Source organism: Leptonotus elevatus, chromosome 17, assembly GCF_054856555.1.
Source record: "Leptonotus elevatus isolate MCC_2025b chromosome 17, RoL_Lele_1.0, whole genome shotgun sequence".
In the NCBI taxonomy this organism is placed as follows: Eukaryota; Metazoa; Chordata; class Actinopteri; order Syngnathiformes; family Syngnathidae; genus Leptonotus; species Leptonotus elevatus.
The window spans coordinates 11,098,851-11,353,185 of NC_141255.1; the positions used below are offsets into that span (position 1 = coordinate 11,098,851).

A 254,335-nucleotide genomic window follows, 5' to 3' on the forward strand; every position below is an offset into this window, starting at 1 on the left:
GTGGGTTAAAAATGATGGGACGAACTCGTGTCTAAATTGCACTCAAACAAAAGGACAGCGAAACAAACACGCAACACGAGGTATAGGCGAGAGACAGAGTCGGGGACAAGGTCCACCAATCAGGGAGGAGCGCTCACACAGCCCACATCCACCACTCACAACCACAAAAAAAAAAACAGCCACGAAATGTCATGGACCTTAACATCGGGAGAGGAAAAAATGACATCACAGCGGAGCCACAAGTGGCTTCAACCAACAAGCAAATTTGCTAACTTGTGAACAGCCAGCTAGCCATTTATGTTTCTCGCACGTTTTGGCTTGAAAGTGACGGACGAAATTCGTCCCCGTTTTCGTGATGATTACTTCAGTAGGACGACCGCTTGAAATTATATTGTTATTTTCCTCAAAAGTTGGATGAACTGAACCACAGACTGTTAACTGCAGAACAATTTCAAATAAGCCTATTATGCGCGCATGCGCGTTGCGGCACGTACAGTCAAAAGTCTCTAGGAACTGCCACAACTTGATATCTCATTGTCGGCTTTTTCAGCTTTCCGCGACCCAAACAGGACAAATTACACAGGAATTTAATTAAGACCAAAACAGTCAAACTAAGGTATTGTATAATAGAGGACACTGACAGATAAATATTTTCAATGATTATATTTAGGCTCGCCTAAATGGGTTTCGTTTTTGTTGCGCCTTTCAAAGCACTTTTGCTATTTTACTTCATTCACACAATGATATAAATAATAAATAAATGAATAAAAATAAATCATTGAATAATTTTGGTTCCATTTTTTGGGGGGGAGCGGGGGGTGGCGATGGTTTGGGGAGTAGTACAAGAAAATGTGCGTTGGAAGTGAACCTTCATGCCATGAAGTATTTGTTGAAAACTGGCGCATGAATGAAGATAATATAAATAGAGCAAACAAACCATTTGCCGTGTGCAAATCCATAACCACCTTCGGGGAGGTAAATGTAACGTTGTGCAAATATAAATGGTGAGTATGACAAATGTGTCTTGGGGTACCATTTTTCTTTTAGTTAGCATTTTGCTCAAGGGGGTGATACATTTCAGGGGTGCAACCTTTCAAACATAGAAAACAAATATACAGGAGATGATAACAGTGTTCCTTCGAAATACTTGAACACTACTTTTCAACCAGTTACATTCACTGATGGACTTTGAAAGTGTCAAAATGACCTCTGCAAAATATGTGGCATTTCAAACTGACCACTGTCCCGCCATGGTAAAAGGAGAAGCGGCAGTAAAACAGACCAAAATCCAAATGTCAGGGGGTGAGCCAGGGCAAGAGACTCGTTGCATACTAAATGGAGTCTAGAGTGTAGAAATCAGTCTGAAGTCGCAAATAGCTGCTCTTATTTGTGTGGGTAGATCATTCCAGAATTCTGCAACCCAAATAAAGAACGCTCTGAAGCTCCTTTTTAGCTCTCAGAGCCACCAAAAGACAAAGTTGTGAGCGTACAGTTCCGCTAACTCAGCAAGATATTCGAGCGCTAAGCCATGTCATATTAAGAAAACCTCAAATATCACCATGCCACAATGTATTATTATTGTTGTGTTTTAATAATGTCTGATGTCTTTTGGAAATGCTCACAAAGCTTTTTTTTCATTGGTCTTAAATGCCTGAGATGTAAGCTGGTCTAATATCTCATTAATATTTGGTATGCAAATTGTGCCGTTGCTCTCCTTAATTTGATCTGGAAATCAGTTTTTCCTCTGATTGGTGGTAGTTGCTGATTGGTGGGCTTCTTGTGGCCACCATGTCTCTTCATTGTATTGTCTCCATTGAAATTCAGTGGAGTGGAATTCAGAGTGCAAGTGGAAAAATATACATTTTGATGGCGTGGGACCTTTAATAATTTGCTTTCCTCCGAGTATTTTGTTCAGATAAAGTAGGTGACTTCCTAAATGACTTCACCTTTGATAAGAAGCCCGCTCTCTATTGCATCTCATCTTTTGCCGCTGACACGCGCTAAGGATACGACGTTACCGTGAGAACCTTGTGACAGATTACTTTGCTTATGCAGAATTATGTAAAAAATAACAAATGAAATGTTTACTACGCTTACATTTGCGTTTCGGTTATTATACCAAATAAAATGTAAGTGAGAGCGACTTAAGGTATAAAATCAGCTTTTGAGATTTACTATTCCAGTAATTAATGACTTGTGCTGAGCATAAATCCTGTTCTATGTATTTACTATTTTCAGGATTTAACAGTAAATCTCACCAAGCAAGTCTCAAGCGAGGCCTTCATTTGGCAAATGGAAGCATCTGCCTTCTCTGGCCCACACCTCCTGCCTCTTAGCATTTTATTCCTTGGAGGCCATTAATTCATCATCTTCTTGCCGCCATCTTTGCATTGTCTTTGAAGCCGTTGCCTTATTAGCATATTTCAAATCAACTGCAAACTCATTGTTAACGCGGCAGCCCGAGAAAGGCAATTGTTTAGGTAAATCGATGTCCACTTTAGCATCATCAAATTATAATGTTCACGCGTTTTTTTTTTCTTCTTCCTGACCTTTATGATTATGTCACGTCATTTTACTGAACCAAAAAAAGAAGTCGAAAAAAAAGGCATTACTTATTAACCCTAATTCATCCTTAGGGTTTTCAATATTTTTTGGACCGAAATACAAACATTTTAAATATTTAAAATTGAAGGAGATATTGGGGTAATCCTTCAAAGGCCTCATTTTATTTACAATTTTAAAAAAATCCAAATTGATCATTACTATTTGGCGTTTTTAATAGTAAGTAAAGAAAAAACTAATTACAAAAATTAATATGCATCTATAGTAACATTTATTACCGGTAAGTACAATAGAGTTGCATTTGCACCTTTTTAAGGTTGTACTTACTTTATAAAGTTCTATGTGATAGAGACCTAATTGTACTGCGACATGAGATTTACTGACATCTTGCATGTCAGGAGACATATAATGACAGGTAAACATTCCACATCTGCTCCTCACGTTTCGCTCATCCATTGCTTCCTCACTGCCTTTTTTCCCCTCTGACGCTTTGTGCTCCGCCTTCAATTATTCCCATCACACACACAGCAGGTGTATGAGTCACACCACAATGACCTTTTGACAAGATAATGGTCAAAGAGAGGCGGAGGTTGTGCTCAACGCTGCGGTGGTTGCCGTCCGCCCGTTGAAAGCTGTCGGTCACAAACAAGTGACTCAAGAGCGAGTGTTCTAAATGAGAATATACTGTATACTGTATATGTGTGTAGCATGTGTGTGTATGTGTGTGTGCAGGTGCTATTGTCGTTACATAAGCCGTCTACGGAAAATGTGCTTTGACGGTGTCCTTGTTCAATTTTTATCTCAGCTATTCCTTGAGAGCAATGATTGCATAACTTTTGTGCTGTATTTCTTACTTTGAATGGGACATATTGTTCTTTAAAAATAAATAAAAAATACAGTTCCCAGGTGTCTTAAAAAAAAAGCCAAAATGTTGCAATATTATGAGAAAATTGTAAAAGAAAATGTAATAATTTTAGCACCAAGTTTATTTTATTTTTTCTTTAAGAATTTTACAACCTTTTTTTTTTATTTTCCAGGAATTTTTTCCTTTTCTCTTTTTCTGCAACTTTAAAGACAAGCACTACACAAAATGGAGGGATGGATGAAAATGTAGTTTTACAAGGAAACACACATAATAGAAGAAAATCCTACAAGCCAGGTTTCAAGTATATGCAAACCACTGACTACCTCATTGTACCTGTTCACTCAGCAACCTTTGGCTTTTCAATTTTTCAGCACGGCCCTAATGTACAACTTTTTCAGGCGCCTGCGGTTGCTGGTGTCGAATATTATAATCAGTCTCTCCTGATAGGACATTTGTTGTACGGAGCACGGCGCTGTGAATGTAGCCTGACACTATCATTAGCAGCGGTAATGGACAGGATGTGCTTCCTGATGGACTGACAGCACAGGAAAAAAATTGAATAGAAAAATCCATTCAACCAGAGCTGAAATAGACGTGGGGTTTGTTGAGTCAGAGCATTTGGATGAATCATCTCTATTTTCAAATATATGTGTAAATTGCCTCATACCTGGCGATTCGATCCATATCACGATTCATAGGTCACGATTCGATTAATCATGATACGGATCTAAAAGTCGATTATTGCGATTTTTATTTTATTATTTTTTTTTAAATTTTGAAAATACTAATCAGTAGTGATGGACAAATTAAGCATCATGAAACACTTGTGATATTGTTTGACTCCTCTAAATGGCACTCTTGGTTTAAATGGGCCAGCTAGCTAGCTAGTTAGCGAAACAGCTAACCAGACAGACAGACAAATGAAGCTTTATGAAGCACCTGTGATATTTTTTTACTCCTCTAGATGGCACTCTTGGTTTAAAAGCTAACCTCAAGTAAGATGTTTTGTTGAATATTTCCATCAAAAATGTATGCTTAAAAACCGATTTGGCCGAATATTGAATCAATACGAGAATTGTGCACGATTTTTTTAAACGCCCCTAATATATATATATATATGAAAATTATATTAATAATATTAGTGGTGCAACGGATCTTTATTGATCTGTGGACGGTTCAGAACAGGCCCCATGGTTCGGATCACACCCGATCCACGGATTTGATTGTTGGGGGGGAGACAAAAACAAAGTGCGCATTCACAGTCGATAACATTTTGACATGAGATGTCAAGGAAGCTGAAACATACTCAATGTAACAGGCTAAGCCTAACTAGCGTGATGGCTAGCTTGACTTCCCTTTTAGATGTTTCTTTGATTGACATTGTAGTACAATGTAACACAACGCTATCCCGAACTCATGTTCAATCGCTACTTTAGGACGCTAAGTAACCGCTATAATTACGCCGTCATTGTATGAACCGGCAGAAGTCTCCAATGTAAGTGGCTAGCGGCTAGCTGTTAGCATGACCAATGTGCATGAGTGTCTGGCTACCGGCTGGTAAGTAAGTTTGACAGTTGGTACCTGACTTGCTTTAACTATTTTTCAATATTATGGACCAAGGCTACTTTGTAATTCACTCTCCATGTTTAAAGGAAGGGAATGTGCCTTAAATTGCACGTTGAGGTCTTTTCATTATTAAAAAATGAAACAAAAAAAAACTGATGAATAGAACTTTGTCTTCATTTATTTTATAAAACACTTTTGCCCATTAAAAAAGAATAACATTCAACTCAAAATGTCAAATTTAGCTGTTTAGATTATAAGAACACAACTTTAAGCCATTAATACCTTGTTATTTTACACCTGAACCATGTAAAAATAAGAATTTTTTGCCTCATATTGCACTTAAAAGTTGTGTTCCTAAATCCTAAACGGCTATATTAGACATTTTGAATTGATTTTTTATTTAACGTGGAAAGGTGTTTTACAAAATAAATTAAGACATTAAAAAAAAAAATTTTTTGCTGATCCGAAAAGCGATAAGATCCGTGACTATAAATATTTATATATATGAGGTTTCATCAGTCAGCAATGAAAACTTGTTTGCTTGCGCCGCTGTCATTCTGACTGTAATTCAAAGTTCAACAGTCTTTTTCGCGCAAAGGCAAGTCTGATTTAGAGGAAGGATTAGGAATCATTTCCTGACTGAAGTGCAACCTTATTATTCTTAACAGTGTGCTGTATTAAAGAGAAAATGTCATTTCCTCGGACTGTTGGGCTCATTGAGAACCACGCGAGTGTGAAAGCATCGCCTTTGTCCTTTTTTTGCTACATCAACAATAATGCAGTCAAACAAGGCCTAAACTGAGAAAAGGACCTCACCCAAATCAGTAAAAACAAACAATGTGTACTTTCTGGGAGAGCTCTGCTTTACAGTCTTCCACCTCATTTCATTCTTCTTGATTAGGATGGAAAACAGATCAGTGTGGATGTACTTGTGTTTTTCCACTTAAATACCCACTGATGAGTCTGTTTCTGCTTTTAGAGCGAGATTAGCCTCATAATGAGGTGTCCTATTGGCCGAAAATAACATTTACTTCTCATACGCTATAAAAAAAAATAATAATAAACTCTCATACGTAACTAAAATACCTCTCATAATCACAAAAAAACTCTTATTCACAGAAGTCTCACATCATCAATAATCTCTCCACCTGGAAAAAACTCTCACACATTTAATAACCTCTCACATTTAATTAAAAACCTCTCAAACATACCAGAGAGCTCTCACACTCATCAAAAAAGTGCCAAACAAATATCTCACTATGAAAAAAAAACACTCTTTCACCCACGTCACATGTTAAACTCTCACATTCACCACAGACCTCTCTCATTCATGAAAAAACACTCTTGAAAAAAAAAACTCTTCCACAAAAATGTACACCCCCCCAAACTAATATGCACCAACACACTTCACATCCTTATCAGATGACTCTCATATGAAAGACCTCTCACACATAACTCACCCAAAAATCTCTCACGTTGGTCTAAAAATCTCTCACTTTCACAAAAATACTCACACGCAGTAAAAAAAAGCCTCACCATCAACAGAAAACTCACATTTACCTACATACCAAAAACTTCTTACACACAATAAAAACCTCTTACATGGTAACAAAAAACACTCAGCATAGGAAAAGACCGCCCCCTCGCAACAGTCTAAGTTCCAGGACATTGAAATAATGAGGCGTAAAGTATACTGTCGCAAATTTGGGATCCTTGGGGCTATTTTGACGAAATTATCGAGACACCTTGGAAGTGTTTGAAGTAGTGAAAAAAATGCGCAATATATCAGAACCCTCGCCACTCAAACGGTGAGGGTTATTCAAAGTAATTACCGCCGATCACGGTTGTAGCCTACTTATTGCTCGTTTATTGAATCAGCGGGTTTGATCTTTGGGGTTAAGTAGGGATCGGCCGCTCACTTCTGTCCCATCTGAAGAAACCTTGTGTTGTTTTTGACCTCGCGTTGTCATCACCTCCATTGCACGTCATTTCTTCTAGGATGCGCCCTTTGCCTCTCGCACCATCAAGCGCTCATTAATCATACTCACAGCTTTCATTAAAAGTGCCACCGATGCGCTCGCCCTTTTTTGGCACATCCCCTGCTCCTTTTTTTCTCCACTTAAATTTGTTTATTTTCTCCATGCCGTTCTGCTTACCTCCACTTTATTTACCGCTGAACACCATTTTGTTTGCGCGTCATGGCCTTTCGTGCAAATTTAGTGGCGTTTCCACAAGGGGAAGAGACGAGGAGGCCAAGTGTCCTCCTTACTCATCACATTCGGTGTAATATGCTCATTAAATTTCTGCAAACAGTGTTTCCCTGCTGCCCAGCTGCCATAAATCAGAAGAGAGAAGAGATTTGTTGCAGGGAGCGCTATCCAACAATTGTTTTTACAGTTGAAAATCACACTCTTTAGGGTTCAACAGTCATACGTTAGCATGCTAAAATTGACATTGCGCTGCAGCAAATCTCTGGATCTCAGTCGTAAAACGTTCTACCTTTTCACATTCATGGTACAAGTAATAAGAAATCCACTTTTTCCCATAGGAAGTTATGTATAGTGAATTAATCCGTTTAGGCCTCGGCTTTGTGTGCACGCCAGAAAAGCTGTATTTTATCCACCCGTAAGCAGCCACTGATAACGGGCCAGAATAAACGCGGTAGTAAAAGAAGATCCTTTTCAAGTTCATTTCCATAACATGCCTTATAGACATTCATCCATCCATCTTCTTTAGCATTACAGGAGGGGAGACGGACAATGTAAAAAATATTTACAAAAATGTACGGGCTCTACATAATGAGATTCGGCAGTTATTTTAAGGATAGTTTGACCTTGGCGGAGGTCCGCTTATGCCATTCTAGCTGGTGACGCGTTATTCTCAAATGGAATCTCCAGTGGAATGTTGATTTGTTACGCCAACCAATTTTCTTTCCTCAGCGGTGCCCCAATGAACTTCACAGCCATAGTGACATTTACCGTCCCAGAAATCCAGAAACATTTCACTCGGCTGCTTTTTTTTCCCCACCTGCCTCCAATTCAGCACAGCGCTTCGCTTCATACAGCCATTTTCAGTACTGATTAATCCCCGTGGACTGGTCTCCTCAATATATTCCATCACGTGAGCGACTTCCTGTGCAGCGCGTCTCATCCAAACCGCCACAAGCCGAAATAGAAAGTAATCCGGCGGAACTTACAACTCTCCTCAAGGAACGTTCTTCATTTTATTTTTAATACACAGGACATACTTGAATAGCTTTTCCTGGCCTTCCTTTGTCACAGGTGACCTTTTGACTCTGACCCAGTTTTCACCCCACTAATAAAACTCCTCTGGACTAAAACCTTGAATGTTTAAATCTTGAATATTAAAACGACCTATGTCAAAATGGAAAAGCGGACCACATTCTGTTGATCAGATGATTAAATTTAGCATCAGAATCCAAAGTGGGTTTAGGGGTGGTTTGACTGTTGCACGAGCAAAGTAGCCAAGCAACCTCGAAAGTGTGCATGGAAAGTCCCTCATTATTTCAATTTACAAAGACTAGATAGATGTTTGAAATTTGAAACGGACAAGACTCCCAATGTGCGGCGAGCAGAACAGGAGAACCTTTCGCAATTGATGCAATTATGGAAATAATGGCTCTTAGTCGTGGCTGTCGACTCCTGACAGATTCAAAATAGCAAAGCCAAAAGAAAGCTAGCACGTCTCGCAGAGCTCCACTGAGATGTGGACAATTAGAGGCCGCCGATGGGGCGCCGTCTAATGACACAGCCTTATCCTCTCACACTTCATCACATGCTCTTAAGTGAAGAGCGCCGTGTATACGCAAGAGAAGGAAGCACGCCGAGGAGATGCCCTAATGCTCCTGCAGGGAACACGGACACCCAAATTAGCACTGTTGAGGTTTTTTTCTCTGATTGCTCGTCCACAAATGAAGATCTACCAGCTGCTGTGCTGTCTTTATTTTGGATCCTCCATTTGCCTCGCGTTAGTTTCCCCCTGTTCAACTATCCTGGAAACCAGACGCGGTCACAGTCTCTATCAAGTGCATTTCTGAGGCGCAGCAAATCTGACCAAACAGAAACAATCAGCGAAGAGCAGGCACGATGATAGAAAACGAAAATTTTGACCTCGTGTTGCCCCAAAATTGGCAACCAAATACTGTATGACCGACTTCACACGTCAGATCATGTGATCGTATCGTTAACGATGAAGTGTGCATGAAGTATGCCATACATGGCGGCATTTTCTCCTTAGAGACAGAAAATCATGTGAAAAACGCTGTAGAGAAATCAATGTATTCAAGTTAGGCAGCCTTTTTCGAGTAGCAACGTAAGATGGCCGCCGGTGGCTTCACTCCTCGCGACTGCAGGTAAGCGACATTGTTAGTCCCTTCATATATAAGTCCGTGGTCTTGACATGCATCCTCTTTTGAAATAAATGCTTCCAGTGCGGTCAGCTGTATAGGTTCAATGACTGGTCACTTAAAACATGAGTTTAATGCTGAATGAATCTCCCGTGCGCCATTTTGAACATTATGTGGATGGACTTCCCGCCGCCAAAGAGTGACGTCGCAGAAAAATCAGTCAATAGTGGCTCGTCCAGACCCACTTTCTTTGTGGGCGTGGCTTGCCAGGATAGTCTTCAATAGTGACCATTTAAGGGGTTTAGAATGCTTTAGATATGTTAGCCTAAATACATTTTTAGGAGCTTTTTGTGACACCTCAGTCGGTTTTTAACTAGGGATGCACCAATACCACTTTATTCCGACAGAATACACTGACTAACATTTGTACCAATACGTGACAAAGCCGTTGCGTCTGGCTTATTGTGAGGAAATTGTGTTTTATTTTAGTCAAATATTGTTTAAAAAAAACAGCAACATTGCTCTGTTCTTCCTCAATAGTCCCAGCTCTTGTTTCATTACCATGATATTGCATCAAACAAATGTGAATAATAATTTGATCATTCTGCATATTAAAATGCATCATTTCACTGCAGTTAAACAAGGGATGCGTGTGTGTGTGTGTGTGTGTGTGTGTGTGTGTGTGTGTGTGTGTGTGTGTGTGTGTGTGTGTGTGTGTGTGTGTGTGTGTGTGTGTGTGTGTGTGTGTGTGTGTGTGTGTGTGTGTGTGTGTGTGTGTGTTGTTTTTTTATCCAAACCTGAACTGTACCTGCTGCTGACAAATGTTCCTTTTGAGCGTGGTCCCCTTTTGTCATGTACACCTTCTCACATCTCACCTTCCTCTCCCCTCTTTATTTATGCCTATCACACCTCTCTTTATCTGGCTTGTGTACTTAAAGGCAGCCCCCCCCGTTCACCTTCTCCCTCCCCTCGCCAGATATTCCATCCTCGGTGCTCCGGGCCCTCAGGCAGTGCTTCTTCTGCATGATTTATTGTCCCTTCCGTATCTCGGCTGCTCTCGACGCTCCGGTCCTCTTTTGCAACCTCTAGCTTTTCTGACAAGAGATGAATAAACTTCCACTGCTGGGACATCATTGTTTCATTTGGAGGGATGCTAAAAAAGTGTCAAAAGCTCATGTGAAGACTTTTGCTTACGAGGTGGGTTTGTTCATTCAAACATTTTTTGCTATTAGGATCATTTGGCTTGAGTCATTCATTGATTTCAACTCAAAAGTCAGTTTTCAATTGGATTTCTGGGCCAAATACAACGGTTCGATTTGAAAGTTTGAGCCTTTTTTTGATGTCATTTGAATAAACTTGCCAGTACTTTAAATGTGCCAGTTTTATATCTCAAATAAAAGTCAATTCGATGTGTATCTTGATACATTTCAAAGTGGAGCGATTCAATTCAGATTGATGCAATGCAATCGCATCTTTTGAACAAAAAATAATAATTTTGGGGGTTCTTCCCTAATTTTGCACTTTCTTTTTCTGTTTCCTGCCTTGCAACTTTTAACTTTGAAATTAAATGAGACAAGTATACATCCTGATGAATTCACAGAATGTCTAAACTACCCTGCTGAGATCTCATGTGAGAATCTCACGTGATACTTTTAAGATGTAAAAAAAAAAATATGATCAAATAATGTAATATGTATACCCTGGGAAGTAACTAATTAGTGGGTCACCAGCTGAGTAAAATAGATCTGTTTGCCAGCGTGTTTTAATCACTGCCAGTGTCATTAAGGAAAGGCTTTGTAATAAAAGCAAACCAAACTGTATAAAAAGAGGATTTTAATACTCTACCCCTCTGAAATGCCTTTTTTTTCCTGCGAGATTAATAAACAACCAAAATACATGTTGTGTCATCACATCAATGCAATCCTCGTTTATATACAGCAGGCTATAATGACAAATTCCCTGCATGGTGTTAATAAAGAACGATATTCTCCCCTCACGAGGTTGTACCCACACACAAGCTTTCCAAGGTCTGTGTGCAAAAGAAAGCCTCAGTTTTGTTCATATGAAACACAAAACGAGGGCTCCAAAGGGCCCCACTAATTAAATAAACATCGAGTGGCTAATGTTTGTGACTGAATACAAGGACAGATGGGGTATTAATAGTGGCAGAGGAGATTATTAGAAGTTTAGGGACGAGGATGTGTTGGTTCACTTCATAGACATTATTCAGAAAGGAAAAAAAATAAATCTCACAACCTTCAGGCAAGGGCATGTTGAAAACTAATAGCCAAAACATGACTGTGAGATATTATGGAGGCTGAAGTGACTAAATGAGGCTATTAGAGTGGAGTTTGGGAGTAGAAAATGGTGGTCCTACCCCATGATGGTGGTACATTCAGTGTCGACCAATCATATTAGTATAATATATAAATTAACATGAAACAATATCATTTTAACAACAATGCCAAATATACACAAGGACTCTTCTGAAACCAAAATTAAATTGTAAAAGAAAGAAAGAACTTTACTGTGCCATTGTACAATTATCTCGGAGTCCCACAAGGCTCTGTCATGAATCAACAATTATTTACTTTACATTAGCTTCCCTTAGGTAATATGATTAGAAAAGGCTCCATTCCATTCAATTTAGGATTCTTGGCATTTTTGAAAAGAACATGTGCATTAACAGAAATAAAGAATGTGGGTGCAATATCACTTATATACAACTATGTCCCCCTGTACAAAAAGTGCGGGTGCAGAAAACAAAAACCGGGAAAAAATTCTGGCGTTGTAATTCCTATCATTTTTGCAGACCGCTTTTGGGCAATATGCGTGGGTGTTAATACAATTTTTTGTCCCACTTCGGTGAGACAAAAACAGTTTTAGATTATATATGACTGAAGAACTGCAGTTATTGTCATTGACATGCGGAAGGCCCATATTTGGAATTGTGCTCCTCAAGCAAGCATTTTGGCAGCTTGCAGGATTAAGATCAATCCGTTGAAGTGAGCGCCGGGTCATAAAGGATTTTAGTGCTAAGCACAGACTATAAATGTTGTCACTTTGTCTGAGAGAAGCTAATCGGCTCATTGCACCATTTGCCTGTCTGTTACCAATACGACCGCTAGCAGGCCGAGCGACAAAGCGGCGCCACGTGATGTTATTACGCCGCCCTCGTTAAAATCTTCCCTCAGCGCGTGGCGCGATCTACAACCATTTGATAACCATGGAAAGAAATTGGTGGTGTTTGTGACATCACCCCCTAACCTACTTTTACATGAAAGTAGAGGTGGGAGGGAGTAAGACACAAATTTATAGCATCGTTGACTCACTGTCATAATATCAATAAAAAATGCCAAAGTGCTTGCACAAGAAGATGTTTGTGGTCAAGGTCATGGCAATCTGCAAAGGGCTGAATCGAGGCAATTAGACTTTGTTTTCTGACAATGTTCAAAATGATGCTATTAGGCTAACAAATTTAGTATTAAAAAACACCAAGATGTGCCATCTTGGTGGTTTTTTTTGTCTGTTTTTAATCAAGGTTTGAAATGTCCTGTTTGATTCGTAAAAGTTTCTTTGCTTCTCGCCCGATGTAGTCTCCTTTGCCATTGCAATTTTCCTGTGTTCCCTAAAATATATTATTTTGTGTAAAGTATAGTATACATAAGATAGTGTGTTTGAGAGAGGCATAAAATGGATTGTCTTATTCATTTTTAATCACGCCCTTGTATCGCGCTTTTGCCGCACTTTCCAGACGAATCAATTTTTCGGGGGGTGGGGGGGGGGGACAATGTGATCACCATTAAATGCCCCAGTTGAGGTAAACATCCAATATCCGATTGCGCCGATTGCCGCGACGTTTCTGCTTAGGCGCTGAATAGTAATGGCTTTTTAACAGGATCAAGAGCAACCAGCATGGCCGCTGTGCACCTTTAAGTTGATTTTCTCATTTAGGAACTTGAGGGTAGCCACTGCATCACAGGCCTGTGATTACGTTGTGCTCAGCCTGACTCACTGCAGCTCTTCACAGTCAGTCAATTATTTTAAATATCTATCCATCTATCTAAAAGAATACATATCTATAGCATAACTGTTTGAGCCCTTCACGTCTTTATCAAAGATTGTTGCCTTTTCTTACTCAACAGCAGCCGTATGTTTGTTTTATGTTGTGGTTATAAATGAAGCATAAGGAAGTGTTTTCATACATCAAAGTGGTGCTTATATGATCCCTGAATAAAAACCCGTAGAAAATGTAGCATCGTATGCTTTGAAATGAGACGGCGAGCTAGTAAGCTGCTGAGTTATTAACCCTTTTTTTAACGTCCGTGACAATCAGGAAACTCACTTTTGCAAAATGTGCATGTAACGCCGTGTTTGGCGTTATGATTGAAGCGGAGCGACGGAAATCTCAGCTTATCACACTGTAAGCATTGGCAATGTTTTATACACAATGAGACAAAGCCAAAGTGTTTTTGGATGCCTGCAAACCCCCAAAAAGTGTTGTGTAAGGGCTTCTGTTTGATTCATTCAGTGCATCATAGGGAGCCGGCAGACGAAATAAACTACCGCCGCATTATTTTGGCAAGCCACCGTGCTGCAGCAGGCCAGTGGAACTTCTATTCAATCAGGCTCCCCCAATAAATCCACTACTGCTACCCCAACTCATTCAGATTGGTTACTAAGCTCGATAACCAAGCCATACATGACAAGCGTTATAGTTGTGCCTATTGTATAGCGTGGAAATACTTGTCTTGCATACGATACAAAATATTGATGGTTATGAGCTCCCTGGCGGTATCGCAATATTGTCAGCGTAGTGTCATTTGCGTTAGTTTCAGTCAGCGAATCATGATGATATCATACGGTGGTACAGTATCAGTCTAATGGCTTCAAATAGTGGCCATAGTGTTGCGATACAGTAGCAATACATTATGTTTGTATTGGAGTATTTTATTTAAGTGCTTCCAAAATAAAAATCCACCATTGCTTGAATTTCATTATAGTGAGGAAATTGCTAATCAGGTTACAGCAATATAATAATGCAATGATGCAATAAATTATTTGTCTTAATTTTATTTTTGGGGCAATGTTGCAATTTTATACATTTCATTCTTACTGAATTTTCTTCTTTACAATTTAAAAAAATATTTTTAAATGTGTTCAATTTATACTGTATATACTGAACCCGCATACACAAGCCAAACTAAACCACTCTTCCGTGTAAGTGTTGATAAGGTCAAAACAAAATGTGTGTTTTTTTTCTTTATTTAAACACATTTTTTTTCCCGACAGCAGACTGCTTTAAAGGACCTGCTCGCACCCGCGCCCAGCGCAATACGACCTCACGGCAATAAAGCCTTTATCTAGCTCAAGCACACAGGGAAGAGTAGGCCTTTATGTGGATCTTTTTTTCCTCTTTTTTTTTTTCCTTTTTTTTTTCAAAGCAAAAACAACAGGAGAGGGCCGAGGAGCACTGGCGCTTGAAAACAGCAGCTTTTCTCAGAGCACCTTTTGATGCACATGGATCAAGGCTCTATCCATGCATCCACATGCAGTATATAGTCTACAGTGAACTCCCATTCATGGCACTGGATACGTTCAAGAACCACGTGCTAGGTGAAAATCCACAAGCGAGCTCATATAAAACAAACCAAAAAATAGATACACATATTCCCAGTTCAAGTTTTCACAAATTTTTGTTTTTAACCTGTTTGACATTATTTGCTGAAAAACTCCCGTAATTGTATTGATGTGCTTGGACCAAAGCAATAAAGTGAGTTTAGGAACTTCATTTAGATAAAAGTTGTCCTTTGCCACCATCTGGCCTCTATAGTCATTTCATCATTTTAGGGGAAGTGTCAATTAGTCTGATTTTAAGAAGGGGTTGACCGTATATTTAAACATCAAAAGGTTCAACAAATCCATATAATTTTAGTCCACTAGCTTCATGCTAACATATAATGTGAAAAACTATGGACAAGCTAAATAAAATTTGCATGTATGTTACAGTAATTATAAACATTGAACTGACTGATACTTAACACACACACACACAATTCATACAGAGCACAAACGTTGAAGGGACGCCACTATAACTTTGAACTTGCTTGTATACTGGGGGGGGGGGGGGGTTGCTTAAAAATCAGTTATATAGCGTGGCACATTCACTGTACATACCAGTCATCATCTGCAGGGCCGCCTATCCAAGCTGACATGAAGTGCGAGGCGCCGTACGCCCTCGGGCTGATCAATCAATGGGATGTATAGTGACAGACAACCTTTCACACTTCCATTCACAGCGATTTAAATTTAAAGCCCTAATTTTAACCACATAGTACATGTTTTAGACCATAGCAAGAAAGTGGAGCACATACAAACATCTATTATGGAAAGCTAAATATATATTAGCTATTAGTTAAAGGAGAAGTCAGCCCCCAAAACAACTATTGACAATAATATGTTATATGCAGCCCCACTAGTCTAAATATGGTATTCTGGTTGATATTGCGTTATTGGAATATGAGTTAAGCAGCAAAATCCAGATATCAGAAGGTGGCCATTTTGTCACTTGCTGTCGAGTGAAAATGACATCACAGTTGCTCAGGTCTCAGGTAACAACCAATCGCAGCTCAGCTTCAGAAAACACGTGAGCTGTGATTGGTCATTGCCTGAGCCCTGAGCAACTGTGATGTCATCTTAAGTCGACAGCAAGTGGCAAAATGGCCGCCCCATGAGATGGATAAAAATGGCTGGATTTTGCTGCGTAACTCATATTCCACAAATCAGATCAGAATGTTATGGTTAGACTAGTGAGGTCCCAAATAACATATTATTGTCACGAAATGTTTAAGGTTGATTTCCCCTTTAAGGTTGAGGGGGGGAAAAAAAGACTTGAGTTGTTCTCCCTCACTCCTGATAAGCATGAGTGCATACGGCCATGCAACCACTGGGACGAAAAAAGAAAGAAAGGAAGAGAAATGCCAAGAAGAATGTCAAAATGGAGGCATACACATCATTTCCGACAGTGAATTTGGGCTGGTTTAAAAAAAATAATAAAAATGAAAAATAATGAAAAAGCCCCCTTTTCCTTAGGGTCCCTTACACAAATGTGGTGTCCTGCTAAGCTAGGATAAACACCAGCTGTGGAGGTTTATAACAACCTGGAAACACGCTAAGGAGCAGCCGGGGAGATTAATGTTCAATTGTATGGCTGTGTGCAACAGCCCAGGAGGACAAATTGCAAGCTTTTTAAACCATTTTTTTAATTCAATATTGCTTGTTTGTCAAATGAAACTTGCATATGAATGGATAGATTCATGAATTCCATTAGGGAATTGCATAATAGCAATTGTTTTCCCCAGTTGGGGAATTCAATCAACAATTTGCATAATTGTAGCTTTTGCTTTGTTAAATTATTGCTTTATTTGCACACCTTGAACTATCAAACTTTTGATTCCATCTTTTTTTTTTTATGTGCTCCTAACTCTTAGATGTTGTCCCTAGTATGGCTAAGGAGTGAGTATGTTCTCGAACGTAAGGAGTAAATGTAAAACGTTGCCCCCCCCAAAACATTTTTTTTTTAAATGCTGCCATGTGGAATCCTTGCATGTACTTTTTTTTTCCAGTAAATGAAAACAAAAATCTTGCTTTTGTTACCAATTGTTAAAAATGGTATTACTGTATACCTTATATTACTTATCTTATACTGTTGTACACCAACTCCTCCCATAATTATCGTCAATCACACATTTTTTCCACTTATTTAATTTGATAATAAAAAACAAAACAAAAACAACAACAACAAAAAACTCATTTATTCGTTTTGAGATACATTACTGTTAACAACCATTCTGGACAGTGGAATAGGCAGAAATGAATCCGTACACAACTTAGGCCTACTCAAATGTATCGAAATGTATAAGATCAGGATATTTCGACATACAGTACGTGGTTTCAGCCGACAGTGACCAAAAGTTAACTCTCTGAAGAAGAATATACTTATACAAATATACAAACTCAGTAACAAAGCATTTGTACATTTGTAAAGTGCACAGTGGCTCATGAAAATAACCGTGACAGTCTTCCCTGTTTGTACTCCGCAGGGACCACGGCTTTCGACACGATCAAGAATTCCCTGCTGCCGTGAGCCGCATTAGTATGTATGCCGCCGACAGCCAAGTCCTCTGCTGATACCGTGACCCTCAACCGCCGACAGGTATGGGAGACACCCACCTTCTATTCAAGCAGGGACAGCAAGCTCTGAAGAGAGCTCCCAGTCAAAAAAGTGCTTCCTCATTGTCTGGACGCATTACAGGCTCCAGCGCACGCACACGCACACACACACACTTTGCCACCACTGTATCCCACACACACACTCTTTCAAGCTCACCATCACTTCATCAGCGAGTTCATTTCCATTCGAGGTGCTGTGTGCTGGCGGGTCAAAGCGCTGATTGTGTGGAGAGCTGATGGAGTCCCAAACAAGTACTTGCCGGTGCTTATGGAAAGGTTGCGGGTGTCCTTCTCTGACATCACATCCTGTTGGATGGACATAAATGTTTCACGACAGCCTTTTAATCAATGGCATTTAGGTAAAGAGCTGGTAAAGTAGGAAAATGGTGGGGAGGGACTGGGGGAAGGAGTTTGGATTAGATGCCAATTCAGCAGGCTGGAGTCCAAAGCAATTCCATTTGACCAATGGCTCAATTGATACTTTTATACAGCATCACTTAAGAAGTTTTACTCTTTGCTTGAATTTAGCTCAAATCACTTCCCTCTACCACAATAATCACTTCCTTTTTTCCCATTAGGAAAAAAAAAAAGACAGTAACTAAGTATTATTTCATAGACTGTTGAACATTATTGCTAACCAAAACAGCGGCACTACAGAAGGTAATCACCTACCATGTGGGGCTGTATTAATTTATCTTGTCTCCCTGTGTGGCCTGCCACCAAATGGCCCGCGGACCGGTGGTTGGGGACCCCTTCCCTATGATATTGCATCATAATATTAAAGCATATATTAATAACATAATTAAATAAAATGTCAAGAATTAAGCCATTTGTGTAACATAATTAATTAATTGTGACGCCTTTTGTTGTGTGCTATCCAGTCACAAATGAAGATGTTTACTGTGACTCAGTACGCTGTTGTAATATTCATCATTTTAAGCAGAGGATAAAGAATATATGCCTGTTAATTACTTTCGTCCGGACCCCCCCCCCCCCCCCCCCCTCACCCCCCAACAATGGCGGTGGTTCACTGTATTGCATTCTTGGCATGCTTTAGTAAACACTATGACATTGTTCATTTGAAAATACACATGTACTGCAAATAGCAAAATTTGAACTGGTCCAGGGTAAAGCTGGCCTTTCCCCATCTCTTGAGGATTACAAGCTAGGCCTGAGCAAAATAAAGGCAATACAGAGTGACAAGCATCAGTGAGCCGCTCACATGCATCTAATACGAGTGTTAGTGGGGCCTTGGCGGCATATATCACGTATATTACTAGCACAGGTTGGGAGGTAGCAGACCTGGGAGGGATTTGATATATTAATATGTAGCTCTGTCTGCCGGAGTAGAACAGTATTCGCGACAACATTTTCAATTCAATTCCACGGCGTGCTATAATGTGACAAGAATATATGGCCGTCATATGTTAATAGAGAAATGAAAAGGGGGCCCTACAGTTGTTTGCAAGTGCACTCAGTGCCATATTAGTAGTGAAATTTATGGCATATGGGTCGGAGTTAATGAGCATATACAAGACGGGCGCGCGTTAATGTTCGACATGAGCTGTGGGGTCTGCATCCTCTATGGCAATGTTTGACAACCTTTGTTGAGAACATAATTCACATTGGAAAAAAAAAATGTCACAAGGAGTACAGTATCTCACAATAGTGAGTATGCCCTCATATTTGTTATTTATGTTTTTTGTTTTTTGTTTTTTTCATGGGACAATACTGAAGTAATGATGCTTAGTTGGCGTACACTGCTTGTATAAGAGTTCAAATGCACAGCCATTAATGTCTAAAACATTGACAACAAAAGTAGGTAGACCCCTAAGTGAAAATGTCCATATCGGAATCCAAGTGACAATAGTTTGGATTTCATCCACCCATTTTTATTCAAATTTTAAAGAAATGCGAAAATAAAACTGAATGGAAACGCTAGAAATTTGAAAACAGGCAATAAGGTTTTTACGCTTATAGGGGGTGGATTTTGAAGCGTATCAAAAAAAGGAAAATGCGAATTTTGGCTATGGAAAGTTAGAAACAGGTTTTGCGAATAACCTCTGGCAAGACCGGATATCACGTCACACGTACATTTGTAGTCCCAAAGCATTGTCGGACGATAAAGTAAGGTATGTGCGGGGAGGATGACGAAATAGAAATATTTTTGGAATTAATCAAAGAAGCGAATATTAATGCTACTTTAGATGGAAAACAGCAAAGAAACGCTACGTTTTTTCAAGAATTACAAAAAGCAAACTCATACGACGTCATCGCACGGCGCAGTCGCTTCCTGGTCTTCTTCTTCTTCTTTTAAATTACTGGTAGATCACATCTCTATTGTGTATACCGCCACCTACAGTGGCAGAGTCCCCTCTCATTTTCATTCATAAAAGAAGAACAGATGGAAATGGGCATAAGTGGTGTCATGTCCGTTTTGCGCATTTTTAGTACGTTCGCTTACAAAAATTGAAACAATTGGATAGAAAGCTAACTAATATTGTGCTTTATAAATAAAGTTGAGTAGAGAAAATAGGCCTAACTTAGCCTAGTTTGTCTTTGCCTTGTTAGCCAAAGATATGCTCGGCTGAGGCTAAGCTAAAATAGGCTATGCCAGGCTAAGGTGGACAAAGTACTGTAGCTTTGTGGATAGACATTTGTACTTTGTTTCATAGGCTACACAACACACACAACCTGTCTTTGCACGTTTGTTTGTTTGGCATCATAAAGGCACAGAAGGTGCCGACCGGCGGTGAAATATCAACAAGCAGAACAGGGGATGTTCGAATTGATCTGTTTGCCGGTCGGGGGGTTTTGTGTGAATGTCACCGCTTGTGCATGCGGCGGCAGGATGGAGCATCCATCTTCTACCGCACTCTTGTTCCCCTCGCTTAGCTCCCTAAGGTGCCGCCACTATCGGAGGGCCAGATGATGCAAGATAATTGATTTTGTGACACCGCAATAATGTGAAAGCTGTGGCGACGATGAGGGGATACTGAGAGCTCTCAACCGGCTTCACTCGTCTTTATTTTTTGGGGGGGGGGTGAAGAAACTATTATTTCATCCTCAAATGTGCAACATTCCACACGATTGCATCACTTGTTGTGAACTACGGCACGCACAGAAACAAATTACAACAAGCAACTGGACACTTGCCCGTATATTCCTAGAGCCCAAAGTGTGTGTGTGGCGGAGGGAGTTTAAACCGTAAAAACAATGTAAGCATTTTCACTGGTGGATGCAGCACTTCATACACAACATTTGATCAATTTGACACTTAAGATATTTATATATATATGATTCAGCCAGTGTGGTGAATAATGCCTGGTGCTTCTACGCTCAGTATTAAAGGCTTTTTTTTTTCTTTTCTTTTTTTTCCTTTTTTTTTTCTTTCTAACAGCTCAGTATTGTTCATTCGGTAATTTTACCGATTTGACATGTCATCATCATTGCTTTTTTTTCTTTTTTTTGTCCCTTTTTTTTCCCCCCTTTTTTTTTATGTGGGTGAGTATGTGTATGTGCGTGAGTGTGTGTGTATTCATTAGTTCACCAAAAACCTATTAAAAAATCCCATACCGTTCACCTAAACCGAACACCGGGAGACCCAAGGAAGGACCAAAGAAAAGAAAGGAAAGTGAAATCCAGCACCGACCAGACACCACCCACCGGGCCACCAACCAGAGTCCTTCACCAACCCCAGAAACATCTAAATTCCAACAAATCAGAGAGACCTCAAGAGACCAAAGGAGAGACTGAGGAAAGGAAGGAAGGACAGACGAAGCAGAGTGAGATCCACAGACATTAAAGGCTTTTCTAATACTTACCATTATAATATATACCCTAAAACAACGGCAGAGTGCAAAAGCTGAGTCAAGATATATGCAATTCACAATAATCTTGTTTTAAAACAGTTTACAGCCGAGGACAAAAAGTCTTGTGCAAACAAATCCCCATTTGGCCAGCGCAGTATTACTGTGCGTGTAGCCATCGCTCCCGAATTGATTTTCAGTCTGGACTTAAGAGGGTCACAGTTAATGTAAATTAAATCAAGCTATTTAGAAAACTTACAAAATGAAGACCATCACAGAGCTGTTGTGCTGCATTCGGGTACACCACTAATGACTGTGTGAGCCCCCCACAAGAGGACAGTGCGCCGTTGCATCATTCGCGAAAGTTTTTCACAGACAATAACAGAGAACATGCAGTAAGGTGCGCGGTTGAAAATTCCGGAATAATAATAACAACAAAGCTGCACTGCACTGCGCATAAAGAAGAGAAGCAAAGGGGTGACATCATGTAACTGAGAAAGATACATTGCACTTTAATTTTATACAATGTGTGATCATTTTGATTGATTATCATAACTTTTATTTTAGAAATCGCCAAATACTACAAAAAACATCAAACACTAGGTCATGGTCTAATAGTTCAATACAATAGATTGTATTTATTTATTATTTATGTATTTTTAATGCTTAGAGCAGTGATAATTTTAAGTAACTTTAACAAATAAAAGTACATTTAAATCAGGAATTAACTTTACATGAATTATTTTATTTATTTATTTTAATTTTATTTCATTTTATTTTTTTATTTTTTATTTTTTCTTCTGGAGAGCTTAGTTCATTCGGTAATTTTACCGATTTGACATGTCATCATCATTGCTCTCTTTTTATTTTATTTATTTATTTTTTATACATTTTTATTTTGTATGTGGGTGTGTATGTGCATGCGCGTGTCTGCGCGCGTGTGAGTGTGTATGCATTAGTTCATCTAAAATCTAAAAAATCCCATACCGTTCACCTAAACCGAACACTTCAGAATCCAGCCAGAGTCGTGAGGCCGTCAGGAGACCCGAGGAAGGACCAAAGAAAAGAAAGAAAAGTGAAATCCAGCACCGACCAGACACCACCCACCGGGCCACCAACCAGAGTCCTTCACCAACCCCAGAAACATCTAAATTCCAACAAATCATTTATGAATAATTGTAAAATTTTCAAAATTGGAAGTACATCTATTAAATAACTCTTAGCTATCTTTTTTTTTCTACATAGTACTTTTTTATGTGTTTGCTATCGCAATACATCTTTCTTGTGCTTGTCAGCTCCGCCCCTTTAACTCAATGTACCAGTCATGTCCCAACTCCACCTTCCCTCAGTCATGCGTGAATAAATAAATAGTTCAACCGTTTTAAAGACATGAAGTAGTGATCATGGCGTGTAATTTTATTTTATTTTTTTAATCTTTATTTATTTTTTAATATTATTTATATTAAGTAAAAGAAAATCCATAATATAAAAATTCAAAAGTCATTATCCAATTTAGACTAGCATTTTTTTCATTGTATTTAGTTTCAATTATTTATGTAAAAATATCGCATACTGTATAAATATGACACACAAAATGTTGTTTCATGAACACATGAAAAGCTTGTGTGCAAAAATGTCCATTATCTAGCATCCTCTATCATCTTCACCGAAACCAGTTGCAGTCTGTGTTACCTGACAATCAGTCAACAAACACTGTTTTTCCGCCGTGTATTTATAGCTCGCCCGGGCAAGGTGACTTTGTGAAGATTATTACCGGGGAACGTAACCGTCTCCGTTTCATTGGCGGCGGATGTTTATTTCGCTTGTCACCAACAGGAAAGACATCTAAAACAAATCAATGTCCAAATGACATCACCGAAAAATAAAATACGTCCCCCCGCTGCCTCTTTCGGCAGCTCGTCGTCTCAACAAAAGATGCATTTGAGGTGGTATTATCCTCATATGATTGGATGGGGAAGATTTGAAAGTTGATCTGAACAACGCTGTGTAAGGGGAATACAAATTCACATTGAAATGTTGCGTGAAATGGATCTGCCGGTGGCTTTCAGCGGGTTCTTGCTGGAAGGTGTGAATGAGGTCTCGGAGGCGCAGGTGGATAATGAGAGCGCAGTAGAATGATATGAGGTGCAAAAGATAAATAATGTTTTCTAAAATATGTCGCTCGTTATTAATAATTCAGAACTGAAAAATAAGAGCAAAATAAGAAAGTATAGGTTCCTAAAGTCTGGAAAACAGCAACTAGTGATTGTTTGAAATTATCTAACAAAAAAAAAAAAACAGTTTCCATTCTTGTACAAGCGCTTTAGAAAATAGGTCAATGCATGGAAATTTACCAATGTTGCAAAATGGAACCAAATCATCTTGACTCTCAACGTGGTGAAGCAGCATGTGGCGCCTTTCTCAAATGTATTTCCGCACTTTGTTTTCCAAATTGTGATCACGGGGGTTCACGGTTTAGTGAATGTAATAACAACTACTGTTTGTCAGAAGAATCAAAAGCGAGACATTTTCAGAAAGATTTTAATCGCCAGACGCCCCTAGTTTCTTAATATATATATATTTTTTTTTAATTGGCGATTACATTTTTTAAATCGTAATTAATCACATGACTTCAATAATTAACTCACGATTAATCACAAATTTTATATCTGTTGTAAATGTACCCCAAAAAATTACGTTTTCATACTCTTATTAACAAAAGTGGAAAAAGTGTTAAACTAATAGAAATAGTTAAAATGATTTTTTGACGTCTATAGCCGTCAATGGCAGTGAATGAGTTAATATAAGTACAAAGGTATTATTACCTTGTTCCAGTTTCTTCTTTCTGTGTTGTAACCTTTAAAGATTGAAACGTGAATAGTAGCATGGTGAATAAAAACATACGTGACTTTGATCTTTACCTTGTCTTGTGATTCAAAACTTGAGTTTAATTGTTTTTTTGTTTTGTTTTTTGTTTTCATAAAACTGCACTCACCAAAGTCGTGACATCTTAAAAAGTGGTTTGCTACTGAAGCTTTCTGACCCGGGCATTGACATGTCAATTGCTTCAACTTGATTCATATATTCCTTGTGTTTTATGAAACTTAAAATACTGGCATACTAGCCTGTACAATGTTTCTCAGTGTTTATTACAGCAATATAGAAAACATGGTATGGAAATAACAGTATTGATGTTTGCTTGAGTTGGATTTTCCCATAAGTAAAATACTTTATGTTCAGAGTGGAGCAGTCAATGATGATCATTGCATATAAGCGCCCAACCAAACCCAATCATCATTAAATGTGTTGTTAATCGGTGGGTAAAAAATCCCATCCAATTATCAGGCACAGTCTGAGTCTCATTGCAGGTAAACTAACTGTAAACTTCCCATTCTCAAAAACCCGAGTTGCTCATGAAACATTTTTTTTTACCCATCGGCAGGGGAAAAGCTGTCGTCTGCTTTGAATTTCAAATAAAGAAAAGTAAACTAATGTGCTTTTAGAAGGGATTGTAAATATGTAATAGGCGTCTTAAGTAAATGAAAGAAAGATCCAGCGGTTCAGTGGAGGGCAAGTAAGGGTGAGATTGAGAGTATTGACCGGAGTAGACCCAAACTTTGTTCAAGCCTTGCAGATTATCCACAGGGCTGAAGATATAACAACTTCATTTGATGACGCTCTCGTTCATCATGTCTGCCAATGATTGATTGCATTTTCAGCTACCAAACTCAAATTATAAATCACGCCTAGGGTGCTTTTTGCTATTTTCTCCAACTGTGCAGTAAGCTTTATACTAGAGAGTTTTAAAAGTCCCCCTAATACTCACTTTATGTCCTTGGTGATACTTGATGTTATCTCCCAAAGACAAGCTAGTATAAAATAGCCTTAAAGGGGACATATTATGGAAAATTGACTTTTTAAGTGCTTGTGTACAAATAGTAGTTTCTCTGGAGTGCCTGCCCACTAAAGTGTGAAATTAAACAAGCACGTAAATCTTTTATCGGCCCGTTTTTCAAAATGTGTTTGCAAGTGAGCCGTTATCCATTTACGCGCTACGGGGGAAGATTCTGAGCCACTTTCAAGCGACTACACTGTCTGAAACACTATCATTTAGAGGCACATCCTCTCAGGCATAACGTCCCTACTGTCTTGTCAAAGACCAAAATAAGTAAGCAGAGCTGCATTTTTTATTAATTTTTTTTGTGTTAGCTTCTGAGGAGCGGCACATACTTGATTATTGGTGAAAGTGTCAATGTGTCCATATACACACAATGTAGCTAATGAGGGAAAATACTTTTATTAGCTTTACAGGCGCACACATTTTATCCCATGCTGCAAAGCCTGTCTCGAGGCAAGACTCTGCCCTTGGTCACCATGGTAACCAAAAGCTAGGCTCGCCATTGGCCCAGCAGTATATGGGCCGGAGGCAAAACAAAAAAAAATGTTTGATTTGAGAAAATTACAATATCATTTGATTATACTTTTAAATATTATAATTATTAATTATATTGTTATATTACTAATTATATTATATTATTAATTATTTGTTTTGTGTGACAGATCTATTAAGGCACCTAGGGACTGTTTTAAATTGTAAGGGAAAAAAGATATGATTTATGTATTTTTAAATTTCCATTATTGTGTGAATGTCATTATTATTCTATATCCCCAAAAATGCATTTTCATTGTTACGCTCACTTTTTTGACATTCTTTCTGCTTCCACTTTTTGTAAGTGATTCAAACATGAAGATTTACGAAACTCAGGACGGTATGGTATCACTTTCCACATTCCAAAATGTAAAAAAAAAATCTGAATTTAAGTATAAAATGTGTTTTAGATACTTATTTCCTCCTTCCCCATTTCTTGTCCGATTCAAACCACGAAATTCCACATCATTTAATTTCAGCTTCAGCTCTTCAGTGTCTCCACACAATTTCTCCCGAACTTTCATTCTCTATTTGCTGTTGTTTTCTCAGTCCCTCAAGCTACTGTATCACCTCCTCTGTCTTTTAAAAGCCCTGCATGTGTTATCATAGCAAACACAGTCTTTGCGTTGTAATATATCCAAGTAATTCTGGAGATCTGTTTAAACAGATGCAGTCTTACTCCAACCCACTAGGAATTTACAATCCCGCAAGTGCGAGTGCCGAATGAACTTAACCCTGCATTATTCATGATGAGTCCAAAATGTGATATTTTGAACAGGAATGTGTGATTAAAAAAAAAAATAGCTGTATTCCACAGAAAGTACAGTCAAAAGCCACAGTTATGATGAGTCTGTTAAAAAAACAAAAAAGGCAAACAAACTTATTTGTAAATGTACAATGCCTGAGGGACTTCCCTTCCCTTAATACTACTTTTCAGCTTGTGCTGCCTTGTGGCTAAAACTGCTTTTGGCTCAAGCTGTTTACCATCGTCAAGATGATTTTGTCTGTGGTGGTGTATTTTATTAATATGATGAAAAAAATATATACATATTTCAACATCGTTAGAGAGGCATATGAATTCTGAGCTGCTTGTCCCCAGGGCAACCAGAACTCGCTGCAGAAGTTTTTTGTATATTTTAAATATTAAGAATTCAAATATCACTATGTAAATCACATTTTTTTTGTCATGCCTATGATGGTTTTTCATTTTGTGCTTACTTCAAGCTGTTTGTTGCCACTCCTGGTTGCAATTTAGGATTAAATGAAAGATGAAACCAAGAAAGTTACACCTTGCCTAAAAACGTCTGCTTAGCTTAATGCTAACAAATAACGCAAAATGCCATAGAAGGGATCACGAATAGCATCTGCGTTGAGGTGTTCTAACAATTTAAGCGACGGATATTTGAACACAAACTTTGGAGCAAAATATGTGGATAGACATGCTCATCGGGATATATTCTTTATCTTCTTACTCCGTTTTTTTCCAGTCCCCTGCATTACCCAACTCCGCCCCTGGTTGTCATGGTAACGAATAGAAGCGCCCCTCAGAACCTGTGCCATTCTTTATCCTTTGTGTATTCTAATGGGAGAATGTCGGAGACCTTAATACACCTGGCAACTGCTTTATTGTGAAAAAGTGCTTATTTTGTCATGCCTCCTTCAAATGGATGACAGCCCACTATTAAATAAAAATACAGCACTGCATCTCATGTTGTAATTAAAATGTCCTTGTATTTAAAGGCCAGAAAAAAATGGCTGCGCTGTATTTAGTGTTTTAGCCTTGTGCCACCGTGACCTGTGGTGAGTTTGTAATGATCACAATGCAGGCCTTTGAACTCCAGAGGTGGTCAAAGAAAATCTTGTTCATCTGCAAAGCATCTGCATCATATTCATACGAATGGTAATGTTTAACTGGGATTGCTTTAGAATTCTTCTTAAAAAACGTAAAATAAAAAAACATTATCAAAAATTACAATCAAGCAGTGTAAGCCCACCCTCAAAAAATTGTGAATTGCACAGTGACTCCCTCGAGGTCTCATTAGGGCAAATTGATTGATTTTTTAGTTTACACCAAAGCTAGAATACACCATCCCTCCATTATATTCTTTTCCCATCCTTTTTAATACCATATAATTTTTTAAAATCTGATGCAAGGTAATGTTTCATTTACACCATATGAGAGCAGAAGCCAATGCACCAGTCGGTCCGAGCAGTTGTCCTCAGGGCTGCTCGGCTCCCCCCCCCCCCCCCCTCACCCCTCAACCCACTGGAGACGGCTGAAACAGAGCGTGCTCAGTGGGGAGGGAAACAAGCATCTGTTTTCATCATCCAGAGAACGCCCAAGCAAATTCTTCCTTCTCCTGCTATCGAGCCCGATGGGGATTTCACAGTTTGGCACAATTTTATTTGCTTTAATATGAGGCAAACACGAGCGTGAGCGTCAGTTTCCTCACAAGGGAGCGCCCCTGCTGTTTGAGAAGTTAGATGGAAATTCCTGAAATTAATTCACATAAACTTTTAAATAGCGTTTAATACAGTGTGTATGTGTGTGTGTTTGGGTGCAAAGTGGTGGCAAATTTCTGCTTAATTAATATGATTGTATACACATATTACGATCCACACATTACTGTTACGACCCATGTAAGATTTCCAACCTAGTTTTGATCTGCGTGAGATCCAGCCATGCAACAACAAAGATGGTATCACATGATGACAGCAGCTCCGTCTTAGTTATTTCTGCATAATTTCTGCCATTCGTCATACTGTGACATTGTTATTCAAATTCTCTCCTTTGCCAACGAATGATATGAATCATTTCACTTCCGCTAGTGTGGAAAAAAAGATCAATGTATTGCACTGGTACTGTTTTATTCAACTGTGCTGGCCTTGCTGACTTTTCCAATTTTTTGAAAGAAACGTATCATGCCAATGTCCCTTTGTTCATTTATGTACTCTGCAACAAAAAAAAAAAAAAAAGCAAACATCAGTCCATCCATATCCAACATTTATCTCTCGTTTTTACTTAGACACACAATATAAATACTGTATGTCCCAAAAAATCATACAAAATGGAACCACATGCAGGTATGCTGCGGAATAACATAAAATGTGATCAAAAGAAGTCAGCATCCAGAGCCTCGATAAAGACCTTGGCATTAATCAGCGATAAGCTGGATATAGTGCGTGTCATATGGGCGTGCATCGCTAGAACGGCTCCCTAAACCTTTTATCTGACACGGAGAACCGCATTGCCTCAGCTGTTATCATGCCAAACAGACCCGTTGAGGCTTTCCACACCCCAGAAAGCCTCAAGTACTGTACTGTAACCACCTTTCATAATCCAGCAAGAACTATCCCCATCCAGATTTAAAAGCAGTGGTGCTATTTTTTAAATTATTTTTTTAGATTGAGTCTGGCGTAGGTCCACGCACCGTTAAACACATAATCATTTCAAAATGATGATGAAGGGGACCTCAACTTTTTGCCGCAACTCCACTCTTTCACAACCCTGAAATGAACATTGGCTAATAAATTTGTGGGTGCACCCGGGATCAAGATGAAAGCCTCCCAATGCACTGACCCTGCTGTCCCTTGTCCTCTTTGCCCTCAATTACCAACGACACATTTTTGGCATTCATACAGGATGAATGAACATCACTTTCTCCTCATCATCAACTTTGCGACAACTTTGGCCCGGAAGCGAAAGAGCAAAAACGGCCACTGAGTTCAAAATTTCTACCGTGCTCATTAGAGCACATTTGTTCATGAGACATATGTTTAACCAACAGTTAGCATTGTTATAGCAGCACATTTCTCGTTTGTGCGGCAATATGTTACCCGGTGGGCATTTCGTCCTCCCACTATCTATCAACAGCATCTGGAAAATGTAATCATAACAGCGTTGGCATTTATTCATTCAAGACACATATTGTACACTCTAGTCTTGCCGCAGAAATGTAGAGAACTAAACAAACAAGCTCGTTTCATAATGTATAATCAGCTGAAGGTCACAATAACCAACATGTGCTTGTTATACTATAATCCTGATCATATAAAAGATACTTTCCTCTGTAACTCGGTTTCCAGTTCAAATGAAATAATGGATTGAAGCTTCTAAGCATTTACAGAATTGCCGCTAGCTCCCGAGCTGCTAGCGATGAAAAGGACTAGTAGCTAACCCTCGCTAGGCTAGCATCACAAATTGCACAACACTGGCCAAATCAACCATATGGAGGTAAATTTGGTGCAAAACTAACTTGTGCAAAAAATTTGTACCTGTAGAAAAAAGTCTAAATTTGTATCTGTAAAAGTCGTGATTTGTATCTGTAAAAAAAATGTGTGCCTGTAAAAAAAAAATTTGTGTCTGTAAAAGAAATTTGTACCTGTAAAAAAAAAATGTGTATGTGTAAAACAAATTTGTATCTGTAAAAACAAATTTGTACCTGTAAAAGTCATGATTTGTATCTGTACAAAAAAAAATTCGTACCTGTATTAAAAGTATAAATTTGTATCTGTAAAAGTTGCGATTTGTACCTGTAGAAATGACAACTTGTAGTCAAAGAAGTCGCCACTAGGAGTCACAAGTGGGTTTTCTGCTGCTGTACTGTGACGTGAGTTTTGCCCCAATTGTTGCGCTACAAATGTAGCAAAACTAATTTGTACTTGTAGAGCGCCTGATTTGTACTTGTAAAGAAGGGGGCGGGCTCTGGTGCAATGAAGGGTTGTTTTGACCAATCAAGTGAGAAGGATTTGAGCGGATTGGAGCGCAACCTCATTGGTTTAGCGAACGACGGTGGCGGGACTCGCGGAAGGATACAAGCAGGACACATCGTCGCCAACCAACATACATATTAAGAATACTTCAGTCGACTGAAGTATTCTTCCTCAACATACATATTAAGAATACTGAAGTATTCTTCCTCAACATACATATTAAGAAGTATTCTTAATATGTATGTTGGTTGGCGACGATGTGTCCTGCTTGTATCCTTCCGCGAGTCCCGCCACCGTCGTTCGCTAAACCAATGAGGTTGCGCTCCAATCCGCTCAAATCCTTCTCACTTGATTGGTCAAAACAACCCTTCATTGCACCAGAGCCCGCCCCCTTCTTTACAAGTACAAATCAGGCGCTCTACAAGTACAAATTAGTTTTGCTACATTTGTAGCGCAACAATTGGGGCAAAACTCACGTCACAGTACAGCAGCAGAAAACCCACTTGTGACTCCTAGTGGCGACTTCTTTGACTACAAGTTGTCATTTCTACAGGTACAAATCACAACTTTTACAGATACAAATTTATAGTTTTTGTACAGGTACAAATTTTTTTTTGTACAGATACAAATCATGACTTTTACAGGTACAAATTTGTTTTTACAGATACAAATTTGTTTTACACATACACATTTTTTTTTTTACAGGTACAAATTTATTTTACAGACACAAATTTTTTTTTTACAGGTACAAATTTATTTTACAGACACAAATTTTTTTTTTACAGGTACACATTTCTTTTACAGACACAAATTTTTTTTTTACAGGCACACATTTTTTTTACAGATACAAATCACGACTTTTACAGATACAAATTTAGACTTTTTTCTACAGGTACACATTTTTTGCACAAGTTAGTTTTGCACCAAATTTACCTCCATACAACCATCCCGGGTGAAGTGACACCAAACAACCAAACTCCCGGAGGATCCATTGCTCGCTATACATCTGTTCAACGACTTGACTCATCCCACGCTACGGGCTCCGACTGAAGCCCACACGAGCAAATACTCGCACCGCATTGGTGGCTGAGTCAGCATTGGTCAAACTCCCACGCTTTTTAAAAATGGACTAAAGGCGGACAATGGAGACACAAACAACAAAATATGTGCTTGGTGAAATGGTGGACGATGGCAGGATGGAAATGTTTGACTAACGTTAGTATGAGTTAATAATATGGATCTGCAATAGCAACGTGATTCAGTTAGCAAGCAGAATGTCTAACAAATGTCTTTTGAATTTCTGAAGGGATTTTCTATCACTTTGATATTTCATTATGATGACTGGACTTGTTAAGCTTCACTCCAACTACACACATTTCTAGGGAAATTTAGCATTGTAGGCTAAACTGAAGTGCACCTACAACTAAAGCAAGCTATTTTTCTTTTCTTTTTTACAAAAAAATTGCATAAGTTGGGGCACTCTTCAGACAGTCAAGTTACTGTATCCTCGGCAGGTAATGACAGTGCTGTGCATTAGTGTTTTATATCTGACACAGCACGTGTAAACAGAGTTTCCCCTCAGGGGTTTACTGTAATGGTTCTTCCCCACCGACACAAATTGATCAACGGTTCAGTATTTGGTGTTGTTGTAGCACAGTTTGCCTTTTATGGACGCAATATAAATGCATAGACTGTACTGACAATGATTGATATCGGGCAATTTAACTACTAGATCTCCGGTGTAGCGTCAATATCAGAAGTGATTGTCCCCGGCTCTATTTTAAGGTCGGTTGCTCCAGAGACATTCGGCGCAGACACTCCAAGACAACTGACACTCGCAGTGAGAGCCAAGACACTGACGCAACGTGCTTCTGTCTCTGTAACGTTGGCATGGCGCAGCGTTAGCCCACTTGACGAAGGCTCGCCTCTTAAGTAGCCTTGTCTCGGCTTTAGAGGCAGAGCATGCTGAGAACTGTGGAGAGGTCTGCTTATACCGCCGAGACTTAAGTGGGCTCTGTCGTAGGCACCTCTGTCCTTGTTGACTTCTGGCAGATCAGAAGGAGTCTGTAAAAAGAGTGCATGTGCGTTTCCGCAGCATTGACTAACACTGACATTATGCAACTAGCTGATTTATAGCGAAATAACTACTGAAGGGATTGGCAAATGTTTTTGGTACCTTAACGAACGTTAGTTAGCTAGTTAGCTAGTCAGCTAGTTAGTTAGTTTTACTTGTTATTCATTATATTTATTTATGCATGTATATATTCCATTGCATTCAGATTTTTTCTATGATTTTTTTTAGAATATTTATTATATTAGCATTCCATATGTGCAGTATATCATTGAGTTTTAGCATAAACGCTGAAATTGTTGAAATTTAGGTTCTTATGTAATCAAATCCTGCTGCAGAAAGCGTCAAAGTCACGATACCAAAGCAAACATGATAGAAGCAGTTCTAAATGTGTTTTGTCAAGATTATTGCAGGAGTCATTTGTAATGCGCTTATTGCAGACAATTGTGTTTATGTGGTTTGCATTTTTTCAGATGGACCAAACGGTTTCAAGTAAGCTGCATATTGTCGACTGGCGTAACAATATTTTCATATTGATATAGTAAAGTTGCCTTTGTGTCATTTACTTGCCTGGGTGTGCTTTCCTACATCCTCCCAAACCCCAAAGATCTTCTGCCCTTTTTGCTCTAGATTTTCCTGAGTCCTGTTGTGTTGCATAGATGGGATTATGTGACCAGCAAAGGGCCGCACTACATCCGGAAACACTTTGACAGCGCAGGGGCCGACAGTACCCAAGGAGTGGTAATCTTGTTTTGGCTCAGTGTTTCTCCTGTTTTATGCCAGTGGATTACCAGCTTCCTGAAAGGCAGACACCCTGGGAGCACCCCAGGGATATGTCCTGTCTCCACTTCACTTCTGCCTTTGTCAAGTTTGTAGAAGATACCACATGATTGTGATTGTGCAGATCCACATTCATCCATTACCAGTGCTAGCACACACCCTAAATCTGCCAGCTCCCAGAATTTTTCTTCAGACTAAGGAAGCAGAGAGCTGATGATACAATTCTACGATCATCCATCACAGTCTGTTTTACTCCCCCCAAAACCTGCCCTGCTTCCTCCTGACAGTCTGCCATCACTTATCATCCAGCAGCACCTTCACTCCAAAACAATGCCAGCTTGTTCAGTCAACCCCTCTGGTACGACCTGGCGCGTTTTCCTTTCCCTTTTCTGGTTTTACCATCTTCTTCTTCCTCCTTGCTCTCTGGCACCCTTTCAGCCTGTCTATCTTAACCATCCATTTGTCCTATTAGCTCCTCATCTTCCTTTTACACCTAGCTTCCACTTCCAGAGTAAGTGTTTCCTGTTTGCCCCAAACTCCCCATTCACTTCACCATCAGGTTTGTATTTGGGCCCACAAGCAGGCAGGCTTGGCTGGATGGCACTTAAAATTCCCCCGAGAGGCATCTTTAGCGCTCTCCACACAGCTCCCCCGCGTGTGTCTTGTTCTTGCAGTGCTCATCGGACGTCTGTGTGAAGAAAACTTCTCATCCAAATAATGTATTTGCTACTGGGGCATGTGCAGCAACCCTCTATATAGCTGACTTACAGAACAGGTCTCTTGTACTTATGACTTCCTCACAGGGGATAAACTCCAGACCGACACAAATCTGCAATACGGAGCGACCATATCATTTTTCAACCTTTGTGAAAAATCCTCTCTTCAATTATTGTTCAGTCTACATATCCCGTCTCAAACTTCCATTCATTCATCCATTTTCTTAACCGCTTGTCCTCACAAGGGTCGCGGGGGGGGGGCACTGGAGCCTATCCCAGCTGGCCTCGGGCAGTAGACGGGGTACACCCTGAACTGGTTGCAGCCAATCGCAGGGCACACAGAGACAAACAACCATCCACACTCACAATCACACCTATGGACAGCTTGGAGAATTCAATTAACCTGACATGCATGTCTTTGGAATGTGGGAGGAAACCGGAGTACCCGGAGAAAACCCACGCAAGCACGGGGAGAACATGCAAACTCCACCCAGGAAGGCCGAAGCCCGGACTCGATCTCACGTCCTCTGCACTGGGAGGTGGACGTGCTAACCAGTCAGCCACCGTGCCGCCCCCGTCTCAAACTTGAACCAAAAAATTATTTTTTTTCACGTTTGTGACTCTCCTTGATGTCAACATAATCATTGCAGCAATCCAGTGATGCCTCATTAGTTTACTGTAATATATCACCTGTGTGTCCCCACTCATTGTGTTCTCTGATAATGGACACTAATAGAATTAGCTTCTATCAAGCCATCTCATTTTCGCATCCCTCAGCTCTGTTACAGCTGTGACTCTGTCCAGTGTGCATATCTTCACGTCACGAAAAGGCCTGTGCCTTTGTCTTCTATGTCATATGTGAACTCACCACCAAAGTGCAGTCGGAGGGTAAAACAACTGAAATGATGGCTGATAATGTAATGGACCAGTGTTCAACATGTAGTAGCTCAGCAGGAGCCCCGCCATGGGGGGGAGGGGGTTGCCTTGATGGGTTAATGAAGCCATGTCGCCCTTTTGGACAGCTTTAGAATGCTGACTCATCTTTTCCTTCTTCTTCTCCTTCTTCTTCTTCTTCTTTTTCTTCTTCTTCTTCTTCTTCTTCTTCTTCTTCTTATTATTATTATTATTATTATTACCATTGTTATTATTATTAGTATTAGTATTATTATTATCATCGTTATTATTATCATTATTATAATACAGTACTCTTAATAACCAAACACATTGTCAAGCTTGTCTGTAATTCAGATTATTTTTTATTTTTTTATTATTATTTTTTTTGTTTGTTTGTTTTTTTGTATCAGTTGCTCACTCATTAGAGACACGCTGGGGAGACTATGTCTCTTGGCTGGCCTGAGAACGCCTCAGGATCCCTCCGGTAGAGCTGGTTAAAGTGGCTGGGGAAAGGGAAGTCTGGGTTTCCCTCCTAAAGCTGCTGGCCACGCGACCAGACCTCGGATAAGTGGTAGAAGATGGATGGATGGATGGATGGATGGATGGTCACTCATCCCCATAGCCCTTCTTGGAGGGTGGGGTGGGGTAGGGGGGTTGGAACAGTAAATCCAGACATCAGGAGTTAAGAATTTCATACTAGATGTGGTTTAACTAAATGCCAAGAAAACATACGGTATTTGCATTTTTTTCCACAATTTAAAACAGTTCCCTGTTGTCTTAACTGTCATGTCATTATTTTAACATACTCTAAGCACATTAGCTGATTTGAGAAAAAAAAAAAAGGACGATGCTTTATGGTTATGATTACTTAAATCAGAAAATGTCAGAATGTACCAAACCAGGTTCTTTTTATCTCATTCGGTAAAAATGCCCTTCTGATTCTTGGTGACTCCACCAAAAAAAAAAAAAAGGGAGAGAGAGCTCGAGAGAGCAAGACTTGTGTTCTTGTTAGCCAACTTTGGAGCTTTTAAGGTAGGCTCTGCAGCAAATTACCACTGATCCTACTGCATGCACTCGGAGGTCATTGCCCCACATACACAGATGATGCGAAAACCCTCTCACACTCTATGAAATCTTCCCAAAATAGTGTTTTTCCCACGGTAACCAAGCGTTTGTTTTAACCTTGCCCAAGTGAAGTTACATTTGATCCGTGCTGAAACATGATACAATCCCAAGAGAGTGGGAAAACAAAGTGTGCGTTAATTGATCAAAGGTGGGAATAAAATGAATGGGGATTAAAATCATGGCTAGGGGAACTGTTAGGCTCATTAAAGTTCATTAGAAAGCTGCACTTCGACTTCAGACAACTTCAGGTCCAGAGTCCTGCATTTTTTTTTTGATGTTTCTGCCTATACCAACACACCTGATACTAAAAATCATGATTGTTATCAGGCACGCTGATGAGCTGATTATATAAATCAGGTGTGCTAGTGGGTGGAAATGTAACATCTAAAACCAACAGGACTCCGGAACTGGAGGAACAGAATTGGTGAACCCTGGTATAGAGTATCAGTAGACACTTTCGTGCTGCTACTGCTTCCCTGCGTTTACACAGCTGTTGCGGCTTCACACATTTAGATAATTACGTGTAATATCAGTGCCGGGGATAGTGACAACTTGCGAAAGGACATTTGGGAAGTGAGTCTCAGGTATGAAACTTCACACTCACGTTACATGCTGGAAAGTGGTCCACATACTGGTCCTGAGTTTTGCCACTGCATAGTTAACACAATAATGTTTTGTTTTTTTCTCTCACTATTTTCATTTTCACAAGAACATAATAAACACAAATTACACCAACTTGAGGAAAGTTTAAACTTTAAATTAAAGAAAGTAATTACTTAATAATGTTAATATCCCTTGTGCATTTTTTTCCAAATCCAATTATCTGTGGCATATTCTTTTTGAGCAGATGTATTTTTTCGCAGGAGAAGTATAATTATGCCTCAGTGCCTTTAGCAAAACTGATGGCAGAATACGATGATGGAAGCATAAATGAATCCAAGCGTGTACTCATATCAGTGTCTTAACACTCGGGGTCACATTTCAACGTCCTTTTGTGTTATGGCTAATTACGGGCATGGTGCTGTAATCACATTTCGGATACATTTGGCTGGAGCGTCACTCATCACTCCCCCCCGCCCCCTCCCTCCTTTTTAATGTGTGTAATGTAACACTTTCATCAATTTAGTAGCGAGTAGAAAGGCTCGAATGTGAACATGTTTTTCATCATAGGTGAGAAAAGATGGAACAAAAGACTGACACACACAGGGTGATGCGGCACATGTAAATTAACAGGACATTTACCAGAACAGGATGCTTCCTTCTAATGAAATGCCTCATTGGCCTTGATATGGATTATTAATAATCCTGGAAGTCAGCAAAACTCACCTCACTGTCATTAAATATACAAAAATAATATATACTGTAAATATGAGGAAGAGTCATAAACATCAATATGCAATTTAAGAGTTAATATTTGAAATCTGTAGCAATAGAAGTTGCTGGCAAGAAGGTGGAAATAGTTGTTTAATATTAAAGTGGAATCAGATCAAAATGCGTCAAAGATGTTCTGCACCTTGGCACATTTTCTGTTTGATGCCGAGAAAGAACACAACTAAGAAACATCTCTCGTCTACACATTTAGGAAGCAAATATACATGGTACTGCTTGAAATGTAATCGTTTTTTTTTTTGTTGGCTTAATATAAATTAGGGGTGTCAAAATTAGTGTGCGTTCATTTTGAATTCATTTAAAGATCATTTAACGCCATTAATGTTTTTAAAGCGCAATTAATGACCGTCCCTTACTTGGAAAGTCTGTACTGGGGGAATTCCAGTCGCAACACAGCAGACACGCCCACGTCAAAATTTAGCTTCAATAAATTTAATAACAATGCATATATTTGTGGAGACTGGGGTCAAGTTGCGTTTTGCAATTTTAAAAATGTGCAAAATTTTACAGGTTACTTAATATTTTTTTTATTAGATAGCTCTTAATATGAAAAGAAAAATGCACTGAGCTGTCACCGTCTTACAAATGCAATTATGCCATCTAGTGGCAGAAAAAAATGACTTCAACATAAATCAATATCACACTTGTTTTTTTTACAGTACAATACATATTTTTACTGTATCAATGACTAAAAGATGCAACCATATTTCTATAAGGTCAACTTTGTTTTCACTTTTATGTTGACAAGAGTTAAAAACGTTTACATTTTATTTTATTGTACATTTAGAACAAATGTAAAATGTGCGATTAATCACGAGTTACCTATTGAAATCATGCGATTAATTATGATTTTAAAAATGTAATCACCTGACACCCCTAATCTAAATGCTTGGCTTTTTTTTTTTTTAAATGTCATTTCTGAAAATGTATCTAAGTGAGCCGTCCTGCACTTCCATAATGCCCACTGTTACTGTACATATCGCGCCACATGCAATGTAGTGCACGTAGTGTCTTGTAATTCTCGATCCTCGGGGTGTTTTAACAAAATGAAAAAATTTGAGAATTGCTTTTAATAGCGATGAAAATGCTCTATATGACACCTTTGAAATGGACTGCTCTCCAATGCTTTCATTGAGCCCATTTAAATGGTAAGTGGACCGCATTCATACAATGTCTTTCTACCTTCACGGTATTCACAGACGATTTTCCATCGCTGCCTCCTCGTTTATGCATTAACACAGTCCTAATAGTGTACGCTGCCATGGAAACAAATACAGGTCTCATTCATTCACTGATGGTGCAGCACGAGGACTCATTTGGGGGCTCGGTGTCTTACATTACATAAAAATTGCGGAGGATCAAACTTTCCACTTGCAAGATGCTGACTCTGTGACGCGTGAATAAAACACCTGGGGCATTCTCGACAACAATTGGGCCATATTGCAAATATATCTGCAGCCACTGGAAATAGAATCAATATGTACATGCATGTTATTGGCTTTGCAGAGCGCTGCTATTGGACTCTATTAGCATTATCGTGGTTCGATTATTTGCTGAGGCATGGCCATAATAGCAGATAGATATAATGTCATGTGTTGTACGATGTACCGATACCACTAGTCCTTATGATACATAAAATGTACCCCCCCTCCCAAAAAAAAAAAGATGATAATCTTACAGTAAGACCAAATATATTGGAATAAAGATTTTTGTCCCCTTAAAATGACATTAAATGAATAGCAATTTTCTATTCTTCTCATGTCTAGTTCCTGATCGTAAAACGGCCACAAGTATCGGCTGCTGTCGTGAGTATATAAATAACTAAATGTGCACGTGCTGATCTCCTGCATCTACATGCCATGTTGAATTTTAAGCAAATAAGGGGAGCCGCTTCCATTGGTCGGGAGTTGGCTGTGTTCCCTCCACACAAAGGCGCAAACAGAAACTTCTACCAGCGCATGTTTAGGAAAATACCAAATTAAGTAAGGCTGCATTTTGCGCTAAACCTGCATTGGGCACAAAAATGGGGCAGCAAAAGTTGTCTTTTTCCCTTTCATCATCATGTCCTGGAGTTGTACCAGATTTCTTTCATGTTGTTATTTGTGAATGCTCTTCTTCTTCTTGCGATAGCAGACACTTTGTGCTGTATTCTGCACGCCTGGTCTAACCAATGCCAATTTCTGTGCTCTCCCAGTAAATATGTAAAACAAAAAGAATACACCCGGTGTTTACCAGTAATATAGGCATTATTGTTATTTTTGTATGATGGATGGATGGGTGGATAGATAGATAGATAGATAGATAGATAGATAGATAGATAGATAGATAGATAGATAGATAGATAGATAGATAGATAGATAGATAGATAGATAGACAGAAAGAATTGTGTGTACAGTAGAGAGATAGGATGAACAGCAGCTCCGGTCCTGGAAGTCCACTTCTGTAATTCTTCCCTCCCTTTCCCAACGCCTCTCTGTGATTGGCTGCTGGCTGCCTGGCAGGAAGAAAGAGCTGCTGTGTTGAGGCCGAAAACTCATCAGGCACAATCTGGAGCGAGGACGACAACAAAATACCTCCGTGGAAGATTACATGTACGGACACTCAACAGGAGACGTCAAAGGGATTTTTATTTATTTTTTCATATGGAGCCGAGCTCGTCACGCTTTTGCCAGCTCCGGCTATGGCCGTGATCGCGCGCGTGTCGCTGTAATCAAGTCCCGCTACTCTTAATGAGACAGAATGTGCCGTCTTGAGGTTTAAATCTTTACATGGAGGACACATAGCCGCTCCGCTTTGCTGTGTGCTGAGGGTGGCAGGCTGTCACTGACACAGCACCCCGCAAAAAAAAAAAAAAAACTCTTCCGCAGCAAAAACTGTGATGAAGGAACCGTAGATATTCACGAGCAGAAGCAGCGTGGGATTTTTCGCTTTTTTATTTTATTTAGTTTTTTTTTTTAAATAGCTCACTAAAGGCAGTCTTTTATTGGACTCCAGCGTCTTCGACGGCTCTCCGCATCAGGTGAGTTCAAATCCGCAGTTTTTCGCGAGCTATTAGCTCGGTGACCTTACCTCACCAGCCCCCTTTTAAAACGCTCACCCTGCGTTATTTTGGGCTGTGCTTCTGTTCCACTTCCAGAATCATGTTGTTCAGGCGGAGGAAAAGAAAAAGAAAAAAAATGTCAATGCATGTCAATTTTTGGCTTCCTGTTAAACCTCCACAAACCAATAAATAGAACACGATGAGGGGATTAATCGCACATGGGTTTAGCCAGCTGTCCCGTTCCGAATGCATGCATTCATCTGTCCTGCAAATCATTGAGTACATTTTATGTCCTGTACTGCTTTTTTTTCTGCTTTTTTTTGTTGGAGGGGGGAATACCAACCGACGTAAGACGAGTAGCTAACAAGTGGCACAGTGATAAAGATCGCACAAATGTTACTTTTTATTTTATTATACTTAAGTATCCAGTCATTTTAAAACATTAACATTCCTACCATAGTTATAATAATATTATTATTATTTTTGTCACAATCGTATGTGGATAGGAATGCTGTTGTCTTTCACAATAATTATGCCATTAAACCGCCTGTGAAGTTTCTCATAATCCTGTCAATATATTAATGACAAATGTAGGAGGGGGTCCATACATACGTGTTATGTAATATGTATTCATTTAAAGGAGATCTGGAAAATTACATTTTTTTTTATGTTTATGTACAAATCCAGTGGTGCCTTGATATACAAATTGAATTCCATGAACACATTGGTAACTTAAAACTATCTCAAATCATTTCTTACAATTTAAATGAATGGACATGCCTTTATTTCGTTCGATAGTGCTCCTTTTGGTGTACTGTATGTGACTTAGCCACCAGGGGGCAGGATATTGCCGATATACAGACACAAACGAAGAAGAGCTTCACAGCTAAATGACTCAGTAAGCTGCAGTAAAAGTAGTCTTTTTTTGTGTGCGTAGAATAGAGAGTATATGATGTTGCTGTGAGTATTATGTTTGTCTACAGCACAGCATTAAGCTAGCAGACTTTCCCAAGGCAGTTTTGTGGTTGCTTTAAATGCACATCATGTAATTTTCTGTTTTATGCTTAGTTTGGCAACAAACTTGAATTGGGAATGGTAATAAACAGCTTGACGCAAGTTCACTATCTGCCAAACTGCTGCTTATTGTGAAGCGGGTTAAGTTTGCTGCCACCATCTGACGTTCATATGGATTGTTTTTTTGTGTGCTCGCAAGTCAAAACATAAAATTGTCCGAGCAATGGCTTGTAATCTTGAAAAACTTCTAAGTTGGGTCACAGGCAAGTCAAGACCTGTATTGCTGTAGATGGTTCTCTGTCTCTGGTGTGTGAAATTAGACAGTAAGGTCATGTAGTTAGTTAAAGGGGACATTATGGAAATTAACTTTTTACCTTGGGTGTGAATATGAGTGTAAAAGGTTGTAAAACCTTGGTCCTGGAAGGGGAATCCCACTCATCCAAATACTTCCCCTTGTCTTTTGCCTACTGGTTCAAGGACCAACTTGACATGTTGACATGACACCTGGGAACTGTTTGAAATTGGGGGGGGCGGAAATGTGTGATGTGATATATTTCTCCTCCGTGTACAGGAAGTTAAGAAAGCTAATCAGGCTAATGTGAAAGCTACTGGAAAGTATTGACAATTCCGAGCTTATATCACAAATCAAAATGTCGGCCGTACTTGGAGGTTCGGAATTGTCGATGCAGTTTGTTTCGCATCAAAATCAAGTTAGAATGTCTAAAATGATGTTCTTATTTTGCTATTGTTCAACTTGTGAGTCACAAAGTTAAATTTTGATGAAGTTGTTCTCTGGCCATTTACATTGCAGATAGTTTCAAATCAATACCAATATAAAAAAAATAACTACAAAATATACTATCTGTCTCTTTCCCTGCACATTTAAATTGACACTAACAATGCAGGACGCTGGATGGGATATGACATATCACTAGTTTATTGTACAGTGTAATGCTAGTTCAAACGTTATTGTTGTGAAGTGGGGAGGCACAACGCGCAAATGATAATAAAAATGTCAAATTATCTACTGTGATGATCACAAATTGTTTTTCTATTGTTCTCGTACCAACACAAACCATATAAATGTATTTCTAAATTAAGTGGCTACTGTAAACTACTTTAAATTTGTACAATTTCTTGGCAGCATGAAGTAACCTTACAATTGTTGGTTATGAAAGAAAACCGTTGGTTTGCTGTGCCATACTGATTACTGTGCCTTGTTTGAAATGTATATTCTTTATGGCAGTGCCACCTAATTCTCCTGACTGACCTGGGGAGCAACTGGAAAACACATTTCGTAATTAAAACGATAATCACTGGTTACTGTTCCAGCAGTCATATGATTTATCAAGTAAAACGATTACACTTGTAGGCCTCCAATTAGTGATTAAAAGCGATTGTAGTTTCTCAGTTATGCGTAGCTCACTACAATAGTTTGGAATTGGTTATCTTGGAATAATGTTGACTATTGACTACCTGGGGAATAATTTTGTTTACAGGACATTGATTAGAAGCAAATGATTGCTTTTCTATTATAGGGCAGAAAGGACTAAGCACGATATTATTTAGTTTTGTTGAATAAACAATGTGTCATAGTTTGGATAAGGAGGTTTCTGACTGGAATGTGTCAGCATTACTTCAGACATAATGTTGAACCTTGAACAACACAGTCCCATTTTTTCATATTTTAAAAAGAAAATCTAATCAGCGGCTAGCTAACTGTTCAAAAAGTTTTTTTTTTATACCATCCCTTCTTTTTTGGGGGTGTTTGACTTTTAAGGTCCTACTTTATGTTAAAACATTAAAACAGTCTTTAAACACTCTCTTAACTTTAATGATGAAAGTTGCTTTGCAGATAAATAAAACTCTACCTTGTGTAGACGTATTTGGCAGCTAGGCAATCGGCAGCTTGCTAGTTACATTTTTGTCTGATTTTAATCATGAATACAGTTTTAATAGTGTTTAAAAACATTTTGGGCATTCAACTTCTAACATTAAAATGATTTAGCAGTCTTTAAAATATTAAGACTTGTTTTGGTTTGTTTTTGTTTTTCTTAGTAGTTAGTAGAAACAATTTTGTTATATTTTTTTGTGTGTTTTAACCAAGCAAACCTCTGGAGTCCTCTCTGTGAAAAGTGCCATGTAAATTAAATTGACTTTACTACATTACAGTCATGTCGCACAGTGGCAGTTTTTCTGCTAGCCATTTGCCATCCTGCTACCGTAGGACTCGCAAGATATTTGTGGTAATCCGCTTTTGAGGTCTAGCTTCATGTTAAAATGATTAAGTCGGCTTTCTCATTCTCTTAGCTATTTGGTGGCCAGCTAGTTTTAGTACAACATTAATTCAAGCATATGGAAAGATGTGAGACCTTTGCACTGTCCATAATTTATTACTGAAGACACATTTGACATATCTTAAACTGGTTTTACGTATCAAGTTGGGCTGGTGAAATGAAACCACCTATTGACTATGTTTACTGTGCAACTAAAGCATATCGGTAAGATCTTGTTCAGACTGCCAGTCCAAATCCGATTTTTAGCCCATTGTAGTCTGAACACTCACAAAACACATGAAATACGATTTTTGCGGGGCGGATTGAAACCATATGCGATATGGAGGTAGTTTCATATCCGATTTGGACAAGATGAAGAACGGATTTGACTGTCCGTGACGTCACTTCGCGTGCAAAAACCCAATGCACCCGTGCTGTCAATATCCAATCGGTTCGCTGCTCGGCTGGTTCCTCGTATACTCGGCAGTCAAACGCCTTAACGACTCCACTGCCCCGTCGGCTCCGCTCATTCATGCGCAACCGGAAATGCAGTGACAGTTTACGTTACTTGCGGTGAAGTCCATCTCGCTACCCCATCAGTTCTTTGAAATAGTGCCTGGCCGTAACCATACATATGGTCGTTTAAAAAAGGAAAAAATAAACGTTTGACGTTGTTGCTACAGCACCCTGTCAGATGGGTCAATAATGTGGCTCAGTCTGAACAGGGCCACATCGGATTTGGACACTTGCTAAAAACATTCTGGTTTGGGGAGGAATCCGATTGGAGTCAGATATGCCTGCAGTCTTAAAGCAGCCTAAATGATTGCACTCTTTCTGAGAGGGGGGTCAGTCACCTTGAAGTAATCAGAAGCAAGTCCCCCTACCTCCATCCCAACATTGTGTAGTCTGGCTGTATTACTTGTCCATATTATTTCTGTTTGTCTTCATTAATGAGAGTGAATACCAATTCTCGTGGGGATGTATGGGCGAACAGCAAACAAGCCTGTTCTGTCCACTGCTTCATTGATTTCCCTGTTCATGCCCATGCGGCATTAAACAGGCACATTTCAAGTGATGCACTCATCACCATGTAATCACTTTGGATGGCTCGTAACTTAATGCGGCCCTGCTGGAGACGCATGTGAAAATGTAGCCAGATGAAGCCGATGGAGCACTTTGACCTCTCCTGGACCCCACGTCACCGCTCGCCGTTATATTTGGCAGTTAGCCCTAATTATTGTCACTCTATGATGCTAATTTTGGACTTGAGGTATTCCCTGTAGGTCTGACATTCTGTTGTATAACTTTCAAAGTAGCGCTAATGGAAAATATGCAAACAATATGTCTTCTCTCACCGCGTTGTCCTTCCGACTGTTTGCTGGTTCAGTGTGACTGCAGTGAGCATTGAGATGATAAACAAGTCATTTACCAGAGTTAATTGGAACTGCATGATAGCATGTCCCACACTGGATTTATCGCACCTACCAGATCGCTATCATGAGAGACTCCACTAAGAGGCGTACAGAAAATATGACGCCGTTTGCATCCGAGCATTTGGGACGTTAATGCCACATGCCTAGCTGCCCGCATCAAAGTTCAGAGATCTGTACGACATTATCTGTCATGACAGCCAGACGAATCTAATTTAAACGGATTGCGTAGTCTGATAGAAGAAGGATTTTGAGTGTGTTCCATAGCCTTGAGCAGGCTACATCCGACCAAGCGTCGGGAACACATCTCATCATCATTGCAATATTATGCGCAAAGGACCCATACCTCGAGCAAACTCATCACATTGCAGGATAAAAAAAAAAAGAAGGTCATTACGATACAGTAATTCAAATAGAGACGGAATAAAATATTGCTATTATAGTTACTAATGACTAATTATGTTAACATTGAGTACCCCACTGTCTTATTTTTTTATTTTTAATGGAGCTAATTGGTGAGCTGTGAAATATTTGGGTAGGTAAGAACCGACGATAGGATGGTGGACTCTCTGAAATCTCCAAGCTCCAGAGTGTGGGGAGGGGGGGATTTCAAAAGTCTTTGTGGTTGGTGGATGTAGCAAAATCAATTTCTCCATTACAGGAGGAATCAACAATCAATTCCACACAACTGACAGATTCCTTAATCAATTGTTGGGCTAATGGATGATTATGCTCATCCGTAGAGGTCAGGCCCAGGACTTTCATCACCTTATTCGCAAGATTGTTGGAGTTTGACTGAGTTTATTGAGTTATCTTGCGATCAGATCACCGCACATTGGAATTATTTGTCTTATTGATTTCAATACCTTACACTCATTTCCAATATTGAGTGCAGAGGTCACGATCAGGCATTGTATTTGCCTTTAATAGTAAACCGACTTATTATACCTCTTGTTGGGGATCAAAATCCTTGATAAATTATACAATGTATTTGTCAAGAGAGTGTTTTCTTGTCCTAATTTTATCTGCTAGCATTCAATTTTTGAATTATCTTTGAAAGTGAAGTGGCTTTTATGAATATTCTTTCACATTCTGTATTTTCTATTGAAACTTTGTAACCACATCAAGTTGATCCTGTTGGAGGTTGAACTAAAGCCCAAAATCATAGTATGTATGCAGCAGCATTTCTTCTTCTCCAAGTATCGGTACATAAAGCAAGCAGACCATAGAAGACAGCACTGAACGCAGGTGAACCGAGAGCATTGCAGTCAATTGACTGATTTGAGCGTGCATCACTGTGACTATTAGGGCCAGCGTTATTTCTGCTATCCTCTATTGTGGCGGCTTTCCAATTAACCTTTGGCTTTCTGTCTATGATCCTGGGATTATCTCCGTTCTGTTCATAGCCAAATGTGGAATTAGACAAATGTGTCAAAATGCTCGGTTGTGAACCTTGTCTAGATATGTAATTCACATTTAGCTGCGATTGCTAGATAAAGATCAGATTTTGATGAATGGCTGATCTTTGTTCTCGTAGTTTCTCATTAGAACGCAATTCAGTGTTTGGCGATATCTGGTGAATGTTGGGAATTACAGAGACATCAACTGGACATACTGTATAGTGATCATTTGTCCCCTCAAGATTGAAATATAGATCAAATACCAAAGAATATATTTTTAGTGTTTAGTTTATTTTAGTGCCTCCAATTCCAAATATGACAGAGGCACTGAGGTGCTGCTGAAATAAACGGCCACTTGCTCTGTTGTCATCCTGTGCTGTTGTCATGCAGGAGTCATCCAGCGACTGGTTACCAAGCTGGTTTTGGCTTACATATTCCTCTCTCTTATGAGACCAGCTGTCTATGGATCAGCTCAGAAATTATCAGGGCCCTGTTAATTTTAGTTGCCATAAACCAACATGACTACAGGCTGTGGTCCTGATCCAGAGAGCAAGAGATGTTGACTCAATGTTGAGAAGGTTAATTCCACATTGATCCAACATCCTTTGCTATTTGACTCTATAGAGCAAGAGACCAGTCACAACTAGTATAACATTAACCTGATTAGTAAGCATAACTACCTGTTACCTACTATACTTCAACCCATTCCATCATGTGTGTTGTTATTATCAAGCAAAGTCCCAAGGTGATGAAGCGCTAATTGAGGATTTTTAACGTTTTGGCTCTTACATTCTGCTTGCATTAGGATCGAGCAGAAAAGTGACCAACTTGTCTAGCACCTGATGCTATGATAAAACAAATGTCGGCTTTTGTTTAGGGGGTTGGATCTGACTTTGTATTGTGAATTACTACCACCTACGGAGCAGTGTCATCCTGCACAATGTCAACGTTTTTCAATCAGTCAAGTCAGATGAGCATATGTTGGCTTTGTTCTGCTCTACTCAACACCGACAAAGCTTATTATGAGTCCAAATAGCAACCGCATATTTAAATATTTGAATTAGGTAACTGAATTACAATAAAGCCAGTATTTATTCTCTGAAGCCACTTTTGGTTCCCCTTGTGCCAAGCGTGTGAATGCACTGAATTCCCAGCAGTGTCCGAGAGGAGCTTCCATCTCCTGCTTAATATAACAAACAAGTTATTTGCTATGAGCAACTTGTTTACCACCGTCTCAAATAGATGTTCATTTTCTGTGCACTCATCTGTCCGTGGCGCCAGTGATCCAATATGTCAGCACAGTGAGACTGCCAAGAAGAAAGGATCTCATCAAAATGTTGCACTTTTTAGAAGACAAACTCTAACAGCGAGGCTAGCTCGTGGCAAAAATTGTTTCCCAGGCGGCTCCAGTAAAACTGCCGTCTGTGGATGAAGGCCGATATTTTTGCAGTATGATGAATGCAGTTTGAAGGCAAAATGAAATAAAGTTCGTCAGATAGCAAGCTGCTCTTAGATCAGAGGGTCAGTACACCACATGGTGGATAAACAAATGAGCTCATTTTGAATTTGGACAGAAGGGTAATCGGCAGTCGTACTGCAGACACTAAATGTGGTGCCAGGTCCGTCGTCATCTGAGAGTTCATCAGTTGTTTTGAAATTGGTTTGTGATCATTAAAGCCAAACTTGTAGCAAAACTTTTTAACAACCTTTGTATCTCTGGTATGGTTTGTAAATGCACATTTTGTGGACTCCCGTTTCATGCTTTTCACTAGCACGCTACAGTCCGTTTGAATTGAATCTTAGTTCGTTTTACCCCGATAGAGCATTATGTCTGTGTAGATTCTCAGGCATTCATGGTAATGGTCAAGGTAGTCTTGGACTTGTTATTGTTCGTTGAAGATGTTTCACTTTTAATTTAAAATGTTTCTTCCGTTTTTAGGTTTGAAGTCTGTTTATGAAGTGTAATGCTACGTTCAACCCAACAGTCGGGAAAGGGGGGATTGGGGGTTGGGGTTTGGTAAGCCCCGCGAGGGCTTGCCGGGCGATCATTTCGCTACAACGCCCATTTTGCCGGCGTCGGTTGAATTAAACTTTTGACGCCATCGCGTCAGCGACAGCCAATCGGTGGCGAGATAGTCCACGGCACCAAATACATCACAGACAAAACACAGGAAGCGGTTGCAGAACGTGTAGCATAGCAATGGAGGATAGCTTGATCGTCGCGGTTTGCAGACACCCGGAGCTGTACAACACGGCGAGTTACGTGTATCAGGACCGCGCAAAAAGGAGATTGCTTGGAGGAAGAAGCGTGGAGGTTGGCTTATCTGGTGAGTTTGTTTGTTTAATTGTCGAAGTGTGACACCAGCTAGCAATGCTACAATAAAGTTAGCACCACCTACCGAAGCGGAAATCCCTCCTCTTCCTCCGTTGCGGCGCGGAGCGAAACAAATCCCATTGAGAACCCCACGAACATACAGGCGCGAGACCAGCGTAGCGTCGTATTTTTGGCTTAGCATAAGGGTCCAGACTCAACGGAGTCTGCTTCTTAAGTACAAGGGACATTAAATTCGGTATGTATCTATGTCAAACATGAAAAAGCAGAGATCATGCCTGAAACCTCCACCTATCATCTGTCCATAATATAGGTCACAAACGCTGGTCCTTGAGGGCCGCAGTCCTGCATGTTTTAGAGATTTTCTCTTGTCCAACAGGGAAACCACTAAACCATGCAGGACTGCGGCCCTCGAGGACCTTAGTTTGAGACCTATGGTATATAATGATGTCCTGAAGTCACCGTCTCAAAGATTGTCCAAGTCCACGAGGATAATGGCTCCAACAAGCGGCTTTACGACAAAATTAATGGACAACCAATTGGTATGCAGGACGGGCAACAGCAGCAACACCATATTATGCACAGTAATTAAACGGGTGCAGGTCTGGTACAGTTCCAAAACAAAATAGGTTTGCTTAATGTCAAATAATGATCCCAATTGAATCCAATCCAACTGGAAAATAAATGAATCAGCATGGATTAAATTTGCTTCACAGTGTGTCTTGGAGAACTCCAAATAAAGGTGTGAAAGCACACTATTTTTAATGACAAGCCATGGAAAGTAACAAACTGATGTGATTCGCACTTTAAACAAAAAAATAAAAAATACTATCATTCCGGAGGGAATGAAGGACATAAGGTGGTTGATTGCAGTTGGCAAGCTTCCCACTAGGTCAATGGTGTCATGGTCTTGTTACATAAAGACAAAAGCATGTGCTATTATTAATTGCTCAGAGGATGAAACACAACAACACTTATTAATGCAATGTAATAGAGATCAGCAGGTCTGGGCGATGATGAAAGATATTGGTCTTAAAATTGATGTTAATTATATCACTAGTATGTATGGCTTGATAGAAAATAACATATCTTCCAGAGAAAAATAATTCCTCCAAACTATTATAACGGTTGTTTGTGCGAAACTGTGGAAAACCAGGTGTGCTATGTGCATGAAGAATAAAGTAGTGGATAGTAACACCGTGCTCAGGCAAATCCTCTGTCACTTAAGAAAAGAAAAAAATAAGGACAAAAATAACTTTTCCCTTGGCACATTTTACAATTGTAAATCACTTGACTGTTAGAATTTTGTGTGCTTTAATTGACTGTAAATATTTGTTTAAATCATGTTTAGCTAGTTTTATATTTGGAAATGTTGTGTAAGTAAATAAAGTTCTTTCACAACTGAAAGTAACAAACTGACTGGATTCCAGTTGTTGAAGGTACTCTGAAAAGATTGCGAGTCACAAGGTTAACACGCCGAGAGACAAACATCCACCCACACATTCACATCTACAGGCAAGTTTGAGTCTCTAATTAGCATGCGATACATATTTTTCCCCATACTAAAGTACAGGTGAAGGTCACAGTCCAGAGATCTTTAATACCTCTCAATCAAAAACTATTCTGCATTCTTCTGCTTATTGTAAATACAATGTATGCTATGCTATTATCACATCCTCTCTTCGAGCAATGTCCTCCTCAGGCAATACAGTGCTGCATTCAAGTGATTGCAAAAGTGTATGTTTTGTGGGGGCTTTAATATGACATCTGCATCCTTAGGTAATGAGTAAGACTCAACCGAATGATTATTAAGTGATGTTGTGGGTAGCGTGCTGCCACTGAACTCCCCCACCACCCAATCCAGGCCACAACACTTAGCACAAGGGGTAAAGTAGGGCATGGGACTAAAAACAGAAATGTTGTCATTGGTGTCTTCCACATTCAGTCTCCGGGATGCCAGAGCGGAGAGTGACAGTTACAACACACGATGCAGCATCCAATGTAAAGAAAGAAAGGGGAAAAAACAATGAACACATTGATCCTTTGCTGCCTGGATACTGTTCCCATCTTCCAGACAAGCCACAACAAACAAACATCAATCATCTTGTGAACTATTATGTCAACAGCAATGCCCTTATCTCAGGAGTGCGGCATATCCTCCGTTAGACTGTCATTTGCAACCATTAACAAAATGATTTTCCTGACAGCCAAAGATGGGGAAAAAAATAATGTCTTATTTCTCATGAGAGGTGGATTCAATTTAGATCTTGTAGTTTCTTTTTTTAAACACATACAATTATTAACATGAACAATCAGATCATGTGCTATGCAGTAAAGGAGGGAAAGAGTGAGGGGGCTGTGCAAATGGTGTCACATCCTAGAGGAATTTGTCAGGAAGCAACCTGGCATCTTTGTAACGGGGCCCAATTTCCATATTTTTAGGACTTCAGTAAGTTCAATGTTTGATTCGCAGCTGACAGTCAACCTGCAGCTCTCACATCCTCAAACCAGTGTTTGATTTCCGCCCATGAATGTCACACTTGATAATTGAATACTTGTGTGTCCAAAAGCCTGGGTAGGATGACAATTACAGTATAAGAGCTTGCTAAACGTTGCAAAGGGCAAACGAGGTTGTACAATGAGAAAGATCATCAGACCAAAATATAAATGTAACACGATCAGAAATAAAGAAATCCTCTCAGAAACATTTCATGCTATCCTAAGGGGGAGAAAAAGTGAGATAAAGTGACTCTGATTTAAACTGAATCTTACCTCTGAAGACTGTCGGTTTACATCAGCAGCGCAAAGACCACAAATCGCCTCACATTTTCTTCATACAAGTCTAGCCTTTTGCACTTCAAGTCTGTTTCATTCCATTCCGTGCACTCAACTACCGTGATTGGATTTTAGGCTCTGAGTGCTGTCGAAATATTGTGCATTGAGTTCACCCCGTGTCGGGACACACCGGTGACTAAGTCTTCTTCTGCTGCTATTTTGCTACATTGTAGCTTGCATTTACAGACTTTTGGAAAATAACAGAAGCAGAGTTGTTCAGACTAGGTTCAGACTGATCATAAAACCATTATTTATTGTACAAGCAAGAAAAGGCAGAAAATATTCTTAAAATATCTTAAATGTTCGTTTACCTTTACTGATAACCAAGCCACTGTTTTGTATTAGAATAACACCTTTTGGCCCAACATACCATCATCCATTTTACTCGTATCGTTACGAATTCGACCTTAATGACGACATTTAAAATGCAGATCATATTGCTTCCCACCCACTCTGATCCCAGTTTTTAAATGCACTCCTGGGAGGCCATCCTGTCTATTAGGCACGCAGACACATTCGTCCAAGCCACCTTGTTCTTTTCGGGTTGAGCGTGTGTGTGCATATTTCACTCCTCTCCTGCAAAATGGTAGTGAATCGCAAGGCTCTCCTGTGGTGGAGCATAACACCTGCAAGCTGGCGATGCCTCTTAAAATGGAACCAATGCCCAAACGACCACAATTTGGCTTCACTACCATTACAGAGGCTCCAAAAGGGAGGACAACTTGGAAAGGAGAAAGACAGCTAAGGAATGGATAGCATCTACTTTAAGGTTTCAACTCTAATTGTGTGTGCAGTCATGAGACACACCTTGAGGGGAGCAAGCTGCATACAGATGGGGCAAAGTCAAGTGTTGCCATCGGTGCGACTGGTGGTGGTCATTTTGAGTTGACCGTCACTGTTGACATGGTGAAGGATGGAAACACGCATACGGGAACAAGACACGGCACTTTTTTTGTCACGCCACTTGGAGGCAGCGCACCAATCTGTTGGCTAGCGTATTGTTGACAGAGATAGCCCTCCGATAAAGCCGACCACGTAAGTCGTTTCGAAAAGAGTCTTACGTGTTTTAGTTTAGCAACCTCTATCGGCCATGTTAAATAGCGCAAAAATACAAAACTGAGACTCAAACCCGGTCCGTCTGGTCGGAAGATGAGTGTTTATCTGACTGAACTATTTGTCCAGTGACATGTTTTGTAGTGGTCTAAACCTCAATGTGCCTTTTCCTGATCTCAACCATTAGTGTCCCATGTAAAGACGTAACGTATATTGTACAACCTCACTGAAAGCCTCATCCTAACCACAACCATTAGTCCGTGACGGCGAATTGACATACATGTCAACACTAAAAATGAACACTAAGATCATTAATTGACTTTTAGCTCAGTAAGTTAGACGATAGTCTCCTGACCAGAAGATCCGGGTTCGAGTCTCAGTTTTGTATTTTTTCGCTATTTAACATGGCCGATAAAGGTCGCTAAACTACAATATGTGACACTTGGTCGTATTTTGGTGCATGGTGAAACAACCAATATGGTCGTTATTTTTGGAGGACTTGTGTCGACAGATTGATCAGAGCTCTAGAGAACCAAGAGAACAGGGTAGTGCAGCAATTTTGGATTATATGGTGGTATGTATGCATCACATTTTCACCAGTTCTCCATCCTTGGCAAAGAATCAATGAGGTATTAAATTGTATAATGAAACCATAAAACCTGGCAAGGAACCACCTTTGATGAGTTATTTTACAGCATTATTCCGATTACAACTTTTCCAACGTGACCTGAATATTTGGACTTAGAACACTGACTAATTAGCTGTTTCCACATTTGAATAATTAACACCCTGATGTCACAGACCAGAACAAGGCTGTTGAAATGAAAGTTGTCAGATGACTGAATCATCCTCTGAATATAGTTTTAATTTTCTAAAAACAGTTTGCAGTGCAGCAAACACCAATTGGGTTGAATGACACTTGATTGAAAATAGCTTTGAGGAGATGTGAAATCGTATTAGCGGCGCCTCAGTCGTCGACCTCCTCGACACAGGAAGCTGATTTGCTTTGCCCTGCTCTTGGCCGCGGAAGATTTGTGTGCATTTTCACCTCCAAATGCCTTTCTGCACTTCCCCAGCTCCAGTGACATCCATAATGTTAGAGCTGCCTTTGTACGGCAGCGCACACGTCCCTCCCTACCATAACAGAATACTAATGAGTATACAAGCTTAATGAAATGAGGACAGCCCCGCCTGCACAATCAATATATTTTTCTCCACTGTCAGTGTGGCAGAAGTCATTTAGTCCACACTATGCTCTGTACTCCTTTCCGCAGAGTGTTGATTGTTTTGACCTGTAGCCACTCTTGATTATCATGTTGAGAGAGAGAGTCTCGTGTTTTTGGCTTCTGCCGAAGAGAAACAGCTCACCGTTGTACTCCTGCTTGGGTAGGCGGCAGCCATAGACTCTCTTTTGCCTTCAATATTCATCCTGGACTGTGGGTGGACTTTCTGCTCTATTCAGTTCTGCAAATGAAAGGTTATTCAGGTTACTTCTTCTCTTGAGTCACTCGGCTTACTTGGCAATGTTGAAGGGCACATTCTGCGTCTTATGACACAACTGAGGCAAAGGTACTTTAAAGCATGTACAGAGTGTGTCCTCCACATTTTATGTGCTCTGCCCGTGTAGGGGAATAAAGATCATGTGTCAGTATCTTGACCAAAGAAACTGACTAGAACTTGAGCGTACATTTTTTTTTAGGTAGCAAGCCACCGCGCCAGAAGAAAACTATACTGCCCAAAGTCAGAGGTGTTCCCAAGAATTGTTGCGTTGAGTCAGCAGTTAATTACTCTGAACAATTCAAGGGTTGCACCGTATGGAGGTCCACGCCTCAACCACGGTCTCCAGGGGCGACACCTTCCACACAAAATTGCCGCAACCATTTTTCATCTGGGATAGCCTCCGGGAATCACATGTTTCTATCCTCACCTGCATGCAAAGATGCTAGGTGGATATTCACAGCATATGTGTTAAAAGGAGGCTGCAATGGAAAGTAGCCATGCATCCTGGGGGAAAATTCGAGAAGAAAGCAGCATTTGCAGGAGCCGTTGAATGATCGCAGCCTGATGTCATCTGCCTTCAAATGCTACCTCCCAAGGATGCCACCCCTGAATTGGGACACAGTTACACGTCTTAGGCAGAATGTCAATATTCTCTGAGGGAGAGAATACATCATGCACCATTCTGCTACATGATTAATTATATGTGAATTTAAAATTTCACTTTATATAAAGAGTGAGCAATAGACTGCTTTGCAATTCAAAGCCTGACAAAGCCAACCTATCCGCTAAAAACCACACTAGCGTTGTGGGCCGAGACTATTGAGCTATTGATTGATATAAGGGGAATTGGGCAAAAATGTTATGTGGACGGCTGCGCTTGAACGGATGCATAAACTTTGTGTTTTATTCATAAATACGTCTGAGCGATAGACTGCCTGTCATTAAGAATATTTCAGAATCTTCATCTCTGGCACAATAGATGGCACCAAAAGCCCACTCTCACACTTATGTTAATGGTTATAGAGAATCAAACCATCATATCTTCTTTAACACTACTGTAAACGGAATTGTTAATATTTCCGCTCATTTGATTGGTTTCAAAAGCCCTTGCTGTATTAAAATGCGGTCGATCTGCACCCTCACATCTGAAGGAATATAACTGTTCTCTTTTTTGAGTAAAACAGGGTGTCACCTCGAGCTCTCAGATCTGTCGCTAAAAGTTCAATTTGAACTGTGACAGCACAACGGAATAGGGGTAAAAATGCAAGCCTCTTCATCAGCTTTCATTTAGCTAATTTGATGCATTATCTGGAAATTGACGTGCACGTTTCTTGGTCTCAAACTTGCTGTTGTCTAAACTGTTCCGTTTCCGTGCCCTCTGATCAGCTTTGAGTGCTACCTGATAATTGTCTTAACACTGTAGGAGCTGCTTGTTATTCATATAAAGTGCTAATATCAACACTCAAGAGTTCCTGATCAAATTACTTCAAGGCGTCACAGCACTAAATTGTACTCTGCTGTCAACTTATGTCTAAAGTGCCAAACTCTGGCATTTTTAAAGCTGATGTGCCGTGTAAATGTGCCAAATAGGATATTACAAATTTAATGTCAAGTAGCCAACACTCTGGGAAGAGAATGCAAGTGTCTTTGTAACATGGCATTGATTGCAGTCTCCTTATTTTTAGCCAGCGTAGGAGTTGGTGTTGAAAATGTATGTTTTCCAGTTGATGCGAGTAATGTACTGAACATACTTTTGTACACAGAATAAAGGATCAAATCAACATGGTTGTCTTAGCCATTGTAAAAATACCAGCTGAACATCTGTCTGACACTAATTGTCTGGCAGCAACCACTGGGAATGACCTGTTGTACGTTTTGGCACTCCAAGCGGACTGTTCATTGAAAGACACTCCGGTAATCTATCCAACAGGATCAAATATATTGAGCTGAATTCTGATGTAGACCACCCATGAACTGAGTCAAAAAAAGGAAACTGTCATCAAAAATAGCACCAAGTGATGGGTAGGGTCAACTGCTGATGTATTTGTGCAGTCTTACAACCCTGCCTGACTATTACTGGATAGAAACTCGATGTACTCTGTCAGTCAGTTCACTTAACCTACAGTTTGCAGAAGTAAAGCGTGATGTTGCTTACATATATCACATATCAGCAGTCCGGACGTCTACTAGATAGCAAGACATTATACCAGCGTGATCAAGTGTCAGTTCCATATGGAAATGATGGCATTCAGCATTTCAGGTTAGAGAGCTTTGATTTCAAGACAACCAACATTTGTGTTTGTCCGATTTCATTCTGATTTTGTAGGAAATAGAAAAGGGATATTTACCACAACCATACCAGGTAATCATGTCATCATCCAGGGCATTTTTTTTTTTAAAGAAACCATATAAAATTGTATGTTATGATTACAGCTTATTTTTTGTTCAAGTGCGGCAGCAGCTGCCGTGATAGTCATAAGACCTTGTGTGTCTGCAACTTCTCTTCTTTGCAAGGAATAAACGACAGGGACAATTCTTGGCGATATAGAAAATATTGCCACAACAGGATGGCAAATCAAGCGACCGCGGGGGGCAACTTTTTGACAGTGAAAAGGCAAGAGAAGCGCCTTGCTGCTTTACAGTTGTGTTGGCTTAAGTTAGAGTGCCTGCCAGCCACTGGAGGATTATATAAAACTTGCCACTCTATATAGAAGCTGAGAGTAAAAGCTCTCATAATATTGTGACTTCCCGACCAAGTAAAACTTTTACCCTCTTGCCCTACGAGAGAATCAACTTTTTTCTGTTTTTTAAGACAGAACTTGCAGTCTGCCTGGCAGCTAACAGTGATGCAAAGCTGCTGGGCCCAAACTGCCTTTTTCACAGGGAAGATCCGATTGTAAATAAAGCTGAAACTACATGACAGCCAGTGCTTCATGTTCGCTGGACCTTCAGATCTCAAACAGACTGTTTTAAGGGAGCATTACCTTTTTAAGTCGCGGTTTTGGTGAGAAGTTCCTTTTTTAGTTTAAAGGTCCTCGTTAAGATTTTTCTCATGAGATTATCTTGGCTAAAACCTTTGTTAAAGCAAAAGACAAAAAAGAAATACAGTACACCAAAAATAATAGGTTTTTGTGTCATTGTTAGCCCTTGGATGTCCGCAGCACTGTGATGCTTTTTTGACTTATTATTTTTCTATTTTAACAGCTTGGAGTTATCTTTCTGTCCAATTTCTCTAGAAATACAACCCAACTGTCTTTCTTTGAATTCATAGGGTGCTTTGAGGTCTTCGGTCTCGGCATGCAGTTACGGCTGACTGTTCAATGACCTCTTTTTCAATTCAATGCAAATCCTTGACAATGTTGACGTGTCCAGACTGTGCCCCATTGCCAAATGACAGGGCTTTCATTTTTGACACTAAATGCATATGTTTTTGGGGGGTTGTTTTTTTTTGAACAGACAAGGACCCTGCCACGCAATGCAGACTTCTGTCTGATGGTAGCATCAAGAGTATGTAAAAGTGCCGAAGCAAAAGCGTAATATAAGAACTCTACACTAACCTGAATGCTAAACTGAGTTATGGGAGTTATTTTCTTGTTCTGATACTGGTTAGTGTCCTTTCAAATGTTGCAGAACAAACACTGTATCTGTGCCCCGTTATCTTTCCAGACCTGCAGCTCTTTCCTGTTGGAGTTTATTAAAAGTCATATTTTGTCCTCTCCGCATGATGTGACAGAGCAGAGCGCATACCTGCAAACAGTCAGCGTACAAGTATTATAGATGCACTCCTCTCAAGAAGCCAACCCGTGAACACAACTACAACAAACAGCATTGCCCTACCTGAGTGCGTTCCCACACTATTCCCTCATTGTTAGTTTTCCCTCCTCCATTTTATAAATGATTAAAGACAGCAGCTATGTAAAAGCCCTGTAGATAATTGAAACACGCTTTAGCTTTCAGAACCCATTATTGCTTTGAATTTAAATCCAGTTAAATTGAACTCTGGTGGAATGGAAAGTATGCACATCAGGATTTTAACAAGGCATCGCATTTTCCAAAGTTTGCAACATCTTGGGAGGGCTTGGCTTTTCTTACCCGAGTGATTAAAGTATGACTGAGGAATAAGATTAAGGTCAATTAAATGGCGCATGTTGTCTTGCTTCTTCCCATTCTTTGACTACAGAGATGAGAGGGTTGAATAAATTAAGAATTGTTAAACGGCATCTTATCTGCACGCATGCCTTTTCTTTTCGTCTATTGTTCTGGTGCTGTGGGCAATGCTCTAAATATGTTTCATCTCGGCCATCAAGCTGATAAAATTATGCTCAAAAGTTGCATTAGGGTTCAATAAGAAACTAAAAAGAAAATCAGTAGAGCACAGTCGTCCGCTTAGGTGGAAAGTTAACAGCCTGTAAATCAACACAAATGACAAAACAAGCGTAACGTATTGAAGAACAAATACAATTATGTTGAGGTGCTTTGCCAAGTCTCAAAGGGGGATTTTAAATAAGCAAACACAGCAAAAGTTCCGAAAATACCAGACACAACAGACGTGACTTTTACCTGTGCTTATAGAACTGTACCAACTTTGGGGTAACAGGCCAAAAATGGGTCTTCAATTTTATATAATATCTTTTACATATGCTGTATATCCTTTCCATGTAGAAAAAAAGCACTTGGCATGAATCACTCAACACGTTATACGGAGCTAAGACTAGACAATTGTAGTCTGATCTTGGCATCAGCCAGTTAACAGCCAGTCAACTCTACAGTCTCATTCACTGACACCCACGTCACTCACCAGATCAGGCCCCGCCTTTTAAAGTCTTGCACACTCAAAAATCACAGCTTCTGTAGTACTTGTAGAATGTAATCATAGTGACCCCAAGTGGTCACAATGCATCCTACACGTACATGATGTTGTGCTTATTAATAAAAAAAATAATTTCTACATTATCACATGTTTAATTGATGGGATAATCTGCAGAATACTCAAATGTGAATGAGAGCATTTACATTCTAGGCTAGGGGGGAACAAACCCTTTGTACAGACTCCACTCCAAAATTTAGTGGTACAAACCAACAATATAGACGTAGATAATATCTTTAACATTGAAAGTAAGAAATAAAGGAATTGTAGTCCACATGTTGTTCATGGAAAAATCAACCGAGCTCTCCCTGTATCTCCCCCATTGATGTTTGTGGGCTGACATTTTGTCTTGCATATGATAATGAACGTCTTCAGTGTTGCAATTGCCATGTAAATCACAGCGTCCGGCCGAGCGCTCGTATCACACAAGGGTTAAAGATCAAGGAGCCCCCGAAATGATTAATAGTTGGCCTATCAAAGAAACATTTGTCTTACTTGACTGACTTGTTAAATCCTCCGACCTCTTTTAACCTTCACTCATGTTTTCACCCAGCACTCTGGGCACTATAAAATAAGTTTGTCAAGGACAGGGGAATAGTACTGAAAACACACCTATTGTCCATCAAGCGTTGTTGCGCTTCACAGGGTGACATTATGCTGATTATATAACTGGCTTGAAAGTTCCAGACGAGGTATTATGGCTAGCTCTTTTCCTAGTTGAGGATTAAAAGTTATTTGAGGTCAACTGGTTAATTGGCAAAATGTGGTTGGAGTAGAGAGTTTAATATTACATAATGGCACGTCTGTTTTGCACCCTGCATTGCACTCAAATTGGACAAGTTTAGTAAGCAACTGTTAATATCCAATTTTACGTGTACAATTTAGCATTGATTAAAGCAAGCTGGAAGACATTAAAAACACAGCAAAACAAAGTTGTTGTTTTTTTCTCTCACAAAAACAAAAAAACACCACCAGACTGTGACCTTTTGGAGTTAAGTTTTGTATTTTATAGTGGGTCGTGCTGTCTTGCTCTGCCCACACTCAGCAAAACTCTAATTGTTCACAATTTGGTGTCTCCCTTTTGTCTCGTATATGTGCTTCAAATTTGGGAGCAATCAGACAAAATCTCCCCTGGAAATGGCCAAAATGACCATAAAGTGGCCACTTAAAACAAAAATGTTAGACGTCCTGTGTCTTTCCAGCGTGTATTTTTCAGCCCTTTTTTTACGACTCTTCTCCTGATAGACAAGCCTACCCATTGACAGGAAAGGCAAAACTTAACCTAAAGTAACCCTATGCCTCATTCCACTGACGCTTCAGTCAGATAAGATCGTTTGTCGGGACAATGCAGTGTGAACTTGGCAAATGTGCTGAAAATGTTATGGAAAAATACATAGTCGTGTTATACACAACTCTTTCCATTAAAATGTCATAATGCGGACAGCAAAGACACCTTTGTCAAACCATTGCTTTGTACTCTAACCCAGTTTATCTTCCTCTCACCTCCTTTTAGTGCCATGAATCATCGTGGGCAACAGCTGCTACCCACATAGAGGTCACCCCACCTCTCTTTCCTTTCGATTCGGTCCAGAGGATGCTGGGAATGTGTCGCGGACGCAGGAAGTTCCTGGCGGCCTCCCTCGCCCTGCTCTTCATTCCAGCGCTCACTTGGCTTTACCTGTCGGTCGGCAGCTTTCAAGGTAATCCTTCGGGGCGGCTGATTGCTGCAACTGATAAAATGATGCAGTGTAATGTAACTGCACTACAGCAAGCATGGCCCTGTGTTATCGTCTTACATACCCCATGTACCATGGACAGTTACCCTATCAGAGGCAGTGCTTTATAATGGATCAGATTTAATTATGAAGAAAAATTTGAGCAAGCCTTAAAAGGAAGACAACAAGCCTGCATAATAGGGGAATCAAATTGAGAAAAAGTTGAAAAATAATGCAAAATATACTATAAGTCAGGGAGCAGGAATAATATGGGAACTAGACACGAGTTGTAATTTTGTAGCAAAAAGTCATCATCCAAGAATAAAGCTGCAATCTTACGAGTAAAATGTCTAATATTAAAAAAGTAATAATTTGCCATAAGTCATGTCGAATAATTTGGCAAATTAAAAAAGTTCTTAGACTTGTACAAGAAAAATATATATTATTACTAAAATGATTTATTTGCAAAAAAGGGCAAAATATGACAATGATGTCAAAATTAATAAGTATAAAGTTGGAATATTACAAGAAAGTTGTCCAAAAATTGTCATTATTTTTGTTTTTTTTAAAGTGCATTTTAAATACATTAATAAAATAATCATTTTATAGGGATGGGTACCTTTCACATTTGAACCGGTACTGTTCCAATACTCGGTACCTGGGAATCGATACCGGTACTCAACGGTACCAATTTTCGGTACTTTTGTACTCTCTCTCTCTCCTTTTATTTTTTATTTTATTTGACAAATTGTATCTATTAATTTTGGTGTTCGTAAATGTTCATCATTGTTTAATAATAACATATTTTTAAAAATAAATTTAACTATTACCTTTCAATATATAAAACTTGACAAAAATTCAAATGAGCCAGAAAGGAATAGTAAAAATAAAAGGTTTAACATTTTAAAATTACTGAAGTATAATTAATTAACACAAGTTACAACACCTCCCTCTCAGGCGTGCAGTGTCAGCCTGCACACGGCATTCTTCAGAAACTGTATTTCTTTGGCTTGGTGCCGTAAAAATCTCACTCGTTTCCAAAACCCGGAAATGTATTTTAGCACGTGAGTGGGTGACGTCAGTACGCTGGTGCACGTATAATGTTGCGTTCAAGTGCGCCATGGAAAATCGTTAACTCTTCCACTCCAGCACAGTTGCAACATTTGAAAGACGTGCTTCAGAACCGAAACATGGCACCGTTTGATTTTACGTGAATCGGTGCTCTGAAGTACTGACCCAAAGCGGTCCATACCACAAAAAGTACAGTTTTTGGTACCCATCCCTTACATTTTATGAGAAAGTAGTAATATTGTATAGTGTATGTGAATGAAGTCATTATTTTGTACAGTATCATAATTTTAGAAGAAAAACCTGTAAATATGAAAATCAAACTGGAATTTTTGGAGGGAAAAAAATCATATGGGAAATTGCAACTAGTTCTTTGACAATAAAATCCTAATAGTACACAACAAAATATGTCATTTTTGCGAGGTTAGTTAACCTGAGAATAAGACTGCTATTAAACCAACTCAATATTCTGAAAATAGGGTTCATTTTGCAAGAAAGAAGACATTAAGCGAGTCAAGTCGCAATTTGATGAGAAAGTTGCACTGTTACATCATCACCATTGTGGCTCAGGGTGTAAAGACAGTCGTTCAGTAACCAGAAGGTCTGCTCTTCGATCCCCGCTCTCCATAAGTCATGTGTCGTTGTGTCCTTGGGCAAGGCACTTCACACACATTGCCTCCAGTGCTACTCACACTGGTGTAAGAATGGTGCGACTGTTTGGTGGTGGTCGGAGGGGTCGTAGGCGCACACTGGCAGCCACGCTTCCGTCAGCCTGCCCCATGGCAGCTGTGGCTACTAAAGTAGTTTACCGCCACCGGAGTGTAAATGTGTGAATGCATGAATAATGGATTAAGTGTCATTTTAGTGTAAACTGATGCGTTATTATTATTACACAACGTAGTAAAGTAATGTAACATAATGTAGCAATAAAGTCAGATTTATTTGAGAAGTTATAATTCTGAAAATTTGTGAGAAAGGCGTAATATACAAGAATATAGTATGGTTTTGGGAGTCGAAATATTCAAATATGACATTCCTCATTCATTTTATAAGATGAAAGTCATCTTTAAAAAAAATAATAATAATAAAAAGTAGTTGAAGTTGCCACTCATTGTTGTGCAGTCCAACAAGAGCATCACTTGTGTTTTTTGTTTTGTATTCTAACCCCTGGGGCTCAAAGGGCCTTTAGGCGTTAGTGTACATGTGTATGGAAATTGTTGCTTGAGTCACCAGTATGGTTATTGCTTTTATCGCTTGAGGCTTTTTCCAAGTATTTGCACCTCTCGCATGAAGTCAGGCTATCTATGTAATGCACCAAACAGAATTGCTGATGTCAGTGGGGAAGAAAGACCTCATGTACACCTCCACATAATATGCGCCATTCGCTTGTCGTCAAGTAACTATGGTTACTTCAAGGACTATCTTGAATTTCCTTTTATTTGTGATTTGCTAGAATAAATATTGATGGTTCGCACTCCATTTTATCCTGTAGCAGTGAGTTACGTTTATAAAAGAACACTTCTCTGAAAAAAGCTGTCAAAGCACTTTTTACACTTTAACAACTTTTTAACTCCTGCACTTTTAAATTGTATAACCTTACAACAAGCCTGCTTAGCACAAACTCAGGGGGAAAAAAGTGAAACTTGAAAGAATCGCACCTGAAAATGATGATCGGTGATAGAAAATGCCCGCATTTCACATTAAGTTCCAGGGGAACTAAAGTATGGTCTAAAATGCATATGATAATCTACAACCCAAGTGAAATGCAAGACTATGAAAGATGACCAATTGTAGCTAGGGATTGGATACAAGGGGAAGTTAATTATTGTTTTAAATATAGTTTTTTTGTTTTGCTTTTTGATAGAAAATTAATAGATTTCATGGTCTGGGACTGAATTAAAATATAAACTGAATTACCTGGACACTTAAATGATGTTGGAATTAAAAGGTTACCGATATAAAAATTATTTTAAAAAATGATGCAATGCTCCAATAAGTTATTTTTTGTTTCTTTCGTTTTTCTTTTCTTATTTTTTTTTTTTTTTAACTGTGAATGTGATGTTACTTGAATATATTAAAAAGTTACCAATTTACGAGAGCATGGTCATAATTCTGCAGGATGAAAAAATCCTAATCTTGCAGGTACAGTCATATTTCTGTAAAATAGTCGTAACAATGACTGTAAAGTCTAAATTCAACAACAGCAGAATATCCTAACAAGTGAATTAAAAAAATATGTTTTTATTCTCGTCATATTAATCATTTTATCCTGGAAAATGCACCTTTATTTTTTTAATTTCTTATTTCTGCAATATTCAGCCTTTCTGTTAAAACAACAACAACACTTTTTTTCATGCATGGATGTACTATAGATGCTGTATGTACTTTTAAAAAAATGGACAGCATAATAATTTATTGCAAAAGTACCCCAGTTTGACAAACACTTCTTCAGAATACCTCCTTACATTTGGCTAGTTTATGAGAATTTCCTAGTCAGGAGTCCAACAAAGTGTGAGTCCAAGAGAGCCTTCACACCACCTGGCGCTGGGGGCCCTAATGACAATGAAATATGCACCAGTGGATGGATGATGGCATCATTCTTTTTCCATTACTTCTTGTTCAAGAAAATGACGGTAATTCCAGGTCTGAACAAACACGATATCGGGCAGCCTCCTGCAACAGATGGCGCTCCGGCGCCAAGGGTTCACACTATACAATGCAACAACTGATTGTTGATTCTCTTAAAGCAACTTTTGTCTCAATGCCCATTAAAAGTGCAGTATCTGTTTACTCTCTAGTCTTTTATAAGTATGCCGCCTGCTTTTGTTTTCTTCAAATAACTTCCCATAGGGTCGGCAGTCGGCACGATAACATAGTTAGAGAGTCTGTCTTGCCAAAAGCTGCGGTAGAGTCCACCCTTGTGATGAACATGACAGACAGGACTCGCTCGATAAATCACACATATTTATTTGTTTCTTCTTTTTGTGTTGCCTGGTGAAATCCAGATAATCCAATTAGTCAACAAGTCAACACACTTTGTATTGTATTGTGTTCTGTGTGTTGTTCTTCGTCCCTGCGCTGGGCTGTCCACAGGACCTTGAGTTTTAAATTTGATAATCCAAATTGAAGGCTTTGGGTCTAAGGTCTTAAAATGATACAGACAGAATAAACATTGCATTTTTTTTCTTTGTAACTGTGAAAAGGAGCATCTATTTGAGGTACCACATTGTTTTTCCAAGTGGGTGACACAATCAGCAGGTTTGGGCAAAAGTACAGGAAAGTAGAATGACTAAGCGGAATTATACAGCAGCCCAACAGCAAAGTTAATCCACAATCTGCTGAAACAAATTTCCTGTAGACCAAGTCCCCCTTCCTCCTACTTTTTTTTTTTTTTTACTCCATAGGGGGTGTGTTAATGAACCACCGAAGCCTGTCCAAAGTTGATTACCTCGTGTCGACGACACAGGCCAAGGCAAGTTCTTGAAGCCATTTAACGACTGCGCCTCACAGGATTGAAATATTGCAGTAGTGCCATTATTAATTATGATTAAAATGACAATTTTCACTCAGCATACCATTCACTAGAGAATTTGTGAATATGCTCCAATAATGCCGTATTCGCCAAGGCCTGAAAAGTAATTATTGGATTGAGTTCAAATGTCTGCCAGCTGGGGAAGTTGTAAAAGGACCTGCTACAGGTCAGCTTGAGGTAAAGCGGGAATGTGCCAATTAGGACCATTGTGCTTCCAACAGCACGCACGTATGCGCTCCTTTTCACTCCAACCCTGCGCTCTGTTCCTCCGTCTCAGCCATTATTTTTCTTTGTCTCTCTCTTCTCTGTTGTTTATTCGTCTTACAAAGTTAGAGGGATTGCTTCTCCCTGGGGGTTCCTATGTGCTTTATCTGGATGAGCTACCACATAAAGCTCGCAGATAAAAAAGTTGCACAGATGGAGAAGACAAAAACGTGCACCAGTCCTTCTTCTTTTTTCCTTCCTTGCTCCCTTTCGGTCTGGTTCTTGGGCTGGGTATTATATCGGAATACAGGAGGACTTTGAAAGTCTAACTCCCTTGAGGTTCAATCCATCCATCCATTTTTCTCTTATGCTTGTCCTCATTAGATTTGCAGTGAACTGGAGCCTATCTAAGCTTGACTTTGGGTGAGGTACATCCTGGAATGGTCACCAGTCAATCATAGGGCACAGACAAACAAACATTCATCTTCATTTTATTCACCTCAAGTAATCTTACCTTTAATAATTTGATTACAAAACATGTCAAAGCAAAATCTCTGCCTTGAAGCTTCACACCAAAATTGCAAATAAGCCTATATTAAGTTTGTCTTCTTACATGTCTCAGCCTTTCACAAAACTCGTGTCTTGTCATATGCTACTGTTAGAAGAACAGCTTTGTCTTCCGCGTGTTCGTTGTCTTTCGGATAGAGAGAATGTTGATTATCCGAATACAGGCTGGAGATCGGTGAACAGTTCCTTCAAAGGTTTTATTTTACAGAATATTCCGGGCACCTATGAGTTACAGACAGTAGCTGCAGCTTCTCACAAGTGCTCCGATTCGGAGGACTTACAACATTCTTATACTATCTTGAAGGGCGGTACCACCAACCCCCAAGCCCCCAGCCCCCCTGGAGTTCACCAGACATGAGATAAGACATCATTCAATACACATTGCCAATGGCCTTTTGATGTGGAAATATAGTAGGTCCCAGTCATGACGTCACCTGGAGACATTGCAATAACACTCACAAAGCTTTACTGAGGAAATAAGGAAATTAAAACAGTTATGACTAAATCTGGGCAGAAGACCCTCTTCACTACAAACTATGAAAACCCCAAATCAATAAAGCACACCAGGAAAAACAACCTTGGCCATTTTTAAACTTAATTGGCAATCAAAGCTTAACCGTTTTGCCTGAGGTCAAATGCAGCAAGAAGAGGAACTTTTGAAAGCCGTGTGATCTTTTATGCCTTCTGTTTTACGAAGAAACTAAAGTAGTGTATCGATAACCTCGGGTAATGTGCGCGCTTTAATGATTGTTTTAGCGTTGAAGCGTGACCTTGCTAAAAGGGTACATCAACCCCAACAATTTCTTTACAGTAGCATGTTCTCACTAATCTAAACACGGCATTCTGATTAATATTGTGTGTGTGGACTATGAATTAAGCAGCATAATACACCCATATTTATCCATCTCAGGGTGAGGACATTTGCTGTCGACTGAAAATTATATCACAGTTGCTCAGGTAACAATCAATCACTTCTCAGCTTGCAAAAGTCACATGACCAAACTCAAACAGGCGAGCCGTGATGGGTTGTTGCCTGAGCAACTGTGATGTGATGTCACTTCCAGTCAAGTGGCAAAATGACCGCCCACAGAAATGGATAAAACAGAGTGGATTTTGTTTAGGGTGACCAGATTTTCAAAATTAAAAACCGGAAGCTACAATTTAGCTGAAAATCGAATTTAAAATTGCTCATCAATCTTCACCAACAGAGTTGTGAGTGTGCCAAATCCTTTTCGCCGATGCTATTGCAGCACTAAACAAGGCAACGCGCTCACTATTATGCAACTTTTTTAGTTTGGACCCACCAACTATTGGAGGATGGTTGTGACATGTACCACATGCCGGTCACGCATTGTTCATTGGACATATGCCTCCAGAAAAGCTCAGCTTGCTTTGGCTCTGAAACCGCAGCAGCAGGACTACATTTCCCATGATTCTTAGACACAAGAGGAGGGAAGTAGTTCTAGTTCTGCCAGCTACCGATTAGATGCGGATGAGAATAAGAATGCAAACGTGAATGTGAAAGTATTTTGAAAGGGGATTTAGCAGTTAATTTTCCTTTTAATGGTATGAATGGCTTTGACAACCAAAAAACCAGGACGCCGAGATGGGACTGGCGTTATATCGGGACAAAGCAATGGCGTTGGCGAATTCCACCCCAAGGATCAAAATCGAGACTGTCCCGGACAAAATGGGACGTCTGGCCACTCGAATTTTGTTGTTGCTAAATTCTCGTAATAACTCAATATTAATCACAATGCCGTGTTTACAGTAGTGGAAGTCGCATAGAACATATTGTAAAGAAAATGTTTTGTTTGGCTTGCCCTTTATAAGTAGTGTCACTATAGACCAAACCTTTATGAATGAACAGTGATTCGGAATTGTTTTCAGAGCAACAGAAATGTATCACATTTTAGTGAGATTCTCATGTTGCTCATTAGCCATTATGCCTTTTGCGACATTTGTCGGCATCTGCTCGGCAAAATGAATTTGTGTACGTAATCCATACATAATTAAAAGCCCATATTGTACAGAGCGGCCAAATGCTTTTTCCTCTTGGCAATCACTGGTTCTGATGGCCAAAAAAGCAGAACACTTGTAGCGTTAATCCTTTAGCTGCTCAGTGAGCTAAAGTCTCATTTGCTGACATCTCGCGTCATGATTCACATTCAGTTTGGAGCGCTTTCCTGTTAACTGAGAAGTTTGCTTGGTTATCCTATCTAGCGGTGTCTATAGCTTGAGTTATTTATTCCCATCACTGTATAGCTATCGTGTCAGTCATTTGAATGTTGTCTGATTGTTGAGTATTATTATTTTCGCTTCTCCCGCCTGCTGGAAATAGATTATTTCTATGTTTATTGGCATCAGCAGAAGAATCTGATAAGTGGGTGTGAAAGGTGGTTTTGTTCGATAATCCACACTATTGTGTTTATCTTGTTGCGCTGTAGAAGTAGTGTGGGGCCACTGTGCAGTCGTAGTGAGGCGAATGTTTCTTCATCTCTCACAAATCATCTTTGTTCAGGCATTGTCTGAGAACACATTCATCAGGCAGCTACACTGATTTGTAATTAAGTTTAATTAGCAATAGTTAATACAATCTGCCCCTAGAGATGTTTGCCATTTGAGACCACAAACCCAGAGGCTAGTTTGAGCTAATGAAAGGCCTGCTACTATTACCTTATTGATCAATTTATGCTCCCTTATTAATTGGAAGACAAATGATTTGGCATGAGGCTTTTGGAACTCAACACAAATTAACACACTGTGTGTTTAGAACTAACAAATTATAAGTTGAAATAAATGTTTAGAGTTGAAATTGGAAGCTTCTAGATATTAACCTTGTCTCTTGAACTCTGGCAAAAGCGCCTAAGGTTGACTTTTGGATCATGTGAAACCATGCAGTGGAATGAAAAACGAGTGCAGAGCACACTAGTGTCGTGCTCACGCATTTCTGAATAAAATTCACATAATTTAATGAAGAGTTTTTGAATGCATAATTAGCAGCAGCTGAGACTCCAAACATGTTTACCTGCGCTGGCAAAATAATTCAATGGAGCGTTGGATTTGTTTTCTAAAAGTGTTTTCACGCCTTTCATGTTTAATTCAATTAGCAGCTAAATGTGTTTACTAGGTTTGTTGTTTAGAAAACAGATTTTATCAGTACATGTAATCTCTTAATGTTGGATTTTGTTTTTTTGTTTTTTAATATAGTAAGGCCGTTGTCATCAGCTACTATTTGTTGTCAACAACTACTTAAATGCAACATGACAAAACAAAAGATGGTACTGGAGAAGCAGACATTTAAATTGGGGCATTTTCAACTCATGATAGCAACCAGCTTGAAATTTCTGAAACACCTGTTAATTACTTCCTTGTTTGGCATTCATCGCAGAATTCATTTACATGTAAGCACCCTTTTAAAATGTACCTTACAAGGCTTTTTTTTTCTTTCTTTCAGATGGACAATAGTATTACAAAATGATGCCGACCCAAGGGAAGCTATTTAATGCTAATGGGCTACTCTCCTGTTCCTTAGAAGTGGAAAGTAGTGTGTGTCGGTCTTTCAAATGACCATGGTCTTTATACACCATAAATGGCTTGTCAACACTAAGAAAGTTGTATCCCTTAATAATCAAGCAAATTGTGTGGTGGATAGCTTGGTTATGTTCATGTTTGTATTTAAAAAGCTCATTTAAATGGTAATATCCTTTAAGACATAATGCTGTGTCGAGAAAACACGCCTTGACACTTGTGGCCTAGTTATAGCTTTGGAAACTTGTAAAAGAAAACATCAAGAAACATCTCTTACTTAATGTCTCTGAATATTTTTTTCTTGAAAGATTGGTAATGTGGTGTGGTGAAGCGAAGGGTCTCATCTCAGTATACCAGTCAATATATGTTCCTACTCTTGAGTGTATATGTAGTGTGTCAGAAAGCCGTTGGAAATTTAATCATTTGGCTTTGGAAGAAATCTTTTGTTACACCAGTCTTGAAGGTATTCTGACTCATCTTGTCTAGTCGCAAGCTTTGGGAACTACTTGCTGTTCCTTGTGACTTGCGTATATTACTTAAGCCTCCTGATGAGATTTTCCGTGAATGGCCAACCAGTAGGAGGTCTCGGGAATCCATTGAAGGGATTATATCTCACAGCTTGCTTGGCGTCCCTCGTGTGGAACTACAGAATGTAACCATGGACGATGAGGTCTGAGATTCCATGCTTATTCTGCTTCCCGAAGGACCCTGAGTGGAAAATTAGTCATTGGCTGTGTCCCCAAGCTGGGGCTGAAACCGTCTTAGGGCCCAGCCTAAGTGCCTCAAAAAAACCTCTGTCAATCCTTGTTAAATGGGGCAGCCAAAACTTTGGGTAAAATCAGGTACTTTAATTGTTATTTTTTGATATTTATAGAGAATATCGCTGAATGTCCTCTTTAGATGTCAGTTTCATATTGACGTCTGGAGGAGTTGCCAAATTGTGAGTGTTGTTCTCCTCCATCCTTCTGTTATTGGAACCGCTTCAAGGCACAGTTAATCAACAAACAACTGACCAACTCCTTAAAGATCGATTTACTAAGTCATACCCGACCTTAAATTGGAGCAGCTGTATTTTATAGTGCAAAAAGGGTCCTGGTACAGGCTGTAAAGCATAGTACATATACATCCTGCAAAAATAAACAAAAAATATGAAAATACTTAATTTGAAGGTTCCTGCCAGAACATTACTTCCCAAAAGACATCGTAATGGCAATATCGAAGTCTCACAGCTTTAAGTTTACCTCTTTCCATTTTAGTTTCTTCCGAATACAATCATATCTTGCCTTGTCCTAGTTCTCCCATAATTTAATCACCATGTTGGAAGGTGTAGCACACTCCACAGCGCTGTAATTTGACTCGTACCAAACATGACAGTTTCAGGTCCCCCAAACTTGATTTAGCGCTGCATCATCTTTGGAATAATGTGTGGCTCTCTGCTTTACTGCAAGATTTCCGCTTTGAGCATCAAGAGAAAGTATGCTAATTAATCATAGTGGTATTATTCACCAAGAATCGCCTTACTTGAACTTGGCTTCATTTAAACACATTTACATTTCCTGTGGATATTTTCATCTGCATTTTTTATTTTTATTTTTATTTTTTATTTTTATTTTTTTAGATGACTACACTAATGTCCACAAAAGTTTGCCTGTTTTCACCCTATTGACTGGCTATTGATACCAAGAACTTGCATACTACAGGAAGCCACCATGCGTTTAGAAATAAACATCGATTCAGTGCAGAATAATACTAAATAAAATATTTTCAAGTCTCCAAATTTCCATCATGATATCGTTGTTAGTTAATTAGTTCCATACACCAAACTTCAGAGATTTACTGTATTAACTCGTTCACTGCCATTGATGGCTATAGACGTCAAAAAATATTTTTTTCCTACTTTTGTTAACAAGTATTTTTTTATTGTACATTTAGAACAGATATAAAATGTGTAATTAATTGTGAGTTAACTAGTGAAGTCATGCGATTAATTACGATGAAAATTTTTAATCGCCTGACGCCCCAAATTTTAAATAATCTTTTCTTTTTTAATTCATTCACTGCCATTGACGGCTATAAACGTCAAAAATGCATTTAAACTATTTCTGTTAATTAAACATTTTTTGTACACTTTTTCAACAAGGGTACGAAAACCTATAATTTTTTTATTGTACATTTCGAACAGATATAAAAAAAATGTATTGCAATTAATCGCATGACTTCAATAGTTAACTCACTCATTAATCGCACATTTTATATCTGTTCTAAATTTACAATAATAATTATTTGTCTAGGTTTTCACTCTTATTAACAAAAGTGGGAAAAAATGTTAAACTAATAGAAATAGTTCTAATGAATTTTTGACGTCTATAGCCGTCAATGGCAGTGAATGAGTTAAAATGGTCACCAAACTCATAATATGCACATTGTTACATGAATGTGTATATTTACTATGATTGAAATGGAGCGAAAATTTGATTAAAGTAATTAATGACCCACCAGTTTTTTATTAAAAAAAAGAAAAAAAAAGAAGTTAGAGTAAAAACTAAATTGTATCCACTTTTTTCCTCAAGATAATCTTATTCCATTGAACCAACATGTTTTTGTTTTTTTATAGGAATATGTGAAGGCTAAATTGGACAAGGGACGTGAGAATAGAATTATTCATTTGAATAAGTTCACCATGGGGCCAGAGCATTCATTCCTTTTTCAAAGCAATGTGTGAAAGAATATTTTTCTTTCCATTTTATTTTTACACGCAACGGCAAGCAGGACCACCCCCAAGCATCTGTCCATGGCTCACTTGCGCTCATCCTTCCATTTGTGTGACGGCAATGGACCCTTTCACCGTGGCCGTTATGACATTTAATTTCAGTCATCACAGGTATAATTGATAACATTAATTACATCCCTGTTTCTTTTTAGATAGGCCAGTGCGTGCGAGGTGTGCATATTGGATCAATTGAATGGTAGTTATACGCTGACTAGATTGTGAGCCATAATTAAATAACCATTATTGAAAAGCCTGTAGCAACAATATTAGCTCTTGGATGAATTATTTTATGAAATATAATGTTTCCTCTTGAAAAGAGAAAGTAATCACATGTGGTAAGCCAACATGTTTTTTGCCTCTGGAAATGTGTTTGAAATTTGAGCACTGCCGTCATGAATCTGCATTTAAAAGGGTGACAATACTCATGCAGTGGATCCCCCAAAGTACGGTAGAAGAAAATCCATTCTGCGATGATGCTAGCTGACATCTATGTTTCCTAAAATGTCAAAATATTTTTTCCTATTGGGAATCTTGTCATAACTAAAATAAGACTGTCAACTGTCAAAAGCATTGCCACCATAAAGCCTTTATTAGCACTACAGGTGTTTTTGTTTTGTTAACATTTTTCCACTTATTTTTCTGAGCAGCCAGGACAGAGGCATGGGACGGCTTTTAAGGTTTATTTTTCCTGGTAGGTCGACTCCACAAGCTGTGGTGGTTGTACTGGAATCGCTTTGCTCATTTGATTACAGCCAATTCTTAGTTTATGAATAAATTTATATTCATTTAAAAAGCTTTTTATTGCTGGCTGAGCTGTAGACACGTTGATTTGTATTTTTTGCCATTACTTTTGGGATTTTTGCAATATATAGAAATGCAGATGAATGGTCTTGGCTGCCCACAAGACATTTGCCAGGTGCATTTTATGAAAAAGCCACGCCCAATCTTTAGGCACCATAGATGAATGTTCATTGAATCTTTCTTCTGTAGGGTTAGGCCTACCATAATCCATAGTACCAATTATGTGGATGCAACGGAACCCAAATTGGGTTTTGGGTCTCCAGAAGAAGGCTTAGCCACCTTCAGTTACCGACTGCTTTTATATCTTGCAGAGCCGCAGGAGACTATAAATCACTGGGGGGAAACAAAAAAAATTCCATTATCAACAACAAACATGCCAGCCGGCCAGGGAATTTCATTCCGCTGATTCATTTAAAGTGGATACATAGAGAAAAATGTCAACTTTCAAATGGAGTTTATTAGCATATTCCCTGGTGGTGTGCTCAGGACCACCATTATTTATTTAACAGCCTGAAACAAATTGGGACCAAGGCCCCACCGATGAAATGACGGATGGATTCATACCATAGATTTTCCAACACAGATCAATACAGTCAGCTTCGACTTCCTTGCTGTTCTGTAATATGTGAAGCTCTCCAGAGCTTTGTACCCAGGTGAGACATCAGAATGGAGAGACCTATTGTATTCTTTTAATAAACCTCAACCTGAGCCTGTCACTCCCCTCAGGGGGCTTCCGTTTCAAAGATATACGGGAGCGGGAAGTTCATCCCTCAAAAAGCATCGTCTCTGACTATTCGGAGCTGCTCACTTCAATTTGCCAATTTCAAAGAGAAGGGTGAGGAATTGCTGCTGATTTGGATTGGAAACACACTGGGTGGTATTAGCGAACAGGAGAGGAAAGACGAATGGAAAGCATCTGCATTCCTTGCATTCCTTTGTCACATCTATACTTGGATCAATGTTGTTTTTGAAGTAAAGGAAAATTCTCATCATATGAGTTTCTTGCACACTGGGATTAACCTGTATATGCTTGCATGTGGCGTGGCAGCACTGAATATAGTCGGTCACTAGGCATTTCGCATAACGCAAATAAAGCTGTAGCTTTACTGGCAGCAAGCGCTGTCACTATCGAATATTTTTAGAATTGATTAATTTATCGATGATTTAATTAATTAATCAGAGGGTTTGGGCAATAAAAATAAAAAAAATGGCTCCAAACGATTACTCAATAATTAATTTGATAATCGATTATTTGTCAATTCATTAATTTTGACAGCTCTACTGCCAACGCACACCAAGCTTTTGAGCATCGCACATCTACCGATATCCCGCAACAGAAAAACGTATCGGGTTTTGAGGCTCTACAGACAGTATAGGGTATTTATTATTATTCTATATGATTATTTAAGGGGCTGTTACCAGTCCTATAGGTGCATCAAATTAGCTTGGCCTGGTTTGTGCTCACTCACACTCGGCCAAGCTATGGAAAATGGATGGATGGATGATTTGCTATCCTGCAATAAATATTTTACTATTTTATTTTTGGTTTTATATCATCCATCCATTTTCTTAACCGCTTATCCTCACAAGGGTCTTTTATAATCTTTTTTTTTTTTTTTTTTTAAGGGTATATTGCATAATGTAATTGAAGTTCCTTCTGCTGCTCTGAACTCCACAGTGAAGCCCCTTCCCCTGTCACCGTTGGAGACCCAGTCGTCCACGCCCGCCGGAGGAGTTGTTGAGCGACTAGCGTTGGAGTCGCGGGTGCGGGCGGTAGAGGAGGAGAACCGGGCGCTGCGCCGCGAGCTCAGCCGACCACCCAGGAGCCCCTCGTCTCGCCTTCCGTATGGCGGTCACCATGGCAACCAAAGCAGAGCCCATTCAGAGGAGGGCACCGGTGATAATGAAGGCCAGAAAGCTGCTGCAGTGGGGAACAGCTCAGACTGTGTCCAACAGCCAGTCGTGGATAAGTGCGAGGTGAGGCATTTCCACTTAGTGGTAGGAGAATTTGAAGTGGGGAGTTTTGAGATGTGGTTTAGATTTTTGCTTCTCTCATTAGTCTAATCTTTGATGTCGGGGAAACGGATCAGACAGGCTGGTATCATTTGAGGGGTGCGGCATTGCCATGCTGTGATCTGATAGTGCTCCTGCAGCGGCACAGCACATTTTAGCTCAGTCGGAGGATGACCAGAATGAAGATAGTGTATCTCGGCACCAGCTCAATAAAAACTCCAAAGAGTTCGGGGAGTCAAACTGACAGGCAGAAATGCGTCCAAAGGCTTTTCGTTTTTACAAGCATTTCGGGAAAGGCTTTGGTAGGGCTATCCTGTGATGTTTATATTTGAAATATAATGCATCGGTGTGTAGTATTTCCTTGTACTTATTTACAGAACCACAGACAAGACCTACTGATGTGACCGTGTCATTTTTTTTAACTGTCCAATGAAAGCATGGTGAAGAGTGTGGCATTGTGCGAGTGGTGCAAGCCTGCAGTATCACCTTAATGCAAAACATGCAAGCACACACGCTACAGCTAGCATTAGCGCCAACCCTTCTAGCAAGACTAAATTGTCTCAGGAACAGCGGAAAGAGAACAACAGGTTAATATACTGTGGACTGAAATAATTATTTTTGTAATTACACTTTGTCAAAAGCAGCACGAATGTCTTTGTATATGCAGTAGTTTGAATATTTATTTATTTTTTTCAAATTGACTAATGTGAGATGGCCCAATGGTGGAAGGAGGTGCTTTTGGATTCGAGGTTTACCCTGCTTCTCTATTTATTTTGTTTTCCAAAAAGGAAAAAAAAAAAACTACAGTAATTTCTGGACTACAAGCGGCTACTTTTTTCACTTGCATTCGACCCTGCGGCTAATGCAAAGGTGCGGCTTATCCATCAGATCACAATAGAGTGCGCTATAAAGGAAGCGCAAGAGCATCAGGCAAAGCAAAACAAACCAAGTGAGCCCAAATACAGAACGAGAGCGAGACAATTTGCGCCCTCATTACCAAAAAGAAAGTAGCGGGAACCCGGTGCGGGAAAATTAAAACACCTACGGCTTACAGTCGGGTGCGGCTTATATGTGTAACAAACTCGCGTATTCCCCAAATTTAGCTAGCGCGGCTTATAGTCAGGTGTAGTCCAGAAATTACTGTACTTTTACATGAAGTCAAAGCATGCTCACCAAAAATGTCAAAATGAAATAAATGAAAAGCTGCCGTTTGTACTACTACTTTCAAACCTATTAAGAATGAAATGAAAAGTCTATGTTATAAATGATATGGGGGTGGGTGTTTGTTTCCAGTCCTGCTACTTGCGTCTCCTCTAACCTCATGATCCACAAGTGAGTGACGGCGAACTAATGTTACATGCGGTAGATCAGCTCGTTTTTGGATATATTTTTTATTAAATATTCTTGAAATCTACTTGGGTGGTGGCCAGTTTACTTGGGCGCCCCGCCCAAGTATTAACATGGTGTGGGAATTGTTAGGGAAAGCAGTGCATTTCATGTTGTGAACTTTTCAAATAAAAGCATCCTGAGAAATAATCTGTAATTAATCGATAACCGCAGGCTGGATACATCTTGCTACTTTTTTTGTCCTTGTATGAAATTACTCTTTGATTCACTGCTCAGCAGACATTTACAAACTTAAGCATACATATTATGCGGCAAATGTTCTATGAAAGCACACATTGTAGAGGATAATAACCATGTATAATGAAAATGAGAAGCAGCAAAATAAATTATTTCAAGGCGTCTTTAGCTTTTGCCAACCGAAGGTTAACAGCTGATCATTTTCAAGGTGTCGCACATTTTGTGCTTTCGCACTTGTGGGTGTATGTAGTGTCCTTAGATGGTGCGATCACGGCAGCCTACTTTCACACACCGCAGCTTGTCACTCATGTGTAGTTTTTCTTTTGGGGAGGGGGGGGGGGGGCACAGAGTTCCTTTCTAAAACAAACCGAATACAGAAAAGGCAGAACTCCTTTTGGGCTGGAAGTAAGAAAATCGAAAGAAAGCAATCCGAGTACGGCACCCGTCCAGCAGTGCTTGCAAATGACCTCTTGCTCACTTGGAGGGTTAGCCAGGCTGCCCTGACCCTTGAGGGGAGATTACAGCGGAATCTCTGAGGGTGGAAAAGAAAATGCATCTTGAGTTTTGACATGTCAAGATGTCATTTGGAGCTAAAATTGGAGCCCTTTCCCAGGGCAGTGAGCGAGGAATCGTGCAAACTAAGCTCAAGCTACTGACTCTTCTACCACCACTCCACTAAATGTAAAATACTTCAGAGCAGGTAGGACTAATGTTATACCCATATCGTGGGCAATCAAACATTTAGCTTGCGTAAATGGCAGAAAACCTTCAATGTGGCAATAATAGTGTTTAAAAAGTGAATAAAGCTCAAATCCTTACAACAGCTTTCCATTTCCATATGCACAAAGGCATCGGGAACTCTAAGTCAAACTAGGAGGGGGAAAAAAAGTATAATTTGTGTTATTCCTTTACGGAAGCTGACGTGAAATAAATATTAACCTTCCACCCCCCGCCCCAAAAACATAGCACAATGACACGCTTTCAAGTTGTGGCAAAGGGATCACACAGGAAAAGACAAAGGACACGGAGAGCCGGCAGCAACATTAAGATGAAGCCGCACGCACCGACAAGGAGATTACTCCAAAACTCCCGCAAAAGCGATGGTGAAAGGTTGATTTTTAGGCTGTCAATGATATCCACTGACACATTTGATGCAGATTTCACACAAATGCTGTTAACCCACTCTGAAATTTCCACACGTCAAATCTTACTTAGCATAAACAACATTTTGTGATTCTCCGGCTGATTAAAAAGTCGAGACAAATCCTCTTGCTGTCTGGCTGTCACGATGACAGATGGACCAAACACAAGCCTACAAGCGTTGGAGCAAGACCCATCCACCCGTATAATGTAGATCTGACCCTGTACCGTTCTCAGGGGTTGATGGACAGTGAAGATCATTACCGTCCGAACATATACGTCGCGTTCACTGCTGAACACCCGTCTGTCGGCACATGATGACAAAGAATTGAGTTGATCTAGGTTTCATCATATCATCGAACCCGAAGCAATCTTGCCACGTACACGACGGGGGGGGGGGGGGGGGGGGGGCGCTTATGGCACACAGCCTCCTATCCCCAAGACAACGTTGCATTATTAACCCACATATTGCTACTTTGGCTGGGGAACACTTTAGGAAAAGTGCTGTCCGCGATCACATTTCATCACATTTATATGTACAAGTCGACTGTAGAGCTTGTAATGAGATGAGTGTTGGTTTTATGGTTGTTGACCCGATTAAAAATTCGGATTATATCCTGGGCTGCTGCTACACAACATATGGATACAATTTCAATCATAAAGGTCTTCTCCTTTGATTTTACATTGAGCAGCTAAGATTTATGATGCCCAACAGGGTTTTTTGTAAAATTAACTATACCAATTCTTGCTTCTTCCCATTCTCACCAAATATTGCACGGGCCATTGTTTTACTCTCACTTATGGATGCTTAAAATTACGGGTGTCAGGCGATTAAAGATTTTTAATCGTAATTAATCGCATGACTTCACTAGTTAACTTGCTAATTTTATAAACAATAATAATAATAAAATATTATATCTATAAGTTGTCATACTCTTGTTAACGTAAAAGTGGGGGAAATGTTATACTAATAGAAATATGGCTGCATCTTTTAGTCAATGATACAGTAATTTCATAACTCATAAAACTGAGTTAAAATTCAAGATGTGCTGTACTGTAAAAAAAAAAAACGAGTGTGCTATTGATTTGTATTGAGGTCATTTTTCTGCCACTAGATGGCATCATTGCATTTGTAAGACGTTTATGACAGCTCAGTGCATTTTTCTTTCTTTCTTTCTTCATATTAAGAGCTGTATAATCTTTAACATAAAGTAACTTGTGAAATTCTGCACATTTTTTTAAATTGTAAAATGCAAATTTACCCGTCTCCGCGCATATATGCATTATTATTTTTTTACTGAAATTTTTTTACGTTGCCACTGGAATTTTCCCAGTACAGGCTTTCCAAGTAAGGGGCGGTCATTAACCGCATGCTAAAAAAAAATTGTGACGTTAAAAGAACCTTAAATGAACTCCAAATTAACGCACTAATTTTGTTTCACTTAAAATGTATTCTTTTTTTCCTTGTTTCCACAGACCATCCATGTTGCCATCGTGTGCGCAGGTTACAACGCCAGCCGGGATGTGGTGACGCTGGTTAAATCTGTCCTTTTTCACAGGTAAACTCTTCACACTATCTCTGTTTTTAACGGAAATTGATTAGTTATTGATTCATTCTTGAAGCAATTGGGGAAAATTGGAGTGCAGTCCTTGGCAGAGGCAGTAATGATTCTGGCAACATGTTTGTTGTATAAAGAACAACAACATACAGTTAATTCCAGCTGTGGTCACTTGGACATCTCCAGTATTATTCTGCGCAATTAGACATTGGTAACAGAAGTTCAAAACCTTCAGATATCCTACCACATAAAATATTTCCAAAGTAGCATTTAATCAGTTAATTCAGAGCAATGCCAATACTTATCATTGCATGTGTCTGCAAAATTGAAGGTAGCGATCAGAGGTGGCAAATCCAAGTCCAGAAATTGAAAACCCTGCCACAGTTTGGCTTTAGCCCCAGGTGCTAGCCAGCTAGCTCCTATAGTGCTCGTTTACCTGCGGACCATGGGGAAATTGTATCGCTAGCTAGCTAGCACCTGAAAGTAAAAACTAGGGGGTGTTAGAAAAAATCGATTCGGCAATATATCGCGATATGCGGCCGAATTGATTTTTAAAGATCACATTTTTATGGGAATATTCAACAAAACGTCTTCCTTAGGGTTAGGATTAACACATTAAGCATGGAAGAATGTTATATTAATGGAACATTAAGCCTTAATATTTGATTTCAGTGCTGTTCAAACATGAAACAGACTGCAACCTGTTTGTTAAATGCAGTGGCTCAGTTAGAAGCCTGAATTTTCAGATAAATAAATACATTTTCATACAAATCTTACAGTGTACATGTACAAGTTTACTGATTAGTATTTTCTAAATTTGAGTAAAAAAAAAAAAAAAAAAAAAAAATCTATTTATAGATTCGTATCGAGATTAATCGGTATGGAATCGAATCGTGACCTATGAATCGTGATACGAATTGAATCACCAGGTACTAGGCAATTCACACCCCTAGAAAAACCCTGCCGCAGTTTGGCTTTATCTGCTAGAGAGCTAGCTAGCTAGCATCATGGGCTAAAGCCAAACTGTGGCAGAGTTTTTACTTTCAAGTGCCAACTAGCTCCCTAGCTCCCATGGTACTCGTTTACCTGCTAGGGAGCTAGCTAGCACCTGAAAGTAAAAATCCTGCCACAGTTTGGCTTTAGACCCTGATTCTAGCTAGCTAGCTCCCAAGCAGATAAAGCCAAACTGTGGCAGGGTTTTTATTTTTAGTTGCTAGCTGGCTAGCACCCGAGCTAGCTCCCATGGTGCTTGTTTACCTGCTACGGAGCTAGCTAGCTAGCATCAGGGCTAAAGCCAAACTGTGGCAGGGTTTTTACTTTCAGTTGCTAGCTAGCTAGTACCCTAGCTAGCTCTCATGGTGCTTGTTTACCTGCTACGGAGATAGATAGATAGCATCAGGGCTAAAGCCAAACTGTGGCAAGGTTTTTACTTTCTGGACCTGGATTTGCCACCTCTGGTAGCGATACAATTTCCCCATGGTCCATGGGATGCAGTAAAAGCACTTCACACCGCACTTAACACTGCGCAGTGCGCTATCAACGAACCTGTTCTTTGCAGATATGCTGGTGTTGTCAATTCATGACATTGTGGCACATTCAATATGAGAGAATAGAGAATAATGTCGTGTTCACACTGGGATGACTACCCGTGACGTGGTAAAAGGGAAACTGCTCCCTTCTCGGCCTGAAGTACACTTCTAATTGGCTTCATGAAACTTTAGATCATGGTCTGCCATTAGAATCCTGCACCCTCCTCCTTATGAGAAGCAAAGCCAGGACTTTCTGTTGAAATAGCGACAAATTCATATTCTATGGTCTACTTTATGTCCAAACTAAACCGTTAGTTTGGCACCAGGCTACTTCCTGCTCGGACACTTTGCAACCAGCACCAAATATGGACAAGCTTATGACATGCTGCCGTCCAAGTGCGGCGTATAAGTGCCTTAATGCTTCTTAGGTATGCACGTACAGTAGGGTTCTGAAGTAATGGATGAGAGAGTATCTTAGTTTTCGGTTCATTGAATTTCTATTCACAATTAATGGATCCGCGTGCACTTACTGCCGGATGGAGTGCATTATGGTCCACCACTCAGGGGTTGTTTTAGTGCGAAGATGGCCACTCAGGTGTGGCTAAAATACAGAGAGGTTGACTAGGCAGGGTTAAGGGGGGGGGGGGGGGGGCTCTTCTGTGCACATTTTAGTAATTGGGTCGAGCACTTCTCATAATTAGAGCAAATGTCCTCAGTATTTCCTTCCATTAGGCTTTTGATTAATTCACTCCGGTAAGCCAACAGTTGCTAGAACCGTGGTTGGTGGGCTGTTGTAACGTGAAATAATCACAAGTGTGAGTTATTTAAACAGTGACCGGGGTTGAGCAAGTCTTCCAAACAACCATAAAAGTTTGTTCCAACCCGTGAGCACGTTTCCCTGACTGTCTTAACAGCAGGGGAGAGAAAGCGGTTGTTTTATGACGTTCAGCTGCCTGACTAAAGGTGCTCTTTGTACATTGACTTAACCGAGGCAAGGTCACACTCACGACAGATTGTTATTGATGCGCAGCTTTGGACGCGTTGATATGATTTAGACCTTAAAAAGGGTACGCTGACTTGAAGCTAATGGGAGATGACTTTGGCAGGACAAACAGAACTATTCTGCGCTCTAAGCAGATGATGAGTTTGGATTTAGACAGGCGTGACCTTTTTTTTTTTAAGCTACGGAGCGGTCACCAATAGCGCGGCTAATATTCCAACACCCTGAGGCAATGTTGAATCAAATGAGGGCTTTAAATGTTGACTCACTGTTGTTTTGCCACTGAGTGACAAGCATGAGATCAGACAGCAGCTGGCGAGATCAGCCATGTTGGCCTGTCCTCTGTTAGTGGCGAACACTGGATGGATCGGATTAGATGGGCCATTGATTGCCAAACACCACGGGACCCCGTGATGATAGGACCTGCAGCATTTAGCAAATAGTCTCTCCTGCCCGACTGCCGCCGTCGTAGTCAATATCGGATGAAATATTGCTACCCCATTGAAGATTGGAATCATTTCCCTTATTAGGTTCTTGTTCGTTTATTTCTTGTCAACTACATTTCTGATTTCGTTTGTCGCTGAGCTCAGATGATACTTTACAATGCCTGCCTCATCTTCAATGAAACCCTCAAAGTGATTCAAATGGGTGCACTAAGAGGAGAGATGTTGGTCAATATTGGTTTGACTCATTGTTCTCTAATGTCACAGTCTTAATGATTTAATGGGCCACCTTTCAGTGTTGCTTACTGCACACGTTTGATTTGCTTAAAGGGGGCGAACAAAATTGACTTTTTAATTGCTTGTATACAAATAGTTGGGTCTCTGGGCTGTCTACCCACCCATAAAGTGTGACATTAAACAACCTTGCGAGTCTTCATCTGCTTTTTCCTGAAAATGTGAGTGATCCCTTCTGGATTTCTGCCCCTGCAAAGAGTTTCTTTGCCAGTTACTTGCGGAGACGGTGTGGCACCCATGGGCAGTTCAAAATGTTTGTGTTTTGTGCTCAAGGCGGTGTTCAGGAAGCAACCAGTCCCATCCACCATCTGTCCTGGTCCATAACTGCTCTCTTGCCTTATTCGGCCCATTAGCTCGTATCAAACTTTGTCCTTCCATTCCCCAAGTCCCACTTGCACCGAGCCTCTAGTGCCCACCATTCCAATGCCAATTCTAAATGGGGTTAAAGTCTAGAGGCAAATATCTGTCTAAAAATGGTACCTCGTGCTTCCTGACACCTTTATTTGTGCTCAAGTGAGATCCCAGAACTGTCCCACAGTGGTTTGCTTGCTCCACATTCCAGACTGAAATCTTTTTGGTCATTGATAAGTGGTTTTCTTAAGACAAGACAATTCTACAATCTCAACCTACTGGGCACTTACTACCATATTTCATGGTTTAAATAATCAGATGGGCCATTTTGGCCCTATTTTATGGCAACCACGTCTTACCTTATGCTTTTCAATAAAGAACCAAAATTTATTGTCAGCTGAAACATGTAGGCCATTTTAAAGATCAGCCAATGGAAAGTTATTACATATGTGCGGGCAGTGATCATTCAACAAACTACTAGATTACTTAATTACCCTCAACATATTTTTTTACTGCATTTTAGATAACATTTCTAAATTGTAGGGGCTGACCGATATGTATTGTTTGAGGCCGATGCTGATACCGATTTTTGGCAGAACAGTCTCTCTTCCTGTGCGGTTTGGCCTATTGGGGGCAGTGTGGTGCCGTGCATCCATGGCGTACACACTTAAAGTGAGTACAGAAGAAAGTTGTGATTCTATTAAAATAATTCGTTTTTCACACATTGGAAATAATTTATGCCTCTGCATAGTGTTATCTGTATGGATATCTGTGTATGTATTCCCACAAGATTTGTGTGTGAAGATTTGTTGTTTGAAAGAAAAAACTCTCCAGACGATGCTAACTTCCTGTTAGCATTTGAATGGGATCCTCCCTTCACATTTAGCATTAGCGCTAGGCTAGCAATGTTTTTAAACAGCTTAAAGGACGCTTAGGGACAACAGAATAACCAGGATAACATATGCTACATACTTGCTAGTTGCTAATGCTACGCAAGAAAAATGGTGCATACAGACTACTTTCGCAGCATTGGAAACTTAAGGGGAAAATAATCTGCCATTTGGCCCAATTGGCTGATTGTTTTGGCCAATGTTTGAAGGCCAATAATCGGCCTATTATAATAGTGTGAAGAATGAGCGGTTCAAAAAATGGATGGATGATTGTTAATGCTTTGAGTTACTGTATGTCGATGCTTGTCGATTCACTCGTAGCTGAGAAATGAATCAGTGCCCCTGCTCCATGGACAGCATTGTGAAAGACGCAAACCTGATTATCAGGATGTGCTTGACACATTCACTTTTTTTTGTCCACAAGCATCCAGTAAAATGATGGATGTTATTTGTCCAAAGGATGTCGGGGCATTATTTGCACTGCCCACTCGTATGGAGGCGGCGCTGCATCTCTCTTGTGCAGCTCGCAGACTCCGAGAGTGAATGCAGCTGACACATTGTAACCAAAGTCATTCAGCCTATGTTGTCCTGTGGCGCTGTAGCCAAAGTCATTCAGCCTATGTTGTCCTGTGGCGCTCACTTCCCCTGTTAAGTTTCTCTAATTCTTGACCTGCTTTAGATTCCTGAATACCTTCTGTGTGCATACACCCTCCTCGACACGCGCACGCAAGCCGGTGTTTGGTGAAATGCATTTAGCAGCATAAATCCCTTTAAGCTGTCTCATCTAATTTCAAAGGAGTCCCAGGATAAAAGATGCCGTTCCTCCTGGGTCAGACTTTATTGTCTCTTCTGTATAAGCCTTGGCCGTCCTGTCTGATGAATCATCTCCTTCATGGCGTTGTGTCTCCCCGAGGCCGCGACGCACGCTCCGTCCAAACGATATTTAGATTAGCAAAAACAATCTCCGCTAATGGTCGACATAGTTGCTTGCTCCAGAGGTTTCATGCATATCACGCGCTCTTCATCAGCAGATGCAGTTTAAGATGAGGAAGACTGCTTAGACAGTCAAATGTACTTGTTCAGGCGTTCAGGTTAGTTAGTCAGTTGATTCGATTGACCTAGGGGGTTTCTTTCCCAATGCTCCTATGTTTAACCCAGAGGTTTTTAACCATGTTGGAGGTACTCACCGGTTTGCTATGTGAATTCACCGAACCCTTCTTTATTGGAAAATAAAATGTGATTTTTTTTTTCTCAAAAGACATAGGTATGGGGTTTACTGGTGAACAAAATGAACAGGAAGAGTAGCCTTTTCCTCGAATCTGGCTCTCTTCACCTTAAATTCAGAAAGTGTTGTGTTGTTGTATTCCACATCTTTATACTGCTTAAGGATTTGTTCCTTTAGTTTTGCTATATAGCTAGTTGTGCTGGACTGAAATTGCTTAACCTAGCATTGCAAATCATGCAGTTAGGACGCCAACACTCAACTCAACTCAATAGAGCACTTTAAAACAACCACTAGTGTTTTCTTAAGTTGGAACAGCAGGCACAATGAAAACAGCAGAGGCCGCAGAATTGAACCCTGTGGAACACCGTACTTTCTGTTATACATGTCAATTCATATCACACATATTCGTCCAACCGCTTAATTTTTTTGCTCAACATAATTAGCATGAAGGGATTACAATAATAAAGGGATCGCACGACATACCATCACAACTGTCACAAGTCGACGACTAAGCGCACTAAATTCCCTGCAGCACGGATAGGCCAGGCAATGTAGCGTGATCACCTGCAGCCAATGAAGGCCTTTCGGGGTGTATCATCAAGAATCAATTGAGTCGGGTGTGTCATGACCTCTGCCGAACCCCTGCGACTGACTCACCAAACCCCCGGGGTTCAATCGAACCACTGGTTTAACCTGTTTCATTTCTGAAAATGTATCTGTGATCAGAATTTTGCCCAATTGTAACATGAAATAGTTGTGCAGCACATTTAAACTACAACCAACCAACATGTTGAGACATGCTGTAAACGAGTTCCTTGTGCAGTGTTGAGAATGATCTCATGCATACTTCAGCTTTAGCCAGACTTAAACACCATCTTGGCATGAATTGTACTGTGTTAGGGCTGCAACCATAAACTCATTTGCTCCCAAAAACATATAAAAACGTTCTATTTTAAATATTGCCATGGTCCCAAAAACGTATTTGTTTTTTTTAAGGTTTAAGGTTAAGCAGAGTATAAGAGATCAACCAGGGCCATGTTGTGTGTTTCAAACTGATTTGTGATTAATAATGAAACTTAGCTATATTCTAATGCTAATTGCTGCAAAACAGAAACAAATACAAATGTACTTTTTTCCCTGAAGAAGAGACTCTAATCTTTCTTTTGGTAGGCTCTATGTTTTTATAGCAATAGAACACGATATTCTGTGGGCCTTGCAAAATCTGTCAAAATCCAGTAAAACAGCCGGGAGCGAAGGGGCTTGCTTCAGTGAAAATGGCTGGGAGTGAGTGAGTTCATTGAATAATTTGATTATTTATAAAAAAAAGCTTGTCACAGGGATAATTTTTCCACAGAGACTAATGTTGCTGCAGTCACACGTACACGTAAGTCTGGCTAAAGCTAAAGTATGCAGTTTCTATGTCTACAATCGCAGACACAAAGGAGTGTAGTGTATGCTAGACAAAATGTGGAAAGGCAATCTTCTCATGGTCGGCACATAAGACAAGATTTGCCAATTAGTACATTAATCGTTATACATTTCATTAGAAAGTTGTGGAAACTAATTACAGTACGTACAGTGATGAGTATTTCCTCAAATAGTGGGCACTACATGCCTGGCACCATGTTTTTTGCCACTTAAACGGCATTATTGCTTTGATAGGCATGAAAAGTGCATTTGATGTGAAATATTCTTCAAAGTAGGACAATGAGTGTAAGATTTTTTTTTCCCACACTCTGGTTTGAAATGCACAAAATGCACTTAAATTTATCATTCAAGCATATTTTAACTTATAGAAAGCTTTGAAGTTTCTGTGAATGTGCATAAAATGTATTTAAGCCTCCGCCGTGTGTGCGTGCGTGCGTCTGTGTGTGTGTGTCTCCACAGGCGGAACCCCCTCCATTTCCATTTCATCACCGACTCCATAGCTCAGCAAATCCTGTCGTCTCTGTTCCACACCTGGATGGTTCCTGCTGTCCGGGTCGACTTCTATGACGCAGATGAGCTGAAGGTGAGAAATACCTGCTCCCATTTGCTTCACTGACTCACTGCCTTACTTCCTGTCATGGTACCTGTCCTTTTTTATAATGATTGCACTTTTATTACGCTTCCCACTACAACATCCTTCTTATCTCAAAAAGAGTCATTGCTAACAAAAAAGTTTGGAAACAAATTACATAGCGGTGGGTAGACGCCCCGTGGGCCGGCACTTTTGGGGCCAAAGCAGTGCTATTTAATTATTATATTCCTCCATTTCACCCCAAGAGACCGACACAAAATCATAATCAGGAATAATAATAATAATAATCAAGAGTTGTTTTTTTGTTTTGTTTTTCCTCAGCCCTGGCAATGAGCTGAAGCGTCTCCCTTCAAATATTGGCTTCCACCCTAATTGATGCCCGTTATTAAAAAAAAAAAAAAACATAAATAAAAGCACCTCTCCCCAAATAACCACATTCCTTTTTTTCTTTCAGGAAAAAAAATCAACAACAAAAAAAAACGGGTGGGAGATGTTATCTTATTCATATATGACATTTGTGGTTTTCACATACTAAATACTGCAGCATTTTAGCATTGCAGCAACGGAATGAATGCCCTGGGTGTGATGCCTGTAACGTTAATTCTATTTAAGCAGTTTTTTGCAAAGCGCATCCTTTGCACACAGACAGCGGCGGAGCAAGCCGTGCCGCTTGTGCCGCTTGTGCCGCTTGTGCCCGTGCCTTTGCGACAGGCAACATTGAGTCCTACAGATGATGACGCTCAGTGAACATAAGCGCTTAAATGTGTATTCAGGGCACTTTTTCCCCCACCACTTGTCAGAAAGAGTACATTTCTGGAAGCTAAATGCCAAAAAAAAAAAGTGCCCTGTTTTAATATCTAACTTGTCCAAGTTTAGGAAACAAAATGAAACCATATTTTGAGCTAGTTTGCCTCCAATAATAATGTAATGCAGATTGCCAATTGTGCTATATTTTAAAAGAGCAGCAGATCTTCATTTTTTTTTTATATATATGCATCACATCCACTTTTAAATGCTTTTTTTTCCATGTACAGTAATAAATAAAATTAATAAAAACTAATGTACCCACAATAAATACAATGAATCTACTCTCCTATTAATTGGTGGCCCAGCCTGCTAGAGTTGAACAGAATGACCAAAAAAACATTTATTTATTTTTTATCTCATTAATTGATGAAATAATAAGTGGAATACCTGATACTCGAAGAAAATTTGATAGCTGACTTGATGTTCTAATAATGCAGTCTGAGGTGTCGTGGATCCCCAACAAGCATTACTCCGGAATCTACGGTCTGATGAAGCTGGTGCTCACCAAGACGCTTCCGCCGGATCTCCAAAAAGTCATCGTCCTGGACACGGACATCACGTTCGCCACGGACATCGCTGAGCTATGGGCCGTCTTCCACAAGTTCAAAGGTAATGCGGGATACTTTTGTTGTGCTTTAAAAAAATAATAATAATAATAATTATCATTATTTTATATAATATTGCATTTCTACATTTGTATTAATTGTATAGTCCCTAATATGGTGTTGACTATAAATCAAAATATCATTCAAATACTATTTTGCAAAATGTTATTTTATTATCAGGTAAGCCATTACACTAAAAGTTGCAGACAGGTCCCATATTGATAGAAAACCTAATTAGCAGCTTTTTTTCGACATTTAAGGAATGTCTCGCCAGCGTTAAAGACATAAAAGGCAGCGTGTGCCACGGGGGCACAAAGTCCTGCGGGCGAATTCATCGGAGAAAGTTAAGGTTGCGGGAAGTCACGTAGGCGCAGGGTGGTGGCGAATCACTTGAAAGATTTATCGGAGCTGCTGTCCTATATAGCAGCGCAGCCGGCAGCGCTTTGGATCAATCTTCATTAACAGTCGACTCCTTTGCCGCACCTCTGCCACCCACTCCTTGTCCAGTCGGGCTGAGTCGTTCGTTCCCATTATGTTTAAAAGCAAAAAGTATAGGTGTCAACATACACTCGGGGGAAATGCTGTACTTGAATTCAAGCAACTTTTTACTCTAGACAGTTCATGCTGTGGGTGTACGGCAACTGGGGGTGTAACGCAAATCTGAATCGGAACATGGGAGTACATGGAGATGGTCACGGTTCTTTAGTAAGCTGCAGTAATATTAGCCGTTCTTCACGGAGGATAAAGGATATATGCCTGTGGGTAAGTTCAAATATCCATGATATTGTTGCTCCTTGTTGTGAAGTGACTGAACTTGAGTTCACTGCCACGATACAGTGCTCGTATCTCAACCTTTCCTTGCAAGTCAAAGCAAAAATCTGTCTTAAAAACAGCTTGTATCTTGAGGTACCACTGTGTGTTTGAGATATATTATAATCTACAGCCTGTATACAGAAAAATTCTCATTGAGTGATTTATTTTTCCTTTCCTTTTTTTTTTTTTTTTTTTTTTTTTAGGATAATAATAGTAATGGCCTGCCAATGGTAAGATTTCATTTTGCGAATGAGTCATCTAATAAGCTTCCGCTGCCAGCCTGGTCGTCTCACACATGAATGAAGGGGATGGATTGTAAACCAGGATGTGTGCAGTTGTTTGAAAAGCTCAGATGGTGGAGGAAGCCGCTTTCAATGTTAGGTGCATAACAAATTATAAGACGGAAATCTAAATGACCAAAAGTCCTGCTCACCACAGCGATGCGAGGAGTCTCATTCGATTTGCACAAACTCTCTTCTGGGGATTTTGGGCTGTTAAGTGATTTTTGCTGTAACTTTTTTTTAACAATAACTGGTAAAGGTTGTATTGTTTTGACTGTTTGCAATCACATTCCTACGAATGCATTCCAATTTTAACCATCACAGCCATTATTTGGTCACTTTGTTACTTTTAAACCCGACGTTATTGGCCTTTGGTCCTGAAGCGCAGAATTTTGCAATCGATAACTGACATATATAAAAGCTAGCCTCCAATATGAACTGTGCTTTTAGCCCGAGCTGCTGTTTTATAAGCACGTTTTATAGGGCCTCAGTGCATAATGAGTGCTTGTGATGCTCTCCAATGTTTCTTTCAGTGTTGTTTTCATTGATCTGCCTGCTTGTATTGTTTAGTGGTACTTTAAATGCCGTCTGAAGGATATTTTCATCCCATCGAGCATAATTGTGGATACACCGGACCCCATGTTTCTCGATGGCTTTGACACTTTGTCAATTAAGTGCCGTGCCCATCAGTGGATTTAATTTTCCTGCTGGCCTGCAGGTCTTTTCCCCCTGCACCCTTTTTGTTTTCTCGTACAATTATGGCAGCACGGAGCGGTGTCCACTTTTTGCCCCCTTAAATGCTGACTCGCTGATGGATTCTAAAACCACAAGAGTGATGTACATCGTTTATCCATCCAGTGTCAGAAAATCCCTGCTGGTTTCCTGGAATCCCTCCTCAATTCTAATCAGCAGATATTCTAAGGTTGTGCGAGAGCTCTAGAGAAATTAAAAGTAGCACTCCAGACCCCATATTTCATTTTACCGTCATTCCCATATAGCGCGGCCTCCAGAAAGCGCAGTCCGTGACCCTTGCCACTTTTGACAAATTTGAGGTGTGGTATCAAGCAGCGGAGGGCAGGCAGGTTGAGGTCAGGTAGGTTTAATGTAGTGGCGTGCGGGGGATTGAGCAGTGTGTTGTAATGCCTTTGAACTCATTAATTCTTCAACATCTCTCAGGAGCGCCGTGTAGTCCGAGCCCATTTCTCTTGCATTGGTGTGTTCCTGTTTCTGAACATGATGTACAGTGCATGGCCACCCGATGTTAATGCGTTGTGCACCCCCTTCCTTCCTGTTGACATATTGCACCTTATACTTTTTCAAAAGGATTTTTTTGTGATGGAGCCACAAGTATGTATTGTATGCGCGTGTCGATGCAGAATTGAATGAATCAAGAATTTACTGTACTTGAAATGTGTGTTGCATGGAAATATAAGTAGGTAGTAAGGAAGAAGTATCAGGACGCTGTGGATTCCAAGCTTGTAGGAAACCAGCCAAAATAATGTATTGTAGTTAAATACAAGTGAACTGTAGTAAGGTCAGTGATTCTTCCAAGTACCACTAGAGGGAGCCCATGTAACATACTCTGAAACGAATGAATGAAAGTGTTGGAATAAGATGATCACTGATCTGTATATATTACTGGATAAGCCCAAGAATTTTGAAGCCGCGAGGTCGCCATGTTACTACTCACAGAAATCTTTCTCAGCATATTATCCTACACTCTAAAACGTTAGGTCAAAAATAACCCAACTATGGGTCAAAAATGGACCGATCCTCTACTTGGGTCGATTTGACCCAACTTTGAGTCAAGAAATGTGTCTCATAAATATTGGTCCGATCCTTTACTTGGGTCAAAAAATTGGGGCATTTTGTATAAAACAACCCAGAAAGTTGGGTCAAATTAACCTGTAAAGTGGATCGGTCCATTTTCGATCCATAATTGGGTTACTTTTGACCCAACTGTTTTTAGAGTGTATACATTTACAGTAGCCAAATTGGAGAACATTGGAGACAGTACAGATTATAATTTATGTTTTAAATTTGTTAAACATATACAAGAGGACTTCAGATATTTTACAACGTGCCTTAACTCATTTGCTCCCCAAAACGTATAAATATGTTCAATTATAAAAGTTTTAAGTGTCCCAAAGACATATTTATAATTTTTATGTTTTTTTTATGCTAGAGCATATAGAAGGCAAAGAACGGTTGAAGAAATTGTAGTTATTACACAAACGGCCAGCAGATGGCAGCAGAGCAAAGGAGATGAACCAGGGCCACGTTGAAAAAAAACCCCTCAATTACTCACAATTCAAAATTGATTTTTGAATAATGAGGAAACTTAGCTATATTCTAATGCTAATTGCTGCAAAATGGAGTTATTCCAAAAAATCGGCCAGCAGGTGGCAGCAGAGTATGTTTTGTGTTTTAAACAGATTTATGTTGATTTCTGAAACTTAGCTATATTCTAATGTTAGTTGGTGCAAAACGGAAACAAATACAAATATACTTTTTTTCTGATGAAAGAAGAGACTTTAATCGTTCTTTTGGTAGGTTCCATGTTTTTTTAGCAATAGAACACAATATTGTGTGGGCCTTGCAAAATCTGTCAAAATCCAGTAAAAGAGCCAGGAGTGAAGGGGGTTGCTTCAGTGAAAATGTCCGGGAGTCTATGAGTTCAATACATGTATAAATGATATGCTTAATGATGTTTACAGGAGGGAACTTGTATATTTTATTATACCTGTAATTCAACAAAAGATGCATCTAATATTAGGGTCTAAGGAATTAAGCGATAAAAGAAAAAGCGGGTCTTCAAAGTAACAAATGCCGTCCACTTGTTAAAAAATAGTTGTTGGTTGTTTTTTTTGGGGGGGGGGGGGTCTTTGTCTAACACTTGAATTTGCTTTACTTTTACTATAATACACCTAAGACTACTTGGGTAGTAAAATAAGTCATTTTGAAAAACACTTTAAATTTCTCACGTCAGACTTGCTTATAAACAACACCTATTACAAACGGTAGACATTTTTCTTCTTCTTGAACTGCGTGGCATGTTTCTGCCTTGTGCGAAAGGTCAGAAAAACATGGCAGCACTCGTTGAAGGGAATCAATACATTACAAGACACGAGATTGTGACCAGTGGAAAAACTCTTCTCATTTCCGCTCCCCATTCCGTACTCACTGGAGCGTGGAGCCTCTCATCACCACAGAGCGCAGAAGTAAAAAAAAAAACGCCGGCCACCTGTGGTGTCAAATGTGCTCCTGTAATCACACACACACGTAAACATATTATGCCATTTTGACAGTTGTGTTTAAGATTACAGTATTCCATCCGTTTCTATCTGTCATCTGTTTAAGCTTCCGTCTGCCATTCATCAATATTTATTTGTGTTGATACTCCAATGGAATCAAGATCTTTAAAAAAATAAAATAAAAATAAAACATAGACGAATGATACTATTATGAAAAATGCATGACAATCACAGCTCTGATTATGAGCCAGGCAAACCAGCGATCATATGGTCAGTTGATTGTGTTAAAATGCATGAGCAGCAAAGATGAGAGAGACGAAAAAGGACATGAACCATGTGATGACGACGATGATGGTGATGATGATGATGATGATGATGATGATGAAAGACATTCTTGATTAGGCCTCATTATGGAGTAATTCTTGAGGGTATAGGCACTATCTTCCACATTCTGATTATTTTTCTCCACTTAAAGCCTGGTAAACACTTACAGATTATCAGCATTATAACCAAATGATTTTAAACCAAAAGCCCAAAAATGGTGTGCCGCTAACAACGGGACATAGTAAACAAACAACATTTTGAAAACTTGACATTTCTTAATTCAGATGGATACCTTTTGGGGGTTTTTATAACCACTGAAAACATTATAAAATGTGCATTTTGATCATTTTCTCTCTCTATACCACATCATAAAACAACCCTGTTTTGCAAAATGTCTCACAAAATGTTCACATAACAGCAATTTTGGACAACACTGATAATTAGCTGCCATCGAAAGCTAATTATCTCCACCGTGACGTCATGCCTCGTCCCACTGCCCCCGCTGCCATGGTTAGAACAACAGACCTGATTTCAGGTGATGCCCAGCCCAACTACCTGCCCTTGAATTAGCCGCACTTAGTGTATTGCAGTTTCCGAAGTGCGGCACACATCATTTCTCTCTCATTCAGCACTTGAAACCCCGTGCGTCAAAAAGGCTTTTTAGCTGATCAGTTGGTGTTCAAGGGCACCGGGACAAAGATGATGTCCCGGTGACAATCAATCGGCTTGCCCTGCCAGCTCGCGATTTAGCGCTGCGTTTTCGCTACACTTTATTTGTCTGCGTGCCGTTGTGGTGTTACATTTCTGCCACGTGCTCGTATCCACAACATCCCCTCCCTTTTGGTCTGCCCACTTTGCTGCATTGCAGTAATACTAGTAAATATTCAACATTTATTAGCTCCAACTCCATCTGTTCATCTTCAGCTGGGACTGTTTGAAGTGCACAAAGAAACACAGCGGAAAGCTTGCCAGGGCAATTGTGGCATAATACAGACCACTGTGCTCGCAACACAACTTGTTGTTTACTGCCCACGTTTGTTGTAGCCAACGCTTTGCCCTTCTCGTTCAGCCTCCTTTGTAATAAGATTGCAACAACAAAACATTACAAATCCATATATCCCTTTTTCCAATTTCGTTGCTTTTTCTCATGCACATGGGATGCTTGGCTATTTCATCATTTGGCTGCAGTCGTTTGTTGGTCTGCTTCCAATTTGGTCTCATTTCTAATGTTCCTGTAGTAATCAATTGCAAAGTCCTGTGTTCATTGTACACAATGTAGTAAGATAGTATTACAGTGAACGTGCCCTGTCCTGAATAGCGCCTGCACCAAAAGAGTTTTGCAATTGGGTCGAGATGTCATAAGGTGGCACCAACGGCATCCCATCTCCATTATCCATCTAGTTAGTATGGGCGCAATCAAGAACCCATGTTACATACGTCCAGTTTCAGTGCTCCAATATATCAACTTTATTCTCATAAGATTGCTTTTTTTCCTCATATTGCTTTATTGTTGTAACGATAAAAAGGTTGCACTCCCACTTTGTTTTATTGTATTACCAAAAGCTCATAGGATTGACATGTAGTAGCATTGATTTATTATTTTTTTATTCTCATAATACTGCAACTTTTTTTCTTGTAATACAATTTAACTCTCCACAAATACGGAAGAGGATTAGGGCCATTGAAGCGAGGAAAAAAAAAAAGTTTGTCTTTAGAGTGAGAATTTTCACTTTAAAGTCAGAATTATGAAAATAAAGTCAGAATTCTCACTTTAAAGTCAGAATTCTCACTTTAAAGTCAGAATTATAAGATTAAAGTCTGAATTCTTATTCATTTTCAAATTTGAATCGTTTGTTGCTACACCCCTATTTGTTAACAACTTTTCTCTTTGTTGTCATATTATTGACAAAAAGAAAAGGTCTTGATAATATTACAACTTTATTTTAGTAAGATTGTGGCTGTGTTATTACAACAGCATTTATTTTTATTTTAATATTGTAACTATATTTTCTGTAACTTTGCAGTTTTTCCTTTTATTATGATATTCTATGTAATAGAATGGCTTAATTCTCATGAGATTACGTTTTGTCAGCAATTAGGACTATTTACTCTTATTGTAATTTTTTTTCTTATGATACTACGACTTCTTAAAACATTGCAATTTTTTCCCCTTCTTTTAATACGGTGACTTGATTCTCAAGGGATTATGACTGCTCTTCTGCTCTGCTGCTTTTTTGTAATGACGACTTTTTCAGTTGGCTTACTTGTGCAATAGAGCAGCAGGTTTTGTGAAAGCCTGTTTTATTTTATAGCCCCAACATTTAACAGCAACAGTTACCCAACCAATAAAACCCTCTTTTACCACCCATTTTAACGAGTCTCACCTCGATCACCGCCTTGATTGTGGATGGCCTCTGGTTTAATGTGCGGGTAGCCCTAATGGGTCACATGCATGTAATCATGCATGTTCAGCTATGCAATGATTGGAATTCCTCGGGGACCGTAAAACCTGTTGGTGATTTACCAAATCAATAGCATCTCAACCGTACAATGCACATTTTTCTGCTTTGAAGAATGTGTTTGTTTATTTATTTTTGAAAGTGCTGATTCAATGTCTTTGGCTGACAGTTGAGCGCTTTGTTTGAGTCCAGACGCCAGTTGAGCTACTTGCTATTTCTTTGATGAGTTTATTTCAAAAGAGACATTTTGATTGTGTCTTTGCTTGCTTTTGTCTGTCTTGCCAACTCTCCGTTTTTTTTTCTTCTTGAAATTTGACAGCCAGCAAAGGCTGCCAGCCATACTGTTTTTCCCAATTAAAAAAGTATTTAATCGTGTTCTAATTTATCAAGGTCACTATGTTAATGTTTTTTTTCTTCTTTTTCTTTTCCCTTCAGTCATGTTTTCCTCTTGATTTTGCAACTCTCTGATGGTTTCTTTCAAGAACAGCGGGAAGCTGAGTAATTTAAAAGGCTCAGTAATTAACAGTTTGTTACTAAGAAGGAATTCCTCCACAAATAAATGAATGCAGTCGCTACCTGCTCCTGCACTTAACATGATTGACGACAAGCTAGTTAAACTTTAGCATCTACATTAAAACGCAGCCGTGGTTGTTTTTTTTGCATTTCCTTTTACGTTCGCTATGGTTAAACACAGTTTGTAATGTAAATGGTGTACTTTATTTATTATTTGCATACAAATACAAAAAAGTAGCAGTTGAGTTTTTAGTTATTTGACAGGTTTTTCTATTAAGATTCCATCCATCTATCCGACTTCTTTATTATTTGTATTACATTCTGACTTAAACGGACTATGATGTTGCTAAATTTATGGATGTTGTAGTCATTTGTCAACTCTTATTATTGCGTTTTGAGGCAGCATTAACATCCAAGAAATAAGAGTCCAAAATAAAGTTTTTTTTTGGGGAACAGGCCAACAATTCAGTCAGTCTTGAGTCTTTCACATCGATCAACTCTTCAATTCTTTGTTATAACATTATTACTTATAACATTTTATCATTACGCATAAGTCCATTCACTTTTTTACCTTTTTGTGTGAAATGTATGAATGGCATCAGCCTTTTTCATCTCTTGTAACAGCATTCGATGTTTGTTGGACACTCCCCACTCCGTCCGCAGTAATTTAAACATGGCACGATAATGAATATTTTAACACCTAACACTGCTTGAATAAACTTCGGGGATGTTTGGGGAGCAGCTCAATTTAGAAAGGACCACAAAGTTTGATTGAATTACCTTTTTGCTTCTAATCATTTCTCTCAGTCATCACGGCTGCCTGCTCAAACAATCTCCTGATTATCCTCCTTGGGGCCTTTATTGAACCCCCCCCCCCCTTCCCATCATCCATGTCTGCTGTCCATCTACTTGACCTTTACATCCGTCTGGCTTGTCTCGTCGCAATCTTTCGCCCTTAAGCCCACGTACATTCCTTCCATCCTTGCCTCTCTAGCTGGATTTCTGCTCTTCATTAAAGTTCCGCCTCCTTCCTCCTTTTACCCTCCTTCTGTGCGTTTATACCATCCATAGCTCTCAAGCTTTCAATTCATGTGAGCTAATTATGGAACTCCCCGAGTGACTTTCGTCATGGCAGTGTCGGGTGGCAGTTAAGGCCCCCCACCCCCAGTTTGCCTTTGACTCAGACATAAAAGCCAGCTTTATGAGGGGATTAAGGTGCCCCTGAAGTCTTGGCCGTTGATCCCTTCCGACCGTTTCTTTATGCAGACAATATGAAATGTGCTTTTTTTTTTCTTCTTCTTCTTTTTTTAAGTCTCCCACATCTGCTCTAAGAAAAGCATTTCATTGTTTGATCTTATCATTGTTTGTTCCTAACGTCATTACATATCTTTTAGTGTGATAAAAAAAAAGGTTGTAAGTATGCATTTATCAAGCTCTTTAATTCACTGCCATAAATTCATAATTTTTTTTAAAAAAAAAATACAAATTAGGGGCGACAGGCATTTAAAAATTGTAATTGTAATTAATCGCATGACTTCACTAGTTAACTAATGATTAATCACAAATTGTATATCTCTTCTAAATGTACAATAAAAAAATCTAGGTTTTCATACCCATGTTAACAAGGTAGTGGGAAAAAAAGTTTAACTAATAGAAATAGTTCAAATGAATTTTTGACGTCTATAGCCGTCAATGGCAGTGAATGAATTAAAAAAAGAAAATATTTAAAATTTGGGGCGTCAGGCGATTAAAATTTGTAATCGTAATTAATCGCATGACTTCACTAGTTAACTCACGTTTAATCACAAATTGTATATCTGTTCTAAATTTACAATTTATTTTCTAGGTTTTCATACTCTCGTTAACAAAAGTTGAAAAAAAATTTAACTAATAGAAATAGTTCAAATTCATTTTTGACGTCTATAGCCGTGAATGGCAGTGAATGAATTAAAAAAAATAAACGATTATTTAAAATTTGGGGCATCAGGCGATTAAAATTTGTAATCGTAATTAATCGCATGACTTCACTTGTTAACTCACATTTAATCACAAATTGTATATCTGTTCTAAATTTACAATAATACATTTTCTAAGTTTTCATACTCTTGTTAACAAAAGTTGAAAAAAATGTTAAACTCATAGAAATAGTTCAAATGAATTTTTGACGTCTATAGGCGTCAATGGCAGTGAATGAGTTAAGCAAAATGAAGCTTTTACTGAACCTGGAAAAGGTGTAAGATCTCTGATAAAGAACATGAAAGAGTTCAAGCTGACTTATTCTGTTTGGAGTTTAATAGATTGTTTTGCTACCATCTTGTGGCGTCTTGATGCCATTGAACTATGTTGAAGTCAGTTGTGGAGTGAAAGTTGTATAGCCGGAGGAGGACCAAGGCTTGGAGGGAAGCAAAACTCAAGCACTTTAACAACAACTGCAGAAACAAAACTTGATTGCGGGCCAGTATGTGAAAATGCGTTTTGTCTCAGATTGGACCAAAATGGTTGTTTACTTCCGTAATGTAGAGTCACACTAGATATTTGTGCTTCTTTCAGGCCAGCAGGTTCTTGGTCTGGTGGAGAACCAAAGTGACTGGTACCTTGGAAACCTGTGGAAGAACCACCGGCCATGGCCTGCCCTGGGTCGAGGCTTCAACACTGGTGAGTACCAAGTTCACTTTGATTGACAGTTGCAATTTTTTTTCCCCCCTTCTTTATAGCACTTGTGCTTTTGTTATATTTAACAACAGACAAGCACATATCAGATACGCGCCAGATTTGTATCCACATTTGTAGGAGATCTGATTCCGATGTGGAGAAATCCAATTCTGTATTTCGTATTTGTACTAGAGATAGACTGATACGGTTTTCTCGGGACCGATACCGATTAATAGTAATCAAGGACTCCGATAACCGATATTTAAAGCCAATATTCATTTTCACTTAAAGGGAAAATATTGGCATCAAAATTTGAAAAAAAAACACAAACTCCAGCTCTTATGTTTGGGGGGAAATTTTAAGCACATGTTTATTTAATTATTTTTAGGGTTCGTAAAATATAGTCTTAGTCATTAGACATCTTTGTTTTAAAAATCTAACAAAAAGTTCCAGGATTTCACAGGGGCAGTAGCATGTTTTCAAAAGTTAAATAAAAACTTAAACAATTGGTTTCTACAGTAAATAAAGTATTTACATTTTTACTTATCTTAGTTTTAATTTCAAACAAAAACAGAAGGTGCAGAGAATTCCCAAGGTCATCAGCATCTCTGAAAATTGTTCCCTGAAGTTAACACTTTTTTTAAAACGGATGTATTTATCGGCCATATGATTCTTCAAAATGGCCGATGCCGATATTCATCACAATGCTCTATATCGGCGCCGATAATCTGCATTAACTGTCTAAATGACCTATTATATGACAAAATGTAATGCTATTAAAAGCCATGCTTAAAAAAAAAACAATCTATACATGCATTAAACATTAATTTCCCACACTTTAAAATGTCTTCTTTTCTTCTTTTTTTTACACATGCTTGTATTAAAGGCTGTTGCCAAATCAATATTAGTTACAAACTTGAATTGACAACATTGATTTTTAACCACATCCTCTTTGGATAACCTTTTGTTTCCACCTTGGCACAGTCTACTTTTGTTAATAATAAGCATCATAAAAGTGAGCTGCAGCAAAGCGTTCCATAAAGAGCACCAAGTGTAACGGAACAAAAACAATAAAGTGTTTGTTTGGGGAGCTTTGTAAATAAAAATAGAATGTGCCGGGACTGATCGCATCTTTAAAAATAAAATAAAATGACTCCTCTAATTATGGAGTGAGTACCGCTAAACTGCATGTCGGTGTCACTTGCAGTGAACCTACGTGACGGAATAAAGAACCAGCGGATATCTGGAGATCACAACTCATCTATTTCCTTCTTTATCTCTTGAGTTCAAGATTAGCATTCACGGGCGCTACCGCAATGTATTTACCTCAAATATACAATGGAGAGAAGAAAGTGGTGTTTGAGCTTGTATTAGTCCAGCACTGTAGCCTTTTCTTAAAAAAAAAAAAGGTAAAAGTTATGTACTGTACCGTATTATGATCAAACTGGGATACTTTCTAGTACCTTTCGAGAGCTCCTTGTGCAAGTACAAAACCCCACCGAGAGCCGAAATGATGAGTCATGCTGCAACACGCCTCATAAAAAGCCGCTGTGAAAATGTTGTCATTCCAAAGCTGTTACAAGGTGACAACAAGGTCGTGTTATTCATCGCAAATTACAATTTTTTTTTTAATTTACAGTTCAACCAAGAATTATTCATACCCTTTTTTTGGGGTTGATTGTTATTTGGATATCTTTTTGTCGTTGTAAAGAAAGTGTCAAAAGACACCCTGTTAAGAGAATGTGAATGTGTGTCCAAAATGATTCGTACCCTTGACATGTCCTTTGCGCATCTTCTACCACCTCAAAAAAATTCTAAAACAGCTTTCTCAAATGGATTGATTGCAGCTGAATTAATTATTTTTCTAGATGGAGCCAAACTTTGAAAATCTCAAATGTATATTTGATTGGAAGGCTCCACAATGGTGGCTACTTGTCCACCCAGATAGCACCCATTTTACTAATAAAAATGACTTATCTCAAAATGTCGTATTTAGTATGGGTGGGAATCTTTGAATGTTCTCACGATTCGATTCCAATTTTTGGGTCTGCGTATCGATTCAGATTCGATTAAGAGCGATTTTTGATTCAAAATGATTTGATTGACAATGATTTTTGCTTCAATCTATAGATGTGCAAGGAATTGTAATGATCTACTCCAGTCTGACTCGCTAATGCTAATTAGCGCGCTAGTCGTGGCACTTTTATCACTCAAAAGAAAAACTCCACGCTGAAAAAAAACCACAACTTTAATTGGAATAACTTGATCGTGACTTTTTCCTAATACTCTCTAATGTGGCTACAACTTAACAGTGTATCAGACCGCGTGGAACCACACTGCCCCTCAGTGGCCAAACTGGGTACAACATGAACAGAGCTCCAAATAAATGCACACAGACAAAGGCAAGACAGTATAAAATAATTTAAATAAAATCGATTTTGGGACATTTAAAATCGATTCTGAATCGTACTAAATGAGAATCGTGATTCTTATGAGAATCGATTTTTTTTTTGGGCACACCCCTAGTATTTAGGGTATCTTTAGAGCGCATTTACTTTTTTTTTTTTTTTAAATATAGAGTAATAAATTTGTACAGTAGTTGCTTATAAAGGCAGACATCTCTCGAGCAACAATCATGCCCTTGAACCAACATCTAATCTTCCGATTGAGTGGCTCTTCATGACTGGCTAATCTTTCTATTAAGCTTTCAAGTTTTGGACGGAACTGGGGAGCAGAACGGCTGTTTGTAAAGCACAGAAAAGTGACTCCAAGACTCCAGTCCAGCTGCGGTCGGTCTGCTGTGCGGCTTCGGCCGTAGCAGCAGATAGAGCACAGCAGGAAATGAAAAATGGTTGGTTTGCGCCAATCTTATCCCCCTTGAAAATTGGCTGCCTAATTTTATTTGTAGCTGCCAGTAAGATTTATTTTATTAGCAAGGGAAGGGAGAAGTTTCCGCCTTTCTCCAAGTGTTCCCTTTTAGTTTTGGGACAGTTTCCTTGAATGATTTGTGTTTCTCCACAGATTTTAGCATATTTTCTGCATGTCTGTTTGCGGATATTATCTCGGTAAACACAAGGCGTGTGATTCAGAGCCTCGTGAATGGGACTTTATCTCGCTCTCTTGTTTCTTAACTCATTCACTGCCATTGACGGCTATAGATGTCAAAAATCCATTAGAACTATTTCTATTAGTTTAAAAAAAAATCCCACTTTTGTTAATTTTTTTTGTTAAGTATGAAAACCTAGGGGGAAAAAATTGTACATTTAGAACAGATATAAAATTTATGATTAATCGTGATTTAACTCGTGAAGTCATGGCATTTATTACGAAAAAATGTAATCGCCTGACGCCCCTAATTTTTAATAATCTTTTCTTCTTTTTTTTTCTTCTTTTTTTTAAAAAGTATTTTAACATTTTTAATAATCTTTTCTTTTTTAAAGAAAATATTTTTAAAAATTAGGGGCGTCAGGCGATTAAAATGTTTAATCATAATTAATTCCATACTTCACTAATTTCACAATTAATCACAAATTTTATATCTCTTCTAAATGTACAATAAAAAGAATCTAGGTTTTCATACTCTTGTTAAAAAAGTGAGAAAAAATTGTAAACTAATAGAAATAGTTCAAATTATTTTTTGACGTCTATAGCCGTCAATGGCAGTGAATGAGTTAAGATGCCATATCAAAGGTGTGTCCTTTCCAGGGGTGATTTTGCTGCTCCTCGATCGACTGCGAAAGCTACGATGGGAGCAGATGTGGAGGCTGACTGCCGAGCGGGAATTAATGAGCATGCTGTCTACTTCGTTGGCAGACCAGGTAAAACGCAAACATCCCCGCTTCACTTTACATTGTCATACTCTGGTGTCGCTCTTCCATGTCAAATGCAATCGATTTCAAAGCAATTGTTCCGACGGTACGAGCGACCTGACTCTCTGTACATTACGTTCTATTTTCTGTTCAATTGATTATGTTGCCAATTTTACATCATTAGTAACCTTGCTTTTGCAGTGGTCAAATCAATCAAAAAATAATTTCTTTAATCTCAGTAAGTACTGAGCAACTTTTTACTTATCATTTCTTTAAAGGGCCAATGTGTAGGAACGTTTGCCATCTAGTGGTGAACTAATAGAATGCAACGTGCATTTTGAAGCATGCGTGCTCCGCGGTGCCTTAGAGAGACCACATAAGTTTGTCTCCTTCTGGTATCCGTAGCAGAAAGATGGCAGCGAAACTTTTATGATAATTTTATTATAATTAGTGATTACTAGACCTACGATTATATTTAAAAAAAAATGTACGCTGATGTGATTTTTTTTGTGCATATTATTTAAATTAATAGTGGGATTTACATTGAATGAAAACATTGAAAATTTTTAATCAGACCATAAGTGTCGAATGGACTACAATTTTAATCAGGAATGTCAACTATTGCCCACTAAAACAATAATTAATTCAATCTTTACCAACTTATTAATTTAGCCACGATGAAGTGTCTTAAACTCTGTTTAAACTTGTCAAAGAAAAATCTGACTTCTCACAAGCAAGGTTATTTTAGTTAACATAACGAAAAAACTATCAAATTCAACAGCAAAAAAATCGTTAACGAAATACAATAAAAACGGAGAGAAAAAACTAACTCAAACTACATTTTACGTATACGTTAAATGTGATTTTAAGTAGATTTATTCTAACCCCATGGTGTTTTGTTTTGTTTTGTTTTGTTTTAAATATAGTTATCAAGTAATACACTTTTTTTTCTTAAACTAAAACTAACACTGAAACTAACTAAAACTAAATGAAAACTACCGTATTTCTTTGCACTATAAGGCGCACCTTCAATGAATGGCCTATTTAAAAACGTTTTCCATATATAAGGCATTATAAGGCGCATAGAATAGAAGCTACTGTAGTGGCTGGGGTTGTGTTAAGCATCCACTAGATGGAGCTTACTTAACCAATATTGATCCACATATAAGGCGCACTGTCGGTTTTTGAGAAAATTAAAGGCTTTTGGGTGTGCCTTATAGTGCAGAAAATACAGTTAGCATTTATTAAATAAGTAAAACTAATAAAAGCTAAAAGAACCACACCAAACGAAATAAAAACACCAAATGAAATAAAAACTAACTCAAATGAAAATTCCAAAACTATAATAACCTGTTTCCCATTTTTTATCAGTTAGTTTTTTACTTTTGTGGCATACTTTTTTCCGAAAAGATTTTTTTTCTACTCCAATTGGTACCACTTTTGTTCTAGGGGTGTGCCAAAAAATCGATTCTCATAAGAATCGTGATTCTCATTTAGTACGATTCAGAATTGATTTTAAATGTCCCGAAATCGATTTTATTTAAATTATTTCATACTGTCTTCCCTTTACTTATGTGTGCCTTTATTAGGAGCGCTGTTCATGTTGTATCCGATTTGTAGTTTGAGAGTAGAAGGAAAAAGTCACAATCAAGTTATTCCAATTAAAGTTGTTGGGTTTTTTTCAGCGTGGAGTTTTTCCTTTGAGTGATAAAAGTGCCGCGAGTAGAGCGCTAATTAGCATTAGCGAGTCAGACTGGAGTAGATCATTACGATTCCTTGACCATATATAAATTGAAGCAAAAATCATTGGCAATCAAATCATTTTGAATAAAAAATCGGTCTTAATCGAAAATCGGTTCTGAATCAAATCGCACACCCAATCGGAATCGAATCGAATTGTGAGACATTCAAAGATTCCCACCCCTGGTGTCTTCCACTGTAATTAACAAAAAAAAATGTAAATGACCTTTTCAGTCACATTAGCATGAAAATGTGTTAATTAATTCTTAGCTCCAAAGTTCACAGACCTCCACCAACACTGCTGCTATGCCAATGCAGCACTTGAACCAACATGAAGGGAGTGCCCCCCCCCCGCTCCCCATTTAATTTGTCAAAATAAAATGGGCTTGAACTTTTCCTACAATTCCAAGTAATATTTCCATTTTTGTGCACCTTGCTTTGAAGACAGCTTTCCTTTACAGTACATGAAGAAACATGAGCACTAAAAGGTTTTTTTGCGTTGTGACATTTGGCTGAGACAAGCTCGGCTCAGGCCAGACGGATTTACATTTCATTTAACAACCGTTGAAGACGCGCTCCATATGGACGCTTACTGGAGCGCGGCCAGAATGCGCTGGACCGCGCCTTTGCCGCGATTGTGGTGACATCTGGCCAACAGGAGTGACATGTTGCCACGCTGTGACAACTTCCCACCCCCCCCAACAATCATGTCAGCGCCACAGTGCGGTTCACAATAGTCGACCCTGGTCTCGCTGAAAAGGGCGTGTGGGCGGGAAACAGGGTGACATCGTGCAAGCAGGGGACGCAATGTTCGCCGCCAAGAAATTCAACAAAGAGGAACTGCAGCGCTGCCTCTGCTTAACTGTTGCGGGCGACTCGGCGTAAAAGGCTCCAAATGTCATAAATCAGACCGTGATGCTTTTTTGTTTTAAGCCATTTTCACGTGTCTGGAACGAGGCGACCCCGTCATGGTTAAAACGCGGCCCATTTATCATTTATGGCTTTTTCACGCTGACCAGCCTGCGGCCGCGCGGCACCGTCGCACCACGCATATATTGTCGGGGCGTTCGAGCCAGACCTTGGCCAAGGATCTCCCCCATTATCCGCCAGCCATCAGCGCTCATCTCGATGAGTGGTGAGTTTATGAGATTTTAATTAAACCTTCATTAAGTAAAGTCCCGCAAGGTATGCAGTTTGGAAAATGAACAGGGGGGGGGGGGGGGGGGGTGGTTGTGGTCTTCCGGAATCATTTGAGCATTCCATCTGCCTTCCACCGTATGAGCCACTCCGATGGTCTGTCAAGCCCTCTTTATCGCGCCATTTATTACGCAGTTATTGAGCTTTTATGTCTCCCATTATAGGCAGTTGCGGTGGCCGTCGCCAACTGTTGCCATGTGAGCCGCAAGATCTTGAGCATTTATCTTGAACGTATTTAATCGCGCATCAATTTAAAAACGTGATCGCTTAAGTTATTTAGACTCAGAAGAAGCAAGAATGCGGCATTTTAAGTACCGTTAATTGTTCATATATAAAAAAAAGATGTCTGACGATACGTGATATTATACATTTCTATACTATTAGAAGTGAAAGGGGGGCAACGTATGAAGTCGATACCCCCACTACATGAGACGTGGCTAAATTATTCACACATGCTGAAATTGAAAATGCTTTGTAAATCTTCTGAGATGGAATTCAATAAATATTTGAGCCTCAGGCTGATCCGGAATAATTATATGCCTGCTTTCAATATATGTTGAGGTCTCAAGATCCATTTTCCTCCTGATTTATTTTCCAGGGAAATAAATAAACTAATCGGAATGTGATTAATATTCGGTCTGGATGCACTAATTGTGGCAAAGCAAAGCGTGCATAATGACCAAACATTGGCGTTTTGGGCCTTATTAACATAACCGCATGATTGAGATCAAAAGTGCAAGCTACAAAATCCTTGATTTGTCAACATTTGTTATAAATGGCGTCCCCTCTGAAAATTTGAGTAGGGCTCCCCCTGCTGGAATTTTCATTTCAACTTCATTTAAATAGGCAGTTTTTGCGTTTAAGAGTGTGTATACAATGTGTCCCTGATTTAGAATTTAGTTTTTAGTACATACAAAGTTCCAATGTTTGAGGCCAAAATGCTTGTTTGGGGGTGAATAAAAGTCAAAACTCTTCCAACCATGCATTTAATCTTTATTTGTGAACCTGAAGAGACTAACATGTCTTTTTTTTTTTTTTTTTTTTTTTTTCTTCTTTTCTCAGAGCTCAGTATTGTTCATTCGGAAATGTCATCATCATTGCTCTTTTTTTTTTAAATATATATATATATATATATATACACATATATACATACATATATACATATATACATACATACATACATACATTTTTTTTTTTTGTGTGTGTGGGTGAGTATGTGTGTGTGCGTGCGTGCGTGCGTGCGTGTGTTTGTTAGCTCACCAGAAAACCTATTAGAAAAAAAAAATCTCATACCGTTCACCTAAATCGAACACCAGGAGACCCGAGGGGACCGAAGAAAACCAAGGAAGGTGAAATCCAGCACCGACCAGACACCCCCCACCAGAACTCCTCCCCAGCCCAAGAAACATCCAGACCCCAACAAATCCAAAAAACATAAAATCAGGGAGGCCTCAAGAGACCAACGGAGAGACCGAGAAAAGGAAGGAAGGACAGACGAAGCCGCGTGAGATCCGAGACACCAGCCTCCACCGATTCAATAACCTGAGGAGGAAACAGATTGTGTCTGAGTTTCGGTAGATGCTGGTGTGGTGGATCTGGCATGCATGAAAATCTCCACCAAAGAGGGGAGCCGTCGACCCCCGCCGGAACAGAGCAAGCGCAACACCTCAGGGCCCCCCAGGCCGCGGCAGCGCCAAAGGACGACCCCCGGGCCCCACCAGGGCCACCGGCCGGAGAGCAAACCCAGGAGCAGGAGCGCCCCCCGCCCCAACACGGCCCGCGCCCCCGGCCCAACGCAGCAGGACGGGGCACTGCAGGCCCACCAGGCACCCCACCGGCCCCCAACCCCCGCCCCCCCCCCCACAACCCCCCGCCCCCCATCCACCCCCGCCACCCACCCCAACCCAGCCCCAGCCGCCCCCAATCCCCCAGACACCCCCACCCCCAGCACCCCCCCACCCCGCAACCCCCACCACCGCCCCCCCCCCAACAAAGCCGCCCCCCCCCCGACCCCACCCCGACCAACCGGCAGCCCCCCGACCCCCAGCCCCCGGGGACCACCCGCACCCAGGCACCGGCGCCGAAGAGGGGCCGGACAGCGGAGCGGAGAGGGCAGCCGCGCCCACCCCACCCCCCGCCGTGTGGAAGGACGGAACACCGGGGGCAGAAGGGGGAGATGGGGGCACCGGAGGGCGGCCGACACCCCCGAACCCCAGGCCCAGCGGGGGAAGGCCCCGGTCGTCACCCCAGCTTTCTTTGTGAAAATTAACCCCTGTTACTGAGTCCGCCAGCTCGCGGACTGGCGAACTCTACCCCTAAACCGTGAATGTGACCCCACCCAGTGTATATACAAGTGTGTGTGTGTGTGTGGTGCATTAAAATTAGGAGCAGGTGAACCGGAGCCGATGGAAATGATATTCCCACGCTCCGATCCACCCGCCACCCAAGCATGTTGCTGAGTGTATGTGGTGCATTAAAAAAAATAGATAGGGCGGGGGGGGGGGGGGGCGGGTGGCGACACGGACAGGGGACCGCAGCACTGCTCTATACTGCGGCCCCCAACCGATGGCACCCCCACAAGTTGTGTGGTGTATTAAAATTGGAGGGGAGTTGTAGGGTGAAGACGGTGTTTCCACCCTACCCCACCCCCCAAAATGTGTTATGTGCCCTATATGTCTATAAAAGTGTATTGTGCAAACCTAGTGTAGTGAGTTAAGAGGTGTGACCAGCGGGGCCCCCCCCAACCGGGCGGGGGCAGGAGGCGCACCGGCCCACCAAGCCCCCACCCACCCCACCAGGACCCCGGCGGGCATATGGGACCCGTCCGGCGGGGCGATAGGGCTCGCCCCCCGGATACTGGGTCCCGCCCGAGGTGTCAGGACGCCCACCGGAGCGGGGCGGGCACGACACCAAACCCCAGCCACCCCCGCCGGCCCCCATAGCACCGAGACCCGGGCCATGGATGGAGCCCCCGGCCCAGGGGAGGGGAAGGAAGGCGTACCGGGGAAGGGGAAGGGAGGAGGGAAGGGGACGACAAGAAGGGCAGGGGGCAGCGGCAGGGACGCAAGGAGAGGGGGAGAGGAGGAGGAAGGGCGACGAGGGAGAGGGGACAGGGAGGCGGAGGACGGGCGGGGAGAGGCGAGGAGGGAGAGGCAGCAAGGGGGAGGAAGGGGGAGGGGAGAGGGAACCACCGGGCACCCCGGCGGCCCACAGGCCCCGAACCGTGTCGCCGGGCCCAGAGCGACGGACCGCACCGGAACGGCGCCGCCCCCGACACCAGGGAAAGCCCCGCAACGCAGCACCCCCCAAGAGACCCAGGGAACGGCCAAGACGCAGCCGCCACCCAGCAGCCAACAGAGGGGCAGACCCGCCCACTCCCCGCCAGGGGGGACAGCACCCACAGAATTAACCCACTGGCATGCCGTGAATCCGAATATCAACCCCTGGTGCCCATCGGAGGTGAATCCGCTCGATCCCGCTGGCAGCAGCCGGGTTCCTGACTATGGAAACACAACCATTAGTTACAAATTGCCTAATACAGAAACATCAATGCCAGTTATAACGCTGCTGTGGCTCTCGCTAACAGGCAGAATTAAAATCCAAGTTTAGGTTAAAAAATTCTATATACGTAGACCATGTTTCTTTAAATTTTGACATTTGGTTTTTATTTGAGGCAGATATTTTTTCCATTAAAATATGATTTATGAGGAGGTTAGACCATTGGTCGATATTCAAAGTTTGTTTATTTTTCCAGTTAACAAGAATTTTTTTTTTTGCGATAGTAAGGGCTACAAGTATAGATTGAAATTGTTTATGTGGTAAGTCAATTGTTGTTAAGTCACCTAGCAAACACAAGTTTGGAGAGAACGGTATCCTACAGTCCAAGACAGCGGAAAGTTTTTCTAAGACTTTAGTCCAGAAACACATAACCGGAGTACATAACCATAAAGCATGAAAATAAGTGTCTGTAGTGTTTTGTAAACACTGGAGACAAATGTCGGAGTCTGAGAGTCCCATTTTCTTCATCATATATTGAGTAATGTATGTTCTGTGAATAATTTTATATTGGATAAGTTGTAAATTTGTGTGTTTTGTCATTTTAAAAACATTTTCACAAACTTGAATCCAAAAGACAGATTCCGGAGCTATAGACAAGTCTGTTTCCCATTTTGAGATGGGTAAAGACGTTTTATCAGTATATGAAAGTAACTTATATATTTTTGAGAGTTTTTTTGTTGTTGTCGGAGAAAGCTTGGTAATATCTTTAGCTAAAACAGGCGGTTGGAGCGTACCCTGGAGTGTTGGAATTTGTTTCTTTATCATACTTTTAACTTGCAAATAATGTAAAAAGTTTCCGTTTTTTATTTTATATTTTTGGAGCAAGGATGTATATGATATAAACATATTATCTGAGAAGAGATGGTGGAGATGTGTAATTCCTTTCTGCTCCCACACATTCAAATAAAACGATTGGTTGTTAATTTGAAAGTCGGGGTTATGCCATAGGGGAGAAAGCCCGCTGGGCTCCACTTTGGCTTTTGTCATTTCTAGTGCCTTCCACCAGGCAGTCAGGGTGGCGGAAATCATTGGATTTTTAAAGCAGTTATGGCGCTTAATCGATGTTGTAATAAAGAGTAAATCTAGGAGTCTGAGGTTATTACAATCCTTCTGTTCTAGTTCCAGCCAACAGTTAGTATCTCTATTGGGTTGTGCCCATAAAATAATATATTGTAGCTGGTTGGCTATATAATAGTGCATAAAATTTGGTGCCTCTAGACCTCCTTTGGATTTATTTTTCTGAAGAGTAGATAGACTAATCTTTGCTTCTTCTTTTTTTTCCAGTAAAATTTTGTAACGGCTGAGTCCAACAACTGGAACCAGTTAGCCGTAGGTTTAAATGGAATCATTGAGAAAAAATAGTTTATTTTGGGTAAAACTTTCATTTTAATAGTGGCTATTCGTCCTATTAGAGAAATAGGAAGATTATTCCAGCGCTCCAAGTCACTATAAATGCTATCCAGAAGTGGAGTGAAATTTAAATGAACTAAATCAGTTAATTTAGGTGAGATTTTTATGCCTAAGTATTTTAAATTACCTATAGGAAATGAGTAGTATGGGTCCTGGCTTGCAGGGTTCCATGAATTTTCTGTAATAGGTAGAAGTGTTGATTTTGTCCAGTTAATAGAATAGTCTGATAACTGTGAGAATTTAGTTATTAAGTTAAATACTTCCCCTAATGAAATAGCAGGCTTTTCTAAATAAAGTAAAATATCATCGGCATATAGATTAATTTTATGTTCTGTTACCCCAGAGTGAATTCCTTGAATCATTCTTTCCTGGCGTATGGCTAATGCAAGCGGTTCAATAAATATTGCAAATAATAAAGGCGACAGTGGGCATCCCTGTCTTGTGCCTCTCTGTAGAGTAAAACTCTTAGATATAATCCCATTAGTAGTAACAGTAGCTTTAGGAGAATCATATAATACTGACACCCAGTGAATAAATGACTTCCCAAAGCCAAATTTATTTAAAACAGCAAAGAGGAAGGACCAGTTAACTTTATCAAAAGCTTTTTCTGCATCCAATGATATAATAACTGCCTTTTTATCATGCCGCTGTGACATACTAATAAGGTTAAAGAGCCTTCTAATATTATTAGTAGAGTGACGCTCTTTAATAAAGCCTGTTTGGTCGCTATGAATGATTGTCGGGATTACTGTTTCTAATCTAGATGTAAAAGCCTTAGTGATAATTTTAATATCAGTGTTAATTAGTGAAATCGGACGGTAACTTGATGGAAGGGTGGGGTCTTTTTCTGGCTTTAATAAAAGTTTAATTGCTGCTGTATTCATGTGTGGGCGTATGTGACCATTAGTTTTAATTTCTGTTACTACTCTTAAGAATAGTGGAGCAAGCATTGACCAGAAGTGCTTTAGAAATATAGCCGGATAACCATCCGGGCCGGGTGCTTTGCCATTTGGCATACTATCTAGAGCACTGTACAACTCGTTTATAGTAAGTGGTGCATCTAACATATCTTTATATTCAGTAGTTACCTGAGGTATACTTAAGCTACTGAGGAATGCCTCAATATGCTCTGGGTTAGGTTTATTAGTTTCTGAGTATAAGTTGTGATAATAATTATAAAAAATTTGATTAATTTCTTCTGGTGATTGTGTACATTCACCAGTTGTACCTTTAATAGCCGTTATAAGCGATTTTTCCCGATTACGTTGAAGTTGGTTTGCAAGAAATTTACCTGATTTGTTATTATATTCAAAGTTGTTGTATCTCAATTGTTGTATTATAAACTCTGTCTTTTTAGTTAACATATCGTCTAACTGTATTTTTGTATTTTGTAAGTCAGTCCATATTTGGTTATTTGGGTTTATTGCGTACTCATCCGTCAGTTGTTTAATTTTATCTTCCAAGTCTTTTTCTAATTTTTGATCCTGTTTCTTTTTATAAGATGAATATGATATAATTTTACCTCTAATTACTGCTTTCCCGGCTTCCCAGAGAAGAGCTGGAGATAGGTCTGGAGAGTCATTTATTTCCAAAAAGTCTGCCCATTCTTTTCTTATAATTTTGTCAAATTCTGCGTCGTTTAGTAGTGAGATGTTAAAACGCCATGTAGGTGGTGGTTTAAAGGTATAATCAACTTGTAGGGAAAGGGAGACTGGTGCATGGTCGCTAATAATAATAGGATGTATTTTTGTAACGGTTTTATCAGCAATAGAATTATTTGTAAGAAAAAAATCAATTCTTGAAAAGGACCGGTGCACAGCGGAAAAGAAGGTAAATTCCTTCTTATTTGGGTTTTTAAGTCTCCAGCTGTCGACGAGGCCAAAGTCATCCATATATTCCCCTATTACTTTTGTGGATTGTGATCGCCTTATACATGTTGTTTTATTAGAACGATCTATTAATGGATTTAAGGTTGTGTTAAAGTCTCCTCCAATAATAATAGTAGAGTTCGCTGCTAATTCAAACAGTTTAGAGAAAAATTCATGGAAAAAAGCCGGATCATCATTATTAGGGGCATATAAATTACCGAATGTATATATTTTATTAAATATAGTCACCTGAATAATAATGTATCGGCCCTCTGGGTCTGTTATTGTATTATTTAGAGTAAAGAGTAAATTCTTATGTATGAGTATACAGACTCCCCTTTGTCTACTGTTATAAGGGGCAGAGTACGCTTGGCTAAAATTTTTATCAATAAGTAATTTTTCTTCAGATTTTTGTAGGTGGGTTTCTTGTAGGAGGCAAATATCTGCTTTTAATTTTAAGAGATGGTCTAAAGTTTTTATTCTTTTTGCCTGTGAGCGAGCGCCACAAACATTCCAGGAAACCAGAACTAATTTATGCATACAAATAATATAAACACAGTCCTATGTATATATCTGTATAGGCCATTTGCCACCACTGGCATGTTATAGGATAGAATCAAAGTGGTTAGGTGATTTATATAGTTTGTATAAAATATGAGGTAACGTATAAGGCAACGTGTAAGGTAATGTGTAAGGTAACGTGTAAGGTAACGTGTAAGGTAACGTGTAAGGTAACGTGTAAGGTAACGTGTAAGGTAACGTGTAAGTAAATAAAACAGTGCAAAAACGAGTAGGGCGGTGAAAGTGAGGGAAATTAACAGGGGATTAAACATAACAATACACCAGTAACCCCAGCGAGATTTTTTTTATTTTATTTTTTATAAATATACTTTAGATATAGTTGTGTATTAATATTATATTTATAATATAGCCTAAACATAATAAGTATTCATGTTTTTGGTTTTATAACCACATATACAGTATATGTATACACCTAGTAATCAAACTAAGTTTAGTTCCACCAATGCTAATTAGAACAGCCAGGGAGTGGAATTGGGGTTCCGGAATAGTTGGCCATCGATATATAACTTATCAACGGCTATCGTAGTCCGCTTACCCTCCTGCCTATTTTGTTTCATTATAGGAAACAGTACCTTTCGCCGCTCATTGATCTCTCTCGGGAATTGATCATTCATTCCAAATGAGGTCCCTTTAAGCTCCCGTCCTTTACTTTTAACAAATAATTTCTGTTTAAAATGCTCAAACTTTGCAATAATAGGACGGGGTTTGTTGCCTCTACGGGCTCCAAGCCGATGTACCCGGTCAAAAGAGATGTTATTTACCGTCTCCTGAGGAATTTTTAATGAATTCGTCATAAAAAATTTTATCTCAACCTCTGGGTTATCAGAGGTATTCTCAGATATACCTGAGAATATTAAATTCTCCCGCATACTACGGGATTGTACATCTAAAACTGTTTCTTTTAGCGTTTTATTTTCTTTTTTCATAGTTTCCAGCTCGGCTGAAACAGTCGTGAGTGTAGAATGTAACTCGGCATTTTCCTGTTTAAGGACACTTACCTGCTGACTGATAAATTCCATACTTACTTTTAATTCTTTGACGTCCTCGAGGATGAGGCCGAGGACGTCAAGTTTTTTATTTATGGACTCCAGCACACTGACCGAAACGTCCGTAGTGGTGGTGGTTAGGTCGTCCGTGTCCGTCGCTGAATCGTTTTTCCTCTTCTTCGAAGAGGGTTTCTTTGATGGTTTCTCGACGGCAGGATCCTCCATCGCGCAGCTGTAAAAATATCCGTCGATGAAACGTTCAAGGTCCTCCACGTTGGGTGGTATTTCAGATCTGCCGGATGAAAAAGAGAGAAGAGAAAATGCAAGATATATGATGGTTAAATTTGGATTAGTTTAGTATAATAGAGCTAGTTCTATCTTAGCAGCAGGACGCCGCCATGTTAGGGTTTCTGGTCTCGCTGTAGGTCTCGCGATAGTCACAGCATCTCGTGAGCTTCACAGCATCTCGTGAGAGAAGACTTCCTCTGAGAGAAGACTTCCTCCCTAAGACTAACATGTCTTGGCAAAATGAAGAATTCAAACTCAGCCTCTGTGTCATTATCATTCATCACTACTGGCTGCAAGGTCAGGTTAGCCGTTATAATAACGAGGAGAAGAAAAAAATCTCAATTGAAGTTTGTGTGTGCGCTGTGCAGGATATCTTCAATGCTGTGATCAAACAGAACCCGTTCCTGGTTCACCAGCTGGCCTGCTTCTGGAACGTTCAGCTGTCTGACCACACCCGCTCGGAGAAGTGCTACAAAGACGTGTCGGACCTCAAGGTGACGGAAGCTGACCAACGTAGCGCCACGTGTCGAGACGGTTGATGCTAATGTTAGCTTAGGCTACATTCTGCGATCAAGCAAATATATGATTTTTTTTTTTTTATACTTTTAAAATGTGTTCAAATCTATCTACAGTTACCACAGAAACAGAATTGGTGATCGTTCCACCCTTTTCCGTATTATTAGGCACAGGTCAAACGAATCTGACCTCAAAGCTCAGAGTGGTGCTAAATGTTAACTATTCATTTGAACTATTTCTATTAGTTAAAATTGTTTCCACTTTTGTTAACAAGAGTGAAAACTTAGCATTTTTATATTGTACATAGATATAAAATTTGTGATTAATCCGTGAGTGAACTACTGAAGTCATGCGATTAATTACAATTAACATTTTAATCGCCTGACGCCCCTAATTTTTTATAATCTTTTCTTATTTTTTTTAATCACGTCAGGTGAATAAAAATTTGCATTGTAATTAATCACGATTAATCACAAATTTTATATCTGTTCTAAATGTACAACTATTATTTTTTTAGGTTTTCATACTCTTATTAACAAAAGTGGAAACCTCATCGAATTTTTGACGTCGATAGCCGTCAAAGGCAGTGAATGAGTTAATAATGCCTTGAGGCACGAACGAGGTCAAATCACAGGGCACTGGATTGACCTCATTTACATATTTTTTTTTAATCATCCCATTTGCGGTATTACGTACAAACACGTCTATGAAGCAACTTTATGTTGGAATGCAAATGACGTCCTCATATTAACAATCATTTTTTCGTTCTCCTTTTCTGAGCAGGTGATCCACTGGAACTCTCCGAAGAAACTAAGAGTCAAGAACAAGCACGTGGAGTTCTTCCGCAATCTCTACCTAACCTTCCTGGAGTACGACGGCAACCTGCTGCGCCGGGAGCTGTTCGGCTGTCCCAGCGAGGCCGATCACAACAGCGAGAATGTGAGTAACCGACACTCCCATCGAAATGCAAGCGTCTTCTTGTTGTTGCCGAGCTGGCGACCGCTGGCTTGACTGAATTCATGAATGTATTAGTGAAAAAGGAAGCTGGGTCACTCTTTAGTACGTGTCATGTTTTTATGCATAAGCCAGCTCCCGGATCGTTCATGTTGGTGACGCTCAAGGGTTTGTTGGTTTTGAGGACGGTTGATTAGGGACGAAACGTGTGGCGGTAATCATCTGCTTTCTTCTCTGTCGCCATGATTGTCTCATATTCAGCAAGTGGGTAGCCTCTAGTTTTTTTTATTTGTTTTTTGCCCCCCCACCCCCCACCCCCAAAATTATGTTTTTTGCCCCACTTTTCCAATGAGAAATATTAGGGGCTTTTCCACCGCTGGAACTTTTGGAGAACTTTTCAAATTACCTTGGTAAAATTCAATTTGCACGTTTTTCCACCAACAACAATTTCCGGGGTAATTAAATTCCCCAGGGGGGGCATCCGAGTACTATCTCAGCAGCAGGGTCTTGCTGAGCCAGACTGGAACTTTGAGGGGGCGGGCTGCACTTATGGGGCACCAGAACTGCCAAAATTGAAAATAAATGACAAAATAAATAAATAAATGACTAAAAGTGGAAATAAAAACAGATATAAAAAATAAAATTCAAAAATTATATAAATAATTTTATATCAATTAAAATTACATATATGCATGAATAAATAAAAGTAAAAATGAAAAAAAAATAGATTCAAAAAATTAATCTAAAAATATTCAAAATAAATACTAATTAAATATCAATGAATAAATAAAAACGCTCTGCTCTCACATTTATTTATTTCATGCTGCAGATGGTTTGCCATAGGAGGCGGTCCTAAGCGTGTCTTGGGTTGGACTCCGCTGTTGCAAACCACCTTTCATTGGTCTAGTGAGCGGCTTCGGTGAACAAGGAATTCTCGCTGGCTTACATGGAGAGCTCCAGCGATGGACGACTACCACCCAAGACACACTTAAGACCGCCCCCTCATTTGAATAACATTTTTGAATTATATTTTTTATATCCGTTTTTATTTTCACTTTTAGTCATTTGTTCATTTATTTAGTCATTTATTTATTTTGAATTTTGGCAGTTTTGATCCTCCATATCCACTGACCAAGGCTGATTGGATGGTCAATTTCAGGGTGGTGTTGGTTTTACATTGGCTGGGCTCATCAAACTCATACGTCATCAAACTCATACGTCATCAAACTCAATTGGCTTGTTGGTGGAAAAGCAGCTAATGATTCAGTGAAGTTATAGTAAACCGTGACTGTATATGGAGGTTAGGGACCGAGCCCTGCTACAAATGGCGAAAAATGACACCTTCCTGCTATTGCCGCTTACTATCGTTGCAAAGATGCAAAATGAAACAGAACATATACACACATTAATCCTGGTATGAAATACTGATGCCGCGTGATTGAGTGTGGAAATTATGATTGAATTGTTAGGGCTATTTAGCGATTATGGTAATAGAGTAAGAAATTATGATCTTGTTGGCAAGCACAGAAAGGAGCCATTTCTTGTAATAGACTGACTTGTTTTGCACGCAGCTCATTCACAGAAACAAAATCAAAATCATTCAAGTGTCTTGCCTGCCTCCGTCGGTTTACTCACTCGGTCACTCAGTTGCCATAATCTTTTTTTCTGACTATGAGAAATACAACATAGACAGAATTAAACATGCTTTTGTTAAACTATAGATTTGTTCAAAAATTTATGAACCCCGTCCTAATTCTTCATACACTCATATCCTCTGAACAGTAGGGATGTAACGATAACGGCGATATCGCGATATTAAAACTGCCACAATATATCGTCCTCGTCATGTCACGATATTAAAAGGAGCACATCTGTTAAAAAAGTCAAGTTGATTTCCATGTGTGCAGTTCTAGCACCCCCTGGTGGCTAGTTTTTTTATGCAGTTGAATTTTCACAAGGCATGTTTTAGCCCTTCTATGTTTAAAATCCACGCTAATGGTCAGATGAAGGGGAACGCAATATGCTTGTGGACGAACTCAATGTGTGCCTCAACATTTTTTCAATATTTTTATATATATTATAATTTTTTTTATATATAATATTTATAATTTTTTTTCATTACTGTAACGTACTAAAGCACAATATTGTGTGTGTTTTTTTTAGTATGAGTTCCCAATTTTTTTACAATAATGTGACCTTTTTTTGTATTGCCAACTTCCCCACAATATCGTGATAATATTATCGTATCGCGACCTTCATATCGTGATAATATCGCATCGTGATGTTTGGATATCGTTGTCTGTACGTGTGACAGTCCATCTGTCTATCCACCAGTCCATACAGGTTAGCCATCAAAAAGATTTTAGCTGCCATTTGAAAGATAAATGACTCCATAGTGCTGCTTTATATTTTCTCTGGGCGTTTTTTCATGATGGGTCATCCTTTTATATGAAAGCGTGCATATGGGCAATATGAAAAAAAAAAAAAAAAAGTTAGACGTCTCTTACAACTTCAAGGTCGTTATGAATTGTTACCATGGCAACACTGTCGGTTTAGTCTGACAGCAGACATACCATTTGCACACTATTAAAAACGGTTCCTATGATTCCTTCTAAATGCCCCAAGGATCGAGTATTCCACTCCAAGGATCACTCACTCCCCTCTCCTTCATTTAAACACCATCGTGATGCTTTTAGAAGTCCTCGTAGCCTTTTTTGCGACAAGAAGTGTAATCGAAGCTTCAAGTGTACCATTTATTTCCTCCCCTTGTAGCTCCAGAAGACACTGTCCGAGCTGGATGAAGACGACCCGTGCTACGAGTTCCGCCGCGAGCGATTCACCGTGCACAGAACGCACCTCTACTTCCTCCACTACGAGTACGAAGTCACCCCCGACAACGCTGACGTCACGTTGGTGGCACAGCTCTCCATGGACAGGTGATGTTTCACACAATCGCCATGCAATAACTTGTCCAATAACCAGGAGGTCGCGGGTTCGAATCCCACCTCCAACTGTACCATGCAAATATATCCACGGCAATTATGCTAAGGTTTATAAATGTGTACCAACTGACTTTTTTTTTTTTTTGCATTTTTCCATTGGATATCATTCGTTCCAGTTTTCCATCTAAATGAATGGAGGGTACTTTCAGATACCAATTTTGCATAAAAATTTCAACTTGCTTCAAAAATTCACGCCTCCCGGGTTCAAGTGTTGTTTTTATTCATTTATCTTTCAACTACAATTAATACTTTATAATTTTCACATAATTTATCTTTCAATTTACTTCATAAGCATTCAGCCTAGCATTCAGCTATTAGCATTTAGCTTAGCATTCAGCTATTAGCATTTAGCTTAGCATTCAGCTATTAGCATCCAACTTAGCATTCAGCTATTAGCATTCAGCTTCCAGCATTCCCATAGAATTTCTGCAGGAATTGCACTTAGTTTAGTTAAATGAAAAAAGGTTTCAAAATAAATACATAAAATATGCAACACTTGTCATTGGCGCCCTCGTGTGGTATGTGAAAGTATTACTGTTAAGTACAGTTGCGTTGAATCTTTAAGAAGTATTTGTTTTGTAACATTAACTCATTCGCTCCCTTCCATTTTCCCGGAAGCAATCCCATACACTCCCGGCTGTTTTACTGGATTTTGACTGATTTTGCAAGGCCCACAGAATATTGTGTTATATTGCTATAAAATCATGGAACCTACAAAAGAAAGATTAGAATCTCGTCTTTCATCAGGGAAAAAAAAAAATATTTCTATCCTATTCTGTTTTGCAGGAATTAGCTTTAGAACATAGCTAAGTTTCATCATTATTCACAAATCTATTTAGAACTGTGGGTAAATGAGCTTTTTTCAACATGGCCCCTGGTTGATCTCTTTTGCTCTGCTGCCACCTGCTGGCCATTTGTGTAGTAACTACCGTTCTTTGCCGTCGAGAGGCTGCATCGAAGCCTTCTGTATGCTCTAGCATAAAAAAACATGAAAAGTACGTCTTTGGGACCCTTAAAACATTAAAATAGAACGTATTTATCCGTTTTTGTAAGCAAATGAGTTAATGCAGGTACAATTTCTATTTCACTTAATGTGTTAATGTTAACATGTAACCATGCATAATGTTTCATGCTTACTAAAGTTTTTAATATCCTTTTGCATGCCGTTTTGGCTCAGATCCCCTAAAATGAGTCAAGAACACCCTCCAGTAAATCACAAACCTGCGTTTTAATCAGGCTTTGGTTGGAAGTATTGACAAAAAACAACATTGTTGCACACTCAGCAGGGAAAAAAAAAAGCACAATGTCAGAATATGAATTGTTGGCTCACTCAAGCAGGAAGCATAGAGGGGCAACAGAAAGAAGACAGATGGACACGTTTGGTTGAACAAATAAGATGCTTTGGAAATTGATGCTGAAATATAGACGGGGGTGAGAGTTTTCAACAAGAACAACGGAAGTAACCGACACCGTGGATTGACAAATGGATGCTTCATATGTAAATGCGAAACGCTTTGACAGGAGCGAATGGAATGTCATCTTCCCATTGGTGATAACGGGAATGTTTTCGTTATCTTGTCCGCGTGCGTGGTCTGCCGCTTAGACTTCAGATGTTGGAGGCCATCTGTAAGCACTGGGAAGGCCCCATCAGCTTGGCCCTGTACCTGTCGGACGCCGAGGCCCAGCAGTTCCTGCGCTACGCTCAGGGCTCCGAGGTGCTCATGAGCCGAGGGAACGTCGGTTACCACATAGTCTACAAAGAGGGACAATTCTACCCAGTCAACCTGTTACGGAACGTTGCCATGCGGCACGTCAACACACCTTACATGTTCCTGTCCGACATCGATTTCTTGCCCATGTACGGCCTCTACGAGTATCTCAGGTTAGAGGAACGTTTGCCATCATTACGGCCCAATTTGGCGTCCGTGCTTGTCAGTTTGCTAATCATGCCGGCCTTTATGCGTGTTGACAGGAAGTCAGTCGTGCAACTTGACATGGCCAACACCAAGAAAGGGCTGGTGGTGCCCGCGTTTGAAACGCTGCGCTATCGCCTCTCCTACCCAAAATCGAAAGCCGAGCTGCTTTCTCAGCTGGACATGGGAACGCTTTTTACCTTCAGGTAACGTCAGCCGCTGCTTCTCCGACTTTGTAAGCCACAAAACATTTCAATTTCCATGACGTTTGTTGTCACGTCACGCTCGCCAGGTATCACGTGTGGACCAAAGGCCACGCGCCCACTAACTTTGCCAAATGGCGGACGGCCACCACGCCCTACAGGGTGGAGTGGGAGGCCGACTTCGAGCCGTACGTCATGGTGAGGCGGGACAGCCCCGAGTACGACCGCCGCTTCGTGGGCTTCGGCTGGAACAAGGTGGCGCACATCATGGAGCTGGATGCGCAGGTGAAACACGCACCCTCACTTCCGCTAGCTCATTGCTAACTGCTTAAGATGTTAGCTTGACTAGCTAATCATTTGCAGGCTGGATTGGGGGGGGGGGGGGGGGGGGGGTTCGTTGCTAGTTGCTTTTATTAAATAAATGTTCCATGAGCATTTATAATTTAGGCTTTACTTACTGCTATAAAATAGAAAATAATAATAAATAAAATGCTAATGCTACAAATGGGCAATATCAAAAACATGATCAGGATACACAATTAAAAAAATAAAAAAAATAAAAAGAGAACGAGGGATCAAAGTTCAGCGACAGTCCACCCCCCAGGGAATCATAATGGCCGCACGCCAACACCCATCCGTCCTATCCGACAGGCACCAGGAAGTAGCCTGCCACCTTACAAACACAAATACGACAATCGACGATTTACTGTCTGTCTTTTGTTAGCAGTTTGGTCTCGGGGGACGTCTGCTTCCTGTTGAGTGACATACCACTTGTATAATCGTTGGGAAATTATGACTTTTTCACAGAGCTATGTATAGGTCTCTTTTTTTTTTTTTTACTTACTATAAATGGTCGTTTTAACACACTATACATTGTCATTTAAAAACATAAAAAAATACTACTAAAAAAAATAAATGTCTTACCATACATGGTCATGTCAGTTACTATAAATGGTCATTGAAACACCTTACTTACTATATATACATGGTTGTTTAAAAAAAAATAATTTAAAGCCTTTCCTAACATGGTGGGTATTTTTTACACTTATGAGAGAATAAATGACAATGTTAGTCTTACAGGTTTCATTAACTCATTCACTGCCATTGACGACTTTAAACATCAAAAATTCATTTGAACTATTTCTATTGGTTTAACATTTTCTGCCACTTTTGTTAACAAGAGTATGAAAACCTAGAAATACATTTTTATTTAGAACAGATATAAAATTTGTGACTAATCGTGAGTTATCTAGTGAAGTTATGTGATTAATTACAATTAAAAAAAATTAATCACCTGACGAGATGATTATTAAAAATTAGGGGCGTCAGGCGATTACATTTTTTAATCGTAATTAATCGCATGACTTCAAATGTTATGTGTTCTAAATGTACAATAAAACTAATTCTAGGTTTTCATAATCTATCTTGTTAAGAAAAGTAGAAAAAAAAATTAACTAATAGAAATAGTTAAAATGATTTTTTTGACGTTTATAATCGTCAATGGCAGTGAATGAGTTAATGATGATGGTAATTAACGAAGGTTGAATCGAGGCAAAAATCACAACAAATTCGACAAACCAGAAGAGTGCACTTACTCTGGCTTCCTCCCATTTTGTAAAGCATGCACGCTTGAGCAGTCGAGTGGACCCCACCTCGCGCCCAAAGTCATCCGGGATCGACTCCATCTTAGCCACAACCCTTATGATGACACGTCGTCTTATAGAAAATGGATGTCCCAACTTATACAACACTAATAAGAAGTTGAAACCTTGTTTTTATCCCCCCCCCCCCCCCCCTCTCGCCACAGGAATACGAATTTGTGGTCCTACCCAATGCGTACATGATCCACATGCCGCACGCGCCCAGCTTCGACATCACCAAGTTCCGCTCCAACAAGCAGTACCGGGTCTGCCTCAAGACCCTCAAGGAGGAGTTCCAGCAGAACATGTCGCGGCGCTACGGATTCGCCGCCCTTAAGTACATGACTGCCGAAAACAACAGCTAGCCACTGCGGGCCCTCGCGCCCCCCCCCCCCCACAGGCCGCGACTGACTGTACTGACTCGGTAAGCAATTGAGGGGGGCGCGAGGGTACGAGGCGAGGCACGGAAAAGACGAGTGTGGACCTGACTCGGACCTTCCTCAAAAACCTTAATTGTGATGTGTACGGATCGGAGCTTTCGCCGCCGGATCCGGGAATTTGTCGCCTCCGCTCGGATGTGGCATAAGCGAGGTATGCATGGGTGCGAATGTACACAGGTGCGTGCGTGCGTGTCGGTCCATGAAATCGAGGAAGTGACAGCCTTGCGTCCATTCACTTTGCACACCGTGGTCACCATCCAAGTGCCGGCACCGCACGTCAAAAGCATTTTTCGGCATCGCGGCAGTGAGACAAATCGGGAAGAATCGAGACGAGTGAAGCCGGCCGGCCAATCAGCTGCGGGTACCAATCACAATCCATCCTTCTCATTTGAATAAGCAAGGAAAATGGTCGCCAAGTGTACGTGTACTCCAGTGTCATGCGTGTGTGCGAGAATTTTCAATCCAAGCCGCTACGTTCAGAACAAACACCGTTCAACTGCTTTCCACTCTTTCACCTTTGCCTCTTGTTTGATGACATGTTAGTACTAATGCTTTTTTTTTTTTAAGTCTTTCTCTGCCTTTCTGCTACATCATTAGTTTAGAGCAGGGGTGCTCAAGTTCGGTCCCCGAGAGCCCCTTTCCAGCCCGCTTTGCAGAAGCCCGATAACGATCCTGATCACGAATCAGGTGTGTTAGTGGAGAGATACATGGAAAACTGGCGGGATAGGGGCTCTCGAGGACCGAACTTGAGCACCCCTGATTTAAAGGCATAAAAGGGTATGAAAACAAGCTTTTTAGTCTTTACAGAATTTGGACGCAATCTAATGCGATCCAATTTAGAGTCTGCCAGCAGACGGTTAGTGCTCACGTTTAATTTGTTTCACTATTAATTTAATAATGTGTTTATTCCTGTGTGTTGTAGAGCATATCTTTTATTTGATCTTGTTTTAAGCTAGGGGTGTCAAAATTAGTGTGTTAATTTTGAGTTAATTTAAAGTTCCTTTAACACCACTAATTATTTTAACGCGCGATTAATGACCGCCCATCACTAAGAAAGTCTGTATTGGGGGAATTCTAGTCGTAATTCACTGAAGCAATCCCCTTCGCTCCCGGCTGTTTTACTGGATTTTGACTGATTTTGCAAGGCCCACAGAATATTGTGTTATATCGCTATAGAATCATGGAACCTACCAAAAGAAAGATTAGAGTCTCTTTTTTTGTATTGCAGCAATTAGCATTAGAATAATATAGCTAAGTTTCATCATTATTCACAAATCTAATTAAAACTGTGGTTAAAAGAGCTTTTTGCAACATGGCCCTAATCTCTTATACTCTGCTGCCACTTGCTGGCCGTTTTTTGTAATAACTATCATGGCTTCAAGCGTTCTCTTCAGTTTCATCGGCTGCATCAAAGCCTTCTGTACGCTCTAGCATTTAAAAAAAAAAAACATAAACGTATAAATATGTTTTTGGGACCATGGTAATAATTAAAATGTTACGTATTTATACGTTTTTGTGAGCAAATGAGTTGATATGAAAATAAAAATGCACTGAGCTGTCACCAATGTCTTACAAATGCAATGATGCCATCTAGTGGCAAAAAATGGCCAACACAAATCAATACCACACTCATTACAATGCATCTTCTTAATTTTAACTCAATTCTATGAATTATTATGAAATGAGTGTATCAATGACTAAAAGATGCAGCCATATTTCTAATTAAAAAAAAAATTATATTAGCAAGAGTATGAAAACAATTTTTTTTTATTTACATGTATTCATACATATAGAACACATATAAAATTTGTGATTAATCATGAGTTAACTGTTGAAGTCATGCGATTAATTATTATTTTTTTTTTAGTAATTGCCTGACACCCCTATTTTAAAACCTTTTATTTTTAAGTGTTGTTAAACTAGAGGCCACTGTCCCCACTCCCCCCCCCCCCCCCCCCCACTCCCCTCTCATTCACCAGAGAAGAATGATGCAGAAGATGCAGGTGTGTGTGTCTGTACCGTATGTCGTGTGTGTGTGTGCGTGTGTGAGAAAAATTGTATGTGTGCGACGTGAAGGGAATTGCTGACTGATGCTGCTACCTGAATAAAAGTGTCAAACAGTGGCTTGCCTTGGACCATTTTTGTCGCCGCTGTCATGGAAATGCTCTTTGAAACGTTTCTCACTCGCTCGCCCAATTTGCATCTCCACATATTTTGAAATGACAATTCAAGTTGAGATTTTGCATCATGGTAAATGTCGTGGTATTGTGTTATGCAAAATGTCGTGCGGTGCCACTTTTTGGGTTCTTTGCGACCCACTTTGTCATCCTTTTGTAGCTCAGATTCCGCTGCTCATTTACTATTCACAGCCCTCAAAGTCCAACCCCTATATAAGAACTTTATATTTAGAATTCAGCCCAGTTCATCATCTCCCTGGTGCCTCCTCGTCCCCAGAAGGGCTGTCCCTTACTGTATCCTCTTTTAACGCAAGTCCCACAACACTCTTCTTTTATCGGCCTCTTAAAGCAATTCCAAAGGTGGGGAACCTTTTTTTTTCTCTCTTTTGGTCATTTTTTGGGAGCTCATTTTGGGGGCTTTTTATGCCGTCTGAGGTTTTTTTATTAGGCACTCTGAAAATCGCTTTGTTTCTTGGTTAGGCCGTGGCTCAGCAACCTTTTTGAAACTGAGAGCTTACTTCTTGGATACGGGTTCATTTGAAGGGATGCGGTTCGATACTTGTGAAATAACACATTTGCGTAATATTCATTGACTCGTGTTTAATGATTCCTCACAAAAATGATTTAACAGGTATCAATATGTAACACTCGAAGTCACGTCAAAAGAGACAAGAGAACAATGATGACATCTGCAACATTCCTCGGAAGTTACAATGTCCAGAATGCCCATGTGCACCATGTTGGTAGGTCTAGGCTGAATAAATTGCCAATTTGGGGACTTTTGTTTTTATATTTTTCCTGGTGGAAATTTAGATTTGCTGTTGGTTGTTTGCATCACATTAAAAACATCAAAAATTGGCCATTTTGTGGTACTTTCAGATGTTTCAAGGGATACTGTGAAACTAGAGAGTTTGTCAGTCCACCGGGATTCTTAAATAAATATCCCACACAGCAATGTGAAGTTCGGGACATTGGGGTTTGAATTTGCCATTTTGAGGTGACCCTCAAAAGTGTCAATTAGTACCGTTGCTGTCAAATTGGAACTTAACTAAACATTAGAACGTGGGGGAAATGTCATTTTTGTCTCCTTCACTCACAGCCATTTTCCCACGAAGCAATCCCCTTCACTCCCGGCTGTTTTATTGGATTTTGACGGATTTTGCAAGGCTCACAGAATATTGTGTTCTATTGCTATAAAAACATGGAACCTACCCGAAAGAAACATTAAAGTCTCTTCTTTCATCAGGAAAAAAAAAGTATATTTCTATTTGTTTCCGTTTTGCAGCAATTAGTATTAGAATATAGCTAAATTTCATCATTATTCACAAATCTATTTAGAATTGCGAGTAATTGAGTTTTTATTTAAACATGGCCTTAGTTCATCTCTTTTGCTCTGCTGCCACCTGCTGGCCGTTTGTGTAATAACTACCATTTCTTCAACCGTTCTTTGCAGTTGAGAGGCTGCATCAAAGCCTTCTGTATGCTGTAGCATTAAAAAAAACATAATTAGGTATTTGGGACACTTACAATATTTAAAATAGAACGTAATAATATGTTTACTTCCAATACTTTGGGAGCAGATGAGCTAAAAGCAGCCTCACAAAATGAGTCTGCTCAATTGGCTTATTGTTAGCATTAGCATGATCTAACATTAGCGCGCCATTTAGCTTGAAGGTTGGCATTTTTGTCTCTCAGCTCTCTGCCTTTTTACTCCTTGACGCTTTATCTTAACATCGCTCTTTGTACTTTGAGCCCTTTTTTCCCTCAGTTCATTTTTAATGTTTTATTATCTTTTTTGCTTATGTAGCTGTTATCTTTTTACACAGAAGCCCTGAAAGTCACAGAAAAAGTGTGGGAGTGTGTCCGTTCCATCCAGAAGATCATCTGCGAGGTCAGGGCAACGAGTTGGATTCGATTCAAATTCCATTGCCCAAAATGTGAAGAAGGGTGTCGCCAGGAAAATCCGCAACCGAGAGAAAGTCAAGTGTGAACCACAAGGAAGTAATAATTCATGTTACCATTCACTATCTTGGTATAATTTGCTGTTTTAAAGAGCATCTCGTAAAGGACTACAAAAGGCACCCCATCCATCACATCTCCAAGCTAAAGACACGTCTGCTTAGATGTTTAATGCGGTGGTCTCTGGTGGCCCCAGCAGGACCCCCCCCCCCCCCCCGCGCCCCCCTCCATCATCTCTGCCTCAGGCCAGCTGCAGTTTGAAGTCGCTCATCAAACGCTAATCACTGTGGATTTCGTTAGCTCTTTACAGGGGAAACGTATTTCGTTTATTAGCCCCCCCCCCCCCCCCCCCCTTCCCCACGCTACAATTTGAGTACAGTACAACCGCCGGTTGTTAAAAATGCACATTTGCACTTGTTTACACTAAAAAAATAATGAGAAATGTTTGTAATACACAACTAATCTTTTGGCTCTTAAGCAGTTGAATCTTGGGACTTACTGACACCTAGTGGTTTTGTTCTGTATAGCTTCTGTAGGAGCCATTTGTTGCTAATTTGCTTATGAAATGAACCAAAAATGGTATTTGTATTTTTTTAATCCAAAAGCTACAGACAGCAAACTCATCCCGCTGTGCTGTCCAGCATTTTCTTTACAAAGAATCTCATCACAGCTGGAATTAAGACCAACAATATCATGAATTGATCCAGACTACAAAATAAATAAGAATAATTTTTGAATGTATTGTTTTCCATGAAATTTAGGTTTTGATATAGTTTCGCATTATTATTATTATTATTATTATTATCGTGAACATTGCGTCGGAAACGCTGACAGCTCCCGGAATCAAACGCACCTTTGTGCACTTAAAGAAACGACAGATTTGCGCACAAAGCAGGCAAATTGCTTAACCATGCTCACAATCTGATAAACTTAGCCAAACTAAAGTAATCTATAAGACCGCGACCGCTCTGCAGCCTCATACAGCCAACATTGCAACTTAAGGGCCACAAAAAAAAAAAAATTAATATATAAATAAAAATGTTACTAATAGTATTTGAAGAAAAGAAAATTATATAAATGTACTTCCTTTAATTCATATGTACCCCTTAGTAATTAAAATATGTGAATATTTAAATTGATCAGTGTGACGCAAGTAAATCGCACCGTCCCTTATTGATTTATCCCAGCTGTGGCGCACATGCACACTTTGACCCCGAGGTCAGGCCTGGAAATCTGTAAAAGCGTGCGTGTCAAGATTGTTCCACGCGCCGCTCGGAACAATGTTTACTCTGTTCTGAAACGTGAGCGCTCGCTCGCTCGCTCGCTTGCATTTGCACCCACCGAACGACAACCCGAGCGGCCCACCGGTCGCTCGTCACCCACTTCAACATGCTGGCCTATTTCTCGTACCGTTACCGCCGGCGCAGGAAAATGCACATTATTTGCTATTGCGGTGCGTGCAAACGCTTTTAGCGCTTCCGTTATGTTGGCACAGATGAACGGGGGAGGCATTTATTGGGATTGAACATGAACTGGCTGACCTTTCCAAATCAGTAAGTGACATTTTAAGTGCTACTAATAGTAAAAAACCTTCTGTGGAACTTGCAATCTTAACCCTTGTTATATCTACTAAATATCTCCTTTATCGGGCCAGTAAATGTTATCTTTCTAACTTGTGCAGTATGCCATGTTACTAGTTGCCATTATCTCCACGGTGCTATTTATTGCCCCTTTATTTAGTGGGGGAAACAATCACGTGTCCGTCAAATGAATGGATTCATGTTTGAACTTGTGCAATGCGTAGTCATGACGCTCGAGGTTCTGTTTATTATCGTCTCCTATCTTGTACAGTGTGTTGAAATGGGCTCATCACGCTTTGTGCTGCCCAAGAAGATAACGTTGCACTCTTTATTGCGCAATCCAGTCAACACCACATGCAGGGTTAAATAAAACACAATGAATTAGAAAATGATATTGTTATTGATATAATTAATACTCAACTTTTCACTCTGATTTTCACTTTTCAGTTTGATCGTAGCTCGAAGCTCCTGAATAGTTACAATCAGATCAAGTTTTATTATGATTATAGGATTATTACTATGATCATTAGCAAGTGCTTTGATAGAGCTGCAGCTGTTGTATGCACAGTGTTTCATCTTAACTCATTCACTGCCATTGACGGCTATAGACGTCCAAAATTAATTTTGACTATTTCAATTAGTTTTTAAAAAAAAATTCACTTTTGTTGACAAGAGTATTAAAACTTAGAAAAAAAATATTGTACATTTAGAACAGTTATAAGATTCGTGATTAATCGTGAGTTAACGAGTGAAGTCATGCGATTAATTACCTGGCCTGACACCCCTAATTTTTAATAATCTTTTATATATATATATATATATATATATATATATATATATTTATTTATTTTATTTTTATTTTCATTTTTTTATTTTTTTATTACAAAAAAAATTAGGTGATTAAAAATTTTAAATGGTACTTATTCGCATGACTTCTCTAGTTAACTTATGATTAATCACAAATTTGAAAAGTGGAAAAAAATGTTAAACTAATAGAAATAATTCAAATTAATGTTTTATGTTTATAGCCGTCGATGGCAGTGAATGAGTTAATATGTCACTTCACAAAATAAAATATCTCTGTAACTGGCAAACGTCGCAGGATAAAATTGGTTTCATTGGAAAAGTAAAATGGTGGTTTTGCCAGACCCATTGTTACATCACAATTAAGGTTCCAGCTTTTTGTGGAAAATTCCATTCACACCAATTATGCTCTTAAAACTGTCAAAAACAACCCTTTTTTTTATTATTATTATTATTTATTTATTTTTTTAAGATTTTTTTTTTTTATTAGTAATTTGCATGCAATGAGAATGCAATTAAACAATTGTATTTCCACTCCACCAGTACCGTATTGTGTCCCATTTCATTTTTTCCAAAGTTGCTTTTACAATATAGAGAAATGATTATCACACACTATCGTTTACGTCACAAAACCCTTGATCCACCCAAAATCAATTGCAGCTCTATTGTTGCCCAGTCAATGAATGACTAATGTGAGTGTTTAATAGCCAACTGGTCGCTGACAGTTACTGCATGTTGTTGAGGTCCTCCAAGATGAGTAACAACAAATCTTTATTATTCAAGACATAATAACCATTCGCTTCTCTTCTTTTAGTGTACTGAATATTGTATGTGATGTTTACACGACTGCCTCACTGTTGTCCTCGTATTAAAAAAAAAAAAGAATTGTAACATAAGGCAGAAAATTCTGAATTCAACACATGAATCTGTGTATGAACTTCTTGGGGGGCGGGAGGAAGACATACAGATTATTGTTCTAACTTGCGGAGTTCCTAAAATAAATGCGCGGATGCGGCTCATCTTTCTGTAGTCTCACCTCTTTGTGGTCCAATTGTAAGATAACATTCGGAGTTGACTCTTGGAAGGCTTGCCAGACAGACCCACTTTGTTCTTTCAATTTTAATAATTCTATTAATAATAATCGTGGAAGCAAATATGTGGTGAGCTGGAAATGTTGGCCTTGGCGCAGTCAAGCGGGAGAGGATCGTGCCAGCGTTTTATCAGATATGAGTCACGCCGCTGTCATTTATTGGAGAACAAAAAGCTGGCCCGAACTCCTCCAGCCTCCTACTCGCCTCTTGCTTTTATTTTATGAAGTGAAATCATGAAAAGCGATGTTTGAAATGGCACTACTAGAATGGCGTGTTTTTAGGAATTGAATCAATATATGTATTGGCTGAAACAAATAAATAACTTAACCGCCATTGGTGGGAAAACTTGAAAAAAAAAATTATTACGCAATGGCGCCAACAAACCGATGCAGTTTTGCTTCTGCCACTTACATGACATAAAAATCTGGCCCTTTAAACACACCAACCTGTTTATGTTTGAATGTTGTGTGTGGGCCCCCCCCCCCCCCACCCCCAATTATACACACATGCACAAACAAACGCGCACACACATGAATCACTGGTGTGAACAGTCTTCATTCCAAACATCTCTCTAAGGTCATTCGCACAATTCACTGTGCGTGTTTGCATTCCAGCCTCAAATGCACTGAAACTCATGAACAGCAACCTCCCACACGCACTGATTACAACATTATCATCCAATGCAATACAACTCGATTTCATACGTTTGGGCACATTTTGAAATAGTATATGTTATATAAAGGGATTTACTGTGTGTTTAAATGAGAGAAATGGAGTCCCACAAGGCTCCGTCCTCAGTCCATTGTTTACTTCACAATTGGTGACACCCAGTTTCACCGAGTGTCACAAAACTGGATAGGCGTAACCATCACAACAGGAACCATACCCGAAATTGAGCGTGAAGTCGTCCATTTTGGTTTGAAACAGCCATTTTGGCCACATTCTTTGACTCCTACACTAAATTGCTGTGATTTTTATTTATTTTTTTACTTACACCATCCAATATCAACGTTTAAGTCATTCACTGCCATTGACGGCTATAGATGTCAAAAATTGAATTTGAACTATTAGTTTCAATTTTTTTTCCACTTTTGTTAAGAGTATGAAAACCTAGAGAAAATAATATTGTACATTTAGAACAGATATAAAATGTGTGATTAATCTTGAGTTTACTAGTGAAGTCATGTGATTAATTAAAATTAAAATTTGTAATCGCCTGATGCTCCTAATTTAAAAAAAAGAAGAAAAGATTATAAAACATTAGAGGTGTCAAACGATTAATTTTAAAAAAATGTAATTAATCGATTAATCACAAATTTGATATCTGTTATAAATGCACAATAAAAAATTCTAGATTTTCATACTCTTGTTAACAAAAGTGCAAAAAAATGTGAAACTAATATAGTTCAAATGCATTTTTGACGTCTATAGCCGTCAATGGCAGTGAATGATCGGTTTGACTATTTCAGATGTTGCAGTGTAGTTGTAGTTTAAAAAAATGTTGCATTATTTTATACTCACAAGAGTGTCATAATAGACAACCACCACGCTTCAATACTATAAACCCACTATCAATCAAAATGATTATCTTTGGTAAGGCCATAAGCTCCGCCCTGGAATGTCATTTACCTTTCCACCATATGATGTGATCATCATGCAATAATGTATCTGCCATCCGATCAATGTTTTGGAGGCCCTTTCTGCAGCATTTCCATGTCGTAAATCTCCTAAAATATCCAAACACAGTGCTGTTGTTGACCTTTGGCAGCATTCCGCCCCCCCCCCCCACCCCGCTTAAAAAGCTCCTTGATTTCCACCTCCTAACAATGGCCTGTCCTGTCCCGTCCCTCCTCCAGGGGCGGAAAATCCGCCACTGCTGAAAACTTTCGAAGACAGATATCAGTGAGAACAATGGTCAAGGATAAGGCAGGCATCCAAACTCAAGGGATCCCATCGTCATTACTGTTAATAATTACAGTCGAGAGTTGCGACTGCTGCGTAATTTATTGATGGCTGAACAGTCGGCCATCGCAGTTGCGCTCCAAATGCTGGAGGAGGAGGAAAGGCCAGGGGAAAGTTCGGATTTGTAGCACTCAATCAGGTAGGTGACCTCACAATAAGATTCGACGGGAGTTATTACAAAATTGGATGATCATTTCAGCTATAATAAACTGTCATAGTTTAAAAATAAAAAAAAAATAAAAATAAAAAGCTCTAAATCAGTCAATCAATTTTTTTATTTTTTTTTTATTTATTTTTTTTTTATTATTATATGAGATTAATCATTTTTGTCATCATATATTTTTTGCTTTGGTTGATGCTATGGCACCTGAAAAAAAAATATATATATATATAAAATATATAAATATTTCTGAATAAATCCTTCATAATTTTTAAAGTAAAAAAGAATAATAATAATACTATGCATGTCAATTTAATTTCACAGTAATTGAGTTACATATCAATGATTAAACAAACAAACTTATATTTCGGGTCAAATGTTTTTTAAATAGAAAGAAAGAAAGAAAGAAATATATTGTCTTTTTTTTATAGTATGAGTTACAGTATTGAATATTTATACTTGTGAATCTGTTTGCGTACGAGCTAGCTGCATTAGCTGCAATGCTAACTGGTCAAGACAATTGTAGCTTTACAGTATAAGGAAAGGAAAACCATAAAGTCTTTTTCTGATATGAGTGACAAGATTGCTTGTGTTGGTTGCTACGCTAACTGGTCAAAGACAAAACTTCCCTTACAAAACAATACAAGAAAAAGAAAAAAACATTGCTGTGAATGTTGATATTTTGATATGGCTAACAGTGTTGCATTTGTTTTATAGGAACCAGCACAAAACTGATTAAAAGATTATTTAGGAATGACTCATACTGGCAGCTACTGTTACATTTTGTCATGAGAACAGATATAATATCATAATATCATTTCTGGAGTGAGCCACTAAACTACAGTTGCTTTCTATTGTAGGTTTCAAGGAAGCGATTCATTTGAAAGCAACACTCGCTGCCATTGCTCTCTATTTATCAAATGTGACAAGTGATCTTGCGCGTTCCCGACTCTGGACCTTTGTTGTTTGCGGCGTCAAAGGTGATCTCACGCTTCCTAATGTGCTTAAATGGATGTGAGCAGCAGCAGGAGCAGCAGCAGCAGCAGCAGCGGCGGCAGCGGGTCCTCGGAGGTAGCACAAGCGGCCGCCATGCAAGCCGGGGCCAACCAGTACGCGGTGGCACGCTCCTTGTACTCGGAGGAGTCGTTCGCCGAGCAGCACCAGAAGGTCTACAGGCACCGCAAGACCGCGCTGGACCACGTCAAGCAATACTTCACGTGAGTCAACGTGCGCGCTTCACTACACTTTGAAACTTTGTTAAGATAAGGTGCTCAAGTGTTATCTCCTTTTCGGGAAGAGAATTGCTATATGTTGTCAATTTGCCAAAAACATTCAGGGGAATAAAAATAAAGTTCCTGTTGCTGTTTTTAAAGCTTTTTTTTTGTTTCGTTCTAGTGTGTTGGCGATGCTTTATGGTGCTTCTTCACCAATAATTAAAACATTTTAGTATCTTTTCACATGAATCAGATCTTTTTGTCACCGTTTATCATCCATTGAAGGTGTGACGCCAGACGTGCCAAAAATGCCGTTTTGTCCCTCCTGCCGATCGTCGGCTGGGTTAAGGTCTACCGGGTCAAAGAGTGGTTGCTGAGTGATATCGTGTCGGGAGTCAGTACTGGACTTGTCGCCGTGCTGCAAGGTTTGTTTTCCAAGGTTTGACTATTTTTGTTTGATAATGTGTCCGTTTTGATGAAATCCTATTACCGTTATATTTCAGGTTTGGCCTACTGTCTCCTGGCTTCTCTTCCACCTTGGTATGGCCTCTTCTCTGCTTTCTTCCCTGTTGTCATCTACTTTTTCCTCGGAACCTCCAGACACATCTCAGTGGGTAAGGCCCTCCCCCTTTTCCCGACCACGTTTCCCTATCCGTCTCATGTTACGATCCTCCTCCGCCTGTTCTGAAGGTCCGTTCCCGGTGCTGTGTCTGATGATCGGCTCGGTGGTCACCAGGCTGGTCCCGGACGAAGGCCCGCCCGCTAACGTCACGGGTTTCGAAGGTCTTTCCCAGGACGAGCAGAGAGTGCTGGTGGCGTCCTCTGTTACGTTCCTTGTGGGAATCATGCAGGTGAAGCTGTCTCGCTATTAAATTTGAATGTAAATGTAAATATTAAAATATTCGATGTATTGTATTTTTTATGTTTTTTTTTTATATGAATCATTTTAATGTAATTTTTCAAAAATATTTTGTATGTCAATAGCAATATTTCAAATCTGAATGGAAATTGCTTGGGTTTGTGTTTTTCTCGCAGCTGGCGATGGGCATCCTGCAGGTGGGCTTCGTGGTCATGTACCTGTCAGACACGCTGGTGTCCGGCTTCACCACCGCGGCCGCCATTCACATCCTGGTGTCCCAGCTCAAGTTTGTGCTGGGCCTGCAAGTCCCTGGAATTAGTGGACCGCTCTCCGTTATATACGTAAGCCATGAAAAAAAAAAAAGGCTTTTAATTTGTGTTGCACAGTTTGTGATTCTTGTTTTGTTTTTTTTCTTGACAGACTTTAGAGGTCATCTTCAACAAGATCCAGTCCACCAACGTTTGCGACGTGGTCATCTCCTTGGTGATCATGGTGGTGGTTTTCATCGTCAAGGAGCTCAATGACCGGTTCAAAGCCAAGCTTCCCGTTCCCATCCCCATAGAGGTTATCATGGTGAGGGGCTCGTCTCAATATGCTTCATCCAACGCATTTTGGTCATTACAAACACTAATCGACATTGTGAATTAATTTATGGTGTTATTATGTCTCATTTCAAAACGAAGTGGCTATAAACCATTTCATAAATGTGTTCCCCAGACTGTCATTGCATGTGGTGTTTCTTACGCCTTTGACTTCAGAACCAAGTATGGCATCGACGTCGTCGGTCATATTCCAAAGGGGTACGATTTTTTTGCACAGTACTTGACTTCAGTCGCCCGGTCTGCAAGCAGAAATCTTTGAAAGGATACAAATTAACTCATTGATGTATTATATATAAAACTGAGGGATGTACGGCATGACTTCAATAGTTAACTCGGGATTAATAGCAAATTTTATACCTGTTCTAAATGTACAATAAAATATTTTATTAGTTTTCATACTCTTAACGTAAAAGTTGGGGGAAAAAAATGTTAGACATATTTTTTAGTCATTGATGCAGTAATTTCATAAAAATTCATAAAATTGAGTTAAAATTAAAAAGATGTACTTAGTAACTTGTGAAATTCTGCACATTTTTAAAATTGGAAAATACAACTTGCCCCCAGTCTCCACAAATATATGCATTACTCATTTACTGCCATTGACGGCAATAGACGTCAAAAATTAATTGGAACTATTTCTATTAGTATAAAAATGTTTTCCACTTTTATTAACAAGAGTATGAAAACCTAGATTTTTTTAATTGTACATTCAGAACAGATATCAAATTTGTAATTAATCGTTAGTGAACTAGTGAAGTCATGTGATTAATTACAATTTTTAAAATATTATTGCCTGACGCCCCTAATTAAAAAAAATATATATTAAAAATAAGGGGCCTCAGACGATTTAAATTGTATTTTTAATTAACCTCATGACTTCAATAGTTGACTCACGATTAATCACAAATTGTATGTTATAAATGTACAATAAAAACATTTATATGTTTTCATAAAAAATGAAATTAAATGAAAAAAAATTTAAACTAAGAGAAATAGTTCCAATGAATTTTTGACGTCTATAGTCGTCAATGGCAGTGAATGAGTTAAATTTATTACTACTCAATTTCGGCGTGGATGTGGCTGCTGTGTTGCGACAAGTAAGGGGTGGTCATTAATCACGCTTTTTTTTTTTAATGCTGGCGCTAAAGGAACTTTATATTAACTTAAAATGAACGCACTCATTTTGACACCCCTAATAAAAATAAATACATGTAAACCAGATGGAATGCAAATCGGAAAGTACTCTTTTCCTGACATTGAACTAATTTCAGCTTCGTTTTTTTAAATATTTTGATATACTGTTCATCCTGTTCATGTTCCTACTCAGGTACGAGCCTCCGATTGCCCCCAACCTGCGCATCTTCCAGGACACGGCCATGGAGGCGTTCCCAATGGCCATCGTGGGTTTTGCTGTGGCCTTCTCTGTGGCTAAAGTCTACTCTGTCAAGCACGACTACACCATAGATGGAAACCAGGTGCGTAGAACGAACAATGCAAATTATTTTATTTATTTTTTTAATGGCATGAAGTTAGGCAAGATCCCGTCTTTGATTTACTTCTAGGAGCTGATTGCTTTTGGAGTCAGCAATATTTTCGGTGCATCCTTCAAGTCTTTTGCAGCCAGCACGGCTCTATCCAGGAGTGCAGTGCAGGAAAGTACTGGTGGAAAAACTCAGGTAACCCCCAAATCTTTATTGATTCTCATAAAACAGTAACCATGTCATAAAAATCTGCCCAAGTCTCACACAGCATTACATACACATATATCAACCTCACTACATTCTCTTCGCACCTCTTCAGATTGCCGGTTTGCTCTCAGCAATCATCGTGATGATCGTCACCTTGGCCATCGGATTTCTCCTGGACCCCCTCCCGAAGGTGGGCTCGCTCTCATCTCTTTTTTTTTTTACTCGTGTGTTTACAACCTGCGCTGACCCGTGTTCCCGACAGTCCGTGCTGGGCGCCGTGGTCATCGTCAACCTGAAAGGAATGCTCATGCAGTTTCGAGAGATCCCGTACCTGTGGAGGCGGGACAAGCCAGACTGTGTGAGTGGGTTGGTGTACGGATGGCGTGTCAGCTGGAATGAAATCAGATAGAATTTTATTTTTATTTTTTTTTGTTATTATTTATATTATTTATTTTTTTATTATTATTATTATTATTATTATTAAAAAAAATAATATTTTTTTTTATTATATATATATATATATATATATATATATATATATTTTTTTTTTACAGGTGGTGTGGTTGGGCACGTGTCTCGCAGCCGTCTTACTGGGGTTGGATCTTGGTCTGGCCGCAGGTCTCGGTGTGGAACTACTCAGTGTCGTTCTCAGAGCTCAGTTGTAAGTACCTGATCGTTTAAAGGTGCATTGTGCCGTTTGAAAAAGGTGCCAAGATGAGTACGAAGAGCCCTGGCGGCTTTTATCTTCCCTTTATAGTAGAGTGTGCGGACCCTGCACACATCACAGTTTTGGGGAGTGGAGGACAAAGTGTTAAAAAAAAAAGTATTACGTGTTTTGGGGTTTGAATGAGTTAGTGGGGCCATTATATTACTAATGGTAGTCACTTCTTGCTTCAGGTACAGTTGATATTCGTAACTGTAAACTCCTTTTTTAATTTTTTTTTTTATTTTTATTTTACTGTTGCAATAAAATGGCACTTAAGGATTGAGATCTTGTTTTTACAGAAATGATACGTCATATATTTCCTCTACTGTATTTCAGCCCCCGCTGCAGTGTGCTGGCCAACATCCACGGCACTGATATCTACAAGGACAGAAAGGACTACGTTGATGTGAGTTGCGCGTGGCACAATGACCTTTCTGTAACGGTGACGAACTACGTCAAACCCGTGTGCGTATTTCTTCTCCAGATATATGAGCCAGAAGGGGTGAAAATCTTCCGAATCCCGTCGCCAATCTTCTTCGCCAATATCGAGTTTTTCAGAAGCAAACTGGTGGAAGCTGTAAGTGCCCCCAACCCGCCCCCCTCCCTAATTACACACAATTGCCCAACTAGATCGAAATATCTTTTTATGGTATTTTCAGGTTGGCTTTAATCCACTGAGGGTGCTCAGGAAGCGAAATAAGGCGCTGAGATTGATCCGGAAACTTCTAAAGAAAGGTTGTCTCCAGTGGACATCAGTAAGTGAGAACCTGCTCTCATATAAAAGCGTGCCGTAAACGAATCCGGCATCACGTTTCCAACAGGCCAAGTTATCTCGCGCCTGCTTTGAGGTAGCAGTAATTTCAACATTCAATAAATTTTCGTATACAATATTGTTGGAATGTATTAAATCATACAAATAGAAACAGTAAAAGTCTTGCAATTAACTTAAGTAATTTACTGGCAAACTTTAATCTCAGATGCAAGTTATTTGTGTTTCATTGTTGTTGCTATTATTTATTTATATTTTTATTATTGTCATCATTAACGTCATATTATTTGACTTGTTTTTCAATTTTGCCACACTGTGCTGATAAAGGGCATCATTTTGTACATAATTCAAAAAGTCAAAAAATGCAATGTTTTTGTTTATTATTATTAACTCATTCACTGCCATTGACGTCAAAAATTCAATATTAATACTATTTATATTAGTTTCAAAAAATGTTCCACTCTTATTAACAAGAGTATGAAAACCTAAAAAAGGTTGTTATTGTACATTTAGAACAGATATAAAATGTATGATTAATCGTGAGTTAACTAGTGAAGTCATGCGATTAATTACAATTTAAAAATGTAATCGTCTGATGCCTTTAATTTTTAATAATATTTTATTTTATTTTTAATCAGGGGCATCAGGCAATACATTTTTTTAATTGTAATTAATCGCATGACTTCGCGAGTTAACTCACGATTAATCGCAAATTTTATATTTGTTCTAAACGTAATTTTAAAAAAGTTCTAGGTTTTCATAACACAAATGTGAAACAAATAGAAATAGTTAAATTTTTGACGTCTATAGCCGTCAACGGCAGTGAATGAGTTAATTATTTATTTTATTTTCAAAAAGTTTGTATGTGGCTAAGCTTTATATTGCACACTGTATGTACCGTGTGGTCATAAATACTACATCATAAATGTTTACTCCAACGAAGATTAGATCATAATGAGCCAGACTCAGCACTCGTGTGTGCAATTCAGGTTTGTGACAGATGATAATTTATTGTTAGCTCTGTTCAGAGTTGCCGACATACGTGACTATTATCATAATTAGTCATTGAATGTCAACACGCCACACGTTATGTATGTTTGCTTATCCTTGTGCTAATCCACGCTGTCATTGAAAAGTCAACATTACGTAGAAGCAACATACTGTTGTGGCTGCCAGTGGAAAGGGAAAACATGTGGGGAAGTGTTGAGCGGATATTTCCCGTTCCAGAACGGCTTCCTGAACACAGCATGCGGCCCCATCAAGGAGTCGGCGGAGCTGGAACGCAACGCGGAGGAACTGGACCTGCCCACCGACTTCAAGGACCTGCCCGCCCGGGTGGACTGGAACGCCGAGCTTCCCGCCAACATCATTGTTCCCCGGGTGGACCTGCACAGTCTGGTGCTGGACTTTGCGGCCGTCTCCTTCCTGGACGTGTCCGCTCTCAAGGGTCTCAAGGCGGTCAGTTCGTATTCAGATACGCTTTCAGACTTTGACGCTGAAGTCTCACCAAACTATGCCGTCGTCCATTGCAGGCTCTCAAAGAGTTTGTCCGCGTTGAAGTGGATGTCTACATTGTTGCCTGTGATCGTAAGTGTCAAATTCTGGATTTTTTTTTTTTTTTTTTTACTCTTCCACTGTTTGCAGTAAGTACAAAATAGCTTACATGCCATTGAATGTCGTTGTATTTGATGACTTTTTGCTCAAATGACCCCCAATACACAAAAAATGACATGCTCTAAATTTTATGTAGAACTGTCCGTGTTTTCAACACGTGTCCAGTTTCTCACAGAAACGTCCACTTTGGGGTCTTTAAAGGGTCATGAGGGAATTTCGAAAGAGAAAAATATTGATGAAGATCTGCAAAATCTGCATCTGTAAAAAGTTTTAACAGCAAAAATAATAATAATAATAATAATAATAAAATTGGGAGCATTTATTACATCAGTTGAAATATTTTTTTTTTTCTTTTTGGTGTTCCTCCGTTGTTGTTTGTTGTGCGTGTAGCGTACATCCTGGATAAATTGCACCAGTGCAGCTTCTTCGATGATGAACTGCAGCCGTCCATGTTCTTCCTGACGCTGCACGACGCCGTGCTGCACATCCTGGACAAACATCCCGAATGCTCCAAAAACAAGTCCAGCTACGACAAGGTTAGCCTACGAGGAAGGGATTTTTCAAGAGTGGTTATATTGCATAAAGTTGTATTTCACTTCACTTCACAAGTGCCATATATATATAATTTTTTTATTATTATTATTATTTTTATATATTGATATTATAATATATGTATTGTTTCTTTTGAAGATTCTAACAACGGTCACGGTCCACCATCCTGCAGGAGGTCTCAGGAGCAGAGATAGGAATGTATGTATTACATTGCACACACTCGTGTCACGTTATGTGTAAGAAGACTCCTTTTTATCCTTATTTCAAGCCTAACTTAAGATTTATGTAATTTTTTTTACATGACAAATTCCCATTTACTTTTTTTTTCTTTTTTTAGATAATTTTAACACAAACATACCAAATAAACCTTATATGATACATATTCATCAGCCTAATAAAGCTTATATATATTTGAAATGTATAATCTTCAGTTTTATATATTTTGTATTAATAAAGTAGAATTACTCTAAATTAATAATAATAAGAGTATTTATTTAAAATACGTAAAGTATATTGTTTAAATTGCATGATAATCAGGTTACCTATACACGATAAATATACTGCTATGTGAAAAACACTTTTTTTTTCTTTTTTTTCTTTTTTTTTATGTTTTGGGGATAAAACTGAATGCAGAAATCCCCCCCCCCCCCCCCAATTTTTTTTTAAGTCATACTTTATTAATACTAAATACATAAACCTGAGGAATATGCATTTCAAATAAATTGGCTTTGTAGGTCTAATGAATATGTATCATATACGTTTTATTTGGTATAGGTTGTGTTAAAATGATCTAAAAAAAAATAAATACATGGGAATTTGTTATGTAACAAATGACATCAATCTTAAATTAGGCTTGAAATATTTCTGTGAGTGTATCAATGCTTGATGTACATTTTGATACGCATTGTACTTCAAAAATTACACACAAACAATTTTGTCCACAGGTGCCGGATCCAGAAACCAAGTTCTAACTTCTGAGTGATTTTATTATTTTTTTTAATCTCCAACACCAAAGGACAAGTTATTTTTTATTTCCAGATCAGCTCATGAGAGCACAGTGCACTTATACTGTATGCAATGCTTTGAACTTTGACTTGACAATCGATATGTAAGCCTTATAAATGTATGCAAACAGGTAATTTGGTGTTTTCATATTGTACATATTGTGGACGCGTTGCAATGGATTTTTATATACTTTATAGTTCTATATTTTCAGGATGATGAAAATAAATTACGTTTTTTGGCACACCTTGTTTTGAAATGGTCATGTTTTAGGGCTCACGCAAGCATCTCGCACCCTAAAATCATCTGTGACCTGAAACACACGATAAGTAGAGATAAATATGGATGCATGGATGTCAAATAAATATATAATAAAGGAGTAAAAACTAATAAGTAAAAAATATTATAAGCCTATAAACTTTAAACAATGACAGATAAATGGCGCCCTCTGCTGGACAACACTCAAACTCACAAAAGGCAGCAAGTAGAACCAGAGCAGAGTAATAAAAATACGTCAAAATTAAGCAACAACAAAAATGACCAGCACATTGCCAAATAAATATGTTCATGTGCGCATGTTTCCAGGGTAGAAGAGGATCCAAATGAACGAAAATGCTACAAATTTAACCGAGTACACGCACGTGGCACACGATACGTTTGTTGTTGTTGCAGGACTAAATTTGGAAAAGGAACAATTCTACACATCCCAAAAAAAAAAAGATCAAGCAACACAAATGAGTTTGTCTGTACAAAAATCTTTCTGGGGGTTGCATGTAAATCGTGAACAACAGGGTAGTGAGCTTTGTGGCACACCTTGGTTGATTGAGAAGCGATGGATGACAATTGAGTGTTTTGTGTTGCAAAGTTTTTAATTGTAATGTGGACAGTGAAAGGTTCATGTTGAAAAGAGAGAGGCTGAAATGGATGTGAGTGGACAGTGGAATTTGTTGTCACTAAAATACATACGATGTGTACTGTATTGAATAATAATAATAATAAAGTCCCACACCTTAGCTTTTGTCACTCGGCGTTGCCGCCGCGCCTGGTTAATTTCACGTTCTCCACAATGCACTCTCTTAGCACTTCCGGTAGCATGATCAAATAAAAGTATTTGAGTTAACAAACATTACAGTAGGAGGAGAAGGTGATACGATCAGTCAGGTGTGTGAGTACAGTAGGTGGCGGTATGCACCGGAACATTGTTTGTAAACCGCAAGCGTTTTTGCCACTCTTCCTTGCAAAATGCAGCCAATTGACCCCTATGCTTCAGAGAGAAGGTTTTTTTTGTTTTTGTTTTTTTGTTGCTGGTATGCAGTGTTGACTTTTCACCAAACATGTTAAAGGAACTTCCAAATAGCTTCAGGCTTGTCCAGGTACTCTCTGGCAAAGTTGAGATGGGCAGCTTTGATCTTTTTTTTTTTTTTGGTGAGCAGATGCTTCTACCTAGCAAGCCTTCCATGAAAGCCTTGTCGATTGAATTTTCTTCTGATTGTTAAAGCATGCACACGTGTCCCAGATGCTGCAAATCTCTTGATGTGATGTTCGAGTTGGCATTTTACCTGAATTATCATATCATCTACAAGAATTGACCAAAAACTAATTTTAATTAAGTTTTGACTACACAATTGATTAAAAAAAAAAAAAGGCCTAATTGCTGAAGAGGTTCACAAACCTTTGAGCAGCACTGTATACAGGACAAAAAAATAGTTTGTTTGTTTTTAATTTACAGGGGACTCGGCTGACTGTGCTCTAAAGCGAACTCTTAGAACATGAATGAATGACAATGATGAAATATACAGGTGCTCGTCGAAAAATGTGAATATCCTCAAAAAGTTAAATAATTTCCGTAATTCCATTCAAGAAGTCAAACTTTCATAGATTATAGCGTCAGGGCTCACAATTTAAGTGATTTCAAGTATGTATTGTTTATTATTTCGTATATCATTACCTTATTTGGGCTTCCAGCTCATTAGGAAAACAGGATGTGAAAAAAAATTTGAATAATGTGAAGAAATCACCACGCATACTGAATCTATAATCTATGAACGTTTGACTTTTTGAATGAAATTATTTAAATTATTCAACTTTTCAAGGATATTCAAATTTTTTGACGAGCACCTGTAAATAGTCAAATAGGCTGTCTCCACACAATGTGGCACAATGGCATTGAGCTGTTCTTAAATTACAGGATAAATGTTCTGCTTATTATTTATTGTTTTATATTCATGTATACAGTTAAGCAGGAAAGGTTCCTGTTTGAGAGATATTTATTTTGATGAGGAATAAGCGGTTCAGAAAATGGATAGTTTTTATTCGAGTAAATTTCTGGATATTAACTTTTTCCATGTGTTTATATCATTCCAAAATATGCATCTTATTCAACGCAGGTGTAGATAGTCAAAAAATTGTTTCACCTACAAAAAAGATAATAAGCTAAAAAAAATCACGCCAACAAGGTGAAGGCAATCAGGTCGGCCGTCCTTGTCGATGAGGTGTCCGTTTATTTATATTTCAGGGAGTTGGCAACCTTAGGTGCAACAGATTGCCGTGTTTGCAATGTGTTACCAGTGACTTTAGTCTCGGTAACACCATTTTAAGTGCAATATAAGACACATTCCCTTCGTTTAAACAGGGAGAGTGGATTATAAAGTAGCATAGGTCCACAACAAGAAAAGCGAGCGTGCCAAGCCAACAGCTGTCAAAGGTAGCTAGGCACGCGATGCTAATGCTAACAGTTAGCTACTAGCCACCAACACCCGGGATATGTACCGTATCGTGCAATGACGGCGTAATTAATTTACGGTTTCTTCGCGCCCTAAATTCGTAATTTAATATATACCTTCGCGGTGGCATTATGATAATGGTGGTAGAAAATATGTCATTTCAATAAAAACGTTGATAATGCAAACCAAAATGTCAAAGGGAAGTAGTCAAGCTGGCGTTCATGCCACCATGCTGGCAGACTTCAAAGTAAAACCCGCCAAGGCTGTTGCATTGGTGTCAAAGTATTATTTGGTCAGCTTTATTTATTATTTTAATTTAGCCTTAGCGTAGCGTCTTTTAAGTTCCAAGTAGATCTTCCCAAATAGCTTCGAAAATAAACGTGCACAAAATCAAAACCTGATTGTGTACTGTGTGTGTGTTTTATCCATTTATATTAACCTACAAGCCAGGGGTGACCAAGTTCAGTCCGCAAAAGCCGCTCTATAGCCTGTTATCCATGTTTCTCTCCACTAACACACCTGATTCATGATCAGGATTATCAGGCTTCTGCAAAGCTTGCTGACGAGCTGATCATTATTCAGATGCGGTGAAGGAGGGAGACGTGGAAAACAGGCTGGATTATGGCTCTAGAGGACCGGACTTGGCCACCCCTGCTCTAAACTGAACAAATAACTCACAAAATTGTAAAAAGGGTACAATCTTCGTTTGACTGATTCGACGAGGTTCTTTTCTGTTATCCTGATAAAATTATCAAAAAAAATAGTTGTGGTGCACCGTAGACATGACTTTGAATTAATTTAAATATTAAGTGTGAGTCTCTCAATTAATGAGTCAATTGATTACTAATTTAATAGTTAACCATTATTGAATAGTTGGACCGATTTCCCTTACAATCTCAACATACATCAAAGTGCAAATAAAATCATTTTATATGGACTCCAATTCTACTTAGCTGCTGCATTGCATGTGAGAATAAAGTATTTTATTTGATGTGGTTCTCTTCACAAAATACAGTACTGTATACACATGTTTTCATTCTCAAGGATTAACTTTGACACTTATGGCCACTTTCCTTCTGCCAATCAACTTTAAGCAACCAAGTGAACCCCAAACTGCCCCAATAACAAGACAGACACAGTCATCGCTTTGGTATTAACGTGGTCAACCAGACACTTTTAATTTGTTTGAACAATGAATCATAGAACCTGATCACTGTCAAGTGATTTTTTTTTTTTTAAAGTAAGTACACCAAGAGGCCCGGAGCTCTGCTTGAACCCAGCACCTGCCCTCGTTTTTTCCTCAAACCTGCAGCTCGAGATCAAATAAAATTAACATTAAACGGGAGCAAGAGGGAAAAACAACAACACCTTCCAGATGCCACTCATAACCTGTGTGCTTAGAGGAGAGAAAGAGTCCTTGTCTACACATAGCTGGGTAGTTTACAAACGGGAGATATTTTTCTGCAGTTTGTCCCGTCATCCACACATCCAGAGATTCCCCCCCCCCCCCCCCCATTTAAAGGTTTCCACAAAGTCCGGCCAAAGTGGGAATTTGCAGATATCTCAGTATTTGCGTCATCACTCTACACACCTTTATCATATACATACCTCAAGCAGCAACATCACACGACTCCATGTTGGACAAAGTCAACAAGGTTTGTTTCGATGCCAGTGACGTTGTGGTAGAAAGTATAAAGGAATGACTCTGGAAGTGATGGCTGTAGATGGACGTTCCATATAATTGGACAGCATTTGGCTAACTACTGCCGTCTAGACGCTAAATGTGCTTAAAAACACACTTAAGGCGATTTTAGGGTGGATGCATATTTGGTTATTTAAAAAAAAAAGAAAAAGAAAAAAAAAAGCCCGGCTACGTGTAGACAAGGCATAAGATTGCTTGTAAAATGACCTGTAAATATAGATGAGCAATTGTGTATTAGATAGCTAACGTTTGGTTGATTGAAAAAAATAAAATAAAAAGAGGGAGGAGGTTAACATCAATACAATCAGAAGGTCTGAGCTCACTCGCAAGGTCGCTTACACATGCACTAAATAAAACAAAACTAAAAATAATTAATTTGAAGCAAAACTACACCAAACGACTGCTAACTTGATTTCATCTCCTAAAATAGGTTGAATTTAAATTAAAAATGACTAATTGACATTATTGCACATGAGCTAAAGACAGTAATACTATTACAGCTCTGTTCATTGACCCTCCTCCTCATCCTCATGACACATTCCGACATCCGGTGAAGAAGGTTCTTTTAACGGCAACCAGAAAGAAAACAAATCCAAATAGAAACCCACAAATCCTGGAAGAGAGCGAAAATGAGATGCAATTGAGTGGAAAGAAATCTACAAGAGCTGAAGGTGAAACACTGATATTGTGCTAGAACAGTCAGGGAATTGCTGAACAAGTGCTTTGTCAAAAACAAAACAAAAAAAAAGAAAATACAGGCTTATTGTTATTGAGGCGCATTCAAAAACAAAACAAAAAAAAAAAGACAGAAAAAAGTCACCTGTGCTATCCCGACATGGTGCGACAACGTAAAAGCCTAACAACTGTCGGGTTCAACCAGTAAGAGAGAAATCGTTCCGGACATTAAAAAAAAATTATGATGTTGTCGTTACCCCCGTAAAACATTGCTGCTACATTAAAACCGCACGTATTCATGTGCAACATGGGGGGGGCTTTGAAGATCTACACGCTGTTCTGTTTTTGTCCTCCTTTTTCTGTTTTATATATATATATATTTATATTTATATATATATATATATATATAATTTTTCTTTTTTTGTACATGTTCCACCGCCTCGTTACTGGTGTCGATTGGCAGTGTCCAGGTCCAATAGCTTGGCAGAGTGATTCAGTAAAAACACTGGAGTTGCACTGAGGTTTATTTTGAAAGGAGTCACTCTGGGAGGAGGCTTACAAGTTTGCTGTTGGGATCCCCGTCGCTCCCGTCTGCGCTCACACCGGCCCGTTAACGGCCACTTCTTGGGGCACTGGTGTCTCCTCTCTGGGGTGCACAGGGAAGCAGTTTAGAACAAGATAAGACCACTCCTACCAGCCTCTGGTTGCTGGTAACCTACAAGTGCACCAGAATGAGGTTTCGCTATTTCTCGCACGATTCAATCGACTGTATAAATGGGAAGCCATCAAGTCTTAAGATTAGAAATATACACTATAAATTTGGGCCCGGTCGATTAATTGGCTGATATTTGCTTTATTGATTCATTTTAAAATAAAATCGACCATTAATTTATGAAAGCAGCCTATATTCAGCAGCTCAGTGTTTATTCTAAATTTTGCGTTTTTAAAGTTACATTTATTGAGTCTGAGTGTTTAGAAGGCGGGGAGCCATGTGGGGGATTCATAATGACTTAATTAAAAAATAAGTTGACCTCCAATTCTTCCTGTCATTCTGAAATGAGCCACTATACACAAGACCATATTTACTTCCATAAACACTGTGCCACGTGACATTTTTTATTTTTTTGGGTGCACGTCACTCAACGTTGTGCTTCGTGTTTCGTGCTCGTGCATGTCGCGTTCCGTTCACATTACAAGTTGCATTTGTTTTTGTAATGTGAACGAGTGCATACAAAGATCGGATTTAACAAGACCAAAAAAACTGAATTTTACACCATGCAGTGCCAGTGTTCGAATACAGTCAAATGTTCTGCCTGTAATTCATTTATAAATATTTATTAATTCATTCTTTATTGTTGGAAGCATCGAGCAGGCGTGTCGAAACGTTTTGCAGAGGACCAGATTTGGTGAGGTAAAAATGTGCGGAAGATGAAAATGTGATGGAGACTTGAATTTTTCACACCATTTGTTGCGGTCACTTTGCTGTAGTTTGTTTCATCTGGTAGTGCCTCTTGAAATCAAATTCCTTAAACACCACCACAGTTCTCTTGGCAAAATAGGCAATGTTTTGTATTTCAATTTATTAAAAAAAAGAAGCCAATTTCCACTTGTCCTGGAAGCCACATCCCTCCATGTCATCTATTTTAGAAATGGGCTGGAAAGGGTCAAACAAAGGTCATGCAGCGAAAGGTGCATTCAAAAATTCACTCTTCATGCCAAACACGATTCTAAGAGTGGTGTGTTATGAGAGGCAGAGCGCGCTCTGAACTTTTTTTCCGAACAGATGGAGAGCACGGTCAAGGGTCTGCTGCCATTTACTGATGGAATATAAAATAGCTTTTTTGTACATATATAGTTCACCGTGGCCAACGGTGCTTACAGGCCACACATTCATTTTGTCAGAGGCTGTAGGATGGAGAAAATTTCAACACGGGCTGCAACATGCCAGAAGGACCAATAAGAAGTTATTTTATTTGTTATACATTTTTATTAATTAAGCTGCCAATTAATCAGTCATCAGAATTATATTCTGACAAAAAATGGAATTGACAACAGCATAAAAAAATCCATATGAATCAGGCCCTAGTTTTTGCAGTGAGCCCCCGTTATTTGCCGCGAATAGTGGGAATCCACACAAAAAAAAGACTCTCAAAAACTGTTACAACAAAGATTTCTGTTTAAGGTGATAAGGCAACTAGCTTAGGATTTTAGAGAGGCCATAGTTTTGACACCCCTATTACTGGAGTGCAACTTGACATTGGCAGGGTGAGAACTTACTTCCTGTCAGTCTGTGTGGTTACAAGCGATTCCTCAGGAGGTTGCTGCTGTTCCGAGGATTCAGGAGGATCTGACAGTGAGAGTTTCTCCAGGGACACAGGACTCTCCTGGCTGCACACATGCACAACAGAGTTTCAGCGTCAGAGTTAATTCACCACGCACCCTTATTAACCATTTTTGCCTTTGAGGCACTGGTAGAAATATCAGTACTGGTGGAAAAGTCCTCCGTCAACATACAAAGTTGTATTTAAGCTCAAGCTGTAGAGAAGCGCCCAGTAATTTGCACTCGGAGTTCAGCCTATATTTACCTCGATGTGGTACTTTTTGGTTCAATTATAGTTGGTTACACACACACACACATAAAAAGCTCTTCATACAGAAGGGGACTTTGAACCTTGAGAGGTCGGCTGTCTTGCTGTCTGGTGCGGCGGCTGGTTTTGAGACGATGGTTGCTGTTGAGGCAGCGGCGATTTCCTCGCCGTCGGACCCGCCAGGCGAGTTTCCGTCCAAGGCAGCAGGAGTCGTCGTCTTCACGTCCCCCGAAGGCCCCACGCAGGGCGAGGCGACAGCGTCTACTCACACACGGGAAACGGAAATGAGTTGTGTGAAATGAAATGATAGACTGCTAGTGCCAGCTGAACTCACCGCCCTTCTCGTGGTTTTGTTTGGCTTGTTTATCTGCATCACTGCCTCCAGCATCCACGGGGGAGCTGCACCTGGGCTCCGTCTCTGTGCTGGAGGGGAGGAAACAACAATTTAGATGATTGATTAGAATTGGAAATGTGATTTTTGGTCAATATCGACCATCCCTAAATTTCCAAGTTCAAGAGATGCGCATTGACCAGGCATACCTCGAGAATGGCTGAAACGCAGTGAAATTGGCCCAGCCCGTTTCTTGGCTCTCGTTTCTAACGCCCGCGGGAAGCGCATCCCACCCTGATGGAGTCTGGGATGCCGTGATCCCATCAGAGTCCCTGAAATTTGCGGTCCAGCCTGGACCTGAAGACAGGATGCGGAAAACAAAACAACTTTGACCACCTTGAACACGACTGTATGGGACGTATTTGAGAAACCGCTAATCCTCTCTTAAGTTAAGGTGGAAGACGACTAATCACCACTCGATTCCGTGTACGTGCAAGAATAGACCTTGCCGTGGAAAGCCTTGTGGTAACTTGTCTTGATTTGGTGCTATATAAAATGTACAATTAATGAATTATTCATTATTTCTTCGATTTTGTAGTGTTAGAGGGGTAGGCACAGAAGTGAAAAGTCTTTGCTTCTGCCTACACCTTTTGTATGGAATTTGTTTTTTGACCATGTAGAATTTTTAATTTGCCAATTAACCGAATACATTTTTCATTCATTCATTCATTCCCCGAGGTTATTACAACGGCGCACCCCCAGATGTTCCACTGTTGTTACATTTTCACTGAAGAACTCCGCGCACACTTCAGTATTGAAACCAATTTTTACAGTGATATATATAAGCCAACACACTCCGTGACCGTCTAGGGCAAAAAATGTCAGTGGTCTCATGTGACTACACAAAAGGTGAAAACTTTTTCTCTGCATGGGGCGCACACATTTTTAAATATTTGTTTTAATTAAACTTCACACACGGATATAAAATAAAACAAACAATATATAAAAATAATGTGTGAGAAGTCTATTATTCACACATTATATTGTGTTTTATTGGATTTCTGTGTGAAGTTTGTTGATTTTTAAAAAAAAATATTATATGAAATGTTTATAATAATAATAAAGCTACAGGTGTAAGCTCTCAAATGTTTTGGAATTATGTTAATTATGTTTGATTAACCAAATGTGTTATCTCATAGACCTTCATCCTTCCGCCTCACCTGTGTCTGATGTGTTCTGCTCAAAGTCTTCCTCCTCGTCGGATTCCGAGCCGCAGTCTTGCTCCTGTCCGCCATTTTCCAAACTGCTCCGGGAGCTTCCTTCTGATGTTATGGGGGCAAACCTGGTAATGGGGCACCATGGTGAGCTTAAAATGGAACTTGTGGGACTGCAATTTTTTGTCAAGAATTTTTTTTACCTTCTTCTGGATTTAGCTTGTGTTGCATAGTTGATCTCCTTTTCCTCCCAAATGTCCTCTTCCTCATCACCATCATCAAACTGATGTATCCTCTCTTTACAACAGGCCTCGAAAGCAGCTGCATTGGCCTGTGTTACAAGTCAACACAACAATAAACAGAGCCATTTGCATGTTTGCGTGCCATAAAAAAAAGAAGAAGCAAAGGTTGTCTCTGAATAGGAAACTTACTATACAATTATACTGTAGCTGGGAAAATATATTTTAGCATAATCCTGACTATCCGAATCCTCATTCCCAAATACTTCACATGGAAATTTACCAGGAACTTTCAACCCTTTTAGAACCCTACTTAGACACTTGTAGAATACTTACACTGTTATCATCAGAATCTAAATTGAAGTTTATTTCTGCAATTCTGTCAAATGTGGCGCTGAGAAAAACAGGAAAAAAAAATTGTGTTACAATACAATGACAGTTAACACAATATCCAAAAGGTTAGACTTTATTGTTCCAACTCACTTAATATTTTCATCGTGTTCACTGAACTCTTCGTCATTGAACCCAAACTGATCCACAAAGTTGGCTGTCATCTGCTGGATCTGATAGTCAGAGAAAGCCTGGGAAGTTCAGGGGGACACCTTTTAGGGTGACGCCACTGCGTTGATTCTCGTCTATTTGCTACCACGTTTCGGTGTTGGAGTGTGTGTACCCTACCTGTTGGAGGGACAGGTCATTGGGGAAGGGGCTCTCCATGTCGTCATCCTCACTGGACGAGTGCATGTTGTGCGTACTCACCTGTAGAACACAGAGCACACAAAAAAAGCTTCATGCACTAAACTATTGCTGACAACAAAATCGACCTAATAACAGTTAATTTTGTCGTTGCCTTGTATGGTTGTAAAAAAACAACCTGTTTTTAAACATTCTGTGTATATTTAAAATTGATAAAATATTAAAGCTGCTCTTTTGCCAAAAAATATCTTTACAATAGCCTTTTTAGTTGACATCATCAACAACATCTTCCAATTAGTAGAATAGCTGTTCACAATGGGTACTCCTGCAAGGCCCTGGCCAGTAGTTTTCAGACTGGATTCGGGTTTGAATATCCCGCCCTATGCCTGCAGATGCAAAGTCGTGTGTGCATGGTGTACATGAAGAAGGGTGTGTGCAGTTTCATTTTTCTGCCACAGGTGGTAGTAGCGATTCATAATTCAATTTTCTGCATTCAGCCACTTAACATTTTAGACTTTGATTTAAAAAAAACTGAAATCAAAGTGAAGTTGAAGAATTAGCAAATGCTTTTAAGGGAGTCCATGGGAATAGGACATGGTAGAATGTGCGTTATTTAAAAAAGAATCTAAGCATTTTAAGAAAAACGTATTGCAAATTTGAATTACTTTTTTATTAGAATAACAAAAAACAAGTTCCCAATTTCCTATGGTACATCCTACCAATAAGAATTGATAGAAAGATAGAGAAATCAGGATAGAAATTTCATATTAATAATTTATGAATGAAAAGACAATGATACAATGTTTTTTTCAATTACATTCAAGTTCTCCAAAATATATTTGACATAAATTTCAAATAAGCATAAGCTTTCACAATTCTAATTACACTAACTGTAATGAACAAAATCGTGTTACACTTAAGTACATAGAACCAGGGAATCTTACAAACAACAAAGCCCTCTTGGTTAGGCACCATTGCATATTAAAGGTATTATGACATTGTATTAGCCCGCAAGGCTTACGCAGTGTTCAGTGAGCCTCAAGTTTGAATTCCTTTGTTTATGCTTAGGTACATACTACCGAGTACCTGCTCCGTCAGTTTACAATCACCAAGCATTCGTGTAAATTGTAGTTATCGTCTCCCTCCAGCAATGTGCCCTTAGGAAAGCACAGAAAAAAACAGCACCATAAAATGACTTCTTACCAGCTCTACCGTGTTCCTTCTGTTTGTTTCTCTCAGCGTCTCGTCCACAAAGCTCTCCCAGCGACCTCTGCAGTCCTCTGGCAGCTCTGTATCATAACAAACTTAGCTAATAATGACTGAACTCTTATTTAAAATGTTCCGTATAAAAGGTGGCTGAATCGTCAATATTCCTTGTTTACCACCTTTGATGAGATCTGCGATCTGGGCCTGTACTGGTCCCTTTTCCAGGTTCTGGACCACCATGTTGGAAATTCTGGTCAGGTGACCCATGTTGCCTCTCCTGGTGCCACCCTCAGCCCTGTGGAAGCAACAGCCTCATTATTTCAACTTGTGGAGTTTTCATAAATTAACCGGATGAACAGATTGTTGCACAGTAAAAACGCACTCACTGTATTTTATCGTTCTCCTCCCAGGCATCAAGTATCTTTTGTACCAATCGACACTTCTGGAAAAGCTGCACATTTGACAAAAGAATGAAGGTGAAATATAACATGTAAACAATGAGCGCAAGTGTATTTTTGGGTGGCAGAAAGTGATAGACCAGCGACAAAAGCTCTTTACCACAGCAGTCAGAATGGGTATCTATATTTTCTTCTATATGTTGATTTGACGGTGATGGAATGAATATATATAATATATAATAGTAAGAAACAGCCAGCATCCTGCATATATTGTAATGACAACAAATGCAGCCAGCGATCTTTTGACAGGCAATTTCTTAAGTTGTCCTGCACATAATACACGTGATATAGTCGCAAATGTAGCTATGATGCGGAGTACAAGCGTGCAAAAATATTAAACCAAAATGGATTGGAACATCCAGTCAACTTTTACTCGCTTGCATAACGGCGGCGTTTGTGAGGCATTGCCAATGTTTAGGCAATAACCAGTTGTGGCGGCCGTGGCTCAGGGTGTAGAGACGGCCGTTCAGTAACCAGCAGGCCGGCTGTTCGATCCCCGCTTACCGCCACCACAGATTGAATGTGTGAGCGCACGAACAATGCAGCCACTGTGGAGCAACTTGGAGTATCTGATTAGATAGAAAAGCGCTAAATGAATCCAATGCATTATTATTACTATGTTTACTTGTTTTGTCAATTACAGTGTGCGTTAGCTCAATGCAATGAGGCTTTTCTGATTGTGTTCGGCTGCATTACTTCTCTTATCTTTAGCGGTAGTCGTACTTGTGGAGTCTCAAAGGCACGTAATCCTCCATATGGTCCGTGTTGGAACAGAAGTGCATTTCACGGCGAGCGTTTTTCGGCACACGTTACGATGTTATTTTGGTCTTGTCAACCCCAAATAATTTCCAGGCTAGGGACCTGGACTTAAGGCTTGCCAGGTTTATTAGTCACTAACGCGAGACTTTGATTCCATGTTGTCACTTTTCAACACTTCTCCCGTCTTCCTCACGGCTGGCGCCACCGAGTCACGTGACTGAATCCTGCCCGCTGATTTGAAGAATGAAGATGTATCACTTCCTCCTCTTCCGTCTATGCACGCTGATTCGCCAAATGAAAACTTTTATCACTTCCTCCTACTTTTCAGCCAATCAATTGAGCCGTTTATTTCCCCAATTAGAAATAGTATTAAAACTCAATAAGTTGACGATAATATGAATGACGATGATTATCGCCCACCCCTACCAACAACACAGTGATGCCATCTAGCTGTACTTACATGTGCCACAAGTGTATTGTGGAGGGAGGTCTGTGCGTCACTGGTCCCGTCCGACTCAACCACCTCGACATGAGTTTCGGCGGCCGGAGCCACCTGCTGCCCGTTGTGGTTCTGGAGGCCTGGATTAGCCCGCTCCTCTGAAGAAGGGTGGTTCAAGATGGCCGCCACGCAGAGCTCCACTTGGAAGTGCAAAAAGTTATTCCACGAGTATTTGAAGAACAGATCCTGCGCAGCGGGACAAAGACAACTTAGTATCGTGCAACGCTTGTGTCTGAATTGTGGTCCGGCCTACCAGTAAGAGGTTCATGGTGCCAAGGTCGCAGAGCTCCTGGCAGATACTGGGAGAAGTGGTCTGCAGGAGGGCAGCCACCAGTCGGGCCACGTGAAGGCGGGCGTTCCCCAGTGGCTGATCTAGAACGCCAACGGTGGTCAGTATTGCACCTTTCTGCAGAGGGAAGAGGATCATAGATAAAAGTCCTTTCATGGATGCTGCGGACGGAATTGAACATGTTGCCCAAGTGATTGCCAAAGTATTTAAAATCCACGAATGCAAGCTTTGTTTAGTTTGTTATATTGTCCTCTACTTATTGGTGGGTATGTTACAACAATTGGTAGACCATGTGATGAAGTTTAAATACACACCAAACCAGTTGTATAATAGTTCATTGCTGGTGCCCCTGCTACATTGTGGGTTTATGACTTGTTACAGTATACAGACAAGTCTCGTACTAGAGTCGTGTATTCTGTAAAGTACCACACTGTGCTGAAACATACCACTGTTTATTTTCCTTTTGTTTTATGTGTCAGTTTTACAGTAAACCTTAACTGGGAGTAAACAATTTGAAGGAAGCATACCTTCATTTTTATTGCAGAACAGTGTGAACAAGAGCTTAGGAATGCAGTCAACCTGGCAATTTGCAAGTCAGGATTCGCAAAGTTTTTAAATCATGAAAATCAATTCTCTGTTCATCGCTAAAAATTGTTTTGGTGCTCATGCTAGAGTAATACTTTGATTTGGTGCTATCCTGCGGCAACAAGGAACTATGTTGAAGTGAGTTGAAGAGCTTCATTTTGACAAAAGTACTGCTTTATTGCTATTTTGTGCCATCTTCATGCCAAGGACCTACGTTGAAGTGAGATGAGGCACTTGTGAATTTATGGTATTCGATACTTAGTCATTTTCATTCTCGTTTTTTTTTTAACAAGTTTTAATGTGGTTAAAAGGTGTGGGTGGTGTCAATCGCATGTATTGTGGGGGAGGTCTACATCGTATTGTTGGTTGATTGGGAGCATATCCGAATACACAGGGCTGATTGCACATTAAATTGTCACCAACTGTATTGTTACCTTTGGGGGATCCAGAAGAAGCTGCTGGAAATCCTTTAAATGGGACTCGATGGCATTTAAAATACTGCTGTTGACAGTGTAAGACCTTTCATAACCCTGAGAATACAGATCCATCAGCCCTTCCAACCTGGGGTGAAGGAGGAGACAATGTAGGTCATCATGTATTTTTTATGTAAGATTATCAGAGACATTTTACTAAGACACCTGGGAACCCTTTTAAATTGATTGTAAAATGTAAATTTTACCCCTATATTGCCACCAGAGTTTACCCATTTCCAATTCAGTCTTTCCCAAACTCTACTTAACTTAAATTTTTATATTAGAAAAATCTCATAGAGGGTAATAGATACACACTCACCCAGACCTCCTGGTCTCCAGTAAGGTAAGTAGCACTTGAGTTCCGTTAACGATAGAAGCCTCGTTCCTCTCGCCCTCAAACATGTTCTTGAGGAGTCCCGCTACAGTTTCTTGTCTGAAAGAAGACATTTTGTTCACCGAAGAAACAATACATGGATAATTATTTAATCAATCTAGAATACGAGTGACTTACGACTCCAGCACAGCCAATAGTGGGTCAGCCTCCATGTTCTCCTGCATCTGATTGGCCTGGTCTCGGCTAAGGCGAATTATGTCACAAAGTGTTTGGGACGCGTTTGATTGTCTCTGACAATGGGGAAGGAAACCAGGCATTCAGAAAATATATGCAAGGTACCATCACATTAGGCTCGATTAGGCAGGACTTACCTCCTCATCTTTACCAGTATGGATAAGCTCGATGAGTCTTTGAACGAGCTTCTCTTCATTCAGCCACTTAAGGAACATAAGAATGTGTTGGGTATTTAAGGATAGAGTGCTTCCCCCACTATATGTTGCAGATTATAGTTCATTAATTATTTCAAGCAATCAATTATGGGTTGTTGTTGTTTTTACAGCACGTAATTCTGAAGCGCTTACATGAAGGACCTCTTGTCTCAAGGGGGCAGGCTCCACACAACTGATGAGGCGAAGCAGCAAGTCCATCATAGCAGATGCATCTATGTGTTTCAGCACCAGACCAATGAAGCCTTCCTTCTTCTTGAGAAAGGTTATCACCTGAGGGCGGAGGATTGACCGACAAAAGCCAAAATGTGAGCATTTATGCTTTTCCCAAGTATGAAGCAAGTGCAGTTCTACCTCTTCGGTTTTCCTGGCAATGAGATTGCCGATGGTTTTGCTGAAGAAGCTGGCGAGCAGCGGGTTGAGGGGCGGATCCTGCTCCAGGAAGTGGTACAGCATCTCCAGGAGAGATTCTTCTCCGCCCAGCTTATCGTTTATGATAGACACATCTGAGGTCAGGAGCTCGCACGCGATGTTGGGAAGCCTTTAGGGGAAGAACAGAATATTTAGAGGCAACACTTAGTAATTGTCATAGGTTATTTCACGACTATAAGGTGCACTTTAAAGTCTTGAATTTTCTCAAAAATTGACGGTGCGCCTAATAGTGGGATGCGCCTTGTGTGTGGACTAAGGTCCTAAATCTGACTGATTGTGTGGGAGGACTTCCCGCAACACATTGCTTATATACAAGAAAGGCAGACCTGACTGAGGACAGACATGAGAGCACGGAAAAGTCAACTTAGTGGCGAGTTCTCCAGCCCCTCCTCTCCCTCTGTATCGTTTCCTTTTTTTCCTTTCTTTTTTTTTTAAATGCTTTATTGTAACACAATACACACAGCAACAGACATCGCAAAAGTCACTTTGAAGTAGAACAAGTCTACACAGTGAAGCTTAACAGATCACACATACTAAAGACACCAGATTGTTTTTTTCCCATGCATCACCATCCTTCCTTATCTCTGTGACTCAAATGCGTGCACATCTTTTAGCCGCTGTGAAAAATAAAGTTCTGCAAATGAACGCGGAGCTTGTTGTCATTCCAGGAGGCTGGCGAACACAGCTTTACCAAGCCTGGGGGGCACCACGGTGCGAGTTACGCCACAATTTGTCAATGGATCGCAGTGTTTCCCACAGATTTGAAATCTACTTGGCTGGGGAGCAGTCATGCTATTTGAGTCTCCTTTAACCTCATGATCCACAAGTGAGTAACGGCGAACTAATGTTACATGCGGTATATCTGGTCGCGACACGGTAAAAAAAAAAAATGATTTGAGCTTGCGTATGTTTAACCGAGCCTGCGCCCAATAGTGCGGTGCGCCTTATGTGTGTGTTAAACACAGAAATAGCACCCGTAACTGTGACTGCGCCTTATAATACACAGGTGCGCCTTATGGTCATGAAAATACGGTAGTTACATTTTTTTTTGTGCAATTTTAATTAGTATTTGTTGGCTTCCTTGGTGATATGCACTGCTTGCACTTACAACATGGCTGTGAACCGAAAACTAATTTACAAAATTGGTCAGTGGCAAATTAGCAACTTTGATATATAAATCATGTGATCGATCTCCGCGTGTCCTATGGATCTAACTGGGCTGATCTGATTAAAGGAGTGGAGCACATAAACGGCAGATCGGAATGGATTACGTCACATGTAACAGGTGACCGCAGGCTCTTCATTGGGAATGATTTCAACCAGAAAGACTTAAAAAAAAAGTCTCCACGTAAACCCGGCTAGTGATGTCAATGCATCAAGTGGCACCATAATGAATCATTACACTGCAAGAAAAGTCACAGATACGGCTAAATCAGGCAGTATATTTATATTTCATGCTGATATAGTAAAGACGACACATCCTCTGTATTTCCATCACTCGTCTTCTACATTAGCAAACCGTGTTACTCACTTAAAGCGGCTCCTCTCTTCCATGTCTGCAGGTGGCTCTGTGGTGATGAGGCCGACCAGCTCCTGCATGCAGTGGTCCTGGGAGAGAAAAAGCAGCAGGCGGCGGTTTTGGGCCTTGCACTCCTGCAGCACGTCATCCTCCTCCATCAGCTCGCGCAGCGTCACGTCCTCCCGGTCCAGCAGCTGGTCGATGTGGGAAGTGGTGTGCAGGTCGAACTTCCAAAACATGATGGCTGCCGGGGTGGGCAACACAGCCCTGGAAAAAGAAAGGTACAAGTATCAAGTACACCACCAGAGATCCAAAAACTAACAAACCAAGTGAACCTTTACATACTTTATACAGTACTCAGACTTTATCACCCATCTGTAAAAAACATTCTCTATCTGCCACGTGAGGCCGTTACAGAGGTACATACCAGTGAATGAAATGTGGATATCTTTAATCAGACCTCCCCCGCGGGCAGGCAGGCATTGGTGTTCGTGCAGACAACTGAAAATGTGGCGAGGCCTGGCATTTATCAGCATGGGTCTCCTTTTAAAACGCAGGCCTCTTTAGGAGATGGGATGCTGGGAGGCTCACCATAACCTGCGCGGGGGAAATCAAACAAAAGAAGACATTGTACATGGGTGAAACTGTACCATTGGGTCATAATTTGCTTTGATATGAATGTTTTGAATTTAGGAAGGAAATTAGGACATCGTTGAATAGTTCCACAGTTAAGCTGAGTAGTCATTGGGATTCGAATAAATGTCTACCTTCTGTGAACATCTAAATGCACATCCAACAGTTCACTGTTCCAGCACTTTTTTCTGGGTCACCTTTCTGTGACATTAAGATCAGTAATAATAATAATAATGCATTGAATAGATACATTATTTATGCACTCACGGGTTACGACATAATAATAAAAACAACAACAATGCAGAAGACAGTCTGCATGTGGCCACGTTTGAGGTTAACCAATATCCACCTGTTCACTTGTATTCAGCAGGTTAGGAATGTCAGTCCTGACTGGCGGATAATGTCAAGTGGGCAATTTCCTGCCTTCTGAGGTACTATTTGAGCCGTGACGGAGGCAGACCGGCACTTGTGTGCTAGGGAAAGCCAGAAAGGCAGGACATAAGTGTGACACTCAGTCTTTCAGCCTGCCTGTAAACAATAGCTTAACAATTATTTTGTACCACATGATGCCATCGCGGATGTAATTTTGTTTAATTAACTTGGCTAGGCTCTGTGTAAAACGCAATGGTGGATTACTTTACGGCTTTGTGTGAAAGAGGTTTTTCAGACAAATGAAGCCTGCTGCTGTTGGTGTAAATCATACTCTGCTCATCACTCTGAAGCAAGGCGACTGCTTTCAGTCAAACATCTCGAAATCGACAGACGCGTTTAAACGGCTGGAATCAAACGCAACAGCGCATGACACAGGCCTCTATGATTACTGTATACAACTTTTAAGAGTTGCGCTGGTGCAACGCGTGCACATTCACATTTGTTTTCCTTGAGAGGTTACCATGGAGGCAAACAGACTTAACCCAACTCAAAAGTGGAGCCAAAACACAATAGCTCTGGGAACGGCGCACGATTTAGCAGTTGATTGCAGAAGGTGATTGTGAACTTATGGAGGGGACTAAATGCTTTCCCTTCTTTTTCTTGCCCTTATTTGCCCCTCCCCTGCACATGCAACAGCAGCAGCGTCCATCTGGCTTACATTTACAAAGTACACAAGTGCAATAATAACCTTGTGAGTGCTCTCCGTGGACGGCGAGCTGGGACGGCAGAAGCTGGACTTTTACATCCAAAATAGAACCTGCAGGAGGCGACCGCAGCAACAACAATCGGCAATGCAAACAGGACCGATGAGAAAAAGAGGAACAATGGTAAATACGCGCATTGTTGTGCATATACAAGCAAGTGGACTTGCACAAAATGAAAAAAAATCCGGGGATAAAGAATTGTACTGACTTCTTCCCCTGGCACAATGTCAATACTACAAAAGCACAGCCCCAAAAGTTGTGTGAGTAAAGTTTTGAGAGTATTACATCGTACTATGCAATAGGAGAATGGTGCAATGCTACGAGAATTGTGTGAGTGAATATCCAGAATTGCCTCCCTAAGCCAATTGGCAAAATTCCCACGCAAATGTAAACACAAGTGTGAGAACATCAGTCGCCTTCCCTCTTAAGATTTGCATCATCAGCCATCCCTTATTTTAACGTGCGCATTTATGCTCAGAACAAAACTTTACTGTTGTAAAATTATGACTTTAGTCTTGTAAATAGACACTTTTTTCCTTTAAGTACATGTTTATTTTCTGATTTGCGTGGCTCTATTCCTCTGTTACTCATAGATGTTTACTTTTTACCTTAACGCTACTGAACGTAGAATATTCCATTTCGAATCGCTACTGCCACCTGCTGACGAAAAATGAAACTGCACATACCGTTCTTCACATACACACCACGCACATTACGTCACATCCGCAGACAGGGCGCGGGAAATTCTAACCCGAATCCAGTCTGAAAACTATTGGCCAGAGGCTTGCAGGAGTACCCATTGTGAACAGCTAATGTGTTAATCTACTAATTAGAAGGCATTTCAGTCATAAATGGTCAAATAAAAAGCTTATTGTAAAGTCATTTTGGGGGAAAAAGTTCCATATTGCAACTTTAAACTATCATTATAGTTATTCAAGTAACTAAGTATAAATAAAATGTTACATAAAACAAAGCCTGTGAGGTTGATTAATTAATGACTGTCATGGCTTGACCCTGTGACAACATTATGAGAGGTCTTTTGCATTTACAACCGTCCTAGCTTCCAAAATGCCAAGGTTAAGAACAGAGCGCAGTTGACTAGCTTACACAGTTGGCATAGAAATACGTCGGAAGAAGGCCCCCTCAATTGCTGCCACACTTACTGTTGGCAAACTTTTATGGCCTACAAGTGTTTTTCATAAAAATATTAACTGTGATTATGCTCAATTCCTGAGTTTCTGATGTGGTAATTCAATTTCTGTTATTGACTGTAGGGAAATAGAAGTACTTTTGGTAAATTCGAATGTTGATTTATAGTGTCTTCTTGTACTATTGTTATCTATAGTTATACTCTGGTGGACTATATAAAAAATTATTCTGTGAGCACAATGCATAAATACATATTTGGCAGCAGTGGTGTGGGGAAAGGCGAGTTACGCGAGTCCGAAAACAAACGAGACGATAAATAATGTGGCTGGGGAAAAAAAAATCTTTAAGCTTAGCTACAAATGGCACTGGCAACTGAATGGGGGTCGGATTTCTGTTAACTTGTCTATTATAGTCTATTGTAGGGATGTAACGATAACGGCAATATCGTGATATCGCGATATTAAAACTGCCACAGTATATCGTCGCCGTCATGTCACGATATTAAAAGCAGCACAACTGTTAAAATAAAAGTCAGGTTGATTTCCATTTGTGCACTTCTAGCACTCTCTGGTGGCTGGTTTTTTTGTGCAGTTTGATTTTCATATGGCATGTTTTGGCCCTTTTATGTTTAAAATCCACACTATTGGTCAGATGAAGGGGAACGTAATATGCTTCTGAAATGTGGACTCAATGTGTGCGTGCATTAGCAAGCAAGTGCCTCAATATTAAGTCTTATTAGAGATTGTAGGTTGTCTATATGCATTGCTGTAATGTACAAAAGCACAATATTGTGTATTTTTTTTTGTATGAGCTCATTTGTGGCCTTTTTTGTATCGCCAACCTCCCCACAATATCGTAATAATTATCGTATCGTGATGTTTGGATAGCATTACAGCCCTAGTCTATTGTAGCTACAGCATGCTAGCGAAATGTGAACGCTACTATGCCGAGAGCATTCACGGCCATATAAAACTTTTCTTACCACTGTAAACAAAATTGGTTCTGACAATTCCAGCCTCTGTGCCATATTGTTAACTTCGTGTTGCGAAAAATTGGGAGATTTTTTTCATTCCGTGCGAGGAGGTGGGCGGGTTAATGAACATGAATTTGTCAATTCCTTATATCCAGCCATTTCTGATATTTCCGCAGTGCAAATGTTTCCTTTACACAATGTAAACAAACTGTGTATTGTTTTTGCTTGTGACGAGCATACAAACCATCACATTTTGAAATAAAAATAATCCTCAAAAATCTATTTACAACAATCCCATGCTTTTCCATGAGCAGAGAGCTTCCTTTCACCAAGTTGACTGCCATTTTGACTTGTGACGCAAGTTTGGAATTGTCAATAAAGTTGTGCTTGTACGAGTGTGTGCAGCATGTATGTGAAGAAGGGAGTGTGCAGTTTTAATTTTCGCAGTAGCGATTCGAAATTCTATTTCTTCCATAGAGCCACTTTAAATTGAGGTAAATTTACTACAGTATTCCTGCTTGATGGATTTGTTGTTTATTTCCCCGTTTTTTTGTTTTGCTTTTTCGATATTATTATGTTATTACGTTATTAGGCTTACGATATAGTTCTACTGGGGTATAATTAAAGTAATGTGTAAATACTAAAACAACGACATTATTAATCACGGTAAAATGAGGCATGAGAGCATTTTAACACCTCATACATGCAAATTGGTCCATAATATTGTTGGGAAAAGCATGCTTAATGTCCAAAAAGGAAAGCTCGGCCTCAAAGGCTACTGACAACCGAGGGGTGTCGAATTTCTGTTTACTTGAACCCTAACGGTGGCATAAGGGACGCTATGGGTCTCTGGATTTGTAAAATTTCCACGTATAAACGACGTGAAATGGGACCGAAGTTACTCAAATTCACGCTCATTTATTGGTAACACCACATGGCTCAGCAGTCGCTGGCCTCCACCGACTCCAAACGGCCTCTCTCTTACTCCATAACCGCTTGATAAAACAGCTTACATTTACGAGAATTGAAGGCGAAATACAGCAACAACAAAAATAACACGGCTTTTACTGAACTGGCACTAGATTTACAATGGCGCCGAGATTGCGATCACTGCCCTTAAGGGGTCACCCAACAGACCACAATTCGGCTAAGTTAGTCGGTTGGATGTGTGTGTGCTAACGTTAGCTTTTGAGTAGCAACTTACTGGCGCAAGTTAGCCAGCTTTAGTTCCTCCTTTTACGTTGAGGTTAGCACGGAAGCTAATTAGCCGCTACGGATAATATTAAGAGGTGCTAGCAGCCCTCCCCCGCACACACACATTCACACACACACACAACTTTAGGTTCAACTTTGTGGCCGAGCGGACTACAGTAATCACGTTATATCCGCCCCCGAGAAACTTACCTTTGAAGATCCTACGCGTGCTGCTTCTTCTTTCTTGTCTGCGTTAGAACGTTACAGGATTTTTTTTCCTGCCCCCAGCCCGATCCCTTAGTCACTAGCTTCCCCCCCACCCCCCACCCCAGCTAACAAATTAGCCACGTTAGCCTAACTGCATTAGCTTCGTAGTCGTCTAGTGATTTGTTTTGAAGAACAGCCTGCGACAGTTCAAACAGGAAGGCAGGGGGCTGCCTGTTAGCTTCAAGTTAGCCCGCGACGTTAAGTCCAAAACGTGGCTTTAAAATCCACCCCAAGAAGCAGTTACCGGGCCGCCGGCGGCTTGTCGGGTACCGATGACCCCGATATCTGTTCTTTCGGACGGAGCGCGTTTGATTCGAACGCAGTTCAAACGCGGAGCTAAGTTTAGCATGCAAAGCAGGAAAAACTCAGTCATATTTTTTCGAATCAAAATGGCGACGCGGGGTGGCGGGGACGCGCAGCAGTGCCGCGCGGGAGCGTGCATTTTGGATAATGCACGGAAATCAGAACAAAATATATTTTTTTAAACTACAGATTATTATTATTAACATTAGTAACAAAATCCAGGATATCCTGATCACTATTTTCCACATTCCCCATATCCTCAGATTTCACACAATTACAAATTGTTTGCCCGATTTAAACCACTCCAACTTCAAACTTACGTTAATTAAGCACATTTTGGAGCTACTGTATTTCAATTCCCCAAATTGCCATGGCTGGGTAAAATTCTGATTTTAATTGAGAATGACCCATAAATTCCAATTAAATTCTTGAATTTGAATTTGAATTTATTGGAATTCAAATTCAAATTGCAGGAAGTAGAATAGAAATTCCATGATACTCAAATAAATTCTTGATGCAGAATTAAAGTGCATTTAACAATGAAGCAGTTTCATGAATTTCATGCAAATATTGTAAGTACTTTGTACACAATTTGAAAATAGTTCAAGTGCAGTTATTGTTTTTTCTTAACATGAAAAGCCTACTCAGATAAAATCACGTCATGTGATAATAGCGTGTTGTAGGAAGGAAGGAAGATCTCCGCTCATTGAAAAGCATTGGACTTTGGATCATTGTAATTTGATTTGTGACTATTATTTTGACTTCAAAATGTGATGAAATGTCAATTGACAAATCTGCCTGGTTTGTATGCTAGTCATAGGCAAAATAGGTTACAATGCGTTATTTGTTTTCACCATGTAAAGCAGTGGTGTCCGAACTCGGTTCTAGAGGGCTGGAGTCCTGCAGGTTTTGGACGTTTCCCTGCTCCAATACACCTGTTTTCAATGAGCAGGTTCGTTATCAGGCTTATGCAGAGCTTGCTGATAAGCTTTAGGTGTGTTTGAGTACAGAAACATCCAATACCTGCAGGACTCCGGCCCCCGAGATTCGAGTTTGGACACCACTGATGTAAAGGAGGTATTTGCATTACGTTGCATGGCGGAAATATCAGAAATGTTGGGAATTGTCAAAGACCAAATCACTTCACAGTTCTTACAAAAATAGCTATGTTATTGTACTGGCAACAAAGGTGCTTTTAGGCATTCCATATGTTCTTTTGTGTGAGTTTAGTCACTTAATTTATACACTTGTATAGTGGCACCAGACATTAAAGTGAACAAGAAATTAAGAAAACATGGCAGCCACTTAATGTTTTACATTTCCAATTTAGCAACTTAACTTTGGAGCTACGCTGAGTTTTTTTTTTACATGGCATATTTTGAAAATATGCTATGTAAAAAAAAAAAAATGGAGGATAGAAAGAGAGGGGGAGAAAATTGAATGTTTACACGAACGTACTGTATTTGCCCAACCAACTTTATTACTTGCGGATTAATTTACAAAGAATTATGGTTCTGTAAACGTAAAAACGTTCGGTAACGTTCGAGTCATGACTTCACTTTGCCTTCTTTCTTTCCTTCCGTCCTCCCTCCCTCTTTAATCCCACAATGCACTGCGCCGGATCACTCGGATCATGGACCAAAGCGGTAAGTGTTATTTCTTCACTCCCCTTCGTCAGTAAGAGGCTATTCGTGAATTATTTTTCTGTTGTAAACAAATATATTTATATATATCGTCTCGGAGTGGAGCAACAATCAGACCAGAAGATGGTCAAAAGTGCCGAATCGCGTTGTTAGCTTTCAGAAGCTAACGTTGCGTTTAGCATGGGCCATTTTAGCGTCAACTAGCCAGCGAGCCCTCCCGGTAGTCAGTAAAAGTTAACCCTCCCCCCCAAAAAACCCCCAAGTTTGAAGCATTTAATACGGGCAATCACAGGGATTTAAATGAAGAATTCATCCACGTTCAAAATGTAGAGCTGCTAGTTGATTGTTTATGGCGGTGCGAAGCCTATCTGAATGCTAACCGAGTTGACATATATGCTTCAAGAGCTAACAGGACACATTTGATATAATTGGAGTTGTATTTTTCAACATTTCAGATATTATTTTATCAGTTAAGGCTGAGATTTCAATAATTGTCTTAATTAATGTCAGAAATTTAAAGAGGCCTCTCTTCTTCGCTCGCTTCTCCTCAAACCTTTCTGCTTACTATCTGCGGCTTGGATGAACGTACCTTGGGTCAAAAGTTTTCTCATTATGACACCCCCACCCCCGGCAGACAATGACCTCCAAGGAAGCGATGGCTCGGGGAGCCTGGGCGGTCCGGATGTCCGCAGGCGCATCCCCATCAAGCTCATCTCCAAGCAGCCGCTGAGGACCAAACCGCCGCCCCGCGCCCAAAGGCCCGGCAGCAGGCCACCACTGAAAAGTGACACCGTGGAAAAAGACGGTAGGTGCTTTTTCGACCACCACAAGCACCTCACTTTTGTTTGCTGAATTATTTTTGTTTGTGCGTCACAGATAACTTTGGCTTCAAGCAAGAGAAGTTTGACTGTGGCGGTAAAGCGGGAGATGTGTTTGCTGGCCAGAGGAGATACCCACAGCCGCTGTTTTGGGACTATAAGGTATATTACAATTTAAAGTGCATAGTTTTGTGAGTGTGTGAGTGAATATACTCACATCTTTTGTTCCCCATGGCAACAGTTGAATCTAATTGGTGAAAGGGATGAAGTCCCAATTCACTTCTGTGACAAATGTGGACTTCCTATCCAGCTGTACGGACGGATGGTACGTGGCTAACATTTTGAGTCTTTTTCCCGAACAAAAAAATCAAATGAATGAGTTGTAACCTTTGGCCTTTATCACTTTTGCCAGATTCCCTGCAAACACGTCTTCTGCTATGAATGTGCTTTGCTGCATGAGAAAAAAGGAGAGAAGCTGTGCCCTGGGTGAGATGTCATGGAGTCATGATGATTAATTTTTTTGCGTGTGTAATTGAAATTGATAAGTTCCTAGGTGTCACAATTTTAAATACAACTGTACTGTTGTACACGTTCCAATGGGTGTATGCATGGGATTTGCTAAAAGTGACTTTTTGACTGTGTTTTATGTTCAGACTGACCATGTACAGCTGCACAGACACGGTGCAGCGCATCGAGCAGTGCCAGCGCGGCTCGCTGTACATGTGCAGCGTGGTGTCGGGCTGCAAGCGCACCTACCTTTCTCAGCGGGACCTCCAGGCCCACGTCAACCACCGCCACCTAAGGTTGACCAAATCGTCGTCGAGCCGCCAGGAGCCCGTGCACCTGCCTCCGGCGTCCGACGTCCCCGACCGCTTCCGCGTGCCCCCGCCCCACATGACCAAGAACCACGTGCACCAGGCCAACCTGCACCCGCACGGCGGCCACGACCCATACGGGCAGCCGCCGCCCCCTGGACCTCACGACGGACCCCCTGAGACGTACCGCATCGCCACGGTGACCACGCGCAAACACAGCAACCTCATCACCGTGCCCATCCAGGATGACTCGTCGTCGGGCCCCGGCCAGCCGCCACATCATCGCCCCGGGGACTATCCCGGCCAGCCGGCCGTGGTGTCGCACGCCCATCACATGATGGCGCCGCCGCCGCAGCAGCACTTTGGGCCGCCACCCCCACCGCCACCCATCAGCCACCCCATGCAGCACCCTCCCCAGGGCTCCGCGGCGCCCCACATGGTGTACAACCAGGCCCCGCCGCCCCCCATGTCCACAGCCCCGCCTCCAATCACCCCGCCACCAGGGCACATCCTGGGCCAAATGCCGCCCTACATGAACCACCCGCCCCCGGGACCTCCACCCCAACACAGCGGACCCCCAGTAAACGCGCCCCCTCCTCATCATTACAACCCCAATTCCATGCAACAGTTCCCCGAAGACCAGGGCACCCTTAGCCCGCCGTTCAACCAACCGGGAGGTCTCAGTCCCGGAATGTGGCCCGCTCCTAGGGGGCCCCCTCCTCCGCGGATGCAGGGACCCCCACCTGGTCCCGGGCCCCACCATCCGGACCAGGGCCGCTATCGACCTTATTATCAGTAAACTGCCATCTCAATGACTGGGCTGTAGGCTTGGGAAATTTCCAGGGGAATTTAATTTTGGAAATATTTCAAATTGGAGACTTTCCATGGGAATGAAGCATTTTTTCATAAGCAGACATTCACACAAAATAGATTAGCTCTCCTGGCAAAAGCAAAACCAAAAAAGTCATTACGCTCGCTATTTGTAACCAGCCTTCTGTTTCTGATTGATTGCCATAGTTCCCTTGGAAATATTCCAATTTGAAAAATGTTGGGAATTTTGCAACCCTACTGGTCTGTACCACTTGTATAAAAAACAAATGTGATGGTAAACCTCAGGGTTGTGGGGTGTAAGTAGGTATTTTGATAAAGCTGCCACTTGAGGTGCACATTTTTAGTAACTCGTCTTTCCACTGAGCAGACAATAGACTTGGGCAGAGCACCCCCTCCACCTTTTTTTTTTATTAAAAAAAAAAAAAGTGCTTTTAAAGTAATTTTTCTGTATGTTGTATGTCTGCTGACCGTTGGTACTTTATCAATATCGTTAACATTCAAATTTCACCTGATGTTTGATCTTCATAATGAAATTGTTTGACTAGCAGGTCTTAAAAAAATCAATTGTCAATTCTCGAGATGTTTAGTCCTGTTGGGTTTGTGTGCCAAGGTTGATGGGAAAGTGACTTTGCTTATGTTTTGGCAGTTTTTGCTTTTAACTGAATGTCACAAATAAAATGTGATCAGCACTAGGAAAAAAAAAAGAGTGAGTGGTTATTCAAGGGTGTTTACAAGGAATGGGTAGAATGAATCCTTTTGAAGTCCGTCTAGTCTTAAAACTTAACAACCTAGTTTCAAACAATAGTGGAAAAAAATGACTAGTTATGACTGCATTGCTTGTTTGGTTTTAACAATTTTGGCTCCTTTTTAAACTTTAATCTTCCAGATTTTACTATAAGAAGTTCCTGTAAATGATTAATACTTAAACACACTTCAAATTGTAGTTTCTACACCATAAAGTACTACAGGTTTTTAGCATAACATTAATTGTAACAGTAAAATTATTTAATTATTTAAAACTGCAATTAATTGTTGCCCCCTCCCAAAAGGTTTGTAATTGCCCATATAAGCCACAAGTTAGGGGCAAAGAAAAAGTCTCAGTGAAGCTCCTCAACTTAATTGAATCTAATTCCTCGGCATAAAGATGGCGCAAACCACACTTTGGTCTCATTGAAGCTCCGCAACACAATTCAACACAGGATGGCACAACTTGCCTTAACGAAGCCCCTCAACTCCAACACAGTTCCTTAACAGCCAAAATAACATCCAATTACAACTTTAGACTTAAGCTAAGTGTGAGTGCCCCTCGAGATTAAATTATATAATCGCAAGGTAGCACATTTTCTGAAATAGGCAGATAGTTGAATAATAAAGGCCTCCTAGGGCTTCATGTGTCAGACATTTATTTCATCTGCATTCTAGCAAGTCTGATCCAATCAGCCATTAAAAAAAAAGTAGCCCACAGGCTTTCACAACACACATTTCCACTCTTGCATGAATGGTGGGAACCGAATAAGGACAACTGTGTTTTAAAAAAAAAAAAAAAAAGGAGGGGGGGGTTACTTGCACAGTACAAAAAAAGCATTAGTCACATTAATACAGAAATAAACCAATGGCACATTGAATTCCTAGCATTTAAAAGTGGTGCTTGAGGAACTTTCGTAAAGGGGGAAGTTAAATAAATTACTACTATAAACGTTACATACAAATCTGTAGTAGTATATACAAATAGGAGTTAAAACGCCCCCCCAAAAAAGAAAAATCTACAATTCTGAATATGAAAAAAAAAGTCATGTTCAACGACAGCAGTATATTTTACATAGTGGGGATCTTAAGTGTGTGTGTGTGCAAAGGAAGAACACGGGTGAACAAGTGATGCATTTGAAGGATTCAAGGGCCATGTGACGAACATTTATGAGACTTCAATGCATCCTTATAAGTGGAACCGTAGTCTTCTTAACTGTTCTGAGTAATAGTTATATCAATTCATTAACTTATTACTCAACATCTGATAGGATATCCAGCTAAATGTGTTCATTTTTTATTAGGGATGGACGATAATTATCGGCCAATTTGACGTCAAACGGATAAACCAGATAAAGAAATCTGCCGATAATTATCGGCATTTATCAACCACTTTGACGTCACACAGATAAACCAGATAATAAAGAAATCTGCCAATAATAATAGACATTCCACGTTGGTCTATCTCTAGTGGTTGTCGCTCAAGTTGTGCCCTACTTTGCCTTTTTTAGTGTCGCGTATTTGTGACATCATAATGCGCGCAACCTTGTGTTGACAGAAGATGCATCATGGCGACTGCTTTCTTTACTGTCTCCCTCTAAAATGTTACCCTTGCAGTTTTTTGTTGCATTTTTAAAACATGACTGTTTTGTTTTGGCAAACTCAAAATGAGTTACCGGTTGTCACCTTGACAAGCAGCAAATACACACAGGGGAAGAAAAAGGGGGCAGGGCTCATGGGGAAGAGGCAGGAGCCCTGACCGCAAGTAATTATCGGCTGACTTATCGGTTATCGATCATTGGCACTTTCTAAATTATTGGTTTATCGGTATCGGTTGAAAATAGCATTATCGTGCATCCCTATTTTTTATGCTTGTGTTGCCTTCAGGGTGTCATTTTTCATGGGAACTCTGGAGTTTCAGTCACAAATATGAAATGAAGAAGCAACCTCCATATCACATCTTTTTTTTTTTCTTCCTTCGTTGCCCCTTAAACGTTTGTTTATAGTGGTTAGTGTAAAGGGAAGGGAGCTTTTGTCCACTTTGTAAACACTCGCAGAGGTGATCCTGATGGGCTTTCACAGTATATCTTTCTTGAGATTGTGGTGGCACAAAAAAATAACAACAAAAATAACAACAAAAAGACATGAAACTAAAAATCCTTCATGAACCGTCACTGGTGGTCCCAAAATGGGATCCGGCAGCTCCTCCGTCATTCCTCCCCCTGAGTTTTCAAAGTAAAATCGTGAAGAAGGGGAGGGGGCATAATGTTAGTAAGAAGGAGATTCAGGAAGAATTCTTCATGCCGGACGCAAGATGAGGAATGGTTCCGTGTGGTCGGACCGCCGCCGTCACTCCCCCCTGCCCCGTTTTCGTCTTTTCTAGCAAAAACACTGAAATATTGCAGTTCAAGAGTCCGGGCCGCCTCCCGTCTAGGCGTCCGACAGGCAGCTCTGAACACTGTCCATCCACAGCTGAGCATTGAGACTGTCCTGGGCGCAGAAGTTGTACACTCGTTTGGTGGTCTTGAGCTGGAGGTGCACAAAGGTCAGGATTAGAACATTCCGTAAATTACTTATAGCGTGCGTTTGGCCAATCATTCCAAATGACGACAAAATAAAAGACTGGCTGCTTACTGGTTTTACTGGTGAAAATCTGTAACAATATTCACAGTGGCATATATTCTTTGTCCTCTGTGAAAAAGTATTACTGCAGCTTACCATCTTTGTGTAAGAGTATGTGAAGTGTGCGCACGCCAGAAGATGCAGCATAATGTATTAATGAACGCATTAACTTTTAGATTGTTTACATTATATTACACAGAACAGGAGAGTGACATTTTGTTTTCACTTTAGATATGCAATTTTGTTGTTGTTGTTTTAAAGGGAGCCTGAGTGGATTGATGCAGATGATGGAGAGTTTGGCCAACTCAGCAGGGTAACAACATGGCGGCCATATGTCATGTGAACAGCAGTTGACCAATCACAGCGCTACACTATTGTCATTTACTTCCAAATTTTGGAAGAACAATGATTTCCTCCTCTTATTTTTTTTCAATTAAAAATCCAAAACTCAAAAAATGTGAACACACTTGACACACTTTGCATTTGACACCAGTCGAGGGACTCACATCAAAGAAGGCTTTCTCCTCAATGTTTTTGGGCGCTCCCATGGTGGGCGTCCCCAGAAGGACCGACTCCACGTCGGCCAGCTCGATGACGCCCTTGCACTCTTTGTCCTGCCGACTCTCGTAATATCGCAGCTATGTTACACGAAGAAGAAGGGGAAAAAAACATTACCACAAAATGTCTGCCTCCACCGTTGAAACTCTTCGTTCCAGTCTTACCTGATGCTTTGTCTTGTCCAACACAAACCACCGTGGTTTCCACGGTTTCAGAAGAGCACCTTTCTTGAATAAAATGCCTTCGAAACTTCTAAAGCGACACGGAAACAAAGCAATGTGAAGCGTCAGCACAATTTCAATGGTCATTGAAACATGAACTCATGCGTGCGTCTTAATTATGACAATCTATTTAATTGCTATTACTGCATGCTTTTATAAAGTATAACACTGTAGACAAGGGCGCACATAAGCGGTACGCCGGTGTGCATGAACACTGCAAATTGAATACAAGTCTGTCACCACGCTTTAGCAAACACACGTACCTGTTCTCGCTCTCGGTACTCTGGAACTGGCTGTAGAGTGTGCTGGTGCTCGGGCGGCCCGCCACCGGGGTGGAGGTGGCGCTGGCCTCGCAGTCCAGGGCCAAGTTGATGGAGGAGCCCACGCTGCTCTCCTGCAAGTAGACGCCCTGGGAACGCCGCTGGTGGCTCAGGTTGGAGGACATAAGCAGCGAGCTGGAGAATGACGGCTGCGAGAGGAGCAGGAAAAGACGCGTTGTGATGGTGAGTGACTGAATTCTTACTACAATTGTATTTTATCCATTAATGTAAAGATTAAAAAAAGAAAAAAGAAAAAAAAAACTTTACTACAATCTTTATTATGTAGAATGTCATGGAAATTTTGGTATTTAATTGCTCCCCAAAACGTATAAATATGTTCAATTTTAAATGTGTTAAGTGTCCCAAAGACGCATTTATACGTTTTTTATGCTATAGCATACAGAAGGCTTTGATGCAGCCTCTTAACTGCAGAGAATGGTTGAATAAATGGTAGTTATTACACAAATGGCCAGCAGGTGGCAGCAGAGTAAGAGATCAACCAGGGCCATGTTGAAAAAAGCTCATTTACCCACAGTTCTAAATAGATTTGTGAATAATGAGCTATATTCTAATGCTAATTGCTGCAAAACGGAAACTGATAGAAATATAATTTTTTTCCTGATGAAAGTAGAGAACAATATTCTGTGGGCATTGCAAAATCAGTAAAAATCCAGTCAAACAGCCAGGAGTGAAGGAGGTTGCTTCAGTGAAAATAGCTGGCAGTGAATGAGTTAAAAATCAGATTTGGAAAAAGACTCAACATACTTAAAATACTTCAAAATACGTAGAATTCATTTATTTGTATTAAATTAGTAAATGTTTTTAGTAGAAACATCTCTTCATTTTGTCATTACGGAGTATTTTGTGTGTAGAATTTTAAGGAATTTGTTAGATTTAGCCAAGCAAAATTGTGGAGGTGAGCTTAGCATAATGCCTTGCAGCAGTATTCAAAAGTCTTAAATAATATGAAATTGTTAATGTAGTTTTAATAAATACGCAAAATTTTCTAAAAATTTCACTTTGTCATTATCGGGTACTACCCCATAATAGAAAAATAAATGAATCTAATCTATTTTGGAATATGGCTGTAACAGAAACATTTGCAAAAAATAAAATATATATATTTTTAATACTGCAAGGCATTATGCTACCGTTCAAAATGAATTTAATTATTAATATATTTTTCATAAATTAGCAAAAGTTTCAACAACAAAAAACTGCCTTTGTTGTGGTAAAGTCATATCATGTGTGGAATGATGCAAGGTATTTTACAGCATTTCAATATTTAATAATTTCAATATTCAACATTTTCTAAAAACTTTTCTTTACTTTGTCATTATGGGGTTACGGGTGTAGAATTTTGAGGAAAATAAACTCATTAAATTAAATTTAGATTCAGGCTGTAAAAAGAAGATATGGGCGAAAAGTGACGACTACTAGGTACTATTAATTAACATTCATTTTAAAATATGTTCCAACATTGACTATTTCTAAATAAATTGGCTATTAAAACAACTGTATTCACAAATCTGAAATGTAATCCAATTTGAATCCCAATAATGGTCTCACCTTGCTCTCCAGTTTGGTCTCGTTCCTCTGTGCGGCCTTGATCTTATCCCACGTGTCCTTCCACTTCTCCGACGCCTGGCCGAGCTCGCCCTCCAGCGCCTGCAGGTCCTGCAGCAGCTTGGTGATGGCGTCGGGCAACGTCTTGCTCAAGCTGTCATAGCACGGCCACACGGCGCACCGCCGCGACTTGGGCGCGCCGCTGTCAGGCTTGTCGGGCGCCTCCTCCGTCACCGCCCGCTCCTGGCGGCCCCGCAGCTCCCAGTCGTACGATGGCCCCTCTGAGAGGGTCTCCTCCGTGTAGTAGTCCCACACTTTCAGGTTGGAGATGAAGGTATAAGGCCGGAGCACCTGTGTATACCATGTTGAAGCATCAGTTTTATTGGAATAAAATAGAATAGAACAGAATAGAATATATCTTTATTGCCATTGTATTGTCACAAGTACAGAACAATGCATCCATCCAGAAGAGTTTTAGCAAAAATAAATTATAATCACAATTAGATAATTTTTTTGCCATAATTCAAAATACATTTTCCCAAATGACTTCATTAATTGATGAGATAATAGGTAGAATAATCCATTAAAAAAATATTCCACAGCATATATGTATAAAGTTAGAAAAGTGTGCTAACCTCATCATCCTCCGGCGCGAACATGTAGTTGAAGAAGATCGGGGTCTTCTTGTTGAGCCGGTCGATGTAGTCCCACACGGACTTGCACACCTGAGGACTTTTCCTCTCACCTTTTTCTTCATAGAGGACGCCTGCAAACAACGTCAAACTTAAGTCAAAAGAGAAAGGAGTCAACGTAGATGAGATATTGCCATGACTGAAGATGGTACCAAGTTCAATGCGCTCGTAGTCCGAGTCAAGCAGAAAGGTGCGGAAGCGGTTGGACACGTAATGATAGGCTAAAAACTTCAGGTAGTACTGGCTGAACTCAAATTCCATGGGGAACTGCAGGTGGATCTGAGACATCCAACAACAAATATAAGCGGGGCACAACAGCCATACTGTTAATCGGCTCTAGCTCACCCGTGACCCTAATGAGGAACTGGGTGGCTGACATACGCACTTGATGCACACAGTCGAGGAACTGCAAGAAGACAGGGGTGAACCCGCTGCTCTGGCTGCCTAGCGTCTGAGCGCCGCGGTGGCTGAACCTGTGGCCGAAGGACAGCCACTCTTTCTCCAATAGCAGCCGAAAGCCATCGAACGTGCGGTAGTAAGGGTCGGACAGCAACTGCACCAAAGACACCACCTGAAGATGCAACGCGACGTTTACGTGTGAGCTTGTGAAGGACATGATGTGTTGTTTTTTTTTAATCCCCAAATCTCCAAACCTGGGTGGTGACGTCCCAGCCGTCTTCCAGGCTGACCATGACGGATGATCCCGTGTCCAGGAGCTCCACCACCAGGACAGAAACCTGCAGCACCCTATGCAGCTACACACAAACACACATGTTATTTCTCAAAGCTCTGGATTTGTAGCAACAAAAAAATGAGCAGAATGCTCTAATCAGTAGGGGTGGGAATCTTTGACTGTTTTACGACTCGATTGGATTCAGATTTTTGGGTCTGCGATTCGATTTTCAATTCAGAATGATTTGATTGACAATGATTTCTGCTTCAATTTATAGATGTGGAAAGAATCGTCATGTTCTACTCTAGTCCGACTCGCTAATGCTAATGAGCGCGCTACTCGCGATACCTTTATCACTCAAACGAACGACCACTCATACAAAACGCTTCAGGAATGTTTACAGAAAAGCATCTTAACATTACTCACCGGCATATGCTCTTCCTACGCTCTGTAAAACAACTTTTATCGGCATAACTTGATCGTGACTTTTTCCTTACACTCTCTAATGTGGCTACAACTTAACAGGGTATCAGAATGTGAGAAACTACACTGCCCCTATGTGGCCAAATCGTGTACAACATGAACAGCGCTCCCAAAAAAGGCACAGACAAAGGAAAGACAGTATAAAATAATTTAAATAAAATCGATTCTGAAACATACTAAATAAGAATCCCAATTCTTATGAAAACAGATTTTTTGTGGTACTAATCAGTGCAACCTTCAAAGTTAAAAACAATTCGTTCTGTGACACACAATTCCATTTGCCCTATTAGAACTGATATAAATTAAATACATTTTTGTCTGGGCTCAAACTGTCCCCACCAAAAAGCATTATTAACTCTACCGTGTGAACATTCTCACTCACAAGCGTAAAAAACAAACAAATGTGATCAAAATCAAGTAAAAGATGTAGATTTATCCAGGCAATCACTAACCAGTGCCATCCATTCGGAGTCTTCGAGCAAGCGCAGGAAGTTTGTGTTGGTGTCCGAGGAGACGGAACTGGGCACGCAGGCCTTCATCAGCTTCTTGAAGCTGTTCTTCACCTGCCGCACGTCGCATACCTCGATGGGCACCACCTCCCACTGCTGGAAGGAGTCCTGCTTCCCGCCCTGACATACATAACACATCATGGTCCCAATGAAACACGACGGTTGCTTCTGAAGGGAAGTACAGTGAGAATGTGCAGATTTCTTTTGTGAACGTAGCCTCTTTTATTTATTGATAAACTCACCTCATATTCGCTGTTTTTGTGTTCAGGCCAAAGCTATGGCAAATATAAAAATATTGTTCTTGTGGCAGCTTGATGACAAGGAACTAAATTGAAATAAAGGGAGGACCTTCATTCAGTGAGTCCATAGCATCAACTAAGAGTAATTAAGTGCTTTTCCACCATCCTGAATTCTATAGACAATTACAAACCTTTTTGGTCATTACCAGCACTTATGGACTTTTGCGCAATCAATATCAACAGTAATATCAACTATATTGATACTTACTTGAATGAATTTGTACCACAAGAGAGTGACATGTTTCACCATACATTGCCATTTACTTAATAAAAATAAATGTAAAATGCAGCACATTAATGGGTGAAAGTAGTATGTTATTATTTTAGTAAAGTAAAATTGACCGTCCCAATAAAAGAGCCAGAGACATTATTTTGTTTTAGAATTTTTTTCCATTAATTGCCCCTTTTACTTAATTAAAAAATACACAACTTAAATTAAAAATTAAAATAACTTTATCTTGGGCAGAGGGGTCTATTTACTCAACAGCATTTGTACGAAATGTGCAAACGTCAATCTCCCTAAAAATCTTTATTATTTCCCCCCCAAAAAATAATAAATAATTAACTCATTTGTTCCCCCAAAAGTATAAACTACGTTATATTTTACATGTTTTAAGTGACGTATTCATACGTTTTTTTAATGCTCGAGCAAACAGAAGGCTTCGATGAAGCTTCTCAACTGCAAAGAAAGGTTGAAGAAATGGTAGTTATTGCACCCAACGGCCAGCAGGTGACAGCAGAGCAAAATAGATCAACCAGGGGCCATGTTGAAAAAACCCTCAATTACTCAGAAAACGGAAACGAATAGAAATATACTTTTTTTTTTCCTGATGAAAGAAGAGACTCTAATCTTTCTTTTGATAGGTTCCATGTTTTTATAGCTATAGAACACAATATTCTGTGGGCCCTTACCATTTCTGTAAATGATTGTCTTATTTTTTTTGGTCTTCTGAATGTTTGTTGTTTTTTTCTGTTTTTTTGGGTGTGTTGTGATGGAATTATATTTGTTTTGTTTCCATAGACCTTGGTTTAGCTTGTTTGGTCAGATTATTATATATTTTTTGGTTTGGTTTCTCGGGGTTTGTTGGTTATGTTTGTGACGTTTGTTTTTTTGTGTTGTGATTAATTGTACGGTATTTCTCTTGGCTCAGTCTTTGGTAAAGATTGTTGGTCAGATGCTTTGTCTTTGTGTGTGTTTTTAATGAAAAAAAAGAGAGAAAATTTGTTTCAATAAAAACAATTTCAATAAAATATACATATATTCTGTGGTCCAGTAAATCCAGTAAAAGTGAAAGGGATTGCTTCTGTGAAAATGGCTGGGAGTGAATGAGTCAAGATAAACATTTAATATGGACTCCATATATGCATGCTGTCATCTTGTCAAAGCAACTCTTAATTGAGGTACGGCATCTATTTTTATTTGATTTTTAATAGGAAATATAGTATCTACAAATTGACTTTTTTTTTGTCTGTAACCGTAACCACCACTAGTCACCTTGAACTGGGCTTTGTCCCCAATGATGTAGAGGTACGCCCTGTGTTGGCGCAGGAACAACACCTCGCTTGGCCCGCCATTGGGCTGCGGTGACTCTTTCCCAGCGAGACGTGTCCCCACGTCTGGGTTGTAGGCGCTGAGACGCCCGCTGCCTCGGATGCTCCCCCATTTCCCTGCCACACACACACAAACGACGATCATGACACGAAAACGGAATGTTTCATGTAATCGGCTACCCTTTAATTTCAGTCAGGCACGCAGTTTGACACCCATTACCCTAATAGCCATGCTGCTAAACAAGACGGAAGTGAACGAGCGAGAACTACCTGAAACCAGTTTGCTACATGTAGTTCGATGCAACTCTTGCCATTGGACAAACAAAAGAATCAAAAGTGAAACGGCAACGAGAACGCCGGAGTGTAGAGCTGCAGTGGCAGCATGCACGTGCACACACACACACACACACATCAGAACTCAGATTAACACAAACAGCAACAAAGAGACCATTAGTTCAGAAATTACAAAACACTACCAGGGATGATGCCAGACACACGGGCGATTCTGTTCAAGAGATTTGATTAGTTGGAGTGGAGGGAGGAGTGGGCGTGGCCTACTGTACCTCTGGTAGAGTTCCTGGCCTTGCCAGACACTTTGGGCTGAGAGAGGGAGATGACTTTGGCCCTTTGACCAAGAGCTGAGGTCAAACAACAGGCAACAACAAAAAAAAAGACAGTTGAGCCTCCTTGTGATGCAGTCTCTGGCCAGATACACACCACAGGTCCAAGCTCTTGTACAGTGAAATGCAAGTGACCTGACTTCACTTCATAGTAAGCAGCAGTTTGGCAGATAATGAAAAATGTCTTCAATGGTGTTAGAGCCCTTTGAGAAGCAAGTATTTGAACACACGGTAAAAAAAAAAAAAAACACACATAGACTATCACAATACTCACAGGTATATATTCTTTATCCTCTGCAAAAAAAGACTACTATAATTCCATTTTACTGCATCACTAACTCTCATTAAATTGTGATGCAGAAAACGTTTCATTTTTTACATTCTATTTAATGATGTTACGACTTTTTTATAAAGAGTGCTATGTTTTTATTATTAAAAAGATGTACAAACATTTTGGTAGGTGTTTTCTGGGGGCACTGGAATGGATAAACTGTTTACATTAATTCAACAGGGGGATGATTTGAGATGAGAGTGGTCATGGAACAAATTAAACTTGAAAGTCAAGGCACCACTGTATGTACGATACTGTATGTGCATTTGCGCTGCACTCACTTTTAGCACATATATGCATATCAGATTTTCAACCAACTCCACTTTTTTGCTACCCATTTGTGTCAATCAAGAGCAAAAGGGGGAAAAATGGAATTGTGTCCCTTGAGTCACGCAGGGTACATCAAGCCACAGTTACATAATGGCACACATAATTTGAAAGTGGATTTCAAGTTACACTTCACAGCGGCAGTAAGCTTGCAGCGCGCACACACACACACGCCTCACCTCCTCTGCTGAACGTTCCGGGCACGTCCTCCTTGGCACCCATCACTTGCTTCATCAGTGCACCGATCTTTGGCTGCCGCAGTTTATCCGATGAATCTGTGGATAGAAGCCACAGTCAGCTCTATGAGCGAGTTTACAAGTCATCGGGTCTAAGAGTGAGTCGCACCCACCTGAAGCGCTCATGTGGGTGGAGGTGAAGCCGCTGAGCGTGTTCCTGCCACTGCTCTCGCTGTACGAGGGCATGGAGCTGATAATGGCTTGCAGGTATTTCTCTTGCTCCAGACTAGTGGAGTCCGCCTGGGAGGGCACTGCACACAAAAACGTACAGTGAATAAAGCAAATTTGCTACGGCAACATCTTCTGGAGTCACCATGTTTGCAATTACCTGAAGTTGGGGCATTGGTAGATTTAAAAAACCCCACCACCCCTTTTGCGTGGAGGCCCGCCGATCGCAGGAGGACAGCCTTGGTACGGGAATTCCGCCAGCAAACCACAGGGAAGCGGTTCTGCCGGTAGCAGCGGGAAATTCTCTGGATGGTGGAATCCGGGATGCTCTGCGGGACGATGAGCAAGCCGGGATAGCTACGACGCAAGCACACATTGGCTCAAACACTTCCTTGGGCACGCCAAAACGTCTGTGCGTTGATTTCCGTACCTTCTGCACACCGTGTACATGCGGTTTACGGTGGAAATTCGGAAGGGCTCATTCTTGGAGCGGGTCAAGCTGTTACTTAGCGTGCCCAGGCCCATGCGCTGGTAATCGCGGCAGCATGCTCGCTCGACCACGTTGCTCATGGTCTGTCTGTCTGAAGAGCGGATGGTGGAGGACAGTGTAAGGGAGCTCTGCTCCACCTCCTCTGACACTGTGGACACATGAACATAAAAAAATTATTTTACCCTAACAAATACAGAAATTTAACTGGAAACTTTCAATGGGAATTAACGAGGATTTAAAAATATGAATTATTAATGAGGATTGAAATGACATGAAACTATCGACATACCTGAAATTTCATCCTCATCCAGCTCTGACTGGAAACTGCTTCTGTTCTCCCAAGTAGGCGGAGAGTATTTCTTCTTCGTTACATACTGACGGTTGATGGTCCGCTTGGCGCTCTTCACCAGGTTTTTGGAAAGTGTCCTGAGACAAGCAAAAACGTCTTCAAATCATGAGAGTATCGCAATTTTCGATTTTGATCATTGTATCATTACGGTCTTCCAGTTCTTTAGATTAGATATGCATATCTGGCCCCACCATTTTACTACTCTTAATTAACCAGATACCAAAACACGTCTATTTTTAGTATTTTAATGCCCGTAGCCAGCTGGGATAGGCTCCAGCAGTCCCGCGACCGTTGTGAGGAATACGCGTTTCAGAAAATGGATGTTTGGATAGATATTTATATGTTGTTGATGTCAAGCGGAACCCTCGTACCTCCAAAATCATCACTTTTCAGGAGACCCCAAACACGGCATGGTTGTTCAACCACTAAATTTGCATCATCAAAGACAGCCATCCATTTCCAACACTTAAGATTGGTCAAAAATAAATAACTCACACATGTGGCCTGAATGATAGTATAGATTTGTGGGGGGAAACAAAAAAAACAAATTGTGACAGAGGTTTCAACCTGATGCCAGCCATGTGTAAAGTGCCTTTATTTCTGAGCTCATTATTACAAAACTGAGGAATGCATTAATGGCATGTAAAAAAAAATATTTCAAAAATACATGTTTTAAAATGAAAACAATTATAAACGTTAAATACAGTATAAATCTGCACAAATTAAAAAAGGTTGGGCATAAATATTTGTATTTCATTTTTGACTTATTGCTTAACTCATTGACTCCCAGCCATTTTCACTGAAGCAATCCCTTTCGCTCTCGGCTGTTTTAGTAGATGTTGACTGATTTTGCAAAGCCCACAGAATATTGTGTTGTATTGCTATAAAAACATGAACCAAAAGAAAGATTAGAGTCTCTTCTTTTATCAGGACAAAAAAAAGTATATTTCTATTTGTTTCCGTTGTGCAGCAATTAGCATTAGAATATAGCTTCATAAGTTTCATCATTATTCACAAATCTGTTTACAACACTGGAGGGGGAAAAGCTTTTTTGCAACATGGCCCTGGTTGATCTCTTATACTTTGCTGCCACCTGTTGGCCGTTTTTGTAATAACTACCATTGCTTTAAGCTTTCTCTCCAGTTCAGAGGCTGCATCAAAGCTTTCTGTACGCTGTAGCATAAAAAACAACAACATAAAAAATGTATAAATACTTTAAGTCTTCTGCCAACATTTATTGTGACTTGTCACCAGAAAATACTCCTTCATTGCAATACAAATTCAGCGAGGTCGAGCTTTGTCTTCAGGGATTAATTGTGCATATATCCCTCTAAATCCTTTACAAGAATTAAACCTCTAGAATTTAGTACTAGTGAGCTAGGAGTGTTACTTAATGCTGATAAATACCACAAATTTAGATTACACAATTTTGCATAGGAGAAGGGATTAATATTATTTTCAAATTGAATATTTACAATATATTCCACACTGAAAGTGGGACAGACTAAAAAAGCACAATGTGGCTCTGGTTAAGTAAATATTAAAAAGGTATGTAAATAACTACACGCCTGATTAGCAATATGAGATTGGGATATGAGCAGCTCAACAGTCAGTCAGTTCCTTCCTTCCTATTTGCAGAAATGCTGCTCCTTGAGTGAAAACACCAATGACACGGATGTGTGTGGTCCTTGTGCAAAGAAGGTTAAACAGAAGTACATACTTGAGTGACTGGTTCTTGTCCTTGGTTTTGTGCTCTACCACCAGCTTGCCGCTCTGACCGACGGTGAATGCGAACGTTCCCTGCACGTGCTGGGGGTAGCGTAGCTTGTGCATGTGCTTCTTGAAAACCTCCGCCAGGTCAGCTGCCACCTCCTCGTCGAAAACGATCTTCATTAGCTGCAAACGGACAAAAAGTGGACCAAAGTGTTGCAGTAAAGAGACAACCACTAACCTAATAATACTTCTGGGCTCTGAAGGAAATTATTCACCAGCACAGAACTGTTGATGGTTTAAAAGTACCTGGAAGGTGCAGGACCGTAGCTGTAGCCCCTCCTGAACAAATTGCTCCATGGGTAAAGTGACAGAGATTCTCTTCTCCTTGGTCAATGACGCGATGGGGAAGGAACGAGTCACCACCTGCTCGCCCACTGTAGTAGGGAAGCAGCAAAGAAACATTTACATACTGCTTATTTTCCACACACACGTACTAGTATGTTTCCGGTCAATTGTGACCAACACGACAAACATGAGTCAAATTTGCACATTGCACATGTACTGTAGAGTCCCTTACCCAGCGGGTCAGTGGGAGTGCCCTTGAAAATGAGCCGGTAGGTAGTGAGGAAGATAGCTCCCTCCGCGGGGAGCAAGGGCGGCCCTCCCATCATCCCCGTGGCCTCCTCGCGCCCGTCCGGGATGAGGTAAACACGCATGCCATCCATCACCAGCTCCTCGCCTGCCAAAAGGGTCGGCCTCAGCAGCTTGGGCTGCGCGGAGAGAGCGGAGAGGGAGAGAGAGAGGGGGGTTAATGACGCTGAAGCAGAAAGAACACAAATAAGGCCATGGGGCTTTAAGTGGAGAAACGGACGAGAGAACCATGCATTTGACCACTCCTGGCATTATCTGTCTTTAGTCATCCAATGGTTGTCAATTCCTACCATCAAACCAGAAGGTGCCACACCCCAAATAAATATGAATTGCAGCTCGTAGAAATGACTGTGTGTGTATTATTCCAGTTTGTGTTTTAAGACTTGTCTTACAAATGGATTAAATAAATGAACCAAATGAAATGTCCGTCCAGTTGGTCCAAAATTCTACTCCTGACTGGTGCTCGTAGGAGAGAGCACATAATTCCAATTCTGGCCTCTGCTTTTATTTGCTCCACCTTACATCTCTGAGCTCCTCCACCCCTATGCACGGGACCGGTGCCTCATGTCAGCGGACCAGACACTAGTGGAAGTACCAAGGATTAAGCGGAGGCTCACAGTGGCTCAAGACTTTCTCTTGCCAGTCCCTCTCTTTGGAATGACCTCCTGCTAAAAGTTAGGCAAGATTGGTGGGGCTACAGCGATGAATGGCTGAATCCAAAGCTCAGCGGCTACATGCAACATACACTCGAAGTGCGCATGCGCACCTAAGACCGAGCACGCAAGACGTCATTACGGCAGACTGATTGATGGGATCGAGAACCAATCGTTAAGTTGATCCACCCGGAAGACGCAGCGACAAAAGATCCTTGAATACACCTTCAAATCACCAATCCTCAACTCAATGTTGGTGGAATGCAGGCATTCAAGTATGTTGCACTAAATTTGTTTCAGAACCCCCACACTCATTACATCCTCATGCTTTACAAACATGCATGTGAGTATGGCTGGCTTCAGACTATATGAGCCGGAAAAATCTATATTAATCTGATAAGATTGGAATGTCTTATATTTTGTTCAGTTGGTTCGTTATCTTGGAAGAATACTCTCGTTAACATTTTGACTGTTATTGCTGATAAATAATAGTCTTACATTTGGCTTAGCTTAGTCCATGACACAATTTCTAAAGCCTGGAGTGTTTTGTTTTTGTTTAGTTTTTACATAAATTTGCCTTACACGGAGCTCAGCCCCCATCCCTCTCCATCACACCAACTGACGACACCCTTCGAAATGAAGGCACGCACATTAGCTCAAGACACGAAAAACGGCACACCAGGGAGAGCAATCATCACCCATCATGCTTTGCTCAGTTGTCCTTGTGAGTCACAGACATACCTGGTGTGACACCGTGGTTCTGAGCGGTACGGATTGGTGGAGAGGGAAGTAGGCGGGGCTGGCCGGGCTCGGTCTGCATGGCCTTTCTCCAGTGGGGCGTAAAAATAGGAATTGGTTACCTTTTGGATCGGCGGCAGTCGTTTACTCTCGCGGTGGACTGCATCTAACGTCTCGATGTGCATCTGAACGATATCTGCGATCAAACAACATAAGCATAAGCATGGAAAATGACTCGTTTTCACACAATTCAATGTGGAAAATGATACCTGGTATCATGGCGTGGAGAGCCTTCAGGTGCTCGTTGGTCACGCCGCTCTCATTGCACACTTTGTCCACGAAGCGGTTGATGAAACGCACCACTGAGTTGGCCACGTCGGAGCTCTCAGCATCCTCAAAGCCGCTCTCTGTGTCGTAGCTCTCGGCCATGCTCCCTGCAATACTACGAGACAAAAAAACAGGTCCTGAATCGCAATGATCTGAAATCTATTTGACAAGTACAGAGACTTTCATTTTTGAATACTGTTAATTATTTTTGGTGGTTGTTCTTACCTGTTGGTGACGTAGCTGTTGCTGACGCTCTCCACGTCCCCGAGGCCCGAGCTCCTGAGCAGGCGGTTCTTGCTGGTGTCCAGTGGCAGCAGCAGGTAGCTCATCCTGTTGGCGTAGTGGATGGCCTGGCTGAACACAGTGCTTTCCTCCTTCTGCACGCGCTCCGTCTGCATTTCCTTGCCTAGCGTCGGCCACATTCGGCTCTGCTCCGACGCCAGGTCCAGGGCACTGATTTCCCGCCCGCCGCCTGATCCCTCCTGTTGCTCCTGAGGATAAATGACATTACGTTTGTTAAGGATGGGTGATGATGAGTGACTTCCTATTAACCATAGTCCTCACCGTGTGGTTCGGATGCTCTCCATCCTCCGTCTCAAGGTAAAGTGCCCTAATGTGGTTCTGGACGTCGCTGTAGAACATGGCCTCCCAGAACTGCATGTTGGTCCACACGGTGTGCTCTTGTACGCAGCTGTACGCAAACTGAGTGATGCCTGCCCCTAATTTCTGTCAGTCCAACAAAGACACAAGAGTGACAATCCACATGAGACATGGTGTGAGGCTTTGTTCAGTTAATTATAATAATAATGTGGACTGATTAACTTACCCTGCAAAAGGCTGTGACCAATGGGAGAAGGGCTGCAGCAATGCCATGTTCATCCATATGCGAGCAGTCCTAAAAAGGAAGAAAATATGATGCTTGTAAAATGCATAATGAAGAATACTGCATATCATAATACCACAGAGAGTGGCTGGGTGCATTTAAAAATAAATATATTTTAAATACAAAATAGTTGCAAGAAAAACCCAAGGTAAAGAAACCACAAATATAACTGCGGAGCATAAGTGGTTATAAGACCTGTAAGGTGCAGTTCATCATTCGGACGACGTAGTCAAACTGCTGGTCATCCAGCACTGCCCGGTTCTGTAAGACGTGCTGATTGAGCTCCTGGGTCAAACACACCCGAGCGGCCCTACCCTTCAAAGCCCGAAGTACAGCTGGCATCAACTGCAAAAAGAAGGCACATTTTATTTTCCACAGCACAGTACTGGCTTTACTTGACTTTAACTTTTCTATATCAAAATAGCACATGGCACACTACAAAAACCATGCCACATTCAACGTAACTTACAATAACAGTAAATATTTGTCTGCAAAACATTTCCAGGCCAAAAACATAAGCACAGGACCGTGCAGTGGCAAAATGCACAACACCAAACTAATCAAATGACATTTAATGAGCAACCACATGGAACAGCAGCACAACTGAAATCCAGTACTGTATCAATAATGTTGTGAATCGTAAAAGTACAGAACGCAAACCAGTAACTTTTGTCCAACTTAAATGTTTTGTGTTAGAATTTCCATAACTGAAAAAGTGCACTTTTTCCAATGAGTCATTCGTACCTTCTTGGCCTCGAGCATTTTGTTCTCGAAGATGTATGTGATGCAATTCCGGACAACCTCCAGCCGACGGGCGCTGTTGGCCATCACGTTGCTGTTCCGGTCCACCATGTCTCCTGTGGAAGCGGGGCACGTGTGAGGCTCATTTATCACCGTGGCACTTCAAAATAGAGCCCATTAAACACACGCTGAGCGAGGGGGAGAAGTTGGAGACAGGAAGTGCTGATGATTAACTTACGCCTCTAAAAACTTTAAAGCAGGAGCTGGGAAGCCTTTTTCCTATTAGGGGACATTTAAGTCCTCTAAGGGCCATAAAATGGAAATATATAATGCAATCATCAAAGAAATGTTTATTTGTGGTTATCCGTATTCATGTCATGCTGGTTCTCCAACCCCTGCTTTCTCGGATCATATTACAATCTGGATAAAGGAGTTCTCCTCAATATCTGAGACTGCTTTAATGTGATCTGCTCGGCAAAGTTTGAACATTTAGGAATACATTTTGAGTTGATTGGGCAGTGCGGCAACTTGTGCATGCCTTTTTACCGGATAAATATGCACAAAACGCCTCTTGCTGTTCTTCTTTCAAAAAAGAAACTGTCGGAAATCCTGCGAGAACAGAATTAATTGCAGCGTCCATGCAATCGTACATTGGTGTCGCCATGTTTGGCTTGTTTGTTTCTCTCTCTAGAGGTTTTGAACCTAGCTCACCCAACGGTGGTCCAGATGGCACCATGCTCTTGACCTCCACCTTGACCACTGGTGGTGCCGTCTTGAGCCTGGCAGTGGCGTGGTCGATGAAGAGTTGTACCGTGACCTCATCCAGTCCAGGGAAGGGGCTCTGACTCTGAGTGGCTTTCTGGCCGTTTTCTGACGGTCGTTGGACTTTATGCATGGTCACTGCCGGGTAGGGGTTCTCCTGGAGAGAGGAACCGACTCAAGAGTGGTTACACACAAATATATATTTAAAAAAAAAAGCATTTCATCTTGAGACATACATTTTTAAATAGCTGCTCGGCCAACTCCTTGATGTGGTTCATGACTTTGTGCGGCGAGAACTCCTCTTGCCGTATCCTCTCCACCTCATTTGCTACCAGCTATGGGAACAACAGAGAATTGAGAAATGCTCTTTCCATGTAAAAAAAAAAACAGCACATAAAAAATATATATTATACATAAATACTGAATTCATATCCAATGTTGCACTGTATAATTTTTTAAGCAAGATGGCGAATGGTAAATGTGACCCAGGATTTTGGATTGAGCAAGCAGCACAATGAGCTAGCGGTTAGCATTTCTGCCTCAGGGCCAAACATTCTGTTTTCAAATCTGTCATATTTGCATGCTCTCCCCATGCTTACATGGGTTTTTTTTTCTCATTAATCCGGTTTCGTCCCACATTCCATGCAGATTAGGTCATTAAAGATCAAAAAATCTCCATTGGTGTGAATGTGCCTAAGAAGTGTACCCCTCTCAAAGTCAGCTTGGACCTTGGAGCTTTGACTACTATAAAAGTAGTTTGCAGCTTAATGACAATGGTGAAATGTGCTTCCAAGGATAAGCAAACCCCTCTAGTCTGTCAGGGATGGCGAAGAATTCAACAACTTGGGATGACAATCAACATGGTTTAGTGAAGTAAATTCAGTTTGATTTCTAAACTCACATCATCAAACAAATCTGTTGCTCTGTAGGGAGGCCCCCTCTCCGACACGAACCCTGCAAACGCCATGCCGTCCAACACCTTCATGAGGAAGTCATCCTCCGTCAGTGCTCTTTGGCCGAGAAAAGCCGCCTGGGAAAAAAAATAAAAAACACAAAATTATCACTCTTAAATCCAATTTGTGTGATGATGCCAGGATTTGGGATGGAGGGGCCTGTGTCATACCTTATGGAAGCGGATAACTGGTTCGGGGTGAATGCGGATGATATGTAAACACCAGCGATAACCCTGGAAAAGCTGAGCAAATAGCCACAGGAAGATCGCCCGGATCTCCTTATCCTAAGGCACACATCACAGACCATCTTAAGTCCAAACATGCACATACCAGAATCAAGGCCACAGTAGCTACAGTATAATCGATATAATCAATTTCTGTCAAAAAGATGTAATGATCACCTTTTAATTAGAATTAAAACACCAGCTCGTGTAATTCCTTCTACGATCTGCTCTTCTCTTAAAAGTTCTACCATTACTTATGCAATATATCATTGTGCTCATAGTCACTTTAACTACATATTCTGGGGTATTACATACCCAAAAATTCACGTTTTACCATTTCTAATGTCAACATGGTTGGCAGATTTTTACCTGGATCTTGGGTGCCGAAGGTTGCGAGGACTGAGGTGGGAAGGCATGATCAGCAATTTCCAGCTCAGGATCCAAAACCTGCAAACAAGAAAGAAATCAGCCAAAGGATTGAGGTCTCATTTCAATCCATATTACCAATTGAGAAACATGGGTGAATTTAGAGATCTTTACTGCTAGATGGATTTCTTGTTGTTTTGTTATATATATTTTTTTGTTTCATACATAGATTATGTATTTCTGACACGAGTATCAAATATTTACCCTGCCCCTAACACATTTGTTAGAATAACAAAGCAATTTAACATGTCATTTACACATTTGATGTGAAATGAAACTGGAGTTTAAAAAATACAAATACATGCGAAAATGCCAATCTCTTTTGTTTATCAGTACTATTTGGAAGAGGGCTTCAATAATCCCTCTTAAAAGAAAACATATTAATATTATCAACATATAGATCTGAAGTCACAAATATTTTAGACTATGTTCACGCAACAATGGTGCCAGGAGATCCAGGCCGTGATGGGCCCATCTCCCTTCCTGGATGCAGGTAAGCCCAGCTTTAGGGTTGCCTACCAACAATCTATAGCATCATGGCTCCTGCATGCATCCTGCTCACCAGATTCTATCTTTTCCATGAAAACTTTATGGACACGTTAATAAATTAAAGCTGCCTATCAGAGACATGATCATCACTTATCCCGTTTCATAATTATGTTTTTGTGTTGGGCATGTAAGGCCTCTTACATTAGCATTTACTTATATTGTGTTGATTTGTAAAATAAAAAATAATTAGATAGGTTGGATTGAAGGGCGATATGATCCTGCACTTCACTGATGATCCTGCAATGCATGTGAAAGGGTAGCAAATGCAATCAAGTTTATTTACATCACCACTGTGTCATTTTATTAATAAAGTCCATCCAGTTTGTCACATGACTACACTCACAAGTCATTATAAAAGTGAAATACTGGGTTGGGATTCATACTTGTTTAATTACAGATGACTTAACTTGGTCCAGAAATATATGTTCCCACTTGTAATGTTTTCTTGCAAAAATATTTCACAGATCAAAGTTTAAATGTAACAATGTATTTTTTAGAACGTGGTTTGTGAAAGTGTGTGACTTGATTGTTACACAAGGTTTTTATTCATAGAGAGAAATGGTGTATTGCATAAATCCATTTGGGAATTCCTATAATTTGAGTAAAATGTGAGGCAAAAACAAAACACATCCACTTGTGGCAAGTTCTCAAAGGATGCCATTTCACCATGAATTAGTGACTTTTCATATTGCCTAATAATATGTAATGACAAGGTGGAGATGAGATGAGGCTATTTGTGGTAGAAGGCCTTTTTTTGGGGGGGGGGGGGGGGGTTATTTTGGACTATGAAAAGATCAGCACAGCAAAACATAGTGACCATCCTTATTTGCTTAAGAAAGGAAAAGAAAACCTTATAAATTGGCTAAAAATACTTTGCAAAATTGTAACACACTTGAAAATGTCTCCTCATGAATCACAATTGTGTAAAAATAAATAAAAAATTAAATTAAATTAAAAAAATTGTTAGAATACCAATTACATAACACACCACTTCCAATCATGTCTGCAGCGGCAAAGGGATGACAATTTTAAAATATGCCTCTTGCCTCTCCATAAAATAAAACAAATATTGACACAGCAGCTCATCTATTACAAGTTTTACTTTATTTAGTTATTTCTTGAGGCCAGTTCTTTTCTGTGTGTCTCGTACAAAGAGGCGCCGCCAACTTTCGACACAAAGGCGTCAGATAGATGTGAGCAGGCGGCTTTGTCACTGTCTCTCTTAAAATACCATTACTGAAAACACATATCGCAGTACTTTTCTTGTTCCGGCAATACCGTGCAACCGTATATTAATCAGGCTGGTAATTTAAAAGTCCGTCTTTCCTGATGTTACATGTGTTCCCTTACCATGGAGAGTGCAGTCTGAGTCTGCTGGAGGAGTGGCTCTGGCAGCAGGGAGATGTGAACACACTCCGGGATGGTGACGGTGCCACCGTCCAGGTCAGCGATGATGACATCCAACTACAACACCCAAACCCCCCCCAAAATCTTTTCAGTTTCAAATCAATTCCAGATTTAATGTCAGTGTTTTCCCGCCAATTGTTTATTGTTTTACATTGTTTTTTAATCATTTGGTCTTTCGGATGAAACACAAGTTCTCTATAAAAAAATAAAATGAATTACTTGATTCATTTTTTTCAGAAGATAATCCACATTATGTACTTTATCTTCATGGGTGCCAATAATGGTGAGCAGGACTGTAAATAAGTAGGTGTTTTAGGTAGGTATGACTTAGGTAATGGTTTTGAGTAGGTAATTTGTGCTGTGAATGCACTGTAGGTACAGCAGGTAGGCATGTTGGTAGCTAACTAAGGAGACTACTAGTAAACAGATGACTTATGCAATATTGTTTAGGATGCTGTTACAGTGATGAGAACCCACCAGTTCTTGTGTCTCAGAGCGGAAAAACGAGTTGACACCAATTATGAAAGGAGTGGGAGTGCTCAGGACCTCCAGGAGTTTACCAGGCAGAATGGGGACATATGTGAAGCTGCGGAGACACAAAGATTGCACATTGTTGGAAGACAATACACAACATGAGGGACGGGGATGTGAGTGTCATGTCAATTAGGTACGTACCTGTATTTGAGTGGGAACATGATAGCCAGCAACCCCCGGCAGGCATCTGTTAGTCGTTGGTAACTGCTGGACAGGAACAGGATCTTGTGCTCCGACAGGGCGGCACAGAACAGGTACAGCACATTGATTATCCCTGGAGGAGCACAGGTCACAAGTGTCATTCGGAATAAAGATAGACAACATTCCCATTTCCAATGTGAAATTAGTGTTTTGGCATTTTGTCATGATTTACTACTTTCTGTGAAAGCACTTTGAATCAATTGCGTGACTAAGCAAGTAACTCAGTTTACTTTTACTATCCATGAAATCAATATTTCCTATTGAAATAAACTAAAATCTCATTAATTTGTTCCATTCTTTCCACTTCACTTAAGTGGTATTAGAGTCTTGCCTTGCAACACAAAGCAAAATAGCCAGCGGCAACCCTTTACTTGAAAAACTCAGCTGAGCCACACAAATGTGAAGGTACCACTGTAAGTAATACATTTAGGACGGGAGAGACATCGCCTGATATCAATCACAAGCAGCTACACCAAAGCCCCAAGATAAAAATCAGGAAATGTTGGTGTTGTAGTGTTGTTGCCACGTAACAATTGTCCCTACCGAGCTGCCTGAACAGCTGCGCCACGCTGCTGCCGCTGACGGGTAGGGACTCATTGATGGGAGTCTGGATAACTTGCCGGTCTCCAGCGCCTAATGTGATGGTCCGCTACAGACAAAAGGTGAGGCAAGAAGAAATAGGATCCGTTAAAAGGGGATGCAGGGGGAAGGATTTAGACAGAAAAACAAAAACAAACAAGGCATGTGTCGTTTCTAAGAAAGAGCAAAGTGGCGTGGGTTTGAAAGAGAAGCGTGAATCAGCACAATCAAAATGGAGAATTCCAGAAGCTTAGCGGGTACATGACAAACAAGCCATTCCAGCTGATTGCGAAGAGGACAGAGGTGGACAAGGCTCCACATCAATCTCACAGTTAATCCACACGAGGGCCACCGTATCAATGGATCTTTAGCAGACAGCCCACTGATATGGAAAGTGTAATGCTCAGACAGTTTTCCATTGTCATCTAACAGTTGGGTGTAAAACCATTAGATGTGCAAGGATAATTCATTTGGAGCCATGAAGTGTGACCAGGTGAAAATTTGTCATTATAAAACAGCAAAACTGACTTATCTGATGACTTGCAATGGTAATACAGGTGTATACAGTATGACAGAAATAGTACTCAAACAGCAACATGCAAATACAATCCTTAATTGCCTAATGTATTTATAATTGGCATGTTCATTGTAGATAAATGATTTGGACTTGAACGGCAAAGCTCTTGAAAGTCAGCCAAGGCAAAACATGTCGATTAGCCTGCGGGCTGGATAAAAACGTTTTTGTTTGTGTACTGCTAGAAAATCAAAGTAGCATAAAACAGGTCAGTCTCAAGCAAGATCAAATACAGTATAAAGAGAGAAAAAGAATCATTGTTTTTGTAGCGCATTTCTGACTTAATTTAATTGGAATAAAATGGTCAAATTATGACAAATAAATCTTTAAAACACAAATTAAATTGCATCTGCCTACTCAGATTTATATTTCAAATTACTGGTATGTGCATTTTTGGGGAAACTTTGGAGCATATATGCAAAACATTGACCTCATGAGCATTAGAGAAAATCCTAAATAAATTTAAACTGGTGAATCAAATTGTTTTTAAAAATCAATGAAGATGTACTTCATCACTTCAATCATTACACCCTGTAAAATGAATGGTTCAAATAAATCATTAAGTCTAAAAATAATGGCATTCATGTCTTTTTTGGGTAAAAGATTGCGGCTAAGATATAGGTTAAGAGAAAAAGGATAAGGAAGGCCATCAAGCTTGACGACCTTTAAAATAAAGTCCAATGAAACAACATACATAATGTTGGCATCAAGCTATAAATGCAGTGATTTCTGAAAGGACAAACATTACACCATGATGCAGAAGAAGCCATCGCTTCAACGGGAACAGGCAAAGCGCATAGCAGCAACACAATTATGTGACCTAACAACTGATCATGAGTTGTACTGAACTCAAGTTATTTCTCAAGTTAGTTTTTTAGCAATGGCAAGTAAAAAAATAAAAAATAGAATAGACCTGCGTTTGTGTAGTAATATAGTGGCAACTTTATTTCAAAAGAAAAATGGAGTATTCTCATTTTATCGAAATTTTTGTATGGGGGACTACAGATGCAAATTAGCAACCGCTGCAAGAATCTGGCATATTTACAACTTAATTTGTTGTTCATTCATGTGCATTGTCCCTTTCAAATAAAACAAAATGAAATTAAATTAAATCTGGCATATGTATTAGTTAAGATTATTCAGAAAAAAAACCATCTGGTCTTGTACATTAAATTGACCAATTAAATGACAATCTTAGCAGTTTAATTTACAATTCTACAAGCAACAAGGGTTAAAAGTGATGAGAAATGATCAGCTGTTGATCACATATTGACTCTTGCCAAGGGGTTACGTGGACCAGATTTGCGAAGAAAAATAGCTGGTGAGAAGGAAGACTTCCAAGAGAATAAAGTCAAGCAAGCGTACCAAACTGTCCGCTCTCTCTTCCTGGCCCGTCTACACAAGCACCCAGCAGGGAAAGACAAGAGAGAAGCACACAAAAAGTAACCCACAGAATAGAAAATAGATTATGACCAACCATTAGCTCAAACCGGTAAGAATATGCGCACATCGAGAGAGAAAAAAAAAGCAAAGCAAAGTAAAGCAGAAAATATGGTTTTATTATAGTATATTAAGAGTATTATAGTATAGTATAGCATTATAGCATGATTGCATATTGAGATTCTAATCAAATCAAATAGAATGGGTCCTGAGTTTATGGCAAAGTTGTGTTCCTACGGCAGAGATGTAAACATGATTTGTACATGTCAGACTGCAACATCGTTTTTCACTACTAGGTCTGGGCGATTATGGGAAAATAAATAAATAAATAAAATCCTGATTATTTTTGATTGATATTGAAAAACTATAAAACAAGATAAATGGAATAGAAATAGAAAATTCTTCATTGGGATATATAAGTATTTCTTTAAAATGATTTGTCTTTTTTTTTTAATCTATCAAAAGCACTAGTGGTATTGGTACTTGGTATCGGTATTGGTGACTACGCAAAAGTTGAGTACTTGTACTGGTCTGGGGAAAAAAGTGGTATTGAAAATCCCTAATAACTTTATTTTATTCAACTAACAAACCTTTACTACTCCAAACGACCATCATAGCCTCATGGCCATTCATTCCTGCACATTAAACACTTTATTCTTGAACACTCTATTCTTTTTAAATGACCTTCTAACTATCATATGTAATTCATTTCAAGCCTCTTGTATCTTCATTCTGCTGCAGCCACACCTTTGCTCCATTGCATCATTTGCACACATTCAAACTGTGAATAATCATCTTCCTTATCTCTTTATCATATTTATTTTATCTTATTTTGTTGTTCTATTTTCATCTTGGGACTTACTGCATTAACCTGAGACTTTGTCTATTGTATTTCGAGCCATATCATGTGGTGATAATAAAAATAACTTTAAATATTGCTTGAAAAAATAACTAGAAAATGCAGCAATAGAAAAAAAGCAATAAACAAACATAAATACTGGCTGTTCCTGCTGCACGCACGTTGGCCTCTTAAGGGCAGTGCACACGTACAATTAGGTAAGAAGAGTAAAAGAAGAAAGTTATGATTGAGCTTACAGTATTTAACATAAAAAAAATTCACAGATTAGGAAGAATATGTTCCTTCGAGTATTGTTATATTACCTGTATTTATCTGTTCCTGCAGCGTTTGTGTGTGAATTATTGTGTGATATTTGAGGGAATTTCACTCCTGAAAGTCAATGCTAATTGCATCTGAGCATGACAATGGGATTTGATATTGACTTAAGCATTAGCGCTTGCAGTATTTTTTTAACGAGGCATGTCGTGTGTGTTTTTGTTGTGCCTTTACTTTTACAGTAAACTCCAATTGGGGTGTCAAACAGTTTAAAGCAGGCTCAGGGAGAGCAGAATCACATACCATCATATTGCTGTGTAATAACATGGTGCATTCAGGGTACTTTCACAATATCTGGAACTTGCACACACACCATGCCGTTTGGCACATTAATCGCTTTTCTTTGATTATAATCTATATAAGATCTAGCAAATCGTAATCACGTTTAGAGCTTGATTAATTGCCCAGCCCTAATAACTACTTCACGCTACCTAGCACACGTTATGTAGTACAACAATATCCCCACATATTTGCAATTTTGTCTGTGGGGGGTTCACTCAGTGTTTCCCACACCATCTTAACACTTGGGCGGGCCACCCAAGTAAATTGGCCACCACCCAAGAAGTTTTCAAGAAAATGTATTAACAATATATAAAAAAAAACCCAAAAAAACGAGTCGTGACAGGATATACCGCATGTAGCGTTAGTTTGCCATCACTCATTTGTGAATCGTGAGGCTAGAGGAGACGTAGTAACAGGACTGAGACCCACCTCCCCCGTCCAATCCGCCTCCCAAATCACTAGTAAGTTGAGGTGCCAATGTGTTTAAATTAATATAAGCAATTAAAACATTTTTTTTTTTTAAGAAAATACTTTTAGGTCATAAATATAAATTATTCTTAAAAAAATAAAAAAATAAAAAGTCATCACGGTGTGTTCCAAGCATGCTTTCTTATGCAAAATGACAACATATTCTTACACCATGCTTATGCATAACTATTACATTGCATGCTGTTCAGGAGCCTTTGTATGCACTGTCTCTTCATCTGAAAGCATTCAATGTGACGACTTGTAATCACATAAATGGAACTGCAGCGAAGACAAAAAGGCAAACACGCTACATATCACACAGTCAGAGTGACATCTAACTTTTATAAAATACGAAATGTTCTCAGTAATGCCAAACATTTCTTGCCTGGATGAAATTTTGTCAACGCTCTTTGTAGAAGGACAATGCCCGATGATACCACAAATTATTATGATACCGTATATTCTATTTGGATTATAATAGAGAGAAAAACATGGTCTTAAAAGATGAACTTGCTAACTCGAAAATCATTCATTTTAAGGCAGAAATGATAGGAGATTATTTCAGTGGAGCACACAATTGAGGCATTGGGTGAGTATATAATGCAGTAGCAACATTTCTCATGAAATAAATCTAAGATAATGGGAAGTAGCTTTGTTTGGCCTTATGCAGCCATATGTTCATGTTTATACATGTGCATTCAGTGTGTTAAGACTGATTACATGTGATTCTCCTATTCAGACTGCCCTGTAGGAAGCCATCTGCTATCCCATATGGTCACCTAGCAACTAAACTACAACCGCGGCCTGGCTGAGGTTAGAGCGCGTGGTGCGTGTTTTGTTAGCCAAACATATACAGAAATGTGGCAAGACTCAGGGCCATTGGTCAAAATCATGAGAAAGGCAACAAAGATGACGATGATCAACATCCTGCTGACACTATTTCATCACAAAAACACACAAAAAGCTTTAGTACCATTATTCACACACAATTTGAAATGAGTGTGAGAAAGGGCACATTCCTTAAAGTGTGTGATTTGAACAGAATCAACATGGTGGCTTTGATTGGAAGGGAGCTTGGTCGATCGACAACGTTACCTGGAGACAGGCCAGCAGCCAGTCACAGGCCGGGACCTGAGGAACCTTGTCTAAACTACAAACTGGGGACTCAATTATCTGTAACACACAGGAACCAGTGTACAGCAGGGGGGGCAAAGACATGACACATACGAGTTAGAACAATCCAAAAAGCGATTCTGACATTCCATATGTCCTCAAATATCAGCCGTCCCGCTGACACGCTCCATACTCCCGGTAAGTAGCCCCATTAGTCCTACGTAGCTGTAATTATATCAGTTCATAGACACTGTTGCTCGCAAATAGACATTACATAGATGCCGTGGGTCGTCCATGTTTATGTTCCGGAAAGCAATGCAACGTATTTGTTTTTTCTGCATTTCTCCATAAAAGTCCAGTATAGTTTGGGTTAGCAAAAAGTGAGGGAACACTGTATACCATTGATATTGTTTATAATAAAGGACATATAAACAATAATTGCCCCAAGCCACTATTTCCTGAAATAAGAGAGATACGTACGTTTGAGGTGAAAATTGGCAATATAGAGAGAACACATAAAAACCATATAAGTAGTGATAGTACTCCCATATGCTTTAAACATGTTTAATCTTATAAAAACACACTTTTCAAACATGTTGTAAAAATAGTTCTTTACCCCAAAAATATCATGCATTAAACAGTACGGCAAATGACGAACCACGATATACTGGCAAAAAAAACTGTAGACAATAAAAATGGCTGTTTGGTTGCAAAAATAGAAGCTAAATCAAAATACATAAAGTGATCGCAAATCAAAGAGATAGCAAACAAACCAAAGAATGGTCAAATGTATGATAAGTTGCAAGGAACACCCCACCCTGGTTTCCAGCGCTTAACAGGCTACAATGCTTGAAGTTGAGGAGAACCCCAAAAAAGCCAAAGAGCCGACTAAGAATAGTATCATATTTTATTTGTATTTGTTTTGAATTTTTAAGACAGTCTGGTGTAGAGAAAAAACGAGAGCCAGCAGTTACCTGGGAGCCTCCAGCGATGGGGATGACGCATGTGAGCAGATTTCCAATGACCGTCTCCAAGGGGACAGTAAGGCCATCTACGTGGACGGTGTAGACCAACGCCAGGCAGTTCTGCTCAGGGAAGGAAGGAGGGGCACAGCCATCGAGAAGTTAGTTCAAGGCTTAACTATGAAAATTATTTCAAATCCACATTTGTTGTTTATGTGTTTTTTTTAGCTATGAGTAAAGGATTCCTACCCTGAAAACATCAGTGTAGTCCAACCGAGACACCAGCACAAGACTCTTGGGGGCAAAGACCTGAGATGGCTGGATGATTGTTGGGTCTTCATCCACCTCATCGGCCCGCCGCGCCTTCTGCGACTAAATGCAAAGGAAATGGATATGAAAAAAAGTTGAATTCGCTCACTACATCGGACAACAACACATTCCTAATCGAACGCTTACGTGCGGGGTGTCCTGGCCCTCCCAGAAAGTGAAACAGGCACAGTAGTGACGCTCGGAGCTGATATCGGTCAAAACTGCTACAAAGAATGAGGCGGGCTGACGCTCCGGGACCAGCTGCCAACCACTGGGCTGGCAGAACTGCGTGAAGAGAAAAATAGGTGATGGACAAAACAGTAAGTGGCTCGCTTATCTAAAGAAACAAAAAATAATTCTGTTTGTTATGCCTATGTAAAAGACTAATTACTGAATTACTGTAGGTCAGATAATTATTCATAAGTATAATTCCCTTCACATTATTTGCCATGAGAATTTAAAACTTCACAGTTTAATGCCTTGAGAACCTCTACAGTAGATCATAAACCGATCCATCGACATTGAACAGAGTTGAGTTTGCTTCCTATTCTGGCCATTAACGCTGGAGGAACGAGTGTCTTCAGATGTTCACTTGCCAGCTCTACGCCTTGTGGGAACGGGCTGTCCTCCCAGTCTTTCTCAGGAAACCGCTGGAGAATGCGACCTTGACCCTCACCTTCGGCTTCCACTAAAGAGGAAAGAAGAGGAAGAGATACAGAGGTCAGTCCTTGTTCAGATGATCATTTGACATGTTTGGTTTGATTGATCTACTCTTTTGTTTTCAAAGCACCACATATTCAATATCGACTGTCTTTAGATTTAAATTACATTTAACATCTATGACTTGCCCAGAGACAACAATGGCAAAGAATGAGAGTCTCCTTCTCAGCATGTGGCTGTTGACCACAGCAATAACAGCAACACGGAAAATAGAGTGGCGTATAATATTGCAGCATCCAAAGCTAAGGCAGAAACAGTAACGACCTTAAAGTATTGCGACCATGCGCATCATGTATCTTCATATGTTACAAGGACGCAGCAATAATGAATCTGTACGAATAGTTTTTCTTTTGGGACGGCAAGTATTGGTTTGCACCATCACCAACCATTAGGTAGTGACTAGATCTTGAAAACTGTTTAGCCTGTAGAAACGCGTCAATAATGCCTGCAGCTGCATTAGATAATGGATTTGAATGGATTTCTGACACAACCAGACTAGCCATTCCCTCATGTACATAAAGACCATTTCATGTTCAAAATTGAGCAATTCAGGTGGAATTATGCTTTCTCTCACAGTGTGAACCTCATCTCTATGTCAGGTATTTCAGGCAAATTATTATTTTTGCTTTAAATTAGCCCTCAGTAGGGCTCCCAAGAAAGTAAAACGTGCAAGTAAGTGAAAATATTTTGTGCATATTTGTTTTCATTAAAAACTAGGGATGCACCAATAATTTAGAAAGTGCCAGTGTCGATAACCGATAAGCAAGTCGATAATTGTTTGCAAAATTAACTTGAATACAAATATAATTTTGAGTCCTGCTATAACGCTAACATGGACATTGTGTAAAGCACCATGAAGCGGAATTTTATTGATATCTCTGCTTCAAAGAAAAACTCATTTTGAGTTTGCCAAAACAAAAGAGTCATGTTTTAAAAATTCCCCAAAAATAAAATATCTGGTTTATTTGTAGGATGTCAAAGTGGTTAATAATTGCCGATAATTCTCGGCGGATTTCTTTATTATCTGGTTTATCTGTTTGACGGCAAATTGGTCGATAATTGCCGATAATTATCGTGCATCCCTATTAAAAACATAGCAAAAAAATAAATAACGGATGGCTTTTTGGAGGGCTGGAATAGTTTAATGGCAGCAACATTTATTTCAATGGGGAAAGTCAATTTGTGTTGTGTGGCCTTGGAACAGACATAACTTGGAAATTTGCATGTGCGACTCCTAATTAATGAGGTCATGCTTGGGTCTGGTTCATGGAAGCCGCACAATGGCACAAAACAGGCCGACTTATGTAACCACCACAAGCCGGCCTTTCAGCTTAGTTCTATCGGAAACCCGGCATGCGTCTAAATACAGTAGCCGCATTCATTTGTGTGGAGGATCGACTTCATCCTAGCATTACAACGCACAGAAAAGCACATGAGCCACACACAGCCAATGTTCAAATAAATTTAGACAGTTAAAAAAAACAACAACAGAGCCTGTGGACCAGCTAGCGCAACTGACAATACACAAAGTGGGCCAGCCACCAAAACACACAACACGATGCTCAAGTCATCCCCTCTCTCCCAAGTGAACTATCAATAACGTATATACCCAAGGGTTGGTTGCACTGGGATTATCACAAGAAACAATGACCGTCAATAATGCACAAACATTACTTAACAATGGAACGTCACAAAAGGGTCACCGTATCATCAACATAAATTCACCCAAAAAAAGACCCACCACCCGTCTGAGACATATGACATTTGTTGAATTGATACAAATCATTGATCACAGTTATTACTTTTTTTTTAAATATATTTAGAAATGCAGTTGCAAAAAAGTTATGGGAAGGAAACTCAATGAGTTTGCTTCGGTTTAGACCCAACAAGCGCTCTTTAGGCCCAGCAAAATGTGATGGGTCTCGTCTCTCAGCTGAATCATTGTCTCACAATCTAAACACTGAGAAGTTACAACTGTGTCGTTTCCTCACATATACCAATTTAGTGAACACCACACACTGAAAAAAGTGCAGGGCTCTATTTTTATTGCCCTTCATTGGTTGGGTTTGGCAGTCTAGGTCAGTCTATCAATTTAGGACAGCAGAAACAAGCCCATACAACTACGAACCACAGTTTGAGTGTGCATGTTGGATGTTCAGTAAAACACTGCGCCAATTAAATCTTGTTGATGGCAGTAGTATGCATTTCAAAACTGCCAACTGTCGATCTAAATCAACAATTTCATTTCCAGGTATCACACTCCACGATTTTTTTTTACGTCAATCTACATTTAGACCACTTACGGAAGAGAAGCTGAGGTGTACAATAATTAAAACACGTCATTCACAATAGTGGGGAGAAAAAGAAACATCCAACACTGCTGGTAAACCGGGGTGATGATGTTTCCCAGTAATGGCCCAGACACAGTGGAAGCTGGCCAATGAGCTGTCATAGCTGGAAAGTAGAGGCTAATAGTCCGCAATGGGCGCTATACACGCAGCACTTTACCATTCGGTGTTAAGTGAAATGTGACCTTCCGGTAAGGATGCACGTTCGCGGGACAATAGCAGGGTCAAGCTTGTAAAAGTTCAGCAGCTGTCTACTGGAATTACAGCGAAATTACTGTGAATGATGTAATAGATCTACATTAGAATTGCCAATCGTCCAAGAAACAGAGCCATCAAAGGATTCATGCCTGATTTATTGACTTATTGAAATAGCCCATTACGACACTGAATTCGTGCTTAACAGTTAATTTTTACAACCAGGAGCAGAACTCATTAAATTTGCAGACAAAGACTTGGTTTCAAATTCAAAGTCACTATTAATAAATAAACAAATTCAGAAAGGAGAGGGGATGTGGATAGATGCCAAGTTAATTATACAAACTTAATTAGGTTCGTTTACAGCATGCCGTGGATGGTAAAAAAAAAACAATTAAATTAAAAAGTAACGTGCGGAAATGGAAACCTGAAGGTTTTAGGGAAGTCCCAGAGATACACAGAGGTCTGCAAACCCTAGACGGTTTCACAATTTCCATTGGTTCCAATGGGCATTGATTGAGCAGTCTCCCTCAACAGATTGAGTTCATCTTATTCCATTCAATTTTTATTTTAATAGATAACTGTCCAGACTGCTCTGACCAATACTTTATCAATTTTAACCAGGCCATACACAAAAATGCAATAGTACTTTGTAGAGTAAATGTAATAATGAAAACATGTTTTGGCGGTATTACATAACGATCAACACTTATAGAAGAAGCCTATCAAAATACAATTTACTGCTTTTTTTGAGAAACAAAGTTCATATTAAGCAGTCCGAATTTCTCACGCGACTGGTTTGGAGGAAATTGTTCGCCCACCACTGGTCTAGACTAGGGGTCACCAACGTGGTGTCTATTCGTACCAGGTAGCCCCCAAGGACCACATGAATAGCCCGTGGGCCTGTGCTAAAAATGCTTTACCAGTGATGGGACATTGGGATTTTCTAGGAATCGTGTAGAAGTCATGATTTGAAAATGTTGACAGATTGATATTTATCTAATTATAGTGAGAAATCGTTCGCATTATCAGTGTCTTCACATATTTGATCCTTCCTCTGGTCTCCTGACAACTTCACGACTCTGGCGGGACTCTGAACTATCCGGTTAAGGTGAAGGGTGTGGTATTTTGAACAGGTTTTAGGTGAATTGATGAGCACAAACTCACACGCACACAAAAAGAGCAATGATGATGACTTGCTGAATTGGTAAGACCAAATGAACAATACTGAGCTCTCAAAAAAATAATCACATAAATGAAATGTTTGATAATGACATAATAATAGCATTATTAACACTATTTTGAGCAAATGCATTATTTCTGAAGTGTGTATCAAACTGGTAGCCGTTCACATTAATAATCAGTACCCAAGAAGTAGCTCTCCGTTTCAAAAAGGTTTGTGACCCCTTGTCTAGACTCTAGACAGTGCAGCGCACGCTCGTAGAATGAATATAAAACAGTATTTGTGCTCTTTTGTCTGTGGAAGCGGCGGCAGGGTTTTCCCAGCGTGGTGACACAAGGCACAATCACGTTATTCAGTTCACCCAAGTGGACATGCTTTGGAAGCACCTTTCCTCGACTGCTCAAGTCTTTGGAAACAGCCAAATCTAGCAAACTGTGTCATCATCATTCATCTGTGTGGTAAGGCAACCAAATAGAATAAAGTGTTGGGGAAGTGGATAGACAGCAAGACTATGTGTATATTCAGAGCCCATGACTCAACGTGCAGATGACTAATAGCAGTCAAACTGTGACGCAGGCGAGGCACTGGTCGTGTGATCGCTGAGCAATAGTAGTCAGTTCAAAGGATTGTGCAGCTCATTCTTCGGAATGTGTGTGACTTGATTGTGTTTGAACCCAGACCGCAACTTCTGGTTTCAAAACCACAGTGACGCGACAATAGGCAGTTTCCATGGCGACTCTCTTGTGGGTTGCATGTTGAATGTGTGCGGGGATCTGAAATTGTGTACAAAATGAGGTGGAAAGCCTAACTAAAAGCAAATGTGGACTGCTTGGATGCAACCGTGCAGTCTAACTCTAAAGAGTAACAATATGGCATCAACGGCCAAATAAAACATTGAAATCGACTGATTATGCTGTGTTCTAGCAGCGACTTGGTTGGCCAAAGAAATCACGCTCATGAGTCATGTCATCTGATTAGGATATTTGGCTTCAGTGTGATAGTGCCAAGCAGTGCGGCACTGGTAAACGGCCAATCCTTGACATCTTAATATATTTATGAAAAAAAACAAAAAAACAACTAGAGGCAAAGTGTGGTTAACATTTAAAAAAAACATACACATGGCAGCAAAAAATTAATCAAAACATCTCCATCTGACAGCTTTGTCACTCAGGAGACAATGTAGAATATGTTCTTTGTGCAAAAGCACTCCAGCACATCCTTCCTGCAAAATAAGCTCTCCCAGCAAAGCAAAAAAGAAAAGCCCTTCCAGGAGAGGAATAGACAAACAATTAGGGGTGCGAATTGCCTAGTACCTGGCGATTCAATTCGTATCACGATTCATAGGTCATGATTCGATTCGATACCGATTAATCCCGATACAAATCTATAAATTGATTATTGTGATTTTTTTTAAACTCAAATTTAGAAAATACTAATCAGTCAATTTGTACATGTACACTGTAAGATTTGTATGAAAATGTATTTATTTATGTGAAACTTCAGGCTTCTAACTGAGCCACTACATTTAACAAACAGGTTGCAGTCTGTTTCATGTTTGAACAGCACTGGAATAAAATATTAAGGCTTAATGTTTCATTGATATAACATTCTTCCGTGCTTAATGTGTGAATCCTAACCCTAAGTATGACGTTTTGTTGAATATTCCCCCAAAAATTGATGTTTAAAAATCGACTCGGCCGCATATCAAATCGATTCGAGAATTGCGCGCTGTAATATCGCGATGTATTGCCGAAATCGATTTTTTCTAACACCCTTATACTAACAATAGAGACAGTGGTACTACTACTAGATGTACTATAGCTGCAAAGGTTGATTCAGTTAACAGGCTACAGTAATCAATTTATGCCCTTCCTGTTACTACTGTTTAGCGTCCTACCTGATTAAATTATTAGCCAGTTAGAATGGCTCGAGGTGGGACTAGGACCCATCTTCAATACAGATGGAAATGAACCAGAGTCTGTTTGAAACATTACAACGTTAAAACTGATCTGGTCTGTTTATGCATTTGACACTACACTGCACACTAACGGGAAAAACAAACTACAGTAAGTTTGAGTGAAACAGACATCAGAGTGCGAGCAACCACAGCCTAATTATTAATAACATTAGTGCGGCTCTCTGAGAGCGTCCTTCCATTCCAATGGAGGACGTTTTTCTAAGTGCTCCATGATGGATAGCAGAGAATGATTTAGATAAGCGCTTATTCAAAGTAAACGACAGATATTGTTGTCTTAATTCAACCCGCTCCCTGAGAAAAAAAGATGTACGGTAAAGAGCTTTGAAAAACAGAACATGTGTTTTCCCAGGATTTGGACATTTTGACTTCAAAAATAGTTTTTGGCCACTGGGTAGTGGTAAAGCAGCATGCATAAAACACATTCTAATGGTATGACATATTCTAGTGAGAGAATCTTCAAAAGGACACCAACCAGCCTTGCATCACATTGTGATCATTTTTCCTGACTCCAAACCATCTAAAGCTTGGGCTTGCCTTGTACCATTAATCTGAACAACCTTTAAATATAAATTGGAGCTGCTTTGGAGGAAGGCAAGTAAACTAAAGGAATACACTACAGTACAATCACATCTAACTAGAACCTATGAGCTAGGTCTGATCCGTTTACTCAGACCAGTTGCAGACCTTACATGAGATTAGAAGCCGCCCAGTGGGGGACTGGGAGACAGATTTGATGTGGACGCCATTTTAAGTGTGCAATCTTTAATCTTCCGCCAGATAAGTAAATAAATCTATTGACTAACGATGTCAACTGCAGTCATGAAATTACAATAAGAGCATCTTTGATCGAATAAGCTAAAGGCTCTGAATCAAAACTTAACTGTAGTTCGGCGGTAGTTCCAAAGCCATAACGCGGTGCCCATGTCTAAAGGCGGGACTGAACTGGTGCTGGGGGCTTTGGTTATACCTTTAGTGTGCCAATTTTGCAAGATCTCAGTGTGAAAGTCTTTCACCATCCGCCAGATAAGAAAACCAACAACAAAATCTGTCAACTCCAGGAAAACAGCAAGTATCAACCCCACCACCCACCCCAAAAAAACGGTAACAGCCAATTTTGTCCATAATAGAATAATAAATCTGAACTTTGACCACAATTTGCCAGATAATGTGCTCAGCAAAACCTGAAGACGTGTCACTATTGAAGACCTCGGAAGCCTTATAAAGAACGCAGGGTTTCCCAACCAAATTGCTCTAACTTTTCACCAGGCAATTTGGTTTTACTGCATGCCTCTATGCTGATTCCGCAATGCATCACAGCACTGGGTCAATTCAAATGAATGGGAGGGGCTGTCTTTTTTTTTAACCAAGACCACAAGGTTGGCCAGAGCATAGCCTGACAACCCCCCTTCTTATCTTCAAATCAAAAACCGCCCTGGATGTGTCAAATTTGTCCTTTGGGGACTCAAACTCCCTTGAGCGCCATAAGACTTAACCAGAGCAGTACTGACTCAGCCTTTGTCTGAAGCGGAGTTCGACAAATTCTCTACATTCCAGGGAAGCCATCGAAACCAGAGGGGGGCATCCCTAACAACACCCCTCGGGTATAATTACACCCTATGTTTAGCATATTTTTATGCTCCTCACAACTTTAGAGTACAAAACAACTTTAGTGCCATGTAACAAGGGGGAAATAAATGTCTTTATAAAGCAAAATTACAGATGAAGTTACATACATTAAGGTTGACATTCTACCATATTGTTATGTACTTGAGCCTTCTCTATAGCAGTCCCAAGACCCATTTTTGATTAACACTTAAAAGGTCGCAATTTGAATGGTTCACCTTGAAACTTGACTGACAATTACAAGGAAAAAAAGCCCGGCAATCCAACAGAAATCCTGAAGCCAAGCTATACATGGGGGAAAATGGCCTTAGCTGATCAATTGCTCCAAGTCAGAATTTTTCAAAGTAGATTTTTGGCAGTGCTTTTAAATGAGCATGTAGCGTCTTACTATCTTATTAGCGTCTTAAAACCTTAAAAATAAGGTGACAACCGTAATGACAACAATAGAAAAAATTAGGGGTGGGAATCTTTGAATGGCTCACGATTCGATTCTGATTTTTGGGTCTGCGATTCAATTCAGAATCGATTTTTGATTAAGAACGCTTTTTGATTCAAAATGATTTGATTGACAATGATTTGTGCTTCAATCTATAGATGTGCAAAAAATTGGAATGATCTACTCCAGTCTGACTCGCTAACGCTAATTAGCGTGCTACTCGCGGCACTTTTATCACTCAAAAGAACGGCTCCAAACTGCAAAAAAAAAAAAACTTTTATTGGAATAACTTGATTGTGACTTTTTCCTTCTTTTCTCTAATGTGGCTACAACTTAACAGTGTATTAGACCGCGTGGAACCACACTGCCACTCAGTGGCCAAACCGGGTACAACATGAACAGCGCTCCAAAAAAAGGCACACACAGACAAAGGCAAGACAGTATAAAATAATTTAAATAAAATCGATTTGGGGACATTTAAAATTGATTCTGAATCATACTAAATGAGAATCACGATTCTTATGAGAATCACCACACCGTTAATAAATATAATACATTATGTTAATTAAAACATCCACCATTTTCAAGATATGGCATTTTTTTATTATATATATATATTTTTTTATCCAAACAAAATAGAAGCTTGACCAGCCTCTGGGATTGTCCTGGTGTTCTACTGAAGTGAATCGGTTTTGCATTTAAATTAATCGTTACAGTGATCCATTTCAATTTGTTTTTTTCCTACATTTAAATGCAATGTTAATGTTCATAATATTACAGATGGTTGAAATACTATCAAATATACTTTGTAGAAATAAAACCTCTGCCTCGTTTATAATGAACACTTGGGCCTACTACTTCTATTTGTCAATATTGGTCATTATATGGTGGCACCTTAATGGAGAGCTCAGTATTTTTTGAGGACGCACTTGGTGTAAAATGTTTGAGAACCACTCAATGGAATACTATTTATCAGTATCACCGCATCTATATGGTCACAAATAAATCTGGGCCTAACTTAAGTTTACTATACAACTAAACCTTTCTCGTGAAAGAATCCCTTAATTATTCCTCTAGTCACTAGAGGTTTAGTACAACCTAGAACCAGAGCTACACTTACAATTGGCCTTGTGCTTTAATAATTCCCCTCACTCCGGGGGGCGGGGGGGCAAATCATGTTACTTTGCCATACTCACACATGTTCCAACACAACCTTTGTTTATTATTAGCGTTAACATGTGTCAGCAATGGAGGTGGTTACAGGCCGCAGGTAAATGTGTGAAGACATGTAGGATGAAATAGCATGCAAGCCCACGGAAAACAAACACACACACACACACACCCCTCGTTGTAGGAATGAGGGCATGCGTGGGGCCTGAGGGTCTTCGTCGACGACATGAACAATAAGAAGCTTTGAACCGAGCAGACGAGTTGATGTAATTCGCACAGTTAACGCCATCGGTAGCATACCCGTAGAACTGCTGCCCTCATGATGGCCTAGGCACACACACCACACACACAATGGCCATTGAATTATTTAGGATAGTTTACGATGTACTGCATGCTAAAATAACTGAATACCAAAACAAAAAGCTTTATCAGAAAAATCGAGGCCTTGCTGGTCAGCATGCACCGAGCGTTCATCGCAAACCCGCATCCCAAAGTGGGGTTAACGTTGCCACAGTAACCGACCAAACACAAAGCCATTCAAGTAGCCGACGGGTGAGCAGCCAACACACACAAGCGTCGAGTGTACCACAGTCCCTCTTGTGCCCCCTATGAAAGGCAGATTGTGGGGGGTTATTTCAGGAGGGCTTGAAAGGCTGCAGCCCTGCTCTGGAGGCACTGGAGGAAGTGGCTGCCCACAGGCAGGCACTGTTGGCAGCATCAGAAGAAGCCTCTTTTTACGCACACATCCCGTACAACTGCAGCATCTGAGCCGGCCGGCCATGAAACGGCATGAAGATTTAATAGCACGATGATAGGTGATCACAGTTATCGGTATTACCACGATATCGCTCGAAGAATTGAAAACAAACATACGAGAACGTAAAACGGGAAGAAGGCTAACGGGTGAATAAATCAGCACAAACAAACATGGAACATCACAGATATAAAGAGCATTTGCCATTTTTTTTGCTTTTTCTTGATATTGTGATAAGTTAAAAATGACTCGGGCAATTATGCTATGCGGCTAACAAACATTAAAATTTTCGTGTTACTGATAATACACCAAAAATATAGTGGGAAAAAGGAAAACATTATGGCTTTTCATAGTCCATGTTTGCTTCATCTAACTAACACAAGCGAGAGGAGATAATTCACCCCATGTTGGACATCTTTGCATTTTATTTCACGCTTGTGAGCATGACCTAAATCAGTCATCGTGCTGCAAGGTTGACTGTAGTGTAACCTATCAATAATACATCAAACACCCAAATCTGCATCGAATTTCTACTGCTTCAATGTGTCGGGGGGAAAGCAAAAAGCTAACCGTAAGAAAAGCAACAAAAGATAGTGACTTGGGATGGAGGGCCAAAACTGCCAAAATTCTAAATAAATAAATGACTAAATAAATAAATAAATGACTAAAAGTGAAAATAAAAACGGATCTAAAAAATATATAATTAAAAAATTAAATACAAATGTATTTATTTATGCATATATTTTTTTTTCCATTTATATATATTTTTTAATTTAATTTTCAAATTTAATTTTTTTTGTATCTGTTTTTATTTTCACTTTTAGTCATTTATTTATTTATTTAGTCATTTATTTATTTGGAATTTTGGCAGTTTTGGTCCTCCATAGACTTGAGACAAAGAATCCCAAAAGATTTAATTGCAGAGTGGCCCGTATATGGCACGTATGTGGCACATGATTCATACTTTACCCATCCCTGTTCTAGAAGGTCTATATTGTACTATAATTCTGTGCGCATGGTAGATGTGCACATATATGCATTTCTAATGACCCCCCCCCCCATACACACACACACACACACACACACGCACACAACTAAATGAACACAAACGTACTTTGCCTGGGTTCCACACACACAAGGGACAATGTGGATTCTCTAATTTTAACCAAACATCTCCAAGGTTCTCTCCCCATTTCCTGTTTGGGTCTCAGACCGCGTACGCGATTGGCTGCTGGCTCCGTGGCCTCCACTGTCAAAACACAATGGTGTTTCTCCAGGGACCCTTTTTGCTATGAGAACCACACCCCGGCAACGATGGGACACTAGTCTCTACGCAGGCACCATCTTGGCTCAAAATGGGATCCACAGTTAAGATGCTGGCACTGCGAGAGTCGGTCACGTGAGTGGCAATGACGTAATGCCCCACCACCTGATTACCTGTCACTGCCCCCGGCCTGCAAAACATTCCTCCAGCCGAGTGACAAACACAAACACACATGCGCGCACGCAGAGGCAGGCAGGATGCATGAAATATTTAGACTCCAGAGGAAGCGCGGAATTCCTGGTATTCTTATGATCGAGGACTGGCTCATTCTAGGTTTGATGCTATTTACACACACTTGGGCTGTAAATATGAAGGTAGATAGGATAGTGTAATGTATCATAATTTGGGGGAAAGCATGCCTCATCCTCTTTTTTTTTTTTTAATAAGTTTTCTTACTTTAGATAATATGCATATTAATTTTAATACAATACTTATGTTAAAACTTTTTTCAAAATGGATTATGCTATCATTTTGCAAAATGAGCAGTATGGCAGGGATTTATTAGGAGTAAGGGGTTTATTGTGTCTATTGTAAAGTTGATTGTGTCAAGCCATCAAGTCGCATAAACAGTTTCCTGGAAAGGGGGAATTGAAAAAGTATTTGAGGTGTGGCATTTATTTATTCAAGTGGACCTCACAGCAATTACTTGAAGAAGTACAGGAGAATGACCCATTGCATTCATGGGGATTGGGACCAAGACCTGCTGATTCCAGAATAAAGCACCAAGTTTCCTGAGGGGTGGGAAAAGCAAGTCTATGGCTGTTGTGTGCCATTTAATTATTCAAGTTTAACATAAATACCTATATTAATCAATTATCCATCCATGATCTGAACCGCTTGCCAAGAGCGATCCAAAACTTTCTCTGCGTTATCATGAGGTGTTTACCACCGCACATGCTCGTCTGCTTGTCTACTCTACAGAAATCAATCATGGGCCATCCCAGCATTGGAAGTATTTGACTTTCCAAGGCGCAGGCTGTTGTGATTCATTAAAACCTGAGAATATCTGGCTTCCAGATGATTTTAAATGGCCTGCACTGTTCGCCGTTACAATTCAGGCTTGAACAGGAAGGGGAGTTTCTGCAGCGTTCGCATTGTCCACGTAATGACATCCTGCACCGAACTGAACTCAACTTCACGGCTAAAATGCAAGATTCTAAAAAAGGTGCATCGAGGCGAGCAGAAAACTGTGCTGTTTAGACAGGCAGCTTTTAGCACAGAGCTTGCAATTTGCCTACTGTGAATAAATCATAGGCGGATTGGAGTGTACCACGTTGCAAGCTGCATGCTTCCAGTGGATAGGCGGGTTGAATATTTCATGATTAAACGAGCCATTATACTGCACGGATCTAGGCCAGAGCTCAGGGTGAAGGGGAGGGGGTGGGGGGTTCAGATAACGGTCCAAACAAGGTCCCCAACAACACAAGGGGGCAGGGAGGATGGTGATGGTAGTGGCTGAGGGGGGCAAATCCATCTGGGTTAATCCACACAAAACACACAACAATCAGCCACGGAGCCAAGGAAAAAACATCGATTTGCAGTTTGCACAAATCTGAGGTGCTTCTGTAAGGGTACTAGGTGCTTGGAGCCCTGCCACCAAAACACTGACAGTTCAATTAAAGGGCAAATGCAAAACGTTGGCAAAATGTATTAAAACAAGTGAATAAATCCGTTTTGGGTTGCAACCGAACCAACAGCCAGTCCCCGGCTAACATTAGCTCCTTCTTAGCTTTAAGTTTACTGTCAACATTGGCATACAGCTTCACGTTAGAGCTGTGTTAATGGCTAACAGCTAAGCGCTAGCTGAGAGAGGATTTTTAAACGTGCCACTTCCAAAAATGCCGAAGAGAAACTGTCAGGTTGGCTAAGAACGAAGCACACTAATCCGAGCAGTCAGGGAGTCCTCGGTGTAAATTTGACGCGAGACGCCGGCCGACAACCACCGCAGTCGGCGGGTTGTGATTGGCGGCCCGGCCCATCCCCGCCTACTCTTCCCCCCCAAGCTAATAATAGGCCGCCGATGCTAGGCGGCTAACAGCAGCACCCACCTCGCTTGTCGAGGTCGTAACCGACCACCACAAAGTAGTCGGCCAGCCTGGCCATGTCGGGCGATCACGGCGACGGGCCTCTCGCGCTTATTCCTCTTCTCTTGGCGCCCTCAATAGTCCATTTACGTCCTGCCGGCGTCGGACACATCGCTGGCAACGGGAGCATCCTTCCAGCTGTACCCCGCCGCCATACTGTCAGTCTGCCTTACCCTGACAGCCAAGAGCCGCGAGTCTGCGCAGTACACACTTCCAGGGAGGGGCCGCTTTCGTTCACAAATGTTCTGAATTTATTTAGAAAACATTTGATGCTTTTCTTGCACATTTTAAAGCAGTTCCCATGTTTTTAACAACATGCCCTTGAAACACTTTTGTCAAAATGTCCCAAGGATCAAGAGGTATTGTCTCTTTTTAAACCCTATTTTGTGTTGCTGAAATTAGGCTGTTTTCAGGGGCGGCCCTGTCTCATGCAAACGAGCCACTGGTCACCCCGCCCCCATATATTGCCGGGCAATTGCAAGCATGTGCAAGCGAGCTACCACAAAGCTAGCATGGATTTTATGTTCTCTCACAGAGGAAGCACTTCATCAACGAGCCGCCGAGTTCCACTTACCAATATGTGCACCAAACGATCCGTGCACATGACGTACAAACAATTAAAGCTGAAGTTAGCAAAGCAGGTTTATAAATATTTTCTTTATTTTTTTGCGTTGAGAAACATGATTCAAGGGCGAACCCACACCAGTAAAAAAGGTATTGACTCTTGTCATGCAGAGTCAACATTTTAGTTTTATGATTTTTTTTTTCAGGAAGAATTTATAAAAAAAAAATTACAATTTAAAAACCATTCCAAGTTGTCTTAACTAACATGTATGTATGTTTTTTTTTATTATATCCTAATGATAAAAAAATATAGATCATATATTTTGCACATGGTATTTTTGTCTTACTGAACTTAGCCTGTTTAAAGGGGTGGCATAAGCCACTTGTCACCGAACCGGTCCTTTGTAGAGGCACCAATTCAACGCCAAGCTTCTACATTACACTTGTCGGTTAGCGTGCAAATCTGGCACGCGCCAAAATCGAAGCAGAAGTTAGCGAAGCAGAAGTTAGCGAAGCAGGTTTATAAATATCTTCTTTATTTTCATCAAGCTGTTGCCGCAACATTGTTACAGCGTTGGGAATAGAGCCCTGCCATGAATAGTGAAAATCCCCAAAATGGTGCAAAGCACTTCTTATGTCTAGATGAAGCTCCTCAACTCACATCAACATAGTTCTTTGTGCCAAAGAACCACACGATGGCGCCAAAGTCTTTTATTTAACACAGCTCTGCTTACCTTTTGGCATTCATGTTTTTCCAGAGAACAAAACGCTGAATAGTTTACTATGAAGACCTAAATTATGCAAAGTAAGGTAGAAGAGGAAACCTTGACCCGATGATGCCATAGTTGAAGATAGGCGGATAACGTGTCAATGGAATGAGAGGAAGGCCTGATGGTCCACATCCGCGCGGCGTGTCCTCGGTTGTCAGCGCGGCCGCACGCTCAAGAGAAATCCAACACTTCCTGCGTTATCACTTGTGACCCAAAGTCCTTATCACCCTCTCGTTAAAACAGACTCAAGCATGACATGTTGCATTTGTTTTCTTTTCTTTTCTTTACACTCGCCACAGAGTTTCTCACACAAGTTGCCGGACAGCTGACTGAAAATGGCGCTATCGGGAGATAGCGGCGGTGCCTATTTTCAGGGAGGTCAGGCTCGGGTTGTGATAATTGCACTTTATCTCAACCTTGAGCCACACTTGAGTAATTGCCAGAGACAGAGAAAGGGTGAGAAAGATGAGAGCAACATTAGACTCCCCCAGGATGAGTTTACTGTATGCTACATTTAGTTATATTCCCTGAAGACCAACTTGAATTCGTCGCGTACCCACATGCTTTCACTGCTGGTTGGTATTGGGACTCGTTTGGGGCTTTTTGATTCCTGACCAGGTTCTTTCAAAATAAAATACCACCCACGGGTTGATGCCTAAAAATATTTGACAACAATGCCAATAGATCTACAGTACAACTTAGCATACAATCCTAAAAAAATTCTCGATATTGGGAATTATTCAACTTTAATTGATTTATCTGTTGACTGATAGATTTTTTTTTATCCCACAAATACAGTTCTCAATACAAATGACCCCCTTATACAATTTTAAAGTAAAAAAAAAAAAAAAAGTCATTTTTATGTGCAGACCAAGCAGGGGCACATGTTCTGCAGGATGCAACAAACACATGACTTCCTGCACGCTAACAAATAGACAGGATGCGGTTTGGAGGTCTCTTGCAAACCGAGCATCGCATTTCAAACCAGGTGAAGCATAGCGCATGAACCAAATACATAAATTAGTGGCCCATCATGACTGTCAAAGAGGTTGAAATACACTTTTGTAATATATTGTCGGTGTGTGTACAGTAAACTGCCGCTACTCTTGAAATGCGACATTGTCTATTTGTACCCAAAACATCCTGGGAAAGGAATCACAGGCTTTGTTGCTGAAATATGAATCTGTAAGTGACTACATGCCCCCAAACAGATCCTCATATGTGCAGTAAGAAATGATTTTTTTTTTCTTAAATGGTCTGAAAAATATTATTTGTTTACTATAAATAATGTAATTTTGGTCATCTATTAATGTGAGCAACGTATAGTGAAGAAAACTATACTGTAGTATACATTATTGTTTGATATCAAAGCATGGGCCCCCTCTAATGGTAAATGACATAATCACTGCCAAAGTGAAGTTCAGTTGTATTTTACTTTAAAGAACAAATATTCACATTTAATATTTAAGAACTTAATATTATTCAATTTTAGACATTTATTTATAATGTAAATACAGTACTTGCATCTATTAAATACAAGTTAGCGTATTAAGAAGCACCAAAAAAGTGTAGCAATGTTGTGAAATAATGGTATGCATTTTTGTCCTGCGCATGTGCAAAGGGGGTTCCATGCTGTTAAGCACCCCCTGGTGGTCGGAAGGGACGAAAGAGAACCACATGGATTTGATAATGAATTGCATCCATCCTTCTTCCATGGTGGCTGAGGGTGCCTATCCCAGCTGACTACACCCTGCACTGGTTACCAGTCAGTCACGGGGTACACATATAGAAGAGACAGACAACCACTAAAACTCAAATTCATACCATCACTAAGTGGGAATTGAACTCATGCCGCATGCACCAAAGTCCACTACACTACACCATCAGTGACCAATTGCGTAACAGTAAATATAAAATACAAATAAAAAATCGCTTCATACTAAGTTTGATTATTTATTTTTAAAATCACAAATCAATTGTACTTATTTATTTTATTTCATTTTATTGTACTTTAGGGATCTGCCTAATGGCAAGTTGGCAGTTTAGTTTAGAGACTGTTGAAATAAGAATGGGTTCACTAGAGGGCAGCAATTTTTAGTTTAACACACACTGGATTAACGCTCTGAAGCAGTCATGGGCACATTGTTGGGCTCAAGGGCTTCTGAAGTTCTAAAACGGACATGTTGGCCAGGTCATTTGTTGAAGAGGTTAAAAAAGATGAATTCCTTCTCATTTTTTATTTTAGTATTTTTTTTTAAACATTTAATTACAATTAATCGTTTGTTAATAGAATGTATATTGTATTTATTTTAATTTTACTTTTATTATTTACCATAAATCAATTAACTAAATTTTCCAATTTACACAAAGCAGCACCTAAAAAAAAATATTACTTGACTCTGCTACTACGAGTCTACGACCCTCAAGAGTCAAGACCAAAGTTAAAAATATTGTTCATAAATATGAGACGGTGATTTTATTCATAGAAAGTATATTTTGTACGCTTCTGAAACATTAGACAGTTACATTAACACTGTGCTAAATTATAAGAAAATAAAATCACTGTATCTATACAAGAATTCACTTGTATTGCATAAAAAAAGGTAATTAAAAATTAGGGATGTTCGATACTATTTTTTTTTTCAGTCATACTGATGTCATTACCAAATACGGATACCACCATAGTACTTTTGAAAGATCTGTATATCCCAATTAGCATTTCTCCTTAAAATTGTTAGTTAGTCTTAAAATTAATGGCAATTTTCTATTCTTCCAATTTCAAATTTTTTGTTCCTAATATAGGGCTGATATCAGCACCGGTAGCCATACCAAGCACTGGTACTCATCCATCCCTACTGAAAACTACCATAGCAACAAACAGTAATTCAAGATTAAAAGTTGAATTTCAGGGAATTATATTTAGGCAGTCATTCTTTTGTGTACCACTAGATGGACCACAGGTGATAAAAAATTGTAGTCAAATATTTAAAAACAAATTGTTCATAAGATTGTATTTAAACATTTCGTGCTGTACTTCAATGTTAAATAAAACTGAACTGAACCTAAACAATGTGCATGAATAGTAAACTATGTATGGTGCTTGGTAAAAATAAAAAATAAAATAAAAAAATTGAACAGACTGTAGTAAATTTTATCAACATGTAATGCAGAGACACTTTCGCTACCACTACAAAATGTATTATTTTATAATAAAACTTAATGCGAGAAATATTACATTTGCTAATGTATACTTGTTACTTTGTTCCAATTCATGCATCTCCAAATTTTCACTGTAGAACGGAAAAGGAATTTGATATTTATGAGACTAACTAGCTAAAATGTCAGCACTAGTCATTGTATACAGTATGCTAACAGTAGTAAATGTGTCAGTGTCTGCAGGTGCAGTGAGGAAGGAAAACGTGCTCACGGGACATGCCTTTGTTTACAGTCCTCGCATGGGTGCTTTCCGGGTAAAAGAAACAGGCGGAAAAAGCCCAAGACCCGCTTGAAGCCGCAGGTGTTGCGTATTTGTATACACGGCCCCTCGTCGCAGCCACTTCAGATCATCGCTTTGTTTGTATCTCGGACCCCCCTCCAACCAGAGACGGGATACTTCTGGAATGAGCGCATGTTTATCTCACTTGAAAAATCTTTCCACCACATTACAACACTGATTCCAGTTTAACACTCGGATAAAAAATATTATTGTGCAAATATTGCATAATCACGCTCTCAATCAATTCCAGTAACGGTGGTTGGGCATATTAACACATATTGACAATTGAGACTGTAAAAACGTACTCTATTTTCGTCATGAGTGATTTAAAGTTTTGATGCTGCAATAAATTAAAGGTAAAGTACAGTAGTGGTCTAATTCCAAATATTCGCCAAATCTATCGATATTGCATGAATGATGACAAATAATAAAATACTTGACGTGACCTGCAGGTGTGCTGGCACCCAAGCTAAAGCATAAATTACTTTCTAAGTCTTCCACCAATTTCAGGATTTACAAAGGTCTCATGGGATCAGCCATCTTGGAAATGGCAGTTGGCCCAGTGTTGCACTGCTGACTCAGGAAAGGTACCGAGTACAATAATGGATTGAGCATTGGAACAAAACTATTTTTTTCCTCTTTATTCATTTCTCTACTTAAATAAAAAATGACAAAAACGGAGTGAGCGCACGGTACTTCTCAGTGTCAATTATACAAGTTGGGACAAAAGTAGGTATACGCACTTGCCTTTTATGAACAAAATTTAAAAAAAACATGTAAACTGACAAATATGTACTTGTATTAAATACACTGTACAATAGTTTAATCTTGTAAATTCAAATTAGGGTTAAGGATTGAATTGAGGGTGAAAGGCCAGGTAGTAGGCTACTATGTGTTTGTGTTTGTACAGGCTATACTGACTTGGCGGAGTCCCGAAAAGTGGGAAGGAGCCCATTTTCTTCCTTTGTTTCTTCGTTTCTTCCTTCCTACCACTCTTCCTTCCTTTCTTCTTACCTTCCATCCGTCATTCTTTTTCCTACCTTCCTTACTGCATCCTTCCATTTTATTTTCCTATAGTCCTTCTAACCTACTATCCTTTCCTTTTATACTATCCTTCCTTGCATCATTTCCTTCCTTCCTTCCTTCCTTCCCTCCAATGGCAAAAAAATTAAAACAAATGTTGTTTTTTCAAGGATGTCCACTTCTTTGCCTTTGCAGTGGCCCTTCCAATTCTCTCTATATTTATCTTGCAACCTGTAGATGACACTCTAAGGTGAGTGGTCACCTCCAGTCAGAGCACCAAAAAAATTGGCCCTGGCATTTTGACTTAAACCCACCGGCCCAGCCCGGCCCGGCCCGGCCCGGCCCGGCCTAACTCCTGACCACTCCTGCCTACCACAGCTCTGCCTCTGACTGATAATGGTTCAGTTTTGTGTCTATATTCTAATTGGATTAATGGACTAGTCTCTCTCAATTGTGAGCCAGTCTTTTGGGGTAAAATGGAGGAAAGTAATCATTAAAAAGCACTGCATTGGCACCAAAAAAACGCCAGCCCACTGGGCATCTGCCCTGTACGCCAGATGGCCAGTCCAGCTCTGCCTCCAGTTAAAGGCCTTGTAATCGTTGTAATGCCAACAGCATGAGGAAGAGGACAGTTTTAACGACCTATTCTAATTAAACCAGGACATGTATTGATCCATTAATGCATCAAATAACTGTTGTGAATTTTGCCATTCCCTAACTTTTTTGTGAGTGGTGTATACACTCTAAAAAATGTTGGGTCAAAAGTAACCCAATTATGGATAAAAAATGGACCAATCCACTTTATGGGTCAATTTGACCCAACTTTCTCGTTTTTTTTGTACAAAATAAAAAAAATTTTTTACCCAAATGAAGGATCTGACCAATATTTATGGGTTGTTTTACGCTGAAAGATCAATTTCTTGACTCAAACTTGGGTCAAATCGACCCAAGTAGAGGATCGGTCCATTTTTGACCCAACTGTTTTTAGAGTGTACAAATATCTTTTCCCCCTTGTTTCATGCATCAATCTCATTAGTGCTGTTGATTCAGTCTGAACTAGGTCTAATGAAATTAGAACCATGGGAAGTTGGCAACACCAGCATTAATTTTGTTCAATATGACAATGGCATCGAAACAGGAGTTCAGAACATTCAGAGAAAGAGTCTCCCATCGATCCCCTTAAAAATTTATAAAATAACATACATTCTTTCAAAAAAGAAGGAGAGGTGTCTTTGATGAGACAACACTACTTCGTTGTACTATTTACGCAACATTAAAAAGCATGCCCCAGCGTGACTCAGTCAAAAACAAGGGAGACAACAGAACCCAATAATAAACGTTGCCCTTTGATCTGGCTCCGTTTTGGTTAGATGTAAAACATGGCGCCGCCTTTTGTGCGTCGGCTCCACAGAAGTCTCCCTTCTTCTAATGTGCGCTAATTGCCGCTGGACACAAAAAAATTGTCAAAACGGCGCACGACTGAGAGATCAAACCGGGGCGGGAAGCCCTCTGTGATCGGGACCCGATTCACCCTTGCCAGGGGCACTCTTACATAAATGGGTCACGGGTCTCCAAAAAAAAAGTGACCCGATTTCACGTAGAGGCAGACGAGTCAACCAATCAGTCCAATTAATCAATAGGCAATAGTGCAGCATAAAGATCAGATTTGAAATCAAGCACAGTGAACCCCTCCTATTTTTGCTTTAAAGCCTAAAAGTAAGCAGAGCTGCATTGAGTTTTGTTGGATGGCCAAATCAATTGATTTTTGAGAGGAGACTAGTGGCCTTAACATTCATATTATTGCACAAGTGTGAGGTGTATCTACTCTGGAATGTAAAAATAAGAAAAAAAACAAATTCATACGTGATAAACTAACCTCAAAGCTATGTTAATAGTCAAATTGATTTTTGAGAGAAGGCGACCACGCGAAGGCTATTACAACACTACTATGAGGTGTGTCTCCTCTGGGGGAATTCCAGGAAGTGAAGCATCTTGAGAAGAAAACATTTTTTTACACTCTATATACTTTTTTTGTAAATCCGCTAAGCGAACTGCAGTTACATATTAAAACAAAAATGGCAAGCATGACATAAAATGTGGCCAGGAATGAAATTCTGAACAAGATTGAAGCAGAGATGACATAAAAGCTTTGATACAAACCCAAATCAAAATCTTTTCATTGAAGCCAAACCTTGGATTAACATGTCAAGATCAAGACACATGGGGAAAATATTCAAGGCGATCAAAGGAATGCCTGGGCAGAGAGTAAGCTGTAACGCGATAATAGCGAGCATTGAAAAATCTAACCCTATCCTATCACTTTGCATTGCATGATTGAGCATGTTTTTGGCCGCAAGGACCGGAGAATTTTACTAAATGGGCCTTTTGGGGGTTAGTCGTGCAAAGTGACTTGACATTAGTTTGAAGTGGCAAATAGATGCCAAAGGATGCTGACCAAGCAGGGAGGATCATAAAACAAAAACACCGTGCTTCTAGCGTGTACAGTGTATGTGGCATCATACACGGGCAAACAAATGATCCGCACTAACTGCCATACCTCTTGGTGCTTATTGACAAACTTTGCATCCTTAAATTCCTCAAGGACACTCTGTTTTGCTTTGTCCCAAACTCTGTTATTGTTTTACACGAGGACGCCCAGCCAAAGGTCATGCCAATACCAGGAAAAAAACACCAGTGACAACTCTTCTTGGGAATGAATACATGTTGCACAATCAAGGCATGATCCGATCGGTTATGTTATTATTGAGCATGTCAACTTATTAGAAAATGTCCTCCCAACCCGTCACAAGAGTTCCCAGAGTTTACATCTGTTGCAGATACTGTCAAAATAAAAATGTCCAGGTCATCAGTGATACTACGTGGTGGGAATGTAGGTGTGTCTGGACCACTTGATTTGCCGTAAACGATAAATAAGGGTGGGGATTAGTCTGGAGTACATACTTTGGGAGAAATGTGGGCTAAATCGGGTGATTTTATTGAGAAGGTAAAGTGCACGCATAGTGTCTAGTGTCTGCGTAAGTTCATTCTTTGTAATGATTTCATAATGCACCCAATTGCTATCATAACGCAAACTTTTGGGGAAATACCTAATATTTACAAGGTACCATAGGGAGCATGGCACCTGTTTGGATGAATAATACGATATATTAGGATGTTATTTTAGCTTGTGAATCAGTTCCATATCTTTCCATAGCAACGGCACGTATTATGGTTACGGGAGGACAATACAGTAACACTTGAGGAAAATATTATTCTCTATATGCAACTTTAGTTAGATAGCATATGATTTTATTAAATTTGATCTAATTTAAGATTGAGTGTATGATTACTAATAGATTAGAAATTAGAGGAACCAGTTGAGGTGGCTCGGGCATCTGGTTCGGATGCCTCCTGGACGTCTCCCTGGAGAGGTGTTACGGGCATGTCCCACCGGCGAGAGGCCCCAAGGACGACCTCGGACACGCTGGAGAGACAATGTTTCCCGGCTGGCCTGGGAACGCCTTGGGATCCCGTCGGAGGAGTTGGTTGAAGTGGCTGGGGAGCGAGAAGTCTGGGCGGATAAGCGGTATATGATGGATGGATGGATAGAAATCAACCAGAAGACCTAGCAAGCAAGCAGTATTCAAGTAAAGTAGTTTGCAAATGTAGAAAAAAAAATGACAACAACAACAACAACATTTCGTGTCCCCCCCAACTCTCCGCTGCAACTATGAATAGCATAATTTGTCGATAAAATTCTTGTAAGTACACTTCTGTAGAGGAGCTAATACTCCTTGTGCACTCTGACAGTGAGAGTGACACTGCCACCTAGTGTAGCGGATGGGCAAAAATATACTTCATTCTGGTCTGCCCCTCTATTTGAGAACGACTGAAATACATGCAAAAAGCCCATTTCATTTAAAAAGTCTAAATCCTCTGACTTAAAGTTACATGTAGCTAAATACTTTCTGCTTTCCTTCGTCCGGCAAAAAAAAGCTAATTCTTTTTTGGTTTTATGCAAAACACATTCATGGAGGTCAATTTAACAAAGAAAAGTGACCAACATTTGACCTATTATTTGTTGTTGAAATATTTCAAATCAAAGACTTGAGAGAGCCCAATTTTGACATCAAAACCTACTGTGTTCCCTTCATATCGTACTGTAAAGCAGTGAGTGCCAAGTTAGGTAGGAAGGTCCTAAGAACAGCATGTGCTTTGGGTTCTGATTTGACGTGTATCAAGATGCTCTTAACTTTTGATCTGGAAGACCTGGACCACCGAGTCAGCCATTTCCCTGTTGGTGGGCTTGTCGCAATAATGACTGGCACACTCCACAGTATTCCTTAGAGTTATCAATTAATTTGTCATTAATTGTCTACATTACCAACATGTAACATTATGACTCAATTTACATAGCTTGTTTGTTAAATATAAGATAAGCTATGCAGCCATGACCAGTGTCATTGTGTACTGAATGTAAAAAATAAAAATAAAAAACAGCAAAAGGGAAATTTAATCATTTTATTGGTTGAAAATGTGTGTCTGTGTGTGCATGTGAGGTAAATTAACTCTTTCACACACTGGGTATAGCCTATGCTATAACTTCCTAAATTAGTTTTATATAAATTGTTTTTGGCACAGGCAAAATAAATGCGTAAATAAATATAATAAAATCAAAACTTGACAAAAGGGCACTTTTGGCATAGTGGGGAAGGGGCAGGTGTACAAGCACCCATAGCCCCTCCACTCTGCACGTCCCTGTTTTTCAACTCCGCCCACTCCCTATTTAAACCTGCAATGTCACTGCAAGGCGCTCAGAGAACTTGATCTTGACCACTTGAATTCAACAGCAGCAGCAGCATCTGAATCACACTCATTGAAGGTAAGACGGTGAATGGATTTTTTTTTTAAACACAGCTTATATTGAATTTCATTTAGGAAGTTGTATGCACTTTTTCCCCCTTGACTAATCATCTTTCCCCCCCCCCCCCCCTTCAAAGGTTTGCACTTTTCCCTACCAAGCCTGGATATAGTTCAACCAGTCATCAACATTTTTTGTGCACTTTATCCTACTTTTTGTTGTTGCTGTTTCCACCCCCCCCCCCTTTTTTTTTTTGGGATACTGTACAAAAGTCACAGAGCCGGTGCGGTGTCACCCAACTCGCACCTTCACACGCGCACCTTCACCCACTCTGCCTCGCGAGTGAGGAGGCAACCTTGGCCCGGAGATGCGCTCCCCTTTTACGGTCTGTTGCATCAGCGTGGTGTGCTTCCAATTGCTGTTGGCGGAAGAACTCTTCAGGTAAAAATATGTTTCGAGTTTCCTGGCTTCATATTGGAGGAAAAGCGCCACTTAAAACTTCCAGGTTAAACCGCCTACTACTCGTCACTTTTTGTGTATCAATGCGCTGATCGCGTGTTAATTAGGCATCATAAAATAGATCCCTGGCTCCCCCCAGTGCTAAAATGAATGTATTCAATTGCTTTATTACTTAAACATATTAACTTGGTGTGGCTCAAGCAAGCCAAAATGGAACAGAGTTTTATCTAGTTATTTTGTGAGTTTTTATTTTGTCCTTTTGATACTGTACTTGCAGATAGCCGTACTGCAAGCCAAGGTCAAATGAAAATACATTCTATCTGCGAAAAACCTAAAATATAGGCAGAAATGTTACTGGTTTGTTTCAAAAGCGTGATTGGGAAAGCCTTTTTTAATCAGTAAATAAAAGCATATGTAGGGCTACTGTAAATGTAAATATAAATGTAAATGCTGAATGGTTAGTTGCCTAGTGGTGGCCATTGCTGCTTCACAGTCAAGTGGTTCGGGTTTGAATTTCTGCTCCGGGCCTCTGACCTTCCTATGTGGAGTTATGATTAAAGTAATGTAACAAAAGAAAAGCGGAGACTGGAAAAACACCCGAGTTTTGTCTTCATGTCGAGACTCACCTCCCAGGCTCAAGATGGCAACCAATCCTGGGTGCGCCCTGCCTCTCTACTCTGGCTTTGTCCCACATTCCAAAATCGGGCTAGTAAAACTCTAATTTATCCATAGATGAATGTGGGTGAAACAGTTTGTCTATAAGTACCCTGTGATTGGCTGGCAACCAATCCAGGGTGAAGTCTGCTTTGTATGGGTGGATAACAGAAGTGCTTTAAACACATGTAGCACTTACTGGAACCCAACTGAGACTGGGCGTGGTTATTTTGATACACTTTTATAGTGTTAAACTTTGATGAAGATGCTGCTTGCTTGTTTTTTAATGAGTGTAACTTAATCTCGCATGATCCCATATAACCAGGCAAGGGAAAACTGTTTGTCTAAATGTGAACATATCAGCAGGAGATTATTGTGCTACTGATATGTACCGGGTGACACCTGTACTTGTACTTTTCCATCTTTCTACACGTTCACACACTGAATGAAGGCAGCAAAAAATGTGTGATGATACAGGAAGGAATGCTAATGATTCAGTGTATGACTGCCCTCTACTGGAGAGTTTGGGACTAGCTCGGGATTTTTTCAGTAGACTTTTAACTACTCGGGACATCTGGAAAGCAATCAATACACATTTGCATATACGTTCCTGCAAAACTGCACAAAAAATGACCAAAAAAAGACAAAAATCTAGAATTCACGCTCAGATCAGTAAAATAGTCTAAGTCACGTACATGTTTATTTTTTATGCAACAATTGTTCAAGTGGGAGCTCGAACTGGTCCTGAGAACAGCGTATCCACCACATGGTTCCCACAGAAACATGTTGCAGGTTATAAACTGCATTTGTGCAATTGTTCTCAAGGGGGTTTTCTGCACAGTTCCACTATGATCCACATTAAATAGTTCCATTCACAGAGGTGGGGCTCTCCATCATGTTTTTGAAGCCTTAACACTGCATACAATTAGTCACTCCCGCACCTCTCATGTCCCGTCTGGCTTTCATTAGGATAGCATATTGTCCCTCGGAGCATGTTCTGTTCTGTTCAAACGCTGAGCTGACTGATAATGACAAGGGATGGCTTCATTCTTTTTCTCTCTCCCTTTTTTTTTTTTTTAACACTCCGCACAGATGCTGAGCATGCCTTAGCTCAGACGTCTGCGCTTCGGACACGACGCAAACAAGGCTTTGGGGGGAAAAGCAAGGAGAATTTGGAGAAAAAGCAATGTCACTTTACATAACACGCAAGATAAAAGGCAGGTTGAGCTGCTAAATTTAAATATGGCTTTATAAGATCAGGCTTTACAGTTCAAATTCCTCAAGTTGAAGTTCATGAAGCGTGTGTCAAAGTTTACAATCATGCCCAAACAGTCTTCTTCTTTTGCTGGTTTTTTTCAATATTTTTCACACAGCATTTGGAACTGCGCGAGGTTCACATGAGTTGACGGATACTCTTGACTAAATATTTACTCGAGGAAAAGGATAAATGAATGACACGGACTGGCTTGTTGAAATTGTGTGTCGCAACACAATTGACCCAGCCGGCACGTGCCTTTCGTCTCTTTCGGTTTTATTTGTGTTCTGACCGGTTGAGATTTCATCAAGTGAAACCAAGAACTCTTTGGGGATCCGATGTTAATTTTGTTGCATGTTCCATGCCAGGATGTATGAATGGCTCGGTGGGGGCCATCAAACTGTACCCGGGTTTAAAGTCGAGGTGGGGGGAAAACTGTGATAAAACAGGTGGGAAAATTCCAATCTGGATTAATGTCTGAGACCTAAATCCCCTCACTTTACAAAGATCCTAAAAGAGCAGATTTCCGCTCAACACAGAAAGCTCAGTACAGATAGTAAGTAGTATTATGCAACAAACAAACAAACAAACAAGAAAAAAGAATAAAGGAAATTACTTTTTAAATTGGCCTTGTTGGAGGTGGAGTTGCCACAATTCCTCAAAAAGAACACTACTGTTAAAGTCTCTGGGAAGTGAGCAGCAGACAAACAGATCAGCCTGAACAACAAACACTTGAATAAATAAACACCATACCCCAAACACTGTAGATGCTTCCTTACAGATTGTCCTTGTTCTCGTTGAGTTGCCATATTTCCTCACCCAACCTTTTTTGTCTTGTGTGTCCTGTAGTGGACACCTGAATAAGTAAATGCCACGCCTCAAATAGAGACCCCATCTTTAAATAACAAACCGGTCTTGGTAGAGTCAAGTTAAGTTGCTTCATTTCATCAAACTAAACATTACACTATGATTGACACGGTATAAATTAACACCCCACCTCAAATAAATACCAATTTTTTCTTTTTTTTTGCTCGATTATGATCATCTGATCACTGTCCTCCATTTCAGATGGATAAATAACAATTGCTTTTGTTGGCAAATTCCGACACTGTAATAGACAATTGAACAAATATATACCTCACCTCAAATTGTTGTTTCCTTTTTTTTCTGTGCGGAATAAGAATAACAATTGTATTATGGGGTCCTGTAATTACCTTTATTATGGCATCTGACACCTCCATATGTAGTTGTAGATGTAGTTACTACTAATTTAAAAAACGCCTCACCCCAAATAGATGCTTGGTGCTTTCTGCAATTGAGTAAATAAATAATAAATCTAAGAATTTTTGTGTACATACAGACTGTATGAGCACGCAGTCCGGCTTGTACAAAAATAAATTTCACCCTACTTATGCGGTTATGAAAACAAGGCCACTCATTAGACGAGTGTTTCAAAATAAATAACCTTTACCTTATTTCTGGCGCTCCGTACTAACAAGCTCACTACTGTTTCCCCGCAGCCAGGGATTACAAATTAATACGGCACATTTCCCAGCCATTAACACTTTGTTAATATTCACGCTATTGGAATCAAGGCTGCGATAGTAAATGAAAATTGTATTTGATAGATTTTTGTGTGTGCGGGTATGTGTGTATATATATATATATATATATATATATATAGCATAATATCGTTTATAATTTCAACATTTTATTACATTGTTTGTCATTTTATTATTATTGTTATTTTATCATTTGGATAGGTTAAAAGGACCCGTTGGACCTGCAATATAACAAAAGCATGAAACGTTGAAAATGGATCAATTTAACCCAAAATTCAGTATAACAGGAGAGTTAAACAGTTAAACATTTGACCTGCAATATAACAAGACGGTTCAACGTTAGAAAAGGGTCATTTTGACCCAAACGACAATATAAAGGAAAGTTAAATGAGAAAAACGGGTCATTTTGACCTGCAATATAAAAGGAAAGATAAACATTATCAGTGGTTCAATTTGACCCACAATATAAAAAGGACAGCTAAATAGATTACTAATTGGAGCGTGATGCCTAATGGGGGATGGCCATTATTATTAGCTGTATGATGTCTTCCATCATTTTGTCCATAATGTATTTATTTGCTTTTATGACTGATTCAAGAAGAAACATTAGATTAAGTGTCCCAAATGATCCACATTGAAAGGGTTTAAGATGGATACATTTTCCAGTTGAGCAGTACAGTTAGTGTATCATTCAGTGATGTGGTTTTGGCACATCAGCTCCGTCTTGGAAATTTTGCGCTCAAGATGCCACAATTATTTATTCAGCCTGTGCCACCGTAGCTACATGCAGCTAAAATAAACTCAATGACAGCTTCACGTTTCAGCGTGGAATCCACGGGGTTGCAGGAGACGTGACGTGCCTCACGTCTTAACAGGTTTAATTTGTTCCTGCTTTTTAATACGATCAAATGTGATTGCCTCGTTTAAGAACATGCTGTTTTTATTTTTTTTATTTGAGGATTCTTCACTATTTAGATATTTCTTCCCTCAACCATCATTGGCTGCCAGGCAACGGCACACTGCTGGATTTAGTGGTCCCACTGTGTTGCACAAACATAGAAGGGGGAACAGTAAAAAAGTGAAAAGCTTCTACTGTGTTTGTCAAACACTGAACAGATGGCCGGGACCTTGTTTGCTGAATTGGATGTCAGCTTGTACGCTGCAATGTTACATATTGGAACAGGTTAATTAGCCTGATGTTCATTTGCCCAAACCCTAAGAGCGCAGGCACGTTACATTTCCCGGAAAAAATATTAGCGTAAAGCCTGTTCGTTTTCAAGAAACCTCTGGGAATTGCTTTTATTGGAAAACCTCGGAGTGACGGAAAAACATCCTCATTAAAACCGTTGGTAAAATGTTGCTCAAAATAACAAAAGCAAAGCAACGTTGCTTAGTTTCTTCTTGTTGCCAAACTTTGTAATTAGGATCATTTTTATTTATGAACATTGTTGTTTTACTCTAACGTAATTTGCCTTCTCTCCTCAGCTTGGACCATCTCAATAGGCTAATCGAATCCGAAGATGATCCATTGTTGGTACCTGGGACTCAAGCCAACATCGCCAGTCCATCCATGAAATGGCCGCTCAGAAAGCAACAGCCCTCGAAGGTGAAAAGAAGAAACTTCAGTCTGGCATGGGCCAGACCCGTCGAGCGTCTGGGGGTCCACGGCCGGCCGGCAAGAGCCCGCCGCCACGCCCACCCCGGCTCCCGGGGGACCCACCACTACCCCCACCACGCCCAGCTGATGCGAGTGGGATGTGTACTGGGAACCTGCCAAGTACAGAACCTCAGTCACAGGCTTTATCAGCTTATCGGCCAGAGCGGCAGAGAAGACTCATCGCCTATTAATCCGAGGAGCCCCTATAGTTACGGATGAGCGATCCGCCCCACCACCCCTCAAAAATCTATATCTTTGGTTATTTATCTCTTAATGTATTAGTCTGGTATTACAGTACGCATCACCTGGATCACTGCTGTGCCTCTTTACTTTTCAGGCTAATTGTTCAATTTAGCACCACACCCGAGCTTTCGTCAGCCTGACAATGTTTGCCTTTTTTTTTTTTTTATACATATATATATCTAAACAGACAACCTTAGCAACCTCAGTCGGACTTCTTAATCCTGTTAATGTAAGGACGAAAACATGTCTTCAGCTCCATCCCAGTGCCTCGCTGATCAAACGCAGCAAATTCTTGATTCGGTCTTCATGTTGCACTCCGTGCCAGAGTCACGTCAGATAGCATTTGGATACATTTTAAGATATAACAAAGAGCATTTGGTAGATCTTGACCAAGGCCAGATTGTGGTAGGTCAATCCAGGAAAAGCTGTTTCCAAGAATGTGGACTTCTCATAAAATGAAAAGTGAAAAAAGGTGGGAAAAGTCGTGTGAGCATTTAAGTTCATCGATAGCCAGCTTAGAGTCCATGTCCTCATATGCTCTTTGTCCTCACTCGTGAGTCAGTTCATCCAACTAGAAGAAGAACTGTGTCTTACTAGCAATATTTTTTCCACTACAAGTGCCAATTGTGGCCTACTAGTGTGCTATAAAACCTTCATATTAAAATGCTGTGCACGGATGTCTAGTAAATGCTCTAACGGTGTTCCACCATAAAGTTTGAGGTCCATGTACATGTCTTCATTAGCAAAACTAGTAGGCGTTTTGGTGCTACTAGAGGCTATTAGTTGGGCCCTGTAGTGTTACTACTGCAGCTCAGCAGATTATTATTGAGATTTAAATGCGTGCTTGTAGACCAAAAGTGGCACTCGTAGTGCAAAAATGTTCGTATTAGTCAGTGCTCTACTACTAGTGCACTGAATTGTCTTACTAGTGTACTAGTGAATGGACCTTAAACTGGATATGAATTGTAAACTGGATGTGAATTGAAGTTAAAGTGGATGTTATGCCACTCCAGTGACCTAGGTGGCGGAACTGAGCATTGGATAACAGAAAGGCGAATTCAATTTGAGTGCACTAACGTGAGTAAATAAATGGGTAAAATGAAATACAAATAAGTCAATAAATTACAAAAATATTCAAATTCAATACAAAATCAATGGAGAAAAAAAAGTATAAATTTATTAAATACAAAAATTGAATATGAAAAAAAATTGTGATGCTTTCAACCTTGCACTTTGATGAAATGGAAGCTTAGTTTGAATGTCAACGTTTACAAAGACTGCAATATTACATAATATAAGAAAAAAATGATATAATATAAGAAAAAAAACATTGCCTGAATAATTCTGGTTTTCACTATTGTCAGGTCAATCAAAAACAAAGCAAAGCAAAACAAAAATGCTTGCAAATGAATTTATGACACACGTGGTCATATTTCACCTCGTTAAGAATTTGCATTCTGAGTGTGATAATCCACAATGTGGAAATATTAGGCCCTTTCACGTGTTTCATAAGTTCTCCCCACAAGTCAGGACTTTGGAGTTGACGGCAGTTTATTAAAGCTGACCTAATCTTTACAGTCATATGCGGCAACAGCAGGGACGGATTTAGGGGGAGCGGAGGGGCATGCACAGTCTACACTTTCAAAATAAATATGAGCGGAACATATGTGCCTGCCACACAATTTCAAATAAGGTTCAAATTTAAATATCATGTTTCAAAAATTACCTGGCAATACTTGACAAATGGAGGGATTTTTCATATTCTTTGTAGTCCCCTTTGCCTAATCCTTTTTTTTACAGAGGAGAGGAGTGTTTGGGGCCATGGTGAAAAGGAAAATGTAGTCATATTAGGATGTTTTTTTTTTTTTTTACTATTGAGAGAATAAATCCGACTTGTTTTACCACTGTGGTTGCAATGAAGTGAGAATTTATGTGGACAAGTCACAGTGTTGTTGAGTTACATTAGTTAGCGTAAAAATGTTGATTCTTGATTTTCTCAATTTTACGACTTGATTCTTGTGACGTTACAATGTTGTTCTTGTAATGTTGCAAGTTATCATTACGAACTTGTCACCTGAAAAAAATGCCCAGCATGAAAGAAAAAATGATCATGTAACATGATTACATGACATGAAATTACAACTTTACACCACATGATTCTCGTAATTCGACAATTTATCAGCATTATTACTATTCACCCCAAAATATGTGTTTAATCAGATAACATTGTTTTCTAAATCTTAAACTGCTGCATTTGTTTGTGTGGTGATTTAGATTCTCCGTTTACTTCTTAAAATGACAATTTATTTCTTGTATCAATATGATCTTCTCATAATATCACAATTTGCCACCATTATGACTCTCTAACCCCAAAATATGCCTGTAATCTCCTATATTAAGAATATCTGAATATTATGGGGAAAAGTTTTAACATTTTAATCTCAAGATGTCGCGTTTGTTGGTGTAGGAATTTTGATTCTGCCTTTACAACCATATTATTCTTATAACGCATTCGGACTTTTTCCACCAACAAATATGCGCTTTATTTCATACCATTACAACTTTATCGGGATTGTTTGGATTCCTTTTCGGTATGGCCCCAATACCGGTACTTTCCCAAACTGTCTAATCTGGATGTATTTCCCAAGGTTGTCTTTGGGGTCACGGGGACACGGTTGACTAGTTTTAAGACTAATCTGTTCAAAGGCTTGCTAAGGTGAAACACGGCACTCTGTCTGTTGTCATTGAGCTAATCAATGGCATGATATAGATTTGTATTCAAATTGCTTTTGGAACACCGACAACCCTTTGGAGAATATCTGGAAGTTGTGCAGTGTGTGTGGTATCTCTTATCATATGTTTGATAAACGTCACAGATCATTGTGCAAGTTTTTTTTTTTTTTTTTTTTGTGGTGCTTTTGTGACATTGCCGACTGCGTCACGTCTGGTGTACGCCCACCAGTGCCCCCTTTTCACAGGACTCTCTTTCCCAAATACACACAGAAAGCATCTGGATTGTGAACGCCGTATCACAAATGCAGTTCTTTTTTGTAAATGTCACATTTGACATATTTAAACATGTCAGTGCACTCCAAGAGGCGTTGGGGTGGACTGCAAATGTCGTGTGTAAATAGATGCTTACAGAAGAGCTATTTATGTAAAAATGTATGTATTTAAGTTATATTTATGTGTTAATACGTGTTTGTCGCCAAAAACTTTGTGTATTCTTGTTTCCGCCATAAAAAAATGACAAAATGGTAGAAGTGACAAATGTTCATGTTCTTCACTATGTCAAATAAAGAGCTATACTGCACTGCATAGAGTAAAATTTGTATACACCAATAATTAGTTTCGGTACCAAATTTTTCAGACATCTGCACTCTCATTTATAAGAACATTAATCAACATTTCATATAATTTACCATTTAGGTTGCTTTGAGTGTGCAAGTACTGTACTTCCTGAATCAAGTCTGCACATGCTCAGTAAGAAGCATGAGAAGGGAGGGGAGAGCAGTCCAAATGACCATGATTGACTATTTGGATTTATATATATATACACATCGGTATATTTGTCTAATGGCAAGTCCCTTATTTTTCAGTAAAGGGGCATTTTCTATATCATGCATGCTCCACCAATGCGTGTCACGCTCGTCCCCGCGGGCATGTAGTGTTGTGTTGGAATTATCCCACTCGAAATGTTCCAGTTCTGCTCTCAAAGCGTTTAATGCAACCACAACAATAAACAACAAAAATGGCTGATTCCGATACATTATTTGCTTAAGCATTGTGTGTGAGAACTTTTGCCACCTGCCACCTCTAAAAATATTGTATAGAAGACACACCAAGCAACATAAATAACACTTGGTTATTAATGCATATTCGTGCATTACCAATAATTTTGACTGTGCCCTACTATGTTGGTGAATAGCAGGCTGCCAAATGACAGAACTGACTGGTTTCTTAATAGGGCAAATGTCAATGAAACGTCAGATCAGAAGACATCAGCTGATTGCAGCCACGCTAGGTAAAGTTTGTATGACTTGAAAGAGTTAATGAGTGACAGCGACTTTAGTCAACAACAGTACTAGTACAAGTATCTACTGCAATACAATTTCAGTGGGAGGTGGAGATTTCTCTTCCACTAGAGCAGTTGTGAAGGTTCAGACAACCGGTGTGGATTTTGACATCCGTTTCAATTGGTTGTGGAGTTCATACGGTGGGAGAGTGAATGGTTTGTCAATATGCGCCCTGTGATTGGCTGACACCAGTCCAGTCCTTGTCTCTCACCCAAGTTCAGCTGGGATAGCCTCTAGTTACCCGTACCAGAAGGACAACAAGAACTGGAAACTAGACGGAGTTCATGCAGACACCCACTTGCAATGGAAAGGCGAACAAACATTTGGTCATGCTCCACAAATGTCGGCGTTTCACAATGACGTCAGACAACTTCCACTCATCTATCAATCATCACAATGTATCTCTACTTACACGTGATCCGATTTATAAGTTTGCGAGGTACAATTTCAGTTACGATCACTCACTGATATGGTGCACTTTTTAAAAAGAGTAGTAGTTTATTCTTCAAAATAGAGGGTAATGGTAAATTTTTGCACCATAGTGTAAAAAAATAAAATGAGCAATTTTTTTAGAACAGCCTCTCTTGCAGGCGTGCTGAAGGCTATGGATCTATTTGTGGGCGGGAGGCGGGGCACACCCTGAACTCATCGCCAGTCACACATATGGACAATTTAGTGTTCACTGTTCAATTAACCAACCGTGCATGTTCTTGGAAAGTGGAGAAACTCCACGCAGGTACGGGAGAACATGCTCACAAAGGACGGCCGGAGCTCGCATTCGAACCTAGTCATTGTGAGGCGACCGTAACCGCCACCGTAGCGGACTAATACGCGCAATACCCACCACCCCCCAAAAAGTGGGTGTTCCAAATCGGACGTTTTGATAATAGTCAATAATGAGTTGATTTAAATTTTCCCTCACCAAAAGGATAAAAAAAAAAGATTGAACCATTCAAGGTGACGTGCGCTTTCGTTATATTTAGCAAAGGCGCTCGCAACTGAAAGATCCAAGACAGATGCGTCTCGTAGCGTGATGAAGGCGGGGCGAATTATGTACGTTCAAAGCATTTTCTAATCGAGCTATTTGTTGGTAAGGTGTTGCATTTTGGCTCTCCCGTGAACCGGAAATTTTGGGGGTCGTCTTCCATCCAGAGGAGGAATTAGGAACAACATCGTAAGTAAGTACATATAACGCGTTTTTCTGTGCCAAATGTGTCAACTTTTATATGTGTACGTCACAAATCTGTAGTTTCAAGAGTTCAGGGCAAATCTACATATTATGCATCATTATAATTCACACTACAGGTTACAACAAGTGTGAATAATCCTTTTAACTGTAATTTTGTCGGACTTTCATTGTATATTTAATCAGTCAGTTGGGTTTTTGTAAACCGAAAGCAAGAAGAGATTGCTGGTGATGTAGTTGAAGATAGACGTGACAGCACAAGTCTTCCCAAAGGAATGTTATGGGATTGGATGTTGCACGATACACAAGTGGTCAGCTAGCATTCAAGGTGTCTGGATTAAATCTCAAGATTGTGCTCCCGACTTTCTCCTGTATTCCATCGGCTCATTCAAGACTGTAAATGGGGTCCATAAGTGTAAAAGTAGGGCGTACCCCATCTCTCATCCCAAAATCTGATGACATATATACTGTACGTCAATGAGGACAAGCGTTATAGAATATGGACGCAATGTAATATATAGGAGACCAGTGGCAAGAGAACATTTCAAAGAGCATTTAGAAGAGTAGAGCAGTCTGAGATGCCTTCAAAGTGCTATGATCTTTCCGTGAGCCTTATTGCATCATTGTGGTTTAGCCTTTGGCGATCATCCTAGCTGATGCACAAATATATTACATGTCAAACTATAAAGCTATCGAACAATGATGAACAGGATAAGACACATAGGAAGTGAATGCCATCCATCCATTTACTACCGCTTATCCGGGGTCGGGTCACAGGGGCAGCAGCTTTAGGAGGGAAGGCCAGACTTCTCTGTCCCCAGCCACTTCAAACAGCTCCTCCGACGGGATCTCAAGGTATTCCCAGGCCAGCCGAGAGACATAGTCTGTCCAGCGTACACTTGGGTCGTCCCCGGGGCCTCCCGCCGGTGGGACATGCCCGGAACACCTCCCCAGGGAGGCGTCCAGGAGGCATCCGAACCAGATGCACGAGTCACCTCAGCTGGCTCCTCTCAACGCGGAGGAGCAGCGGCTCTACTCCTAGTCCCTCCCGGATGACCGAGCTTCTCACCCTATCTCTAAGGGAGAGCCCGGACACCCTACGGAGGAAACTCATTTCGGCCGCTTGTATCCGGGTTCTTGTTCTTTCGGTCACGGCCCACAGCTCGTGAGACCAGAGGTGAGGGTAGGAACGTAGATCGACCGGTAAATCGAGAGCTGCGCGTACAGAGCCATCCTGCCCTCACTCGTGAACAAGACCGCAAGATACTTGAACTCCTCTACTTGGGGCAGGATCTCCTCCCCAACCTGGAGAGCGCACGCCACCCTTTTCCGACTGAGGACCATGGTCTCGGATTTGGAGGTGCTGATCTTGATAGGCTGTGAACCGCTCCAGTGAGAGTTGGAGATCACAGCTTGATGAAGCCAACAGCACCACATCATCTGCAAAAAGCAGAGATGCTATACTGAGGCCACCAAACCGGGACCCCCTTAACGCTTAGAAATTCTGTCCATAAAAGCTACAAACAGAATCTGTGACAAAGTGCAGCCTTGGCGGAGTCCAACCCTCGCTGGGAACGAATCCAACTTACTGTCAGCAATGCGGACAAAACGCTGACCTCGGTCGTATAGGGACCGAACAGCCCGTATCAGGGGGCTCGGTACCCCGTACTCCCGAAGCACCCCCCACAGGACTCCCCGAGGGACGCAGTCAAATGCCTTCTCCAAATCCACAAAACACATGTAGACTCCCATGGCAGGATCCTCGAGGAAGCGAATGGTAGGGACCAAATAATTTTGATATTGAAAGATTTGTATTGTAAAATGTATGGTAGTGGTGATAAACAATTCTGGGAAGTCATACTAAAAATTGGGATAGATTTGTCGATGGGGGTCATAAGATATTCTGACCCCGTTGGTGCCTGTTCTAGCATGTTCCAGAAGGTGCAAAATCAGGGCGCCTGCAGCATCCAAATGGAGGAAACCAAAGCGGGAGCCCAGCCACGGCCCAGGATCAACCTGTTCTCCCTGTCCAACTTGAAGAAAGTGGACAACACCGACACGCAGCGTCTCACCCAACTTCCACGTCAGGCTGCTGTCAACTTGGAGTTCAGCGATCTGTCCTACACCATCCAGAACGGGCCCTGTTGCAGGAAGTCAGGCACGGTAGCCTTTGAGTAACGTTGACAGAAGATTATCCTATAACCAGAGAATGTTCAACAGGGAATTCAGAGCATATTGATCATATTAAACAGAGGGGTGCAAGGATTAAAGAGTGGAAAAGTCAATAAACAGGTTGTTTGTCATAACAACCAGAAAATGCTTCTTGTCCCTCTTCATCAGGTTTCAAAACCCTCCTGAGTTGTCTCTATGGACAATTTAACAGTAAAGAGCTGACTGGCATCATGGGCCCCTCCGGAGCTGGGAAGTCCACCATGATGAACGTTCTGGCGGGATACAGGTAAAGCCAACAGAGTACACTAATTCCCAGAATGAGTTTTGTAATAATAATAATAATAATAATAATAATCTGGATTACAGGGAGACGGGCATGAAGGGGAAAATCCTAGTGAACGATCGCCCCAGGGACTTGGCCAAATTCCAAAAGATGTCATGCTACATCATGCAGAGTGATGTACTGATGCCTCACCTCTCGACGAAGGAGGCCATGATGGTAAATTCATTAAATATGGAGATAAAAAATAAAAAATTCCATGATAATTAATGTTGTTGGTGTTTTAGGTGGCTGCTCATCTGAAACTAAATGAATCCATGCAGGTCAAAAAGAAAATTGTAAGATCTTCTGAGTTCATACATATTTTCACATTTATTGTCAGTTGTTGTGGTGAGATAATGATGATGTCATTACTGTCACAGGTGGCCGAGGTACTGAGTGCATTAGGTCTTACAGACTGTGCTAAAACGCGTACCAACAATCTATCGGGGGGCCAGTCTAAAAGACTTGCCATAGCTCTCGAGCTGGTCAACAATCCTCCCGTCATGTTCTTCGATGAGCCCATTAGGTATGACATCACACTTGTAGTTATATGGAGTATTTGTCGAGTGCAATATTAAACAAAAACGGTCACTGTGTATTGAATATTAAAAGTACAATTGTCAAACAACATTTACCTTCCTTCTGTACTTCTGTACAGCAGTCAAAATGAACCCCGAAATGTCATGAAAGATATATTGACGATGATTAAAAACAAAGGAAATTTTCACGATAATTACAGTTGGTTTTATAAACGTAATTTCAATCTTAAAGAGTTCATTTTGTTAGTATTCAGTAACTAGAACAACCTTACATGGTCACAGTTCAAGAGGGAATTTGAAACAGTCCCGTCAACTGTCTTTGACCGGCTGCAGCACATTTAAAAAGTTAGGCACAACAATAAATTTAACTGAATTTAGCACTTTTCTGTCCGAATTTGATCACTACCATAAAACTCAAAAAATCTGAACATCTACAAAGAGATGGTGGATGCCTCCACGTAACTCAACACCATAAAAGCATCCAATGAAACCAACTCATGAAGTTTTAAAACCTTTTTGTAAATTGTTCCAGGAAAAGGGAGCAGGAAAACGAAAAACGAAAAAAAACGTTTTTTTCCAAGTTCACTTGTGACCCTCGGGATAGGCAGTAAAACAATATCATGAGAACAAAGATGATGAATTCCAGAGTTCCTCTCATGACTAATGAAGACCAAGAACTGCTTCATAAACAAGAAAATACCTGTTTTAGACATTAGAAAAAGGGCCATCCAAAACGCTTGTGTAATGAACTTTGTTAGGATCTCAGAGCCCCGTGATACACAGTCAAATTTATTTATTATTATTATAATTTAATTCTGCTTTTATTTTGCATCCAAAATGACGCTGGTTTCTGCTACTGGAATATGGCGATGTTTAGATGTCTAGATGGGAAATCAACACCATAATAGTTAGCATAACCCTAATTCCATTTGTCTCCCCTACCCCCAGTGGGTTGGACAGTGCAACGTCCATCCAGGTTATCTCCCTCCTGAAGTGTCTGGCTAATGGAGGCCGGACAATCATCTGCACCATTCATCAGCCCAGTGGTAACCTCTTTCAGATGTTTGACAAGGTAAAGTCCAGTACCTGTGATAGCAAATTAGTCTTGTAATACTTAGTAATATTGAGTACTTTGCAGATTAGTCTTGGTCAGATGTACTTAGTAATATTGAATACTTTGCAGATTAGTCTTGGTCAGATGTACTTAGTAATATTGAATACTTTGCAGATTAGTCTTGGTCAGATGCACTTAGTAATATTGAATACTTTGCAGATTAGTCTTGGTCAGATGTACTTAGTAATATTGAATACTTTGCAGATTAGTCTTGGTCAGATGTAATTAGTAATATTGAATACTTTACAGCTTAGTCTTGGTCAGATGTACTTAGTAATATTGAATACTTTACAGATTAGTCTTAGTCAGATGTACTTAGTAATACTGAATACTTTAGAGATTAGTCTTGGTCAGATGTACTTAGTAATATTGAATACTTTACAGATTAGTCTTGGTCAGGTGTACTTAGTAATATGGAATACTTTACAGATTAGTCTTGGTCAGATCTACTTAGTAATATTGAATACTTTGCAGATTAGTCTTGATCAGATGTACTTAGTAATATTGAATACTTTACAGATTAGTCTTGGTCAGGTGTACTTAGTAATATGGAATACTTTACAGATTAGTCTTGGTCAGATCTACTTAGTAATATTGAATACTTTGCAGATTAGTCTTGGTCAGATGTACTTAGTAATATTGAATACTTTACAGATTAGTCTTGGTCAGATGTAAGACATCGATAAGTGGAATTGACAAGCAAGAAAATGGTTTCTTGGAATGGAATAACTGGGAACCAATCAGTTTTTGATTCCTATACCTTAGCCCTCTTTTGACACTGTTAACACCAGAATGTGTTCTCTTCCCATTAGCTGTACATCCTCAGTCAAGGCCAATGTATATACAGGGGCACAGTCTCCCATCTCATCCCTCATCTGACTAACCTCAACCTGCATTGTCCGAAGTATCACAATCCGGCAGATTTCAGTGAGTACCAAACACCTCATTCCATTACAGTTTTACGTAAGAATGCGTCTGCGTTTATGGGCTGTTCCTGACCCTCGTTATCCTTTAACCCTTCAGTCATCGAGGTGGCGACGGGAGCACACGGGGACATGCATGCCGTGTTGTTTGAGGCCGCTCAAGGCAGCCAATGCTGCGAGGACAGCAAGAAGAGCTTGGGGGAAGATGCTAATTCTTCCACTAGCGAACAATCTGTAAGGGATCCACTACACTTTGGATAAAAGTGTATTCACGGTTTAGTGGGTTTATCAAGAGTTCGCTGTACTGTAGTGTTAATTGTATCCGTCTTTTTTAAGTTTAGTATGTTTTAGTCCCCCTTCAATCACGCTTGTTAGTTTTTATCATAGTTGGTCAACCTCATCCCGTTTTTATTTAGTCCATTTTTAGCCGACTATGAATCATTTTAGCCTTTATTTTAGTCCAAGAAAACATAATTGTATTCGTTTGGGTTTATTTAACAAAAACTGTTAATGTTTTAGTTTAGTTTGTAAGCAGATAATGTTGAACTTTTCAGATCTAAAAATATTTCACATAAAATCTTTTTGATGAAAAACAACTTGACACACAATTACAGTATATCAACAAGTGGCTACTATGGCTGCATGTTTTGAGCTAGTAAATTAGCCAGCATTAGTTAACGGTCGGATTAAAATTATTGTTGGAACGTTATAGCCGTTGGATTAATGTTACATTATAACTATAATTAACTTTTATTTGAAACCTTTCAACTGTGAATTCACCTCCGTCTGTCCCATGTGTTTGTGCTTGTTGCAGTGTCACAGTGACAGATGAGCAGAGACAAGATTTTACAAAAATCACATATACGTAAATCATATATATTTTCATCTCGTTTTTGTTCATGAACTAAAATGTCCATAGATTTTAGTCCAGTTTTGTTAAGTGAAGTACATTTTCGTCTTTTCTTTAGTCGACAGAAATGCGTACTCATTTAGTCCAGTTATTGTTTATTAATGAGGGATTTAGTCTGGTCTAGTCAAAGTCTGGTAAAAATGTGTGTTGACTAAATTATTTTTATTTAGTTTTCATAGACTAAATGAACACTATTCTGTACTGTATACTAAAATTGCAATGCATTGTCTTTCGACAGGATTTGGCTGCCCTTGATGTACAATACTTTGCCACCAGTTCTTTCAAACAGTTTTTCATCCTCTTTAAAAGAAATCTCATATCCATATGCAGAGATACGGTAAATAAAACACATTCATTGAAGAAAATAAACCTTCTGACACCAGTTTCGGGATGACCGTTTTTCATGTGTGTTGTAAAGATGCTGACCCACCTGAGAGTGATCTCCCACATCGTGATCGGAGTCCTAATTGGCCTGCTTTACCTCAACATCGGAAACGATGCGGCTCATGCGTTCAACAATGCCGGGTTCCTCTTCTTTTCTATGCTGTTCCTCATGTTTGCCGCCCTGATGCCCACCGTTCTGACCTGTAAGCAATACGCAGACTGAACTGCTTAAGGTGGAAATGACAACTTACTAATATTAGCCTTTTTGTCACATAGTTCCTCTGGAAATGGCAGTGTTCATAAGGGAACACTTAAACTCCTGGTACAGCCTACATGCCTATTACATGGCTAAAACATGTGCAGACATACCATTCCAGGTAAGCTTACATGAGAGTGTTTTTAAGTATTTAACTATGTAATTGAAAATGTGTGGACATAGGACGGTGATTCCCCAAAGTGTGCTACTAAGTATCGCTAGTTATATACAGGCTTGTTATATGCATCCCAACTAGTCTGAATACGGTACTGTATTTTGGTTAGTAATGTGTTAGTAGAGTATAAGTTAAGCAGCCAAATCCAGCAGTTTTTATCAATATCAGAAGGCGGCCATTTTGTCACATCACAGTCACTCAGGGCTGAGGTAAAAACAATCACAGTTCATCCTTAGGAAACAGGTGAGCTGTGATTGGTCATTGCCTGAGCAACTGTGATGTCATCTTAAATAGACAGCAAGTGGCAAAATGGCCGCCCCCTGAGACTGATAAAAACAGCTGGATTTTGCTGCATAACTAATATTCCACAAATTTAATAGGGCCTATTTAACAGAATGTCATGTTTAGACAAGTGAGGTCACATACAACATATTATTGTCAAGAAATGTTTAAGATTGACTTTCCCTTTAAAAACTTTAATAATCAAAAACTCTGGTGAGTACGAATACTGATTTAGAACTTATATGATTCACATGGCACAGTTGCATGCTGTTATGTTCTTTTTTGATACAGTATTGATGGTTTCCAGAATTGTGTGGCGGTATGAGGGGAAAAAAACCTCCCAATCCTAACATTGCATTTGCACAATCCCTCCTCCAGATGATCTGTCCAGTCATATACTGTAGTATAGCTTACTGGATGACTGGCCAGCCTGCAGAAGCTACGCGCTTCCTTCTCTTCCTCGCCTTGTCCACATCCATTGCCCTGGTGGCACAATCCTTGGGGTTGCTCGTAGGGGCGGCATCCCCATCACCACAGGTATACTTATCACTAATCACAAATGAGGTTCCACCCTTACAAATGCACGGGAATTATAACCTGCAGGTTGCCACCTTTGTCGGACCGATCACAGCCATACCGGTCATCCTCTTCTCTGGCTTCTTTGTGACTTTCCGCACCATTCCTGATTACCTGCAGTGGACTTCCTATGTCTCCTACGTCAGGTACCTTCAGCTGTATTTGGTTGTATGACGTGCATGTGAAATAGTTCATGTTCACTCATTCACTGCCATTGACGGTTATAGACGTCAAATATTCATTTTAACTATTAGTTTAAAATTGTTTTCCACTTTTGTTAACAAGAGTATGACAACCTATAACTTTTTTATTGTACATTTAGAACAGATACAATTTGTGATTAATCGTGAGTTAACTCATGATGTCATGCAATTAATTTACGATTAAAAATTTCAATCGCCTCACGCTCCTAATTTTTAAATAATGTTTTCTATTTTTTTAAATCGCATCAGGCGATTACATTTTTTAATCGTAATTAATCGCATGACTTCAATAGTTAACTCACGATTAATCATACATGTTGTATCTGTTCTAAATGTACAATCATTTTTTTCCTAGGTTTTCATACTCTTGTTAACAAAAGTGGAAAAAATGTTAAACTAATAGAAATAGTTCAAATGAATTTTTGACGTCAATAGCAGTCAATGGCAGTGAATGAGTCAACATAAATAACGTAGGTTTTAGACTGTATTTATAATGAATCTGATTTTAATTATTGATAATGATTTAGTATATAAAACTATTTTACTAACATAATTCAGACATATCAAAATAAAAAAGTTTTTCACATTATTTTTAGAATCAGTTAGCCAATAAATACATAATAAAAATAAAAACTGAAATAAATACCAAAGGTCACTCTTAAACCATATCAAATTGATCTGTCACCGATTAGCCATATATGTATACCTCACTTAGGACAGGAAGAAAAAAAAAATCACTCTTAATGTAACCCACTATCCACAGACGCTAGTCACTTGTCAAGTCATTTGTCACTTTCAGGTACGGCTTTGAAGGAGTTCTCCTCTCCATCTACGGGATGGAGCGCTCAAATCTGGACTGTGACCAGGCGGAATGCAACTTTAAGGACCCAGAGAATGTCCTGCGCTTGCTGGATGTGGAGGATGCCAAGCTCTATGTGGATTTCATCGTCCTGGGAATTTTTTTCACAATCATCAGAGTGGCCACTTACCTGGTCCTGCGCTACAAAGTGAGCGCTGACCGTTGAGCTCTAAATGTTGAGCTCAAATAAAACGTTTTCTGTTCAGTGGGATGTTAGGACAGTTTGCTGGGCGAATGTTTAATTTGGTTTGAATTTCCCATTGAGAGCAATAATTATATTTGGAATAACGAGCTGTTGTAATACAAGTATGTTAATCATTTAAAAATGATCATGCACAATTAGTAGCCCAGTAATTTGAAGATTTTGAAGATCGTCAGTCTCGGGGTAAGAACATTTACAGGCCAGGTGGTAATAAGCTAATTGCCAAGCTAGTATTATCGCGTTAGCATTAGCGTATTAAGCTAACATGTTACAATGTGGAAATGTTTAAATGTTACACACATCTTTTTACTCAGTAAATACCATCTGTGTTACGCAGTCGATATCAATCTGCGATATCCCTACAATATGTATCGCTACCGGTTTTCAAGAATTTGTTACATATGGTTAGTACATATTTCCATCCGTTTATGGTGACACAACAAACTCAATGAGTCAAAAGAAAAACGCGGAACGTGTCAAGCGCATCTGTCAATATTTTTTACTTGTGTGTCGGACTTTATATGTAAAGGTTGGAATGTAATGCGTATTGGTTCGCGTGTCTGTACAAAATGTCAAACATTCTTGAACAGGATTTCAGTGCCAAAGAGTTGGCAGGTCATTAAAACAGTATTACCCAACAGATGTTTTTAAAATCCCTATGTGAATGAGCACGTACTATACTTGGAGGAAGAACTAATACAAATACTTTATTACATGTATTTGCATAGGTTTTAATCGTTCACAGTGAAGTATGAGGAGAGGATACGAAATATGATATTGGCTAGAGGCAGCCATTTTACAATATGAAACAAAAAATGAGCTATACTGTGAAATGTTGAAATTTTATTTCAATATTTAGAGGTATATTTCATAGTTGTCAACAGTAATTTTAACGTATTCACAGTAATTTTACGTATTTTGATTGGTTGGTTTGTGGCCAGTTCAGTGCGTGCCCTGCCTTTAAATAAACACATAAATGGCTTTGTGTAAAGATGACACGAAAATATGAGCTCATCCTTCTACAGTAGCCCCTTTGTGAAACGCTCGTTGCCTAGGGCTTTTAAGTGAGTGCACGAGTCAAAATATGTCTCTTCGCACAGTTGTGAACACAAAAGATGAATGTGACCACGCCACACCCACACACTTGCCGGGCTGCGTACGTGCAGATTGAAAATATTTTACATTAAGCCACAACTCACACTGGATTGGAAAACTGGCATCCACTGTTTGGTGGCACTCATCTTTCCCCCCCCCCCTTCAGGCCAAATGTTTTTGGTAAAACTGAAGCAACGATTGGCTTTCACGTCAACATTCCATCAATTTTACATGTAGCTATGGAGGCTAAAATGAAAAATGTATAATTTTGAGGTTAAATGACACTGGAAAGTACAAATGAACCAATGAGAACTAAAATGGGTAAACAACTTTTTTGTCATTTGCAATTAGGTACAGAAATGATCAATGCAGGTAAAGAATGCATTCAGAAGCAGGTCTCATTGCCATGTAAATAACCAAGATACAAAAACAAATCCCTAGATTTGACTGCAGCCATTAAACTTTGAATCACCCTTCTGCAAAATGACAAAAAAAATGGAATTCACACGCTCTAATTCTCAGTTTCTCAAGTAACCAGGTCGGCCGGGCCAGCGTTAACATAGTCCCACAGTCTTCTTTTCTCATTTCATAGCTTTTCTCTTTGTTACACTTCTTTCATTAGTATGTGCATGTGGATGTCAGTTTTTTGTCTGTTTTTGTCCAATCAGATTCCAACCTGTGTGTTGCCATAACAATATTATCTTCCCAGATAATTCAGAAAAAAGCAATGCTAGTCCATGTAACTAAATATTAGTACTGGGACTGTTTCTTGACGTCAGCGTTTTCCTGTCCTCTGGTCAGAGCAAAACAAGGCTGTTCCAGTCATCTTCGAGTACCAAAACACATCTGTAGAAATATGTACACATTTTTATTCTGTTGAGAATGATGATTTATTTTTGTCTTATTTGCCCAGATAGCCAAAGTAGTTAACAATTTTAATTGACATTTTGATGACGTCCTTTGATTTGTTCTTTGAAAGTTTACATCAGAGTCGTGCATCATAACATCATAACAAACTGAACTTGACATCACAATGACGTCTGTCGAGCAGTCCAAAGATGTGTTCAAAGTCAGCACGGAAAGTAGAATCAACAAACATCAGATTCTAAGAGGGCTGGAATTAGGATAGTCAACAATTTTCTACACAAACATCAACACGACATTAAGTAATTGGGGGCCTTAACCTTAGGGCCTTGGTGGATTTGTTTCTTATATTTCTTACAGTGACGCTATTCTACAGTTGGCAGAAGGAGCTTCCACTTTGGAACCTAAACTTTAATTCTTTACTGCATACAGACGACAATGAGACTTTTGTATCCATCTTTAGTGGTCTCTTACTCCCTCTGGTGGTTAGATAGTCTCAACTACTTGCCTATATTTTTAATGGGAAGCTATTAGGATGAATGATTCCTATTCTTATTTACCGGTATAACCACGTCGTGAATAATTGCAAAGACCCTACAGTTTACAGCTTGTTTTTACTTTACTGTATGCAAACAATTAAGTAGGCTATTATGTTTAATAAACTTCTTATATAAATATTGATGAATGTGCTGTAAACCAACTAATGTCACATATCAAGAAACCGGAAGGCAGACTCAGCGGTCCTGGTTTCTTCCTACCAGGTCCTGGCAGTTTGGTCCTGGTTGTCCTCTGAGCAACTTGTACCCCCTACCAGATTGGACCGAAAGCCTCCTGTTATTCGGGTTGAACCCCAAGAAGACCTCACCCCTATACTCTGGCTCTAGCGTCACCATTAGTCAACCTGTTTTTGGCTATGTCACTTATTTTTTTCTAGTGTACAATGGCGGCGGGAAGACAAAACTGGCAAGACAAGAATATTGAATAAATCCAGTTATACCGTATAGCCTTTACACTATACAGATAAAGGGGTGGGGCACACTTTTGTTGCTAGCAGTTTAGACAATAATGGCCGTGTGTTTTATCAAAATATTGTACCATCCTGCTGTTGATATTTTTTTGATGCTCAGCCGGAAATGAAGGCAATGAATGAATGGCTAAGAACGGAGGCTTTGTGTTCACAACTCTGCCGTTGACATCTTTCAACTGCACCCAGTTAGCCTGAAGGTGTGACACGTGTTACCAAATTAACTTGCTTTCAAATCTCAAATGATTCACTGTCTCAGGATGAGCTCAGAGTTTTCACAAGTCAACAAAAAAGTGTGCTTTTTGAGCCATTTAAGCAGCACTATGATGATAGCCATGAATGGTATGGAGCTGGCAGCTGAAAGATGCATATGAACTCATTCACTGCCATTGACGGCTATAGACGTCAGAAATTAATTCTAACTTTCTATTAGTTTAACACTTTTTCCACTTTTGTTGACAAGAGTATGAAAACCTAGATTTTTTTAAAATTGTATATTCAGAACAGATATAAAATCGTGAGTTAACTAGTGAAGTCATGCGATTAATCACGATGACAATTTTTAATCGCCTGACGCCCCTAATTTTTTATCTTTTTTTTCTTTAAAATTTTTTTTTTTAAAGAAAAGATTATTTAAAAATTAGGGGCGTCAGGTGATTACATTTTTTTATTGTAATTAATCGCATGACTTCACTAGTTAACTCACGATTAATAACAAATTTTATATCTGTTCTAAATGTGCAATACATTTTTTCTAGGTTTTCATACCTTTACCAAAAGTAGAAAAAAAAAATTAACTAATAAAAATCGTTAAAATGAATTTTTGACGTCTATAGGCGTCAATGGCAGTTAATGATTTAATCATACAATGCATATTTTATTCAGTATTATACGATATCCTTTATTGATCTCCGGAGGGCAAAATTCTTGTGCTAGAATAGCAGAAATAAAATAGAAAAAAATAAATTAGTTAACACTAGCCCATCCCTCTGTGATTCAGAGATGATACATTCCACAGTCCTCATTAATCATTGCTCTACGGCCTCATCAAGGAGAACTTCCCAGACGGATCTGGGATGAACCATTTCTCCCAGCGTTCTGTGTGAACGGCAGGGTACCCCCACGGTTTGAATGGGCCGTTCCAGTGCAGCAGCTGTGCCTTCTGCACAAAGCTCTCGGGATAGCCGGCATCTGGACTCCAACCTAAACACATACACAAAAAAAAGTATTTTTCACATCCTTCATTAATTAATTAACAGTCATGTGGATGATCTTACCGAGATGTCTGACGTGCCAGATTGGGTCCAGTATGGTGTATTTGTCATGAAAAACAATGAGCATAGGTGGAGTGGCCACACCACCTGCCATAGCGCTGCTGTAGATGTTTATCCTGGTTCAAAGGAAACAAAACAGTGGAGCAGTATTTACTCTTATGGCTCATTTTATGGGCTATTGTGATTTTCTAGGGATGCTGTCAATATGAAAATAAAAACACTGGCATACGTGGATGGAAATAGAGTATTGCATCAGTTTCCTTGAGGGATAATTTGTAATATTATCATTAATAATAATTAGGAGTGTCAGGCGATATATTTTTTAATCAGAATTAATCGCATGACTTCAATAGTTAACTCACGATTAATCGCAAATTTTGTATCTGTTCTAAATGTACAATAAAATGTACAATATTCTTTTATGTTTTCATACTCTTGTTAACATAAAAGTGGGGACAAATTTGTTAAACTAATAGAAATATGGCTGCATCTTTTAGTCATTGATACAGTAATTACATAATTCATAAAACTAAGTTAAAATTTAAAAAAAACTGTGTGATATTGATTTGTATTGTGTTGAGTTCCTTTTCTTCCACTAGATGGCATTATTGCATTTGTAAGATGTTGGCGGCATCTCTGTGCATTTTTCTTTTTGTATGAAGAGCTATCTAATCTTTAACATGAAGTAATTTGTCAAATTCTGCGCATTTTTGAAATTGTAAAATACAACTTGACCCCAGTCTCCACAAATATATGCATTATTATTATATTTATTACTGCTAAATTTTGACGCGGACGTGTCTGCTGTGTTGCGACTGGAATCCCCCCGGCTTTCCAAGGAAGGCCGTCATTCATCGCGCGTTAAAAATCTTAAAGGAAATTTACTCAAAACTTAAAATGCACAATTTTGACACCCCTAATAATAAAATATAATACAATTATTAAAGATCATTTGAACTTTTTTTTTAATTTCAGAAATGTGGAATAAACTGTTAGCCCTTTGCATTAATCAGTACCAAGTTCTCAGTCTAAAAAAAGTCAATTACGAAATAAAAAAATATTTAAGTTGGGGAATAAAAATAAATCACTAAAGATAATGTGGTTATTATGATGATTTTGTCTTCGCTGATTGGCTGGGAACTAATCACATATTATTCAGCGAGGCTTCAATTTCGTCCAGTTCCTCTTCTTATCTTACTATAATGATGACTATAGTATAAGTATTTTGATAATTGGTAATAATTTATCATTTGATCATACTTGACATTGTCCTCCATGCACTTCTGGAGCTGTTTGGTGATCTTCTGCTTTTTCCATTCACGTAGATCAGCCACAAACACACCAGGGTTGAAGGAGCAGTCATTGGGATTGATGCCGAGGTCTTTCACTTCTTGTTTTCTGTAGTCCAGGAAGCCCATGTAGGTTGTCTATAGGGGGATACGCTTACAGGGCAAGCCGTTGTGCTTCATTTGCAGGAAGGGAAACCCACCTGCATGCCAACGCTGCGCACCATTTCGTGAGTAGAGGGCAGGTCACAGTCAGTGGCGAAAGCAGCGGCATGTTGCGGCTTTAGTTTGATTTTGAACAGATCCTGAATGTCACCTGAGCAGAGAAGTAAAAATGTTTTTTTAAAAAAGTACTGGTGCCAAATGAACGGTGAGTCCCTCTTGTACTGTACCTTGTACAATGACATCATCATCTAAGTATATAACCCTGTCATGGTTCATCTCAAGCAATGGTAGGTAAAAGCGCACAAAGTTGAGCTGCAAAACAAAAGAACCAACATTTTATTTTCAACTTTAGTGCCATTGTACGTTTGCGTTTTAAAAACAAACTTACTGGGTGCAATAGATCCGGCCTGGAGGAGTCTAACGTCACTTTCCCCTTCAGAACCATTGGATTAAACTCCAAGATCTTATATTGGATGCCTTTTAGTTGAGTTTCCTCTATGTAACGTCTGAAAGGAGAGTGATAAATGTGTTGCATGAACGAACAGTCAGATGATAAAAAAATTCGCAATCGCAGAATGTGGTAGTTAGGCAATTATACTCTGGTTTATAATATGAAAAAATAGTCATAGTAAGGTCCAACCTGGTGAGAGGAACAGCGTCCCGTAGCGTAACAATATAGAAGAGCACATTAGCATCCGTGTTGCTTCGGATGCTGTTGATGGTCGCCATGGTTGCGCCCATGCGCTCCTCTGACGCGCAGATGACAACAGGAATGACACGTTCAATTTCTCTCTCCGCTGTACCTCCGAGTTTCTTCCAGTGACCTTGTGAGAAGTTATTTCATAATAAATGTTGGAAAAATGTTTTTTAAAAATATATATAATTACCTGAAATTTTGTGTTGGCTTGAGGATCTGAGTAGCGAGCTGTGCAGGAGCAGGTACAGCATTAGCAGCAGCAACACCACCAGGACCTGATTGACTGGCCAGAAAACAACTATGTACATGAACCTCACCGTGCCGATTTATTTTCGTACAATCATAGCACATTGAAAAGCATGAAGTCCTGGGATCAACATAATATAATTTATGGGGGGGGGGGGGGGGTGGCCTAGCTAACTCTTGCTAGAAAAGCTTTATGTACATGAACCTCGCCCTGCCTACTAATTTGACTAAAAATAAATAACTAAATAAAGATTTCAAAGCTTTTTCCACCATCAATGGGACCCTATAACCTGGCCAACCCAAATTAAAAAGTTAAAAATAAGTAAGTAAAATTATACAATGGAGATAATGTGGAAGAGTATAAGTGTACACATCCTCTTGCAAGTAGATGCGGCTATGTTTAGAATGAACTAATCAGATTCATACTCATATTAAATGGACGCACCTCCTACAAGTGCCTCTAATTAACTTCAACTAAAGTTCTGATGTTCTAGTCGTCTTTTACTGTTTTTTTTCTTCATTCTAACTGAGGCCTGAAGATTTTGTGCTATAACGTCATTGTTATATTGCATGGCGTGGTTGCTTTAAATATACAGTGTTTCATACAGTATCTCTTTAGTATTATGTGCCAGTTTTACTTTTTTGCATGCTGTTTTTGTGTTTTGTACTCTTACCATCTACCAAGCACAGCTACCCTTACCATTCCTCCATAACATTCTTTTCATCAGAATTACGCTATAATTGTATACTCTCTAGTTAGCAAAATAGCCTGCTATGTTGGAGTCACACTTCCATTTCTTTGTATAGCTAAATCTTATTTTTCCCGTTGCTGGCCGAATGTTATTTCCATAAAAGTGTTACAACATATTTTATTCTCACTTTTTCTCAGAAGAGCCATAGTTCATAGATGCGTCGTCCTAGGTCATGTGCAAAAATCTGTACAAGAGAAAAAATACAGTGACATATCTATCTATCTATCTATCTATCTATCTATCTATCTATCTATCTATCTATCTATCTATCTATCTATCTATCTATCTATCTATCTATCTATCTATCTATCTATCTATCTATCTATCCATCTAATAAAGATATGTGATGTCTAGGTTTATGGGGGAAAAGTGTTGACATCAAGGGTGTCAGGGGAGGGGGTCAGCTGCTTGGTGGGGAAAACCAAAGCCAGATGTTTTATTTTGTTTTCCCTTCTAGAGGGCTCTACCACTTCCTTGCAACGGGAAACAAATAAAACACATAAGGTTCAGAATTGTACTTTATCACGTCAGGTTCAAATGATTCCCATACGTTTCATTACATTGTTTTTATTTATGTATTTTTAAGCTTGTCACCATTGCTCTGCTTTTGAATTTTGCCGAGTCAGAAGAAACTCTAATACTCAGCAGGACACATGCTCTTGGTTCATGTGTATCTGGTTTGTTTGTCATTGTTTAAAGCTGCCAAAAACATCTGGAACTGGTTAGGTTCTGAAACACTCCCTTCAGAAAGCTTCCAGAACCAGCCTGCAAAGGAACAATTACTCTTGGAACATATCCGTGTATTGTTGCCCCCCTAATTTACATGAGCAGATCACTATGGCCACACATATTCTTCATTATCGAAAGCATATTAAACATTTAAAGATCAAATATAAAGCAACCTGTGTTCTTTACACAATTCAATTTGTAATCTTAAATTGGTTCACCAATTCTCTTTTTAGAGTGCACTTTTTCCAGTAAGGAAAATTACACAATACATTTTAAACTTTAACTTATCAAACAAAACAAAAAATACATTGTGACTGTGTATAGACAATGCATTCTGCGTAAAAGTGAAATGTTTAAATGAAAGCATGCAAGTTGACGTTAAATCAATACAAAAAAAAAATACACAATTCAATATTTTGCAACAAAAACATTCATAATGCTTCACAAATAGTATGAGGACAAAATGTATTTTTGTGTGTTTAGCTTTAGACTCAAGCTAAATATTTCTTGATTTTTTTCTCTCTTTCATATAACTTAAGTAGCACATTATGTTCCCTTGCTGATACTGAAACAAATATAACAACTTACTACAATATAACCTACGATTTACACGATAAAGTCTGTTTAAGGGTACTTGCCCGAAGGAAAGGGGTCCTGCATGGTGCTCACGGTCCATACTGAGGAATGAAACTGCCCGGTCTCACTAACCGTCGCACTTTACCATTATACCTCCTTCTTTCTCCCCTCGATGGAAATGGTTTCACTCTCATTGGCCAAGATTGTGATGATTCGCTCCTATTTGCCAGAAGCAAGATTAGCTGTCACTGTTCATTTGAATTACTGTATTGTTTTCTTCAGGAACTGACACATTTGTTTTGTGTATGTTAAAACCTTGAAATACAGCCACAGATTCAGGCAAATAAAAGTGTTGCACGTATTTCACAACTTTTATTTATTTATTTATTTATTATTAATACACATATATCACATTAATTAGTAAGTCTCAAGTGCCTCTATATATACATTTAAATTTACAATAAAATGTACCATAGTTGTTTTCAAATTTTTCATACTCTTGTTAGAGTTAGATAAAAGTAAGAAGAATAGAAATATGGTTGCATTTCTTAGTCACTGATGTAATAATTTCATAATAATTCATAAAAAAAAAAAATCCAACTAATTATATGTACTTTACTTTAAAAAAACAACAAGTGTGACTTTGATTTGTATTGGTAATTTTTAAGTCGCTACATGGCATAATTGCGTTTGTAAGACAATGGTGACAGCTCAGTGCATTTTTTTTTAATATAAAGAGCTGACTAATTTTTAACATGAAGTAACTTGCGAAATTCTGCACATTTTAAAAACTGTAAAATACAACTTGACCCCAGTCCCCACAAATATATGCATTGTTATTTAATTTAGTACTTTTTTTTTTGGGCCTTAAAAGAGCTCAGTATTGTTCATTCTGTAATGTCATCATCATTGCTCTTTTATTTATTTATTTAATTTATTACTGCTAAATTGTGTTACAGTGACTCCATTGCACAACATTGAATGCTTTTATTTTGTTAAGTTCAATACGGATGCGTATCATAAAATGACACAACTTTACTGCAAACAAACCATAAAAGATCGATGTTCTTTTCATATTAAGAGCTATCTAATTTTTAACATGAAGTAACTTGCGAACTTTTTCACATTTTTGAAATTGTAAAATACATGCATTATTATTTAATGTATTACTATTATTTAATTTATTACACATCTAAAGATCAAGTGGCTTGGAGGCACTCCAAGTGACAAGATGGCATCCATTCGGCTCTTGGCTCGCACAGGGGTTTTGAGAGTGCCCATGGACAGCTTTTGGAGAGCTGTAGCAAACTAGCTCGGTGCTAACGGCTAACTGAGTGCGTTCTTTCTAAGCAGGGACCGGTGGTAGTGCCACACAGTCCAAATGGCTCCTCTACTCTAACATTATGTTCCTTTGCATAACATTGTGTATTTTAGCTCCGGTGTAGTACAGTGCATTTCTATTGGAAAATTTTGACGTGGACGTTTCTGCTGTGTTGCGACCGAAATTCCCTTAGAGGCTTTCCAAATAAAGGGCGGTCGTTCATCGAGCATTACAGTTTTTCTCCATTTGGCACATTTCTTGAAACTGAAATGACATTTTCAAAAATGCAAGCTCATTTGGCCAAACAGACTTACATTTGTGTACAACCTATCAGTTCATTGGCAAAGGCACATATCTATCTCA

At 39.8% G+C, this 254,335-nt stretch overlaps 8 protein-coding genes and 1 long non-coding RNA gene across 20 annotated transcripts; 5 read left to right on the forward strand and 4 right to left on the reverse strand.

Annotated features, from left to right (window-relative positions):
- Positions 1–17,158: 17,158 nt before the first annotated feature.
- LOC147159802 (uncharacterized) lies at positions 17,159–19,813 on the reverse strand. The gene is made up of 3 exons (XR_015090594.1): positions 19,686–19,813; positions 18,264–18,348; positions 17,159–17,897 (listed from the first exon to the last, which is right to left on the reverse strand). It is a non-coding gene; the product is annotated as an uncharacterized LOC147159802 (long non-coding RNA).
- A 20,207-nt stretch (positions 19,814–40,020) lies between these two features.
- On the forward strand, positions 40,021–125,437 carry large1 (LARGE xylosyl- and glucuronyltransferase 1). The gene is made up of 15 exons (XM_086059701.1): positions 40,021–40,536; positions 60,778–60,964; positions 75,131–75,429; positions 79,666–79,748; positions 87,368–87,491; positions 88,745–88,916; positions 99,107–99,211; positions 102,914–103,026; positions 115,015–115,140; positions 115,946–116,101; positions 118,889–119,052; positions 120,722–121,000; positions 121,091–121,237; positions 121,324–121,519; positions 123,042–125,437. Exons 2-15 carry the CDS (start codon positions 60,859–60,861, stop codon positions 123,237–123,239), a joined length of 2,268 nt encoding a protein of 755 aa, XP_085915827.1. The 5' UTR covers positions 40,021–40,536; positions 60,778–60,858; the 3' UTR covers positions 123,240–125,437.
- Positions 125,438–132,761: 7,324 nt separating this feature from the next.
- Positions 132,762–142,297, forward strand: LOC147159804 (chloride anion exchanger-like). 2 transcript variants are annotated; one of them, XM_086060291.1, is made up of 21 exons: positions 132,762–133,026; positions 134,028–134,264; positions 134,547–134,686; positions 134,765–134,875; positions 134,952–135,112; positions 135,297–135,461; positions 135,541–135,693; positions 135,838–135,920; positions 137,050–137,197; positions 137,285–137,398; positions 137,523–137,600; positions 137,673–137,768; positions 137,965–138,071; positions 138,453–138,522; positions 138,601–138,693; positions 138,776–138,871; positions 140,113–140,343; positions 140,418–140,472; positions 140,890–141,035; positions 141,190–141,249; positions 141,996–142,297. In XM_086060291.1, the coding sequence occupies exons 2-21, from the start codon at positions 134,056–134,058 to the stop codon at positions 142,020–142,022; spliced, it is 2,343 nt and encodes a 780-aa protein (XP_085916417.1). In that variant the 5' UTR covers positions 132,762–133,026; positions 134,028–134,055; the 3' UTR covers positions 142,023–142,297. The 2 variants fall into 2 exon arrangements, with proteins under 2 accessions (XP_085916417.1, XP_085916418.1); XM_086060292.1 differs by having other exon boundaries at positions 134,070–134,264.
- A 3,625-nt stretch (positions 142,298–145,922) lies between these two features.
- On the reverse strand, positions 145,923–164,982 carry ppp6r2a (protein phosphatase 6, regulatory subunit 2a). Of its 4 annotated transcripts, none has more exons than XM_086059514.1 (25): positions 164,517–164,982; positions 160,975–161,043; positions 159,649–159,818; positions 159,234–159,488; positions 157,625–157,811; positions 157,406–157,543; positions 157,196–157,261; positions 157,002–157,114; positions 156,810–156,923; positions 156,452–156,578; positions 155,397–155,549; positions 155,105–155,329; positions 153,814–153,878; positions 153,607–153,722; positions 153,425–153,510; positions 152,204–152,284; positions 152,009–152,106; positions 151,862–151,919; positions 151,490–151,617; positions 151,293–151,414; positions 150,282–150,429; positions 150,076–150,164; positions 149,825–150,002; positions 149,431–149,541; positions 145,923–147,799 (listed from the first exon to the last, which is right to left on the reverse strand). In XM_086059514.1, the coding sequence occupies exons 4-25, from the start codon at positions 159,458–159,460 to the stop codon at positions 147,751–147,753; spliced, it is 2,679 nt and encodes an 892-aa protein (XP_085915640.1). In that variant the 5' UTR covers positions 159,461–159,488; positions 159,649–159,818; positions 160,975–161,043; positions 164,517–164,982; the 3' UTR covers positions 145,923–147,750. The 4 variants fall into 4 exon arrangements, with proteins under 4 accessions (XP_085915640.1, XP_085915639.1, XP_085915641.1 ...); XM_086059513.1 differs by having other exon boundaries at positions 153,604–153,722; XM_086059515.1 differs by having other exon boundaries at positions 152,009–152,088; positions 153,425–153,525; positions 153,604–153,722.
- Positions 164,983–166,410: 1,428 nt separating this feature from the next.
- On the forward strand, positions 166,411–169,687 carry LOC147159806 (E3 ubiquitin-protein ligase Hakai-like). The gene is made up of 6 exons (XM_086060387.1): positions 166,411–166,522; positions 167,154–167,324; positions 167,396–167,499; positions 167,579–167,662; positions 167,750–167,823; positions 167,991–169,687. Exons 1-6 carry the CDS (start codon positions 166,510–166,512, stop codon positions 168,949–168,951), a joined length of 1,407 nt encoding a protein of 468 aa, XP_085916513.1. The 5' UTR covers positions 166,411–166,509; the 3' UTR covers positions 168,952–169,687.
- A 682-nt stretch (positions 169,688–170,369) lies between these two features.
- Positions 170,370–213,389, reverse strand: sbf1 (SET binding factor 1). Of its 5 annotated transcripts, XM_086059265.1 has the most exons (43): positions 213,185–213,389; positions 200,002–200,093; positions 199,553–199,690; positions 199,346–199,468; positions 199,109–199,219; positions 198,117–198,194; positions 195,023–195,052; positions 193,048–193,153; positions 192,445–192,577; positions 192,247–192,355; positions 191,713–191,826; positions 189,757–189,834; positions 189,334–189,447; positions 189,112–189,240; positions 188,447–188,545; positions 188,160–188,367; positions 187,452–187,564; positions 186,903–187,052; positions 186,651–186,719; positions 186,389–186,550; positions 186,050–186,315; positions 185,767–185,939; positions 185,620–185,693; positions 184,033–184,225; positions 183,762–183,889; positions 183,463–183,638; positions 181,683–181,819; positions 181,334–181,541; positions 181,064–181,260; positions 180,849–180,986; positions 180,679–180,774; positions 179,785–179,859; positions 179,166–179,338; positions 177,315–177,491; positions 176,360–176,461; positions 176,092–176,277; positions 175,859–175,985; positions 175,650–175,780; positions 175,018–175,365; positions 173,392–173,597; positions 173,072–173,159; positions 172,856–172,987; positions 170,370–172,256 (listed from the first exon to the last, which is right to left on the reverse strand). In XM_086059265.1, exons 1-43 carry the CDS (start codon positions 213,237–213,239, stop codon positions 172,158–172,160), a joined length of 5,841 nt encoding a protein of 1,946 aa, XP_085915391.1. In that variant the 5' UTR covers positions 213,240–213,389; the 3' UTR covers positions 170,370–172,157. The 5 variants fall into 5 exon arrangements, with proteins under 5 accessions (XP_085915391.1, XP_085915394.1, XP_085915392.1 ...); XM_086059268.1 differs by lacking the exon at positions 198,117–198,194; XM_086059266.1 differs by lacking the exon at positions 195,023–195,052.
- Positions 213,390–223,895: 10,506 nt separating this feature from the next.
- On the forward strand, positions 223,896–233,077 carry adm2a (adrenomedullin 2a). Its single transcript, XM_086058120.1, has 3 exons — positions 223,896–223,955; positions 224,074–224,375; positions 229,350–233,077. Exons 2-3 carry the CDS (start codon positions 224,302–224,304, stop codon positions 229,738–229,740), a joined length of 465 nt encoding a protein of 154 aa, XP_085914246.1. The 5' UTR covers positions 223,896–223,955; positions 224,074–224,301; the 3' UTR covers positions 229,741–233,077.
- A 1,611-nt stretch (positions 233,078–234,688) lies between these two features.
- On the forward strand, positions 234,689–244,583 carry LOC147159809 (ATP-binding cassette sub-family G member 4-like). Of its 4 annotated transcripts, none has more exons than XM_086060069.1 (15): positions 234,690–235,014; positions 236,955–237,184; positions 237,367–237,484; positions 237,565–237,697; positions 237,766–237,816; positions 237,901–238,046; positions 239,008–239,131; positions 239,986–240,100; positions 240,197–240,330; positions 241,245–241,343; positions 241,425–241,593; positions 241,667–241,767; positions 242,482–242,640; positions 242,707–242,825; positions 243,682–244,583. In XM_086060069.1, the coding sequence occupies exons 2-15, from the start codon at positions 236,956–236,958 to the stop codon at positions 243,905–243,907; spliced, it is 1,923 nt and encodes a 640-aa protein (XP_085916195.1). In that variant the 5' UTR covers positions 234,690–235,014; position 236,955; the 3' UTR covers positions 243,908–244,583. The 4 variants fall into 4 exon arrangements, with proteins under 4 accessions (XP_085916196.1, XP_085916195.1, XP_085916194.1 ...); XM_086060068.1 differs by having other exon boundaries at positions 234,695–235,018; XM_086060067.1 differs by lacking the exon at positions 234,690–235,014 and adding an exon at positions 235,133–236,803.
- A 3,091-nt stretch (positions 244,584–247,674) lies between these two features.
- glt8d2 (glycosyltransferase 8 domain containing 2) lies at positions 247,675–252,808 on the reverse strand. Its single transcript, XM_086059763.1, has 10 exons — positions 252,714–252,808; positions 251,474–251,530; positions 250,539–250,631; positions 250,292–250,475; positions 250,040–250,157; positions 249,879–249,963; positions 249,690–249,802; positions 249,461–249,627; positions 248,204–248,316; positions 247,675–248,129 (listed from the first exon to the last, which is right to left on the reverse strand). The coding sequence occupies exons 2-10, from the start codon at positions 251,490–251,492 to the stop codon at positions 247,963–247,965; spliced, it is 1,059 nt and encodes a 352-aa protein (XP_085915889.1). The 5' UTR covers positions 251,493–251,530; positions 252,714–252,808; the 3' UTR covers positions 247,675–247,962.
- Positions 252,809–254,335: the final 1,527 nt, after the last annotated feature.

Excerpts from the sequence above, each read along its gene's own strand:
- large1 (XM_086059701.1), top strand. The coding sequence starts at position 60,859 with ATGCTGGGAATGTGTCGCGGACGCAGGAAGTTCCTGGCGGCCTCCCTC. Across the intron at positions 99,212-102,913 it reads GGGTCGAGGCTTCAACACTG|GGGTGATTTTGCTGCTCCTC; the intron begins GTGAGTACCAAG and ends TGTCCTTTCCAG. Across the intron at positions 121,238-121,323 it reads GGAACGCTTTTTACCTTCAG|GTATCACGTGTGGACCAAAG; the intron begins GTAACGTCAGCC and ends CACGCTCGCCAG.
- LOC147159804 (XM_086060291.1), top strand. The coding sequence starts at position 134,056 with ATGGATGTGAGCAGCAGCAGGAGCAGCAGCAGCAGCAGCAGCGGCGGC. Across the intron at positions 134,876-134,951 it reads CTCCAGACACATCTCAGTGG|GTCCGTTCCCGGTGCTGTGT; the intron begins GTAAGGCCCTCC and ends CCTGTTCTGAAG. Across the intron at positions 135,694-135,837 it reads TCCCCATAGAGGTTATCATG|ACTGTCATTGCATGTGGTGT; the intron begins GTGAGGGGCTCG and ends TGTGTTCCCCAG.
- ppp6r2a (XM_086059512.1), bottom strand. The coding sequence starts at position 159,460 with ATGTTTTGGAAGTTCGACCTGCACACCACTTCCCACATCGACCAGCTG. Across the intron at positions 157,262-157,405 it reads TGAGACAAGAGGTCCTTCAT|TGGCTGAATGAAGAGAAGCT; the intron begins GTAAGCGCTTCA and ends ATGTTCCTTAAG. Across the intron at positions 151,415-151,489 it reads CAAGCTAAATCCAGAAGAAG|GTTTGCCCCCATAACATCAG; the intron begins GTAAAAAAAATT and ends CCCCATTACCAG.
- LOC147159806 (XM_086060387.1), top strand. Across the intron at positions 167,500-167,578 it reads CGCTGTTTTGGGACTATAAG|TTGAATCTAATTGGTGAAAG; the intron begins GTATATTACAAT and ends CCATGGCAACAG. Across the intron at positions 167,824-167,990 it reads GGAGAGAAGCTGTGCCCTGG|ACTGACCATGTACAGCTGCA; the intron begins GTGAGATGTCAT and ends TTTTATGTTCAG.
- sbf1 (XM_086059265.1), bottom strand. The coding sequence starts at position 213,239 with ATGGCCAGGCTGGCCGACTACTTTGTGGTGGTCGGTTACGACCTCGAC. Across the intron at positions 200,094-213,184 it reads TTACGACCTCGACAAGCGAG|TGGAAGCCGAAGGTGAGGGT; the intron begins GTGGGTGCTGCT and ends TTTCCTCTTTAG. Across the intron at positions 188,368-188,446 it reads CCGAGCAGCTATTTAAAAAT|GAGAACCCCTACCCGGCAGT; the intron begins GTATGTCTCAAG and ends TCCTCTCTCCAG.
- adm2a (XM_086058120.1), top strand. The coding sequence starts at position 224,302 with ATGCGCTCCCCTTTTACGGTCTGTTGCATCAGCGTGGTGTGCTTCCAA. Across the intron at positions 224,376-229,349 it reads TTGGCGGAAGAACTCTTCAG|CTTGGACCATCTCAATAGGC; the intron begins GTAAAAATATGT and ends TTCTCTCCTCAG.
- LOC147159809 (XM_086060067.1), top strand. The coding sequence starts at position 236,739 with ATGCCTTCTCCAAATCCACAAAACACATGTAGACTCCCATGGCAGGAT. Across the intron at positions 240,101-240,196 it reads TCACAATCCGGCAGATTTCA|TCATCGAGGTGGCGACGGGA; the intron begins GTGAGTACCAAA and ends TTAACCCTTCAG. Across the intron at positions 242,641-242,706 it reads CGGCATCCCCATCACCACAG|GTTGCCACCTTTGTCGGACC; the intron begins GTATACTTATCA and ends TATAACCTGCAG.
- glt8d2 (XM_086059763.1), bottom strand. Across the intron at positions 249,628-249,689 it reads TGCGCAGCGTTGGCATGCAG|ACAACCTACATGGGCTTCCT; the intron begins GTGGGTTTCCCT and ends ATCCCCCTATAG. Across the intron at positions 248,130-248,203 it reads CTGGCACGTCAGACATCTCG|GTTGGAGTCCAGATGCCGGC; the intron begins GTAAGATCATCC and ends GTATGTGTTTAG.